Here is a 288,358-nt window from a genome sequence, read left to right as displayed (position 1 = left end):
TACACAGGAGATACACACAGGAGATACACATATCAAAATATTTTAAAAGCTAATGAAAAGAAATGCGTTTTCAGGGAAGATTTAAAAAGTGACAAAGTTTGTGCAGATCTGATATGAGGCGGTAAGCTATTCCATAGCTTGGGTCCATTTAATAATTAATACATCAAAGGGTTAAAGGAGCTGTAACGTATATCCTTATTTCTATTAAAGTCCAACTGAAAACTCAGTCAAGCTTTCTAGGACAAACTCTAGCTGACAAGTCTGGAAGGTGATCCAGTCTAACCCTGGATAATGACCAGGCATGTCCAGAATGGACAGCGTGAGATGTGTGAGAGCAGATAGACAGGGCAGGGAGACACAGGACAGTGAAGTGTGGCAGATGAAACTTGTATTCCATCATCTGCAGCTGACAGAAGCCCAGGAACACAGACGACAGACTCTCTCTCATTTACCTTCTTTTGGTGTGTGAGAGTGTAATATTGTGTTAGAGTGTGTGTGTAAGTCTGTGCACAGTAGAGATTTGCTGGCACTGAGACCTTGGACAGAGGAGTAATTGATTTAGAGAATGTTAAAATCAATTGGCAGACAGCTGGGGTCTGGGAGATTAGAAGTGAAGTATAGGTGGAGTGGAGAGCAGCAGACGGCCCCAGAGCAAACAGTAATCTCAGCATTATAGACCAGGGGGAGATGTACCTGTTTTCTCTTATTTCACTTTCACTCTCCCTCTCTCTTACTCTTGTTTTTCTGTCGGGGACAGTCCATAGTCTCTTCCACCAATCTTGCCTCCGTCTCAGCACCTCTCAGCAGCTTTATTCCCCAGAGGGAGATGGCAAAATAAAATTTGTTGAGAGTGCAAAATGGCCAATTGAGTATCACGTGTCTCAGGGCAAGTAAGGTGTAATTTCAAAATATACCAATCCTTATGCTACAATCCATTCATCTCTGACAGTTGGAATTTTCAACGTCCTACTTGGAAATCCCAACATCGGCTCATTGGAATAACAATTCCACGGACTCTCTGGACATAAGCTCTCTGGAGCTTAGGAGGCCAAGTTGAAGTTCACCAATGACCCTTGTAATTACCTCCAAAGCCTACAGAGGTATAGCCGTCAGTAAACAGAGGGAGATCACTAGGATGAATTTCAGGCCATTCGACTGTTTTAGAAACATGATCCATAGATTCAAATCCGCGAGGCAGGAAGGGATTAGGGATACTATATTGTATTGGGCCGGAACGCAAGATGCAAGAGACATCAAGGGCATCGTTGGGGTACTTAAAATGCTGAAGTAATGTCGACTTTTGCTAACCAGGCTCCATAACAAGCTTTTTTTATTAGATAGATGGCTTGGTCTATGTCATCGTAGCGGGATGAGGGTATTTATGCTTGGATGAGTGCTGTTGTCGGGAGCAGAGAGGTCTGTTTTTTTCCCTGATCATTTTCTTGTGGCTATACCGATACGGTGAATGTGATTTCAACAAGTACAACATGTTCCTGGATCAATGTCTTTATTGATCCTGGAACTACATTCCAATCAACCAATCAGATTTCAGGGACAAATTTACAGTTTATGTAAAGTTTAGGCTTACAACCAGGGTTAGGTGCTTCTACATCAGTGTTATTCACCTGTCATTTCCCTCTGATTTTAGGGATAACTTATGGGTAGGGATAGGATTAGGACTACATTTTCGGACAGAAATGTTGTTCCAGGATCAACAAAATATTTACTTTACTTTGGCAAAATCACGGTGGCCACACCGATACAGCTTATAGGGAACAATTCAAAAGGAGTCAAAGGGACTGATCATGAATCCGGACTCCAGCTCTTTAGATATCAAGTTGTCGACTGTTTTGGGTTTGGCTATTGCAGACTGTAGGTTTTTGCAAATAAGGCTAGTAGTAGGTAAGCTTTCCATACCTGGATTAAAGCCTTCCTTGGAACCTAAATGTAGATATTGTGTAGAATTGCTCATTCGTGCCCTAAAGAGGAGACAAAGATAGGAGATGACAGATAATTTTTTAATTCTTCATTGGAGTTTTCTGAGGAGGGATAGACAGGGCATACGGAGTGAGCATGAGCTCCAACACAGAAATTACATATGTCATCCCTGGAATCGCACTTGGACTGTGTTACATAATATGTAGAATTGATGAGTTGGGTAAGGCCTGGATTAGTGTCTGGATATCTGGGAAAGGCGGGATTGAAAAGGAGACATGAGGAAGGCTCATGTGTGACGGAATTACACAATACACAAGACACACTTCAGCAGCCCAGGAAAACACTGTAAAGCTCCAGCTCAAGAGCACCCCAATAAGGACATTGATTCCACTGGGCGATTCGGTCTGCACATTTGGCTGAAAATAGCCTGTAATAGGTGAAAAAATGACTATTTTCGTAGGAGTGTGACAGTTCAGCTATGCTAGATAAAGTGTTTATCTAGCATAAAATTATTTCTGGCCAGGGAAATGGACCGTTTGCGGAAGCAACCTCACACTTGGATCTGCTCCGATAGCAGAGGAGGAATGAATGGAAGAGGGAGGAGGGCGGCCACTTGCAAAGGCAGCCTTACGTTTTGGTCTCTACCATGGCTAGATGGATCCGATTAAGTCTGGAAGACAGAAGGAAGAAGTTAAATACAAAGAAGGAGAGGACAGATGAAGCATGAGCATCTCACCTACGGGAGGGGGAAAGGTTAACGTCACTGTCGGGGTGGCTGCGTAACTGTCAGTCATAATTCGGGTTTGGGCAAGCCGAATGCTGAAAGAACTGACAACGGGAAGAAATAGGAGGCTGTTTTCATACCCTGGTATTAATTAGAAGATTAGATGGGCGTTTAATAAGTTATTTAATAACTTGAAGTTATTGCGTTTGATAAATTCACTAGAAGTCAGTATATTGTTTGTTTTATATTGAGTTTGTCAGTCTTCGGACTAGTTCTGATTATGGAATTTTTAACATACTAAAGTTACATTAAAATTACTTCTCAACTTTCCAGTCAAACTTCTTACACTCCAGGATAATTAAATCTGTATAGCAAACGTTTGCAGGCACAAGTGTGTAAAACATGGTAAATGATCTTTTCTCGTTTGATAATCATACAACTTTTTTTAATCATACATCTATTTTATCATAACAATTTAGCTGATAGATGATTTAGTTGACAATGAACACATGCAATGCAAACTGTAGCATTGCCATTTTTCTTTCTTATATCTCATAGTGTGACTATTGAGCAATTAAATGGCCTCTGACAAAAGAGGAGATATCAAAGTTGGAATATACCACATTTTATTTTTTATTTTTCGTCTCCTTTTCCAGTAAATGTTGCTGTGTACAACAAGGGCCACATAGAGTTTGGGTTTTCAAGTACTGCTCAAGACGAAAGAGGCCACTTAATTTAATGAAATAACCAAGGCTACAGACCAAAGGTTATTTGTTTAATTGTTTTCAGCCCGATAGAACAACTTGAAAATATCCGAACCTTTGTCCCACTGCTGGAATATATCAAGTCTGTTGTCCGATAGATTGAATTAAATCAGCAGAGTAAATCTATCAGTGTAACGGTGGAGAAACAGGCTTTGGAAGCGGACACAGGCTGAAGATATACAGCAATGAGGAGTAAAGAGTGCAGACTACACCATTCACAACAAATTTTACATCAGTGCAGAAGTTTGAATACTTTCCCTTCAGCTATTTTGAACCAGTCTGAAGGAATATGATAACTGAATGATTTACTGCTAATGTGACCGCAATAATTAACATTATGATGATGATTATCCTTTGTACAGAACATAAATACATAATATACATACTGTGGATGGTCAGGATAGCACTGCAGTACTGGCCTTTATGTAAATGTCTGGGAATGTAAATGGGTTTAAGGTAGCTGAATCAGAGTTTGCATTTGAGAAAAGGTTATTGGAGTGGAAAGAATATGTTTGTATAGTCAGTCTTAACTCTCACAGGTATTAGAAAATCTTGTTAGGTTGTAGATTTGTGTGGTTGTCAGTCAAAATAAAGAATTATGTCTATTTGTTTAATAAAATATTTCAAGACAAAGCATCTGAAATAGATTTGCAGCATGGAAATCAAACTAAATGGAAAGAAACCTTCAGGAAATGCCCATACTGTGCCGGTGTTTAACTGTATTACTCCATCATCTTCAGCTGTACTTTACTGAACCCTTGAATAAATGTTGAATTAAATATTTAAAAACAGGCTTATGAATCTTATGAAAGTTCCAATCCTTCCTTCGTGTAAAATTGAATAGCTTCTCTAAAACAGACATGACTAATATAATCTGCATTATTACAGTACACACAATCTAGACTTTACCATGTCTTGTTAGACCGCATTCACATCTCGCAAGCCAGAGGATACTTGCAAATCCATGCAATGTCTTCAAGAAGTCACAGTGTGTGTTTGCATTGTAATAAAAGCTTCATAAATGGTCATCAGATTCTACATTTGGTGTGTTTCCTCTGTTTCTCAGTGATAGCACTAATCTATACTAAACTGCTGCAGTTGAAGAAGGTTTAATACAACAGCTTAGTGGGATATTCTCCACTATAGCATTACTTTCTGGATCAGAGAGGATAAACATTTCACTTTGTAGGGCTAGGACTAACTCTATGAGACCGCCTCAAGACCGGTCAGGGTTGTTTGTTTGGTCTTTATGTTGCAGGTTGGTGGCGGGATCTGTATTGTCATTCTTCTTGTTCCTGTTTTCTTGGGGGATTTATATATGTATATTTATGCGGCAGCAGCATATCTTACATGCTCACATCAGTGTGTCTGTATCTATTAGCAGAAGCAAGTCCAGTAATTAAAGCTGCAAGCAGCGATGAAAAGGGCCCTCGCACCCGTGCCACCGCCGCCCGGCGGCTTTAGGAAAAACAGAGCACAGTGGGCAGTATGTAAATATAGGAGGACTATGTCAAAGTAATTTGTATTTGCCACACTTCCTGCTACCAGCAGGTGGCGCTATTTCTATAACCAAATATGAGCATGGTCATGTATTCAGGACAGGACTCTTATCAAACATGTGAAGTTTGGGGCAGATTGGACATTGAATGCCTGAGTTACTGCAGGCTGTCTGTGGTTGCCTAGCAACATCGGAACTGCAAGCAACATTAATATTGAACTTATCTGATCATGCATATATAACCAAAAGGCCGAAATTAGGTGTACGTTTGTCAGGCTGCCGAGGGCACACCCTTCGACGAAAACTCAAGATCTTCGCAATTTAACATCGCAAAGGCCTTAAGATTACACTCATCAAATTTGAAGAGGATCAGATCAAAACTGTAGGAGGAGTTCGTTAAAGTACAACATCAGGAAATGGCGAAAACTGCCCAAAATCTGAGAGGACGTTCAAAATAGCTGACTTCCTGTTGTGTTTAGGGCTGTGCTCCAAGAGACTTTTTTGTAGGTATTGGGTCATTACATGTATGTACCAAATATCATACCTGTACGTGAAACCAGGAGCCAGGGCAAAATGTAGGGGCAATAACTGAGCCATTTTGCCCCACCCAATTCTGAAACCCACATCACACGTAAATTTTCACCACTTCTGAAGCGTGTGCAAAGTTTCATGAGTTTTCGAGCATGTTTAGGCCCTCTAAAAAAAAGCGATTCACTTTGGAGAAGAAGAAGAAGAAGAACATCTTCACCCTTTATTCAATTATTATTAAAAATGTGTTAATGAATTTGTAAGCATACTGCATGGTTGTGCTTGGAGTCAATTGTTTTACTGTTTTGAGCAGGGCATGATGAATGAGATTTGTAATGCTGCAAAACTGAACTAACCATGATATTTTCCCCTATTTTTTTTAATTCAATGAAGTGGTTCACATTTATATAACCTCTAAAACTTTTATCAGAAGCGCTCCATTTTGCAGAAACATTTGTTCAGATAGAATGATCATGTTAGGATGTCACACAACACGCTATAAATTTGTGCCGCTTGTCTCCTGGATGTGTGAGGATGAGTCACAGCCCGAACGCTTCTGAAGATTTGACACAGCACATCTGAAGCCATGAAGCTGATGCCCCTCGGAAGCTGTTAGCGTCAAAGGGAATTCTTCTACCGTAATCTCTTATTTCCCCCATATTTTATTGCAGCGTGCAGAATACAGTGATGAAAACAGGACAAAAGACATCACTCTTCTGTGCGAGATATCAAAAGGTCAGGCCTGAGGTTTTAACTTGTTATCTGGTGGGAATTATGGGTTTAGATCTTAGTAATAAGAGTTATCACAGGTACGCTGCCTGTGAATGTGTTATTCTGATGAATGTTGGCCTTTAAGATTGAAAAGACTCATCCATCTACACATTGAGCAATCACATACTGCAAAAAGACAGCACGACTTTTACTAAGGTTACGGGTTCTTTTCCTTTTGCTGTATCTTTCCTTTGCCAATAAAATAATACAGGTCAGACTGGGGCTCACTGTCACAAGGTCTATATCTCAGTAATATCCAATTACACAAAAGATTGGTTTCTCTAATAGTGGTTTTGCTTTTATTTTCAATTAGAATATATATTATTATATATTAGAATATATTATTATTCTATATTAGAATATATATATGCATACTACGATTCAAAAAATGTTTTATGTTTTTGAAAAAAGTATTTTATGTTCAAAAAGCTGAATTATTTGATAAAAAAAATAGTAAATAAAGTTATATTGTGACATAATTACAAATTAAAATAACTGTTTTCTATTTGTTTAAAAAAAAAAAATGTAATTAATTTGTGGGATGCAATGCTGAATTTTCTAGTCAAGTCACCTTTATTTATATAGTTATTTATATGTTTCAAAGCCGATTTACAGTAATAAACAGGATAGCAATGATCAGTGATTTTCAATTCAATTCAAAATTCAATTACCCTACAAATTCACTGTACTCAAGCACAGCCTGAACGCAAACGGAAGAGACTCAAGCAAGTCTTTGCTTTACAATATGACCCACCTAGCCCAGCCAAATGGCTTGAAGATCAATCCGGACAAGACCAAAGTACTGACAATGGATGGCTCGCCAGAAATTGTGCACTTCAATGGATTCCATATAAAACAAAAGTTTGAAGAGTTTGCATGAGTTTAAAGTCCAATCGGTGAAGACTGCTGAATGAATGGATGGCTCGCCAGCAATTGTGCATTTCGGTGGAAAACAAGTGCAGGAAATTAAGGCCCAATCCCAATTCTCTGTCTTACCCCTTCCGCGTTTTTGCACTGTCACGTGAATGTGCAAAACTAAGGGGAAGGAGTAAGACAGAGAATTGGGATTGGGACGCGCTAGATTGCTTCAGCTGCTGAAATCCATTCAAGAATTGGTCAGGATATGTGTGCCTGGCTCAGATGGTGACAATGGAAAAAGGTAAATATTGATATTAGGACCAAAATATGCCTCTTTCGGACGCTGATCCTCTTGCATGGATCCAAAACTTGGATCTTACTCAAGCCAGAGCTGAACAAACTTGAGGCTGGTGCACATATCCGCACTGAAGAAGACATGGACCAAACACATTGAGGAAGATCTGAGGAAAATGTAGCTCAACCTCCTCCACCAAGAAGATCACCATCAGAAAGTCAGAATCCTGCGGTCCCGGCACAGCGCCAGCTCAGGACCAGAGTGAAGTGAGAGATGAATAGGGAGTTCAAAAGAACAGGGTTTATTTGAAATAGTGAAAGGACCAGATATAATGAAGATCATTTTTAAATGAAAGGTTGAACTTGTGTTTTTGGGACAAGGGTATAGTTCATAAATGTCCGGTCAAGCGGAGTTGTTTCCAGTGCAATAACAGTAGGTATACTCACTACTGTGTTTAGAAACATTATGCAAAGAAACTGATGGTAACACTTTATGTGTAATGCTTTATGAAGGTATCCATAATGTACATTATAATGCATTACATATTTTTTTATAAATAATTGTAACCAAAGTTAAAATGCATTATAATATTCACAGATTCCTTGTTAAATCTGAAATTGGTTGTTTGTCATGTATTAATGCACTATCCTTTCTAAAGACGTACTATAAATGTGGCTACAATTATTCATTAAACCATACAATGCATAATAAGGTGCATTACAAGGCATAATGCATTAAAATACTTTTTATATTGCATTTTACATAAAGGCATTAAGTACAGTGTTACCAAACTGACTTTAATAAAAAAAACCTATTTGAGAATTATTCACTGGAGTCAAATGTGTGAAAACTAGCCCTGGTCACCACTATATTCAGAACAGGCTGATTTTGTATTCATGTTATGCATGTCTGTTTAAATGTACATCAAATAGACTATGCTTTACACAAGTTCTCCAGAAGCAGTCGTACTGTAATTTCCATTCGCTGCATTTTATATATAATTAGATGTCATTGCCATATGCCACAGTCGTCTGAAACACCAGCATATAGCGCAGTGTCATGCTAATCTGCTGGACTGCTTCGGCTGATGCTCACGCCTGTGTGTTTTTACATGTGCATCAGCCCTCCAGATTTGCTGGGACTGTGGTTTTGCATTCCCTCAGCGGGGCGCTGGGAGCACACATGCATGCGGTCCGGGCCGGGCTCGGGGATCCGGGATCGGGGATGTGTGTGCACTGATCCAGAAGATGTCGAGATCACATCACGCAGAGAGCCCTGCTTATAGCTCCCAGCCGCAAGCTAAACGTTTGGCAGATCCGTGCGGTTTATGGTTGTCAGATTGTGTCCCACATGCACAGATATGTAAATCAGACTGACAAATAACTCAAGCCCTGGTTAGAGAGGAGAGGGCATTTGCACTCAGAGTGGAGGCTAATGTAGGGAATGAAGTGAGAATTTATTCAAGTCAAAAAAGGCATCGCTGCTTGACAGGATGGTGCCAAAACCATTCCTCTTTTGTCTGTGAAGAAAATGCGATGCCACGGGGCAATGATGACTTTAATAAAACATTCACGCTGCACTGAAATCCAACTGCATAAACTGCAAAACCTGAGATAACAAATGGTAAAATGACATACGAGAACCCTTACTTTGAGCGTATGATTATGCAGGTTTGTTTCACCAGAGATTGATACTGTTGCTGCTGTGAATCTATGGCATTCATTCTTGAGATTTTGGAAACGTTAGCAAGACTGAGCAAAGATTTCCACTTTAAAATGGATCAAGAATCATCACTAAACTGAACTCAGCAATACAGTAACACTACGGGACTATCTTATACGCACAGGAACTTGCATAGTTCAAATTCATACGAATTTGGCAACTCATAAAATATGTATGATTTTAGCAAAAATCGTAGGAGTGAGGTCGTATGAATTGGTACGAATTAGCCACCTCATAAATTCGTATATGAATTGCCGCGAGATCGGGTTGGATGGAGTTTAAAATCATCCAGTAGTCTCAGTTCATTCATTCGTTGAAGTGAAAGTTCTGTAAATATTTATGATAAATATTTGATGCATTATTTCTGTAACTGACTCAACTCAACTGACCCATTAAGAGTAAATGGAAACCTCTAAATATAAAACACCTGGACAGATTTAGCCAAATTATTTCCATGATACATAAAGGTTGAGTTCTTCTGTTTTGTACCCATTCTCAAGAATAATGATGAATAAATGTGGCCCATTTTCCATTGATTTCCTCTTCTCATCTATGTGATATAAACTTAATCCAGTTTCTGGATCTTGGTGGTAAACCTTGTTCTGATTTGTCGCTACCATGGTTAAAGTTAGGGTTAAAGGTTGGATTGCCAAATAAACATTCACAGAATAAGGGTCATCTAGACATGACTCAAACTTTCTCACTTGAAACCACACAGCAGAAACACAGTGTTTTTTTTTTCTTTCTTTTTTTTCTGGGTGTCAGTATATTTTTTATTATGTTTTTACATTTATGTTTTCAGTTAATTTAATATAATAAATATAATCCAGTTTTTTTATATAAAAAAAATTATATATATATATATATATATATATATATATATATATATATATATATATATATATATATATATATAACATTTTTTACAAAGATATTCATCCATCTCTAGGCTGAATATTGTTCAGACTCAAACCACACAAGGATAAACAGTCAGATGATTATGTAAATACAGCTATAAGATATGAGTCACTTTGTATAATGGGTGCTGAGTGCTTGTACCTTCTTTTTTTTTTTTTTTTTTGCATTGGAAAAGAGACAGTCTGTTTTTCAGCCTTGTTTCATTTAACTCTTTTGTTGCTTTCTGTTTCTCTGCATGAAATGCAACAAAGGCAAGATATCATTGGTTTCACAGTGTATTAACTTCTGTGAATGTGAAATAAACAAAAAAACAATAACAAATCTCACCCATGCATGTTATAACCACAGACATTCATCAAAGTAACTGTAACAGTCAAAGACTCAACACATTGTTGCCTATCAAATTTGCTGTTAAAACTGTGAAACAAGTATGATATTATTTACCCTAGTAACAAACCAGGACATGTTCCTGGATCATCAACATCCATATTTCTTAATTTGTGTCAGGACTGCAAAATAATCAATCTGTAATGTTTGATATTTTGAATAGAATATCAACACAAATATGAATTCTCTTACGTCTGCTCCGCTTTATTTGTGTTCACATTGATGCATTAGACAGCTGGGCTTTTAGTCCAAAGGTGTGCATATTTTTGGAGACAAAAATGATTTATTCTCACATGTTTGCTAAATGTTTCGTCATACAGAATACCATTTCTATGCATTTGTCACTGAATTATGCGATCTGAAGACCTGGAAGAGCGTTTAGAGCGAGCTCTGTCTCTCCTGTAGTTATAATGAACAATCTGTTCACTGCGTCTGTCAAATCAACGAAAGACTCAGAAGGAAAAGTATTTATGTTCCCTGTAAATCATCTTTGGCTGCATTATAATGATTTCTTACTTTAGAATACGATCAAGATTGCATCGGTGGATTTGTTCTGGGAATTTGGCTGTTACAAGTATAACATTTAAAGCCACTTAAATGAAATAGTTCGAATAAAGATCAAACAAAAGTCACTAAAATGATCTAAATTTAACATTAGTCAAAACACTGCATTCATGACACCTTTACACATCTTTTGTTCCGAATCAATGGTTCAGCGCGTGTATCAAACTCATGTGATTTCAGTAAACGAGGCTTCAATACGTCATAACTGTTAGGCCGTGTGTCCACCAAAGTGTTTTTAGCCAGCTGAAAACGCTAGGCGCTCTGCTGAAAACGCCTATCTGTGGGCGCTTGAGAGCGTTTTGGCAGCGTTGCGTTTTCTTTCAGTTGAGACACGTTGCTCGTTATGAACGGAATATCCGCGAAAGTGTTACTAGTATCTCATTTCACACATATTTTGTTTCTGTGTTGATTCTATATTAAAATGTCGATACAATGTAATGTATTTTCTCTGGCTCTTGTTTTAAATGATTTTGTTCCGTTATTATGCTTGTTGTCGTCTGTTGACGTTGTACAAGCAGAATGTGGCGGTTGGTCGGTGTGGTATTAGTCCCGCCCCTCCTCCAGTGTGATTGGATGGTTGGGTAAAAAGTGACAGTGATGAGCGCAGCGTTTTACCCAAAGTTGAACATTCTTCAACTCTCGGCGACCTGTAAAAAACGCCGAGCACTCGGCGCTTCAGCGTGAAAAAAACGCTCAGCGCCTCGCTACGCTCATGGCGTTTTAAAAATGCGGCGCTCCCATTGAAAACAATTGAAAAAACACGCCAGCCGCGTGAAAAAACGCTTTGGTGGACACACGGCCTTACGAAACATTTCAAAACACTTGGAAATTTCAGTGGTTCACCACTCTCTGTCAACCCATGAATCATGAGTCACTGAAAACCAATGAACAAGTGTCTGTGGGTCTTACCTGATCTCTGATCAGTTTTATACATTTGTAGACGTTTTAATTTGACATTAGTATAATTAAAATGAATAATGCTAGTCAATAGTCATTGGCCTGTTTAGCTGAGCCATTCATAGAACAAAACAAACCCTGACAGTTGATAAAAGACATAGACACTTGATAATCATATTAGATGATTAGATAATTGCATTTGATTTTACTTTCATAAAAAATAAAATAAAAATGCTATAGATTTGTAAAAGGTGTTTTTATGCATGTTTTTGTTTCATTTACACTGTTCTGGCCACTAGGGGTCACCGCAGAGAGTGTTCCGCCCACCACTACTTACATCACTACTTGAAGACTAAACTTGACCATAACTTGACATAAACACACAGCAGTTACAGGAAAAATACAAGACCAGATACAATGGAAAAATGAGGCCTATTTATACAACAAGACTAATGTTATGAGCAGCAACCTTTTCATTTCGGGTATGTCATTTATGGGGGGTGTGGGGTTAAGGTTTAAGGGTTAAATGTGAACTTACTCTAATATCTAACGATACACAAACATTTTAAAGTAGTTCAAATGTTGACCTATATCTTACCAAGATTTGCTTTATTATATACATAAATGGACTAAGGTGATCAAAATTAGACCGTTGTGAACACTGTTCAAGGACTTCGAAGTATGCAGCCTCTGAACTGGGATGCAGTTATAGTTAATATCTGCAATAGTGACATCAAAATACAAAACATTTGGGGGTAGCTTTTGTAAACAGAATGTAAACCACCTAAACACAAATGAAAACTATTCACTTTCATCCGAGGCTTGGTGTTGTCATTTCATAGCGGGGATTTCAGTGCGTCTGACTTAGCAGAATCAGAATTGAGCTTAGCTCATAATATCAGATCAACTAGTTTGCTAGCTAACAGTATTGATGCACTGACAGAATCTCAAATGTAAATTAGTTTGAACAACTTTACAGATGCACAAAATCATAAACAATATTGGGGATGGTTATTTTTTTGAAAATAATGCATTACACTATTGCGTTACTCCCTAAAAAAGTAACTAATTGCATAATTTTTTTATGTAAAGTAATTCATTAAATTACTTTTGGGTTACCTTCTCACCTGGGCTGGCCTTACTTTGGGTTCTGGGTTCACTTTTAATTATAAAAACAAAAGTTCTATTTTTGGTAAATGTGAAGGCCCTTTGTAGAAGTGAATAAGCCTCAGGCTGAAGGAAGTGTAAATTCACTCCTGTACAGTAGAGGGCGCAGCTCAAACAAACCTTTCATCAGTGCCTGGATCACAGAAGATCAGGACGCAGGAGAAGAAAGTTCAACACTTTTACTTAAGCAATAGAAACAAAGAAAATGAAACACAAATGTGATACTTATCTAAACTCATTTTTGCTTATTGGTAGGGTTGAATTGGATCATTGAAGGTCAGCCGCAAAAGACGTTGCTTAATAAAGTGAGATTAAATACATTTACCACCGATTTCACATATAAACCTAATCCCAGACTAAAATGCATGTTTGAGCTGTTTTAACTGAAAGCAACTTGACTTATCTTAAAATATATCAGTGCCATAGTTTTGTCTCAAGTTGCTCACCAGTGATGGTTTTATTTTTCTAAGGCAAGTTTATCAAAGCTGTTTAAATGCCATAATTGAATTAAGGCCTAATCCTGGCTTAATCTAAGACCTGTCTGTGAAACCGGGCCAAAGTATATTTGTGTAATGTAATATATTTAATTATTGCAGATTTGGATAATATTCAGCATTTGCGTTTCACTGTTGTTATTCATTTTGAGTATGTGAGATGAGTAAATGCTTACATTAAGGGTACATTTACATGACAACAATGTACCAAAAAGGAAAAAGTTTTTCCTTTTGCATTTCCCCTGTACAGACGACACCATTGTCAAAATGATCCCGTTCACGTGGATTATTCAAGAAACACTATGCGCCTATAGACTGAACACGTTACACGCATGCGCATGATCACAAATTCAAAAGTCGATAACAGTATTGTTTAAAAATTCAGGCCCCCAAAAAGCCTGACATGAACGGCCAAAACGCAGACATTTAAAAAAATTTTTTTTAGTGGAAAACAGAGTCTGTAAACAGCCCTGTAGTCTAGAACTACGATAACCATCAACTTACTCATGATTTGTCTCAACATGGGGATGGAAGAGCTGTCAGTCATTAAATGGGAAAACGCACCCACCCTTCAGTTACTTATTTGAAAAAGTAACTCAGATATTTTGTTGTGAATTTAAAAATAATGTGTTTCTTTACTAGTTAATTGAAAAAAGTAATGATTACGTAACTCGAGTTACTTGTTATGCCCCCAACACTGTCTATAAATATTGAATTCATGGAATTATTTGGTTGATTCTATAAGCTCAACCGTGCTTAAGGCACGAAACCCATGAGGTTTGAGCAAGCACTGTTGATCTTCCGTTTACCATATAGAGGACCACAATCTCTCCTTGAAGGGAACGCCATCCATTAATCTGTGCCACTTGCTAACAAAGGAAATTTGTCCACTGGGCTCCTGACCTGACCAAGGTTGAGTAGCACTGATCTATGCTAACTACCATGCAAGCACAGCACTGAATGCAGATGAGCCACATCACAAACTACTACTCCCAATCGCATCTGATATGAGATACAACATCATCAAGAAAATAACATGTGATCTGATTTTCACATCCTAGTCTATGGAGTAGAGTAGGGTTGCACGATTTGGGGAGGGGGAAATCTAATTGCAATTTGTCTGCTAAAAATTGCTATTTAAAGAAAAGAAAGATTTAAGGAAAAACAATATAATAGTAATTTAATCATGCAAAGAAGCTAGCTAAAGTCAGTGAATAAAATACTGACACAATGATAAAGTAACAATAATATTCATGATCAGATTCACTGAATAATTAAGTAAACCTAATTTCTTAATTTAGCTTAGTAAAGAAACCTCATTGCTTAACGGGCTACTCTCTGCTGTCTCAGACGACGACATCACTTCCTGTCGGCCAGCATAACTTCTGTTGGGTGCAATTCGTAACCTCACCACTAGACGCCGCTAAAAATTACACAGTGCACCTTTAAGTTTGGGAAGATGGTTGCCGCACGTTGCATTCCTAAATGTATGTTATAAGTGGCCTAAACTCAGCAGATGCAGAGATGGAGCAGCATCTGCTCATGAGTTGCTCACATGTAAGAACGCAGTGCTGTGCTTTACTCTGAAACATGCAGTGCATATATTTAATAAGATAGCAGCCTTCGCGATTTTATAATCGTACTGAGACATATCACGACTTTGATTTTATTTCGATTAATCGTGCAGCCCTAAATAGTTGCATGCCAATGTCACAGTATTATCCATTGACATTACAACGCTGTCTTGTTCACTGACTACACAATAAAACATTCAAGCTTTCCAACATCCTTGTTTCAAATGGGCAACAAGCGACATTAAGGAAGAGATGTGACGATTTAAACAAGCTCAATGTGTAAATGCAGTTTCTACAACAAGAGAAATAAAAGACTACATTTCTTTTCTTAGAAGTGCATTCTTTCAAAATGCTTCCAACCTGTCTGCAAGCATCAGAATTTCCTGTTTTGGCATTTCATTGTGAGCCAGTGTCTGGCGGGGACACATTGAGAATGGTTGTCTCTGATGATAATAACAATGCTCAGGGGGGTGGCAGTCCTTGTAGCACACGTTATCTTCAGTCTACCATGCACAAGAGTGTTGTTTTTTTCACATGCCTGGTAAAGCAGCCTTAGGCAAATGTCAAGACGGCCATTATCAGCCTCGCACATTTATTGTCTAGCATATTAGTAAAGCTACCGCACATTCGCTCGGGTTCCCCGTAATCCTCTGCAGGAGTGTGGACCGGTGGACCGAGCTTTCGTGTTCTAGAGAACCATGTAATGTGGCATTATTATGTATTGTTGTCTAGAATTGAGTTTAGAATACTTAAGGATTTTTTTTTTTTTTTTTTTTTTTGAAAGAAGTCTAGTATGCTCACCAAGGCTGCTTTTATTTAATCACAAAAAAAGTAAAAAAATAAAATAAAATAAAAAGTATTATTGTGAAATATTACAATTAATAATTTCTATTAAAATGTAATTAATTCCTGTTTTCAAAGCTGAATTTTCAGCATCATTACTCCAGTCTTCAGTGTCACATGATCCATCAGAAATCATTCTAATATGCTGATATGCAGCTTAATTATTAATAACAATATAAAACCGTAAAAAAATAAATAAATGTTTTTGCCACTTTATATTTTTGCGGAAACCTTGAGACCGAGCTTTCGAGGGTGTGTGTGGACAGACCGGATGATGGTGGCTGCCAATGGATCTACTCACAGGGAATAAGAAGGATTCGGTTGGCAGAAGCACCAGGTGAAAACCCATCCAATCTTTCAGAGATGGGAGTAAAGGTGCGAAGTAAGCATCTTATCGCAATCCTCAAGCACATTGTTGTGCTATTTCCCCTGTCTTGTGTCCGTCATTGTGTGTGGAACTTTTAGTTGACTTTCCAAGCATGTGCTGCATCCAGACGGCTCATACAGTTCTCATTAAAGTTTAACAAGAGAGGAAACACTGGCGAAAATGCATACATTTTCTCAAGTTTCACTCCACAAGAGGTCTGTTCAATAATAAATGTGACCCTGGATCACAAAACCAGTAATAAGTCGCACAGGTATATTTGTGGCAATAGCCAACAGTACATTGTATGGGTCAAAATTATCAATTTTTCTTTTATGCCAAAAATCATTAGGATATTAAGTAAAGATCATGTTCCATGAAGATATTTTGTAAATTTCCTACCGTAAATATATGTGAATGCAGTGAATGCAGCACAATCACCAACATAAATGGACAACTTTAAAGGCGATTTTCTCAATGTTTAGATTTTTTTGCACCCTCAGATTCCAGATTTTCATAGTTGTATATCGGCCAAAAATTGTCCTATCCTAACAAATCATACATCAATGGAAAGACTATTTATTCAGCTTTCAGATGATGTATACATCTCAGTTTCATAAAATTGACCAATATAACTGGTTTTGTGGTCCAGGGTCACAAATGTGGTTTTCGTGGCATGAGGGAGGAGTCGAGGAGCACTGGGATTAAAGGGTGTGTGTGCTGGGATTGTGTCTCTCACATACAGTTTCACACACCCAGCCAGCATTCCTGAGCGGAAATTATTTGTAATTATTCATATACAATATCGACATAACAGCATGCTAAACACAAATATTGTATGCATAAACAGTTTAATCCCACAAAGTCAGTCCTTCTAAATGAAAGAGCCAGTCGTTTCACTGCAGCAGATGTTTGGACTCTGGCCGTCGAGATCCACTTTCCTGCAGAGATTCACTACAACCCTAATCACACCTGGACACGCTAATCAAGGTCAGGATTACTGGAAAGTTACAGGCAGGTGAGTTTGATCAAGGTTAAAAGTAAAGTCTGCTGGAAAGTGAGAAGCTCTCCCAGCAAGCTATTCTGCGTTTAAAAGACATCTAATAGCGTCCAAACACAGCCCAGACGTCTAAAACAAGGCAAAATATGGGTCGTCAGTGAGAATTTAATAGACATCTAAACCATAGCCTAAGAATAGACTAGTTATCAATTAGATAACAAAGAAACGAATTGAAACTATGGGATGTTTGCTGGGCTGTGTTCGAAGCTCTGGTTCTCATAGAAACATGATGTCAGAGTGTTAGGGGTAAATATTGTGGCTGTGGATCCACAACCATGATATTTTATTCTGTAGGTCCCTAATATACGTCAGCATCCAGCACATTGGCTGGACCATTCTTTGCTGTTGTTGAGATTTCAGTATTTTCCCAGTTGGTTTTGCATGACTAAAAAAGCTGCCCGGAGGCATTGCCAATATGGCTTCCTAGTGAACGGACTTTCTTTGAAAGCGACATTGACCGAGGACAGTTGTAATGAGGTACACAGTTGTAACACTGATTTCCCCTTTCATGCAAGTTCGAACAGTCATCATCCACGGGCACATTCACGTTAACATCTTCTCTTTGCACAGAAAAACTGAAGCATATTCCAAATTCGCGCTGAAATACTTGAAGGAGAAAAAAACTCATGTTTTATTGTGAATAGAATGTCATTCATGTCTGATCATGAAAACATATTTTGCATGTAATTATTGATTTGTAATTTTGGGACATGCTAGCATGCAACTGTAAGGATCTGAAAAAATCAGACTGTTATATTTGGGGTCCCATGTTGACTGCACTGATGGTGGGACGGTGTATATCACCATCACTGTGAACATTGAAAAAAAATACTGAACTGATGTATGGAACACGTTAAAAATACTTGAAAACAATTAGAGGATAAAATGTGGTAACACTTTAGAATACTGTTCCTTCATTAATGAATAATTACACAGGAACAAACGAGTAACGCATTATTAACATTCTAGTAACTATTAACTAACAAGAAACTCTGATTAACAAATTAGTAAGTAATAGCGCTCAGATGAATGTAGTAGTTCATTATTAGCTAATCAATAACTACTATTTTTTTCATACCTCCCAGAGAACTACTATCTACAGGTTCATAATTAACATGAATAATGCATCATTTATAATAAAAGGTAATGGTAACCCACTAGTAATGACTCAAGTATTACTACATCCTTCTAAAGGAACTACTAATTATTTGGATCAGTATTCTAAAGTGAAAAACATGATAACTACCTAATAATGACTGAAGTCATTGTAAGCTTTTGAGATTTTTGTAAGATTTTGAATAGTAATTCCTTCCAATGGATTTGGTAACACTTTAGTCATTACTAGTGTGTTCCCGTGATCTTCACTTTAGAATACTGATCCAAATAATTAGTAGTTCCTTTAGAAAGATGTAGTAACACTTGATTAATTACTAATGAGTTACCATTACCTTATTATATATTATGCATTATCAATATTAATTATGAACCTGTATATAGTAGTTCTTAGTAGTCTTCAGTGAGGTATGAAAAATAGTAGTTATTGATTATCTAATAGTGAACTACCACATTCGACTGAGCGCTATGACTTACTAATTCGTTAATCAGAGTTTCTTGTTAGTTAATAGTAGTTACTACAATGTTAATAGTGCATTACTCATTTGTTCCTGTGTAGTTATTCATTAATGAAGGAACAGTATTCTAAAGTGTTACCTAAAATGTATCAGTACATTTCACTTAAATGTCCTGGGCACTCCTTTCCTTTAGATATTAACTGTGGAATATAGGAAATGTATGCCTGTTTCTGACATTTAATTTGCTGGCGGACGGATATAGGCAAAAATGTACCATATTTATTCTAGTCATTATTTGTGTAGTAGAGCATAAAGCCCTGCATTTCAGCCCGAGCCCGACGGGCCCCGACTTTTTTACGCTCCTAGGGCCGGGCTTCGGGCCAATTTTCACGTCATAGTTCACATGCGGGCCGGGCCTCGGGCCTTTTTGGGGTTATCCTTCTTTTTATGATGTGATGTGGAGTACCATTCATTCACATTAATAATTGCATGACAATTTGTAATATTCTTCTTCTTATTATTATGATTTTTATTATTAATGACACTTATAGAAGAAGAATGTCGTTATTATTATTATTTGTATTATTATTATTATTATTATTATTATTTAAAAGAAGAAGAATGTCATTTTTATTATTTTGTCAGTCTGAATTATTTTTTGGTCATTGAAAGCCTTTCATTACTGAACCCAGTCCGTGCGCACCTGCCGGGCCTAACCCTGGCCTAACTATCGTTTCAAAGAATAGTACGACGGCGAGCGCGTCGAGTATAAACGCCTCGTCCGTTTGGGGAGGTGCGCGCGCAGTCTGCGGAGCCAGGCGAAAGTATAAACAAGGCTTGAAACGTCAGGTAAAGCGCACAGGCTCGCAACTGAAGGAATACATATGCCTACAAATCAAATGCTTTGGTAAAGTCACACAAATTAAACATTGAAGTCCATGTTGCACAAAAATAAACACTGAAGTTTATAATTACTATGCTGTTGTTTTTTTACAGTGGGTCATAATATATCATATATATATCATATATATCATATATATATCATATCTTTTAGTTTGACTCAGAACGTGCGTACACCACCTCCTGAGCTGGCGTAGGATTTGAGCGTGCCGTACGCCAACGTCCATATTGATAAATCTCAAAGTCACCGTGGTTTTGGGTGTACGCTGGAAATTTGGTGTACGCACTTTTGATAAATGAGGGCCATTGTCTCTTGGATTCCCGCCTGTTTCTTGGATTCCCTTTTTGCCTCTGACCCCTGCCTGTTTATTTGGACTGCCTTCCTGTGCTTCACCCTTTCCCTGTGTTTGATTACGATTCTGGATCACTTAAATAAACTGCATTTGGATCCTCAACCTTTGTGTCTCAGAGCAGTTCGTGACAGAAGACTTTGCCACCTATGGATCCAGCAGTGCAAATCATTTGTTTGCGGCAAGGTAATCGGTCCCTCGAGGACCACATCCAGGACTTCTTAAACATTGCACATTTCTTTGTCCTTCCTGACTATGCTCTCGTTGACTTCTTTTGTTACGGACTCAAGTCAAGTCATCTCCATTTAAATAGCGCTTTTAACAATATGAATTGTTTCAAAGCAGCTTTACAGTGATAATAGAAAATTACTGTAACAGAGATTGTTTTGGCTTTACAGCAGCTCTAGAATAAAGTTATTGTCCAGCTAAAGTTAGTTTTGATTGATTCACTTCTGTTGCAAAGATCATGCAAACCTACGCAACCTCTGCGCAAACCTCTATGCAAACACTGACGCCGCGCATCACTTGTTCAGTCCATAAGTATGCACGGTTATATATATTTGTGCGCAGGCGTGTAGTCCTTTTTACAAATCAGTCCTCAACAAACTACTTGTCTGACCTTAAAAAATGTATAATGCAGAATTATGTATCGTGTCCGCGTAGCCACATGGTGACTCGATACACGTTTGGTGAGGTTGAGGAGGACATGTCCCCTACATTTTTTTGGGGGGTGGGGCACCACACACCAAGATCCAGTGCCCATGTAGCTTGGCCCACCACGGTCAGTACGCCGCCACGCCTGTGTCTTCGAACAATATGGCCCGCCTTCGGACAATATGGCTACACCTGTGTCATCCGCCCTGGCCCCCTGAACCGTTGGATCAGCCCTGGTCCCTTGAAACGTCAGTGCCTGCTCCGCCTGGACGCCTGCTTCGCCCTGGACACCTGCTCCGCCTCAATCTCCAGGTCCTCTTCCTCTCCACGGGCCTGGCCCTCCTTTGTCCCACATCAGACTATTGTCATATGGGACAAATTCACACAAATGTAAAAAATAAAAAATAAATAAAAAAAAATAAAAAATTAATAAAAAAATATTTAATGTCTCTTGTCTCTTGTCTCTAGTAAACATAGTAAATCCTAGTATCTTAGTAAACATAGTCTGTTATGGCTTAAGTGAACATAAACAGTCGAGAAAGACCAATATCGGTATATTGGATCTGTGCATTCAGTCTTAAAGTGACAACAGCCTAATATTCCTGCTGCTATCTGTGTTTTTAATGTTAAAGGAACACGCCAACTTTTTGGGACTTTAGCTTATTCACCGTATCCGTGCGTGCCGTAACTCTGTCTGACGCACCCACCGCTAGCCTAGCTTAGCACAAAGACTGGAGGTAAACGGCTCCAGCTAGCATTCTGCTCCCAATAAGTGACAAAATAACGCCAACATTTTCCTATTTACATGTTGTAATATATTTTTTTTATAGTCACAGCGTGTACAAATAACAAGGTCACATGAGACACCGCCATCTTCTAACCGTATACATACTGGGAACTATATTCTCAGAAGGCGAAGCACTGCTACTTGGGCGGAGTGATTTGCTCGCAGTGCCTGAGAAGCCCCGCGATGAGGAGCAGAGAGTTCGCTCAGAGTTGGAGTAAATCACTCCGTCACTTATTGGGAGCAGTATGCTAGCTGGAGCTGTTTACCTCCAGTCTTTGTGCTAAGCTAGGCTAGCGGTGGGTGCGTCAGACAGAGTTACGACACGCACGGAGATGAGAAGGGTTGGAAGATGTATGGACTTATCTAACTCTGGGGGATACGGTTAATAAGCTGAAGTCCCAAAAAGTCGGTCTGTTCCTTTAATCAAACAAACGACTAATAAAATATCTCTCACTGCTCTACTGTAAAAAAACTACTGTTAGAACTACCTGAAAACCACTGTTTATTTCATTTGTACCTTTGTTCTACTTTATTTGTTGTGATATTGCTTGTAATTTGATTATTTGTGCATGTTTTTCTTACTGTTTACTTGTATTTAATAATGTTTTTAATTAGTTAGGCTAGTAGGTTTAGCTGTGAGAATTGGGAATTTTCACTGGTATCTAAAATGTTGGTGTCATTACTGTTTCATGGCTGGTAAAAAAATATTTATACATTTTCCCAAGTCAACAGCCAACAGGTGTGGCGAAACGTTTTAGGCCATGCATGTAATAATGCAGTATGAAGAGGAAATTGAAAGATGTGCATATCTTAAGCTGTTAATTGGACAAATAATTGTAAATCTGAATTCTCACTACATTCATCAGATTCAAAAATACCTTGCATAAATGTATTCCTTTGCAGAATAAACAAACATTTTTCGAGTGCTTTTAGGAAAAAACATTGATTTGAAATGATGCAATACTTGGCACAGGAACCTAATTCATATAAAGCAGTAGCAACACGCATCAGTAAGCGTTTGGCTTCCACCGTATCTTCTGCGGGAGCCATGTTTGTTTCATTAAATCACATAATCTTAAAATGCCATGTTGTTTTGTTTCCATTCCAAATCCATGAACTCCTGCAGTACAGCTCTCTCTCGCCCCAGCCTTTCCTCTTATTGATGGAGGAATGGGCAAATGGCCAATATGTTTACACCAGATAAAGTTTCAGGACACTGCTTCTTTAGTGCAGAAAAGTTAGCGACATAAGACGATGGCTTTCTTGGCATAACATTAGATGTGACAGAAAGCCAAACATGCCAATTACACACTGGGGGTCCACTGAATTCCCTGACTCGTGGCTTTCTCTGAGAGGACAGAAACTTCTCGCTGCTATGGTAACACTGACATGAATTAGCAATCTTCTCACTGCAGTAATGTTGTTCAGAATACACAAGATTCATGTGTAAATGTGTACTTTCGTCAGGTAGCGGAGTTTAGAGTATGTCAGCAGGTTATTTGAAAAATTGATTCAGATTCCAAAACGGTAAACATAGTTGCTGTGTCAATTCTCCCCTGTTCACAGATTTAACTTATTTGCCCAAGATAACTGATCATGATAACTGTTTGCTCTGTATCCATGGCAACCCACTGTGACTATGATCAGGAGGCCTGTGAAAATGGAACGGCAAACAAATCTGGCAACGTACACACTGTGAAGTTTTAGGAGTGACAACTGGATTTAAATGCTGTAGTGAGTCCACTAAATTATCGTTCCGTGTGTGAACGGAACATGACTCGCTTCAGAAACGGCGATGAATGACACCATGACACCAAAACACTTGTTGTGTTCAGTAATTTTAACTAAAGCACGGTTGACCCAGGCGTTGTGTTTTGTTTATGCAAACACTGCTTCACAGAGCGGCTCTTGCAGTGTTGCCAAGTCCACTTATCATTAGTGTTTTTGAGCTTTGTGCTTAAGCTTGGCTTGGTACATGTATTTGTCCCGAACCGTCATGGTACGTAAGTCACTGTTCGGTGCAAACAGTCGGATCTCAAAAACAGTCAATCACAGGCGATCCACACTCCAGTCCAGAAGGGGGCGCACACAGTAATCCAACGCTGTTTGCTAACAGGAAATAGAGTAGAACGGCCCGACCCAAAACAAGAGTTCAGGCACGCAAGATCTTGCTAGTAGCCTATACGCTAAATTTTGATCTTTTTTTTTATTTCTTGAAGAAGCATAAGATTGAACTTTCTGCATCTGCCATTTGTACTACTGTCAGTTCAAAATAAATGAAAAGAAACCCAGCACTGGGGATTTGTTGCTTTTTCTTGTTGTACCAAGCTCATATCGAACTGTGACCCCAAAACCAAGGTACGTATCGAACCGCGACTTCTGTGTACATTTACAGCCCTTGTTTTGCGGGTCGTAATATTTCGGTCTTATTTTCATCACAAAACATTTTTATTTATTTAAGTTTTTATGGGCTTCAAGTGTTGCCAAGTTTGGGCTGTTTTCACACTGTTGCTGCGAGTTGTTTTTTAGCTCAGGTGTTGAAGCGACCCCCGCGGAACGAGACTGGGCGCGTTTAAACAGCAACTGGGCTGGTTTTGTTACGCAAATCTGGCAACTCTGGCTTGTGCTCGCAAGATCTGGCAACACAAGTCAGGCTCGTAGCACTTTCCCTGTGATTTCTTGCACCACAGATGATGCTAAACTGCGTATTTTAACGTTCATCAGATATGTTGGGTAAATTCTGGTTGGTTGGGACACTTTTTCCCAGTCATCTCAATGGCAAAAAGCTTCCCAATCAACCTTAATTAACCCTATCGTTTCTGTCGTCTCTCATATCTCTTGTCGTACGGCATTAAACTGGTTGTTCAGATTTTTTCTGTACACACTGCATATAATTTTTGTAAATGTGGTTGTCACTATTTTTCTGGAGTTAATTTGATTGTAGAATGCAGTTATCACTCCTGTAAATCACTGAACTGTGTGTGTGTGTGTGTGTGTGTGTGAACACAACAGGAGTAAGCACTTACTGTAAAGGTGAATTTAGCTGCAGTGTGTAAGGTTATCATGTGATGGAAGACCCACAGCATTCACTCTCAAAACCCCAGTGTGATTATACCGTGTGTAAAGGGTTTGTGGATGAAAAGAAGACAGCTTGAAAAAAAATGATAAAGCTATAATTTGCTTTTTCACTAGAACTGAGATATTTTGGCAACAACACAGTTTTACTTTGGATCTTGGATCTGTGGATCCTTTAAAATTTTTACACTGAAAGCATCAGGCAAATTTTAAAAGCATAATATGAATATTACTCCTGGGTTAATGTTAAAGTGATGAAGAAATCTAAATTGAACCTATTTACTTTCATACACATTCCTGGTCTGTCTTTGCAATCGTTCATCAAAATAACGTGATCCACCTTTGAAACGAGTTTTCTGTTCAGCGTATTGTTCAGCGGTGCTGTGAGATGGACATGATGGATACACACTGATGCCAAATCCCCATTTTTCTGTACTCTCTTCCCAAATTACACTGACTTTCATATATTTCTCGGCGTCATGCTGATGCTTTTGTCACCGCTAGGGCCGAGGACAACCACCACTCCGGAGGAGCTACACCAAAACCACACCGAAAGCCGGACAACGACGTGATGTAAAAGCTTGATTCTTTTTATTGAATATAAAAACACTTTAAAGGAATGTCACTGCCACAGAACTCTTCATAAGGGCCACTCGTCGGAACGTGGCTTCAGTGGAGGGAGGCTCAAGTCAGCCGCCAGTTGGTCACCTCCTTGCACAGAGCGATACAGGGGAGAGGGGAAGGGACAAGGGACGGATTAGTCCAGGGGCCGGGACCTTCAGATGGCAGACAGAAGACCAGCGTAAGTAGTGGGCGGGACACAGGAGGCTACAGGTAAGGATCGGCGGATGGTGGGTTTTCTCTTCTCACAGGACAGCATCAGATAACTGAGTGTCACCTCTCTCTTTCACAGGACAACGGGGATTTGAGGAGGGCCAGGACCTTTTGGTGGGGAGCAATGAGCAGTATATGGTAGGCAGAAGGCAATGACCGTCAGAGGAAATGCAGTAGGTGGCGGGCAGGGCACAAGGGGCTACAGGTGGGTGACGGATAGCAGTTTCTCTATGTTCACAGAACAACAGTGGTGAGTACAGAATCCAGCAGTTAACAACTGAGTTTTCTTACCACAGGACAGCGATGGCAGAATGCAGTGACGGATAGCAGTTAACTTTGATCAGGACCGCTCTGCTTGCCTGCACTTTATCTTTCCCGTCTCTGCTTCTGTTGCTGCCTCATCGCTTTTGCCTCTTTCCTCTCCTCCGCCCTCCTCGGCCTCGGCCGCCCGCTGCCTCCGTTCTGCCCCTCCGCTTTTTCATCTCCTCTTCAAAACGCTGCATCAATCCCCCATTCCCAACACGCGCTCCAATAGCTGCTTGATTATCCACGGCAGCTGTTTCTCATCACTATGAGCGGCCATGACAGGCCGCCGGAACCGGCCTGATGTTACACCGGAACTTCTTCCCCAGGGGAACTCGTTCCGTTTGTCGAAGTTCCTGTCGTCACCCGGTGACACTTTAGTCTTTACAATGGCAACCAATGTAGATATACTGGATTTAGACAACACTGCCTGAAATAATGGATCTAATCACTTCCAAAAAAATCTAAACAAATATAATTTTTGAGCAGCATAATCATTTATAATATTGGTAACACTTTACAATAAGGTTCATTAGTGAACATTAGTTAACTACCTTAGATAACGTGAACTAAGAATGAACAATACTTCTACAGCATTTATTAATCTTAGTTAATATTAATTTCAACATTTAATAATACATTATTAAAATCAAAGGTTGTATTTGTTAACATTAGTTAATGCACTGTAGACTAATATGAACACACAATGAACAGCTGGATTTTTATTAACTAACATTAATATTAATAAATACTGTAACAAATGTATTGCTCATTGTTAGTTCATGTTAGTTAATACATTAACTAATGTTAACTAATGAACCTTATTGTAAATTATTACCATAATAATATTTGCAGTTTTCAACGTGCAATATTCATTTACCTCAAAAATACCTTGTATTGTGAAAGTAAGGGTGTGTTTCTCAGTCATAACTATTATTTTTTTTAATAATATATATTTTTTTTTTTCAGTCATTTTTATTTATTTATTGGAATATACAAAGGTACAGCAATATTAATAAATGTATACGTTCCTTTTTTCTTTTTCTTTTTTTACACAATACTTTTTAATCCAGCCAAATCTGCCAAGTGTGAACAGACCCTAAGAGGCTGTCGATTTGAAACTTCATGTCGTGTAATACCAAATGTGCTATCTTTAGAAAGACAACCAGTAAGTGCCAGAGAGCTCTAATGATTTCATTTCACACTAATAGTTTTTGCCATAACTCCTAGTGTCAATGATGATGAATGCTGTTTTTGTTTACCCCAGTATTGCTTAGTAAATCAAGGGAGGGCTACAAACATCTGCATAGTTGTGTGAAACGATAGGCCCGCGAGTCCAGGTTGAAACGGAGGGTTCCAAATGCCACATTGAGCCACATGCTAATTAGTGCCGGAGAGAGTTAGAGAGATTTCCTAATGACACTCCCCCGGGGGATTCAACCACCAAACTCACAAAATTTCAGAGTGCGCTTCTGTCGGCTCTGACAGCGAGAGCAATGGGAACAGCTTTTACTGGGGGAAACAAAGACTTCGCTGAGCTCCTGTGGGAGGCTTCATTTGAATCCTCTGTCTCTCGCTGTAGCTGTAGCGTCAGTTCCTTCGAAGCACTTACACGAAACAGCTGCATAATTGTGCCTCAAGCTTCAGTGCGTGGAGAACTGACACAGAACATAGAAGGGATTGGAAAAACTTCACTTGATTTCAGCAAAGTTTGAGTATACTCCCAATACTGCTGAGAGGGACTCAGTTTTGCTCACTTCAGAAGCAGATGCGCCACAAAAAGGAATGGAAACTTGTGCATCCATCCGAGTGAGATTGTTCTCAGTGCAGTATTACTTTTAGTATTTCTTTACATCCACATCTTAGGGATCAGGGTTTACTGGTTAGCATGAGCTGCTGGTCGATGCTGTATCTACATCATTAAATAACCGAAAAGCATGGCTGAATTCAGAACATAATATTAAAATATTACCATTTCCACATTATAAACATATGCTTAAAGTCATAAGAGACGAATGCCCATGTGCTGTTGCAAATTCAGCCGGCACTTCTCCATTGATTATTAATCAAAAGTAACTGTGTGTTCTGATGCAATAATGTTTTGTGCAGTAAAGGCCAAAGCATACTTTGTTTTTTTTATAGATACTGTAGTATACGTGTGTGTGTGTGTGTGTGTGTGTGTGAGACACAAATTTGTCATCAGTACTGTACTCGTGCAGCTCGCACATACAGCTTGATATTTTCTGCAATAACTAGTGCGGCAAAACTGCTCTGGCCCATTGTTTCATAATCAAAGTAAAAACAACAAAAAAACGAAACAAAAAAAACAATATTGAGGAGACGAGAAAAAACAGCAACAAACCACTGGAGACGGCAACAACTATAGGGATGTCAGGATACATCTTTTAAATACATCTCACAGTACATTACCAGCTGAAGTAACAGTATTGAGTTAGTTCATAATTCAAATCTACAAAATGAACCAAATTTTCATAAATACATAGATGTCAATGAAAACAGACCCAATTTCCCTCTGAATACTTCATTAATGAGAATGAATTACTGGCTATTGTTACCAATCAAATTAAATCAGTGTTAACAAAATCTAATTTCGTACTGCAAAAGTGGCACAGAATCTGAAGTTACATTTAGATGGATCTGCATTGACAGTTTAATGCTGCTCAGAGGTGGGATTAATGCCATTACTATTGCATAAATAATGTTACAAGATTAATGTTTTAAATCTAAAACCCTGGATATTTAAATATGAGATATTGGGGAAAATGTAATAGGAACACACTTAAATTGGAAACTAAACCCACCATTAAAGGGATACTTCAAGATTTAGCATTTAGCTTTGTATTAGTAGAAAACCTGTAGTATTTTCAAATTACCGTGCTTTCCACCCTCATATCCCCCTGATACGAGAGATTTATGTATTTTTTTTGTCTGGAAAAAATCCTCCGATGACGCAAAAATCGTCATTTTGCGTCATCGGTGGACTTTTTGGCCAGAGGCGAGAGACTACAGCCAGTAGTAGGGGCTGTCCCGCATGTTTTCAACCCACCCATAGAGGGTGGGATCTCACTCACAGAATGTACACAGTGTCAGCCGTCTTTCTTTGGAAGCTAAACTAGCAGGCTCTTGTTCTGTGGAGAAAGCTGAGTAAGTAGGGGTTACCATCCTCTTTTTCCCGGACATGTCCAGCCGTCGAGATCGTCCAAAACGTCCAGGATTCAGCTTCTGCTTTCTGCAGTCGCCATTCATTGTTTACATGCACACCTTTTGTTTCAGTCTAACTGAATTCATTCCGATTGGTGAATCTGAATGTAGTGTTTACATGAACGCTAAACAAGTGATCGGTTGATGTGCGTTTTAACATTGCTAAGAAAATTCCCGCTCCTCCGTGAGAGATACGAGACCGGTGCGTCTTGCTCATCAGTAATCACGCCACCGGCCTTACGCCGTTCTCCCGCGGCCCTCAGCCTCGTCCTGCTCGCCACAGTAAACATGATGAATGGCGACTGTGGAACGCAAAAGCAGAATCCCAGACATTTTGGCCAATCTCGAAATCTTGGGAAGACTCGTCACGGAGACTCACTAGTAGCCTAGCCTTGTTGTTTTAAACAGCGCTCTCTTACCGGTAGGCGTGGCTTGGGAGCGGCCTCCTAGAGCAGCGAAGCAAGTGCATTCTGGGAGTTGTTGTCTTTCATCCACGTAAGCCAAAAATAAATTGTCTGGCTTTTCTCAGTCTAGAAAGCTCAAAATTCAAAAGTAATTTCACATTTCTTCTACATAAATGACCCATTTTAAATACACATTCATCTTTCCAGAGGTGAAGTATCCCTTTAAGTTGCAGCAAGTTTTAATGATTGAATAATTTATTCAACCGATTTGTTCAAAACTGCTGAATCGTTCAGGAACTAAGCAAGTGATTGTTTTTATGAATGGCTCAGTGATTCATTGTTCAAAAACGCTGAGTCATTCAGAAACTAAACACCTGCTGTGTGTTGCTCAGAGAAGCGCAATCGTTCTGCTTTGTTTAGAACTATTTTCATTGGCAAAATGATCAGTGATCAGAGCCAGAATCAAATATATTGTATTGACAAAGCTGAAACCTTCTTCAAAAATCTTTGTTTGTGTTTGCAGAACAAAAAGAAAATCAATTAAGTTTGCAATTTAAAAAAAAAATATATATTTTTTTCTTTTTCATTTTTTGGAGAACCATGTAAGGTATTTTGATTTTTGACTATTACATATTTAGATATTTACTTGACTAAAGGGCACATTAATTGAGGTCACTGTGCTCTCGGTAGCAGTGACCATCATCATCATCCTCATATTGTTGATAATGGGGTGTTAAACACTTGGCTAGTTTCTCAAATTGTGTGTCCAAGTTTGTACAAATGACTTTAAAACTCACTATTTCTGAAGCACCCTAAATATGAAGTCTTCCCCATTCTCCTGGATTGTAACTGCTCAGCCCTGCAGTCAAGATTGTGTTACAAATATTGGCAGAGCTGGCGAACGACATTTCTGACAGCTCTGAGAGGGTTGCTTAAGCATCAGGTCCTCGGGCTCAAGACTGTGTAGCTGTGTTTTAAACAGACTGATAAAAGAAACCCTCCGGCTACAGAACTGTTCGCACTGAACACAAGCAGACCTCCAAACCATCACCCCCTCTTCTCCATCTCCAACACAGAACAACTGTGGCCTAGTGTTGTGAAGAAGTGCAGTGCTATCACCAGTGTGTCCTTGATCAAGCGCTATAACCTCAGGATACACAGGGCTAATTGTTGCATTGGATAAAGTGTGCCGTTAATGAGTACTAACGTTTAAGTTTATATTCCTGGAGGATTAAAGTACAATTACCTAAAGCGATTAGCAAAGGAAGTCCGGTAGCCTAAAGTAACACAAACAGATCGTAGCTACTCAGAGAGATGGTTTTATTGAGGTTGAGTGAAAAACCTAGGACTGGTTCACAAAAGTCGTTTTTTTTTAACATAATTGTAAATATTTAATGAACGATTTGATTGACAGCAGTGGTTCTTGAGGCAAAGTTGTTCAGTAGCTGTTAACACTTTATTTTACAGCGTAGCCTTATGTTACATGTACTTACTTTAGTAACAGTAAATTATAATTGCATCCAATTAACTCTAAACCAAACCCTACAGTATTCATAATAAATATTACTCTGAATTTAAATGTATAATTACACTGTAACAACACGCCTTCAAATAAAGTGTCACCAACTATTACTTACAAAAACAGTGGCTTACCACACAAATTTACGGAGCCCCTGAGGGGACCTGTGAAAAAAAAAAAAAAATAGGACTTTCGCGTGCGCACGAGAAACTATCGCGTGCGCACGAGAAACTTTCGCGTGGGCACGAGAAACTATCGCGTGCGCACGAGAAACTTTCGCGTGGGCACGAGAAACTATCGCGTGCTCACGAGAAACTATCGCGTGCGCACGAGAAACTTTCGCGTGCGCACGAGAAACTTTCGCGTGCGCACGAGAAACTTTCGGTTTGCGTTATAGTCATTAATACAAATGTGGAAATATGGATGATGTATATATCATTTATGTTGTTGTTTGACATGTTTTGAAGTGTATATTTTAGCAAAAATCTCAAGCAAGGTGCTATTAAAGACAAGACTTAGAGGCATATTTTAGTCACAATTCAAATAATTGTATTAACTTTGAATATAGGCCTACTTTTAATAAACTTCGTATTTGTATCTGTATTGATAAAAAATAAACAACAGGCTAATAATCTTCTGCTACTGAGATGAAGGAAACATTTTTTTAAGAAGTAAAGTTCACAAGATTGCTATTTATCTTGATCAAACTGCAGAATAAAATAGTCATCCTCTGCTGCAGTTGTACGGATTCTTAACGCATTTATTGCAACTACATTTCATCTTTTTCTCATCAAACAACCAGATTAACGAATGGTTCGACACAACCCGTACCGAGGAGCCTAGACAGGGCTTTCTTCTGTATAGATATACTGTATACAGGGTAAATGACGACTGTTGGCCTACCATGGTCGCCCTCGTCCAGTAAGTTTTAAATAATAATAATAATAATAATAATAAATTAAGATATAAATCAATATAATTCGTTGTAAATTAAATATTTTAAACAATAGCTACAAAAAGGTAATAATTGACTGTATAGTCCTAACGTTCATGCATGAACTGTCATTCAGACTTACTGTCTAACAACCAGAGAACAGAGAACATCAGAGATATTAAAATACATACTCTTCTGAGTTTTATGATGTAGGCCTTTTTTATTAAAATGTATTAGCCTAGAATTTATAAGGATGCGCGCTTGTGCGTGGCGCACACAGTCATGTTGAGAGGGAAACACGCATTAGGCCTATATTATTAGGCTAGTATTCAGAAATAGTGTAAAAGATCTGTAAATAAAATACAACATTAACATTATAAACACTATTAATAACATATAGGCTATGCATATTTTACTTCCCCATAGCCAAATCCTTAAATGAATGGAATCAGAAAACAACAAGAAATGAAAAATAAGTAACCACTTATAATAATAATAATAATAATAATAATAAATGCATAGTAGTTTATAAAAATAGCCCATTGTGCCCTTTATTACAAACAACTTTTAGCCTATTTTAAATGCCAAGCCTAAACGAATTTATTTGAATCGAAACTGAAACTATACCGCAAAGTTGGGTTCGCGCATCTTTCGTTCGGTCCAAAGTTTAATACTGAACAGGAATTAATAATCATTTAATAATGAACCAGCTGTGATGTCAAGTTAATGCCAGAAGTGAACCGATGTTGTTAATAGCGCGATTCGCCGGCGCCATCACTTGAATTTGTTCCTCAGTTGGGGAAATAACTTAATACTTTATCGTTTCATACTCTGTCATTCGAAACAGTAAAATGTATATTTTTATTTGTGTACATTCAAAATGACTACAAAATGTCATGCCTTTGAAAAAGAAAGAAAACAACATGATGCGGACGTGTAGAACTTTATCCAAGAGCTGTTGTAAAGCCTATAGCCTATAAACAATCTGTTACAGTTATTTTCTATTATATACAAAAGCTGCTTGCAACCATATTGTTAAAAGCGCTATATAAATGAAGGCGACTTCACTTGACTTGACTAGAAATCGAACAATTCAAGCTGTTTATTGAATTTTCTACCTCAGAACGAAAAACGTTTTAGAAATATTGTTTATAAAACGAAAAAGGAACTCTTTTCTAATTTTCTACTTTAAATATTAAATAAAAAAAACTATACTGAACGAAAGACACACTGATTCAATTACACTAATTGCATTTTGAATAAAAAAATCAAACCTTTATCTAAAATTTATATTTTTATATTTTATATAAATTTAAAACATTGTCTTTTTCAGACTTTCTTCTGTGAACACAAAAGTGTTTTGCAGAATGTTCATTGAACAGTCATCAGCTTTCTTTGTCACTATTCTTTTTTCGATTTCTAGTCAGGTCTAGTCAAGTCGCCCTCATTTATATAGCGCTTTTAACAATATGGTTGCAGCTTTTGAATATAGAAAATAACTGTAACAGATTGTTTATAGGCTAATTTACAACAGCTCTTGGATAAAGTTCTACACGTCCGCATCATGTTGTTTTCTTTCTTTTTCAAAGGCATGACATTTTGTATTCATTTTGAATGTACACAAATAAAAATATACATTTTACTGTTTCGAATGACAGAGTATGAAACGATAAAGTATTAAGTTATTTCCCCAACTGAGGAACAAATTCAAGTGATGGCGCCGGCGAATCGCGCTATTAACAACATCGGTTCACTTCTGGCATTAACTTGACATCACAGCCGGTTCATTATTAAATGATTATTAATTCCTGTTCAGTATTAAACTTTGGACCGAACGAAAGATGCGCGAACCCAACTTTGCGGTATAGTTTCAGTTTCGATTCAAATAAATTCGTTTAGGCTTGGCGTTTAAAATAGGCTAAAAGTTGTTTGTAATAAAGGGCACAATGGGCTATTTTTATAGACTACTATGCATTTATTATTATTATTATTATTATTATTATTATAAGTGGTTACTTATTTTTCATTTCTTGTTGTTTTCTGATTCCATTCATTTAAGGATTTGGCTATGGGGAAGTAAAATTCGCATAGCCTATATGTTATTAATAGTGTTTATAATGTTAATGTTGTATTTTATTTACAGATCTTTTACACTATTTCTGAATACTAGCCTAATAATATAGGCCTAATGCGTGTTTCCCTCTCAACATGACTGAGTGCGCCACGCACAAGCGCGCATCCTTATAAATTCTAGGCTAATACATTTTAATAAAAAAGGCCTACATCATAAAACTCAGAAGAGTATGTATTTTAATATCTCTGATGTTCTCTGTTCTCTGGTTGTTAGACAGTAAGTCTGAATGACAGTTCATGCATGAACGTTAGGACTATACAGTCAATTATTACCTTTTTGTAGCTATTGTTTAAAATATTTAATTTACAACGAATTATATTGATTTATATCTTAATTTATTATTATTATTATTATTTAAAACTTACTGGACGAGGGCGACCATGGTAGGCCAACAGTCGTCATTTACCCTGTATACAGTATATCTATACAGAAGAAAGCCCTGTCTAGGCTCCTCGGTACGGGTTGTGTCGAACCATTCGTTAATCTGGTTGTTTGATGAGAAAAAGATTAAATGTAGTTGCAATAAATGCGTTAAGAATCCGTACAACTGCAGCAGAGGATGACTATTTTATTCTGCAGTTTGATCAAGATAAATAGCAATCTTGTGAACTTTACTTCTTAAAAAAATGTTTCCTTCATCTCAGTAGCAGAAGATTATTAGCCTGTTGTTTATTTTTTATCAATACAGATACAAATACAAAGTTTATTAAAAGTAGGCCTATATTCAAAGTTAATACAATTATTTGAATTGTGACTAAAATATGCCTCTAAGTCTTGTCTTTAATAGCACCTTGCTTGAGATTTTTGCTAAAATATACACTTCAAAACATGTCAAACAACAACATAAATGATATATACATCATCCATATTTCCACATTTGTATTAATGACGCTATAACGCAAACCGAAAGTTTCTCGTGCCCACGCGAAAGTTTCTCGTGCGCACGCGATAGTTTCTCGTGCCCACGCGAAAGTTTCTCGTGCGCACGCGATAGTTTCTCGTGCGCACGCGAAAGTTTCTCGTGCGCACGCGAAAGTTTCTCGTGCGCACGCGAAAGTCCTATTTTTTTTTTTTTTTTTTACAGGTCCCCTCAGGGGCTCCGTAGTATTCACTCGCTAGTCACCTTTTTTTTTTTTAATTGAATGTCTGGCTTTTGTTTTTAGCCACTTCCAGTTATTTTAACTGTACAAAATCAGAGTGTTATACTACTTGAAATTGCAAACTGGAATTTGCTATGTTATTTTATTATCATTATCATAAATACAGCATTAGGTTTGTAGCACAACTAGTTTTACGGTTTGCATTTTTTTTTATTCTTCAGTTATTTACATGATTCAGAAGTCTTGCACATTCACAGAAAATAACTTACGTGTGTATTGCAAAATAAGATTGATAGATAGACTGGTGAGGTGTAAGTAATGTGATTAGTTGAACTTTATTTGTCACATAATCAATGGGTTGGCAGCAAAATATCTGCCCTACAAGCAATACCATGTCGGATTGTGAAAGATGAGGATTACTTTCCAGGAAAACAATACATATTAAAGATAATCTAAACATTTCTGGTGAGACTGCTGGTATAGAAACTGCTTTTGTTCCAACATTGTCAAATGCAGAGGCGAGTTGACCAGATTCAGCCATCACAGTTTAAAGAGACTCCTGTACTGTATCTCAGAATGCAAATGTAGATCACGTACAGTTCCTCTTTAGTGATTGCCCATGTTCAGGCTCGTCTGTGCGTTGATTGAAGGAACACGAGCACAAATGGCCTTTTCCTCTTGCTCCGTGATTTGTAAGATCTCTGGCGGTGATAATTTCACTTTTTTGCTGTGGTCAATGCAGAGTACGAGCAGAACGCACCGTTTTACTTCTGCCACGTCTGAGGAGATCACAAGCTATAAAATAACAGGCTTCAGTTATATGTTAGAGAACTTGAAAACATATACTGCCACAAATAAATCATTGCCTTCTTAATCACTGTATTAGTTATGGAATTTTACATCTGAAAGTGCCAAATATGGTTTAGGGTACATGACAAAGATCTACTAAAAATGATATGTTTGATTGAAATATTTTTTTGAGTAGTTTGCCTCACTGGATATTACTGTTGGTTGTTTAACATCTTGTGTTTCTCAGGATCTATGGTGGCTACGGCCCTGAATAAAATGACTAAACAGGTTTTCCTGCTGTGGCCCTGAGGATCACAACACATAAGGATTGAAGAAGAAAACAAAACTGACAACACAACAACATTACCAGCATTTAATAGAAATGAAACATTTGGGAAACTTCATTTGCAGTCGCTCAAGTGTTCCCGGCTTCTAGCACACGGTTTATGCTTTGGCAACACATATCGTTGCATAGCAATAAAGCACTTTTTAATTGAACTGAAACTCAATTGTTTTTTTGTTTTTTTGCAAGGTAGGAAATTGTTTATTATGTAATTATATTAACTATGAAGAAATCTGGCAGTAGTGTTAGCAGAGGTCTGTCTATAGAGCTAATGCTGGATAATGCAAATTTATTGGGACAACAAATGTGCTTAGCGTTAGTGCTAACGAAATGAACAAAGTGGATATGTTTTTTGTTTTGTTCTGTCAACTGAAGGTGTGATTAAGAAGAAAATGATTTGCTGCGACAAAGTGACTAGAAGTCATTCATTTTCAAAGAAAGAGTGTGATTCGTGGTGACATGAGGGCAGCGACTGTGCATCTTAAAGGAATAGTTCATCTAAGAATAGAATTTCTGTCATCTTTCAATCACTCTTATGTAGCAAATCATATCAAAAATCCATTTTTTTTCCCCATGCAGTTACAGTGATGGGCCATAAAAGCAATGCAAAAGCTCCATAAAAGTAGTCCATATGACCTGTGCCCTGTCAGCTCTTCTGAAGCTGTGTGGTATCTTCGTGTGATGAACTTGCCAAAATGTCTGCTATTCCCTGATAATGTTTTATCCACACTACTGTGACCGAATCGAGTTGAACTGAGCTTGTCTAGAATGTGTTTCCAAAAATCATCAGTTGTAACTGTGATAACGTTTCATTCTTACCTTGAACGGTTTGGTGTTTCCCGAGAACATAATTCCAATGAACAACATCACAAGTTCTGTGGTTAGAAGCATAGTTTTTTGTTAGCATGACACATGGATAATGCTTTTTGGGGAAATTAGCAAGCTAACATTCTGTTTTTGATCATTCTGATATGTTTGATATGTTTTATTCCATATGTTATCTACACCTTTACTTCTACATAAATGCATTGTTTTTGAAGACTGCGCATGTGTTCGAGTGCCTCGGGGAACAAAACGGGGACCCTGCCACTTTCCCTGAATGCCTTTTGTCTTGAGCATCTTTTTTTGCATGTTTCTGTTGTCCATGTAAATGAGCTATAGTAATCTGACATTCATTCTCTGACATTCAATCTCAAATTGACTAATTCGAAGTTATTACTCCACCACATGTGTGATGTTATTACTGTCAGTTTCGTTGCTGAACAAACATTGTTCGAATGATGGATATGTGCAACAATGTTACGGTTTCGGGAAACAGCCGTGACTGTAGCATTAGTTCATTTATTGTACGATGCATATGGCGTATTGTTGAACTATGTTGGTAATTATGGAACTTGCGCAAATAGTTGGCAGTTGATGCTTTTGGGAAACGCTGGATCAACTTTACCCGTGTGTAAAGTTGTGACTGAATGATTCGCTCATGAATCAGCTGACCAATCACAACACTGAGCTTCTCGAAAAAGCAGGCTTTAAAGAGACAGGAACGGAAATGGAGAGTTTCGGGCAGAGGGTGAAAAGAAATGCTGTAGCAAAGTACAGTAAATGAGAAGAAGAATGGTTTTTGAACGTGAAATATTCTAGCAGACCCCAAAAATAGAATTATAAAACATGGACAATTTAGAAGCCTGACAGACAGTCCTAACCCTCATTCACTTTCATAACATATAACTCATGATTGTATTATTATTGTATTCCTTCAGGTCACGTGTCCTCTTTACAGTAGGGAAAGTGTTCACTGATGTCATTTTGTTTGATTTACAATCACAATGTCCATTTACTGGCTCAATGTTTGAGTCGGTATTCGTATAACCCAGCAGTCCAGGCTTTGTCATCTTGCGGCCTGTAACATTTCTGTTCCTAATGCTGTTGCACTGTATTGTTGCAATACGGCAGGTAATGGATGTCTGTCCTCTCTCTTGTTGCAGTGCTGATGGTGCAGGTTGTTGAGTTGTTTCTTCACCAGAGTCATTGGGATTTGCTCTACTGTGCTGTTGTTCTACACAAACACATTCTCAATGAGGCTAACAGTGAATTTAAGATGAAAGAGTGTAACTTGAGCTCTGTTCGGACAGTAATGTGGACGTCTGAAACTGACATTTGCATGGCACCTCAGTGATTAAAATGCCAAATGCTTGGAATAATAAGAACATATTTAAATTAATAATAGGAAAATAATGTTCAATTTAATATTTAATTATTTAAATGTCCTGTTTAAAAATAAGATATGCGCACTATAGTTAAAATAATTTGATCTTAAAATGATGGATGTCATTTTAAAACTGTGAAAATTAGCGGAAATAAGTCAAAACCGCCTCTTTACATGAGGTAAACACAAAACTGCAAGGTTTATTTTGAATGTATGTAATTGCTGCCATAATAACAGCCTATTTCAAATGTGCACGTACTTTTCTTCTCTTTATCATTTGAGCGGTGATGAAATATTGTTCTTTTAAATACTTTCCAGCATTTCAGTAATACAGTAATAGCCTACGCTAGATCTTTAAATTAGTTGAGAAGCACAACAGTTGCAATTGATGCTTGTAAGTGGTCAAAGAGGATTTAAACAGTGAATTTTGAATTTTGTAAACTCAGAGATGTGGATTCAGACGGCCATTAAAATACCACACGATTGTGGCGTTCATCTAAAAACAGTAGGTAATTCGGCCGGGGATTTTTACGCGGGTGGTGGGAGAAAAAACACTGAAATTCTGGATTCGGACGGCAATTACATCACAGACTAGACTCTGTAAATGAAGAAAATACCTTACGACCACATGAGAAACCATTACCATCCGCACAGGGCTTATTCATTGTGTTTTACAGCTGTGGATACTATAATTCAACAGGTATCACAATGAAACTATTGAGCTGGATGTCAGCGAAGGAGAGCCACTTATAGAAGTTTGGCAATGATCTGCCAAGGCTAGAAAACAACTTTAAAGAACCATTTTGAAAGCGCGGGACAGTTTGTTGAGAGGAATGGCTGGTTGTAATTGTTGCAGTTGCCAGTTATTCCCTATAATTTAGGTTTAAAAACCTAAAAACTAAATTCTTGTCATACTGTGTGATGATTGCTTTGGACTCGGTGTCTGTGATGTTGTTGTCTAAGACACATGAAGTCAGCGCAGTGAGATTCTTCTCAAGATCAGTAGCGCTTCTGTCACACACAGATGTCTTCTCTCTCGTATTGGCAACACTTCAGTCATATCAGCTGTGACTCAAGTGTTTTTACCTGACACACAACGCTAAAAGATTTTCTGTAGCAGCAGATGTCATTGGCATGTCTGCAGTCACAGCGGAAAACAGGAGCGAAAGTACATCCCTTGTATTTTGTCTTCTAGCTGTAATTTATTTACGAGGCTGAGGCAGATATCTTGTTTATTGAATCATATCCATCCATCTATTTATCCATCCTCCTCTCCAAAAACCTGAATTATTAATACAATTTCCAGATTTCAGTGCTATTACTGAAATACACTATGTGAGTTTAATCACATTGGGGCTTTGGCTAATCACAATAACATGTAATTTGCAAACACATGGACTTAAATCTATTAGATCTGGTATTACTTTAATCTGTTAGTTCAGGTTGCACTATAATCAGTTTGGTAATTCATTTAATCTATTAGTTCTAGTACTAATTTAAATCTGGATTATAGGCTCATCATCTGCGGTATTACAGAAAAGCCTAGTATACACGCACTACGATAAACCAGAAGCCTTTGCAGTAATTGGGTAAATTTGGATAATTTTATTCTTTGTTATATCAGTGGTTGTCAAACCATAAATGGGACACAGATCTGTTCTGATTAGCAGATTGGAAACAGTTACTATACAAGCATGCATCAATAGCAGAATACATCTGAATGGCTTATAAAAGAGAGGAAATACTCAATTCCTATATCTTTAGATGTTGACATCAAAAGTCCAATCAAACTCTACTGTATTTTGTTGCAATTACATCTGTCACGTATTGAGCCAAATTAGACAGTTAACTAAAGCTACATAAAATATACATTAATTTGCAGCAAGGCATGCATTGCAGTCACTTGATCCTGAAAGCATGAAACCATAAAAAGTAAAAAAATAAAAAATAAAAAAAGACATTTTTTTCCCCCAAAAGAAAGCAACATAATCACTGTGAATCATCTAAAAGTGTGTATGCTTCACAGGAGCAGGAATTAATTGCACAATTGCAGGTTCATTGTTCAATGGGTACAAAGTTGCTCACCACATTTTAGTTATGGTGAAAAACACAGTAAAACACAGAGAAGTGACATTGGGGATGGAGAAACACACCCAAATTAGCTTCGGTTAAACAGGCGTATAATAATTCGGGTAAATGTGTAAGCTAGATTTATGCCTATTTTTTCACATCTTCATGGACACCACAATGATTTCCCTCGTTTGGAATATTTTTATGTATGGTTTGCAAAAATGAGAACTACTGCTTCTGTGTAGATGAGAGAAGCAAAGTGTATGCGCGTTGTGCACGCTACATTATGGCCAAGCATGCGCCCTTAAAATAGCATCTGAATAACGCGCCACTGACTTTAGACGAGGTTTCTCCTGGTCTGTGGCGGAATTGTTTTCTGGAACTGCAAAATAGCACCAGGGAACGTTTGCGCCGGAACACGCCTCCTCTTTGCGCTGAACCGCCCCCGGGAGCGCAAGTTCATTCCCTAATTTTTTTACACAGTGAAATGTGACCCAATTCCGATGTTTTGCTCATATGTGACACAGATCGATGTGTTCTATGACTGTGTAAACAGGGAAAAAATGCAAGCATTCAGATATTTCGAGATCGGTTTCAGGCCTCATTCATATGTGGAAATAAATCAGATATAAATCAGATATGTGCCAATGCGACTGTCATCTAAACAGGCAGATCGGATTTTCTGAGGCATTATCTACATCTCCACGGTTTAATGACGAGAGAAACCCCGATGCGCGTCTGCGAAGGGACGAAACGTCGTGTCGTCGTAGGAGAGGAATGTGGACAAACGTTGACACAACATATTAAAGGTTGGCTTGTTCATCCTAAAATTTCAGACTGACCGCTCCTCGTTAAAGCCAATATTTTAACACAATATGCTCCCGCCAGTCCTGAGATCTCTCTCGCACTCAATAACTGAAGCATGAGCACAGGCTGCAATGGTGGCACTTTTACTCCTCCTCCGCCTCAAAGTCATGGTGATGTTTGGCGAACTTCGCATATATCATCAAATATAGCATCAAGCATATTTCGTGTTCATCCATCTGTACAAGAGAAGTTAACCCTTAAAGCATGCGCGATGTTTCAGATAGTATGGCATCGGATATGGGTCAAAATTGAAAGAACGTGTAAACGGACGGTGAGAAAAATCGGATATAGGCAACAAATCAGAATTGGGCATCAAGACCTGCAGTGTAAACAAGACTTCTCTCAGTTGGCTGATTTAGTGTAGGTGCTACATTAATTTCAAACATGATAGAACATTTACGCACTATTTCACTTTTAAAGTGTTGCGGAATATTATAATGTAATGTTTTGCAGAAATTGGCACAATGCCAATTACATATTTGTATGACAGTCTTTATTCCATTTTGACAATCATAAGCATCATATAATAGCACGAAAGTCCCTGAAACAACAGCGGTAGCGGCGAACATGAATCTCCACATCATCAACAGCCCGTCCGCTTTGATGTGAATTTTTCATGCTCTTGTATCATTAATGATTTGCATGGCCTGACAAATATGCAGGTATAAATCAAGCCAGAGAGATTACATCCTAAACTATTTAAGAGCCGTTCTGAGCTCGCAAAGCTCCCGTGGAATAGATGTAATGTAATTAATTTGCCTTGTTTGTATTGGGTAGGGTCATTCAGGTTAATTGAGTCTTACTTCAAAACACTGGCAGAGAGCCACACGTTCTGCCTGTACAGTATATCGTCTTTAATTAATAATAAAATAGACGGCAGCAGGTTATGTCAGCCAATGACAGGCAAACAGAGTAAAACAAAAACAAAGTCAGTCTCACTGAAGCGCCTGACAGATATTAGGAGATGATGTGGATAATCAGATTCCTGCTGTCAGATGGAGGATCTGCCAAACTTCTGACAATTGAACAAATGTTGCAGATTATCTGAATTAGCTAAATTTGTCTTAAATAACTCATAAGCCCTATTCGTACGGTAAGTGTTTCTCATGGGGTCGTGAGGTATTTTCATCATTTACAGGGGCTAGTCGGTGATTTTATTGCCGTCTGAATCCAGAATGTCAGTGTTTTTCTCCAACCACCCGCGTAAAAATCCCAAAATCGTCTGAATTACCTACTGTTTTAAGATGAACACCAAGATCGTGTGGTATTTTAATTGCCATCCGAATCCACATCTCTGAGTTTACAAGAAGAGATCACTTCAAAATTCACTGTTTAAATCCTTTTTGACCACTGCCGAGATGCCACAGATGCTTGTTTTTTACAGACATACATTTGTTTCAAACTGCAAGTTGTTACAGTTGTTTTATATATTGAGATTTTATACAATTCATAGTTTATAAATGTGTAATCATGATAAAAAGTGTAATCACAATAAACCTCATTATCAATAGGCCTACAATATTCTTTTGGATTGCAGGGTTCTAATCTAAGGGGTTTGGTGTGCTTTTAATTATAGAAAATTGTGATGCATGTATGTAATTAGTACTTTTATTGGGAATATTGAACATCATGAGAAATAATTACACAGATGGAGCAGGTTATGACAGCTGAATATACAACGCAGAGGCTCTTACACAACTGTTATCTCTTAATCCACTGTATGAATGGATTTGATCATGTATTAGTCTAATACCTAATTAACCACCGTAACTCTGTTACATATCCAAGTATGGTTTATCCATGAGATCTTACACACTTAGGGCCCTATTTTAACGATCTAAGCGCATGGTCTAAAGCGCAGGGCGTAAGTTCTCTTAGGGCGTCCGAATCCACTTTTGCTAGTTTAACGACGGGAAAAATGGTCGGTGCTCCCGGCGCATGGTCTAAAAGGGTTGTCCCTATTCTCTTAATGAGTAATAGGTGTGTTTTGGGATTTAAATACTTGGCATGTTTGTGTACTGCTGTGCGTCCCTGTGTGTGTAATAAGCAGAGTGTACGCGCGTTGTGGACCCACCTATAGGCGCACATTACTAACGCGCTCTTTAAATAACAAAATAAATATTGTGACATTGACTTAAGACCAGGTTTCAGTTGGTCATTGGCGCAGTCTATTTCAGTTGCCTCAAAATAGCATTGCGCCAACAATGCGCCTGAACACACCTCGCTTTCAGACAAATGGGCGCAAATGCATTTGCTATTTAAACAACGTGGCGCAGGACGTGAAAATGAAAACTGCGTCGGGCTGAAACTAGCAAAAAACACTTGCGTCGCGCTTGCCGCTGATTTGCACCGGGTGTAAGATAGGGCCTTTTAACTCTGCCAGGATTTTCATCGGCGTGATTGAAAGTGGTTAGAAACTGTAGACAAAGGACTGTTTTTCCATTTACGCTTATTTCTGAAAAACAGTTGTGGGTATTAAGGAGTTCATAACCTCATTTTAACCACAGTGCTTTTAGACTTCCTTTGTGAATTATTGTGTTGTCATTTTGAATGCAGTTAGCTCTATTTTTATGACTGTAAAGCCTGAGAGGTTTTGCATCTCATGCTGTTGAACATCAGTAAGTAAACAGACTTGAAGGTGCATTGCTTCTTGATTAAATATCAAATTACAATCAAAACAAATCACCATTTTTTTTACTGTATTGCATTAATATGCATTAAATACTCCCTAGATCATCTCTTCAGAAGCATTTCCAGTCTGTTTGGTATTTGAATTTACCATGAACCCACATTGAAACCCATTTTACTTCTATAATGTGAGAAAAAAGAAGAAGAAAAGAAACAGGAAGTTTTACTTTCTTTTCTTGCTTTGCTTTCTCCTGTAGAAATATATTTAGAAGAAAACGTTTTTTTTTTAGGTTTTTTTTTATGAGAGTTAATTCACAGTAACACTTTACATTAAGAGTTTATAAAGGTGTTCATCAATGACTAATGTCTCATTTACAAATGCATGATAAATAATTGATAAACAGTTATAAAAGGGTGACTAACGTAAAACCTGCCAAACAGTGAGTCATTTTAAACTCACATGTTATAAATGCTTAATAAATATATCTAACAGGGATATGATCAGAAACCAAAACTAAACAGAGCAGGGAAACAGGAACTAAAGGAAACAGAACAGAATACTTTATTGTTTCTCTAAACTGTTTAATATCAGTTCACTTGCATAAACCACTTTTGATGAGAAGTGCATCAACAAAACAGTTTCATCAGAAAAAAATGCTATTTTCTTTGTGTGCATTAATAATTAATAAATAAATGATTTGCGTGTATCCACTTCACATTAAGGTTTACTTTCAGAGGTTATTAACATTTATAAGTCATGTATAAATGTTTCACCCTAAATTAAATCAATGACTGATTGCACCGTTACAGAACATTAACATCAGTGTTAATTAATACATTGAACTAACTGTCCCATGTTGCAATAGTAAATCCAAAAGGAGAAATGCACGATGCAGAATGAACTATAAATACATTATTTATTAATCCAGGAAGAAAGATACAAAACACAAGGAACACAAGTTCAACACGAGGCAATGAACAGAGTTGAACCCAAGGCTTTATGCACTTTGAACTAACCTGTAGGAACAACATCATATTACTAACATTAACAAATATGGTTACACTTTTTTTTTTTTTTGATGGTCCACTTCAGACATTCTACTAGCTATAAGTAACTTTGCAACTCCATGTCAACTAACTCACATTTGAGTATTAGTAGACTGTTAGGGTCTGTGTTAGTGTTAGAATAAGTTAGACATGTTATTTATATTCAGTAGAATGTCTGTTGGGGAGCATCAGAATAAAGTGTGTGCAGATATTAAAGGGGTGCTATTATGCTTTTTCACTTTTTCAACTTTAGTTAGTGTGTAATGTTGCTGTTTGAACATAAAAAAAAAGATCTGCAAGGTTACAAAGCACAAAGTCCACCCCAAAGGGAAATATTTTATTTAAAGTCCCCCTGTGGTGAAAATCCAGCTTTTAATGTTGTTTATGTGTCTATGTGGTGTTTTTAATCTGCTTTAAGACAAACCATGTGTAAATTCATAAGTCGACAGCATTGCTGAGTATTTTCTCCTTAAAACTGCAGTGAACCAAAGACAGTCTCAAAAACACGCTTTGAAATCGCTGGTGTTTCTGACGTCACAAACTACCTTGTAACCAATCAGATCAACGTGTGATCGTCAACCAGTGGATCTCTGAGCTGAGTGAGTGAGTGGAGGCGGGGCTCATTTGCATATTCATAGAACCGCGCATACAAAATGAGGCAAGGGTGTCGAGTTACACTCAAGATATTTAAAGGCATGAAGATTTTTTTTCAAGGAAAAAACACTTAAATATGTCTTTTTGGTGATCAAAGATGAGTTTTAAGGGATACAATTATTGACTACACTGTAAAAAAAAATCCTAATTTTACAGAGAATAACTAAATTTTTTAGAGTATTTTTCTGTTATTTTAAATTATATTCAAAACTCTGTAAAATTACAAACAATATCTGTAAATTAATTAATTGACTGTTAATTTAAGGATTATATCATTAATGACAAATTACAGTAATTCTTATTTTTTTCACAGGACAATTACTGTATTATTTATACAGTATTTTTCTGTTTTTTTTTTTTTATTACATACAAAGTTGTGTAAAATTACAATAAAATTGTGTAATTAAATATGTAGCTCATTACTACTCATAACTACAGCACAAAAGTATACAAATCAGTTAATTAAAAATATCCAGATACAGGGGCAATCTATTATAGTGACACATACATTAACGTTAAAAAACTGCTATGATGAAGTTATATATTTACAAACCAAGAGATGAGATTCAACTTTGTTATGTGAAAATACATTTGTTTCTTTGCTTTAAAGAACAAACAGGCAAAAATATAAGCACAACATTTTACATTCTCAACTTTCATTCTATATCCTTGTGATTATTGGTCACTTTTATTGTAACTATGCAATGAATATGTCCTTTAGCAAAACACCTGATGAGCACTGACCCTTTTTTATAAAGGCATTAGGCAGAAATCAAGTACAGTTTATGAAGCTGAAAGAGAAAACGAAATGCTTTAACAATATGGAAAAAGATAAATCACTATTTTCAATATTGGTTCTGCATATATCAAAGAGATCCTGAGGAGGAGTGGACTTCACATCACATGAAGAGAAACTGAGACAGAGCAAAGGGTGCACCTCGCTGGACACATCCTACGCATGCCCAAATAACAACACCCAAAGACAGTGATGAAGAGGACACCACCAGGAGGATGCAGGAGACAGGGAAGACCAAGGAAGACACGGAGACAGATGTTTCACGAAGACCTGAAGAATGTCAGCGTCCCATGGGAAGATGTGGAGAACTTGGTTACGGATCGAATACGTTGGAGGACACTTGTTGCCCAATGTGCCCGGCACAGCACTTGATGATGATGTTGTGAGTTTATCCATAACTGTGGGATATTTTTCTGTAAAGAGTGTTGCATAATTAAATGTTAAAAGCATTTTTATGTTATAAGTTCACTGATATGTGGGCATTTCTATGAATAAAAGTATGTCTTTAATAGCAAGCAATAATCATATGAAAATGATTTACATGCAAACGGGTAGGGCAGTGTAACTGATCTGATTACGACAAAATAATTGAGTATCTGATGTCATGTGACATGATAATGTCAGATAAGCTTTTCCACTCTTGCAAACAGAGGTAGGTTATGAGGTGTGGAGAGACATCATGTATCACTGGAACATAAACAGACAGGGACCAATTTGTAATAATTGTAATAAATACAATGCAATTAATATCAACTTTCTGACAGTGTGTGGGACATCCGACTACTTTCCAAGAAGGGGCGCAACTGATTTACAAATATCGTGATAAATACGTACAGGAATTGAGGCAGTAGCCAATGACAGCACTAGGAGTAAAAGCTGCAGGATTGTGTACGAGTATACAAATATGTACAAGTATCGTACGAATTTGACAACTTGTTAAATCTTGTGAATTATTAAGACTTTCAGACTATGTTCGTACTGATTGGGCTATGGGTTTTGTGAGAAAAGTTTTAAGAAACAACAAATGCTTGATAGAATGTTTGATTAAGGGTTAAAACCAACACATACCATTGCGAATATTTGCCTTTGCAGCTGTCCCGTCTCCTCCGTTTACTTGTCCTCAAACAATAATGGGCTGACTGAGTCCGAAAGGCCCTTTTGGTCTTTTCAGCTGAAAAAAGAGAAAAGAAAATATCATTATGTATAATATATAGGATTATTTAAAGGAAAAAATACTGCCTTACAAATATTGGATGTTACATTATAAAGCATTAAAAGCATGGCAAGTGTTGTGGTTAATATGCATTTACAACAAATATCACTTTAAAACTACCAATTCCTGGGAATAGCATGGTAAGTTTTGTGATTACTGCCCTGTACTACACCAATTACAGTAAAACTAAGGTTACTGAGGTTTAAAGCATGGTAAGTTTTGTGGTTACTGTCCTTTTACCACACCTATCACAGTAAAATTAGGGTTACTGTGGTAAAAGCATGGTAAGTGTTGTGGTTACTGTACATTTACAATACGTATCACATTAAAACTACCAATAGTGTGGTAAACGCATGGTCAGTTTTGTGATTACTGTCTTTTTACTACACTTATCACAGTAAAACTAATGTTATTGTGGTAAAAGCATGGTAAGTGTTGTTTTTACTGTGCTTCTACTACAAATACAACTTTGGAACTGATTGAAGGTCTATAGGCCTAAAGCATGTCACGTGCCTTACTCTCACCGCCTTCACCCAGGGCCGGATTAACAATTTCCTGTGCCCTGTACAACCAGACTCAAGCCCCCCCGTAGTTAGGGAGATTCGGGGGCATGCTCCCCCGAGAAAATTTGGATTTCTCTGATCTACATATGTGCAATTTAGGACTTTTGAAGGCCAAAAAATTATAAGAAATAGGCTATCTTTAAAACCTTGTCATTAGATTATTTGTCAATACCTGCTCTCTCCTCATCTTCATATTTCTTTTTCTCTCAGTCTTCTTATCCTGGACTATTTCTTCCCCTCCTAAAGCTGAACTTAGTCTTTTCATTTTCGTCTGTGTCAATGACGAAAGTAAACATAGGCTCAACAGATATTTATACGTTTTATGAATCATTTTCTTAGACAAGTTAATTCACTCAAGGAGTCAAGGCTACCAGGAAAGCTGTAGCCTAAGTCAGTATTGCCATTATGACCCTCCTGCAAGCTTTGGAATTTGAAAACGTCTGTTTTTAAATGTTAAAAGTAATTTTAAATAATACAAATTATATATAATGTCATATTCTGTGTTAATTTTGACCACAAACCACGCGCTGTCACTTTAATTCAGCGCGTGCAGCACAGCGAAAATAGACTCGGTGTGGAAACGATCGTTGGACTGCTGTATACGCACCGCTCCTGGAACGCATTGCCGGACCGCATCTGCGTGCAGTGTGAAAGCTCTAACCTGTTAATATGGGTGCGGGAAAAAAATAAGCACCGCATACGCATTGCAAACGGAGTATATATGTGAAATGGCCGTGACACTGACGCTTTTTTTGTCAGTGGTAGAGTACCGGCTACATGCGAGAAGTAGCGGTACGCAAGAAAACGTGCAGGTACGCTTTGGAGTAAAATGCAGAAGTGCCGGTACTGCGTACCGGTGAGTACCGCCCCACTTCGAGCACTGTATCTGTATATATATATATATATATATATATATATATATATATATATGACTGAATGTGAGCTAATCTTATTAATATCGATAAACAGAAAAGACATTATATCACACATTATTAGGACAGCGTATTTATTATTACTTACCAACATCTGGCACACGTGAACTGATGCCAAATATCGCGATGTGTTCGGAACGAGACTTCTTCAGCGCGATTTCCTACTGATAAAATATAATTTTAAAAATATCAATAAACAGCAAAGCAATCCAGCTTCCCTGGCAATAAGATCGAAATAATAACATTAAAAAAATACATAAACCATGGTCCATGATAAGATAAAATCTCGTGAATTAATGTTGATTAAGGTTCTCTGCTGCAGCCCGATAGGCAGAAAGAATCGTGCTGTGATCACGAAAGACGCTTCCCATTGAAAATACATTAGTTTAAAAAACGTGCTGGTATTACGAAAATAACAAAATAAACGTGCCCGTGTCACGAATCAATAGATTAAATTACGTGACCATTTCACGAACTGCCGTGAGACTGGGATGTTTAAGGACATGTTCCCAGGGTGCTTTGATAAATTAACCATGGTTTTTATTATAGTAAAAGTTTAGAAACCATGTTTTTATGGTGGATTGATTACAATATTAGTTACCATTTAGTTAGTGTAGCAAAACGTACTCGGTTACTAACGTAACCTCGGTTCTCTCTAGAAGAGGGAACGAGTACTGCGTTCGTAGAACGCTGCGGGAAAAGTCTCTTTTCACGAAATACTGAAGCAAAATTATCCTTAATTTTCATATTTGTAAAACGCATTGCGGCAGTGCACAGCCATGGCGAGACGGCTCGCTCACTCATTGGCTGTTCTGCGGCAACTGCATGAGCCTATCGAGCGAGGGCTGATGCAACATCAGACCAATGAGAGTGCTTCGCGCGCTCCTCGTCACATCCCGCCGAAACGGGTGTGGCCATCCCCTATAAAAGGAGCTCGAGTAGGCTGATTCAACTGGTTTTCATCGCCGAAGCGAACCAGAGCGAACCGCGCGCACGGCAGGGAACGCAGTACTCGTTCCCTCTTCTAGAGAGAACCGAGGTTACGTTAGTAACCGAGTACGTTCTCTTACGAGAGTTCTCTCGTACTGCGTTCGTAGAACGCTGCGGGAACCACTTGTAAGACGCCGTGCGTGCTGGGATGAGAAAACACCGACCACTGGAAGCTAGTCCAGGTATACAGTGCATAATCACCCGGTAGACTTCGGAGAGTCTGGAGGGGGGGGGGGGGGGGGGACAACCACCCTCAGATAGCTGCGTCCTAAGACGCGATATAACATCACATAGGCAGGGGGAGGCCTGGCTAATGTGGGAAATGTGGGTCTTACGTAATTTCGCCCAAATGGATGCGCCCTTAAGCGCGATACAGCGTCACATAGGCAGGGAGAGCCTGGCTGATGTGGGAAATGTGGGACTTACACACTTTCGCCCAAATAGGTGCGTTCTAGACGCGATATAACATCACATAGGCAGGAGGGAGCCTGGCTAATGTGGGAAAAACATGGGTCTTACACAATTCTGCCCAGAAAACTTCGGCGGCGCTGTGCGTCTACGATATCAGTGCCGTGTTTAGACAGCTGACTCGAATACACCGAAAATACTTGGCTTGCAAGTGCGGTGAAGTCTTCGGTGGCGCTGTGCGCCTGCGAAATCAGTGTCCTGGTTAGACAGCTGATTCGGCTAAACCGAAAACAACCTGGCCTGCAGGGCGGGAACTTCTAGGTTGTAGAACCTTATGAATGTAGACGGCGAGGCCCAGCCCGCCGCCGTACATATTTCCTGTAAGGAAATCCCGCTAGACCAGGCCCACGATGAGGCAACGCCTCTCGTGGAATGCGCTCTAATGCCCAAGGGGCACTGAAGGCCCTTGGTGGTATAAGCCATTGTTATGGCGTCAACCACCCACCTGGACAGGCTCTGTTTCGAAACAGCCGTTCCCTTGGAACGTCCACTGAACGAGACAAAGAGCTGCTCCGTCTGTCTGAAGGCAGCGGAGCGGGACACATAAGCTCTTAAAGCCCTAACGGGGCAAAGACAGCTCGAGTCCCCTTCCTCGTTTGATCCCGGCAGGGCAGACAGGGAAATAACCTGAGCCCTAAACGGAGTGTTGAGGGATTTCGGCACGTAGCCGTGCCTAGGTTTGAGTATGACTTTGGAGTCATTGGGCCCAAACTCCAAGCACGTTGGACTCACAGAGAGCGCGTGCAGATCGCCTATGCGCTTCACCGAAGCGAGGGCCATCAAAAACACCGTTTTGAAAGACAGATGTTTGAGGCTGACAGATTGGATAGGCTCAAAGGGGGGACCTTTCATGGCTGCCAAGACCGTAGAAAGGTCCCACACCGGGACTGAGGGAGGTCTGGGGGGATTCAGCCTCCTAGCTCCCCTGAGGAAGCGGATGACTAAATCGTTCCTTCCCAGTGACTGGCCTGGCGTTGCTGTCGAGCACGCTGCGATAGCCGCCACATAGACTTTGAGCGTGGAAGGGGATCTGCCCTTGTCCAACAGCTCTTGTAGGAAGGAGAGAACCTCCGTCACCTCACAATCGAGGGGTGACAGGCCCCGAGCTGTACACCAGCTGGAGAAAACCGACCACTTCGAGGCATAAAGCCGCCTGGTGGAAGGCGCTCTAGCCTGAGTGATGGTGTTCAGCACTCCATCCGTGAGACTAACGGGTAACCGTTGAGCGTCCACGCATGAAGGGACCACAGCTCTGGGTGTGGGTGCCAAATCGAGCCCCTGGCCTGCGAGAGGAGATCTCTCCTCAATGGCACTGGCCATGGAGCGGAGTCTGCTAACTGCATCAGGACTGGAAACCAGGCTTGGTTGTCCCAGAACGGTGCTATAAGCAGTACTGGGCATTTCACTTCCCTGACTCGCTCCAGCACCTGAGGTAGGAGGGAGACTGGGGGAAACGCGTATAGCGGGCAGTGCGGCCACTTGTGGGACAGTGCGCTGTCGTTCTTCGAAAAGAACACGGGGCAATGAGCGTTTTCTGGGGACGCGAATAGGTCCACCTCCGCCCTGCCGAATCTCTGCCACAACAGCCGGACTGTTTGTGGGTGTAGAGACCATTCGCCCGTGGGAACGTTGTTCCTGGACAGCCTGTCTGGACCCAGGTTGAGTGTCCCGGGCACATGCACCGCTCTCAGCGAGCGCAGGTTGCGCTGAGCCCATATTAGGAGGCGCTCGGCCAGCCTGAAAAGGGAACTGGATCCGAGACCGCCCTGGCGATTTATGTAGGACACCACGGCCGTGTTGTCCGAGCGGACTACGACGTGTTGGTCCTTGATGTGGGGACAAAAGCGCGTCAGCGCGTTGTGAACTGCTAGCATTTCCAGGCAGTTGATATGCTGGAGCTTTTCTCGTTCTGACCAAAGGCCAAAGAACGGCCTGCCCTCGAGCAGCGCTCCCCATCCCGAGGTGGATGCGTCCGTAGACACCACTTTCACTCTCGAGGAAGTCCCCAGGCTTACACCTGAACGGTACCAATCGCCCGCCGCCCATGGTCTCAGGGCTGCTGCGCAGTCTTGATCGACTTTGAGGCGCAATCGGCTGAGTGCCCACGCTCCGCGTGGCACTCGCGCTTTCAACCAGAACTGCAGAGGGCGCATGCGAAGCAGGCCCAGCTGGAGAACTGATGATGCTGAGGCCATGAGGCCCAGCATCCTCTGAAACCGTTTGAGCGGGATAATCGCACCGCAGCGGAAGGACCTCGCTGCGTGCTGTATGCGCAGCGCGCGCTGTTGCGACAGCTGCGCCGTCATAGAACGAGAGTCCAGAACGATGCCCAGAAACGATATAGTTTGGCTGGGGTTCAGGGAGCTCTTCGTCCAATTGATCATGATACCAAGATTCTCGAGGTGATCGAGTAACATGGTTCTGTGCTCCACGAGCTGAGATCGTGATTGAGCTATGATCAGCCAGTCGTCCAAATAGTTCAGCACTCGCATGCCCCTGAGTCTGAGGGGAGCGAGCGCTGCGTCCATGCACTTCGTAAATGTACGGGGTGCCAGGGACAAGCCGAATGGCAGGACTGTATACTGGTATGCCCGACCCTCGAAGGCGAATCTCAAGAATCGCCTGTGGCGTGACGCTATCTGTATTTGAAAATACGCGTCCTTTAGATCTATCGACATAAACCAGTCTTCTCGGCGAATGTGCGCGAGGATTTTGCTGGTCGTGAGCATTTTGAAACTGCGTTTCACTAAAGCTCTGTTTAGTCGTCTTAGATCTAGTATGGGTCTGATACCACCGTCCTTTTTGGGGACTAGGAAGTATCTGCTGTATAGCCCCCCTTCGCTTTGAGCTTGGGATACATGTTGTATCGCCCCTTTGCTCAACAGTTTTGATATTTCGGCGCGAAGTAGGTGTGCTACTTCTGAATTCACCGTAGTTTCGACGCGCGCTGTGAAGCGTGGAGGGCGTCGACAAAACTGTAGCGAGAAGCCTCTCTTTATAATGTCTAGCACCCAGTCCGAAACCCCTGGAAGCGCGGCCCATGCGTCTGCATGGCCGGCTAGGGGTTGGATGCGAAGCGCGCTCTGTTCGCTGTGCGACGGCGGCGCTTCGGGGTGCGCTAGCATAGGCGTTACGCCTGAGACATTTGAGGCGGGGAGCGCGCGTAATACAGCGGGCAAAACGCTCATCCTCGACCGCGCTACAGTGTTTATCTGAGCGGGGGAGGTCTGAGAAGGTCTCATGCAGCCTACAAGTGAACGTGGGCGGGGACCGGGCACGTTTACTGCTTTGGCCGCGCTGTCTGCTTGAACAGAGCGGGCGCGCACAGGTCCCGTTTTTACAGGGAGCCTGTGGCTTGCCAGACATAGTGTTTGTGGGCACTGGGAAGTGGGCACTTTGACTATGTTTGGGGCGCGATCGAACTGCGTCGATCTTATGAGTACGGGCCCTGTGTGCAGGGCTGTGCTTGTGTGTAGAGATGGGCACAGAGAAGTGGGCATCAACACTACATTTATAGCACCATCGGCCATGGCCGGGACACCAGAAAATACACTCTTTTCGGGATTTATCTGGGTAGCCGTAAAAACGGCTTTTGTGTGCAGGCAAGCGGGCAGCTGTGCGGGCTTGTGCTCTGCTGAGAACGCTGAAGCAGTCGCAATTCCTGGGACTGAGACAGCGGTGCGCTTTGGTGAGGGCCCGGTCGCAACGGGGCTTACACACCTGCGCTTTCCTAGGCGTGCTAGGATTTCTTTGGGGCTTCCGGCTTCAACACAACCCTTGGTCGCGGCCCGCGGTGAGTGGGGCGGCGGCTAGTAGAGCGAGAGCGAGGGCGTGAGCTGCGCTGCTGTCGCTGTGAGGGGGCGGCCGAAGGCGGGGGCTGAGGCTGTGAGCTCCGAGGGGCCTGTTTCTCACGGCCCGCTGCAGAACTGGGGCACTTCGGCAGGAAGTGCTTGAACGCCTGTGACGCTTTTTGGGCTTCGGAAAATCTCTCCACGAGCTCGGAGAGAGAAGATCCAAAAAGGCCAGCGGAGGATAGCGGGGCGTCGAGGAACGCGTTGCGCTCTGCATCAGCCATCTCCGTGAGCGTCAGCCACAAATGCCTCTCGGCTACGGTAGCGGAAGCCATACAGCGTCCCATGGCTTGTGCTGCAGCCTTGGTAGCGCGGAGGGAAAGATCCGACGCGCTTCTCAGGTCCGCGATGCAGATAGCTTCAGGTCCTATCTCGTCCAGTTTGCGGAGGAGATCGCCTTGGAAAACCTGAAGCGTGGCCATGGTGTGAAGAGCCGATGCCGCCTGCCCAGCGGCGGAGAAGATCCGCGCGAGCATCGACGACGTCATGCGGCAGGCTTTTGACGGCAGCGCAGGCTTAGTCCGCCGTCCAGCAGAGGGCGGGCAAAGGTGGGCTGCTATCGCCTGTTCCACCGGCGGCAGAGTGAGGTAGCCTCGGTCCTGAGCATTATCCAGGGAGGAAAATGCTGGGGATACAGACGAACGTGTTCGTGCAGAAAAGGGAGCGTTCCAGGCCTTCGCCACTTCTTCATGAAGCTCAGGAAGAAACGGAGCGGGCTTAGACACAGGAGAAGTGCGCTCACCAGGGAGGAAGCTACCATCAAGCCGGGTGCGCGAGGGGAGTTCCGGTGCAGACCACTCGAGGCCGAGGCTCGCCGCGGCCAACGCGAGTACTCGCATGAGCTCCCTCTCGATGCTAGCTCTAGCCGACGGCTTTCGGGCAGGAGGCGTGAGATCCGCAGAGCTCGCCCAGTCTTCACTGCCTGAAGCTAGCAGAGAGCAGGAATCCTTTTCGACCGACTCGACTTCAGAAACAACTTCCTCAGATGAAGCGGCGGCAGACTGCGGGCGCTGAGCATCAGGAAGTGCTTCGGGGGAAGCCGGTGAAGCTGGCGGGCGAGCCGGCGAGCTTTGTCGGGAAGAGGTGGGTTCCGGGGCCCGCTGCGAGCGGCGCTTCTTACGGCGCGGCACCGCGGCGGGGGGCGCAGGCTCGGAGAACTGTGCCAGGCGAGTCCGCAGAGTCACCATCGGCAAAAGCTCGCAGTGAGGGCAGCCGCCGTCAGCGAGCGCGAGCGCTGCGTGATCTTCGCCCAGACAGGAGACGCAAATAACATGGCGGTCTCCCTCGGTGAGCGGGGCTCGGCACGAGCCACAGGATGGCATCTTGAAAAAGACGCGGCTCTTTTAGGGGTGAGTGTTCGGGGAACACTGCACACACACACACAGAACAGAGCAGATAAAGGATATGAAGCGCCGGAAAGCGCAGCAGGTACGGCAGTAGAAGGCGGCGAAGGCCAGCGGCTTCAAGGGCTCGTCCCGCTGAAAAGCTTGCCTCGACGACGCTTGCTTCTCCGTGATCCAGCGATGCGTGAGCTTCGCTGAAGAGATGAAAATCAGTTGAATCAGCCTACTCGAGCTCCTTTTATAGGGGATGGCCACACCCGTTTCGGCGGGATGTGACGAGGAGCGCGCGAAGCACTCTCATTGGTCTGATGTTGCATCAGCCCTCGCTCGATAGGCTCATGCAGTTGCCGCAGAACAGCCAATGAGTGAGCGAGCCGTCTCGCCATGGCTGTGCACTGCCGCAATGCGTTTTACAAATATGAAAATTAAGGATAATTTTGCTTCAGTATTTCGTGAAAAGAGACTTTTCCCGCAGCGTTCTACGAACGCAGTACGAGAGAACTCTCGTAAGAGAACCATGGTTAATGTTAGTAAGGGTTCTCCAGATTTATGTAACACTTAAGGAACACGTTAAAAAAGGGTCTTATGTCATCCAGATCAATAGTCTGTTAACACACAGGTAATAATTAACACACTTTTTAAAAAATATATATTTTTAGATCAAGCCTTGGAACAATATTTACGGAGCAGAACAGGCACCAACAGAGAAACAAGCCCATCACTAGTAAGTATCCACTGCAGTATAAAAAAATAAATAAAAAAAAACCTCTTTTTTTTTTCTCCCTTGTGCCATCCCAGATGTATATCTGACTTTCTTTCCACAGAGATTTTTTGACAAATTATCCATTATTGTAAGCCGATATAGCCTAATGCAAGTGCTTGCTCCAGAAACTACATGCAGCCTACAAACAGCTGCTGTGTTGTTCACACAGGAAGTTTTCTGCACTTATCATGTGAGCTTTACAATGCTCTTGGATTATTGTCAGGATGTGTGTTTGGACTTTTTTGACCTTCAGCATTTTGTTGTCTATTCACTTGCATTATTCGACACACGAACACAAGAGATGGATAATTTTTCTAAAAGTCTAGTTTATTTTTTCTAAAATTTGTGTTCATCTGAAGAAAGAAAATCATATACCTTTCGGACGGCATAAGTGAGAGTAAATGAGGGGAGAATCCCCTTCCACAAATGCGTTAGCAAAGGGTACATGCAATGGTAAATTAAAGGCACAATATGTAACTTTTTTGCTTTTAAAATAGCAAAAATCACTATATCTATGTTATATATATTTTTTAGTTGTGTACTTACATTATCCCAACTGTTTCCAACAACTTTCAAACCAGGAGAAATTTTAATTTAATTCGAAGACACGGCACGTTTCTTTATTTCCGTTATGTCGCAGTCAATGCCGTCATATCCGCGTTGTCCCTGGTTTCCGCTCGTGCTGCCATGGTAACCAGAGTTATGAACCAGAGCCCTCTGATAGTAACCAAGGCGACAGACGTGGACCACTGTAGTTCGCAATGTCTATCTGCACGCTGTTGTTGTTTCGTTCAAACATTATGGACCATGGCAAGCAGACTTAGGATAAAAAAGGAGAACTAAAACGAGAATCAATATCAGCGCGGTGTTTTCGAGATGCCTAGAGCTCCCATAGACAGTATATAAACGAGAGCTCCACGTCCGAGACTTCGACCGCTCCTACATGTACTTTATTAAACAGGTGAGCACATTTACATAAAACTAATCAATGTTTTATAGTTCAACAATGATAAAATGTTAGAATATGATCTATGTTATTCTAATGTTGATCTAGCTTACTGCTAGTCTCATACAGACAGACTAACACATACATTTCAACACACTCAAATGCAGTTTAGTGTGCTAGTGTAATGTTAGACCAAGTGAAACAGCGCTGCGTTACCTCACAAGTTTAATTTGTCTAATAAACTGACCTGTGAGTAGTAATTCTGCGTGTAGTTCGGTAGAATGAAATGTCCATATTACTTTATATCCGCGGGACTCGCGTCGTGTGTGGAGCTGATAGCTGTCTCTTAGCAATCCCGACCTGCTTCATATCACAGTCATGATAAAAGCATCGATGTATTCACTCATCCATAAACATTATTAGATCGGTCGGCTTGACGTTGACGACAAGATCCATAATTCTTAGCAAATGTTGCGTCATCAAACTACGCCTTTGTTATTGTAAAGAGGTTAGCGACCCCTAGTGGAGAAAAAATCCCATACTGTACGTTTAACTGAAGTAATTTTATCTTGTAGCAATTTGATTTTATATTTATGGTAATGTGACCTAGGATGGCAAGTCCCAGTGATTCATTTTAAAACTAGATATGGTGGAAGAGTTCAATTTAACAGAATAATTTGAGTTGTTTGTTTGGGTTTGCTATATTACACACATTTTCATCATACGTTTCATATAAAGTTCCATAGGTAAAACTATTAGCCTAATAGATACGTTAAATGTAACTACCTGCAGGGTTCAAAGAAAAGATGTCAAGAACACACAAACTTAGGAACTTTACACAACAACGATGTACTAAAAACAGAAAAGTTTTTTCTTTGTACAGATGACAACGTTATTAAAACGATTCCCGTTCGCACAGATCGGCGAAAACGTCTAAATCGCTGTTTTATGCATGCCACAAAGTAACTGGTGATGTCAAACTGTAAAGAAAGGCCACACCTGTGCACATTCGCATTCACACACGCATGCCTATAGACTAAACACATAATACGCATATGCATGCCTTTACCGTTTTCACAGATTCACATTCAGTAGTTTAGACCGAGACCATTTTAGTTGGAAACTGAGTCGTGTAAACGGCCCCTTACTAAGCATATATTAAAAACCCCAGGGCATAGGGATGCTCACTTTTGATTGGAATTTGCCCACTGTCATGCAGATTTTAGCTCAAACCCTAATTAAACTGACCTGAACCAGCTAATCAAGATCCTCAGGATAACCAGAAACAGTTTGGAGCTACACTCTGCAGGACACTGGCCCTCCAGGAGTTTGGCACACATGAACTGAAGGGATAGTTCACAGTCAGGCAAACAAGAAAATTCTCCCAAATAATTTACTAATTTACCCTCATGTTGTTCCAAACCTTTATGCATTTTTTGGTTGCCAACATTCTTCAAAAATATCTAATTTTAATGCTTGACAAAAGAGAGACATTTCAGGTTTGAAAAGACATGATGGTGAGTAAATGATGACAGAATTTTCATTTTTGGGTGAACTATCTCAAGTACTTTAATAATCTCACACAATGAGAATATACTTTTTTTTTTAAACACATATCATATATTTAATTCCCTGGAGAATGAGAGAAAGACCCTCATTACCCATATCACAGCAGTCTGAAAACACCTCCAGTTAATACAAATATTGTTGGTTTTATTTTGTAATACAAATTGGCATTTTTAGGCGTTTACCTTGCAATGATACCTCTGGAAAAGAATGTCCATTGTTGTGAATCTACATGTTCCTTCTTTTGGTGATGCACATTTTTCAATCGGACATAAGTTTTAGATACCTGACAAATCAGAAGACAAACAGACAATTTAAATAAAAATGTATTAAGCTTTTTTAAAGGAAACAAAAATAATTTAAATCATTTTGAGAGAATCATAGTGTGTCCTTTTTTTCTTCTTCCCAGATGCACCAAGCTGATTACTGGCCATTTGCTGGATTGCCATTTATTTGCTGCATCTGTCACTTCTGGTACACTTTTGTTGTATGTTTTGATTTAACTTATTAATAAACTTGTATAGTAAGGATTCTGAATGTAAAGACCATATAATATTTAATATCAGAACTATGTGACCCCTAGGGGTCTGAATAATTCCATTTTATTTAAGTATTTAAACAAGTTTACATTGTTTAAATACTAATAAATTATATGTAAACACAAGTGCTGCAAATTAAAGTTTGAGATGATTTTAATAAGTTTTCTACAGTTTTTTTACAGACTTATTTTGTCTTCTAAAATAAAACTGTTTTATTACATTCTTGAGCACGTCTTGACAATTTATTGAATGTGTTTGATCGTTATAATTTAGGAAAGGTCTGTTAAATAACAGTGTTTCTCAGTATAACTTTTAGTGGCATAACTTTATTAAAGGTGTTTGGTCATTATAATATTGGAAAAATCCATAAAATAAAAGTTTTACACTGTAAAAAAATAATCGTAAAATAACGGTAAAAAGTCTGGCAGCAAAGTTGCCAACCACTTACCGTAAAATTAAGGTAAAATATCTTAATTCAAACAAGGAAAAATCTGTAAAATAACAGTATTTTTTCCTTTTTTTTTGCTGCATGTTGTGTTGTTACTGTTGATGTTGGTTGTACTGCTCCTGAGTCCTGTTCCTGGTCTGAGTCTTTGTATTGTGTTCAGTTTATTGAATAAAGTGTGCTGCATGTGGATCCTGCTTCCTCCCTGTTTCTACCGCATCGTGACAGAAGAACTCACCACACCATGAATCCAGCAGCACGGATTATGTGTCTCCGACAAGGAGATCGACCCATCGAGGTTTATGCAGGAGAATTTATCGATCTGGCTCACTTGACCAGTATGGACAAATTATGTCTGATGATCTTTTTTCGGTCAGGACTATCCGAACCGCTTAGCTCTGTAATGCCATTGCATAACCCTAACGGGACTCTTGAACATTATATAGACTTAGCATTACAGCTGAGTGGTTCTGAATTCACGGTGGGAGTCGCAGAGGATGAATGTAACAGTCCTGCCGAGCCAGAGCTTCACGTCAGTCCTGCCGAGCCAGAGCTTCACGTCACGTCTGCCGATCCAGAGACTGTTCACGTCGCTTCTGCTGATCCAGAGACTGTTCACGTCGCTTCTGCTGATCCAGAGACTGTTCACGTCGCTTCTGCTGATCCAGAGACTGTTCACGTCGCTTCTGCTGATCTAGAGACTGTTCACGTCACTTCTGCCGATCCAGAGCTTCACGCCAGTCCAGCCGAGCCTGCACTTCACGCCAGCCCAGAGTCTCCTTCGCCGCTGGTCCTGCCCAGCTCAGAGCCCTCTTCGCCGCTGGTCCTGCCCAGCTCAGAGCCCTCTTCGCCGCTGGTCCTGCCCAGTTCAGAGCCCTCTTCGCCGCTGGTCCTGTCCAGTCCTGACCTGCCCTCGTCGCAGACCTCGTCCAGCCCTGACCTGCCTTTACCGCCTGTCTCATCCAGCCCTGACACGCCTTCGCCACTGGACTCCTCCTACCCGGCGCCTAAGTCCGTTAACCTCCCCAAGAAAATTTTTTGGGGGGGGCAATAAGCCTTCACCGCCATGGCCACCCGAAGGGTCCTCTCCGCCGTGGCCACCCGAAGGGTTCTCACCGCCCTGGCCACCCGAAGGGTCGTCTCCGCCCTGGCCGCCCGAAGGGTCGTCTCCACCGTGGCCGCCCGAAGGTTCGTCTCCGCCCTGGCCGCCCGAGGGGTCGTCTCCGCCCTGGCCGCCTGAAGGTTCGTCTCCGCCCTGGCCGCCTGAGGGGTCGTCTCCGCCCTGGCCGCCTGAGGGGTCGTCTCCGCCCTGGCCGCCTGAGGGGTCGTCTCCGCCCTGGCCGCCTGAAGGTTCGTCTCCGCCCTGGTCGCCTGAAGGTTCGTCTCCACCGTGGCCGTCCGAAGGTTCGTCTCCGCCCTGGCCGCCCGAAGGTTCGTCTCCGCCCTGGCCGCCTGAGGGTTCGTCTCCGCCCTGGCCGCCTGAAGGTTCGTCTCCTCCCTGGCCGCCTGAAGGGTCGTCTCTGCCCTGGTCGCCTGCGCAGCCTGCTTTCCCCTGGCCACCAGTCCTCACTCAGTCTCCAGGCCCTCTTCCGTTCCATGGCCCAGGTCCGCCCTCGTTCCATGGCCCAGCTCCGCCCACGTTCCATGGCCCACGTTCCCTGGTCCCGTTCCCTGCGTGGACCTGGCCCTCCATCCCTCCCCCGGGTCCGCCTCCGCTCCACCACCCTCCCGAACTGTTTCCGGTTTTGATGGGCGTCGGGAGCCGCCCATAGAGGGGGGGCTATGTTGTGTTGTTACTGTTGATGTTGGTTGTACTGCTCCTGAGTCCTGTTCCTGGTCTGAGTCTTTGTATTGTGTTCAGTTTATTGAATAAAGTGTGCTGCATGTGGATCCTGCTTCCTCCCTGTTTCTACCGCATCGTGACACTGCCAGACTTTTTACCGTTATTTTACGATTTTTTTTTTTACAGTGTACAGGGGGACTTTAACAGAATTCACTTTCCAAGAACTACAACGAACGACTCATTTGGACTATTACACAACTGTTAAATTAGATAAAATATAAATATTTAGGTGCTTTTATTCCATTTTATTCTTTTTACCCCTAGAAACATGGAAATAACCTCGCCGTGAGTATATCGGGGCCTTAAAGAGTTTAGGATTTCTGCTTCTACTCAGGTTTCACAGCCACATGATGGAGTATAATCCCAGACTAATGTCCAAACACTGAGGAATGCATAGAAGTGTTGCTGGTGTCTGCCATCATCCGGTGTCCGTCGAGTCAACGCCGTGGGCTCCTTCCTCTCACAGGGCTATTGATTTATTCTCTAGTACAACTGCACTTGTTCACATTACATCAGCCTCATTGATACGGTTTCATCCACCCAGTCCCTGATAAACAGAGGCCAGTCTCTTAACAATCTTTCAGTCCTCTCATTGAATTCCTGAAGCCAGGATGAATCTGAGCTCTCTTGATGTCGACTGGGAAGGGCCAGCGCTGAGGCTAACACTAAGATCAATGTGGAAATTAGGACGATTCCTCATGTGCTGGCTTGCAGACATCAGTCTGCCTTGAGCGCTGCGATACGAGGCCACAGTCCACGTCTAATCTGTCAGCATTGGGTAAAGTGGCGACACTGCTCTCGTAAACCATAGGTGAGTAAATAGACACTTAATCATCTGTGTGTGTCTGCTAACGCTGCAAGGACATTAGAGCAACAGGAGAGAACTGCCACTCAGGGACAGTAGTGTAGTGCACTAAAGCAGACGCTGAACTGCTGAAAGGAGAAACTCTGAAAGCGGACACAAATGTGTGTGTTTCTGGCAAAATACAAATAGATGACCTCATTCAAAGCACGGACAGGTCCAGGTCCAGGTCCAGGTGAGTGAATCACACAGACACATGTCCAGTTCATATTTTACTCCAGAATCAAAACAAACAAACAAACCAAACCTATTTACTAAAAAAAAATTCATAAGGTTTTACACATAATATATTTTTTTTACGCATAATATTTACAGTGTAAAAAAAAGGCAGCAGATGTGGTTGGCAGATCTTTTTAAGTTTTACAGATTGAAATTAAATTTACAGTAAAATAAAACAAAAAACAAACATACATTTCATTAACATACCAAAATACTTAAACTGCACATTAATGCAAGATTTAAAAACACAAGATGTACCAAAACCCTAATGTACATAACTGAGAAGAAGAAGAAAACTAAGAAGAAGACAGCTAAGAAGAAGAAGAAGAAAACTAAGAAGAAACAATTATTAAAATGAAAAGCCATTAAATGTGAGCTGGGAATGTCAGTTTACGCTTTTTTCACTGTAGATCATAAGATTTGTTTGTTCTTGTTCACTTCCAAAAACGGTACATTTAACAGTATTTTAGTGTCAAATTACATGAAATGTCCCATTAGATCTATTACAGTTCTATATAGAATCAATAAATTAATCAATTAATTTGTTTTTACCGTAGGAATTTTATAGTCTGTTATTCTAATATTAGTCTAATTATTTTTTACACTAGCTCCAGAATTCTCATCATTGTACTTGAGACAAGGTTAGATGCTGTGGGAAGAAGGAGGCGGGAACCGGCGAACATTCAAAGACTTTAATAAATGTAAAATAAACAAATACAAAATGAAAGTAAAGACAGCAGCCCCTCACGGACTGTCATATATAACACACACAACATAAGTCCAGGCCTGGCCTCTCTCGTCCTTCACTGTCGTCGCTCCTCGATGAGAGATACGAGACCGGTGCATCGCACAGGAGCCGCTTTTTATTCATTCTCCCACGGCCCTCTCCCACAAAATATAATATATATATATTATATATACTATATATATATATATATACTGCGTGTGTGTGTGTGTGTGTGTGTGTGTGTGTGTTCATGCATGAAGACACAACGTTAGTCATCATGAAATCAAAATGGACAATTCTTATTTTTTATGGAATATTTTATTCTAATTTAAATGATTTATTGGTGCACATGATTATTGTTTTAAATGTATATTCCTGGTAATCTTGAATCAGAATCAGTTCCTCTTGCAGCATCTCTTCTCTTCTCTGATGACGAGGGCGGAGCTATAACCTGTCAATCACATGAGATCAGACAAAAATTGTTGGTGCTTTTTCTACTTTGTTTTTCAGATATTATTTCAAGTAAACTTCTGTTAGAGTCGACTGAAAGTACTTTCTATTATTTAAAAGACGGGGGAAACACAAAAAGCTCAGTGCAATAAAGCAATTATTCTTTCAAAAGCAGGACAGGGAATGACACTCTATTCACAGCCACATTAAACATACGAGACTGGCTCATTTTAGTCTTTTCTTGTAGAGAGGCGTTCTATTCTGACATTATCTTCAGTTGGGTGGAGAAGTCTTTTATATTTTCTAAAGGAGCAAATGAAAATCAATGAGAAAAATGTTTCACTAGACTCTTTTTGTATGCTCAATACGAGTTCCACTGTTTCTCCAAACAATTATGAACAAACTCACAAGTTTGCAGCCGTATCTCCCGCTAGCCGATGACAGGGCAGGAGTTCATGCAGAAACTTCAGGACACCTATCAAGAATTGATCGCTTCTCTGTTCGGCTGCAATCGCTCGAGAACGAAGAGACGCCTGCTGATCAATCCGGTCAACTAAGTGGAGCTTGTCAGTGTCTCAGAGAGTTGAGAGCTGTCTGAACTTTTAGCTTGAACGCACTGTGATTATCATCAACCGCACAGACCGGAAACACACACACACACACACACACATGCATTATGGCACGAGTTTAGCTATTTCTCTGACAGCCTTTTAAACAATCATTTAAAATGTGTGGAATTGCTTTGCTATGTCAAATAGTGTTGAAGTTCATAGTATTAATCAAAAATAAAATGTCAGCACGATTATGTAAGAAGGCATTTAATACTATTCCACCAGATTAATGCAAATATACTTCAAAAGTCTGGTAAGATTTTGCTTTAGTTTTTTGAAGATGTTTTTGAAAGTCTTTTCTGCTCACCAAGACTGAATTTATGTGATCAAAAATACAGTAAAAACAGTGAAATATGATTACAATGTAAAACAGCTGTTTGCTATGTGAATACCTATGTTGTAAAGTGTAATTTATTCCTGTGATCTAATCTGAATTTCCAGTGTCACATGATCCTTCAGAAATAATTATTATATGCTGATTTCCTCTTATTGTCAAGGTTGAGAACAGTTGTACTGCTTCATATTTTTGTGGAAACTGTGATAAACTATTTTTTTTAGGAATATTTAATGAATAGAAAGGTCAAAAGAACAATTGCCAATTTCTTTATTTGACTTAGAATTCTATTAAACAATATAAAACAGTTTACTGTATTTTTTTTATTATCAATTTAATGCATTCTTGCATTGAATTGCAGTATATACAAATGAAACAGATCAAATCAAGTGACATTTCTTTGTTGTCTTGAAATAAAAGAGGTCAGAGTTTTATGTAAACTTATGTTTCACATTACTTGAATGTGTCGAAACGTCCGGTTCCACCTACTTTAGCGGTACAGAAATGGTCTATTATGCTGCTTGATTTTGCAAACTGTTACTTATCATATTATATTACATATATTAATGGATCATTGTAACCATAAACACACTGGTTTGTAGTGCAAATTATTTTACCATTTATACAGCATAAATAAGCATGAAGATAGACATCAGTATTATTTCATTTTCAGCACATAATGTTCCAGCATCTCTCATCCGAACTATAACCCCTCCCAGTCCACCAGATACTGATGTCCACCTCACATCAAGAAGTCGTCATCCCGTGTAGACAGGCAACCCTTCGATAAGTCTAGGAGCAGCAGAGTAGAGGTCTGGGGCTGAAGGGGGGAGCGAATAACGGGTTTAATCTCGGAGACATGAAACAACGGGTAAATCTCATTAAACTGAGGGGGTAATTCGAGTCAAACCATCACCGGGTTAAGCACCTTGGTTATGACATACGGTCAAATTTGGGTCCCAGTTTACATGCGGGAAGTTTGAGGGGAACGTCCTGTGCTGACAACCAAACCTTCTGACCACACACGTAAAGTAGGGGCTTAGAACGGTGACGGTCCGCCTTGTTCCTCTCGCCAGTCCGAGAAATGGCTTCTCTGGCGAGCCCCCGTGTACGAAGGCACCTCGGAAAAAGCGGATGGAACAACAGTGCCAGGGAAATAACCTAGACACAATAACCAAAACCTTGACACAAACTGGGGACCCCTGTCAGAGACACGTCCACTGGGAGGCCATGAATGCGAAAAACGTGATCTAAAAAGATAGCCGCTGTATCCCTCGCTGTAGGCAATTTGGGGAGGGGGATGAAATGAACCGCCTTTGAGTACCTGTCCACCACAGTGAGGACCACGGTATTGCCACTAGATGGGGGTAGGCCTGTGACAAACTTCATGGCTATGTGTGACCAGGGATTGAGAGTAGCCGTAGTAACCCTGCTGAGGGTCGATTCAAGCCCTTACCCACCGCGCATACCAGACAGGCCGATAAGAACTCTCGAGCGTCACCGTCGCGCCACCGTTGGCCACCAGAACCGCTGCTTGATTAACAAACACGTTTGAGCCGCTCCCGGGTGGCAAGCTAGGCTGTATGAGTGGCCCCACTGAAGAACGGCACAAACTCAGGCACAAACAGCAGACCCTCTGGGCACCCCACGGGAACAGGGATGCCGTGTAACGCCTCATGGAGCTTGGACTCCACTCCCCAGGTTACCGTGGGGAGAAGTGGGTCTAGCCTCTGCCTCAAAAACCCTTGGGAGCGCATCGGGTTTACCGTTCTTACTACCCGGGCGATACGAGATGTCAAAAGTTGAACCGGCTAAAGAACAGTGCCCAGCGAGCCTCCCGAGAATTTAGCCTTTTAGCGTAACAAATATGTTCTAAGTTCTTATGGTAGGTCCAAACTAAAAATGCAACCCCCCCGTGCCCTCCAACCAGTGACGCCACTCCTCCAGGGCCAACTTAACAGCCAGTAACTCCTTATTCCCGATGTCGTACCTCCGTTCCGAAGGGGTGAGACGATGAGAAAAAAAAGGGTGGTTGGGTGTACTCTGTTGTCCGAATGTGATTTCTGGGACAATATTACTCCCAATCCTAACTCCGATGCATCCACCTCCACAATGAATTGACGAAACGGGTCGGGGGTTTTGAGCAATGGCTCAACACAACTCAGGTTCATCCGCTAAGTCCTTCGTGGTCAGTGGATTCTGTCAGGCTACGGATAAATGGATAAATGGCCGCTCTCACGCCACACCATGTTCTCATGCAGTGAAAAATACATTGTGGAGCAGAGAGGACAGACCAGGTTACTTTTGATATAAAACAAAGTCTCAACTTTCAAATTTGGTCTTTTTTTTAAAGAAATTTGAACAATAAAAAACGTTTTGTGGCTCTTTAATGTGTTGTGACAGCTCGCTGTAGCGCCTCTGTTAAAGCTGCTCGTGAACGATCATCTCTTCCTTCTAGTTCATTTATAGCATCAAATAAACATGAAAGAACGTAAGAAGGAGTGTTGTTTTAACCGCAGAAAGACGTCAGTACACTCCGTTTTTCAAGTTCAAATCCTCCAACGTTAATCTACTAACTCTCCTGACTGCTTTGTCGGACAAAAATGGCGGATTCGGCAGATGGCGGATAATGATGGGTCAGATCACCTGTCAATCAAACTCCTTGCGAAGGGTCAATTGCAGTGAACAAACGTGATCAAGTTTATTCAAAAACTTTCGGAACAACATGAACAGTCAATGTGACGTGAAATTTAAAAGAGTTTGTATGGCATTTCCCGTGTTCTCCGCACACACATCAGCGGACACACAAACTGAGGAGACCACCAGGGAGGAAACGAAAGCAGGACGACCAACTGATAACGAGCCCGAGTCCAGCAAGTAAAATAGCCTTGCTACAAACTCCTCGTCTTTGTGTCCTGAGCACAATATTACAAGCAGGTAAGTGACAGAAACAAAACACTTAATGGTAGCACAGAACATTAAACATCCACGCGGCATGAATAGTTATCAACTGACAACAAGAAGTAGACCCAGCTGGGAATATATAGGGTAAAGGGAAAGAGTGACGGGTGTGGGAGATCAACGCAAATTGCTCAAATCAATGGCTGCTAAAAATGACAGGACCATAACAAAACAACAGAGGTGAACCGGTGACACACCCTGACCGTGACAGTAATAATGAAGTAGGACATCCCAAACCCCAAAATAAGTTAATATTATTCCAGTTGTTATGTAATTACACAAGAATAACATATGGACAATGTTCAACAAACTACACTGGACACGACAATAAACACGCAGCCTGGAGCGTTGTATAGAGGGACGTTACGTTACATAGAAATCTTAAAGGCACAGCACCAGAAAACAACAAGCTATTGACTTTTAAGGGCTAGATAGAGGGCATTTAATAAATTATCACGTTATTATTATTATTTTTTTGCCAGAAAAACAAACTGAGTTTGTGATATGACCCTTTTAAACCAGCTCAGTAATATAGTGTGTTAGGGAAATGTTTTAAAAGCTCTCTGTCACTGATAAATGCCAGAAGTTCTTGTTAAAGGACGTTATTACAACTAGGACCAAAATAATGCACCATAGACTATTAAATGTGTATAAGCGCTATAAATGATCATTTCTTTTCCATCATTGTTTCACTGTAGTCACAAATATGACAGAACATTATTATCTGCTCTCTCATGCAAGAAAGAAATCACATCCATCGAGGAGAGCTAAATGATGATAATGGCACATTTCTCCTCTTGTGATGTCTGGCGTCAGCCTGCCAAAATCACTGATCAGAATCATTGATCAGCTCCATTTATCGCTCAGGCTAATGGACGGTCCCGAGACAGAGGGAGCAGGCTCCTTCGCACAACATTTTGTTTGCTAAAGCAGTGTACGTTCTGTATTTCTGAAAGTGGCAGTCAATGAATCTTGATAATGTGCGAGCATTGGGTGCATAACTCACATTGATAGCCCTTATATTGTGCCAGGCAGTTATAAATCTGGAGACATGAATATGCATTGACAGTCAACTCCAGTGCAGTGGCAGCAGATAGTTTCAGTGATACAAGCAGTTTGACGGCAACAACCACGCTTGAGGTCATTCAAGATATCTACAAAGTTAAAAGCACTAATTATGGTAAATGGACTTTTAATTTCCCATTCAAATCAGATGTGCCTTACAGCAGTGTATTGCTCATTCATCATGTTTGTCTAAATTGCTGTGCCAAATTCATGCGTTCACATCTTCAAATTTGGTCGAGTAGCACTTCCTAAGTTGTTTTGTCCCATTCGTTTGAGATCACTGAAGAATCTGTCATCTATCTGTCCTTATGTCAAAGCAGACTTGAATGTGTTTTTCCAGTGGAACACAAAGGTAATGTCGAAGCTGCTCTTTTCCATATCACTGTAAAAAAGGTAGCACTTTCTTTCGATAGTCCACTTAGACATTCTACTAACTATAAGCAAATTTACAACAACATGTCAACTAGGGTTAAGGTTAGAATGTGTAGAACATGTAGTTACAAAGTTACTTATAGTCAGTATAATGTCGGTCGGGGAGCATTAAAATAGTTTGCAGATATTAAGCAGACAGTACTAATACTCTAATGTCTGCTACTTGACATGTAGTTTCAAAGTTACTTATAGTAGAATGTCTAAAATGGACAATGGAAATAAAGTGTTATCAAAAAAGAAAACCGACTAGTATGCATCTTATATGTAAGGATTATACGCAGGATTCTAACCGTAGAGACGGAACAGACTATTTTCTTTAGCGGAAGCAATACAGTCGTTTTTAAATCAATAAACTTGTGTCAAATTATTGATTTATTTGGTAGGTAACCATGTAATAAGCAGGATAATGTAGAGTGATTTGCTATAACAACCGCCTCGCTCTACATTATCCTGCTTATTACATGGTTACCTACCAAATAAATCAATAATTTGACACAAGTTTATTGATTTAAAAACGACTGTATTGCTTCCGCTAAAGAAAATAGTCTGCTCCGTCTCTACGGTTAGAATCCTGCGTCCATAGCAACGCTCTGTTTTTCATGGCAACGGTGTGTTATACTTCGCAGCGGTCTGATATCAAGAAATAACACACCGCATTCTACATTAGAATTCAACCAAGCCATGTAATAAATATAACTAATTAGGGCCAGATTTACTAACAGCTTGCAACAGCGCAAACCCTCTTTTAGCGTTAAAAAAACGAATGTCAGGATTTACTTAAGACACGCAGTGAAAAATCAGCGCTGAAAAGGAGTAGACAGGGTTATTTATGCGGCTGATATTATTGCTTGTGCATTTGAAGGAGTTTCCCTTTCAGACGCAACATTTATGGGAGGAGAGTGTTTAAATGAATCATGCAAAGTGATTTACTAAGGTTTGCTCTAGTTAATTTACTGGTATTTCTACCATTATAAACTGCCCAAAAAAGCTAATTTGCGCTGCTCTTGGTAGATTGTGTTGGTCATTATGGAAATGATCCGGCTGTGTCTGTTATCTTTAATTTGCATGTTGTCAGTAGATCACGCGCAGAACTTTCCACTCCCATCGGTGCTTTTATGGGATTGCGCTCTCACGCTAATTTGCCGTTTAGTAAATCTGGCCCATAATGGCCTATAGGCCATAAGCCAGTAATGCAACTGTTGCCTCTTTTAAAAAGGTTTCTCATCAAATTCTTCTATGGTCAAATCATGCAAGCTATGTTACTGTATATGCATTCTTGTTAAAGGTCACCAGTCGCCCCATGTGTGTCATTCTCTTCTTTGTAGTGAAATTTTTGTGAAAACAAATGAGACAAAGTTGATACTTGACATGGAATCTCTTGAGCTGTGAAAGTGCAACCCTCGAGCAGTAACACGTTCCTCTGGGACTGTGTGTAGGGACACACTCTGTTGTTATGATCAGTGTGGTTTCTCACAACAGATGGCCACATCAGTGCACTCTGCACTATAAAACACTGAACACGTACTATTAGAAATGCTTCACGTCAGTAATTAACTGCTCATGTCACAGATGGGAACAAACACACTTATTCAGTTTTACTACTCACAGATATTGTAGGTATTCAGCCCTGAAACCATCATGATTCACCTGTGGCGAGCGGCTGACGGCATCACATAAAACATGAGGAATGGAAAGACAGATAAGCACAATGAGCAGTTATGTGGGCCTAATGTACTCACTGACACAGATCAAGTGGCGCAAATAAAGAGCGTAAGTGCCGTTCTCTGTCAACAGCTTCTTCCCTTGTAGCCGTGCTATCGTTCTCCGTCATTTTAATGGTTTGCCGTATTTCTTCATTCTACTGGGCAGTCACCTAGAATTAATCTTTGTCTCCGAGAACAAGCAGATTAGCTTAAGGATGCAGATGCCTGTGTAAAACCTTTGTTTCGAAGCTCGTAGGTTACGTTCACACAGCCTGTGATTGGGAGTGACAACCGTATTTGACTTTTAAATCACCCTGTTCAAAAGCTCACAGTGGCTTTACTGTGTGTATGAATAAGAAAAGTCAATCTCCTTCTCTATTACCATTAACCATGTATGCATAGTGACAGAGAGTAAAAATACTGATCATAACACAAGAAATCTTACCACAATTAACGCCAGCGTTTTTGAAAAAAATTGCCATCCAGCACCAGCATTTTTGATCATTTTCACAAGTGTCATCGCCCCCAGAATATTTTGTTGTATAAATATCCGAACATGCAGTACGTCAAAAGAAAGAACAGCCTCTGCTTAAAAAACTAAACAAAAAAACAACAACCCTGTTTTATTCTAGCTTCATGTATTGTTTTGATCAACACTTGCATGTGGGAAAGTTTAATAAAAAAGCAACATTTTGAGCAAAAAACTGAGAAAATCTCGTTTTTGTCAAAGACTGCGTCTGGATCAGACTCAGAACGATGATCAAAACACAGATGGAGTAGATCGAGTTCATCAACACCCAAAGCTTCACAGTCCTAAAGCTCGTCCTGGATCAACATTTCATTCACTAACGTCAGGCAGTTTTGATTTATATGATGTTTAATGTTGATGATCGCGTTATTTTACATATGCATCTGCTTGCATACGGCATCGCTTGTTTCTGCTTCTTCTTCTCTTGTGTTTTGATCAGGAGATTCTGTACTCTTTCAGAAGATGTGTAATAGCGCCCCCTACCGTATAACAGTGAAAACAATGAAAGCCAGAAAATGGCAGGGAAAGAGTTAATGAACATGAGCAGGGCAGGGACAGTGTGTTGACCAGAACTATAGTTTATGCAACCCAAACCGGTTCTGTTTTATTGTTAAACGACCAAAACTCAGGTCTAAGTACTATTGATATATTTTAGCCATCAGTTATAAAAAGCACTCTTATGCCTGAAAGTAATATATATATATATATAATTTAAGAAAATTAATTAATTACATGAATTTAGCCATAATTAGTAGACAGTTTAATCACAAATAGTTTCATACAAAACAATCTGATCATGTATTAAGCTGTCAGTTAACTGCTCACAGTGTGTTTGTGTATTTTCCATAATCGTTTTGTATTCTGTTTATAATACTGTATATAGATGGTGGATTTCCCAGAAGTCCTTGCGTGACCTGCCATGTGAGGGCTTTTAGTTTATTTCTGTTCAAGTTATTTTTACATTCATTTGCTTTAGGTTGCAATATCATTTAGCTCTTGCTTATTGTGTTTCGTTTTAGTCATGTGCATTCGTCACTCTAATAGTACTTTATGTTGATGCAGCTTAATCGTGTCCTATTATAATTACATATTTTGTTCACCGTTAAGCAATTTAAAAGTCATTTAGACAGACTGGGTGAAGTCGAGCTAAGTCACAATATTAAATCTATTTTATTTATTTTTAGTTAAGGCATATATGAAAGATACTAATAGAACAGGTGTTTCAGTGCATCTTAAAGATGGATCATTGGCGTAATAAAAACGCACTAGCCTCAGGAGACACACGACCGATGCTATCACTGCTGAACACCACAGGCAATTATGAAGACCATCATTTAATCAAGTCTTTATGAAACTCTGCCAAAATGACGTTGACACAGCAGTGTCAACAGTGTTAAAAGAGGTGTTTTTCAAATGCCAAGACTTCTTGCGCTCAGTGGTGTCGCGGTAAAGACACTCGAGAGGAAACTCAAGCATGGATCAGTGCAGTAAATGAGTATTATCATCAAGAAAACCCTCCAGAGCCACGCTTTACATCACAGCGCTCATGGTACAGTGTAATTAACACTAATGAACAACAAGCACTTAAAGCATAATTGTTTATGGTAGACTCATTGAGAGCACTGTGACTGTGAAATGAATAGGGTTTGGGTATCATTCACTTCTTTCTTATTAAATCGGATCAAATGTTTTGGAATGAGACAAACCAATAATATCACAAAACTCCATAGCTAATAAGCCTGAAGGTTTCTGCTCTTGTTTTCCTCCAAAAAAAAAAAAAAGGATGTCACTTCCTGGAGGATGATGTCATTAACTTGCTTCTGTCAGTTAAAGGGATACTATCCAGCTTATTTTTCAACATGGAAGTAAAGTGTTTTCTGTAAAGACTTCCGATTTATTAGCCGCTATAGGGAAATGACGAGAAGAATATATCAGAGTGCAGTAAACTGAAAAACTGTTTGTGCTACAAATCAGCGTGTTTGTAATTAAGACACTATTAAAACAATATGGTAAGAAATACCAGTTTGCAATTACAAGCTACAGATAACTGGAAGCGAATGACACCGGAAGCCAGACACATTAAAATGGCCGCGCTTGCCTGAACGTAAGGTGGAGTTCAGTCAAGCAGACTGTGAGGAGAGGGAAACATTAAAACTATATCCACAAACAATGTTTGAATCATTTCTATTAGGAAAAGTAAAGTAAACAAACAAGTAAGTAAGATATGTATTTATTTATTCATTTTAGGAACAGGAAAAATAAAGAAGCACTTGAAATAAATTGCCAAGTTTTTCATTTTAGATATAGAACATGGTAAAAATGGCTGAAACTAAATTAGCGAAATTACTTAAAATTCAACCCATGTTCACTTCATTGTGATATTATGATAAAATACAATTAATAATATTTCCATCTTTAAAAGCAGTGAATTTATTATTTAAAGTTCAAAGTTTATGACCTTTTTCAAAGGTTATGAAAAATGGTGTCATTTTTTATTTATCTAACAAAAGTCAGAAATAGCTCAAAAAATAAAAAAGTTTGTATGTAGATGTCAATGATGCCAGTGCTCCACATTATCCAGCATGATGGGAGAATCTCCCGATAGCATCTTGTGCTTCAATGAAGCAGCGCGAAATCTGAGGAGTCAACATGGGCAATATTACAAATATGCTTCCATTTGATTAGTGCCCTAGAACTAGTGCTGGATCTGAATGATTTCACCTCACATTTACGTCATGTAGCCTGTCTGCACATTTTGTTTAACATTTTAGAAATCCTAAAACTTTGCATCCAAGTCTAAATAAAAACGCGTATGTTTTCAATGTGACCCTGCACTGTTGAACCCAACTGTGAAGGCCAGGTATTTGACAGGTCGATGTCTTTCTGCGCAGTTCTGCCAGCACGCAATACGCGAACAGCGCGACGCGGCCGGTGTAACGCGCAGCGTTAGCGTTAGTCCCCATCCACACTGACGCGGGACTCCAGCCCGGTTGTTGCGGCATCAGCGGTAGGAGGAGATACAGGGATACAGGGATTCAGAGGGATACAGGGACTCCTGCAGGCAGATTTCAGCAGCTCAGACTCGCAGGTGGATCCCGAGCTCCGTCTGAGACCCGAGCGCGCGCGCACTCACGCACTCAAATTAATGAATAAAATCATTAATACAGCGAGCTCGTGTTCAAACCAACTACAATGAGAGCAAATCTGTCGCAGTCAGTCCAATCCTCATATGACTCCCAGCCATTTAACATTTGATGAGCAGTTTTTTTTGGAGAGCTCCTTGGATTGATCCCAGTGTTTTCCAGTCATGAAGAACAGGAGGGAATATGTGGAATACTGGAGCGCGATTATAGTGGGTCTCTTCTGGATTCACAGCTCTTTCGGGATGCCCCATGTCATACGGATAGGTAAGAGAATGCGTAACGGACACGGACTCTTTATCTGACTGATCGCGTGTTTTTATGAGTGTTTAAAGTGCTCGGTTGGGTCGGTCTGCTGTTAGTTTGCCTTTCGTATTCAATAAAGTGAAACAAATGTCTTGCACGGACTGTTTAAGCGCTAGAAATGTAGATGCGCGTGCCGTGCGTCTTCGGAACAGATGGTGCTGCATTGATTTCGTGATTTCACGGACATTTGGAGAGAAAAAAAATGTTAACTGTTGAAAATATAGCACGTGGAATTAGTGGCATTTGGCGAGAACAGTGGCATTGCGGTATTTCTTGTAAATTCACAAGTTCACAGTCTTAACAGGTGAGCTGGGAAACATTGCGCTGAAGTTTGCCTGGAAACCTCAGCTTTACGCACCGTGTCGCCAGACTGAAGGTCCTCGCTAATACAGTGAAAAATAGTGCACTCATGCAGCCTGACAACGAGAGATTTTTCTCCGTCTGAGAAGCTGAAATATGTGTGGCGCGTGGAGACAGGAGCCCAATAAAGATCGATACAGGTTTGTCTGAAGGCAGATCACTTTTGACAAGTGGTTCGATGCAATGCAGAAAAATGGCTCTAAATGTCATTATGAGACATTAACATGTCCAAGCACAGCCTCCAACTTCCCCAGCACATAAAGAGAGAGTGGCACATTCATGCAGTTCAAATAGAACATTTATACACACAGAATGACTGTAGTTTGTTCTATGTAGTTGTATTTTACATTTAATTCCATTATAGTTTGGCACTACATGTAAATGAACTACATTTAGTGTTAGTTTTTTCCCCTCTTCTGAAGGAATCACTGCGATGTGGATTTTAATTCTTTTTAATAAGACCCCGTTATTTGGGAACAAATTAGAGGAATGTGTTTCCTTGGCATGTTCTGGTTCTTTCTCTCTGGATGTGATTGATGACTCTGGCTGTGACTTCAATGACATTGTGCTGGAGATTTGTGATTTTTGACAGCTCAGATCTCTCTCTCTCTCTCTTTTTTTTACGGCAGTGTAAACGGAAATGTTTTCTCAACAGCTGCTTTAATATTGAAATGAAGAATAATGTGGCAAGTGTATGAACTGAGTCAAATCTGCTTTGAGAAATGCACTAATATCCTCAATAGACAGATAAAGCACTGATCAGTGTGTACTTCTGAAGAACCCCTGTAAATATGATCATCAGTATGCATGACTTCGTGGGAGTGCATATATGTGCATTATTCTCCCACTGTGCACAATTTGTGCAGCAAAATAAACTACCCAGCAAGCAAAAGCCGTCATTTCACCGTCTCGGTTAACTACAGACCCGATATAGTCCGGCTGTGAGTAACACACTTCTAGCCAAAATAACCTTGAATTTGGTCACATGTCGTTTTTGCCAGAATAACTTGTGAGATGTATGATATCCCATCATGTAAGCAAAGTCAACAGTGATTACAAGGTGTTTGGTTTCATTTCTTCACTCATTTCATTTTTTTCTGATCTAATTGATGACTAGTCTATTCTTTGGATGTGGTTTAAATTTTCTCTGACAGCCCAAATTCTGCCTTGTTTTAGCCTAGACGTCAGGCTGTGTTTGGACGCTGTTAGACGTCTTTTAAACAGAATAGCTCGCTGGGTAAATGTGTGTGTGTAAAGGCATTGGTCCACCCTGGGTCCAGCAGAGGGCTTTCTGTGAGTTTGCCCCGTCGTCAGCATGGAAATGAATTGGAGAGGCTCGTGTCCGAAGAGAGCAGGCAGGGAGGCAGATCCGTGTGCCAGTTTAAGTGTTACACCATCAACACGGGCTGTGTAATGGTGGGCATCCACAGCAGACATGCCTCCATTGATTTCACTGTTTTTACAACGCATTTCTCCGAGGCCAGATGGTCGATCAAACTCACTCCGCAAGACTGTAAATGTCGAGGGGAAGAGCGTTTCCGCTGTGCCTGTGTGTTATTAGCTGTGTGTGTTGCCCTCCTGCTATGAAACTCGAACGGGATCCGCTTTGGAAAAGCACAATGCAGTGTATCGTTACAGTATTACAGCGTCTGTTTGTGGTGGAGCCGTAGGATTTAGTGAACTCTAAGTATTTAGAGCCATGTTGTTTGGGAGCGATTTAGCGATTGGCATGGTTTGTTTGGCATGGCAAAAACTGATCCTGTTGAGATATACTGAGAAGCCAGGAGTAAAACATGTATGATGTAGAAGAATTGCAAACGGGTGAATGTAGCATCTAATATACTGTACATTGACACATATGTGCTTTAAGGTCTGAAATGACCTCAGTAAGGCCACATGTTATCCTTCATTATGTCACATGACAGTCGTCCAATCACTGCAGATCCAAAAGCAGCCTTTGAGGTCAAACTCAATGGGTTTTCAATACCCAGCTTGACTTTTTAGTGTAGTTTGGATTCAGTGCTGTCACTCAATCCTTTCAATATCGTTCAGGGCAGCTGCAGCCTATCAGAATCCACTCCAGTTCTGGCAGCGAACGCTCTGGATCGCATCCAAATGTCACTGCAGAGTACTGCATATGTCTTGAAAAATAATGATGAACTCTCAAGAGATTTGGGCTTTTTTTGAATCCTAATTTTAAAGAATTTGTCTTGTACACTGTGACCTTCAGAAAGGGCCAATTTAAATTTGATTTTTCGAACATTTTGGTACAAGTTTACACGCATCGCCTTTATAAATGTAGAATCTTCTTCTGGGTATTTGCTTGTGCATTTAAGCTGTCTCATCTGTTGTTCAAGAATACGATTAATGGAATAAATGTAATGCCTTTAAATGAGAGAATCAGCGCCAAAGAAAGATTTATTGAAAAATCAATGGCGTTATCTACCTAAGAGTTACAGTGCTTCATTATGACCAGTTAATCAATCTCACACACAGTTATGTGTCACTTTTATTTTTGCCTTTTTCCTATATATATATATATATATATATATATATATATATATATATATATATATATATATGATCAATAAATAATTAAATACTAAAAGCCATTATTGGCTGTTTTGCAAATGGCTGTTTCATACTAGAGACCCTTGCACTAATTTAAAACACAAATGTGCTGCAAATCCACATCATGTGTTGAGAGTGCAGTGTATTTGACACACACACATAAGGATGCTTCATATAACAGTATCTCTGCACTTTTCTCTCTCTTTTTTTTAAATGCTCTTCACATTAAAAGCACATAATAGTGTGTGCGGCTTGTGTCCCCTAAACGTGTTTCACGTGCGGTGAATTCCCGCATGACAAAAGAGCAGGAGGAGGAGATAAATTTCTAAAGAAGCTGACAACAAGAATTGTGTCATCGGTATAAGATGGCCATCAGCTGCAGAGTGAAAATGAATTTTTTAAGTTTTGTGCAAATTTAATCTATAAGCTGTCGTGGGCGAGCTAGAACTCTCCCTGGAGAGACCAGAGGTCGATGTGCGCGCGCGTGAATCGCGGATTCGCGGGACGACGCGCGGAGGGGTTTGAGCCGCGTGCACGAGCACTGTAGCGCCAGTGTCTCACACACACGCACAACGAACTGCGTGTGGTTTGTACACACGCACACAGCTGTGTGGTTTCACCGAAGCTGTTGTACATTTACGGAGTCAGCACACTTATGGCCTGCCGATTAGCTTCAGTGCCGGTAATGAGAGCGACCAGATGTCGCGTTTGTTCGCAAGAAACCCTGAATCAAATGCTCCGTACTCTCTTCTCTCAAATCAGTGTCACTCTGTTATTCTGAAGCTGAGATCTACTTAAAGACCGACTAGACACACACACACATACACTCGCACGTTTTCGCATAAATTCAATATGTAGCTACACAAAAGATTTGAAACCAAAATGGTGCATATAGTGACACTGACACACATCATGTTGATTATGTTAATGCAGCAGAAAATCTCCATTACACGAGATTGAAACTTAATCTGAAAATGCATGCATTATGTAGAGCATAATTGCAAGGGTTTGAGGGTATGAAAGGACTTTGACACACCCGAAACATTGATAATCAAGCATTTTGAAAAGCATGGATTGACCCTTACAAGCTTTCCTATCACACTTTTACTTAAAGTTAAAAAATCGAATAAATGTCAACCTCTGAAATGACTTTCCTTTTTGACTGTCTCTTAGTCTGTGCAGGCTTTTGGTTATCAGAAATTGGCAAATAGCTATTATTTTATGCTAATGCTATAGGTAATACTGTCTTTTTAAAATCATAGCAATAATGTAAAGTGAAGTGTGTAATTTGTGCACTACCAGCATCGTAATTGCATTCAACAGGTTTTACTTTTTCAGACAGATTTCTGCAGTTGACAAATATGCAGTCTCAACCCTAACTCACGCCATTTGTTGAGCCAATGCTACTGTCAGCTTACAAATCGAATGGCTTCCCCTGCATATTAAGCTGGAGAAGAGAAAGAATTTCAACATTAAAAAAATACATCAGTTTTAAAGTCGCAATGAAATGGAAGTAGCGACAGATCTTTTCTTCTATATTGAGACAGAGTATTGAAAAACATGTAGGGTGGGGACGTCATGCATTGTTGATTGGATTTTCCATTCAGGATCTTCCATTTCAACAACAGTTTCAAGACATCTTGGACATCGTGAAAGAGGACATCAGCAAGAGCCAAACAAATTTCAGAAATCCGATCAGCGCCAGAGACCGTTTGGCAGTATGTCTTAGGTATATAGCCGGCCCTATAGTAGCCTATATAGCACTGACTAATTAGGAAATGCTATCCAACAAATGTTTGGATAAATTTCATTAGGCTACAAAAAAAAAAAGAAAGAAAGATGAGACAAAGGAGCAACATGTTGGCTATTACAGTAATGATATTTGCACATAGTAGTTTAAAGGATGATAATAATAGTATTAATAATAATAATAATAATAATAATAATAATAATAGCAGCCTTATATTAAAAGCAGTAGTAGTCTATGAAGTTCATATAGTTTACATACACCTTTCAGAATGTGCAAAATGTTAGTAATTTTAGCAAATCAATAAGAAATTTTAAAATATAAAGTTTTTAGCACCAGTCTGATTAAACTGTTTTACATAACAGATGTTATATATAAAACAGTTTAATCAGACTGGTGATTTAATCAGACTGGTGACATAAAATGCATTTTTATATACTATATATATAAAAAGATATATCCACAAGACAAAATTATAGCTTGATATTCAAAAGTTGATATTGATAGGCTACTTGATACCGTGTCATGCGTTATGTGGATGATAAAACTAGCGCTGGATAGCCTACCTGAGGTAATTTTGTTACACTATGCTAAACTGCATAATATCTCATCGTTAATACTTCTCACCATTTATTCCCAGGATATGACCGATTGCTTTCCATATATCCATCTTTTTTTAACGTATCCTTGAAAAGGGGGTTTGACTTGTCAAACAGTGGAGGATTTTTTGTACCTCGACGATTAACTTCTCTGCAATGTCATCTGCCATTTTAAATGCGCAAGACATTTAAATTAGAATGGATTCTGATTGGCTGTCAGTGTTTTATCGTTCGACAGCTGGAAAAGAATCGTTCTGAAAGTGATCCCAACGATATCGTTCCTCATATCTTTATCGTTATAGTTGTGGTGTGAACTCTGTTATTCTTTAATATGGAGAACGATTTTTAGAATTACATCTTTATCGTTATCTTTATAGTTATCGTCCTTGGTGTGAACGGGCCTTAAGTGTAGGCCAATTATACTTGGACATTTCTGTCAGTGTAAGTCAAGTATACTTAAGTGTAATTTTAAGTGTATTTCTGAGAAGTACATTCCGTTTTTAGTTTAAAAGTAGGAGTGAGCGGGGCATAAACTAACGCGGGCTAGTTGTAACACACTTGTTTTAAATACTTCCACACATGCTAGCATGATGAAACTTAGTGTATTTACTTGCCATATCAACAATATAGAGAAGAAATTGTGCCAAAATTCATAAATCTTTAAAAGATATCACTGAATATTTATTTAACCATAGCAAAAGTAAATTTCTTATGATAATTTTTCATCTCTGTTTTGTGTTTATTTAAAATGTTATTATTTTATTTATTAATATTATTTTAATCTCTGGTTTGTTATTTAACAGTTGAGATCGTTCTTTAATGCTGATCTAACCAGTAGAAGACACTAGCGGGGTTTAAATCCCAGTTGCACAGGCGGGGCATGTTGTCACACTGTGTTACAATGAGCTCCTATTAGAACTATGCTATTCTATTCTATACTTTTATGAATTTTATTGAAAAACTATGAGAAAAAGGTGAATAAAGACTGAGAGCCAATGTTCAGAAATTATTAATTATTGTTATGTTTTGAACTATGCTCTATAGCTGTGTTTTGCCGTGCTTGTTGTCAAACTCAATTTTTTTTTTTTATTATTAAAAAATGGCATTATTTTATATAAAAAAGTTAATAATTGTATTTTATTGACAAAATATTTTAGTTTGTCTTGTATACTACTTTGATTAGATTAGAAAAAGTATGCACTGTATTAATAAAACAAAACCACATAATTGTACTAGACATGTGTGAAATTAATGCGGTAAAACATAAATACTCTGAACCTTAAGTAGGTTTACACAAACTGAGAAAGTCTAAAAGCGTGAGGTTGTGCCCCACTCTCCCCTTAGAGCAGGGTTCACCAATCTCGGTCCTGGAGGGCCGCTGTCCTGCAGAGTTTAGCTCCAACCCCAATTAAACACACCTGAACCAGCTAATCAAGGTCTCACTAGGCATACTAGAAACTTTCAAACCGGTGTGTTGGAGCTGGTTGGAGCTAAACTCTGCAGGGACAGCGGCCCTCCAGGACTGAGATTGGTGAACCCTGCCTTAGAGTAATAGCACACTTGAACAAACCTCTTTTCTGAAGGGTTGAGCTACACATGTAAACGTGCCTCCTTCTTTCTGTATATTAAGGTCATAGCAGTGAATAGAGATAACATTACGACAGTGGCACGAGAGTGAACTAATTCACTGACACACGAGGTCTTCCCTTTCACCAAGAGTGTTCTCCCAACAGATGGTGTTTTCATATCACACCGCAAAGTGTGTGCTTGGTCTTTCAGCAACATATGCTCTTTATAATAAATAATAAGCTGACTAATCTCACTCCGATACACCCGTTCCTCTCCTCGGAGGATAATACGCCAGCTCTCTGATCTCATCAACTCAAACGGTGGGCCGTTGTCCCTGGATGTGTGTGACCTTCCGGCTCGGAAAAATACATAGCTTGTCAATGTAGTTGTTTTCTCCGTCTCGCTCCTTCAATTTCACTCTTGCTCTGCGTTACTCTTATTTTAGTTGTGGGAGGTGCAACAACAGCAGACAGAATCAAATGTCACGTCCACCCATTTGTCTTTATTACGAGCGCCTGTCCAACGCATCCGATTCCCACTCGCTCCCATCAACCGGCCCCTGCTGGGAAAGTCAAACAGAATTAAACCGTCCAAACGGGAAAACCCGGTCTCGGGTCGCAGCGGCGACCGTTTCTCAGAGCTGCGAGTGACCAGAAGAGCGAACGCTGAACCTCTGCTGTGAGAACGCTGGAGCCAGACGGAGTTTGGGAGACTCTTATTTAGTTTGTTAATTAGCTCAAACCTTTTGATCCCAATTTAAAAACCTGCCACGTCGCTGCACTCGCCTCTTTTGTGCATTGCCCCGAGCAAAATAGAACGGAGCCCATTTTTCCCCCTTTGCTTTTCAAATAGTGTGGCATTCAAGTCCTCCCCCTTCACACACTCCCCCGTCACACACTCCCCCGTCACACACTCCCTCCGTTTGATGCGAGCTGCCTTTTCTGTCTGCCGACAGCCTGCAGAAACACACGTACGGATCACGTTTCCTTCAGCTTCACTGAGCATTGGTGACATTACGGTATATTGATTTAAATGTACATGTGAGGAGGTGAAAGTGAAAACGCACAAAAGACATTCCTATTATCTCAATTAGTTCGACTAGGCAGTGCGATTAAACTGAGAGCAAGTGCAGACTTAACCTTCAGAAATGTCTCCAATTTATTCGACGTGTGAAATATTTGATACACTAAAAAATTGTTTGCCTAACTTAATAAAACTATGACATTTCCCACCAGGTTGGAATGAAAATTCACAAAAGAGATTCCTTTTATTTCTTCCTTTATTATTATGGTTCTAATGAGATTATATTGAGACCAAATGGAGATTTTTTCTTGAATTGCTAAAGTCTAAGTGTGCAAATATTTTGATATGTGAAATATTAGATAGTTAGTCTAACTTGATAAAATTATAACACACACATTTGAATAGAGTGAGTTGAGCTGCTCAACTTATTAATTCAGTTAGTTCACTTCAATTTCACAGTTATTATGTGATTTTCACTCGGAAATAATATACTTTTGCTGATGCAATTATAATTAAATGCAATAGTAAAAATAAAAATAAAAAAAACATCTATTTTCCCTTTTACTACAATGTATGGGCGGAAAAAGCAAGAAGAGACTGTTCTGCATTGAAATTAGCTCAGTTATTTCTTGTCGAGTTATGCCGTATCATTGTGTAGTCAAGCACAAAGAAAAGCACAACTCAAAAAAACATAAACATAAACAGAACAATAAATACTAACAAGTGAACTTCCTCTTGCAGCATATCTTCTCTTCTCTGTTGTCGAGGGCGGGGCAACCTGTCACTCACATGAGATCAGCCAATAGCAAACCACCACCATCCAACCAGCCAATCAACTCCCCACGGACAAAATCAAGCCACGCCTACATTTGTTCTTGTTCCAGAAGCGCTTCACTCGGATATTTATTTATTTATTGTTGCACAAGTCATACATAAATTCATCTATTCATTCATTCATTCATTCATTCATAACGTGCATGAACGAATAAAAAAATAAATAAATAAAAGGAACAGGAAGAAGAAAATCTTATGGTACCTGTCGCTTATTTGTGCACATCAGAAAAAAATAAAAAACAGCTGCTTTATAAATGGATCAACCCCAATCCTCACCCCAAACACCATGGACACCACGGATATAAGTCACTATAGGGGAAAAAAGACGAGCGCAACTTCCCTTTCATGACAACTGTGATTTCAACATTCACTCCCCTGATCTAATCACACTAATCTAATCAGAAATCCACTGTCCAGTTAATGCCAACAAAAATGAAATGTGCAGTAACAAACATTAAAGGGTTCAGATAACTTGCACTTTACAAATTTAAGTGGATTAAACATAATGAAATTAAGTGACAACATGGTTTAGCTTATTTTTAATTAAGTAAATTTAACAAACAGCAAAAATACTACTGTCTCGTCTTCCAGCTAAATATACAGACAGATTTAAGTAAGCCCTTTGTAGGCTGATTACCCTAGAAACCACCGAAACATTTCTCTGTTTGTATGATTTTGACCCAGTGGTGTCAGTTTGGGGCGCATCTGTTTGTTTGTGCAACTGTGTCAGACAGTTCAGGAAGTCATTTGCTTTTGCAGTTTCATTTGGTGAAGCAGAAAGTACACAATTCACTTTTATCTTAGATGGTCTTAAGAAACATCACTACATCTTCAGAAAATATTGTACATCATTGTAAAACTGTACTCAGATGTGCCAATTTTGCAATCAAATATGACATTTTATATGACCAATTTATCTGAGTTATTCTATCCACATTTTTTATCTCTGTCTCTCACCTTTTGTGAACTTTTCAATCTTTTATGTCAGATCTGGAGAAGCTTTTGAGACAACCTTGAGGTATGAAAGAGCTGAGGCATAAAACGTTCCTCTTGGACATACTCTTATACGGTGACCGGGAGGGGACATGTTCGGTTCACTTAGTTGTGTCGTGGCCACAACATATAAACTCGTGGGAATGTGATATTAAGTCGTGGGAACGTCATAATATCTCGTGGGCACGAGATCGTACGTTGAGGGAACGACATCGGATTCTTCACACGCGACACGGGCTCCTCCTTTTACCCCGGTCATAATTTGTGTACAATCATTTTAGTTTCTCATAATTTGTTTTTGTTTATTGCCTAAAACGGGACTTTATTCGTGACCCGAGTATTTCGTTCAAGCCAGCAAATATCCGACGAAAAAGCCCATTCAACTTACGAATACGCTTCAGGTGTCTTTCACTTACAACATACTTAGGTCTTAATGCCAGAGACCGCACTATATCTTTATATGACATTCCTGATTCAAAGTAAAATGTTATTTAATCAGATCATCTCCATCTCCGACTGCTGTATATGTACAGTATTGACCGGTGTGGTACCCTCAACATAACTCGTGGCCACGATAAATAGATGTCGTTCTCTCAAAATATGAAGTCGTGGCCACGAGAAAAATATATTGTTCCCTCAACATATGATCTCGAGGCCACGACTTAATATGACGTTCTCACAAATGAATATCTTGTGGCAGCAACATATTATCACGTTCCCACGAGTTTATATGTTGTGGCCACGACAAAACTAAGTGAACCGAACATGTCCCCTCCCGGTCACCGTACTCTAAGGCCGGAAATAAAAGATTGGCTCAAGGAGCACAATCTCATAATAAGAAAAACAGCTCGGGTAAAATGGCCACTAATGAGGTTCATGGAAGGAATGCTAACAGATATCCGGCAGTCATTCTGAAGTACCTGGAACTTAACTCGACTTGCTTTCCTAATAGGCTCCTGTTGCAACCGCTAGCCCGTGATCTACAGGCAAGACATGAGTTATTGTGATCATCAGTTCATTGGCACTCAAAGAGGTCTGCGGAGGTCAACCACAGCTTAGCTGAATGAGAACTGCCTTTGAATTTCTATTGAGTAACAGTTCTTTTCTCCCACGTCTCCTTTGTCCTTCTGAGAATCTACAAGTGCTGTAGAAAGTTTCTGGTTTGGGAAGCATGCACTTAACTATTGCGTGTTTCAGCATTCCTGCAATAAAAGGCCTTTGCATCAGATTTGTTCCATTCCCCTGAAGATAATTATTTGAAAAGATCAGCTTAGAAAGACGGAATGCAACTTTCATAAATGAAGTGCAGTTAGATAATTGTAGGTTTGCTTGAACAACCATTAATAAAAAGGCCATTTTTAAAGAGCAACAAAGCTTTTTTTATGGATTTATCCAGTTTTTCTCGATATACTTTTCTATGCATTTGTGTAGCAGGGGAGATTGGAGTGGGAGCGGAGAGTGTTGACCTCAGATATAGTGGTGGTGGAGGTCAAGAGACCCACGAGTCCCAGAGCATCTCAAATGGATGCTCCAAAGAAACAGCACTTTGCAAGTGAAAAGAGGGTGAGATGTTATATAAGCAATATACATTTTCCAGGAAAAGAAGTCAAAGTCTTGTAATGGTCATTGATGAGTACATCCAACAGTGTTGGACATGTTTGGTAAAAAACAATAAGAACTTTGCTTGGAGTCTCACTTTCTGGCCTGAGATTGTTCATTTTGCGACTTAGGCAGTTTTTATGTTCTTGCCTGTAGGAAATAAATAATGAACTGCAGATTAAAAGATCACCAGCACTGTAGAGATCCAATAAAAACAAGTCCCTGCATGGAAATAGACTGTGTTGAACAATAAGTTTGAATACAGAATGATGGTGAAAGAATAATTAGCTGATTTAATTACCACACTGTTCATTGATCGACATCAGATGTGAACTTGAGGTCGTGAAATTTGCATGAATACACAGAGTTGGAAATCAATGGGTATTATTTAGCTTTAAAGAGTAAGATAAATAAATATTCATTCTACTTTAGTTCCGAAAAGAAAATAATTTCGCAATGAAACAAATGGCAGTAATTTGCCATGCATTGTTGTGGTTGCACTGGTTTATTCATCATGATAAATGGTTTGTCAAAACACTCTGCAGTTGAGTTTTGTAAGTAACATTTAAGACTGCTGATGCACCTCATGAAAACTGTATACTGAAATTATTTATTGCTTTGAGAGATACACATTTAATCTTGGCATGTCTATACAATATGCACTAGCTTGTAAGGCACTAACACAAAGCTATTACTGAACCGTAAGCCAACAGCTAGTACGGGAAATGTCAGGGGTAGTGTAGAGTCATTCAGGCAGGAGATGAGAGCAGCAAGGTGAACTCTGATCTGAGGAGCTAAAAGATTACCAATAAACACAAGAAAACAAGGGCTTTTGCTGCCGCCCTTGACAATAATGCAACGTCTGGACTTTGAAAGGTACCGCATAAAGATTGGACCACTATAAAGCTCAGAAACGGCAATGTTTTTTGAATGCGTAAATCGATTTGCTTTTAAATGTCATGGACAGTCAAGGCAGGAAACCACACACAAGCAAACTCAGATGTTGTTATAACTATGACGTTTTTCATATTCAGATTCATTTATTTAGCTGGTGGTTGTGAGGTTATGTGCCTTGAGCTATCAAAAAGTCACCCAGTGTATATGTCTGCATTTGTGCACTTGTCCATAGTGGTAAAAGTCATCATCCACACATGAACACGTTAAAGTTTCAGTGATAAATCATCGGTTATGTTTGACATTAGTTCACTCCAGGTTGTGGGTCTTAAAAAGGATGAATGAAACCCTGTGATTGAACAACATGAAACGAAGCAGTGATTGAAAAGAAAGAGGCACGTCTAGGCCAGGGGACAATCAGTGGGTCTTTGTGCAGTTTTCCCAGCCGGTAATGACATCTGGAACGCCTCGTGCATAGAAATAGGCATTAGTGCTCGGGCAGAATCCGGTGTGGCTGCAACTCTACAAAGATGACAGAATCCACACAGCGAGCGTCTGCGGGATGGGGCCTATTAGAGGCCGAGATCTGTTAGAGCTGCTGACAGACTTGAAAAGAAAGACTTGAGAAGATATTACCTCCAATTATGGGGCTTCCTGACCAGTGTGATCAAGTGTAACTGGGAAGGCTGAGCCCTTTCAAACTCTCGACACGTCAACTTGTTTTTCAGAGGTCTCACGATGATATAGAATGGCTTTCTTTCCTCATTCCTTCATCCCTCGATCTCCACATCCTTGTCCTCAGCCCTCTCATCTCTTTTCCTTAAAGATCAGCGATGCAGGGCTGAGCGTTTCAAAGTCCTGAGAAAAAACACCCCACGTTCTCTGAAACGGAAAGTGTTTTTGTGGGGGACTCAACTGCGAAGTAGACCTCATCCTGTCAAATTGCAAATTTAATCCTATCCAGCATGTGCAAATGGTTGTAATCCCCACCGGGACACAATGGTCTGTTCACTACTCCTCCAACCCCTGCCTCATCTGGCTGGATTATAATGTTTCTATTTGAGTAATGATTGCCAATTACACATCTTTATATAATGGCCCTATTGCCATTTGGGTCTGCGCTCAAGTGCATGCTTAAGGATTTTATAAGCAGATGGAACATGAAAATGATTATCATCCCCTCAATCAACTAACCAACCAATAAATCAATTAATAAGTGAACCACATAGCCAACCAGTCAGTCAATCCGTGGTCTGTGACACCAGTGGTCCAATTAATCAACCAGTCAGCCAACTGTCAATCAATTAGTCAACTAACCAACTCAGTAACCACCCAAACTACATTACCAACCAGTCAGTCAATACCAGTAATCAATCTCATCTGTGATATTAGTGATTTCAATCAACCAGTGAGTCAATCAATTGCCCAATCATTCAACAAGCCAATCAGTCAGTCAACTAACCAACCCTGCTTCTCAATGTCCATACTATCCATCCTAAATAGTATGTAAGATTAGAATAAGTGTGTCCCAAAGCATTTTATGTTGAAAAGAGTACTAGGGTACTGGTTTGAAAAAATCAACCACCCACACTCCTGAACCAACCAGTCAAACTGTCAGTCAGTCAATCAGTCAATCAATCAATCACCTGACCATCTAACAAGCCAATCAGTCAGTCAACTAACCAAGTCATCAACCACCCAAACTACTGTACCAACCAGTCAGTCAGTTAATCTCCCTAACATCCATCAAGCCAATCAGTCAGTCAACTTACCAACTCACCAGTCAGTCAGTCTTAGCATCTCTGATCTGTGACATCAGTTCCTGACACTGTCAGGCTCAAAGCACCTTTTCTGTGATTTTCCAGTAATCTGAGTGGCTTGATTTGTCTCAGCTAGAGGGGATAAGCACTGATTGCCTTCCCCAGGTCTTGATGGCAAGTCGGAGTGCTCTCCCCTCAGAAGGAACGCGCTCCTCTGGGGACTGATTGGCTTCTTGGCCCTCACAGTGCTGGCTGACATGTTAGCTGTGTAATGCCGGTACACCTGACAAAGCCCTCGTGATTGGAAGACTTTCTCTGTCCTGCCGAGCCTGAAGTATATCAGTTATCTTGTGTGAATTTGCCCCAGTTCGCAAATGTTGCGTCCATGGTGGATTATCAAAAGGTGATGGATGTTTCACCCGGTGGACTCCTGACAATATTTGGGATGATGAAGAGATGAGTTGGTAACAAAATAACAGGACAGAAATGTTCCCTGCACACAGTGTTCAGACCATCAACAATACAGCTTTTATTGCATTGCATATTTTATAGCAAATTGTGCAAAGTTTTTTGTCAAACAAAGGAGTGAATTCACTGAACAGATTAATCATTTTTGCACACTGCATTTCATTGCAAAACCTACCAGTAATCCATTTTAACCAGGTGCTAAATGCACTGAAAAAGCACTGCACCAATATGTAAACAAAGTAATTCTCATTGTTTTCAGCGCAAACGTGCCTAATTTCTATGTAAATTAGTCTCATTATATATTGTGCCTTATTCACAAGTCTCTAGTTTTCTGTCATAAATACAATTTGCCATAAGCATCGCACAAGCAATAAACTGATTTTCATTGAACAGAGACGTTTGTGTACAATTTCTATTGATCATGGCAGCACTCATTCATTAAATGATGTAGAAGAGCATTTTAGGCATATATCCAGATGCAGATGAATGCACTTGCAGCATTTTAAAGAGCCGATTCAGGTGCTTGGATGACAGTGGCGGAGGAATACTGTAGCGCAAAGTCTCGCTTGAATTTCAATAGCGTGACACTTTGGCCCTGTTTACACCTGGTATTAAGATGCGTTTTGGTCAATCGGATCACAAGTGGATGACGCTAAATAGGTGTAAAACGTTCTAAAATGTTTGGAGCTTGTCCACTTTCGACCACTTCCAGAGGTATTTGTAAATGCATTAGACAGGATTGCTCTCGTAGTGTAGACGCTCATGTGGTCGAATGTGTTCAAACAGCCACAACCTGATGAGTAAACATTATGAGAAGAGCGCTAGCCAGACGTGATTTAAACTGTCGCCTGAAGACCCAAGTTTGGTTTGATCTTAATCAAGTGATAAAGTGTGAGTCGTTCGGCCCGCTGGAATTCCCGGTTATGTGAGAGAAGAATGACTGATGACACTTACCGAAACCAGATTGCAGTTACTGACACTGTAGAAATATGGTGTTTTGGCAGATTATTTATTTATTTATTATTTACTGTATTGCAAATTATAAAGTTATTTCTTAAATTCCCTTAAATAAACTTTCAACTTTTCAACTTTCTCATTCAAGGTTGTTTTTATTGTGTTTGCACATTTAGAATATATATATTTTTTCCATTACACATTTCATACATGTGAATACTATGATCTTAGTAATGCCTTTAAATTCTGGATACTAACAATGGTACATTTTCATAAGGCAGTTAAAAAAAAACAAAAAAAAAAAAACTTTGAAGCCTGGCCCCCCATCATGATTTCAGGACGAAGCGATGACTTTTTCTTCACCATAATATGTTAAATTAGAATAAACTTAAACTGAAGTAAAAAGTTAATTCAGTAATTAAGAGTCTAATGAAAGATCAATATCAGTGAGTTGGTCAAAATTAAACATTGCCTTATATATAAACTAACTTTTTATAGATTTTATTAACGTGACAAAAAAAAAAAAAATTCCAATCTTAAAATTAACCGCATTTGCAATTCAATAATATCTAGTATCATTCATTTCTGTTGAGGGAAACACAACAATGTGATATATCTTGAATGATCGAACATTGCAAGACAAATGTATTTTGGTATATTGTATTATTTAGAACATTTATATTTCCACTTATTTCTATTTATTTTACATATTTAGCAAGTTTATTCATGGATTTCAAAATTGAGACTGTTTACAGATCGCATGCTGAAATTAGAGCGATTGCCTAATATATGCTTGCAGAAAATGAACTAATGAACTACTAATACCAGATTGCAACGACCACATTGCATGAATTGCATTGATGTGCATTTCATAATACACAGATTCTGAGGGCATCACTATTTGATTTGCATAATTCCAGCGTATTCCAGTGAATAAGCAACGCTATCCTTTGTGCATTTAGAACGAGCACGAGTTACTTTTTACTCAATGGCACATTAACTTTGAATGGATGTGTACTGTACTTTGTTAGGGTCAGTTGATGAAATCTCAGTGTTGTGCTCTGACATCAGCCAGACATGCGTTAATGTCAGGGCAGAGCATTGTGGGAATGTACGGCCAGAATAGATAAGTGCTAGTTGCTATCTGGCTGTCAGGTTTTGAGCAATGAATGACATGGAAACCAGCTTTTCTCAACTATCACAAAATGGAGGCGCTCTAATGACTTTTTTAGCAAGGCAATTTTAATAGAACATCTCTAATAGCATTCACAATAATTTCATTTGGAGACATGATTGAAAGTAAGAGAATCTGGAAATGAAAGGAGGAAAAAGCCATTTTCTCTTTTGTTAATCTATATGAAGGACTCAATGTTCTTTTCTTTAGTGTATTATTCTCGTGGGACAGAGCAAGTTTCTTTTCATTGTGATGTGTACTTCTGCCTTGAATGTTAGGCAATCCATCAGAGCGTTCAAGACATTTATCAGACAAATAGAGGAACAACATGTGCAAAAAAGTGACTGCAAGGGAATACGAAATACAGGACAGCACATCGGTAACAAACCTTGAAGACAAACTATTGACTTTAATGATGGCAAATACCTGCTGGACTTATGGTTTACAGAAGATACTGTTTGCAGTTCAAGATGAACTTAGATTGACCTTTCCTTTCCAATCCACTATAAATGGATGTAACTGGTGATAGAGGTCAGTGTTACTACACCAATGTGACATATATGGAATAAAACAAATAAAAAATACTATTTATCTCGCATCATTCTGACTGTTTTTATTATGTTTATTAGTCAATTTTCCTTGTGAGGACCAGCAGAAAGTCCTCATAAAGCAGGGAATCTCAAGATTTACTATCCTTGTGGGGACATTTGGGTCCTAGCTAAACACACACACAAACACACACTCAATCCACCAAACCTTCTGATTAAAACAATATTAACCACACTCGTTGGCCTTAACATTCATTTAAATAGTTTAGGGTTCAGTTTTAGACTTCAAAACACAATTTGCAGCAGAGGGAACATCATATCAAAGTTGAAGATAAATATCCTGCTGAGTTACACGAGTTACAGGGCGTGTTTCAAGCATCCCATATTCTCCTTCATTTATGATGATTGTTTCTGGTCAAATTTAACATGTGTTGTGTTGTATATTGCCACGATGCACCGCAACTCTTTTTGGTAGGTGTTCTTTATCCGTTTAGCTTTTGAATGGAAGCATAAGCTTCTTGTTTTGTAGGATAATCTCTAAATCTTATAAAAGTGCATAATTTATCTATTTATTTAAAGTTGCTGCCTTCCCCTTGATGTGTGCAATTGCATTTCAGCGGCTGCCATCTATTATCTAATCTTTCTCTAAATGAAGTGGCGACTGTAGCCACAGGCAAGTTCATGTTCGGTTAAAATGGAGTCCTACTTTTTTTCTCCGTCCCCAAACTCTCTGCATTTACTCCGCAGCCCTTCGGGTAAAAGCTAGAATTGTGTCTAGCTGGATCTGTGCCCTAATGTTTTTGTCAGCGGCATCTCTTCACACATTCTCTCTTTCCATTCAAGAGGAAGAGATGAGCTCTCTTTTCTCCTGCAGCCTTCCTCTACAATTATCTAGTTCCTACATTGTTCATGCATTTGCATGCAAGTCGTTTTTTTTCTGGTTTTCCTGTCTTGCCCTGTGAAAATTTCCTTTCTATTGTCCCCTCAGAGAAGATTACAATGTGACAATACCGAATTTGTATAATTAAACGTGCTAGTGCGGAGGACTACGTGTCTGTGTTGATGATAGACCTGAGTCGCTGCGAGAGAGGAGAGGGCGAGGAAAATAAATCCTGATTGCTCTCTAAACTGCATTAACATAAGAAGTGGAAGTCAGTTGCAGAAGAACAGTTTGCAGTGGCGTTGCATGTTTGCTCAGTGAAGACCGGGTGAGGGCCTTTAAAACGGATGGAGATTTGTGAAGGGCATGTTGAGCAGAAGAAACAGATGAGCGCGATTTGTCTGATGTGTTCAACGATGGTGAACGTGAGATTTGTTTGCATTCTCAGCAAAAAAGACCCCTGGAAATGGGCTCTTGACTGAATTTCTTGACTAAAGACAAACCAGGTTAGCCCTTTGCACTCGGTTGGATTGGAGACATTGCTGATGAGAAATGCGTTTGGACAGTTGACCTGCGTGGACTTGTCTTTTCTCAGACTAGTAGAAAGAAAACATCCAAAATACACATTTGAGTGTTTATTTTATTGCATTTGTTGCATTTGTGTCCGTACGATTACAGTACACATCTTGAAAGGCCGTTTTCTCAAAAAGAGTCAGAAATGTATGGCTCTGCAAATGAGTCTGATTAAATATTCAATCATTCGCCCAAATTTCCAGAACAGAAATCTGAACATTGGATCAAGAATTCTTGTTTAATTTTGTTGACATTTTCCAGAGGGGATTTTGGATTTCTCTCTTTCTCATTCCATCAATCAAAAATGACTGTCAACAGCCAGAAAAAATAAAAATAAAAAATCACCATATTTTAAGTAGGGCCTAATAAAGTGTTACATTATTGATTGTTCATTACATTGAGCAACCCCACCCCTAAACCGACCCATTTGAGTGAAACACACAATATAACAGGCAGATACGACTACAGTCTCAATTTATTCAAAACGTACAGTTTGATGTGTGTGAATGGATCGATCACCGTCTCCATCTGCTGTAGATCCTGTGCACACGTTCCAAACCCGCTGGACGAAGAAGCCTTGCGTCAGCTTTGATTGTGAAGTGCATTGGCTCTCGTGTGTCTCGTGACCGACTGCGTCATGCTAAAGAGTCCGGCATATCTTCATCTGAATGAGAATGAGATATGACTGCAAAAAACCCCTAAAAAACCCCTAAAAATTTACAGCAGAGTTAGTATATGTTGTGATGCCCGACCAGCGGGAAGAGGAAGTACGTATATAGAAAGCAGTAATTCAATATGCTCAGATTCACTGGCAGCATGAAGAGCATTCAGTTTGGCCAGTCAAGCTGCAGACACGATCTTATTCTTGAAATAATGCAGTGCATACAGAATTAATAATCAGGGCATTGCAATTTCATTTATTAGGGTTCCAGCGCATGTTGGAGTAGAAAGAAATGAGACGGCAGATAAGTATGCTAAAAACTCATTGAACATGAAAAAAAAAAAAAAAAAAAAAAAATGGGGTCCTGACCAAGCATCCATATGTGACGAGTTGGGAGTAAGAACAGATGCCTTCATGTACTGTGATCAACTGGGGAAAGTGTAATGACATCTATTAGTTACATTTTATTTTTACCCCTTTTCACATGTATTGTCTTGCATTAAACAGATAGCGCTGACTGTAAATTAAGCCTTGTTTAAAGTTATTGTATACAAGCAATTAACCATTTAAAATAGGTTTTATCCATTCTCCATGTTAAAATAAGTGTCATAAGTGCCTAAAAAAACAATAAGTAGATTCCCACAAATCATATAACTTTGGACCAAGTATGGAGCTAACCACTCAGCTGATTTGCTGCGGTTGAACAGTTGTTTCCTGGGAATAATCTCGTTTTGTACTTCAATAGATGATCACAGGTGTTACATCTGATTTAAATGTTCTAAACATGCTTCAGTGTAATTGCACGTGCGCCTCTTTGGAGGTTTTGCCATTTGAATTGCATTATGGTTTTGTGCATAAAACAGTCCTTTCATTCTTTCAACGGTTCTGTAATGACGCTCGATTAGCATTTGTTTGTTTTGTAATTTGGTCTTTGTACCACTATCTTCAATTGTTTGATTATGTTTTATACATCAGATAATAATGAGCACAGTAAAGCTGCTTTTAGTTTGTATCATTTGATTGTAAATTTACCAATGAGCGTTTAGCATGAGTAATGTCCGTGGGCAGGAACACTGTAACAGCGCTGCCTTATGCCATCATAATTGAAGAATAAGTCTCATATGACATGTTTACCCATTAATGGATTTGTCTTGATTAAAAAAAAAAAAAAAAAAAGATCATTTTGTGCACTTTGCTACAGTGTTTGTCTGTTGCATTTATTTTCAACTCATGCAGGCAGATTTTTAAAATGAGGATTTAAGGCGAAGCTTGAATATTGTGTTCTGCATTGTCATTTTGACATAAATAATTCATAGTTATAAGAATGAGTGTCCCTAAAATGTCAGTCTGATCTGACCCATCTGTTATCTGACATCATCATAGGTCAGATGTGCAGACAATCATATTCCTTTTTTTATTATTATTTGACGTAGGTTTAGAATAGTTTAGCATTTTTATAATGAAAATGCTGATCAAGCTTGGTTTTTTTTCAATAGTGTGAGTGAATCTCCAAACAGAAGATATTTTTACATCAATAACATGTCTTTCTCACTGTGCTGTGTGATCATCTGTTTATTTTGAAAATCATCCACCGTTTCTCTATTTTAACCTTCTTGAAGAAGATGAGAACTTGCATTGCCAACCTGACATTTTGAGTCTGTCTTAGGAGTAATAATAGCATTAATACACACATATTTTATTTTTACCAGCATAAGCTGTGGTCTCGGTAGTCTTGGGTGATTTTGTTTTTCACAGTTATCAGCCTAAATATGCAGTTGGTTTCCCAAGGTAGCAGGTGTTTAAGAAAAAGTGTGTAGAATCCGCTGTTCTCATTACAATAATGAATTATCTATGCGGGCTGTCGAAATAAATGCCCGAACCCACAGCTTCTCAGGGTTCACACGAGCAGTCGTGACATTAGCTATCAAAGCAATGACGGAATATGATATTTAAAACATTATTGATCGTGTTCTCATTGGATTTCTTTTCACTCTTCATGGCTGGAGCACAAGCCCGAGGATGTGGAGTTGGCCGACCGTGCTGTTGCAGTATTGAAAACGAATTATTAGATTTAATGGTATGTAGGGGGAGAAAAGCAATGAATAAATAAGAGGTTATACAGTGGTGGAATTCAAATCAGTTGCAGATTCAATTTTAGGACAGAATGGTAATGTGGAGGCCAGAGAGGAGAAGCCAAGAGAGAGAGCTGTGATTTTCCCCAACACCGCTAGCGTCACGGCGTGCTAATTCAAGTTTCATGCTCCGCAAAAGCAGGCCAAACGACCGCTTTTCATGTCCAACCCTCGGCTGCCAGGGATTTCTTCCATTTTTCCCCAAGCCTATCTACTTTAAGGGGTATTACAAAGTCCATATCGTCTTTAAAAAATGACCGGCGTATCCAGGCAGGGGCTGGATTGGTCTTTTGGTGTGTCGTTCGAGTGTCTCGAGGCCTCGTTTTACAGGCGGAGCATCTCTGAGGACTCTTCAAAGCGCCTCGGTAACAAGACTGCAAATGTCTGTGGGTAAAAAGGGTAAAAAGGCCCAGCGTAAATGCTCTCCTAATGACTCTCAGCAGGGTTACCCGCGTATCTTTCATAAAGAAAGAGAATAAAGCCCAGAACCATTACGCCGAGTCCGTGCGAAATCTGGGAGCGGTGTTGGGATTCAACAAAGAGAATACCCATTCTGCCAAATGGGGTGTAATGGGATACATTAGCGTGTTATATGCCTTGCGGTGTACCTGGCAGTCAGATGTTGTTGTGCTTTTTTTGTTGTAGAGATTGTCTCTCCAGATGGTAATTAATGTAATTTTGAATGCCCGAGTGCAAACATGGGGGACGAGCGTATGTTGCTGAGCACGGAGAGCTCTCTTGCTTTAAGGATCGATGAAACTGCAGTTAAACTCCTGTAGTGTGTTTGTCTCAAGCTAGCGGGAATATTTCAGTTAGCTTGTGAAATTAGAATTCTTTTTTTTTTTTACATTAGGATACATATATAAATGAACTAAATTAATAACTTTTTTACAACAAAAATGAACCATCATTGAACTGACTTAAGCTGGACTATGACACTATTTTCTTCTAGATCTGCTGTACAGCAGAAACAAACTGTGTTGCATTATTTTCCTGTTATCACTGTAAAGATGCTTTGAAACAATCTGTAATGTAAAAAGCACTGTATATATAAAAAAAGGTTCACTTGATATGTCCGTCCATTTTTTGACCTTTGGGGCCAGATTGCAACAGCGCAAACCCTCTTTTGGCGTTAAAAACAGGATTTACTAAAGACATGAAAAGGAGTAAACGGTTATTTATGCGGCTGATATTATTGCATATGCATTTGTTGGAGTTTCCCTTTCAGACGCAACATTTATGGGAGGAGAGTATTTAAATGAATCACGCAAGGTGATTTACTAAGGTTTGCACTAGTCAATTTACTGGTGTTTGCGCCATTATTAACCACATCTTAAACCACATGCTAATTTGCGCTGCTCGTGGTAGATTCGTTTTGAGGAGACCATTATTTCCCTGCCCTGAGAGTTCATGTAATGGATGTTTCTCAATCGGAAAAGCTGGATCTCGGCTGCCATGTCATCAAGCTCTGGTCCTTGGAAGGCAGCCTTCATTTTGCGCCATTTTGCCGTGTCTTGAAAGATGCATCAAGCATATCCTTTGTGTCCTCCAATCAGCCACAATCCTTTGCACATATTCATATTCACGAAAAAAAAAAAAAAGATGGCTGAAAATTAGTTGGCACTGAGCTCATGCATTTTCATGATGAAATGCAAGAAAAACATTATTCCGGATATAAATGCATGTTGTCAGTTAATGACATAATGCTAAACTACCCGTGATGTGCTTTAAAACACTGGGAGACTACACATGATTTACATTCACTGTGTTGCATTAGTACAAAGTCACCTAATACAAAAAGTATTTTTTATAAACAGTAGGTTTCAGTTATTTGCATTAGTAACAATTTTGAAATCATGTTACGCATTATGTAAAACACGCTTCACTCCCGTTTACATGTGGTTCATTCAGTCAGCAGCTTTTACTTCATTTCTCCAAGATACTGCTGTAACGAACACAACATCTGTCGGACTATTTCAATGTTTTTGATCCCTGTTATTTTTGCTTTATGTGATGATTGATTCTTTGCAGGTTCCCTCTTAAGTCATTTACACACATGCACACACTTCATACACAGTGCTGATTGTTGACATGTTAAAATATATAATTTATTATGAAATATGAAATTGATGAAGATTAAATATATAGAATATGCTGCAGGTTATCTTGCTTATTGTGAACAGGATCATGATCAATTTAAGTCCATGTCATATTATATTACCAAGAAACTATACTTCTAACCACAGGTTAGTTCCAACCACACAATTTTTTGATGCAATTTGTCAATGTTCGCTGGAACTATGTTTTGAGGAAATGCCAAATCACTGAATTAATGTTAGTGATGACTGAACTTGCGATCATAGTTTTTGCTTTTGGGAAACCAGCCCGACACAGCAACACTGACTCAACCAATGGCGTTTGGCCATATGTTTGTCTGACTAATGGCAGACTCTAGTTGATAAGACGATTATAACCGAGCTCAATGTGAAGCGAGTCTGAGCGAGAGCAGACAGAGCAGGTTCAGTTTTTACCCTCTCGGACTGATCAGGCCACAGGCTCAGAGGAAGAAAGCTTCTCTTCGACTGGACATGGTGTCGTAAGCAGGAACCGACCGGACCACTACCTGGCAATGACACCTTCGAGACTCCACATGACAAATAGATCATTGTTCCCCTGGCAAGCAGAAGATGGCATTTGCTAATCAGAAAGTCATCTGTCTGTGGGATGAGCATCAATTAAGGCACTTACACAGCTAATGATCAGAGGAAAAAAACCTAATGGGTCTGTTTAAGGGTGGGATCTCACCTCTATCTGTCCAGCTCAGTGTGTGCACGCTTATGGAGAATGCTAATTTCATTTTGGTGTAAAGTCCTCGCAGTCGACCAAGGTCGTCACCACCTGTTACCTTAATCAACCTCAAGGTGTCAAACAATTAAGCCTTAATAAATCCAGATGCTAGTTAGTTCGGAGTGGGAGCACTGAGGCAGTGTGTGTGGAAGTAAACATGAAACATCCTCCTGAAAGCAATTCAATGTTTAATTCAGTCTAAAAATTATGCTGTCATAATTTACTCAATCCTGCGTCGTTCCGAACCCATCTGACGTTTTTCATTTAATGGGTTGTCGAGCTCCAAAAGATGATAGAATGTACCATAAAGGTATTAAAAATGGAGTCTGTACAACTTGTGATATACTTTATATATTATACATATACAAATATACATTTTTAATCACTATATAATCACCAAAGTTCTCTACCAAAGGGTGAATAAATCAAGGTCAAATTTCAAGATCAAGTGAAACATAATATTTTATGTTAAAATACATTCTCTTAAGCCAATTCATTGTTCATTGACTACTATTAGCATCCCATTCATGGCTTTATCTCCCCAAAAAGTGTAAACACTGAGTCTTCCAGACACCATCAAAAGTGTGTTGGACATGTGTGTGTTGGACGTGAAAACTGAGACATGAGTCGGACACTTTCTGCTTCCCGTAGTGACGCTCGCGCTGTGTTTGCATACTTTATGAAGTGAATAAATGCAATATTTGTCAAATACACAGACTTTTCAGAGACATTTTTCATTCAATACTTTATGTACTGCTAAATACAGCTACATGCCACTAGTGTCGCAGGAATCTTCGCCTTTAAACCTTTAAAGTGAATATTTGGCTCGAAATAATAAAGTAGTGCCGCTTGTTTTTATCCATTGTGAAAGACGTTTTCTATGCATTTGGCAGACCCTTTGTCTTACACTTTGTCTACACTACATTCAAGATATTCATTTGAATCAAACCACAACCTTGCTGTTGCTAATGCCACAATATACTGAATGAGCTGCAGGAACACTGTATATCATTTGTGGATAGTGGATGATATTATTGGTTAATATTATTGTTCTCCATCCGCATGACCTTGGTTACACACCGCATTTTCCAGAAAATATTAAAAACGTTTTTTAATAATCTGAAACGTTCTGCAACACGTCGTAAAACGTGTGGCAAAGTGCACACATTTGGATTTGTGCTGAATGAGAGATGTACATGAGTCCAGGTTTATTTGTATAGCGCGTTTCCCACATGCCTGTGGTTTCAGTTCACTTTCAATACATTTCTTTAGGCTTGGTGATTATAACAAATGGGTAACACTTTACAATAAGGTTCATAGTTAACATTAGGTAACTACATTAGTTAACATGAACTTAATTATGACCTGCACGCATACAGCATTTATTAATCTTTGTTAATGTTAATTTCAACATTTATTAATACTTTATTCAAATCTTGTTAACATTAGTTAATGCACTGTGAACTAACATGAACAATTTTATATTTTACATTTCTGTTCAGTTCTAAATACTCTTGCATTTAAAGGATTTATTGTGGAGTGAGGGGAACTAAAATACAGTTTAGTTAGAAGTGAAATATCATTTCTTTTACTCTACGGGGTGAAATGTGACTTTTCTTCATAAGACCCAAACAGAGTCAGTGTTTATTTTCTACACTGACTTTGAAGTTGCATTGAAGCGGCGGGTGGGAATCCTGTCGGACGCTGGACGGTCACTCCATGTAGACACTGACCTAGACTGACATTATCACACGCTGTCTCTGGCTGTTCGATCGGCTGAGAGTGACCCTGCTGACAGCCGACCTTATTCAACACCTGCTCTTCCTCAAATCAGAAAAGCGTACAGCTCTCAATTACTCAGAGGACATTACATTTTACAAAGCGGTTAAGTAAAACCCACGTTCAAAACATAAAGCAGGCCCTGTGTTTCTGCGAGCCTCGCGCTCAGCCATCAGGCGCATCTCTCTCGATGTGACATGACACACAGATGTGAGGCTGGGACTCGCTGAAGGCTAGATGGAGGGCGTAGCGTGATATTAGGGGTTTCCTCTTTAGGAACATGTCGCTGTGCTTCGGGACAGGCCTGCCAAAGGGGGCGACGGACCCACAGCTAGGGGTTAATTGCACCACCGGGGAAAAATGCCTTGTTTGATTCGGTGCACAGTTGATCGGGTGGCTGGTGACAGGGAAAGAGAGCGATGTCTGGAGGAGAAGAAGGCCACTGAGAGCAGGAGCTGAAAATAAGTCGAGCTGACAGGGAACACTCCTCCTTTTGGAGGCAATTTCACATTTGTATCCACTTTGACTTACTAAGCTGTTATTAAAGAGAGAAAAGGGGGCAGCTGTTCTTACGTGAAGCATCGGGGGTTTGAGGACCATTCCGGTTTGATCGCGTGATTATCGGCTAGAGACTAAAACAATCGCAGCGCTGTTTGCTTAATTGATAGAGAAGAAGCACTGGAAAGAACTGAGGGAAGAGATACAAGACTTGCAAGGAAACAGCAGTGGGTATTTGTTCATGCACATCCATTGTGTGCGTGCCCAACTTAAATCTCTTATTTCGTAAACATTAAGCATGAGCTCATTAGATGAAACACACAGATATGTTTTTGTGGACTAGATACATCATAACACAGTGGGAAGTCACAAGACTCAAAACAAGAAGAAACGATTTCATTGTCACGTTATTCGTTTCAACAACATGATTTTAGAGTTGAAGGCGACCTTCATCTTGGGCCTGAACTGTTGCTAATGCAGATTTGACAGAAATACTGTTCATTGCTCATTCTGTAGGAATAATTTGAGAAACTGAAACTGAAACAGTAGGCATGACTGACTAAATCAAAAAATTGAAATTTTTAACTAGAAAAGACTCCAAAAATGTACCTCTATATGAAATTCACTGTGATTTCCAGCTGAACTGAACACTAGAGTTAGTAACACATTTTGAATGCAGGGGCAGATTATCGATACATAAAGACTTCATTTTGCATGGTTCCTTGCACAATACCATTTTATGACACTTTCACCATAGTGCAAGATTTTTTAAACACCAATCATGATAAAAGAGCTCAAAGACTTGTAGAAGCATCTAAATTACATGGTTGCTTCAGCAAATGCATTTTTATTTCACATTTGCTTTTCCTAACACTATTTTTTTTTCAAACGTGATCATTAACCTTTTAAAACCACTGATCATTATTTATGTTTATGATAAAAGTAAACATGCTTTTAGCACCACACACTGGATAAGTATTGTGGAAATGCACAAAAAGCAACATAATGTAATTTTGATGTCTGCATATGGCTCTGGTCTTTCTTCAATGTACATCTTTTGGATTTTTTCACCCATTTTACTGTCCACCAGGTCAAAATTGTAAATCCAATTGCTTTGAAAAGTAATAGCACACCTCTCCTCAACAAGCCTCGCAATTCATGATACCTTTCATGTCTTCGGCACAAGTACGGTTATGCGGCAAAGGACTTGAACAATAATAATAGTGATTTAGCAAGCAAACATGATTAATAAATCAGTTCGAATATAAAGTCTGTGATCCTGATTACAGTCGTTCGTCTGCATCACTTTGAATCCTGAAAGAGTGGTTGTGCTCTGCTACTGTTGGACGTTTATTAGGTCTGACATGCACTGACCACATGAACCCAAACCCACAGTGCCTGTGATGAGCGTGAGTTTCTGTCATGCTCGCTCTCCCCTCGGCAGTAATTAATTTTCACATTTAACTGGGAGGCAAAACGCTGGTGTCCTGGGACGTGGCGCATGCCACCAACCCACACCCTGGATTCCGGGGATTAGGATAATTAGCCCCCGGAAGATTGCGTAGACAGATGGAGGAGACCCATCCCTCCCTCTCTCCCTCTCTCGCTTTGTCTGTCTTTCTTTCAGCTAAATGAGGGGTGTTTCCACAGCACGCGTCTCCTGTGCTCGTGTGGTTCTGCGGGAGGCCTGCGAGTTCAGAGGGGGTTTGTTCATACAGGATGAAAAGATTCACAAGAGTATTGATTGAAATGATATAGTGGAGCTGTTTGCTTGGGAGGTTCATATATGGATCTTTGCAGGCCTTTTATCTTCAGCGTGTGTGTGTGTGTGTGTGTGTTGCATGTTGATTGAAATGCCAGTGCTATCAGAGACAGCTATACAAAAGAAACTCAAAATAATAAGATTACAATAAAGAATAATTATGATAAAACAAAAATAAAGAAAGTTTGTTCTTTCAATTATTATTCATCTGTTCATGAGTAATTGTAAATTATAATAAATTGTATATATGTATATATATATATAGTACAGGTCAAAAGTTTGGAAACATTACGTGTTTTGTATTTTTGAAAGAAGTCTCTAATGCTTATCAAGGCTGTGTTTATTTGATGATCAAAAATACAAAAAAAAAAACAAAACAAAAAAAACAGTAATATTGTGAAATATTATTACAACTTAAAATAATAGTTTTCTATTTGAATATACTTTAAAAAATAATTTATTCCTGTGATGCAAAGCTGAATTTTCAGCATCATTACTCGAGACTTTAGTGTTGTGACATCCAGTCTATCACATGATCCTTTAGAAATCATTCTAATATTCTGATTTATTATGAGTGTTGGAAACAGTTCTGCTGCCTAATATATTTGATGAATAAAAGGTTAAAAAGAACTGCATTTATTAAAAATAAAAAAATATTTTCTAATAATTTAAATCTTCTTTACTATCACTTTTTATCAATTTAACACATCCTTGCTGAATAAAAGTATTGATTTATTTAAAAAAAAAAAAAAAAAAAAAAATACTGACCAGTAGTGTATATTGTTGTTACAAAATATATATATATTTTTTAAATTTGCTTCTTTTTTATTTATTTTTTTTTTTTACTTTTTATTCATCAAAGTATCCTAAAAAAGTATCACAGGTTATGAAAAAATATTTCTCTCTCTATATATAAATAAAGTATACATGCATACACACATACACACACACACACACATAGATATATATCTCACTTCCATGGCCACGGTTTTATACAATCAAGCACCTAGGCATGCAGACTGGACTCTAGAGCAGTAGAGACGTGTTCTCTGGAGTGACGAATCACTCTTCTCTGTCTGGGGTGGAGGGGGGTTATTGTGTGGGGTTGTTTGGTGGAGGGGGGATTATGGTGTGGAGTTGTTTGGTGAGGGGGGATTATGGTGTGTTTGGTGGAGGGGGGATTACGGTGTGGGGTTGTTTGCTGGAGGGGGGACTATGGTGTGGGGTTGTTTGGTGGAGGGGGGATTACGGTGTGTTTGGTGGAGGGGGATTAAGGGGTTTGTTTGGTGGAGGGGGGGTTATGGGGGATTATGGTGCGGGGTTGTTTGGTGGAGGGGGAGTACAGTGTGGGGTTGTTTGGTGGAAGGGGGGTTATGGTGTGGGGTTGTTTGGTGGAGGGGGGGTTATGTTTTGGGGTTGTTTGGTGGAGGGGGGGTTATGTTTTGGGGTTGTTTGGTGGAGGGGGATTATGGTGTGGGGTTGTTTGGTGGAAGAGGGTTATGGTGTGGGGTTGTTTGGTGGAGGGGTATTGCGGTGTGGGGTTGTTTAGTGGAGGGGGATTGCGGTGTGGGGTTGTTTGGTGGAGGGGGGATTATGCTGCGGGGTTGTTTGGTGGAGGGGGGTTATGGTGGAGGGGGGATTATGGTGCGGGGTTGTTTGGTAGAGGGGGATTATGGTGCAGGGTTGTTTGGTAGAGGGGGATTATGGTATGTTTGGTGGAGGGGGGGTTATGGTTTGGGGTTGTTTGGTGGAGGGGGGTTATGGTATAGGGTTGTTTGGTGGAGGGGGGTTATGGTATAGGGTTGTTTGGTGGAGAGGCATTGCGGTGTGGGGTTGTTTAGTGGAGAGGCATTGCGGTGTGGGGTTGTTTAGTGGAGGGGGATTGCGGTGAGGGGTTGTTTGGTGGAGGGGGATTATGGTGTGTTTGGTGCAGGGGGGTTATGGTGTGGGGTTGTTTGGTGGAGGGGGGTTATGGTGTGGGTTTGTTTGGTGGAGGGGGGGTTATGGGGGATTATGGTGCGGGGTTGTTTGGTGTAGGGGGATTACAGTGTGGGGTTGTTTGGTGGAAGGGGGGTTATGGTGTGGGGTTGTTTGGTGGAGGGGGGGGTTATGGTTTGGGGTTGTTTGGTGGAAGGGGGGTTATGGTGTGGGGTTGTTTGGTGGAGGGGGGGTTATGTTTTGGGGTTGTTTGGTGGAGGGGGATTATGGTGTGGGGTTGTTTGGTGGAGGGGGGTTATGGTGGAGGGGGGATTATGGTGCGGGGTTGTTTGGTAGAGGGGGATTATGGTATGTTTGGTGGAGGGGGGGTTATGGTTTGGGGTTGTTTGGTGGAGGGGGGTTATGGTATAGGGTTGTTTGGTGGAGGGGGGTTATGGTATAGGGTTGTTTGGTGGAGAGGCACTGCGGTGTGGGGTTGTTTAGTGGAGGGGGATTGTGGTGTGGGGTTGTTTGGTGGAGGGGGATTATGGTGTGTTTGGTTCAGGGGGGTTATGGTGTGGGGTTGTTTGGTGGAGGGGGGTTATGGTGTGGGGTTTTGCGGTGTGGGGTTGTTTGGTGGAGGGGGATTACGGTGTGGGGTTGTTTGGTGGAGGGGCATTGTGGTTGTGGGGTTGTTTGGTGAAGGGGGGTTATGGTGTGGGGTTGTTTGGTGGAGGGGGGTTATGGTGTGGGGTTGTTTGGTGGAGGGGGGATTATGGTGCGGGGTTGTTTGGTGGAGGGGGGATTATGGTGCGGGGTTGTTTGGTGGAGGGGGATTATGGTGTGGGGTTGTTTGGTGGGAGGGGGGTTATGGTGTGGGGTTTTGCGGTGTGGGGTTGTTTGGTGGAGGGGGATTACGGTGTGGGGTTGTTTGGTGGAGGGGCATTGCGGTTGTGGGGTTGTTTGGTGAAGGGGGGTTATGGTGTGGGGTTGTTTGGTGGAGGGGGGTTATGGTGTGGGTTTGTTTGGTGGAGGGGGGTTATGGGGGGGTTATGGGGGATTATGGTGCGGGGTTGTTTGGTGGAGGGGGATTATGGTGTGGGGTTGTTTGGTGGAAGGGGGGTTATGGTGTGGGGTTGTTCGGTGGAGGGGGGGTTATGTTGTGGGGTTGTTTGGTGGAGGGGGATTATGGTGTGGGGTTGTTTAGTGGAGGGGGATTGCGGTGTGGGGTTGTTTGGTGGAGGGGGGATTATGGTGCGGGGTTGTTTGGTGGAGGGGGATTATGGTGTGTTTGGTGGAGAGGGGTTATGGTGGAGGGGGGATTATGGTGCGGGGTTGTTTGGTAGAGGGGGATTATGGTGTGTTTGGTGGAGGGGGGGTTATGGTGTGGGGTTGTTTGGTGGAGAGGCATTGCGGTGTGGGGTTGTTTAGTGGAGGGGGATTGCAGTGTGGGGTTGTTTGGTGGAGGGGGATTATGGTGTTTTTGGTGCAGGGGTGTTATGGTGTGGGGTTGTTTGGTGGAGGGGGATTATGGTGTGGGGTTGTTTGGTGGAGGGGATTACGGTGTGTGGTTGTTTGGTGGAGGGGGGATTACGGTGTGGGGTTGTTTGGTGGAGGGGGGGTTATGGTGTGGGGTTGTTTTTCAGGGGTTGGGCTTGGCCTCTTAGTTCCAGTGAAAGGAACTCTTAAGCTTCAGCATACCAAGACATTCTGGACAATTTCATGCTCCTAACTTTGTGGGAACAGTTTGGGGATGCTCCTTTTCCAGCATGACTGCGCACCAGTGCACAAAGCAGGTCCATTAACACATGGATGAGGAGTTTGGTGTGGAGGAACTAGACTGTCCTGCACAGAGTCCTGAGCTCAACCCGATAGAACACGTTTGGGATGAATTAGAGCAGAGACTGCAATCTCGTCCAGCATCAGTGCCTGACCTCACAAATGCGCTTCTAGAAGAATGGTCAAAAATTCCCATAAACACACTCCTAAACTTTGTGGAAAGCCTTCCCAGAAGAGTTGAAGCTTTTATATCAGCAAAAGGTGGCCAAATCCACATTAAACCCTACGGATTGGGATGTGCATATAAAGGCAAATATCCCCAAAATTTGCCAATATAGTGTATATACTTAATTTATATATATATATATATATATATATATATATATATAATTATATATAAATTAAGTATGCTGTTATGTACACTGTATGCTGTTCTATATATATATATATATATATATATATATATATATATATATATATATATATATATATATATATATATATACACACACACACACACATGTGGAATATAATATGTATAAGAGTATAGTATAAGTATTAGAAAGCATTTCAATGTATTATTTCCTTTAAATCTGTAATTAAATGTTTTAAAACCGTGGTTACATTTTTACAAGTACTTACTGTCTAAGGTTTATTATACAACAAGAATGCATTATAATGATTTTTTTTTTTTTTTATGACGCATTGCACATACCAACTCTATGGAAATGTTCTATGTTATTATATCTATTAAAATATTTCAGTGCCATTGTTGTGTCCCAAGATGCACACCAGTGATGATTTTTTTTTTCTTCTTTTTTTCTAAGGCACGTTTATAAAAACTACTTAAATTTTGTAAAAGAACAAAGACTTAATCCTGGCTTAATCTCAGCCCTGAAACCAGGCCTTTATGTTCTGTGTGTTTGAACTGTGAGATGGACATCTCGAGTTGTCTGCCAGCACTTCGGACTCTGTCAGGCTCTTAATGAAAAAGAGAGCGGACTGGTTTTGAACCGCTGATGGAGAAAACCGATTAACTCAGTCCAAGAGCGGTGACATAGACATGAGCTAACAGAACCACCTCAGGTCAAAGAGGAGAGCAATAAATTCACACTGACCTCCTCACTGCTGAAAACAACCTGAGCTCTATTCCAACGGAGGAAGCGTTTAAGACATCATACACACACTCCTGATGAGAGTCATGAAAGATCCATGCTTTCATGTTGTTTATGTCAAATTCTGACTCTACCATCTGAATGTTCAGGCAGAAATCGAGACCAGGTGACGTTATTCCAATCTTCTATTGTCCAGGTTTGGTGAGCTTGTGTGAATTGTAGCTTGTTTTTTGTTGCACTGGTGTGTTTCTTCTGCTGCTGGATCTCTTCTGCTTCAAGGTTGGACGTGTTGTGTGTTCAGAGATGCTCTTCTGCAGACCTCGGTTGTAACGAGAGCTTATTTGAGTTACTGTTGCCTTTCTATCATCTCAAACCAGTCTGGTCATTCTCCTCTGACCTCTGGCATCAACAAAGCATTTTCACCGACAGATTTTAGCCCTCTTTTTCTGACTATTCTCTGTAAACCTAGAGATCCCAGTAGATCAGCAGTTCCTGCAATACTCAGACCAACAACCATGAAACGTTCAAAGTCGCTTCATCAGATCGTCTTGATCGTCTACATGCCTAAATGCATTGAGTTGCTGCCGTGTGATTGGCTGATTAGATATTCACGTTTATGAACAGTTGAACAGGTGCACCTAATAAGTGGCTGGTGTCTGTGTGTGTGTGTGTGTGTGTGTTTGTTTGTTTATGTACCTCTCTCATTCAGCACAAATCCAAATGTGTGTGTGTGTGTGTGTGTGTGTGTGTGAGTGACTGTAAATGTGTGTGAGTTTGTGTGTTTATGTACCTCTCTCATTCAACACAAATCCAAATGTGTGTGTGTGTGTGTGTGTAAATTCAATACTATTTTTGTAATTGTTCTTTTTGAGTCTTGCCAGTATAAATTACTATCCACTTTTCTACTTTTGTAATTCATGGGTCAAAGAAGATAATTAACAATTCAGTCCAACGACTTACTAATTTGTGGCCTTGTTTTAATTAGTTCCCTCATTTTAGTTACATTATGACCATGTTGTACTAATTCATTCCCTCGTTTTAATTTAAAATAAATTAAGTTAGGAGGACAAATTTGTGGTTACGATATCTTGTTTTTTCGGCTCCGTATACAAGAGTAAATGACTGATTTGTTTTTGGGTGAAGTGACCCGAAATAAACAGCCTTCTATTAGATTTTACTGCATCTTTGAACACTGAAAAACTAGAAAAGAAATAGTGCCTGCTCTGTTTTTACTAGAACTGCATGAGGCGAGAACATTGGGCTTTTCAGATTTGGGTTTTGGTGTTTTTCACAAAATGGAGGAGAGTCTGACAGCAGAAAACAGAGTTAACACTGGAGTCTTTAACGCAGTCGAGTGACAGATCGCACGAGAGGGGGAAATACGATTGCGTGTGTGACGTGTGAAACCACTGACAGCAAATCAGCAGGAATATGAAAAGAAAGCATGTTCATGTTGCAAAATGACAATTTTAATGCGCTTAGACATCCCATCCTGCATAAATCCGACTTTAACATTATCATTTTCTGTGCTATAATGATTATTGGATTGAAGTTCATTCAGAAGGAAAAATGAACAAACTGCTGTGATAGACATCACATATACAGTAGTATATACAACATATACAACATATATACAGTCAAACCAAAAATTATTCAGACACCAGATATCATTTTTTATATTTTTTTACTAGGACACTATAGTTCATTTATGTAAGTGAGGATCGCAAAATACAGTAAACTGTGACACATTATACCCAGTATTCATACAGAGACTACCAGTAAAATGTATGAAAATATGGGAGCAAAAATGATTCAGACTCTTTGACCTGATCATGTTTTGCTGAAGTGTGTTTTCTTTAATTGCTAATGCTCTTTTTACACACAGACTGAACACAATGAAGCATTGCTTGGTCACTGGTTGAGCTAAACTGGTATTATCTAACTGTGTAGTTAAATTTAACAGCTGACAGATATTCAACATAATTCATGTGTGAGACAGTCTAACAGAAGGACGGACAAAACCAGTCAAATATCAACTGAGTTCTGCTCATATTTTATTACCATTTTCTAAACTATAGTGAATAAACTGAAATAATGTGAGAAATGTTGAAGGAGTCTGAATAAATGTTGGTTTGACTGTAGTCTGCCTGTTTTCACATATCTACCTTCCTCATTTTCCTGCGGTCAGGACGTTTAAAATGGACTAAAAGTCATGGCTTTGACTTGTGCACCCAGAACTTAAGAGATGCATTAAATGCGTTGCAATATCTTCCAACATGCCTTTTTTCACTGTCCTCTTTGTAATTCAGCGCACTGGAGTTTTGAGAATTATTACACGACACACAAACAATAACCGACCAGGTGTGGACGGTGTTTTCATCAGCCGCTGTCACTCGACGTCTCTCAGGAGAAGCCAATAATGGATGATGTCCATCCTTAACACGTCCCTTACAAACCCAGCGCTTGCCACCCGTGGAAGAGACGAGCGTATGTTGTTTTCCGAGCTTCAGGAGCCTGACGCTCAGACAGATGGCCAGCTTCAGTTTGTTTAGTTCCTTCTCAGCAGAAAAGCCTGAGAAACAAATCGAGCGATGAACATGCGTGCGTGTCATTATGTCTTTGCTACTGCAGATTCGCAACGGCAGCGACCATTTCGCTTATGGGATCAAATCGTATGTTTTTTGTGTGTTTTAAGACAGTGAAGTTAGATGCTGTTTGCACAATATACAATGAAATGCGCTTCAGCTTTGATAAAAGCATATTCAGAATAAGAATGGCTTATTAATTCTGTATTTTATGAACCAGTTCTCTTCACAACGACATGACCTATATATTGCTCTGATGAAAACATCAACAAAAAAATGTATTTATCATTACATTTTTTAATGATGCCATGTTTACCAGCTACTCATCTTTTAAAAAAAAAACTGCTGTATTTTTTTAAATTATTTTTAATTATTATTATTCTGTTTATCTATTCTTGACTAGTAGCGGCAGACAGCAAACATGTTTAAATGAGCTCTACATTATTTTGACAAAACAGTTCATTTTAATCATTAAGTTCTAGAGGTTAAAACCTTATACAGATATTAAACATCAAACACTTATTTTACAGCTATTGTCACAGTTGTGGAATTTTATTCTATTGATGCTGTAAAAAAATAATCATAAATAAATTGTACTTTAAAAGACTATACAATTCTACAGTAAAAACCTGTTAAGTTCCTGTACTCTGTACGGTAAAAAACTGTAACAGATCTAATAGGACATTTTATATAGTTTGACAGTCAAATACTGTTAAATTTACATTTTTTTTTTAGAAGTGAAAAAAGAAAAAGTCATCCTAACATTTTCTGTGAAACACCATAAATTGACATTTCCAGGATTTTCTGTGTGACAGCGGATATTTGATCCTACTTCCGCTCAGTTTCATTTCGCTTCTGTACTCAGTCTGAGACCGCGTCAGAGCTTTCCGTTTTCCTCCGGCCTGAAAACAGCCGGCCAATCAGCGAACAGAGGGCGGGCTGAGAGCCGTGACGTATACGCTGATTGTACCGTGGATGCGTAGATTTACTTCACATAATCTGCAAAAGTCGTTCACAGCCATGTTCACTCCGGTATTTCACTCGATGGTTTTGTTTTCGCATCATACATGTGTTTACAGTGGAAGTTAGATGCGGCTGAGCCGGCGCATAACACACGCCATAACCAAACGTTATGTGATTGGCTTACGGGTAACCAATGATTTTAAACTTCCGACAAGTCAAACCAACTTCCTACAGTCAAACCAAATATATATATTCTCCACATACTATTAATGTTGTCTGTATTCAGTGTTTGAGTCACAATATCCAGTAAGCATTCTAGTATTCTATGAAGAGTTTGATATTTTGATTGAACATAACATGTTATTAGTCAATAACATGAAGTAACACTACCAGCTCCTAGACAAAGTTGTATATTTGCCCTACAAATAATAGTGATAAATCAGGATAAAATATCACAGATTAAATCATCATGCTTCCTGCTCAGTGTAACCCTACCGATCAAAAAACTGAGCAAATCCCAGTGAGTAGCAGAACAGTATTAAAGGTCAGACGACTCGTGACCCTCCTTCATTGCATATTGAGCGGTTGACCACAAAATACAACAATCACTGATGCATGGAGTAAAACGTAAACCGCAAAGGGCAAAATGAGAGAATGTTCCTGTTGGAGCCAAGAATGTGACATTTGTGTGTGTGTGTGTGTGTGTGTGTGTGTGTGTGTGTGTGTGTGTGTGTGTGTGTGTGTGTGTGTGTGCGTGCGTGTGTGCGTGTGTGTGTGTGTGTGGGCGCTTGTATTTGCAATTTTGTATTTGTACCGCATTTGTTAATCTTAGTTAATGCTTACTTCAACATTTACTTATACAATTTTAAAATCAAATGTGAATGAACAATGAATTGTATTTTCATTAACTAATAATAACAAAGATGAATAAATGCTGTAAAATATATATTGTGCATTGTTAGTTCATGTTAGTTATTTCATTACCTAATGTTAAATTCCCCCTGTTGCAAAGTCCAGCTTTTAATGTAATTTATGTCTATTTAGTGTTTTTTAATGTGCTTTAAGACAAACCGTGTGTAAATTCATAAGTCGACACCATTGCTGAGTATTTTCTCCTTAAAACTGCAGTGAACCAAAGACAGTCTCAAAAACACGCTTTGAAATCGCTGGTGTTTCTGACGTCACAAACTACCTTGTAACCAATCAGATCAACGTGTGATCGTCAACCAGTGGATCTCTGAGCTGAGTGAGTGAGTGGAGGCGGGGCTCATTTGCATATTCATAGGACTGCGCATACTAAATGAGGCAAGGGTATCGAGTTACAGTCAAGATATTTTAAGGCATGAATAAATTTTTTTTCAAGGACAAAACGCTTAAATGTGTCATTTTGTTGATCAAAGATGAGTTTTAAGGGATGAAATTACTGACTACAGGGGGACTTTAAGAAATGTTACTCTAAAATCTTATTGCACCTTTTTTTAGGTGTGGACGAAAAAACATGTGAAGGGACTTACTTTGAAAATATGCAAGAATATCATGGAAAGGGGCTCTTTTTTATTTTGTGCTAGTAAATAACCGCCCAAAACAGCCTAGTAACCACATTACTATGCCCTGGAATAGTAACACTGAGGTTTGCAAGAACAAGCACACCACTTTCTTCAGACAATGTCAAAATAATACTTAAATTACCTAACATCCATTCATTTTTGCAGTGACAGTAGAGATTCATATGCATGACTAGATTGAGATATGAATTATTGAACAGTCTCATGTTTATGGTGGACTGCTGGTTGTGAACACTACTGTGAAAACACTACATAGCATCAACATGAAGCGTGTCAAACATTTGCTCCAGAGCACAAGTTGTGCTGCTAATGAATAAGGAAAGGGAAAACATGACAAACCGGTTGAGATGAGCCACCAGATGTGTGTGAAGACTCAAACCCAGATCTGCTCAGCACTACCTATACTATCTCAAACACACACACACAGCATGTCAGATGATGGGCTTCTCAGGAATATGTGTACGGCAGGAATATGAATATCCCCCGACATCAATTGGAAAAGGGTAATGCAGAATATCAGTGATGACACGTGTGTTTGAGACGAGGTAAAGCACGAATCTAGAGCAGGAACAAAGAGCAGGAGAAAAGCGAGCGACGTGCCACTTCGCTTTCCATTCAGCCGGAAAATTGTAGGCATCCAAATGGCTGATAATTTCAATTGCGAGGCGCACCCTAATCTTCCCTGATTCAAACATAGATTTCTGATTCTTTTGTGCGATTCATTTCAACCCACTTTGTATTTCAACCTGTGCTGGCACAAGCCAACAAAGAGCTCTGATTGTTGAGCATAATGGCAGGCTTTGTGGAGGTGTTTTTCTTGTCTTTTTCTTGTTGAATGCTTCAGTTTATACGGCATCCGTTCGCTGTATATCAGCGGTTTATCAAGGCCGGTCGGTGGAGCATGACAAGCCTGATGCTCATCTCTCGCTGGACTAGATCTTCACATTTCTCATGATCCGAGGAGCATCCTTGAAATTGGCTCTGTGGATGTCAAAGCTGCTTCCCTGCTGTACTCCTGTTGTTTACCGTGGTGAAATCGGCTGGGTGCACAATTAGGCTTTTCGATGGAAGGAGATACGAGGATAGAAAATATGTGTTGACATTTAAGATGTTGTTTTTTTGTTTGTTTGTTTGTTTGTTTTAATAAATAGTTTGTCTTCACAATGCTTTACTCATCTTATAGTGGAAGGATGCCATTTGTTGGATATAACAGAAAATGTTGTATTGAAAACAAATTTCTTCTCTATTGTGACGTATATCTGAGTGAAACGGCTTCTGGAACAAGATCAAATGTGGGCGGGGCTTGATTGTGTCTGTGGGGAATTGATTGGATGGTTGTGGTTTGCTATTGGCTGATCTCATGTGATTGACAGGTTATAGCCCCACCCTCGTCATCAGAGAAGAGAAGAGATGCTGCTGATATTCTGATTCAAGATTACCAGGAACATGAGTTTAACACAATAATGATGTGCACCAATAAATCATTTATAATAAACATTGACCATTCTTATTTTGTATGAACTATTGCAGTGTTTATTATAAATGATTTATTGGTGCAATATTTGGTGCAATTATTGGTTTCTAATATAGTCAGTCTGCTGCATGTTGTGCCTAACAACAACCATTAGCCGTGACTATATTTACAATATACCACAGCTTCTCATTCCATTGTGCTCAACGTAATGTCAGAGCTGAGGCTCAGTGCTCTTAAAAAGAAACTGAATTGAATATGAATGTAGAGCTATTAACCGCTGATGAGAAGCTTTAGAAACAGTTTTTTTTTTTTTTTTGTATCTAAATTGGCTTTTAGTGATTAACGAAAGGAAATAATTTGGGGACGAAGAGGAGGAATGGGATGAGAACAGGCTGGACATGTGAGGCAAAGCTCATGCACCATACGAAAAGAACTATGAGTATTATAAAAGTTTATTTAATTTATGAAAATGATAGTGCATAATAATATTCTGGTCTGACATTCATCTGGCATATAAAAATGTTAGCCAAATAATATAAAAATAATATCTCAGAAGGACAAAAGATATGGGTTGGATTTACCTCATATTGTGACATAGACATAGGAACCAAGTCAATTTTATTTATATAATAATAATAATACTATTGTGTTGATGTAATGACGTCAGAAATGAATTACTACTGTACCTACAAAATTATACTTTAAAATAAAAAAATGATAATTATAATAATGATTTTATTTTACACTACAAATTACAATATTAATATGTCATTTCTGATTGAAGATTACGAGACACGTGAGTTTTAAAGGGCACCTATTATGACCCTTTTCACAAGATGTAAAATAAGTCTCTGATGTCCCCAGAGTGTGTATGTGAAGTTTCAGCTCAAAATACCCCACAGGTATTTTTTACAGCATGTTTAAATAGTCATTATTTGGGGCTCAGAAAAACCAAGGGGGTAATTCAGCATCCGGAAAGCGTACCTTCCCTGGCGCCGCCATTGATTAGCAGACCATCACCTGCTGTTAGCATTCCATTGACTCCCATTCATTTTGGGGTCACTTTGCCAGCGAATAACTTTACATCTGAGGCGTTTGAAGACTCCATTTGTCCATTATTTATTTCTAAAGAAACACGACAATGTATAAAAGGCTCCATTACCTTGTATCTTACGTTATGGCCCTGTAGAAGCATTTTTTGTAAAAATAGGCTAACGATTGCGTCATAACCACGCGACTCTCTGTCGCACAGTAGAGAGATTACCGTATGGACAGGAGGAGACGCTCGCGGGCAATCGGGGGGACGTGGAGGCAAAATGACAAAATAATGAATCAGAATACCTAGCAAAAGTTGCTCCTGCTCCTAGCTGCAGCATCCGTTCGCTGTATATCAGCGGTTTATCAAGAACATGACATATAGCCTAAAACATGCTCTCATATGTTTATTTTTTAATAAACCATATTCAACAACATAAAAATTAAATAATCTTTAGAGTAATTTTATAAAGCCGCAGCCATCATTACCAAGCGCGAACCATTGACAGTGAATGAAACGAAGCAAACGTAGCCTACAGGCCGCAGTGTGACATGCGTAAACCAATGGTGTAAACATAATCATAGATGACGCGCCACGGGTTTTTATTTAAAAGAAAGAACGTAGCTTATGTTTGTATGTAGGCCTAGGCAATTTATATTCACAATACTTAATAACTAATATTATTTTATTGCATTTGTATTAGTTGTTTGTAAAAAAAAAAAAAAATGGTCGGTCTTAACGCAAGTTTACAACCGGCAAGTCGGTCGGACTAAAAGGGAAAAAATAATAATAATTGGGTCGGTACTAAATTGACAGGGTCGGTCGGGTTACGGCAAACAAGAATATTTTTAAGGATGGCCTTAGGAGACATTATTGTCCACAGCTGCTCAAGCGTCGAAACAATATCGGACTGTGCCCAGCTCACTCAGGGCGGGTCTATGCTCAAACTGCAGTGTCAATCAACAGTCGTGGGAGGGGCCTGTGCAAAGTGACATCACATTGCCCCAAATCTGAGAACAGCTCGTTCTGAGACGGTGCTTATGATTTATGGGGATTATAAAAAAGCATTGGGTGGATTTTTATCTCTATAGGGTGGTTGTGTACACACACTGCCAACACACATTTATGTTCAAACACCATGTAAAAGTGATTTTTTGCATAATAAGTGCCCTTTAACAAAAATGATGTGCACAAATAAATCATTTATAATAAACACTGCAACATTCTGTAAAAAAAAAAATAAGTCCATTGTCCATTTTGATTTCATGGTGATTTAAGTTTGTTTATTTGACAACAGGCTTATAAACACCTCTCATTACAAATCTAATGAAATGCTGAAAATGTATGTATTGCAAATGTTGTGAATGAGAAAATAAAGTAAATGCATGTTCTAAGCGACACACAGAGATTACGGTGAACGTCGGATCTTGATCTGCACGCATGTAAATGAACCAACACGATCTCATGGAAGTGCGTATATAGCACTAATTGTATTTCTCGTGCCATTTATACGCCAAAAATAGTTTTTGCGTGCATATGATACGCACTGTAAACCCCTTGGGTAGGATTGGGGCTGTGGAGTGCGTACGTATTACACGCCATAATGTGCGTTTCATATGCACGCAAAAAAAATGTTTGGCGTATAAATGGCACGCGAAATAAAATTCATGCTATAGATACACACTTTCATGAGATCGGGCTGAAATGAACACAGAGCCACGCTTCACTCTTTAATAAAGACACAACCAGAAAAAACGTTTGAATATTTATCAAATCAATAGATTGAAGTTATTTAACTGAAAAAAGACAAAAAGTCTTGCCTGGCTTGGCAAAACCTGAGATCAATTTTTTTATATATATATATATTTCTGCATGTCTCCACGGTGTCGGTGGCCTGTGTGTGTGTGTGTGTGTGTGTTTATGTGGTTACACACAGAGCAATTTCAGAGGATAAAAACGCAGCAATAGCGTTCCATCAAAAATCCTGCAGCCCGGCGACTTCCAGTGGTAATGAACTTGTCAGCTTGTGCCTGTAGACTTCTGAGCCTGATGTGGTTGTTATTATTCAATTCAGCGTTGTGTTCGCCATCCATTCCCTCAGCCGATTTCTCAAATGCCACACCAGGCCTCTTGTTTTCCAGCAATTCCTGTTTTCTGCTTACTCCCACTAGACCCCAGGTATTTTATTGGCCCTTGTTTAAAACAAATAATGTTTGCTGTTTGCAGCACCGCTGTGAATTACCTCAAATGTTAAAGCTCCAGATAAATGTTACAGGGAACATTATTGTTGCAGGGTTGCTCTTGAAAATGATTTACAATATTGTTTTTTTGTGTTGTTTATCTTTGAGTCCTGATATTTTGCAGCGACATTGCATTCATTCAAAACAAGCATGGCTACATATGAGCAGATGCTTTGTAAAGTGTTTAACCAGTCTGTAACAATTCAATAATAATAAAAATAAAACAAGTTATTTGTGATCATCTTCATCCCTTCTTCCAGAGTTCATCTCTGCTGTTTGAAGATCTCAGGCTGTGATGGTTTCAGGCGCAGATGTTTTCAGTTTTTCAAACGGCGTCTTTCATTAAATTCACCACGGTTACAGTAGCGATTAACTTCATTATTACCCCTTATAGCCTATCAGGAACTAACAGAAGAAAAAATATGCAGAAGAACTACTGAACAGATGTGTTTTGTTTCGTTTCATGCGATAAAATGCTGCATGTGGGCTGAGCAGAGATTCTTTGACTTTGATCAACAGTTTGTGTTCTGCAATGAGAAAACTGGACTGTATGGCAAATGATCTGCTGATATAGTTCATAGATTATGAAGTTGACACATTCCTATAGATCAGATCAGACTCTAATTCGGTTCTGATGTTTAGCGGGTGGAACTTTTTATTTGATAATAAGGATTATACCATGCAATGGCAGGTTGCCAAGCAACATTAAAACATTAAAATTGAATTCAACCAATTTATAGTCACAGGTGTAAAGAAGTAGAATTAAACTGATTTAAAATTCAAATAAATTCATATCCATTTCATCATTTATTTTATGTCACTGATTGTTTTGTAATATTTGTGATAACGATTATAACGTCTAATATTTTTGTTGCATATATTTCTTTAATCCAAGTGTAAAAATGGGGGATTTTATGGGCAGGTTTGAAATAAAATTCCAAGTTAATGGATTTTTCTCCTCTAAGTGGCCTAATGGTGTTTCTGGTTGTCTTCCAAAATATGTTCACTGAGGCATACAAAATAATTTCTACATTAATGTTGGACTATATATTACACCGAGGGTGAGGGTGTATTAGTATTACTGTGGTATAATGCTCTCAGGTGAGGATGTATAGTATCACTGTGGTATAATGCTCTCAGGTGAGGGTGTATTAGTATTACTGTGGTATAATGAAGGTGAGGGTGTATTAGTATTACTGTGGTATAATGAAGGTAAGGGTGTATTAGTATTACTGTAGTATAATGCTCCAGGTGAGGGTGTATTAGTATTACTGTGGTATAATGCTCTCAGGTGAGGGTGTATTAGTATTACTGTGGTATAATGAAGGTGAGGGTGTATTAGTATTACTGTGGTATAATGCTCTCAGGTGAGGGTGTATTAGTATTACTGTGGTATAATGCTCTCAGGTGAGGATGTATAGTTTTACTGTGGTATAATGCTCTCAGGTGAGGATGTATAGTATTACTGTGGTATAATGCTCTCAGGTGAGGGTGTATTAGTATTACTGTGGTATAATGAAGGTGAGGGTGTATTAGTATTACTGTGGTATAATGAAGGTGAGGGTGTATTAGTATTACTGTGGTATAATGCTCTCAGGTGAGGATGTATAGTATTACTGTGGTATAATGCTCTCAGGTGAGGGTGTATTAGTATTACTGTAGTATAATGCTCTCAGGTGAGGGTGTATTAGTATTACTGTGGTATAATGCTCTCAGGTGAGGGTGTATTAGTATTACTGTGTTATAATGAAGGTGAGGGTGTATTAGTATTACTGTGGTATAATGAAGGTGAGGGTGTATTAGTATTACTGTGGTATAATGCTCTCAGGTGAGGATGTATAGTATTACTGTGGTATAATGCTCTCAGGTGAGGGTGTATTAGTATTACTGTGGTATAATGATGGTGAGGGTGTATTAGTATTACTGTAGTATAATGCTCTCAGGTGAGGGTGTATTAGTATTACTGTGGTATAATGCTCTCAGGTGAGGGTGTATTAGTATTACTGTGGTATAATGAAGGTGAGGGTGTATTAATATTACTGTGGTATAATGAAGGTGACGGTGTATTAGTATTACTGTGGTATAATGCTCTCAGGTGAGGATGTATAGTATTACTGTGGTATAATGCTCTCAGGTGAGGATGTATAATATTACTGTGGAATAATGCTCTCAGGTGAGGGTGTATTAGTATTACTGTGGTATAATGCTCTCAGGTGAGGGTGTATTAGTATTACTGTGGTATAATGCTCTCAGGTGAGGGTGTATTAGTATTACTGTGGTATAATGAAGGTGAGGGTGTATTAGTATTACTGTGGTATAATGTTCTCAGGTGAGGGTGTATTAGTATTACTGTGGTATAATGCAGGTGAGGGTGTATTAGTATTACTGTGGTATAATGTTCTCAGATGAGGGTGTATTAGTATTACTGTGGTATAATGAAGGTGAGGGTGTATTAGTATTACTGTGGTATAATGTTCTCAGGTGAGGGTGTATTAGTATTACTGTGGTATAATGAAGGTGAGGGTGTATTAGTATTACTGTGGTATAATGCTCTCAGGTGAGGGTGTATTAGTATTACTGTGGTATAATGAAGGTGAGGGTGTATTAGTATTACTGTGGTATAATGCTCTCAGGTGAGGGTGTATTAGTATTACTGTGGTATAATGCTCTCAGGTGAGGGTGTATTAGTATTACTGTGGTATAATGAAGGTGAGGGTGTATTAGTATTACAGTGGTATAATGCAGGTGAGGGTGTATTAGTATTACTGTGGTATAATGTTCTCAGGTGAGGGTGTATTAGTATTACTGTGGTATAATGAAGGTGAGGGTGTATTAGTATTACTGTGGTATAATGTTCTCAGGTGAGGGTGTATTAGTATTACTGTGGTATAATGCAGGTGAGGGTGTATTAGTATTACTGTGGTATAATGTTCTCAGGTGAGGGTGTATTAGTATTACTGTGGTATAATGAAGGTGAGGGTGTATTAGTATTACTGTGGTATAATGTTCTCAGGTGAGGGTGTATTAGTATTACTGTGGTATAATGAAGGTGAGGGTGTATTAGTATTACTGTGGTATAATGCTCTCAGGTGAGGGTGTATTAGTATTACTGTGGTATAATGAAGGTGAGGGTGTATTAGTATTACTGTGGTATAATGAAGGTGAGGGTGTATTAGTATTACTGTGGTATAATGTTCTCAGGTGAGGGTGTATTAGTATTACTGTGGTATAATGTTCTCAGGTGAGGGTGTATTAGTATTACTGTGGTATAATGCAGGTGAGGGTGGAGGTACAGACGTCTCTGTGTTATCTCAATAATGTTTCCTTCATTTCCCTGTCCTGTGCTGCAGAAGAGTGTTAAGCTCAGATCAGTAATACACTTGTTTAAATTGACCTGAACAGGTAATGAAACGTGTCTCTGATGACTCGCCTCAATTACTCATGTGTGAATCCCAGTGAAAGTTAATATTAAATCATGTCAAGTTATATTAAAATTCATTGTGCATGCCTAAGTTGATCCGCTTTAAAAAGACTTTGTCGAATTTGAAGTAAAGATGCTTGAGAAAAACCGTGAAAGCATATTTGTGTTTGAGACGGTACTTCAACATATGACAACAGTCTATAGATTGGTTTGGAATAACATGAAATAAATTTAGCATGGGCAAACAAGTTAGTTTGTTGTGATATCGGGTTAACAAAGCACTTATTCAAGACATTGACCCATCTACACACGTTACTGTACTGTCACATCCAAACACTGTATGTCAACAGAAAATTATATCAAGTATGATTTAGACTGAAGAATTAGCAGATTTACTCAGTCATATCACTTGTATTCTTCTCAACAAAATTGTGTCTCTCTTCTAAATTTTGATTCTTTGTTTTCATTTAATGTGATTCTCTAAAAAGTGCAATCTACTAGATTAAATGATGTAGGGTGATTGTGAACCAATCAAGTACTCAAAAATGTTGATGTTACTGGAAATGTAGTTCCAAGCATGCTTTGCATGCGACATAATGTGGAGAGGATTTTTTTTTAGAAATGATCTTTTCTGTTTTTAGACAAGATAAGAAAAGGTGTAGACTTTATAGTGTTCAATGTTCAATTATGATTTCAATTTCCTTTTCAGTTACACTGGGTTGCCAATGGTGAAGATCAAACTTTTGCTTAGACTGAGGACAATACATGAAGGAAATGATTTTGCTGCTTTATTTAAGGAGCAGACTATAATCTACAATATAATATAGACTATAATACTACAATTCTATTGCTCACCATTTTGTTAGCAACAGGGTTATCATCATTTGCTAAAACTAATAAAACAAATCTGTTAATTGAAATGAATCTGGAAAAAATAAAATATAAATATTATAGTTGGAAAAGCTTAAACTAAACAAAACTTAGAAAGGTTGCCTTGGCAATAAACTGAAAAAAGTTTAAATTAAAGCAATAAAATCAATAACTTGAAATAAATAAAAACTAAAACTAAAATAACAATAAATTAAACCTAAACAGCAATATTTAAAATTAATAAAGACAATAATAATAAAATGACAAAAGCAATGACAAAATTGACAAAAAAAGACCACAAATTAAACTAAAAGTAAGAAACCTAAAAACCTAAAAATAAAAGCTAATTGAAAATATTAATACAATTTAAATAAAATTAAAACTAGAATAACACTGCTAGTATCTTATAATTTATGTATGTATGTATATATATATATATATATATATATATATATATATATATATATAATCCTGTTAAGTAACCATATATAGTTATGTATGTAATCTATTTATTCTGTATGAATGTTTATGTCTTTGGAAAAAAATATTTTTGATAAATATTAGGTTTGAGCCAAACAATAAGTTGAATTTGAGAAAAACTAATAAAAAGTATATATCCAAAGTATATATCTAAATGATGACTGTACTCTTAAACCCCATGTGCTTCACTGCACTATAGCTCTATTGATTACATATGGTCGAGTTTCAAAAGTGTGATATGTGGAGTTGACCTGTTTCAGTCTGCAATAACATGCTAAAAACATCCAGTTCACCCAGATTCAGAGTCATTTTAACGTGACGACTCTGTACAAATGTTAGTGGTTGTGCTATTTGTGAGTATCGAGTGAGTGGGCCGGAAGGTGGACCCAAAGTCATCGACTCATTACTGCGTTTGTTCCAGGGCCGGCAAGCCATCAAAGTAAGGCATGCTCGATTTACATTTCAGTAGCTCCTGTCCTAGAAATTAGCCAGGGGTGTCCCAGATGACATGCACTGGAACCACTGTCCATTTGTCTGCATTAAGTTTGCATGGGAATGAGCTCTTTAGTAATAAGTAGGCCAGTTTTTATATTTAGTCCCGTCCTCTTGCACCTTGAAAGCGGAGTAACCTGTTCCCTCACCTGTGTTAATGTCGGCTCAGTCCCTGTGCTGTGTTCAGGAGGATTCGCTTCGCTTTGGTAGTTGGAGTATGCTTGACAGGCCATATTACCTGCTGTTTTGAAAGAAAATAGTATGGACATTTTATTTATGCATGGAATGTATGAAGTACACTGTGTGGATTAATGCATCACTTAATGCAATGTATTCAATCTGACCTTCTGTTTCTAGTGTGACAAATGAACCAGAAGTAATATCAACCACGATTTTATTATTGTGTTTAACATCATAGTGCAATGTCAAAAAAAAAAAATAAAAATACCATGCATTTATACATATTCACCATGGTATAAACAAAGATACAATAAACTTAAATAATTAAACAATTTAACTCTTAAATGCATGAATGTTCTGCCAATCATTATTACATATTCATGTCTTTAGCGACCCGGATCTAGATCTCACACCGATGGATCTCTCACTGCTGCAATAGTATAAAACTCTCCTGATATTTTAATAACAATTACAAAAGAATAAAATAAAGCATATTTCATTAACTTTTGGAACTTGGAAGGGTTTCATTTGATCAGATGCTTTTTACCGTCATCACTGTTATCATCAGAGCTCATTCCCCCAATACATCCAACATCTGGCTTATATTCACTATCTCAAACATATTCTCAAAACTATCGTTTACAACGTCTTCAGAATCAATGTTTTGATCGCTGACCGCTTCTTCACCAGATCCACCATCACTGACAGTCACTGAGCCAAATTTCACATGTTGGTTTCATTTAACTTTGGAAAACCTTTTTACCATTATCAAGAAAATCTAATGACTAAAATGAATAATAATGATAATAAAAATAATAATAATACCAGGACAGTTCAATCACCCTTTTTTTAAAAACTTTATTTCCTTGAAAAATATCAACGTCAATTTTAATTAATGTTTAGGGTCCAATTCTCACTAATAACTAACTGCCTCAGTAAACTCCTAATTATGGCTTATTAATAGTTAGTAAGGTAGTTGTTAAGTTTAGGTACTGTAGGATTAACATTATTATGTTCATGCAGAATAAGGCATTAATGTGTGCTTTATAAGTACTAATAAACAGCCACTATACTAGTAATATGCATGATAATAAACAACTAGTTCATAGTGTGAATTGAACCCTAAACTAAACTGTTACCAAAAATATTCACAGAAAAGGTGGATTAGAAGTCAATTAATTGATCCAAAAATGTCATGTGATTGCCCGAATAACCAGATATGCTTCTGCGATGATAACTGGATGATAATTAATCACTTAACTAAAACGCATCCTCGTGGAGACATATCACTTCAGTTTGAAACATTCATGCTTTTTTGCTGCACACTGTTTCTCAATAAACAGCAGACAGTATATGGTGCGGTATTGTGCATCAGCGGTACACTAGTAAATAGCCTTGCTTTATCCACTAGCCATCCATCAGCTGCTGTGTGACGGCACACACGTCGTCTTCTCCAAAGATACAAGCCACAGTTTCTGCGTCTGACAGGCCATTTGTGTTAGTTCAATAATAAAGTCCTTTGTGCCACCGCAATGCTTCTTTCACATATCTGTGCTGACTGTTCATTGATTTTCAATACTGAATCTATTCTTTAAACTCAGTGATGATGGCACGCTTTCTGCAGTAACACACTGTGCATTTAACATTTAATTTATCACTGTGAACATGTGGACTTTTGTGGCGGTGGGCAAAGATTTATAGACATTTTCACCTTCACTTTTCACACTAAAGTGAAAAGGATTCGTCATTAAGACCCTTACGGTTTCATTAACATTTATGAAGAGCACTGGTTATGGTGGTTATGGGAGTCACGTCTTACACAATAAACGCAGGCGCGTGACTCGCTAATCAAGTGGAATAGGTAAACAATGTCACCCGTCTGCTTGTAAAATAGGAATTGTTATTCACTGGCCAAACTCTGTCTAAATATTAATTGCTTCCCTAAGTGTAAAATCAATGGCAATTACACTAGCTCGAGTATTGGTAGTGCTTAGTGCTTATCTAACCTTGTGATCTCTGATTTGGAGATCCATTTTCATCGCAGGAGTGTTTGACCCTCAGGTAATGTCTAGGCCTTCTGCTGGTGCGGGACTTGGGAATTAAAAGACCTCCTCATGTCGCCGTAATGAAAATGATGCCCCTAAGCGATGGACGGGCCTGTGAGAATAAATCCCTGCATGCACACACACACACACGCACACACACACACATACACACAAACACGCGCACACACACACACACACACACGCGCGCACACACAAACACGAGCGCGCACACACACGCGCGCACACACACACACATACACACACAAACACGAGCGCGCACACACACACACACAAACACGAGCGCGCACACACACACACACATACACACACGCGCGCACACACACACACACACACAAACACGAGCGCGCACACACACACACGCGCACACACACACACACACACACTGTTTTCAATTTTAAACCTTTAAGACTTTTCTATCCTGTGAAGCTAAACAGTCAAGTCACCTTCATTTATATCGCTTTTAACAATATAGATTGTTTCAAAGCAGCTTTACAGTGATTATAGAAAATTAAAGTATCAGATTGTTTTGGCTTTACAGCAGCTCTAGAATAAAGTTATTGTCCAGCTAAAGTTAGTTTTGATTGATTCACTTCCGCCGCAACGATCATTAGTTTTATAACAGTGGCTTGTGTCTCGAGTGGTTTTGTCAATACTCGACTGAATAGAATGACAAACTGTAAGACACTTAAAACGACTTGTAAAAATGATCAGCAGAACACGGCGTCCTCTCACTTTACACCTGTGATTTACGTCTCTGTCCTTATTTTACGGTTAATTAACAGTTAAATTAGCAAATTAGTTAATTAGCAGTTAAATAAATACAATATACTGACTATTCTCTCATCGTTTACTCACCGTCATGTCAATCCAAGACTTTCTTTCCTCCATGGAATTCAAAAGGAGATTATTCATGCCATTCTTTGACACACAACACAATTATAAACAGTGAGCACTTGCCTTTAAGCTCTATAATGTAAAATTGAGGTTGTTATTCACTAAAGTCTTGCACTGGACCATCAATTATTGTTGCTGATGCCCAGAGATAATAATAACTATTGTTGTTTGGTGTGATTGAAGCTTGATGCATGAATGTGTTTAATGAGATTGTTTCCACCACGGAATAATAAAAAAAAAAAAGGGTAATACTTTATTTTACAGTGTTACACGTTACATGTAGTTACTGTACTAATAACTGGAACTTATGCATAATTACATGCATCTTACCCCAAACCAAACCCTAACCCTATAGTAAGTACATGTAGTTAATTATCATTACACAGTACTTAAATGCATAATTACACTGTAACACAGACACCTTAAAATAACATGTATCTCCCAAGTCAGAATTGTGAGTTATAAACTTGGAATAGTGAGGAAAGAAAATCAGAATTGTGAAATAAAAAGTCACAATTGCTTTTTTCACATTTGTATTATTCCGTGGCAGAAACACGCTTCCATAATAGTGTCTTGATGTGCCAAATTTTAAAATGATATTTGAGAGTGGAATCAGGAATAAAAATGGAGGATAAATACACTAACCACATTTACAAACAGTGAGAACTTACAAAGGACTGAACAGATAGGGAGTTTACACACACACACACGCGAGTCAACGAGGAAACTAAACGAGAAACAGGTGAACACAATCAGTAACTAAGGAAACTGACTAGGGCACAAAGAAGACTAGGGCTGCGTCCGAAATTGCATATTCTCTTGAGTAGGTACTTATTTTGAATAAATATTCACTTCATGGTCACTAAAAAAGTATGTTTTATATAGTACGAGTGTGTGTAGTATTAATGTAATCTGGATATACTACATTCACCATGATGTCATTGTCATGTGATCTACCAGCCTCAGTTGTGTCACTTCACTGTCATTCACAAATCCTCTCCCGTGGCCTCATGGGATAGGAAATTGTCCATCGTTTGCACACTTAGGTAATCTGGGTACTTTTTGTCTACTGTTTAATGACTACTGTGAATTCGGACATACTTCATTTGTCAAATACTGTTTTTCGGCTACTATATAGTGTGGAAGTAGGCTATGTGATTTTGCATGCAGCCTAAAGCCGGGTTCGCAGAACATGACCACACAATTAGTGAGACAACGACAACCCAGCACTTTCTCCACACACATCGTCTTCATTCTTTTCAAGAGAAGCCATGATCAAAATTAACGCTAGAGACTGTTGAGATCCGAACGTGTCGCGGATTGATGATGTCAATGAGCAGTGACATATATCTGATGCAATAAAGCCACTCCTACAGTATCTCTTAGGGCCTGCTCACATATCGCGTCTTTTGCGCGCGCAAGTTCGTTATTTCAAATGTAGCCGCGCGGTATGCGCGCTCATAATGGAAGCGACGCGGTCGCGGTGCGACGCGCTCGTTTTTTCCAAGCGCGTCCGCGCCGCATCGAGATAAAAACATCTCAACTTTTCAGAATGCCGCAAGCGCACCGCAGGTCACGTGACAAGAACCAAGCTTAGCAACGACAGACGCCTCCGGAGCGCAACCACCCGAGCGCTTTGGAAAAAGGAGAACGCGGCGCGCCTAGCGTTTTCTACGCGTTTTTATGCGCGATATGTGAGCGCCGCCTTACTGCAAATTAAAGCAGTTTATAGTGAAAAACTGCCCGTCTTTTGCTGCACTATAGAATGTCACAAAGTAGTATCACGTTTAAATAGAACGTCAGAACGTCGTAACCGTTGAATCAGCAGCTGTTGCTTAAAGATCCTATTTACAAACCCGGGATAAAACCCTGAGCTGAACGTTCATACTGTGCGCTGAATCAGATCTAAACCACCTTCAATGTGTATGGTTTTGTCAACTCTAAAACTCAATGCAACAGGCCTCCATACTCCATACCCTGACAACATGAACTGTTTGGTTTAACTTTATTTTGATGGTCCCTTTAACACATTCTGTTGACTATAAGGAACGTTGCACCGACATGTCAATTAACTCTCATTAAAGTGTTAGTAGAGTATTAGTAGACCGGTAGGGTTAGAATAAGTTGACATGTAGTTGCAAAGTTACTTATAGTCAGTAGAATGTTCAAAAGGCCATCAGAATAAAGTGTTACCAACTTTTTTTTATTTATTTATTTATTTATTTTTTATCTTTCATTCTGGTGATTTTATATTGTGTTTTTGTTCTATTAAGTGCTTGACAGACATGTTTGTTATGTACCATAATTGTATGAGAGCAGCATGAGCAATTGTCAAAAAATCTGCTTAGTGTTCCACAGGGGGAAAAAATAAAGTTATGAAGTGAGAAAATGATGACAGAAATATTGGCATTTGTGGCCAAAGTATGTCTTTAAAAAAATGATAGCAGAGACACGGAACACTGTGTCCTCGCGTTTTATACTTGTGATTTATGTTTCTCCTGATTTTAAAACCATTTGTCTTGCAGTAATCAAATTTTGTGGAAAAATATTGCCATTTTTGCCTCTTTTTTGGCAGTGATATCCTATTTGTCCCCTGTCACTCCTTGGACAAACTTTATTGTTATAACTTTATATAACACCTTAATTTGTACAAATTTTGTAAGATTACGTTTTGAAAATCTCCAATTGACTTTTGATAGAATGTTTTCCATACAATATATAATCAACAGATGATTTTATCGTAATATGTGCAAAGTCAAGTCAGCTTTATTTGTATAGCGCTTTATATAATACAGATTGTTTCAAAGCAGTTTTACAGTGATAACAGGGAAATAAAGCATTTCGACTGTTGTTCAGCTGAAGTCAGTTCAGTTGTAAAGATCATCAATTATTAAATGAGTTCTTTTCATCTATGAAACAGTTCTGCAGAAATGATGTCCTCGTCCAGCGTCTGTGCAGTCAGACCAATAATATTGTTGAACATTAAGTGACGTGTAGTTCCACATCTGTTTAGTTTCCTTGTGTTTTGGTTCTGTTTTCCCTGTGTTCCTGATCATTATTACTCTTCCTGGTTAATCAGTTCCTGCACCTGTTCTGTTTTACCTTGAGTATTGTCCTGTGTATTTAACGGTATCCTCTTTGTTTTACGTGGTTGTGTGTTAGTTCAATCTACATTGATAATGACCATTGCTCATCTGGATTTTGATTAATTGATCTGGGAAGTCTATGTTTCCTATATAGATCTGCTGTCTCATATCAACAAGCGGATGATATGTACATGTATTTATTTATGTGGTAAGCAGCCGTGTAATACGCAGGTATGGATAATGACCGAGGATCTGACACTGAGATGAATGTGAATGCTAATGGAGATCTCTCCGCCGGGATTATAGACCTTCTTGTTGCACATGAATAAACTTTTTCAGCTTTCATAGACATGAATCTGGACTTTCCTTCCCTAATGGCTTCCCTATTGTGATGCAATAAAGTGTTTCTGCTTTATTGTGAATATAGTAACAGCACATGCATAGCAGATCACAACTTCAGACGCTTATTGGCTTTATAACATGGTTACATTATAATACATATATGGTTACACATATATATATATATATATATATATATATATATATATATATATATATATATTATAATTCCCTTGGCCTTTGGAATTAAAATAGCCCCACATCATCACATAGCCTTCACCATACCCAGAGATTGGCATGGTTTTATTTCAGTTAGCCTAATAGCTGCTTTGATTTGCATTGAGAGATGATCTTATGGAAAGTACTCCATGCCAATCTCTAGGTATGGTGAAGGCTATGTGATGATGTGGGGCTATTTTAATTCCAAAGGCCAAGGGAACTTTATCAGGATGCATAGTATCCTGGATCCATGAAGTTACTGGCCTTTAAAAATAAAAATTTGCCTGCCTCTATTGGAATTTAACATAGGGGTGTCCAGACTTATGCACCCTGTATTTTAAGGAAGAACATTTATTTATTTACGATACATTATTCATTCACATAGAAAATTGGTGTCCTTAAAGGTTGGATTTTTCCTAATTTTTTTAATTAAGGCATTAAGTTCAATTTCCAAAAGATGATTTTTTATTCCTCTTTTTAGTCAACTTTAGCATGGGTGTCTAAACTTATGCATAGCACTGTATATTGTATATTTTAGCATGACCAATCAGTGTGAATTCATGATGGGAAATGTATTCCCGGTTACGTGACGAGAGTGTTGAGCTCAGGTACATGGTGATGTACTTAAAATGTGCGCTAATGAAAAAGTCTGGCTTTCGTCCTGCTGGGCTCTACCTTCCCTTTGTCACCTGATGCATATGGATGCCAATGTCCCGATTGTGCTCGCGGATCTTTCTCTCTCTCCCTCTGTGTGTGTGTTTTGGGTCCATTATTTTTTTGGCCTGCGCCCTTCATTGTTCTGCAGAGTTTGGCAGAGGTTAGATGGCACTATGTGACCAGGGCATCTGGCACCGGAGCGAACCACCTGCATTCAACAATAGTGTTATTCTCCTGATACTGAAGGTGCTGTATAATATCAGAGGTGGATTCGCTTCTGCACTCATATAACAGACCCATATCTGTGCAGACTCACAGTTCCTGTCCACTGTGCAGTTACTCTTTCATGTTTGAAAGTAGTGTTCATTTTTGGGGCTTTTCTTTAATATAGTCTTAGTCCTGTGTCAAATAAAAAATACTGTAAAAATACTTTTTAGTTTCTATCTTATTTAGTCAACTAAATCTGGCGTTTTAGTCAATGCAAACTTAGTCACATGCTGCATAATGATTAAACTGATAATAGTGATAATGTTTGCGATTGTTGTCATTTGAGAAATGTATTTTTACATTTCATCAGAATTATTGCACTTTCCCCTATAAGCACAAATCAAGACAATGTCAATTCATACACATGGTTTATTTGATCACATGTAGTGTACTGATTTATTACAGGCTATTTATCAAATAAATTAATCTCTGTCAATTATGAACACTGGTAAAACAAGAAACTTCTCTCAAAAGCTAAAACAGTGAAATTGTATTATATTAATGCTATATTAATATACAAATTATATGAATGCATTTCTATTAAAAAAAAAAAAAAAACTGCAAAAAAGACTTTGTTTTGTCACACAGAGGTTGCGTAAGTGCATTTATTCAGCAAACACAAACAATATAGTCGATATATATATACATATATATATATATACATATATATATATATATATATATACATATATATATATATACATATATATATATATACATATATATATATACATATATACATATATACATATATATATATATACATATATATATATATACACATATATATACATATACATATATATATATATATATATATATATATATATATATATACATATATATACATATATATACATATATATATATATATATATACATATATATATATATATATATACATATATATATATATATATATATATATATATATATATATATATATATATATATATATATATATGTGTATATATATATTCAGATCATCCACGCTTCTTCCACAGTGTAGAGAGAGAGAGTGTGTGCAAGGTTGCCAGATTGCAAAGATTAAGTAAAACACCGGGCACACAATGTATCTTTTTAACAGAAAAGGTCAGTTTGAACGCTCTGTTTTGAAGGGGCGTGTCTGCTGTCAGACTTCAGTGTAAACACTCACTGCTGTGATTGGCTGCTATGAGACTTCAGTGTAAACACTCACTGCTGTGATTGGCTGCTGTGAGACTTCAGTGTAAACATTCACTGCTATGATTGGCTGCTGTTAGACTTCAGTGTAAACGCCCACGGCTGTGATTGGCTGCTGTTAGACTTCAGTGTTTGCGCCCACAGCTGTGATTGGCTGCTGTTAAACTTCAGTGTTGACGCCCACGGCTGTGATTGGCTGCTGTTAGACTTCAGTGTTAACGCCCACGACTGTGATTGGCTGCTGTGAAACTTCAGTGTAAACGCCCAGTGCTGTATTAGGTCATGTTCCAAGAACATTTAAACTGGCAGTTATAAAACCTCTCATTAAGAAACCACAATTAGACCTGCATAATCTAGCAAATTATAGACCCATTTCAAATCTTCCTTTTATGTCTAAAATACTAGAAAAAGTGGTGTCCGCTCAACTGGGCTCTTTCTTGCAAGAAAATGACATCTATGAAAGTTTCAGTCTGGATTCAGACTGCATCATAGCACTGAAACTGCGCTCGTTAAAATTACAAATTATTTACTTTTAGCATCTGACCAAGGCTGTATCTCAATACTAGTTTTACTTGATCTTAGTGCTGCGTTCGATACTATAGATCACACAATACTCTTAGATCGACTTCAAAATTATACTGGTGTTCAAGGACAAGCATTAAGTTGGTTCAGATCATACTTATCTGACCGCTACCATTTTGTCTATTTAAATGGAGAAAAATCGATTATAACTCCAGTAAACTATGGAGTGCCGCAGGGATCTGTGTTAGGCCCTCTGTTCTTCTCAATATATATGCTGCCACTTGGAAATATTATAAGGAAACATGGAATTAGTTTCCATTGTTATGCTGATGACACTCAAATCTATATTTCATCACGGCCAGATGAAAACGCTAAATTATCCAAATTGACAGAGTGTGTTAAAGATATAAAAGATTGGATGACGCGCAATTTTCTTTTATTAAATCCAGACAAGACAGAGGTACTAATCATCGGTTCAAAAAACCGCCCACAAAACCTCTCACACTACAACTTTAACATAGTAGGATGTCCTGTTACTTTATCCTCTACAGTAAAAGACCTGGGTATTACACTAGACTGCAACCTGTCTTTTGAAAATCATATTTCATATGTTACAAGAACAGCCTTTTTCCACCTTAGAAACATTGCTAAGCTACGTAACATGCTATCAGTTTCTGATGCAGAAAAAATAGTTCATGCATTCATGACCTCGAGACTAGATTACTGTAATGCTTTGTTGGCTGGTTGTCCTGCGTCTTCATTAAACAAGCTACAGTTGGTCCAAAATGCCGCCGCTAGAGTTCTTACTAGATCAAGAAAATATGATCATATAACACCAATTTTATCATCATTACATTGGTTACCTATAAAGTTCCGTATTAATTACAATGTATTGCTACTGACTTATAAAGCCCTAAATGGCTTAGCTCCAGTCTATTTAACGGATCTTCTATCGCCCTATAATCACCCTATAAAGGCTTTTGGTCATACCTAGGATATCCAGATCCACCAAAGGAGGGAGAGCATTTTCACATTTATCTCCAAAACTCTGGAATAGTCTTCCTGATACTGTTCGTTGCTCAGACTCGCTCTCCCAGTTTAAAACTAGATTAAAGACGCATCTTTTCAGCCAGGCATTCATATAATACTTTTAATCTTATAGTTAAATCCGACCTCTAGTTCATAAAAACGCCAGAGGAGAACTGGCCCCCGACTGAGCCTGGGTTCTCCCAAGGTTTTTTTTCTCCATTAGGTCACCTGATGGAGTTTTTCGGTTCCTTGCCACTGTTGCCTTTGGCTTGCTCAGTTGGGGATATTTGGGGATATTTAATTTAATTAATCAATCAACAATACTATTGATCAGCATTACCAAACGTGGACGTTTTCTACTAGAAACAAGCATTGATGTATTTTTTAATTTAATACTGTGAAGCTGCTTTGATACAATCTGTATTGTGAAAAGCGCTATATAAATAAACTTGACTTGACTTGACTTGACTGTGATTGGCTGCTGTGAAACTTCAATGTAAACACCCAATGCTGTGAGACTTGAGTGTAAACACTCACTGATGTGATTGGCTGCTGTGAGACTTCAGTGTAAACTCCACTGCTGTGATTAGCTGACATCTTTGCATATGAAATAGCTAGTATTACATGTGGAACTCTCTCGAAAACTTTAAGCACGTTTTTACTATTACAGCTCTCAAGGTTAACTAATTGTTAAACTAATGTAAAGTGTTGATTTTAGTATTTTATTTAGATCTATAGCATTATATTTAGATTGTGGCATGAAAGGTTGCAGTTATGAGCATTGTAGCCGATCACCGACATGTTGAGTGCATGAATGCATTGATCTCGTCTTTGCAACTCGATTTCTGCTCACTAATGAATGCTTTCATCATAACAAGGTAAACACAATGTAAATAAGAGATTTGTTGATTATAACGGGAGTTTTGGCGAACTTAGTCACTGATAAGCATGCGCTGTTTGACTGACAGCTCCAGCGATTGTAAAGGGAGCGTTCTTTGATCGCTTTCTCTATATAATTTAATCACAGTTTAAATAACAGATTATTTTCATCTTACTAAGATAAACAATGTGAAGTTGACTCTTTAGTCACTGGTTTGATTTACTGACACATAGACAAAGAACATCTGACTGTACATGAATCATTACATCAGAAATCACTGTTCACAGATCAGGTTGTGGCATTACTGTCGAGTCTATATTGTAAAAGTCTGTTTGCAAATCCTGCGCCGAAATTGCGACCTTTAGAAGGTAATGTTATTTATTTGATTACAGTGATCCTGTATGGCTCTTCTCTCCTCCTCATCTCACTAACACACCAGTGGGCGGGGCCAAAGTTGTGATGATGAAGTAGGTGTAGATCTTCTTCTGTAGAGGCGGTCTTTCACACATTCCACAACGAGTCGTTCGCTGGGCTTGGTTACAATAAAAGTTGTTTTTGGACTAAAAAACTACGTTTTCAGTTCTTATAGTATGATGACCTCTTATGTGTCAAAATCTCAAGGAAAATGTGAGTTCTCAGTTCATGACCCCTTTAGAGTCTGTTTGAAAAACAGTTGAACATTTCCACTGCTATTGTCTATGAAAAAATAGATCCTTTTCAGTGACCTTTTCTACCCCAGTGTGATTTTTTTTACACTGAACTTGGTAAAACCTCACAAAAAAATCGGCAGTTTATTACAATGATTTAGGAATAACACTTGAAAAATAAAAAAATAAAAAAATAAATAGTCTTTGAAATAAAAAAGTAATTAATCACAATGAAATTCATTATTTGATTTTTCATGCATATTTAAGCAAAAATGCTACAATGTTCAAATATTTTCTCTTCTGCTCACCAAGGCTGCATTTATCGGATCAAAATTGTAGTAAAATTGTGAAATATTATGTAAAACAGCTGTTTTCTATGTGAATATACAGTAAAGTGTAATTTATTCCTGTGATCAAAGCTGAATTTTCAGCATCATTACTCCAGTCTTCAGTGTCACATGATCCTTCAGAAATCATTCTAATATGATGATTTGATGCTCAAGAAACATTTATGATTATTATCAATATTGGAAACAGTTGTACTACTTCAGATTTTTATGGAAACCATCATACATTTTTTTCCCCTGGATTTTTTATGAATACAAAGCTTTAAAAAATGCATTTATTTTAAAGTCTTTACTGTCATGTTTGATCAATTTAATTGATCCCTACTGAATACAAGTATCAATTTCTTTAAAAAAAACAAAAAAAAAAAACAAATTCTTAACAACCCCAAGCTTTTGAAAGGTAGTGTATGTATGGAATGAAGCATATACAATGAAAGAAAGAATGTGCTGCATGTTATCTTTCTTATACTGTGTGTCATTTGAACAAGAAACAATGCTTCTAAATATAAGATAAAACATGCTTTCACTTATATAAATATAATAACTTGACCCTAACATATAAAAACACAGTTTAACCTTTTGGCTAAAATCTTCATAATATAATGGACACTTTGTTGACACTTGTCTTAATGTGTGTGGTTGTGGTTTTATGGCGTTCACCTTTTTTTTACATCAAACATTTTAAAATGCATCAAAATGACCTTAATATATATGACAGGTTTCAAACAAACATACACAGCCAATGTTAGGGAGGTGAACAATATATGTCTTTTTTTTTTTTGATGTCCTTGTGTTTGTCGTCCTGTCAAATGTATAATGTTATAGGGCAATGTTTCAGAAAACCCCCAGGAATGCTAGAGATATGAAAGGCTGGAGTGAAACACAAAAGCAGTGTGCGAGAGAGAGGAACAGAGCGAACGCTGTGATAAATTGCAGAGGCGGGAAAACGAGTCACTTGAGCATAAAATTAGATTTTACAAATGTGTTGTTACCTGACAGTTATTTGACAGAGAAGATATGGCGACATTGGAAACGTATATGAATATTGCTAATCATACAGAGCAAATGAGAGGTTGGGGGTTTTGATGGTGAACGAGGGAACGAATCTTAATTCATCCTCTTTATCACTGAAGACTTACACTGGAGCTTGATTGGCTGCTGGCATTTATATGCTAATTTGAAATGCTCTGTAACTGAAGAAAAACGAAATGTTCTTCAGATAACCGATAGATGAAATGCTGTAAAAAATGGGCTTCATTATTGTTGGTTATGTAACGTATGTTAATTCGATCATTAATAGTGTGACTTTTTATATTTATTTATTAATTAATTAAGTTAAGCCTCAGCTGCCATAAAGGCAAAAAAAAAAAAAAAAGTTAACTCTTTGTTTTATTAATTTAAACCAGTTTTACACACTATCTTGAAAACAAGGCAGACATAGTATCGAAATGGACCAAGAATTATAAAAATACAATTAAAAAATATTACCAAAAATAGCAGATGGCACAATATTTCTTCACATGGTAAGTTTTTTGTTGTTGTTGCAAGGTCTGCATGCAATTACCTAATATATTATCTTAAATAATCTTCATTTGGGGCTTTGCTCACATATTTATGTATGCAATTAATTGGGATTATTTAATAAGCATATCAGGTAATTTATTTGATTTAATTAATTTAGCCTAATCATTGGACAGCCGTACATTCATTTTCACGGAATACAGTATAAAGGAACTCACAGTCCATTTCTTCTCATGCATGTGTGTTTGATATTTAGTTTTGTTAAGATGATAATTTCAATCTTGCCATTTCATATTTTAGTTTTTTTATTTATTGTATGTTCTCCAAAAACGCACATGCAAGATGCAACTAAATTTCTTTTGGCTTTATTCAAACACAAGCGGAACAAATTTGAGTGGAAGTCATACATAAAGTCATTAATAAATCAAGTCAGAAACTCATAAATAATGTTTCATTTCAAATGTTTGGCGAGGATGAAGGTGTGAAATGATATGAAAGGAAAATGGGTAAACAACATAGAAAGAAAGCTAAGATTAAAAATGAAAAACAATGGACAAAAGATAATTGTCAGTTTGCCACTATAAAATACTCAGTACTATCCCAACCGAAGTCCAGAAGAGAAAAGCAAATGATAAAATGAGAGTCTATCAACGCTAATAAACAGTCCTTCTCTCATTCTTTTCTTCCAGAGCGTTTTATTGTATTTGTAAGTAAATATAGTGTAGAAATGCATTAGACAGTTTGTGGTATAATCTTCATACTGAAAGTCATTATGCCCGTCAGATGGAGTTTCAGGACCACTGTAGATCATGTCTGTTTCTCCAGACTTCTCCACTCGCTCACTGGAGACAGACAGCGAGTTCTCCTCTTGTTTTCCGTGGGGAATAGACAGATGGAATGGGATAACAGGGCAATACAGCGTCCCTTAATTGGTCAGTGTTGTGCACAATGCTGGTTGCTTGCCGTAATTGTTTATTGCGGGCCATTGTCTCCTGTATTGTGTGTCAGTGCGAGTGGTTCAGTTATTCACAGGCATGCTGGGAAACAGACCAGGAGAGCCGGGCTACAAAAGAGCTCCCTCTAGAACAGCTCAGACATTCATCCACAACATAATGATATTGTCTCATTGTTGGGCTTTTGGCTGAGCTCTGCGTGGCTGTGTGGGCTGTGCATGGCAAGCCCTCAGACTGGGACAGCATATCCGGGTACAAGGCACCGCTTGACCCGTCAGCTGACCCGCCGCTGTAAAGTTGCCTTGTGTGTTAATGGGTTTTTGTTGTTATTGTTGTTGTTGTTTTGCAGCAATAGGCTGGAGTCTTAGTATTATGAAACACCATATGAGAAAATACACTTTGTGTCTTTCCTTCTGTCTAGATTTTCTCAGTAACAGATTATCACACCATGGTAATATATGTATAATAATTATTATTTTTAAATCTAAATTAATAAAAAAAAAAAAACGAATTGCAGATAATATTAATGGAATAAAAGGCCACTTAAAGGTGGGATCGGTAGTTTTTGGCCAGTGTTGATATTTGAAATCACCTCTCCTCTGCTGTACCTGCCGGCCGGGGGTATCAATAATAAGTATCATCAATAAGTGAAAGCAATGTGTTACTATGGTAATCCATGTCAAATGTGTTTTAATAGTAATTAAAGTAGTTCAGCTCTGTTTCACGTGGAAGACGACACTCAACACCCTCACAGTTATCATGATCAACTCTATGGCACATATTAACGAATATATTACAACTATGACAAGATTAGGGGGTTATATCAATCACTAAATGAGGAACCAAATGAAACAAACATAGGAGTATATTACCTTACCTTTCAGACATTTTGGGAGCCGACGCTTGAAACAGACAGTGGAGGAGGTTTAAACGCGCCAGGCTTATATGTGTCTCTTTCAGAGCTGAATCGAACAACAGTAATATCACAAATGAAAAAAACAAGCAAAGATGACACACGAGCATATTCAAGCAATGGTCAGCATATATTAGAACAAATCTAAACAATGTTCCTCACCTATCAAGAAGACATACACCTTTATAATGCATTATACTTAAAGGCTTTAAGTAAAGTGTTACCCAATAATCCATATCAATCAAGCAGTTTAATCCAAGTCTTCTGAAAAGACATGATCACTTTATATGAGAAATAGATTTAATTTAGGCTTTCATTCACATATCAAAACACATGCAAGCACACTTTAGCTTCCCTTTACTATTAAATGGATTAAATTGGTTACACCGCTCAAATCACATGGATTACTTTTACAATGTCTCGAAGCGTCAAAGTTTAGGTGGTATGAGCTTTCAATGGATGGACAGAAATATTACAAATATCCTAATTTGTGTTTCGAAGATGAACAAAAGTGCTGGTGATTTGATCCCAGTGACTCGAATCATTGGACTATCGTCATTATTTCAATAATTGTGTTGTTACTTTAAGAAGCAGTGTATTGTAAAGCGGTGTTCTGGCATCAGTATTAGTAAAGATAACAGCTGTAATGAGCACATGTTTCTCTATCAGGATAAAACCCTAGAGATTAATTAGACCGCCTTTGTAAAGCTGTTTCAAAACTGGAAACAAGTTAATCGCAAGTTAAACTGACTGATGTTAGAGAAAGATGTGCAAGAAATCTCAGATCAAAAGTTACAGCTCAATTTGCATTGGGCCCTTTAGAGCACAGAGCCGTAAATATCCTGCACCATTAATGTGTCCTATCTCTTTATCCGTAGACATTCTCCTGATCGGAAACAGCGTTTGACGGAGAAGTCGCAAGCGTTTTGCTTTATGGCTTGTATATCTGGAAATAAAGGCATTTATTGCGAAGCTACACGCAGGGCGTTTTTCTCCTCGCAGCAGCTGATCTCCCCTTTTTATTAAATCTATTTTAGTGCTTCCGAGCAATGCACATTTTATCCTCTTAATAGTCAAATTAGTATATACTCCAGCAATTACTTAATGTACTCTAATGAGATTTCCCCACAAACCGGCAGGATTCATTTATTTTAATGCGTCGGGCTCTTTCCAGGGAGTTTATGCATCATGTCCCTTCAGAAGTCAAGCAGCGGCGGAGTCATAAATAGTGTGTGTGTGTGTGTGTGTGTGTGTCTCGATGGATGCTGATCTCGCTCTTAAACTTGTCTCCATGTTCAGGGTTGCTCTTGACCTGTGCTGAGGTCTGACTCAAGAACTCTTAAATATTCATGTGTTTATGGATCTACATTCTACGGACTCGAAAGGCAGGATTGGAAATATTAAAAAGGAATGTTAAAAAAAGCCCAAGGGTTATTCTGTGTTTGGCACAGCGTTCGTCTTGTCTCCAATTCAGAAGGGTTGGTGTGCCATTACTATTTTTGTAGGGAAAACTGTTTGACTTGTTAGATATTATATATAAGATTGACATAGCATGAAAATTCGGGAGATTTTAAAGTTTAAAGTACAACGACGTAACTCGCTCCTTAAACTACCATAGTACGATATATCGTTGAAGAAATCAACCAGCTAGTCACGACTGTTTCCCCAAACCATATTGTCACAAAGTGGTCGTTCAACCACGTTGGTTAATGATGTCACACACGTGTGGAGTTTTAGCTACTTTTAATGAATCTGTTTGAGATCGAATTAACGCTAGATGTTTTGCTGTAAATTACAGACATGGCATCTGAGGACTATATCTCATTATTCTCAGTTATTTTGCTTTATTTCCAGATTCAATCATAGGCTCGTTCTTAGAGCACATTCGCACATGCGCACTCTTCTAAAACGGCGCTTTAAATCTCTTGACAAACTAAAAGACGTAAATGACATTTGTATGTATTCTAAATTAAAGACACAGGTTGTACTGAATGTCAGCTTGCTTCTATTGCTTAAGATAAAGATTGATTGAGTCCACATGTCATGCAAACTAGAAACTCTGCTTCTGACCACAGGTCGAGATCTGTCGTTCCAAACACACAACTTTACGATTCGATTTGCAAATGTTTGTTGGAAATGTAGTTTCAGGAAACACAGACTCGTTGAACTATGCTGATAACGACAGAACTTGCCAACATAGTTGGCTAATGATGCTCTTGGGAAACACACTCCTGTTTGTGAATGTAAAAGGTCTGGAAAGTTTTAAAGAGTTTTTGTCTCCTAAAATAAAAGAAGTGATACTTAACTCCCTGAAACGAGTCGTCAGTAATTCCAGTCTCACTGCTGAACCCACGTAGGTTTGTAACTAATTATGACCGCCGCTAGCGTAGCTAGCGAAAGCGGTCATATAGGGATTGTCAAAGTTTTTTTTTTTTTTTTTCCCGTCATCTACTGAATTTTTCGTCAACGATACCAGGGACACCGAAACACCGGGGAACATGAAATTTGGTGGGCATGTAGCCCCACTAGACTTTTACGGAAAAATTTCGTTTGGTCCCTGGGGGCCAAAAAATGCAGTTTTTCCTAAATAACTACCTGAACCGTGGCACCGAGGATGAAGAAATTGTTATGGTATGTTGCTCTTAAGGGCCCACATCAACCTAGCCCATAATCACTCATTTGTGATTTGCGCCCCTCCCATAAAAAATGAAAATGCAATATTATTCTGCTTTAATCGCCCCTATCTTCAGTTGAGATGTTCAGAACTGCACCATATTTCATGTGTATGATTAACTTGACATCCTCTGGGGGTATGCTAAGTTTCGTAGAATTTCATCCATGGGGGGGTATAAAATAAATTCATTTATGTGCACATTTAGTGACTGTACACTCATCGGCCTGTAGATGGTGGTGTTGAGCGAAGGGTTGCTGGTTTAGGATGATACTGTCACTAAGGTTGCCAACTGTCCCGAATTAGGCGGGACGTCCCGCATTTTGGGCCTAATTTATTTGTCCCTTGCGTGACCTCCCGTGTCCCGTTTTTTGACAAGCTGATAAACCACTGACTGATACAACAGCAACAGCAGCAGTGCTGACCACGACACTTGAGAATGATCACCGACACCTGTCATCATCCAATCACAGCTTTTTTTAATCACTGTTTTGAGACAAATCATTGTTTGATTTGCGAACATCCTCTGCCGTCTGGTCGCTTCCGCTTCAAGCCGGACTCGTCTCGCGCTAACGGTAATTTCCTTTCACTGTCCACATTTTGATTTCGGCTAATCAATTTTGGCGAATGCAAACAACGTGATTATTGTTCATGAGTCTAACATCCAGCTACGCAAGAAAACATGTAATCTACCTGAGGGAATAATATGCTAAAAAAACATTTCTGATTATTATTAATGTTTTAAAGCTTTTAGAAAGTACATAGAAAGCTTTTGTAACATTATCTTAACTGTCACTTTTGATTAATGTAATGCATCCTTGCTGAATAAAAGTAGGCAATTACTTTCTTTATTTTTTTCCCCAAAAAATAATCTTACTAACCCCAAACTTTTGAACTGTAAGCCTAGTGTATAATGTTAAAAAAGCTTTCTATTTTAGATAAATGCTGTTATTTTGAACTATGGTTTGTTTGTAATATGACTTTTTTCATGTATGACATTAAAATTATTTTTAGAATTAAATACATAAATAGGTTAAGCAATACAAATGTGTTTATGTCTGATAACCTTTTAAACACAAACTTAACTGCAGACACTGAAATGACGTACACTGTGTGATACAGTACAAATATTTTGAGTGTCCCTCATTTTCCTATAAATAACCACGATTGTCCCCATTTTCCTTTTCTGAAGTTGGCAACCCTAACTGTCACACACACACATGCAGGAATACAAACAAACGCAAGCATGCACACACACTGACATCCACACGCACAGACACACACCCATACACACACACATACAAATCCACATGCACAGACACACACACAAACACACACGCGCACACACATGTATGCACGCATACATACACGCACAGACACACACACACACACACACAGACACACACATACACAAACACACACACATACACACACACACAGACAGACATGCACATACTACTACTTTTTTTAGGTATATACATAAACACGCAATACAGCCAAATTGCTCCACGTCATTTCTTTTTGTGGAAAGCCAGTGCAGGCCTGAGCGGCGGTCATATTTTGTACCGCCATGCGGTACATCTAGTTTGCATAATGTCAGCCTGTGATCTTGATTGGCTGAACAGCGTCTCTTTGCTCCGCCCTCAAACACTGTAGCTGTAGATGAGACTGGAAGAGTTTTCCGAGCTGAGAAAGCAAACACACTTTGATGCACTTCCAAAGGATGAGACTCGTGATATGGTAAAACCGACGCCATTGTTACTGTTCGTATCACTGTGTGTTAAAGTCGGCATGAAATCAAATTTGACAAATCTTCTTTTTATATGTAATATTGTAGTGTTTATTATAAATGATTTATCTGTGCACTTCATTATTTTTTTAAATTCATGTACCCTTATAATCTTTAATCAAATACATTACCCTTCCCTCCCCCCTCAAAACGACCTCTCTTCTCTTTCGGTCACGTGCCATGGCGAAAGGGTGCGGCCAGAGCCGATGAGGGTGCGGCTATCGGTGTCTGTCTCGTTTCTGCACCGCCTCTCAGAGAAACCTGTCAGTGTCAGTCATCGCAGCCAGCAACATGGTGGTCAGGTGTATTTTTGGTTGCGCTCTTCCTCACGTCCTCTTTTCTATCCCCAAAGAACTAATTCTGCGTGCCCGCTGGCTCGAATTCCTTCATTTCGAAGAAGGAGGAATAACAGAGAATTCACGTTTGTGTGCAAGGCATTTCACTGATGAATCTTTTAAGAATTTGATACGATATAAAATGGGATTAGTCCAAATTCTGCATTTGACAGACACGGCTGTCCCATCGGTGTACACAGTCGGAACGACAACGAACGTGAAGGTTCCGGGAGGGGAGGGTAACGGTGGGGAGTCCGGTGGAGAGAAATCCTCCACAACTGAATGTAAACTGGCATTCAAATCTGCCTCCATTTTGTTTGCAACGCCCAACCTCCAACGATCCAATCAATTCCCGAAGGACGAAATCAAGCCCCGCCCTACATTTTTTTCTAATTTCAGAAGCCGTTTCACTCGGATATACGTCACAACAAGGAAAAAATGACAATCTCAACTTCCGTTTCATGCCGACTTTAAGTGCTGAGGAAAAGCTGAGATACAGATATGCTAATGAGCGTCACACACTGTTTGACCAATCACAACAGACTGGGCCATCTGTATGGCGTTATTTTTTAGTCAAATGTCATGAGCGTGTAAGACATGCTCACGAGCACATTATGTTATTTCACACGCGCAAAAATGAACCTTCAGCTGGCATGATAAAAGTACTCGCGCACAAATTCAACAACCGAGAGGTGTACAAGTAGCTGCGAGCGAGCGCCTGGCATACTCTCATAGGTTAACTCTGCTTGTACAGTGGAATCCTGCTCGCGCGCAGCGGGCTTCTGCTCGCGGAGTGCTGTTTTGCTCGCGCAGTGGATTTCTGCTCGCTCAGCTGATTTCTGCTCGCTCGAGTCTACATGACTTTTGACAATTTGGGGGCGGAAACCAAGGAGGGCACTGACCCTCTTATGATTGGTCACTTTCATCATGGAAAATCTTGGGAAATCCTAACCCCGCCCACCTTCTGACGCAGCGCGCGTCACTCAGCTGCTCTGCTACTCCGGCTATCTCTGTGTATATTTTAGACAACGAAATATGTGATAAAACACCATACTAACTCTTTTCGTTTTCATTTAAAGAAATCTTAAACATGATAGCCACACAAATGTGGTTCAGGCAACGCGTATTGATTATATTCACTGCACATTGCCTATTTATAAAAACAAAACAAAATATAAAACACAAACCTGCCTCTTTTCGTTTTAAATATAATATAAAAACATTAAACATTTTAATATGGTCCAGGCAATATGTGCATTTGTACCAAACAACAGATTTTGCAGTAAACAACATTACAGTTTTTAAATTTTTTACATACAATTATTACAATTTAAAATGACAAAACTCAACCCAGTCTCTTTTTGTTAAATTTCAGTTTTTATCAATATTAGCCATTATAAAAGTATCCACCTTTTTCTGCTCAGTCTAAACAATGCGCGCTGCCATGACGACGACTCCGGTTGCCTACTTCCGGTTCGTAGCTTGACCTGTACTAGCAGCGAGAGAATGAGTTCAAGCTCCTCATGTGCAGTTGTTGGTTGTTTTAACAATTCAAAGAAGATTTCAAACTTTTTAGAAACTGAGTGTTTCGAGCATAAGATAAGAAGGAGATAAGAATTTATTTTCTAAAGAGCCGTGAGTCAAAAGAACCGGCTCTTTTCAGTGAGCTGAGTCAAACGAGCCAAAATGTTTTTCACATCTGTCATGTTAACATGGACAAAAGACAATCTCACAACAACATCACATCCTTTTAAAAATAAAAACAGTAGCCTACAGTATACAGTAGTCATACTCATAACTTAGAATTTTATTATAATTGTATTTCATATAATATACAATAATGTAATTTTTACTTGTCCATAACAACCCGAAAACTTGCCTGCTTGCCTTGCACATCTAATTAATGGGCAAAGTTTTCCGACTTTTTTTCTTATGCTTCAGTTTTAACGCTAACCACTCTAAACGTTTACTTTATTGAATGTATCTGATACGGAACCGGACATGGGCATTATCTCCTTCTTATCTTATGCTCGAAACACTCAGTTTCTAAAAAGTTTGAAATCTTCTTTGAATTGTTAAAACAACCAACAACTGCACATGAGGAGCTTGAACTCATTCTCTCGCTGCTAGTACAGGTCAAGCGCTACGAACCGAAAGTAGGCAACCGGAGTCGTCGTTATGGCAGCGCGCATTGTTTAGAGCAGAATAAGGTGGATAAGTAAAAGGTATAAGAAGCTATACAAATAAAGCAAACAATTCAGTCAAACATACAAAGTCAGCGCTCTAGTCTAACCATACAACGATAAAGTTAAATAGCTTATATGTATAGCTTTATTTGTATAGCTTCTTATACCTTTTACTTATACGTTTATAATGGCTAATATATTGATAAAAACTGAAATTTAACAAAAAGAGACTGGGTTGAGTTTTGTCATTTTAAATTGTAATAATTGTATGTAAAAAATTTAAAAACTGTAATGTTGTTTACTGCAAAATCTGTTGTTTAGTACAAATGCACATATTGCCTGGACCATATTAAAATGTTTAATGTTTTTATATTATATTTAAAACGAAAAGAGGCAGGTTTGTGTTTTATATATATATATTTTTTTTTATAAATAGGCAATGTGCAGTGAATATAATCAATACGCGTTGCCTGAACCACATTTGTGTGGCTATCATGTTTAATTTTTCTTTAAATGAAAACGAAAAGAGTTAGTATGGTGTTTTATCACATATTTCGTTGTCTAAAATATACACAGAGATAGCCGGAGTAGCAGAGCAGCTGAGTGACGCGCGCTGCGTCAGAAGGTGGGCGGGGTTAGGATTTCCCAAGATTTTCCATGATGAAAGTGACCAATCATAAGAGGGTCAGTGCCCTCCTTGGTTTCCGCCCCCAAATTGTCAAAAGTCATGTAGACTCGAGCGAGCAGAAATCAGCTGAGCGAGCAGAAATCCACTGCGCGAGCAAAACAGCACTCCGCGAGCAGAAGCCCGCTGCGCGCGAGCAGGATTCCACTGTACAAGCAGAGTTAACCTATGAGAGTATGCCAGGCGCTCGCTCGCAGCTACTTGTACACCTCTCGGTTGTTGAATTTGTGCGCGAGTACTTTTATCATGCCAGCTGAAGGTTCATTTTTGCGCGTGTGAAATAACATAATGTGCTCGTGAGCATGTCTTACACGCTCATGACTTTTGACTAAAAAATAACGCCATACATCTGACCAATCAGAGCAGAGCAGCTCACGGACAGGCGGGGTTTAGAGAGACTGAATCCTTGATCGAACCATTTCAGTCTCTGTGAGAAAAGAGCTGATGCTGCAATGGATATTATGAGCAAATATTTGTTTTTCTTTTTACTTTGGATGCATGAAAACCTTATAAGGAGTCTTTAACATTGCTTAATAGGGGCACTTTAACAAATCCATTGTCTGAGCAATCCAGTTAAACCATTTATAAACCCCATGCGAATTAATGCTCAGAGGTCAGCTCAGAGGAACTGGCCTTTAAATTCGCATGTATATATATTTGGCCGGTCAGTGTTTTCTGAAGAGTATGCACTGCCTTTCTCTGGCTATTTACTGAAAAAGTGAAAAAGAAAACAGTTTCCAGTTTGAGTTTCAGATGCTATTATGCACCGTATTTGTGGAAAGTGATACAAATATTTTAAATCCCAAATAGCATGAAGTGATAATATGTGAAATTGAATTGTGTACAACTGAACAAACTTTGGTCTCCCAATATTTCTCTGAGCTCATAAGTCTTCCAGACCGTCATATCGCTGATATGCTGTGGGAAGGTGAAGCAGGTCTAACAGTATTAATCCTCAAGGGCTGAAGATTGCTCAGCGTGCTCCAGATGTTATCATTTTATTGTTTTTTATAGGCTTCTATTACACACTAAAGTCAATAAACACAGAATTTACTTCTATTGGTGGAATTTCTTGGCCATAAAATGCATTTCTGAAAGTCTCAGCAGACTGTTATGAAATGACTTTTCCAAAAACGGCTTTAAACTTCCAAACTTCTGTGCAAAAATCCGATCCACAAGCTATAGGCCTGTGTGTGAATCTACTTTTTATTTTATCAGGGAATGAAAGGTGACCTGCAGGCCTTAAGGAGGCAAGGTAGCTTTGATGAGGCCATTTACTCTTCTCATTCTCTCTTTCAGTCTCCTCATCTCCATTATGGCCTTGAACTTTAAAAGCCTGTCAGAGACTCTTTCTTTCTGCTGAGCAGATCGAATAGGGGATCCTTAAGTACACAACCGAGCTCGCCGACAGCTCTAAATGCAAAACACCTCCAGAGGTTTGGATGCGATGCAAGCTTCTTCTCTGGGTTCAGCTTTGGTTCATCTGACAGTGATTTCTCTTGTTTTTTGTGTGTTTTAGGGGGGATTTTTGAGCAGATGGATGGACCTGTGGCACTCGTCAGCTCAGAGGAACTGGCCTTTAAATTCGCTGTTAATAATATCAACAGAAACAGGACGTTATTGCCCAACACAACGTTAACGTATGACATTCAGAGGATTAATATCTATGATAGCTTTGAGGCCTCCAGAAAAGGTGAGTGGTGTGAGAACATAAAGGTTTTTGTCTGTGTTTAGACCAGAACTGTTGAGCAAATGTTAACTATGGGTGTGTTCACACTTGGTAGGATTGATTCGATAATGCGTAGCGTTGATCACCTCACTTTTAGACCAAAACCCATTTTAAAGACCGAAAATGCATGCGATAGTGAAATATTATAGCTGACATGTAGTTGCAAAGTTACTTATATTCAGTAGAATATGTAAATCAGTTGTCACCAACCTTTTCAACCTTTTCGGCCTTGATGACAGGCTAGATCAACCTATAGATGTTTTCATGGCCGGTTCCGTGTTTTTTTTTACAAGCAAATTGGCCAATTTTGATACCAGCTGCCATTTTTTCTTCTTCTTTGTCTAAGCAAATTTATTTGTTGTTAATTTGCTCTATAACAGTCCAAACTAGCCTTTAAAAACTGTAGCTTTTATCAATTCATTCATTCAAAAAAACTTTTATCGCAATCAACGGGTTGCCGACCACTGGTCTTAATAAGGCGTAACCAAATAAATAAACGTACATAAATAAGTATACTTCTGCAAAATTCATAATGCATTGTTCCACACAACATAAAACATCCTTTCAACATGCCCAACTTCATATTTTAATAGGAAGAAAGACAAGACAACTGTGTTCATCAAACCATTTCATGGGGTCTTAAAGAAGTTTGGTTATCAGTTATTATCAACTACTACTTCTAAACTAATGAAATGTCTTACTAACTTTATCTGGACAATGACTTTATTCTAGAGCTGCTGTAAAGCCAAAACAATCTCTATTACTATAATTTCCTATTATCACTGTAAAGCTGCTTTGAAACAATCTATAATGTTAAAAGTGCTATATAAATGAAGGTGACTTGACTTATTCTGCATGCAGTGACGTGTCTTTCTCCCGTCGGCAGCGTGTGACCAGTTGTCTTTAGGTGTCGTTGCCATCTTCGGGCCGTCCCACAGCTCCTCATCCAACGCTGTTCAGTCCATCTGCAACGCCCTGGAGGTGCCACACATTCAGGTGCGATGGAAACACCACCCGATGGACAACAGGGACTCGTTTTACGCCAACCTGTACCCGGATTACTCTTCCCTGAGCTACGCTATCTTGGACCTGGTGCAGTTCCTCAAGTGGAAGACGGCCACGGTGGTTTACGACGACAGCACAGGTGAGAGTTGATGTCGAGAAACTGTGAAGTCCTCAGAGAAGAGACTGTACTTCAGTGATGAGAAGCAGGAGACTCTCATAATGTTCATAATCCTGTTGCTGTCAGATTGAGTCTTCAGGCTTTGATATCATACAAACAGTTTGAATCAAAGCGATCGAGCAATGACAGGAACGGGAATAGATAGAAATTCATCTGAGATGCAACATATGTGATGTCCACAACATCCAAAATAAAAGTTTGTTTTTACATAATATATATGTGTGTACTATGTATAATTAATCTGTATTTATAAATACACACACATGCATGTATATTTTTAAGAAATATTTGCATGTATAAACTGTATATATTTATATATAATTTATATTATATATAAATATAAATATTTTATATATAAATAAATAAAAAAATCTTAAATATATACATCCATGTGTGTGTATTTATAATAACAAAATAATTATACACAGTACACACACATATATTATTTAAACACAAACTTTATTTTGGATTTGATAAATCGTTGCCCAGCACTAATATATTTTAAAAATACAACCAGTATAACTATGTTAAATTGACTGTCTGCATTATGCCGATGCCTTTTCTTATCTCTCTCCATCCACAGTTGACATGGTTTCTTGTTAATCTATCCTGGTCCAGATCAGCTGGTCGTCTGGGTTTTTCAGGGGTTCTCAAACATTTTGAACAAAACAATGTTCGAAGGCCGTCCTGTCTCAGCTGATATGTACCTCTGTTGCAGGGCTATTATGGTTAACTAAAACTTAAAACCTATTTAAAACAGCTGCAATAAAGTAAAATGTAAATTTTAGCTGGAAACCATAAACTAAATGGATATTAAAAATGCTGCCTTGGCAATAAGCCGAAACTAAAAGAAACCTAAATAGCAATAAACAATAATATTTTTATTTTATAAAATGACAAAAGCACAAAATCTAAAACCTATAGCAGCCACCCAGAACACCCTAGCAACGCCATAGCAACCACCCAGAATACCCTAGCAACAACCTAGCAACACCATATCAACCACCCAGAACACCCTAGCAACCGCCTAGCAACCACCCATAATACCCTATTAACCACCTAGCAACCACCCATAACACCTTAGCAACCCACTAGAAACACCCTAGCTACCATGCCAAATTTTGCTACTGCAAGCACCACTCACATTTTCTTCAGGAAATGTACATTCTAGTTATATTATGAAGTTGTGCTGTGTTTTAGGTTTAAAGGAAATACTGTATCTGTGAACTTAGCAGAAAATGTCCAGTACTTGTAACATTTCTACGTTTTTTCTTTCTTACTATGTACATATTTATTGATTTATTTGATTTTTCATATTAGTTAAGATGATGTTAATATAACTACATTTAAATCATTTTAAGACTTGCCTCTAGTTGACCAGAGCAGGGCGGACAATATAATAGCAATAATACTTTAATTCAAATAATATATATAATATATACAAAATAATATATAAATAAGATATAGGCTACACAAAATGACTGAAACATTTATTTTAACTTAATATTTACACTGGATCGTGTTGTAATATTTACAATTCACTCAATAAAAAATTAAAAATAAAAAAAAGTAAAACTTTACAATAAGGTTCCATTGGTTAACATTAAATGCTTTGGTTGAGTTATAAGCCATTTATAAGTTATTAGTTAAGGATGAACTAATGACTTACAAAACACGGATATGATACAACAATTTTATACATCCATATTTTGAAGTGATTAATAATAGAACATCTAATAACTTATTAACTATCTTACAACACATTTGTACATCATTAACATATATTTTTTTGATCATTTATGAATGTACTGTATAGTCATGTTTTGTAAATGATTAGTTAATCATAATAACTTATAAATGACTGAACTATAACTGAACGAATAGAATAACTGAACGTTCTTATAGTGTTACGCGTATTTGTGTTAACTAAGGTTAACGGTAAAACTTTATTTCGATAGTCCACTTTAGACATTCTACTAACTATAAGTAATTTCTCAGCTACATGTCAACTAACTCTTATTAGAGTATTAGTAGACTGTCTGCTTAATATCTGATAACACTTTATTTTGATGGTCCCACAACAGACTATAAGTAAGTAACTTATAAGTAAGTAACAACAACAAGTCAACTTATTTTACTAACCGGAACCATACCCTAACAGTCTACTGAGTCTACTACAGTCTACTAATACTATAATGAGAGTTAGTTGACATGTAGTTACAACGTTACTTATAGTTAGTAGAATGTCTAAAGTGAACTATCGAAATAAAGTGGAACCAAGTTCAACAAACTGTAACAAATGTATGTCTCATTGTCAGTTAATGCTAGTCAATGCATTAACTAATAGGGCTGGGTATTGACACAAATTTCACAATTCGATTCGATTTTGATTCACAAGCTTTCAATTCGATATGATTTTGATTTCGATTCAGTATTGATTATTTTGGATATCAGGTACAATACATGGCAAATATTCTCAAGGAAAACAAATCTCTTAACTGATGCTGTAAACTATGGGAGTCAGTTTTAGCCTATAGGCTTCATTAGCCTACTATAATATTGGTAAAAAACAAACAAAAAAACAAACAAAACAAAAACAAAAAACAGGATCAAATTAACTGATTTGTATTAAAACACTTAAATTACACTTTTATTTATTTTTATAATAATAAAGTTATATGGTGGCTGTCATAAAAACTTGCCAGATTTATTCAAACATGCATTAAATATTGAAGAACATTAAAAAATTATAATGAATATGTAATATGGTGCATATATTTAGCAAAATGCTCCTCTCTAGAGTTCATTTTTCCAGCTGACTAACGAGTTTATGGTCACTGGATATGGTTTTTCTGAGGTAAATGATTGGGCGATTCCATGTGACATGATATGGATTTCGATAAGTTGTACTCTATCTTTTAACACATTTTCAGATGCTCATTTATGTTTATTCCTCGCTGTAACTGGTGTTATTAATGCAGAAGAGAAGATCATGTGCTTCTGCTTCTCTAGAGCTGAGCCAGAGCGATCTCACGCCACAGCGACAAAATGGTTTATGTTTTTGAATTTCGTAAGAAAATGGACGTAATTTGAATCTGAGACTTTGTTTCATATCAATAGTAACAAAGCACAAAGATTATTGCGATTTATTGTATGGGATGCGCGCTACAATGTTACATTCATTCATCAACTGAAAACAGGATGACTATCCTAATCGATTCTTGGGATTTAAGAAATCGATATCGGTTCGTAAAAATGAGAATCGATTAAAATCGAGAAATCGATATTTTTTTACCCAGCCCTTTTAACTAATGTTAACGAATTGGACCTTATTGTAAAAGTTTACTATGCATTCAGAAGGCCAAGCAGACACAGCTCAACAAGTCAAACAATCCAAATCATTTGGAAATGGCCTAATATTGGTGATTTCAGTGTGATAGACCTTTTTTTTCAAGCTAGCTATCATGTTTGTGAGCCTGCTTGACCACCCAGGGCTGGTTTGAGCTGCTACTACATATCCAGTAATTGACTCTTGTTGTGCAGGTTTGATCAGACTCCAGGAGTTAATCATGGCTCCGTCCAGGTATAACATCCGACTGAAGATCCGGCAGCTCCCGCTGGACACCGCGGACACCAGACCTCTGCTCAAAGAGATGAAGAGAAGCAGAGAGTTTCGCATTATCTTCGACTGCAGCCACATAATGGCGGCCCAGATCCTCAAGCAAGTGAGTCCAGTCAAGTCTGTTTGAAGTTTCACTCCAGGTCCAGTGAAGCTGTATTGGATTTGGGACCTGACGTTTTAAATTATATATGCTATATGCTTTTGCTGGAGGCACAATGGAGATTAAACTCCACATACGTGTGAACATCTACAGTGGACCTGATCAACTATTCCCTTCAGCTGTCCTTAAAAATGTTATTGCAAAAACAGAATGTTAAACTAAGTGACATTTTTAAGCTATTAGGCCATTTTTCTATTGTTTGGCACCCTTAAGAAAGGCCTGCTAGAGTGCAAGGCTGTGGATATATACGTTTTCATTTACAGGGAAACATCCACTGGTATTTTTAGTATTTTCTATCTCTTACAGAGCACCCATAGTATTTTTTTAAGTGACATTTGTAAAAAGAAAGATGCCATAAGCTTACATTTGAAATTAGGATAAACAATAGATATGCTGCTGAAAATGAAGAGTACAGTAAAAGTATTTAGTGAAGCTGCTGTAGCTCGAGCATCATGTGTTTGAAGACGCCATTTGCTTTGATGTTTCTTAGAGAGCCAAACATCAAAGGTTTGAAAGGCAACTAAAGTGTTTCTTAGTTTTGCGTACATGAAGTCTATAGCAGCACAATGAACCGGATGGTAAAATGTTCTGAAAGCCCAAAGTACACTTCAGTTTTTTGACACAAATGCTTGGTTTATGTGTACAGCCAAAATCATATCCTTTCAAATAATGTGTTTGAAGTCAAAATTCTGAGATAGTAATTCATAATGAGATAAAAAAGTAAAAACTACGATGTAATAAGTAAAATAAAATGATGTTAAGTCAGAATTATAAGATAAAATCAATTATGACAGTCAAAATTATGACATATAATTATTACTTTTTGTCTTAATTTGTATCTCATAATTATGTAGAATGTCATAATTTTGACTTAGTATCTCATCATTTCAGATTTCTATCTCATAATCATTACTTAGAATATCATAATTTTGACTTTTTTCCTCATAGTTATGACAGTATCTCATAATTTGAGCTTTTTATCTTACAATTATAACTAAGTGTGTCATATGTTGACTTTTTTTCTCAAAATTATTACTTAGCATCTCATCATTTCAACTTTTCATATCATAATTATTACTTACACTGCCATAATGTTTATTCTCAAAATTATGACAGCATCTCATAATTTCAACTTTTTTATCTCATAATTATGACTTAGGATCTCATAATTTGCATTTCTTTTTCATAATTATGACTTATCTCATAATCTCAACTTTTTTTGTCATAATTCTTATGTTGCAGAAATGGGCTTATATAGAGTACAGACTATGTGTGTTTAGAGAAAAAAAACAGGCAATTTAAGTCTCTAAATACTTTTGTGGGGCCGTCATATAAACACCATTTCTTAGCTTTATCAGCCTGAAATATAAATGCACTGAGCAAACACCAGGATGCCAAGTAAGAAACTTGACATGAAGCAGTGAAGTATTGAAAGAAATCAGTATTTTTATACAGTATGTAGATTTAGGTGGTGCGTTCACAAACTTATCCTTGCAACACAATAAAAGCGTGTCTGAAATCACTGCATCTGCTCTGGGGAATGTTGACCTCTGGTCAAACGGGGACTGAATATGTGTTTCATGTGTTTATATCTCAGAGAAATCCCTCTCCAAGCAGAACTTTTTTTCACAGTGTCTCGAGATGTTATTTTGCGCTTCGTTTCGTTCAGCTTTGACACCCCTGCATATTTCTTCCAGGTTTAACTGTAGGCGCTGTATTATTTCGCATTTGGTCATATGAAAAAGTTGTGTGATTCTCTGTGTCCCGAGTCCTGTTAATAAGCTTATTCGTGCGGTCACCTGTCTGAAACCTGTCTGAGGCTCGTTCTTCTCTGTCAGCTTCTCCTGAACTTCTGTCGCGCATGTTCTCCCCCTCAGGCCAGAGAGAAAGTGGAAATGCAGTCGGACACAGAGCCTGTCTGAGACGTCTGTGGGCTAAATCCCAGGAGTCTTTAAAAGGCGGCGCGTGTGTGTGTGTGTGTGTGAGAGAGGGACTGGGGAATATAGAAAGTACAGGCACAGACATAGAAGGGGTTTATTTCTGCAGCCCACTGTAGGAAATGAAACAGTTTCTGACTTCTCCACAAACTTAAGGTGTAGAAGAGGGAAAAAGTTCATGCATAACCTTGGGTTTTCCTCGTGGCAGATTGCATAATTAAAGCAGACATATGAACACCAAGGGAACAGTGAGCATTTGTATGAACATGTATTGAGAGGAGCTGTGACCAATAGGCCTGTATAAAACAATCATTAGGGCCCTATGATTTCCACGATGCGGAAAACTCCTGGCATAAAACTGGAATTTATTGTATAATATAGTTTGGACAAATTTGGATGAATACATAAAAAGAAGGGCTGTACATTTACTCAAATGGTGATATGGACTAGTGTCTTTGCAAAACGACTGCTGTTGAAATCGAGTCTCGGGTCTGACTGTTCTGCGTATTCGTCTACTACACACACATCATGAAGACGTGAAGTTCATCATTTCATTTGATAAAACTGTCATCAGATGCACTGAGAAACTCAAAGGGCTTCACAACAAACCACCGGAATATAAAACTTGAAGAAATTATAACAGAAATGCATTACTATTGTAAAGTAGAATGCACTTTGCAAAGATAATTAAAATATGTTTTTTTAAGGACATCACACAATATCACTAATTTTCATCCATCATATGGCAGTGTTATTTTAAAAATTTTAATAGATTATAATTTTTTTTAAAGTTTATGAATTCAATTCATTACACATACTTTTTTTATTATTATTATTAAAATTTGATTAAACCATTATAATGAAAACTGAAAACGTGGAAATTGGGTAAACAAATAAAATGAAATTTGAGGGAAAAATCAAATGGATTTCATAGGGCCCTACAGGAAAAAATAAATAAATAATAATAATTCTCATCTTCATGTCGTTTCCAAACTCCATGTGATCTTTCCATCGTATGTCCTCATTCACTTTTATTTTATGCAAAAGATAAATATTCTTCATCTTTTGTGTTTAACAGAAGACAGTAAAACATATTTGGAAGAGCACAAGGGTGACAGAATTTTTTGGTGATCCTTCTGGCAGTTTTGGGTGAAGTATACCTTCACTGTAAAACAAAAAAATGATCAATAAGTTACGACAACATATGTTTTTTACATTGTTATCAAAATAAGTTCAACTTTTTTTTATTTTTTCAACTATTTTTTAACCAGTTTAATGTAATTGAAATTTAAATTACTTAAGTAGATTGTACTTAAACTTTTTGCCCAGTGTTGAAGGGCCCTTAGCACTATGAGACACTAGCTGTTGTGCCGTATAATAGAAACACAGGCTGAGAGACGTCGATAGATCAAGAGTTGAGTAGTTGTTTATAGTTCCGCTATTCTGATTCAATCTCATTTGTTGTACATTGTTTGTGTTGGCTGCCAACAATGATTGCAAATTACTCTGACATGACATAGTGACCTTTTTCTTTTTCTTTTCCTCCCCCACCCCTCCTCTTCCTCCAGGCCCAGATGATGGGGATGATGACTGAGTACTATCACTACATCTTCACCACTCTGGTAATGTACCGCGATACTAACAGCAAATTGAATGTCATTTGTTCCTGTGCTGCTCCCACTTTATTTTTTGATGAATGGCTTTTAATTGCAGATGAGCTTTGGATCCAGTCTGCAATATCAATTTCACTTGACAAAACAGCCTTAATGGAGTTTCCTCCGCCCCGGTGTAAACATTAGCCCTTCCCTCAAGCTCAAATCAACAAAACGTCTTTGAAAAGCCTCTACAAAGGCAACAAAGTGATTGACAACTGTGCGCTACCTCTGGATTCTGACGTTCATGAAGTTTCAATTGATCCTCATGACGTTTATATTAAAAAATCACAAAGTGTTTTCAGAGAAATCCTTCTGGAAATGCCAACACAACCTCTCTTGAACATGTTTCGATGCAGTTTTTTAAAACATAGTGGATTTTATATGCAACTTCAACAAACAAACAAACAAACAAACAAATAAATAAATATTTGTATTTTTGATAATAATTTGCACATTAATTGTTTGTAAAACATGTTTGATGCTGTAGCCGAAATCACCATTAAAATATATATATTTAACATCATGTTTTCTAATTAGTAGCAGAGGCTTGGACACATGTTTTGAACTAGCGATGGAAGATCTTTTTTCTGAATCCCTGGAGTAAGAAAGTAGCTCAACAATTCACACATGAGGGTTTTTGGGACAGCTCTTGGATTTTCTTTACCTCTTTACATTTTTGTGTAACCACAATAATCACACTAGGATCATGACACTCTTCCTGGTGTGAGATTGAGTCTGGATTTGAACCCAGGTTTGTTCTGTGTTCATGCCGTGTCTTTCTAGGCGAACAACACTATCCTGTGGGAATGAAATACTGATTTTATTGTTGTTATTTTATCATTCCCGACAATATTATTAATTTTGATTCAGATGATCTACTAAATCAAGAAAAGTCAACAGTGATGTATTTAAGATAATAGTTCATAATTCCTATTTCCGCACCTCTAAAAAGTCTTTAAGACCTAATTCATCTATTAAGGCACTTTAAAGCACTTCAATTTTTGACTGTAACAGCGTGTCTTAAAGGAGTAGTTCACTTCAGAATTAAAATGTCCAGCACCCCCACGTCATCCAAGATGTTCATGTCTTTCTTTCTTTAGTCGAAAAGATATTAAGGTTTTTGAGGAAAACATTCCAGGATTTTTCTCCATATGTGACCCTGGATCACAAAAGCAGTCACAAGTCGCACGGGTATATTTGTGGCAATAGCCAACAGTAGGCTACATTGTATGGGTCAAAATTATCGATTTTTCTTTTATGCCAAAAATCATTAGGATATTAAGTAAAGATCATGTTCCATGAAGATATTTTGTAAATTTCCTACCATAAATATATAAAACATTTATTTTTGTGAGTGAATGCAGCACAGTCGCCAACATAAATGAACAACTTTAAAGGAGATTTTCTCAATGTTTTTTTTTTTTGTACCCTCAGATTCCAGATGTTCAATAGTTGTATCTCTGCCAAATATTGTCCTATCCTAACAAACCATACATCAATGGAAAGCTACACGATCCCAGCAGAGGGATAAGAGTCTTATCTACACAAACCATCGGTCACAACAAAAATAAACATTTGTATACTTTTTAATCACAAATGCTCGTATTGCAATAGCTCTGCGATACGCCACGCATTACGTAATCAGGTAAGGTCACACATGTTACGGTTTATATATGTAAGGTAGGGCAAAAATCTCAAAACGTGGCGCTAACCACGAGGCTATCGGCGCTGACAGGAACCTGACATATTTGTCATATTATTGAATATTTATCAAGTTCAATCAATCAAACTGTGTTTAATATAAGGGGAGTTGCCCAGTGTGTTTTGGTGTTGCCAAACAATGATGTTTGCTAAGACTCCATCATCTGAGACATAATAAAACGAACAATGCGGCTATTCACATAATGGTATTTTTTTTTTTTTTTTTTACAATAATCCAATTAAAATTCAGCTACATTCGAAGCATTTGAGCATCAATCATGGCTAATACACTAATGCCGCATTGATACAGTAAAACATTAAGATAGAACCCATTAAAACAGACTTCCATTCACATTTAAGCAGAAATCTATTGTGTTACAGCTCAAAAAGTGGTGTTTCTTGGGGCAAGGCTTTTTCTGCATCTGCTTTTCCTGCTCCTCTTCCAGCAGCTCCAGCCCCACAGGGTGTTAATGAAATAGTCTATTATGTTCTACTACATCTCTTTTCCGCCCCCACCTTCCCAACATGTTTGGCAATATGTAGGATGGTACAAGAAACGGAGTGACTGTTCTCGGAATAACACTCCAGACACTAGCATGCGTACAGTGTGGGTGTGTGTTAGTATTGTTCTAGAGCGTTAATTAGCCTCAGCACATTACGGGACGTCCTTTCAATGAACATGGTCTTGCTCATTTTGCCTTTCATTCTCAGCTTTACAGAACCCTGCGTTAGATGGCCGAGCCTTCTTGCTATCGCTTTGACCTCAGACGAAAAGATCTCGATTAATTTACACTTAATCTTAATGCTATTTTCCACCCCAGCAATTTAATTGTCAGACTATTTCATCCAACGTCATTGCTTTGAGAATGTGAAATTCGGGTCCTTTTTTGAAGAATCCACACTTTAAAAAATCATTGAATGCCCAGACACAGTAATGCATTTCAGAGCGGTGTGAAGTGTTTACGGTTCAATTCGCTGGATGGGAGCAATGAAGACAGGATTACAGAGCAAATAACTGTTTCAATCAGCTATTGTGCGGATGACTCCTGGCTCACTGTCTATGATATCAAACACGCTGGCAAAGAGGTGTACGTCCTACTATGCTTCATCTGGATGTACCCAGGCGGCCTGGAAAAGCATGGTATTATCCTTAATCTCTTTTATTTTTGCTCTGTCTATCTTCTTTTCACCCCCCCTCTCTATCTCCTGCTTTTATTAAGGGACAAAGAGACAAGAAGCCTCTCGCCCAGCAACAATGAAGCTCGATTCAGGACGGTTAAATGATATCTTTTCTCTCTCTCGCTCTTCCTCTAGGATCTCATGGCCATAAACCTGGAGCCGTACCGCTTCTGTGGCGTCAATATGACCGGCTTCCGCATCCTAAACGTGGAAAATCCTCAGGTTGCCACTATTGTGGAGAAGTGGTCCCTTGAGAAGCAGATTCCCCCCAAACCAGACTCCGGTCTCCTGGAAGGGATCATGACGGTATGCTTCCATTTTCTCCCTGAATGTCACTGCCAGCTAACCACAAATTAAATGCCAAATTAAACAATGACACAAAAGCTTGGAATAGGTTCCAGTTTCACTGTATCCAATCGAATCCATAGCCACAGTCATAGTCTTAAAAATAACCTTTATAGGAGCTATTTCTTCCTTAATGTATTCCAAGACTGAACTGTTTCAGATGGATTAGGTGTCTGTAATAAAAATAAGTACCATGGTCGAAAGCAATATGCTGATACTCGAATACAGTATCTACTTTTTGGCTAGGTAATAGAATCCTTTAGATTGCAGCAGTTCTGATTTAATCATCCCATACGCTGCCATTGTTGAATACCATAATATCATAAAGACTAGTTTCAACCGTATGGCTTCTGTGATTATCTATTAATCTATTTCACAGTAGTTCAAACACTCCCACACCATGCTGTAGAATTTCTGATTATTTTGATGTAGAGGAGTACTGTTATTATAAGAAAAAAAAAATGCTTTCAGTGCCACCATTTCATTGCTTCCACAAAATGGATTTGTGCTTCATATATACAGTTCATATAACAGTGTTTCCTACAGGATTTTGTGAAACTGGTGGGTGGACCTCGGTAATTTAAAAATCTGGTGCACTTTTGAGAGTTCAAAATTAAGAGCTCCAAACCATATTCAGTGTGCAAATTGAACAAAAAAAAAGTCAGTGCATTGACTTGTACCTGAACTTAAAAAAGGGGACTCAAACCTCTTTTTAGTTGTGATATAGTGTCTCAGTCTACATTACACTACATACTACAACTAATAATAATAATAATAAATTATTCCTATGACAGTAATAGCCATATATTGTAAAACAAATGGGTAACACTTTATAATAACTGCACGCTATTAATCATTAGTTAAGCATTAGTAAACAGTTAATTCATCATTTATAAAGCATTAATAGACATTAATAAGCAGTTTATAAATACAGCTATAAATGCTTTATACTTGATTTAAAAGCATATCTATAATGTGTTTAATAATGGAATTTTCATACTTTATTAATGATAAATTTATCATTTCTAAATGAAGTATTGCATTATTTTCAAACCAGTTCTTTAGGAGTTGTCAGTGGTTCATAAGATCACTTATAAAGTGTAAGTTAATGATAAATTGTTTAAATACATATTATTATTCAGACATATAGTAATAGTTACTTAGTGTGTTAGTACATGCTTTATTAACATGTATTTCTACTGTAATTCATGGTTAATTCAGGTAGTTATAAAGCATTTAGTAGTGGTCAGTTAACTATGTCTGTGAGCTCATCTAAAGTGAGGACTAGTTATGTCTTGTAAAGCGTTTACAAAGGAGATTTAAAGGTTGTTAAATATTTGTATGTTCTGTATCACCGTGTTGTGTTTGTTTCCTTTTTTTGTTTAGAAGAAAACTGAGCCTTTAAATCTCCTTTATAAATGCTTTACAAAGCATAAATAGTCCTCACTTTAGATGAGCTCACAAAATAGTTAACTGACCACTTGTAAATGGTTTATAACTACCTGCATTTACTACATTTACTTTCACTTTCTAAGTGATATTATGAACCACTGACAACTCCTAAATAACTGGTTTGAAAATAAAGAAATACTTCATTTAGAAATGATAAATTGATCATTAATAAATTGTGAAAATACAATTGTTAAACACATTATAGATATGCTTATAAATCAAGAATAAAGCATTTATTGCCGTATTTATAAACTGCTTATTAATGTCTATTAATGCTTTATAAATGATGAATGAACTGTTTACTAATGCTTAACTAATGATTAATAGCGTGCAGTTATTATAAAGTGTTACCAACAAATGCACTGAACAAAAATGGAACTTTCATAATTAGTTTTGTCCTCATTTCTGTACATGCAAGAGATAAACCCGTGAGCTTTTGTTTTGACATAAACTGCAGTCGAGCTTTTATTTTGGGGGAAAACAAGTTTACAAACATGTCTCATTACAAATCTAGTGAAATGCTGTAATCGTCAACTATGCAAATGTGAAAATAATGCACGCTATACTCGGCACATGCTCAGATGGAGGTCACTGCATTCATTCACTGTGAACTGAGACGCAGAGCTGATCACGTGCTGATCAAACAGTCTTTTGCAATTTAATAAAGACACAAAGCCTTATCAAGCTTTCGATTTTAGTTTGTTTGGCAGCAATGGTGCAAAACACGACATTAAAGAGCTTTTATGTTATTATCAGAAGTTGATATTCTATATTCACAGTCTAGTTAATGAATAGGAAAAACTGAAATCTATTTGTGGCGGTCAATGCTGATATTGTGGTGGGCCGCCAAGGATAAATCAATGTATGGAAAACACTGTCTATTAAGACGGACTGCTTTATTTCTTTTGTGCATGGTTGAAAACCCTGGAATATGCACCTTAGGTGGTTTTATTGCATCTGGAACAGCTGAAAAGACTGATGTGAGGCATATATATCCTGCCCACATCCATCTGTTTGTTGAATGTTTAAATACAGTCCATTGAAACCACTAAATTTGTCCACGGTTTAGCCAGTCCAGCTATCGACTGAAAATACTTCTCCATCTGGTCTCATATTCCCAACACTCTCTTAATACCCACAGCTGTCATATCACAACAACTTTTTGCCTAGTTACAAGAAGCCAATGGCGAGGTCGATATAAAGGACATCTGAATGAATGTCCACCTTTCCTGCAGACATGCTCGATCTAGAGCAGCTCACATTGCCTGAACAATGGACACAGTTCAAGCCCTCATCCCTCCAGGAGATTGTTACAATAGGATGTGTTAGAGACTGAGCAAGTGGATGGGATACCATTTATTTACTTGCTTGTCATTCATTGTCCGAAGTCTTTGCTGGAAAAATGAGTTGCTTTATTGCTGGTGACAGTAGCAAAGTTGGAAATATAATATTGTTGAATATATTGAGTGTTTTGGTTCTTTCATGGGTCATCAGAGGCAGTAGACAAACATTATTGTGTTATTCTTGTGCATATCGATTTCCAGAAGGTAAATGTCAGGGGTGTCCAGTCCTGCTCCTGAAGGGAAAACGTCCTGCAGAGTTTACCTCCAGCTTGCCCCAACACACCTGCCTGGAAGTTTCTAGCAATCCTTAAAGAGCCATTTACAACAGGAACAATCACTATAAAGATAACTATAGCTATATTTGCGTCCACACCAACAAACAATAATGGTCTGTTTATTCTAAGCCCGCGCGCTGCGGTTTCAAAGTGTGTACAACATCATTGAACATGTTTTTGCTGTTCTTGTTGCATTTATACGGCTTTAACCAGCAGATGTCCTCAGCATGCTGTGTTTTGAGTGAAGCTAGTGTAATCGAGCTAATAATCTAACAGTGAATTTAGCTGAGGTAGTCAACATAGTGGAATAAAAACAACACCTAACGTTAGTCTTTTTCACCGCAACTTGAAAGGAAGCAAGACAATGTTGTCAGAACGAGCGCCACATACCTGAGGTAAAACTTCTTATCGTTCATTCAGAGGGAATGAACGATTGTTTTTCATATCCATTTTCTTGAGAAGGAGGCTTGACTTGTCAAACAGTGGTTGATTTTTTTCTGGACCTCCATGATTAGCTTCTCCGCAATGTCGTCTACCATTTTAAATCAGAATGGATTCCAATTGGCTGTCAGTGTTTTATTGTTCAACAGCTGGAAAAAAAAAAATCGTTCCGAAAATGATCCCAACGATATTGATTTTACGATCTTTTTTCTATATTGTTATCATTATATTTGTGGTTTGAACTCTGCTATTCTTTAATACTGAAAAAGATTTTTATAACTATATCTTTATCTTTATCTTTATCTTTATCATCATTGTCATCGTCCTTGGTGTGAACTGGCCTTAAGGCCTCAGGCGTGTTTTAATTGGGGTTGGAGATAAACACTGCAGGACTATAACCTTCCAAGAGCAGAATTGGACACCCGTGGTCCATGTAGAGCAGGGATGGGAAACTTCAGTCACTGTCCTGAGGAGTTTAGCTCTGACCCTGACACAAACTCACCTGTCTGTAGCTTTATAGTAATTCTGAAGTTCTTGACTAGCTTGTTCAGGTGTGTTAGATCAGGGTTGGAGTGAAACTCTGCAGGACAGTAGCCCTCTAGGACCAAAGTTGCTCATCCCTAATGTAGAGGGAATGTTAAAGAGTATGAACAGAAACAGCTTGAAGAGGGTTGGAGAGCAGATATATTTTTGCCTCAAGGCACAGTAGATGTTAAGGTTTTTTGATGAGCTGAGCTTGGGGGATCAAAAACCCTGGTCAGATTGGTGAGGTACCAAGTTTTATTCTGCGGAATACACTGTGAACTTTTCTGGAAGATGCTCTTTGCAGATAGTTTGCCTACTTAGACATCTGTCCTGCTTAATTTATCTCCATCTCTAATCAAACACACCTGCCTGTAATATTCAAGTAATCCTGAAGACTTTGGTTTGATTTTTCAGGTTTTTTTTATTTATTTATTTATTTTTATAAGGGTGGACAGTAACCCTAAAATACTGGCATTGACCATCCATGTCCTAAAGCAGGGTTCACCAATCTCGGTCCTGGCCGCTGTCCCTGCAGAGTTTAGCTCCAACCAGCTCCAACACACCTGTTTGAAAGTTTCTAGTATGCCTAGTGAGACCTTGATTAGCTGGTTCAGGTGTGTTTAATTGGGGTTGGAGCTAAACTCTGCAGGACAGCGGCCCTCCAGGACCAAGATTGGTGAACCCTGTCCTAAAATGTGTTAGATCAGTGTGATAGATTCAGAATGCTTCAGCTCGTCTTGTCTTCAACGAGCCCAAAAGGGCCCACGTCACTCCTCTGTTCATCTCTCTGCACTGGCTACCTCTCGCTGCTCGCATCATGTTCAAGGCATTGACGCTTGCTTACAGATCTATCACAGGCTCAGCTCCCTCCTACTTTCACTCACTCCTACAAGTCTACATCCCTACCAGAAGCCTACGATCGGTCAACAAGCGACGTCTCGTGGTTCCATCACAGAAAGCCTCAAAATCACTTTCCAGAACATTCTCATTCACTGTTCCATGCTGGTGGAACGCTCTCGCCACCCTCATCCGGGATGCAGAATCCCTGACAACATTCAAAAGACAGCTGAAAACCCTTCTGTTCCGTGAGCACTTATTCTCATAAAAAAAAAAAAAAAAACTTTACTTTTCCTTTATATCCTACCTTTCCTTTTCCTTTATGTCCTCGCTTATGCTACTCTGAACAATGACTGAACTTCGTATTTTGAGCACTTCTTGCGTTGTTTTTTGCCTCTTCACGATGACTCGCTTAATTTAGTCCTAATTTGTAAGTCGCTTTGGACAAAAGCGTCTGCTAAATGACTAAATGTAAATGTAAATGTAAAGTATGGTTCTGAGTAAAGGTCTTCTCATTTCTCCATTTCTCATTTTTGCCCGCCTCTGTTGGGAATCAAGGTAGACTGTATTTAGCCTTTTCATTCAGTTTAGAGAGGTTTAGAGAAATGCTTTGACAGTGTTTACAGCAGACTAGAAAGGAGAACAGACTTAAGGAAGCTGTGTTTGACAAACCTCATGCTTAGCTGTAGCCTGTTTGCTGTAGATTGAGTGCATCTCACTGAACCTGTTGTGGGATCTGGCTCAGAAGTACGACTTGGTCATGCAGAGGTTATGGAAAGAGATTAACTCCAGTCAAAGTGGTTACCGAAGCTAAGATTCTCCTGTTGTTGTCTTGTGCTGTTCTTCCTTGATGGACTCGGCCGATAGATTCCCTTTTCTTCGTTCATCAAAGTCAGGGCTCCAGAATAACTCCACCAAATTATACAGAAACTAATAATGACCACTATATTGCTGTTGTGTTTCACAAATAAGTGTAGTTATTAATATTATATTACATTATTTATATAATGAAACTGGTTACTGGATAGTAAAGCTGAGTTTGAGTTGCAGTGCAGATTTACATTCACTTATTAACAACTGTAGCATCTGTGTGAAGTGTAAACATTTAAATTTGGGTAAAACAAAAAAGAAAGATTCTTATTGTGCGACTGAATTGAAGACTCAGCTCTTCATTCTACTTTGTATTTGCTCATTAAAATTCACGACTGTTCTTCCATAGTTTCATACATGTGAAGATCATGGTAATAGCAAGTAAAACTATGCACGACTCTTCACAATCAAAGTAAAATAAATAAATAAATATTTTCTAGTAAACTATAGTATTAGTTATGAACAACATTAGCCTAACCACATAATTAGTATACATATAAATATAGCACACAAAAACAGCCACAGCTTCATAACAAAACCGAGTAGCTCCACTTTTGGAGTGTTTGCAGTTTGATGTTTCTTATATTCGACAGAAATAGCAGTGCGTAATAAAAGAGAGATGGGCTACTTTATAGCTAACAAAACTTAGTCACACTGCCATGAAGAATGGTCACAAAATGTGACCATTTAGAACCTTGACACTATATTATCTCACCCATGTGCAATCAAACACAGCCAAACAAGTGGGGGGTCAGATTTTATTTATACAATATAAGCAATCAAAAATATATGATATTTCACAGCACAAAGTTAGAAACAATGAGCTGTCAAACACTTATTGTTCTTCTTAAAATATTAGATGTTTGTACTTCAGTACTAGCTATCAGTTAAAGAACAATAAATGCATGCACGATGCACTTACTAAAATGTCTTGTTTGCACTGACTGTGCAAACATCTAATTTGTAATTATTAATTAATTAATTAATTAATTAAATTTGTTTCTAATTTGACTTTGTCTTACAATTGCGACTTTATTTCACGCAATTCTGACTTTATAACTCGCAATTGCAAAATTATATCACACAATTCTGAGAAAAAAATATATAAAAAGTCGCAATTAACTTTTTTGTTTTTTTTATTCTGTGATGGAAACAAAATTCCATACACACCTTTATGCACTATCAAAACAAAAAGTATAAACCATGGAAATTTGGGCACACGGCAACAACATAAAAACGTTGCCTATTTCTTGAACCACGTGCAAAACCAAGAACATTTTACTCATTCACAGCGTCTCCCAGCATCAGACTTGAATCAAAGGTCTCGTTACATTTGGATTCAAGTGTGCTAATGGTCCTGAGCAGTGGCCCAGTTTGCTGTTTGACAAGGTTGTCAACCGGTCAGGTCTTGCACTCCTCCTGCTTGTCAGATCCTTTCAGCTGACATATCGCCCCCCTATTTATTCCAGACAGATGCTGCTCTGACGTACGACGCGGTCCACATCGTGTCGGTCTCCTACCAGCACGCGCCACAGATGACTGTCAACTCACTGCAGTGTCATCGGCACAAACCCTGGAGGTTCGGAGGACGCTTCATGAGTTTCATTAAAGAGGTAATGACAATCGCTCATGGCACTGCTGTCACAAACACTTCTGCTCTCCAGAGACAAGACAAGATATAGAAGATATTGTTTAAATAACATGGTATTAGTTTCTCTGCATGTCACTGAAGCCTGTTTAAGCTCATTTTAAGTGGTTATCATTTTTTATTTTTTTTTATTTTAAATGCATCCATTGTATATGATGGCCACCAGATACAAGCAATGATTAAAGCAATAAGTGCAGTGAAGCCATGGTTTACTGTGATGTTAGAAGGGCTGTTGTTAGGCTAAAAACACTCTTAAGGACAGTTTAACTGCGCTTATAAAACATTTACTACATATTCCTGGTTAGGTTTCATAAAATGCACATGTAAGCTAACAAGATCATCAACATTCAACAGATCAACAAATTAAAACTGCCTAACGTTACCGAATGAACTGTCGGCTCATGAAGAAGAAATGACTGTGAGGCTTTGATGGAGACGATCCACATGATCTCTGTTTCTCCTCCCTAGTCCACTGCTGTCTCATCACAAACTGCATTTCCCATAATCCATTGCCTGGACTCATTATATGTCATTACTTTCAACAGTGTCTCATTACCTTGTTAACTCTGCCTTCATAAGCCCTGTGTTTTCAGTCATTCTTTGCGAAGTCATGTTTGTGTCACACTGTAATTCTGAGCACTCTCTCTTTGGTTTCCGTGTTGTGGTTTCGATCATCTGCCTGATTTGCTGGATTTCCCTGTTTGCCTGTGATTTGGACTCAGTCGTGGTCTATTGTTTCGCTGTGTTCGTTTGTGGATTATGTTCCTGAATCATCCGTGTGGATTATACTCTTGTGCTCGGATTGGACCATCTGTGTTTGTATTTCTCATAAATTAGTGCTTGCATGTGGATTCTCTCCCCGCTTCATCTCTGCCTCGACGTTACAGTAATAAAGTACTCACAAACTATTAGTTTTTATAGTTAATATAGTGTAGTCTCTACATTGTAAGTATAATAATAGCCTATGTACAAATAGTCAGCTCTTCATTCATTGTCACTGTAATTTAGAAAATGTTTTTGTTTAATTAGATCATATGTAAAGAGTTAATGTAATGGTTTTTTAAGCTTTGTATGCTAATCCTAACTCTAACCGATGTATTTTAGCGTAATCTCATGAGAACTTTTGCATGTTTCTTTTTCTACAACACATACAATTACTTACATTTGAATAGACACAAACACACATACTTGAGTGGTTATGTTTAGCTTTGGGGATGAGGGATTTTGTGTGTGTGTGTGTGTGTGTGTGTGTGTTTAATGTGTCATTAATGTTGAATTATTTACTTTTATTATTGAATTATTAATAAATATTATTTATTGTTGAATTATTACCTTTACTAATGGTTTAAAATAGTGTACATAATTTATATGTTTAAAAAGTTTAACAGTTTTAACAATTAAAGCATTATCTAGCTCTTAAGCTCTAAATAAACAATAACAATGAATGAAGAACTCACTATTTGCACAATTATATTATATATATTATACAATTATAGCCTATTGATATACAGTATATCCTATATATGCTATATATACACTATATAATAGCACTATATAATATAATATATGATATAAACTAATATATAAACTATGAATTAACTATAAACTAATAGTTTGCAAATGATTTGTAAGTACTTTATTACTGTATAATTATGGTAAAGTGTTACTGAAAAGTGCACCTGTGCCATCTTTCTGCAACATAAATAAAAACATGATGCTCTTTCTGATGTATATTTGCCAGAGACATTCCTATACATTAACTGTGTCCAAACACCTTCACTAATTAGCTCTGTACTACTGATAAACACTGCATCATTATTCAGAGGCTTTAACTGTGGATCTCACCTGATAAACAATACCCATTCACCGTACATTTAATTGCCTCGTTTAAGTGCAGTGAGACGTTGATTGCAGCGAGTTTGAGTTGGTTCTGTTCTACTAAACTCACAGTGTCCCACTTTCTCATCACCGTGTGCTTCGCACGCAAATGTGCTCGTCATAATCAGCTCTTATTTCAGCTCACAAGAGAGACTTTGATTGGGACTCGTAATAGGCAGATTAGAGTTGTTGGACGAGAGGAGAGAGAAGCGAGGGATGTGGAGAAGAACACACGCCCGCAGTGAAATGTCCTCGCTCATGAACGAGAGCGGAGGTGTTTCATTTGGAAGAGGTTATGGAGAGGGCTGTAGATCGGTGTGTGTGTGTGTGTGTGTGTGTGTGTGTTGTTTGGGGGCGGAGCTCTAAGCTTTAGGAACGAGGGAGGAATGGAGAGGAGGAGCTGCGATGTAATTTTTTCTGCGTCTCTAGAGATTGTTGAAAGTGAGATGGTCGTTAATTAGGACGAGGTCTTAGGGGAAGATATGTCTGAGGTGCTGGGATGTAAAATGTAATTAAAAAGGAAATAGAAGCTGTGTGTGTGTGTGTGTGTGTGTGTGTGTGTGTACCATACTTGGACAAAAAACTGGCTTCTTTTCAATTCATGAGTGAGAATTTGAATGGATTTCGACACACACCACAGGATGTTGAAATGGAATATGAATTAAAATGGCAGGAAGAGGAATTTACTGAATTGCAATTCAAAAGTCACACAACAGACAATTTTCATTAGTCCAAAACATACATTAGGCTGCATCATTCATTTTGATTCATTTTTCCTATTTTCTCCCTAATATGAAGAGCACATTTTCATCAGTTGGTTTAGACATATTTCTCTAAAGCAAATTGTGTCGTCAAAGCATTTAACACACCACAATATCACAAAATAATATCAATCCCATTCACTAACACTTTAAGCCTTTATGTATAATAATGCATCATAAAATTGTAACCACAGTTAAAATGCATTGTAGTATTTGCAGATTCCTTGTTACAGCTGAAATTTGTTGTTTATCATGTGTTTTAATGCATTATTCTAAAGGTATGTATAGATATATAAATATATGAGTATTTATAATGTATTATAACTGGTTACAGTTATTCATGAGACTATACAGTGCATTATAAGATTACAGTTCTTTAGTTCAAGGTCCAATTCACACTATTATCTAGTAGCTTATTATCATGCATATTACTAGGATAGTGGCTGTTTATTAGTACTTATAAAGCACATATTAATGTCTTATTCTGCATATTCTACATCCCTTAATCCTACAATACCTAAACTTAACAACTACCTTACTGACTATTAATAAGCAGTAATTAGGAGTTTATTGAGGAAAAAGTTGTAGTTAATAGTTAGTTAATAGTGAGAACTGGACCCCAAACTAAAGAGTGACCTTATTCTTTCATAATGCAAAGGCTTTAAGTAAAGTGTTACCTCACTTAAAAAATAGCAAAAAGTATTGACTTTCTTATATTAAATATCTTGTAATAATGTTTCTGGAAATGTCCCATAACATTTGAATGTGTAGTTTATATTAAGAAACTGAAAATCCAAAAACAATTCTTCTTCTTTTTTCACATAAACTCCATGACACAACACAACATAACATAACATTTCAGTGAAATGTTTCTGAATGGTGCACATGAGTGTTTTAGTTGATGGAAATCGTAGGTAGCATTTCAGTGTTGATTTTTACTATCTTCTAATATTTCTTGAAATGTCCCATAAACTCTAACATAACATGTTCATGCATATTGAGAAACTGAATTTCCACAAATCTGCATCCTTTTGTTGATTTCAATTTAATTCAAATTGGAATTTGAAATGGCATTTAAATCTGAATGTTGGTGTGTTTTAATTGTTGAAATGTGTGTGTGTGTGTGTGTGTGTGTGTGTGTTTTGAAGTCTCACTGGGATGGCCTGACGGGACGGCTGTGCTTCAACAGAACTACAGGTCTGCGCACCGACTTTGATCTGGACATCGTGAGTCTTAAAGAGGACGGCCTTCAAAAGGTAAACCACCACACAAACACACACACAGCAACCGTCTCAAATCACACACAACAGAACTCAACAAACAAAGCACACACAATATATAATAACAACGTGCTTGCTATGTCTTTATGCTTTTTTTACACAGTAGGAGGGATAAATGATTAAAAGCGGTTTTCTTCTGCTAATGCTCGGCTGTTAAACAGTGTGTAATAAGTCACTTTTCATTTGCATAGTCGATTATACCAGAATCTTTCATGCTGCCAAAGAACAAAAATGTGTCATTGAAAAAGGATTGTTACTCCCTTCAAATAACCTTCTGGTCTCTCAGTCTAGCGCACTGAATCCTCCTGTACCTCGTCTCATATGGTCACCATTCCTGTGCAAATAAAGAGCAATTTGTGTCTTACGTTTAATTTACCTCCTAACAAGGAAGCAAATGAGGTGTTTAAACAAATGCATAAGTTAGTGGATCATAAAGCAAATTGGATTAGTGTACAAAGTACTGTTAATTACAGTCCTCTGTTAATGACCAGCTGAAGTTACACATGCTTTTGTGCAGTAATGAGCTACATAAATATAGTAGCTTTTGTGAAAAGAAGTGCAAGACAAACACTAATATATATATATATATATATATATATATATATATATATATATATTTTTTTTTTTTTTTTTTTTTTTTTTGTTTGTTATTAGTCATTGAATTTTCATTTATAAGTTTGACTATCACACTGTGGCAATGTGTGTTTGTGCGCACACTGTCTGAGAAGCCAAAAAATGAAGTAAACAAACAGCACCAAACACCTCCACAAAATCTGTATCATTATATAAAAATTCCCGCTCTTATTCAGCAGCACATGCACACAGAAGAGTAAAACCCATAATTCAGTGGGGAAGCAGTGCAATTCCCAGTAACAGCCACACATTTAACTCTTAGAGCTGTTCTAGCAGTAGACCTTCAGAAATAATAATAAAAAAAACAAACATGTATATTAACTTTTTTAATAGTGAGCATTTTAGATTGGAATAAGCTGGTAAAAATCTGTATTCATTTTGAGGAGGGCAAGAAAGTCTCCTCTCGGCAACGTTAATATTTCTCCTTCCCCTGATAATCACGTTAGATGAATTGATGAAATGAAACATCACCCTATAACGTGGCGTAGCATATCATGTGAAATGTGCATCTCCCTGAATCAGTCGTGTGCGTACGCTGGGTTTTGCGCAGGTGAGCGTGTTATCAGGGGTTTATTACACCTGCGTATCTCTGAGATCTGCCGCTCTCGGGCTTTATGAATATGAGAGCAGTTGTGTTGGAGCAGGACAGAGATAGAGAGAAGTGTTCAGATTATTACTGTAAACCTCCTCATAACCGTCCGTATGCCGACTTGCTTTTCCTCACTGCAGGGGATTGTGTGTGCAAAACTCGCTTAATTTGCTCAGATTCGCTATGTGCTGATATTAGAGGGATTATTCACAGTACAACTAACAACTCCCTCTACTGACTGCCTCTTACTGTATGTGTGTGTGTGTGTGTGTGTGTGTGTACTTAACTATATGTTGGGGACAAATTTGTACCCAGAAGTGACCAAAACCTGACAAAATCTCCAAAAAACTCCCATTAGGGACATCCTCATTTGTGAAAATGTAAAAATGCAGAAAGTTTTGTGTGATTGGCAAGTTTAGGGGTCGGGTTAGTGTGTGTGTGTGTGTGTGTGTGTGTGTGTGTGTGATGGGTAAGTTTAGGGGTCGGGTTAGTGTGTGTGTGTGTGTCAAGTCAAGTCACATTTATGTATATAGCGCTTTTTACAATACAGAGTGTTTCAAAGCAGCTTTACAGAGATAACAGGACAATAATGCAACAAAGTTTGTTTCCAGAAGAAAACAGCGTCACAGTCCAGCTTAAGCAAGTTCAGTGATGGTTCATTTTTGTTTTAAAAAAAGTTCTGAATTGCTAAAACACATTTCTTGAAACCATCACTCACTTTCTCAAAACCTTAAACACAAAACAATTTTTTTTGTTTTTTCAAAAAAAAAAGAAAAGTTTACAGTAAAAAACTCGAAATAAAAAGCATGTTACAGTCACTCAGAAGAGTTGTGCAACTGCAAAATCAAGGTGTCACCACTGTGGTCATTGACTTTTCAGTTAGTTGTCATTTGTCACATGTTCCTTTGTTCAGTTTCCCGCCACTAGTCTGTCTCCCTGGTTACCATCATTAGTTTATCTGTATCACCTGTGTCCTATTAATTACCATCATCTGTGTTTGCTCCCGTTCACTCTGTCTTTGTCCGATCTCCGTTAGCTATGGTTTTGTTTATCCTGCCTGCTTGGAGAACTTTCATTAAACTAGATGTATATTGATCTATTTGTCTTGGTCTTCCTATCAAAGCCAATCGTGACAGAAGATCGGACCGCCCAATATGGACGATAGGGCAAGAATAATCGTCCTGGCTCAGGAGAGCCCTAACCTTTTTTAGCTAACCCTAAGGATCCTTTTCTGGATCGGGGCAATGTTCCACCACCATATCGTCCTCCCAGACACCACAGGATTGGACTGGAAAGAGACGTCATCAGGTGTCTGGAGAGCGTCGCGCCCGGACCCAGAACACGGCCAGACCCAGAGCCCGTTTCACCCTCGACCGCGGAGTACTCGTGTGTGCCCCCTGCAGACGGAGAGCTACCACCCACCGCGACACGTCAGCCAGAGCCCGAGGAGAAGAGGACAGAGCTGACCCTCGCCCCGGAAGTGGAGCCTCATGGCAATTCTGACCAGGGGTGTGAGCCAACGACATCAGCGGACGAGGGAGTCATGAATACGGAGAATGAGGACTGGCTGATCAACTTCAGTGAGGAATTACCAACTCCCACCCTATCCCACCCGGTATCTTCATCATCATCACTGTTCCTGAACAGTACAAATGACTGTATAGACTGTGTATTACTCATTGTCATTCTGTCAAGATCCTCACCACCTCCATCACCTCAGAACTCAGTCAGTCCTCCAGCCCAGCCATCAACAGCCCTGCGTCGTCTATGTGGAAGCCCTGCTACGACGTCGAGCCGCCGGTCCTGTTACCACCAGCAGCGTCAGTGCGAGAGGATCCTACGGCTCCGCCTTAGACCTCTTCGCTCCATCTCAGCCTGCCGACCTGGAGCGTCTTGGCTCCTCCCACCTTCAGCTCCACTGGAGACCCTCGGACTTGCGGTTACACCGGGCTCCCTCGTCCTGCTAATTAGTGGTCATGATACTGGAATTTCTAACTTCAATATGACACTGTGAAATATGTCGGTATTCAGTAGGCCTAGCCTATAATTTGTAATACCATCGGGAAAACTACCACATACTAAATATTTTAATATCTACATTTTTGTCCATCCATTTTGTCAAGGCAATCATTATTTTCAAGCATCGAAAAGCACAACACTCATTGTAACAGTAATCTATTTGAATGGAAAAGTTTAATTCAAGTCTTCTGAAGAGACACGTCCACTTTATACTGTGAGATTTTAATTTAGGCTTTTGTTTACATATTTAAACATTGATCAATAACCATTACAATAATCTAACTTAAATATTTACTCACTCAGTGTATTTGTCTTTACAATAGGGTAACGTCGTTCACTGTTGCAATAGCTCACACACAGCACAAGGAAGCTTGATTTCAAACTGAATTTAATTTGCAAAAAAGACTAGATTTTTCATAACTTTTGACAACGTTTAATTCAAGAGCATGGAGAGATTGGAGCTGGACGTCATTTGAGTCTGCAGTGAGAACCACTTGGAGAGATTCGCGATTGCACATGATATGACACAGTCCGAGAGCGCACACGCAATATCCGAGTCCAGTTCATTCGTATATTTGAGAGCTCGTGTCCAGTTTTCTGCGATTACATGAATGTGCCCTCGCGTTATAATATTGCACTCGTGACATTTGCCATTAAAATATGCCATAGAAACTTGCAGGTATTAATACAATTATGCGTAATAGGCCTACCTGCAATCCCGCGCTGAGAGGAGGCGGGTGTGTCAAACTCGCTGTCATTGAGATGAGAGAATGAGAACGCGCAGCTGGTATCGTATCGGTGTATTGGCCAAAATGAGTATTGACAGATATTTCAGTATTGATATGTATCAAAATATAGATATTTTGACAATACTACTATGTAGACTGTTGTTTCTCCAAACTTTCAGTCCAGCCATTAATCACTCTGAGCTCCTCGCCTCCTTCACTTATGATCAGCTCTTCAAAACCCCCTGCGACTGCTGCGGCTTTAATTCAGTCCAAATATCAGGGGTTTTATTGGTCCGTTTACGATCAAATATTTTTATTGGCTACCAAAATGCCGGTCAAAGATTTGAATATCAATTCAAATTGTACTCAGTAACGAAATGTGATTTTACAAGTAGCGAAGTAGATTACTTAGTTTAATATGTACTTCAGTACAAGTAAAATTACAGATTTAAAAATATACTCAAAAAAGTACAAGTACCCAAAAAAACGACTTAATTACATTAACGTGAGTAGTTGTAATTCGTTACTTCCACCTCTGGATACGTGTAAGTAAACGTGTGTGTGTGTGCGTGCGTGTGTGTGTGTTTGTACCTTAATTAACAGCAAGCATTTTAATGTCTCTAATATCCCTGGAGGCAGATAGGGCACTCCAGCTGAAATAGATTAATTGATTGATAATCAGCTGGATTGGTCCCAATGCAGAGTTAAACAAACATCCTGCAAACTAATATTGAGTCATATCTCTTGATATATATATATATGTGTATATATATATATATATATATATATATATATATATATATAATTATTTTATCATTTTATATCTAGTTATTTGGTTTAAAATACAACAACACTGCATTGTAACCCACTTAGACACTTTGGGCCCTATCTTGCACCCAGCGCAATTGACTTTGTACACCGACGCATTTATCATATTTTGCACCCGCGCACAGCGGACTTTTCCCTCCACAGACGCACATCGGTAAATTAGGGAATGAACTTGCGCTCCCGGGGACGGTTCAGTGAAAAGAGGAGGCGTGTTCCGGCGCAAACGTTCCCTGGTGCTATTTTGCAGGTTTAGAAAACAATTCCGCCACAGACCAGGAAAAACCTAGTCTAAAGTCAGTGGCGCGTTTTTTAAAGCTATTTTAAGGGCGCATGCTTGGCCATAATCAATGTAGCGTGTGCACAACGCGCATGCACTTTGCTTATCTCATCTACACACAGACGCAGTTGTTCTCATTTTTAGAAAACCATACATTATGACAAGGAAATCATTGTTGTGTCCATGAAGATGTGAAAAAATAGGCATAAATCTAGCTTACACATTTACCCAGATTATTATACGCCTGTTTAACCGAAGCTAATTTGGGTGTGTTTCTCCATCCCCAATGTCACTTCTCTGTGTTTTACGGCCCTGATGAGAACGTCGGTTTCCTCGGCTGTGAACCGCTCCTGACGTGCGTCTGGCAATAGCAATCCGCCATGGAACAAGCGCGCCTGCTCTTAAAGGGAATGTGAGATGTCACTCTGATTGGTTTATTTCATGTTATGCCCAAACCACACCTATGAGTAATGAAGCTACTTCAGACCAACACATTTGAGATTTGCGTTGGGCGCAAGAGTCATTTATATATCATTATACAGTATGTATAATAGCAACAGCGCCCGAGATCCGCCCCGTATCCGCTTGATACTTGCGTTTCAGATCGTTAAAATAGGGCCCCTTTTGTGTTTTCCCATACTGGTTTGGTATGAACTAGATGATTTCTGAGAAAATAGATATAATGATAAATATGATTCATTTTTAAAGTCCAGATGCATACTTTTCACAAGTATGCAAACATAGCCATGAGCACTTGTGTGTGGGCGTACTTGCATTGGGTTATTATCTTCTATCCAGATTGACATCACATGTTGTTGTGTTGCATGCGATTCATAACTGAACACAAGGATGTGCGCGGACCTATTCACTGAAATTCACTCGAAATTATCCTATGGAAGTTTGGTTGTCAAGTAAATTTAAGGATGTTTAGTCGTTTTTACTGGAAAACAAGACATATATACTGTATATATATTTTTTTTTTTCTGAGAAATATTCCTCAGACTTTCCAGTTTTTCAGCTGAGAAATTAAGGAACCAATGGCTTGTTTATAGTTGATCCTGCATATTAAGATGCGATATGAGTATTTGAACACCGGAAAAGTATAACACCTTTAATAACGCCACAGTGTTATCAGATACTAATTCATGCCGTAAGTTCTGCTTTTTCTTTTGTTAAACATTTTCTGTTGCAAAATTGAAATGAGAAGCAATCCCCTTTGGTGGAATTGCCCTTCCTCTATGTTAATGTATTCAGAGTGTATGCAAGGGCCTAGCTACTCATGTACTGCCCTATTGGCATAAAAACAGAAGAGCCAATCAGCTAATGCTTCAGGAAGAGCTCAACACAGGCTGCTAATGCAGTCAGATGGGCTATTGCGATGTGGATGGGTCACACAGGTACGAGAAACACGCTCTGACTGCATAAATCTCCTCTTTTCTAGGTGGGGAAGTGGAGTGCATCTGGAGGACTCAACATCACCGAGGTCCCACGACAGAATGGCATGAACATCACAGACTCGCTTTCCAACCGATCGCTGGTCATCACCACCATCCTGGTAAGGTCATCTAGATGCTGTGTGTGAAAGAGAGAGCTCGTTCTTTCTCTTTTTTGTCTTTCTCCAAATTTCACTTTCTTTTCTAGTGTTCTTCACCTCTTTTCAGGTCAGCACATGGGCTGCTTTTCAAGTAATGAAACGCACATGCTCCAGATTCTCCTTTCCTCTCACAGTAATGCCAAATAACTCTGTCCCTTTCAGCGTCTCAGTCCTTGAAATAAATTGACCTGGCTGAATCAACAAAACAAGATGTCTTCCCCTGTTTGAAACAAAGTTTGAGCTTCAACCATCTCGCCTGACTGTTTTACTAAGTATACTTCTGAATTGAAGCCAGTATTAGTTCTCAACTCGCTCTGCCATTTGAATTTGGGAATTAAATTGATACAATTGTTTTAATAAAATAATAGTAAAATAATAATAACAAAATAAATGTTTTTCTCTACTAAGTCTGCAAACCACACTTATAAAAGCAGGCCACACAGATTAAGTCTCGAAATGTGTTTTTCAGAGTTAAGCTGTATTTTACTTCACACCAAGTCTTATGGTGCAAGAAAAAAATAGCAAGGATTTGCATCTGACGTGTGTGTGTAGGCTATCAATTAAACATGGCTATACATTCAACATGGCAGAGGCTATTAGCATTAAGTACAAATTATGTTAAATTCTATTTACACCAAGTGAAAATAGCAGTGTTTTCTTTGCACTATAGCGTAATTAGTTATTCATACTAAGTGCAAATAGTGGCAGATACTACTTGCACCTCAGTGTATTATAGTACATTATAAAACGGTATGCAGTAATAACAAGATATTCATTGTATATGATTATATTTATTAAAATCAATAATGGATGCCACCTTATACTTGTACTGCTAACCCTACCCGATAAACACTTTATTCCTACTATTAAATACCCGTTAGCTGCTTTATTTCCACTATATTAGTGGAACTATTTTAATTTTTCCACTATTTTAATTTTTATTTAAAAAATCACGCCTGTCCGAGCTGATATACAATGGTAAAAGGGAGAAGAATAATTTTGGAAAAAGGTGGATTCGAACTCGTCAACAGTTGATGCCACCCACCTTTTGTAACTTCTGTGTTTCGTTTGTAATTTTGTCTGGCTTAAAAAGACAATGGTAGAGTTAGTGTAAATAGCCTCTGCCAACAAGGCGGTGTAAATAGACAAAAAGTAGGGCATACTGAACTCATTTGCGAAAAATTGTTGCTGTGGACTTTGATAGCAACTGACTAGGCTTATGTTCAAAAAACTGCAACAAAACAATGTAATGTCTTTGAATTGTTTTAGTTTAACACAATACAGTTTTTCGCAGCAAATATTGATTATATGCTAACTGCAGTTCACCTGATTATTTAATATGCCAATGATGCAATTAATTTGATTAAAAATTTTGATTTATTGACAGCCCTAAAAATAAGTAATGATATTGTATGACTAACCCTTGTACAGGCACCTTAAGTAATCCCATCAGCTCAAGTATTGGATCATGTCACTGACCCATTCCAATTTGGTTTCTCTCCATAAGATATTTTCAGAGATTTATCATAGACTTATCATAGACATGTAGCCTTAATTTTTTGCTGTTACAGGCAGATGCATGCTGGGTGAAATTCTGCTTTACCCAATGTCATTTGCCAGATAATAGCACAAATGACACATCTTAAAATAAATGTGTGTTGCATTCAGCACTGCATTCTCACAGATGTCCCGAGGGCTGCTTTTATGCATGTTGCAGAATTGTTTTGGGATTTTTTGGTACTGACAACAGCCTCTGTGGACTTATTTTGGAGAAGAATTTGAGTTATCAACAGGGATAAACACTGTTATTAAATGTGGATTGAGCTGCAAGGCTATAATTATGAGTTAAGGTCTTGATAGGATATAATCAGTGATTTTCTAGTAGCGATGGGTTTTGTTATATTAAGATTCTTTCCCCTCCCTTTTTAAGCATTAAACAGGGGTATTGAATAAGGGTCAGCCAAAAGTGAAAAAACTAAAAACAAACTATGAATACGAATGAATAATAACCTAGCACACATACCAATTATGACAGACAGAAATTATGGTGTTTCAACATCCCAAAATTTCCTTCAGAAATACCACAAACAGGTGCTGAGATAGCCAAAGTTTGACCTTCACCCTAATCTAATATTCTGGACCAGGTGAAAATATAATATGATCATATTATTGCAAATAAACATCCAGAAACTTTTAGACTGTTGTCATTGCTCAAATGATGAAGGAATCATTTAACATTTCCAAGCTTTTATTAAACTTTCATACTCACTCCATGTACTGTAACTGATTCCCTTCTCTTACTGCTCATGCAGAAAGAAAAGGGAGAGAGTATTAAAAACATTGGATTTGCTACCAAATCTTAGGGAATATTACAGACTAGGGGCTTAGAAAAGATGGTAACAACTGTTATAGTTTTATGTATTTTGCATTACATTTGCTTTCTGCTTCATTCTGTATCAATTCAACCCATTATCCATGGTTTCATTTAAAACATACGGACACCTAAAATACCTTCATTTTGTCACGGTCACAGATAGAAGCAGACAATGATTATAAACAATCAACACAGTTTATTTGCAGGATGTAGATACAAGAGCGAAACGTAGAAATGGTAGGCAGTTCAATCAGTTTGCATGAAAGGGACTCATCCGTGCTGGTGATGGTGGAAGGGATCTGGGCTGGTCATGATAGTGGACGGTGCTGGTTGAAGATGGAGGAAGACGAACGGCAGACTGTACAGAAACAGGAACAGATGAGGATCCGGATAACAGGACAGACGAAAACAGGATACTCCGATGAACAATACTAGAAGGGCAGGTAGTTGAACACACTGAGTATCAACGTGTCTTTGAACCAGTCAAAGACGAGATCAGACAATGAGGGAACAGAAGGTGAGTATTTAACCAGTGGGGATGAGGTTCAGGTGTGGGTGATTTAAAACTCGGATGAGAGTGAACGAGTGGGTGGAGCGTGATGACTGAATGATTGAGGGAGTGACGGTGTGGCTGAGTCCGTGACAGTACCCCTCCTCAACGGTCGGCTCCTGATGGCCGAAGGAGGCGACGACGGGGACGACCTTGGCCTCTGGGAGCGGGACGGTCGGGATGTTCGAGGTGGTACGAGGTGAGGAGAGTGGGGTCGAGTACATCGTCCCGAGGGATCCAGGAACGCTCTTCTGGACCGTACCCCTCCCAGTCAACATCCCGTCGTCGAGAGTCGAGGATGGCCCATACCCGATATATGGGTTCTTCTTCGACGAGCTCGGGAGGAGGAGGCACCACTTCTTCACCCGAGTCTGTGGAGGAAGGTAACACAGGGTCAGTGAAAGGCTTAAGAAGGGACACATGGAATGATAGAGAAATGCAAAGATTTGGGGGTAGGTTTAACCGTTTGGTGACTTGATCTGCCTCTGGATGGTATATGGACCTATGTAGCAGGGACTCAGCTTACGGAAAGGCGTTGACGGGTGAGCGAGAGGGTTCACTGGCTACCTGGGTGTCCAGAGCCCAGAGAGGAATGTGCTGAGTCCAGAAGGAACAATCTACAGCTGGTAGGTACATACACCCTTTCTTCTGGACCTCCCGGTGGAGCAGGTACAGTGAGCTTGGCATGGCTAATCTGTTCGTCAAGGGCCCACTGAATGGGACTAAGCACCATGGCTGGAGGGAGGATAGTCTCCAGAGGTTGAGTTTCGGGATCAGTGTGATGGAGACGTCAGCTTTCATAAGGCATCAGCTTTGCAGTTCTTACTTCCAGGTTGGTAGGTGACTAAAAAGTCAAAACGAGTGAAAAAAGCGCCCAACGGGCCTGACGAGGATTGAGTCTCTTGGCTTCTCAAAGGTATTTCAGGTTTCAAACCTGACTTCAAACCTGTGATTGGCTCCCTCCAGCCAGTGGCGCCTTCTAATGCTAGCTTGATCGCCAGGAGCTCACGATTTCCCACATCATAGTTTTGCTCTGCCGGGGACAGCATCTTAGAAAAGAAGGCACATGGATGGAGGCATTGCTGTTGCTCACCCTGCCGCTGCGAAAGCACCGCTCCAACTCCGGTGGATGAGGCATCCACCTCAACGACAAAAGGAAGGCTGGGGTTTGGGTGCTGAACGCTTCTCATAGGTGGTTGAAAGCTTCCGTGGCTGATGGTATCCATGACAGAGACTTGGGCCGATGCTTGAGCAGAGAGGTGAGATTAGGAGACTATAACTCTTGATGAAATCGGCGGTAGAAGTTAGCAAAACCAAGGAAACGTTGAAGTTCTTTTACCGTGGTAGGTTGAGGCCAATCCATGATGGTTTTGACTTTTCTCTGGTCCATTCTGATGCCCTGGGGGTCATTGACGTAACCTAGGAATTGGACAGAGGTTGTGTGGAACTCGCACTTCGAGCTTGAGGTAGAGGTGATGTTTTCTCAAGTGCTGGAGGACCTGTTTTACCTGGTGGCGATGTTCCAAGGGACTTGAGGAACTCACAGAGAACTTCATTCATGAAGTTTTGGAAGACTGAAGGCGAGTTGGACAGAGTGGCCCCAGGTAGCAGGTCGATGGCACAGTCCCATGGCCGGTGAGAGTACTCACTGTGGGTCGTGGTAGTTTGACAGGACAGTTAGCGATGGAATGGTCCTCTCCCCCACAGTAAAGGCATAGATGGTGCTGAAACATTCGCTGATGCTCTGCAGAAAACAGATGGTAATTATCCACTTGCATTGGTTCAGGTGCTGGAAGGGCGACAGGTGGAACAGAGGGCAGAGGATGCAGTGAAGGAGGAGACATGGAGCAGGCGTTGAGGTGTTGAGAGATATGGATGGAAACCGTACGGCATATGCGCTGACGGACTCCTTTCCTTTATGAATGGTGAGCAACTGATCATGAATTGACAGAGGCGAGACAGTTTGACCAAAAACTTCCTTCAAATGGGATATAAAATATGATAGTGATTTGATGACTTGGCTAGTTCCACATCGATTGTGCCCACTGGAGAGCACATCCCGACAGGAGATAAATGAAGGCCACACAGGCTTTATCACTGGTGAACAGGTGGGACTGCATCTCAAAGTAGAGCGTGCACTGAAGAATCAATCCGCTGCAATCCTCCACCTCACCTGTGTATGTCGCTGGACGGGCCATGGTCCATGGCAGGTTGTGAAGAAGAGGTGACTGTTTGCAGAAGCAGGGACTGACGAACTGCCTGGACGAGATTGGCGAATGGTTCATCGCTCGAGCTCATTGTATTCTGCATCTTTGATGGTCTGGTCTTCTGTCACACTCACATATAGAAGCAGATAAGGATTATAAACAATCAACACAGTTTATTTGCAGGATGTAATAGATACAGGAGCGGATTGTAGAAATGGTAGGCAGTTCAATCAGTTTGCGTGAAAGGGACTTATCCGGGCTGGTGATGGTGGAAGAGATACGGGCTGGTGATGATGGTGGACGGTGCTGGTTGAAGATGAAGGAGGAAGATGAACAGCAGACTGGACAGGGACAGGAAAAGACGAGGATCCGGATAACAGGACAGACGAAAACAGGATACTCCAATGAACGATCCTAGAAGGGCAGGTAGCTGAACACACTGGCCCTCATTTATCAATCTTGCGTAGAAACGGGCGTATATATTGGCGTAAGATTATGCTTACACTCCTCTCATCGCCTGATTTATGAAGCTGTGCGTACCTTTGAAATTCTGGTGTACGCAATACCTGCCCTTGATACATGCCGCGGCTGAAATCGATCGTCATTAGAATAACACGCCCCTATATTCAAGTCTCCGCTTCCCCCACGCCCTCATTTTACGCCATGGACACACGGAAGACGGCAAAGAAGAGAAACTTCTTTGAGAAAGAGAAAGCGAAACCAGGGAAGTGGAAAGAAACAAAATTGATTTCTAGATTTTTATTATTAATGACGCTTATTGTTATTTAGAAGAAGAATGTCGTTATTATTATTTGTATTATTATTATTATTTAAAAGAAGAAGAATGTCATTTTTATTATTTTGTCAGTCTGAATTATTTTTTTGGTCATTGAAAGCCTTTCATTACTAAACCCAGTCCGTGCATACCTGCCGGGCCTAACCCTGGCCTAACCATCGTTTCAAAGAATAGTACAACGGCGAGCGCGTCGAGTATAAACGCCTCGTCCGTTTGGGGAGGTGCGCGCGCAGTCTGCGGAGACTCGCGCTGCGGAGCCAGGCGAAAGTATAAACTTGAAACGTCAGGTAAAGCGCACAGGCTCGCAACTTAAGGAATACATATGCATACAATTCAAATGCTTTGGTAAAGTCACACAAATTAAACATTGAAGTCCATGTTGCACAAAAATAAACACTGAAGTTTATAATTACTATGATGTTGTTTTTTTTACAGTGGATCATAATATATTATATCTTTTAGTTTGTCAGTGCGTTTTGTGGTGTTAGGAATTGTTTTTTTGCGCATTCCCGCACTCAAAACGTGCGTACACCACCTCCTGAGCTGGCGTAGGATTTGAGCGTGCCGTACGCCAACGTCCATATTGATAAATCTCAAAGTCAACGTGGTTTTGGGTGTACGCCAGGTCTACGCTGGAAATTTGGTGTACGCACTTTTGATAAATGAGGGCCACTGTGAATATCAACATGTCTGTGAACCAGTCAAAGACGAGACCAGACAATGAGGGAACAGAAGGTGAGTGTATTTAACCAGTGGGGATGAGGTTCAGGTGCGGATGATTAAAACTCGGATGAAAGTGAACGAGTGGGTGGAGCGTGATGATTGGGTGATTGAGGGAGTGACGGTGTGGCTGAGTCCGTGACACATTTCAATCTTAAAAAATCATATAATGTTTCATATTAAATTATATACAGAATTATATTGAAATTAAATTATAATGTCCTTTATATTAGGTCTCATGTCAACAAACAAAATGTAGCTTTATATTTTCTTATATTTTATTTATAGTAGAAACTGGGGCTAGTTGTCACACTTTTATCTCCAGTGAATAGTCAGTTTATTTTTAAAAACTGAGTTTCTGTTTAAGCATATACACAGATGAGCCAATAAATTATGACCACCTGCCTAATAATAATTTGTTATATAAATATATTTATATATGGGGATGAATAGGAGAGGCAAATGGGAAAATTTGGCTTGGATGCTAGGGTTACTCTTACTCTTTTTTGAAAAGAACTCTTTTTTTTTATGACCATATAGTACCTCTGTTGGTTCTAGGGTGATAGTTTGCTGTTGGTCCTCTGCGTGCTGCCAAAACAGCGCCGACCCGCCGAGGCCTGGACTAAAAAAGTGCCCTGAATGTGTCCTGTGGTCTCTGGCACCAAGACATTAGCAGCAGATCCTTCAAGTCCTATAGGTTGCGAGGTGGATTCATCCATGGATCAAACTTGCTGGTCCAGCACATCCCACAGATGCCCAATTGGATTAAGATCTGGAGGCCGTAGAAACTCCCTGAACTCTTCATCATGTTCCTCAAACCATTGCTGATCAATGTGTGCAGTGTGACAGGGTTCATTATCCTGCTGAGAGAGGCTACTTCCAGCAGGGAACACCAGTGTCATGAAGGGGTATACCTGGTCTGCAACAGTCTTTAGGGAGAAGTCACAATTCATATTGACTTTCACATGAAAGGCAGGACCCAGGGTTTCCCAGCAGAACATTGTCCAGAGCTTCTCACTCCCTCCACTGGCTTGCCGTCGTCCCACAGTTATCCTGGTGCCATATTTCCCAGGTAAATGTTGCACACGGCCATCCAAGTGATGTAAAAGAATATGGGACTCATCGGACCAGGCAACCTTCTTCCGATGCTTCAAGGTCCAGTTTGGATGCTCGCATAGCCATTGTAGGCACTTTTGATAGTGGACAGGGGTCATCATAGGCACTCTGATTGGTCTGTGGCTCCAAGCCTTGCCGTTTCAGAGATACTCTCTGGGTCAGAGTATCTCTGAAACGGCAAGGCTTGGAGCCACAGACCAATCCCAGGCCTCTCCTTTATGGCCTTGCCATAACAATATGGCTTTTGTCAAAGTTGCTCAGATCTTTATTCCTGGCCATTTATCCTTTATTCAACACATTGATTACGAGAACTGACCGTTTTATTACCCTTTAATCTACTCAGACCTTAATATGTGGCCTTATTAGGAGATGCTCAACAATATTCGCTTCATCTGTAACTGGTCATATTTTTTTGGCTCATAAGTGGACTTTAGATACAACTTATGATTTAGATTACAAAAAAAACCCCCAAAAACATGACAACTTGCAGTATGTCATGTGTAACAACCTGATGTTTTGTCCAAATATTCTTGTCCCAAGAACACAGTTCAGTTTTTGTTTAAATTGTACCGTTATTATATAGATGAACCGTCTCTGAATGTATGGCAGCTATTGCAAGAATTTGTGGAATTGAACTATTTCTGTACTGACTCAAAATGTTCCTCCTTAGTTTCTGAGAGTTCTGAAATAGTACTTGGGAAAACTTTCCAGTGTGACAACTAGAACTGGTCTCAAATGTAATGGCATGGAAAAACCCATGTCTTTTAAAAATGAACAGATCCCAGATCTGGACAAATCACACTTGAAAGATTGTTCACAACACTGTAAAGCATCTATTATCATCAAGGAGTCTGGACAGGGCAGAGAATTGCCATAAAACCGATTCTCAAATTCAATCCGAGGATGAACGTGCAGGAGTTTTAGTCCTCTTTTCTGCTGCCAGCTGAATACTTTGCATTTTCTGTCCTGCCTGTATAGTGTCATTTGTTCTGTCTTTTCTGGCTAAAATGAAAAATGATGTCAGGGCTAGAAAGGTGTCACATTATGTTTGATGAAACCCAGAGAGTGAAGGTCACCTTAAGTGAGTTTGATCAGAAGCACTGCAAGCAATAAACAGAGCAATCCTGAAATAACTGACATAATGCTTCATTAAAACATCTTTATCTGTATCCATTATGAAAAACGGCAAAGGTCAAGGTATCTGATTCTTCAAGGACTAATTTCCTTCTCAGTAACCCGTCAACATTAAGCAGAACCATTCTCAACACAGAATGAAACTTGTGGTGTGACATATCACAATTTTATGTTCTTCTTTTTTGTTGCTAAAAACAAAGTTGTGTGTCCATTGTCCAAATGAATGTCATCTCAGAACATTGCTGGTTCCTCTCGTTCCACTTTAAGTCCCAGCCTGGGGTGCGTTTCCCATATAACAACATAACTCACTGCTTAACTTCTTCGTTTAAGAAATCAACTAGCTAGTCACGACTATTTCCCAAAACCACAGTGTTGCAAATTGGTCATTCAACCACGTTGGTTAATGATGTCACGCTTGTGGTGGAGTAATAACTTATTTTAATGAATATGTTTGAGATCGAATTAATGCTACATGTTTTTCTATAAATTACGGACATGGCATCTGAGGAATTCTCATTTTTCGCAGTTATTTTGCTTTATTTCCTGATTCAATCATAGGCTTGATCTTACGCACTAGAGCACATTTTGACTGACTTAAGCACTCTTGACGAACTAAAATACATAAATGACATTTGTATGTATTCTAATTAAATGATATAGATTGTATTGAATGTCAGCTTGCATATTTGGCTTAAGATAAGGATTTATTGAGTCCACATGTCATACAAACAAAAAACTCTGCTTCTATAACCACAGGTCGAGAGCTGTCGTTCCAAGCACACAACTTTGCGATGCTATTTGCGAATGTTTGTTAGAACTACGGTTTTGGGAAACACCGACTCATTGAACTATGCTGATAATGACAGAACTTGCGACCATAGTTGACTAACAATGCTTTTGGGAAACACACCCCTGATTGGTAGATACAGTAGTTTATGAGTCCCAACACTCAGAAGATGTGTATGGACGATAGCAAGAAACCAAAAATGAACAGTTTGATGATGTGTGCTGCTTGCCACGCTCAATATTTAGCATATGTCAATCAGCAACATTACTCTGTCCTTCTGCTCCTTTTTGACTGAATATAAAACGACAAAGTCGTACCTTGTCCCATCGCTCCTTGGGAATGTCTTGACAGTTGCAAGGCTGGTGTCCAAAGAGTTATTCGATAGATATAAAGTCCTTTGTTGGCTTGGGGAACTCTTAGATGTCAAGGTACATAAAGAATATTGCTGAATAATCCCAGTTGTACTCACTTTAAGACTCCGCTTGCTTTAGTTGTTATGTCTGATTAAACTACTAAAAGTGCAGATGAAACTGAAGTACAGCAACCTGCCCAAGCTGGGATACTTACATGTTTCCATAATAACAGTATTTCAGTGTTATAATGATAACGCAGCCATAGAATAGGTGGTATAATTCGCAATTTAAAAGATATATTGTGGACGGTTTTGGAAGGGCATCTCAATCACGTGGTATAATAGGTCTAAGTAGGGATCTCTGCAGTGAGGAATTGCACTTAACATCATTGCAGATGTTTCCGAATCTGGTCCAGGCCCAACAGCAAGGAGACAGACAGATATTGTACAAGTTTATGCCCTTTATGCACTTCCGTAGCCTTCTGCAATTGGGATTATTACAGCCAGGATTTAGCAAAGATATCCATGGATAGAGATGATGGGAATGGATCTTGTGTGTAGTAACTGATGGTGATGATGAAAACTGGTTTGGCCAATGTTACCGCTCTTCCTGGAACTGCCTTCCCATCAAGCCTTACATTGTGGATTCGGGATGTTTGGAATGTCTTGCTCATGGAAGGTGTTTCTATGTACATCACATCACCAGCCCACATGTTTTATTCGTAAACATCCCAGGGTAGAAAGGGCTTATCTCCGTGGCTCAGCAGAACAGGACAGCGCTTCAGTTTTGAGAGCCCCTCAGGACCAATGCCTCTATGCTCGTGGCTATGCTCTCTCTCTCTCTCTCTCTCTCTCTCTCTCTCTCTCTCTCTCTCTCTCTCTCTCTCTCTCTCTCTCTCTCTCCCACTCTCTAGCCAACATTTGAGTACCTTATGCCAGCTCTCCTGCATGAGCCAATCCCAGCAACATCTCGGGGTCTTTCATGTACAGCACAGCTTTCTTCATTGAGAGGCAATGCAGGAGGCAGGAGGAAATAATGACCTATACAAATTGTCAGAAACATTCGGAGTAAAATAATGTCTAGGTTTTCGGAAAATAACATGGGAATGCATAACACATGCTAATTTCCCAACAAATCATGACTTAAAATGCAGATTGTAATACATAATGACATTTTATACACTCCCAGATGAAAAAAAGTTCAAAAATTGTCACTTGGGTGGTACCCTCTCAAAAGCTACATCTTTTTACCTTATTTACCCATAAATGGTGCAGATTAGTACCTAAAGAGTACATTTTAGTAGGGTGCCATCCCAGTGATAGCTTGGGGGATCATAAAACTACTTTACACTGTACTTTAAGCTATACATTCTTTGCCACTTGGGGTGCCACATAGGAGTGCAAAAATAATTACTGTTTTCAAACCTGCTTCAAACTGGTTTGAGGCGGTCCAGCCCCACAATCACATCATTTGGTGAGTCAATGATGCTCAGGCCATTCAGACAAACAAATTGCAGTTTGGTGGCACTAGTAGAACAGAAATTTCTCACTTCAATTTTAACATAAACGATATACAAAAATTACATTTTGTGTTATGAATAATCTCAAAAACATTTTACCCACAGAGCCAGCTGTCAGTGGTATTTACTTGTACTCGATTAAGTGTGTGTGTGTGTGTGTGTGTGTGTGTGTGTGTGTGTGTGTGTGTGGTGAACAGTATGAGAAATCTCAACTCTGAAGCTGCTTCTCATTCGATATTTTGTTTTTGTACAGGAGAAGCCATATGTCATGCTTAAGAAGTCTGACAAGGAACTCGTCGGCAATGACCGCTTTGAGGGCTTCTGTATTGACCTGCTTAAGGAGTTGGCCAGCATTCTGGGTTTCTCCTACGTGATCCAACCGGTGCAGGATGAAAAGTATGGGTTTCAAGACGATAAAGGCCAGTGGAATGGGATGATAAAGGAACTCATGGAACACGTAAGTATTCAGCATCAAAGTAGTAACCCTTTAGTGCTCTTCACGTGTCAGTCAAAAATGACAAACATTTTTATTTTATTTTTTTTGTCAATGAAATTAATGTACTGTACTATATTTTAGTTTGATGTTTTTCATTTAATATTTTGTATGTTTAGGGGATTTATATATATATATATATATATATATATATATATATATATATATATATATATATATATATAAAAATCATAGTTATGCTGTATTTATAATCCATTCATTCACTTTTTGAGCATAAACCTGAAAATGAAAGTTCTAACTTAAACTATGGTAAATCTTGAATTCTTTAGAGCACATACTTAAGTTTGATCTCTTTTCAAAGATGACACTTGGCAGATCATTGCTCAAGTTAAAAAAGTGAACTTAAAAAAGTAACTGAATTGTAGGTGTATTGTTATGAAAAATGCACGAAAAATACTATTTTTAATTTTTATATGAAATATATTTTTCAAAATCACATTTTACTCTAAAACTACAAGAAAATCAAAGCAATAAATCTAAACACGTTGTGTTCCAAATTTGAACCATATATATATATATTTTTAAATGAGCTTTTAGTAAGATTTTGTTTGGCTGCAGTACCAAACGCTTCCACTAGATGAAATCATCATCTCCCATTAATTTCCAATGCTCTAATTTTTTAGCTCAAAAATCTCATTTTTTTTACAGGACCATTTAATCTTTTCAAATCATGTCCATGCTTTTTTTTAAGTTACGTACCATTCCAAAGAAGTAAAAAAAATCCTAAAAGTTTTTCAGTCAGTAATGACCGAAGAACACCTTAAATAACAAATGTGCTGTTTCTGCTGATTCAGACTCACTAGTACCTGCATCCTTAATTTTGCCTTTCACTTTAATAAAGCCTTTCATCTTGTTTTCTGATGTCTAAACAAAATGCCAAGATGACACAATAATGCAATTAACTAAACGTGTTGCTCGCTCCAATACTGCTTCCGCTCACAAAACGCGCGCCGCAAAGGTGACAGAACACACCTGGATCACATTGACATGCCGCAAAGACGCAGCGGCAAGTGCTGCCACAGCGAATACACGTTTAAACGTCTCTATCGAGTCAGCAGAACTAGACAATTCTGAAAGCTGATTCCCCGAGCCCATTCTCTCCAGTCTCAGTGCTGTCAGGCTGGGGTGTCCTGTCCTGTCTCAGGAACGGGCTTCTCATCCCATCGCCCTTTCGCTGTCCTCACCCTCTCAGGTCACCAGAAGCCCGCGGCTGCAGAGCTGTAATAGCTTAAGTGGCATTTAGTGGAGGAAGTCATATGTGGGAGTCAATGGTGAGGTGCTGGAAGGGTTGGGAGAGGTGACTTACTGCAGCGCCACTTAATCTTCCCTGTGCTTCGGCCAGATCCGGCCTGACTGCAGTCACCTTCAGGGGAACAAACGGATTATGGCCGGAGGAGTCAAAAATGGAGATGTGTGTGTGTGTGTGTGTGTGTATTGCTGAAGGTGAAAAAGATGTACAAATTTAATGAAATGTCACTCATATGATAACACATTTAAAAAATGATCATTACTGTTTAGAGTTTGAGATTATGGAAGCTTGTTTCCGCCACAGAATAAAACATTTTAAAAGATAATTGCGACTTTTTATCTCACAATTCTGACTTTATTTCTCAGAATTGCAAGGTATAAAGTCAGAATTGCGTGATATAAACTCTCAATTGCGTTATAAAGTCAGAATTGTAATATATAAACTTCTGACTTTTTTTCTCGCAGTTTCGAGTTTATATCACGCAATTCTTTTCTCAGAATCGTGAGATATAAACTTTACATTACGAGTTATACAGTCCAATTCTAAGGAAAAAAAGACTGTCTAAAAAAAACTACCGTCTTTCACCATATAATCCACTGATATACTAATGATATACACCTCTTTTTTTGTTTTGAATACATTATTTTTTCTTTTTTTTTTGCAAGGATATATACCTTAAATTAAACAAAAATGACAGTACATTATTTTACATTGTTACAAAAAATTGTTTCAAATAAATTCTTTTGGATTTTTTGCTCATCAAAGAAACCTGAAAAAAGGTATCATGGTTTCCCAAAAAAAAATATATGAAGCAGCATTAAAATCAGCATATTAGAATGATTTCTGAAGGAAATAGCATACCAGTTATAATATTTCAAAATATTGCTGTATATACTGTATTTTAATCAAATAAATGCAGCCTTGGTGAGCATAAGAGATTTAATTCAAAAACATTAAAACTTATCTTTCATTAAAACGTATTATCTTACTGACCCCAAACTTTTGAATGGTAGTTTGTCTATTAACCTTACTGTAAATCTTGTTTATATATCCAAACGCAATTGTATGACAAATGATCTATGATTTGTTATACACCACTGCAGGGATTCGAGGGACATCTTAGTGAGCCAGTGTCATATGCACGAGGCAATTATTCAGTCCAAACAGGGCCTGTGCTTTCAGGACTGTAGTCTCGAACCTTCACTCGCTCACAGCAATAACGTGTGTTCACTCCCGCACGATTCGAGAGGAGAGCTGCCGACACACTGACACGGGCAGACAGAGTCAACTAATGAGTGTAGAGCGAGCAGTGAGACAATATGGACATCCAGTGTTGTTCATCAAAAAAAACATACAGCAGAGAGAAAACATGTCGCAACAGTGAATCCTCACATTTCGGGGAACCTCAGCTGAGTTCAGCTAAACGAAACAAACACTGGCTGATAGATATGTGTAAATGTGTGATGGGGCTTCTGTTTGACTAAGCAAAAAGGAAAGGAGATGGACATGTGGCTTGAAGAAAGCACAGCTTTTCCTAAATTGCTAAGACACATTTCCCCCAAAAAATCAACACATTTCTCAAAACTATAAACATGCAATCAAACCAACAGATGTGAAAATCACAAAACTAAAAAAAAAAAAAAAAAAAAAAAAATATATATATATAAAAACATTTACAAAAAAATAAAAATGTGTGTTTATTTGTATATGCACTTTAATATTCACATACTCGTCCATATCATGATTTGACTGAGTGTTTTAACTTTTTAATGGATTTTCATGGATTTACAAATTCCATGACACTGTAAATTCCGTTTTTATGACTGGATTCTGCAATTCCAATTCTCCTTGCTTCCACATTTCTGTACCTTTTCCCTAATTTAAGCCCTTTTTGGAAGCCAATGGACCCGTCTGTTGTATTTTTATACATTGTGAGGTTCTGACTAGTGTGTGAACCATTTTTCATACTAGTGTTGGGATAGTGATAACCGTGTTAACTGTGTTGTGGTGATAACTGGGTGTGATGACATTGTGAGGGTTTTCCAAAGCTAGTGTTACATTCTACATGAGCACATGTTACGGGTTTCAAAGGATTATTAGTAGATTTGCAACTTGAGTCAAACAAAGAATAGTGTTTATAGTTTTGATATAGAGTTTTCGTTTTATAAAAATGACATGGATAATGAAAACTATCGCTAAGATCAAATAAATTGGTAACACTATACAATACGGTTCTATTTGTTAACATTAACTACATTGGATAACATGAACTAAAAATGAAAAATACTTCTAAAGTATTTATTAATCTAATGTTAATTGCAGCATTTAGTAATGCATAATTCAAATAAAGATCTGTTAATATTATGGCCTTGTAACAAATTGAACTGCAACAAATGTATTGCTTATTGTTAGTTAGTATTAGTTAATGCATTAACTAACGTTAACTAATGGGACTTTATTGTGAGGTGTTATCAATGAGTCTGTTGTTGAAGGAGTCATCTTTTTTTAGCTGGATTAATAATGGTAATAATTATTCTAGTATAACTAAACAGAATCTAGAATAGCTCAATATTTTGTGAGATACCTTTAGGTATAGTCTAATTTAAGAAGAGACAAACAAGACGATGAGGCGCTGTTTACACAACACCGTTTTCAACTAAAAATGGAAAACTTTTTAAGTGTTTTGGCCGTTCATTTATACGAAAACTGCATTTTGGGGCCTGGAAATGCAAACTTTGAAAACGGGTTTCAAAATGGTGAAAACGGTGACGTCATGCACAAGCGCGTGACGTGTTCAGTATATATATATATATATATATATATATATGGTGTTTCTTTACAAAGTGACATCGCCATCTACTGGCATGGCAGCAGAACACAGCGTTTTTACTCGTTTTCGCAGATCCGTGTGAACGAGGATCTCATCGCCCACAATCAGAGGTAATACCAGATACGCCAAATTAGTTTTCGCGCCGGGGCTGCTGGATCTTCATTTACTGATGGCAGGTTACACACTAAACCGGTGAATACAAATGGGCTTGGCGGTCGCTTATGAACGTGTCAAAATTAATAAACTAGCTCACTTGCAATAGTTACCACAGCCAAACTCCGACTCTCAGCTTCATCTGCCTGTGATCTCATGGTGTTTTTAATCATTGCTTTTCTATAAATATCCCTCTTGAGAATTCGACCAGTTTTAGTTTCCCAACGAATGTTTTAAGCCTCGGGCTCAATGGGTGTGTAGTATACTTGAGCCTTATCAGATGGCCTGCGCAGTATCGAAGGTGCGTGTGTATTTTTAGGAGCACTCATTTTGCGGCTGAGTGCCCTTCTTGCTGCTGTCTATATAGATAAGCTGATCTGGAATCAGCAGACCTGAAAAGCAAACTAAGAAACAAGCTCTGGGACCTGACCTCGGCCTGCCACACGAGGCTGAGCTAGATAGAGTGTTTTCATGTGAGTAAACTCAAAGCCTTATCTCTGAAGACGGATTTATGGACTCGGTGATTTCTCAACCGATTCTCACCAAATGTTGCAGCTTGAGCCTTTCATGAAAACAATTTAAGACTTGAGCGCAGAAGGAAATTTTTTTAATGGAATGAGATTTCCGAAGTTATTTCGATGAACTTCTGATTGCCTGTGTCAGAATAAGCTGCATGAAACGCAGACTATTTTCAGTTCTAGACAAGAACTCGGTTGCTCGAGAGCCCGTGTTGAGAGAGAACGGGGAACTGAGAGGCTGTTATTAATGGCTCTTGTCAAAGTTATTTATCAGCGCAATTTATTTTCATCAGTATTTTTATTAGCTCTTACAGAATTTTCATTACTTCGGTATTGTTCTTTACACGATGAGTGTGTGTTATTGCTGCCCGTGACATACGCGTGTGGGGTCATCCATCGAGGGCTCGCAGATTTAAAGAAGACAACAAGCAACAACGGATTAGCACGGGGTTGTTTTCGGCTGATAAAGTGCCATTAAATCATAGGGTGATACATTTTAGCTGTCACCCAGCGTGTTCTCATAAATCATGGTTTCATAACTGAATTACCAAACGCCTTTGCCCTAGTACATCTATTTAACGGCACGGTGCTCTTGTAGGTTTATCAAAATAAGTCAGACGTCTTCATTCGTCTTTGTAGGTCAACAAGCACCGTATAATGAAGGATAAACAGAAATGCGGTAGAAATAAAACAAAATCAAAAAACAAAATGTCAGAGAGAGGAGTCTCACTGCCAAAAATCACTGGGTCACATTCACTAATAATTGAGTATTCATTCTTATACGCACAGGAGATCATCTCATCAAAAACAAATTTCACGTACACATGACTTAAAGAGCACCTATCAGATTTTTCCCGTGTTCATCAGTCTTTAGTGTGTAATGTTGCTGTTTGAGCAGCAAAAGCTCCAGTTCTTCTCTATATCAGTGTCAGTGTTTCTGAACTCCCTGAAACGCCTCCATTGTAGTCTTGAGTTTCTTCCCGGAACGAACACGTCACAATATTCCTCATTTAAATAATTAATACGCAGAATAAAGGGGCGGGGCCTGGTTGAGTTAGTTAGTAGTGTGTTGAAACTGGCGGTTATGGTAAGGGGCGGGACATTTCCAAACACACTCGAACCGCTCGACCAATCACAACACACTGATCCAGCTGACCAATCAGAGCACAGTGTGCTTTTCAGGGGGAGGGGCTTCATAGAGACAGCAACTAAACAGAGCGTTACTGACAGACTGGGAAGAGACGAGCTGCAACAATGGAGAATATGGGGAAATAATGTGTTTTTGAACATTCAAGTATTAAAACCTGCTCTAGAAGAGCCCAAAAACAAAATCAAGACTGAAAACGGATGCACAAGGTTAGTTATTTGCATAAAACACACCCATCTATATCCATAAAAGGGCATTGGCAGCCTTTGTTGCTCTCAGTAAACACAATACACTCTCTATATAATACTTCACACGTTTCAGTTGTTGATCATTTTTTTCATAATGTAAATTTTAAATATATATTTAAATGATTTGTTCATGAAAACATTAGTCTGCACATTTCACACATATTGTGTATGTATGGTTTTTGGTTGGTGAATGCGACCAATTTTTTCAATAAGGATGTAACATAGTTAGATGTTTTGGGAAGAAGGAGGCGGGAACCGGCGAACATTCCAAAAGATTTTAATAAATAAATAAACAAATACAAAATGAAAGTAAAAGACAGCAGCCCCTCACGGATGACTGCTGCCACATATAATAAAACATAAACAAAATACAACATAAGTCCAGGCCTGGTCCTCTCTCTCTCTTCACTGTCGTCGCTCCTCCTTTATGCTTCCGCTCCTCCGTGAGAGATACGAGACCGGTGCGTCTCACAGGAGTCGCTCATCATTAATCACACCACCGACCTCGCGCCGCTCTCTCACGGCCCTCAGCCTCGTCCTGCTCGCCACACAGGATATATAATGTATCATAATAATCTATATAATAATCAGCAATAAATGTATCAACATTAATCAGTAATAGATTTACAATATATATATTCTCTTTTCTTGTTACACGAAAATTGAGAAAGTGTTATGACTGCTGCAGTGACAGTGACAGATTTCTGGGAGATTATGGATCACTCGCGGGAGTTAGATCGGAGACGCTTTCCAGGAGACTCCAGGAATATATGATGTCCAAATAAAGACAAGAGCTTTAAATATTTATGTTGCGTTTATTTTATGGTGGAGAGCAGCATTCGATAGCTGTAATGCCAAAGAAAACGAGCGCTTCTTAAATACTCAACTGGATATTAATTAAAGTCATAAGGACTGGTGTTTCAAGTAGGACATCACAGTTTATTTGTCTATTTTTTCTGAAAGTGGCCACAAATCCCACTCCAGAGCTAAAGGTCACGGTGGGGAAGCGCTAAATGATGCAACAGGCTTATTATACTTGATTTAGTTATAATTGATGATCTCATTAATCATCCAGCCATGCCAGTATTAATGGCTGCCTTAGCATGTCATTTCTTCCTGTTATAGTAATTAATCTTTGCTCCGGTGGATAAGCCGGAAGGTTATGTACCAGCGCTGGCTCATTGTCTCACTGTACTAACTTTGACTTGGACTATGTAGGACCTTTTAATACATTTCACAGTCCTGAGCACTTTGCCAAGCTAAATCATTCTCGTTACGACCTGACAAGCAAAGACAAAGTCCTTAAAGGATTATCACAGAAGATATTGACATGTCCATTGTCCATGAGCGAATATTGACATTGTGTCTCAAACCTGGCTGTGGCTTTGGCATAATTATCTCTCTCTCATCCAAATGCATTTGTTTTTATAAAATGACAGTCCCGCTATAAAATTTGGTAACCTCCTTGTTAAAGGAAACCGTTGCTGTATGATATTAGCTAAAGCGGTTTACCTACTCTAATACAGCATGAATTATCATGAATGTGTATTATATCCATGATGTTAACCCTATAAAGCGTACTGTATCATATTTGATTCGCAAACCAGCAAAGCTTTGATCATGTTGATCAGTTTAGAGGTCAGGTTCTAAATAATCAACATTATTAAAGGGGTCATCGGATGCCGATTTTCCACAAGTTAGTATGATTCTTTAGGGTCTTCATGTAAAGTTTGTAACATACTTTGATTAAAATCCCTCAATGGTTGTGTAAAACAACACCCTTTTACCTCCTCAAAAACAGCTCTGTTCACTGCGACCCGTTTCGGTGCATGTCTCTTTAAATGATAATGAGGTGCATGTCTCTTTAAATGATAATGAGCAACTGCATCCGAATTTTGCATCTGATGACCCCTTTAAACCTGATGCACATTACTACACATCTACTACAGTCCTTCTGTCATCTGATTGATAGTTTAGACTTTTTTAGCAAGTAAAATATGTTTTAGTGTAATTGTAGTAAACATAAGAATAACTGATAACACTTTATAATACAGGTCCACTAGTATGCATTAATTCATGCTCAATAGCACAATGCCTTAAAGGCACAATATGTAAGATTTTTGGATCCACTAGAACAATGTTATATATTTAGTTGACTTGTGTACTTACATTATCCTAAATGTTTCTAAGAATGTTTAAATCCAGAGAAATAAGCAGTTTTAACCAGGACACGGACCGTGTCAATGACATCAGAAAAATCGCGTTTCCCACGATTTCCGGTTTTGTTTTTGTAGAAACCATGGAAACATCAAAGATGCATTAATATATTATATGTTTTATTAGACAGGCGAGCAACTGTTTGGATAAATTTATCGACAGAAACGAATCACAGCTATACAGCTCCACACAATTAGTCTTTTTGTTTAAATCTCGCTTTCTTGATTTACCGCGAATACCATGTTTTACCACGTCTAATATCGATCACGCTCACTGCAGTGTGCAACAAGTGTCTCATATAGTAGCTAACGAGCGAACGCACAGCATTATAATAACTTTCAACAACACACTCAAATGTATCTAATATGATAAAACGGTGTAATAAAAGCTCCACCGCCATGTGTCGTGCTCGTCTCTCATTAGCAATTGCTAATTGCTAACGGCTTTCGTAACGTTAAAAAATCTTTAATACATTACCGGTCATCCATGAATATGATTTCTGTCGTATTCTCCACCGGCTGTAGAGGTGAAGACGAACAACTCCCATGATTCAGCGAAATCAAATCTACGCCTTTGTTTTGAACACATCACGCTAGTGTTTTCAGCAGGGATTTCCTTTTCCTGCACGAGAGTCCGTGTCTGCGAGAGGACAAAAGAAAAACGTGGGTTGTTAATCTAAATATTTAAAGAGATTGCAGGCAGTGGACACACCGAAGGTTTCCTTTCTCTTGGTTTTCTTCCTTTCCCCTTGTTAGCCACACGCCACACTATATTTTTAAGGCTCTTTTCATAACCACTGTCCAGAAGAAAGAGACCAAAGCCTGCAGGAGAGACGGAACAATACAAAGAAAGGCAATACAATTCAACCAGTACGGGTCACAGCAAAGAAATGTCACAGAAAGTGTGGTAGAAGAAAGCAAGGACATCACGTTGTGATGAAAATACTTCAGTTCATGGTGGTTGGATTGCAGTATTTTGTAAAAGCGGAGTCTGAACCCCTTTGCGAGTTTCATCATGTTCTGGGGAAGGACTCGGTGAAGCGTGCACCGAGCAGCTGGTTTCATTAACCTCCTGTCCAACCCTGGAGAGAAGGAAGCAGGGTAAGGCGATGTAAATGGTGACCTTCTAAATATGCATCCAGATATCAGCGAGCGAACGCCTCCCTGCTCTCGCGATTCATCGAGAGGGAGGGAATGGAATAGCAGACAGCGAGGAAACTAGGCCACTTGTTTCAACAGTTGAGTCACCTTGGCAATACTGACTTTGAGCCTCTGGGGTGTGAATTTACCCGTGTTTCGGAGTGTGACAGGATGGTTTGTATGCTGTCATATCTATATTTCTCACAAGAAGGACCTTTTCACATCATTTCTGGTAACAGTTATATTATGATTATATATTGCTCTGTTTTGTCATACAGCCTGTAATTGCATCAACATTAGTACAGAGATACTTTCATTAAAAATGGTGAAACAATGGTTTTTCAAACAAAGGACTTTATCAGTTTTAATAGTTCTTTTTTCTTTTCTTCATAATATCATGAAATCAAAATGGCCTCTATTCACTTTTTTAATACACATCCCGAGTCTTATTGTGAATGGTTTCATCTGTGCGCATTATTAGGAAACAAAACAAAACAAAAAGTTTGTGATCTTCGTTGTATTTCAGGAAAGGAATAATCTTGGTAACACTTTACAATAAGGTTCATTAGTTAACATTAGTTAATGTATTACAGTTACTAACATGAACTAACAATGCGCAATGCATTTGTTACAGTATTTATTCATCTTTATTAATGTTAGTTAATAAAAATCCAGCTGTTCATTGTTTGTTCATGTTAGTTCACAGTGCATTAACTAATGTTAACTAATACAACCTTTGATTTTAATAATGTATTAGTAAATGTTGAAATTAATAAGATTAATAAATGCTGAAGAAGTATTTTTCAATGTTAACTAATGAACCTTATTGTAAAGTGTTACCATAATCTTTTATAAATGACTGCAAACTCGTGAATGTGCAGTAACTCGCACTTTTCCAACACAGACTCGCTGGAAAAAAAATTGACCTAAACACACAGTTTACTGCCGTCTCAAAGGAACACTAGTGAAAACCAACAAACTTCAATCCTTTTTACTCAAGTTATGATTACAGGGGTAGATTATCTATTTATAACGACTTATTTTTGCGCAGCATTGCACTTCTGATGTGAAGCATTCAGGTACTAGTCCTGAGAAACACCAATCGCAATAAAAGAGCTCAAAGACTTGTAGAAGCAGCTAACATGCTCTGTACTGTTGCTTTAGCGCATGTGTTTTCTCTCACATGTGAGTTTGTTAACACTAGACCTGCATGATTATTTGTTAAAAGACTGCTATCTCGATTCAAACACCCACCAGATCTTATTCCTAAATGACAACGGTTCAACTCTGTCTATTAAACCATTGACAGAATCATACCAGAACATTCGGATGTTTGCGCTGCCGCTGACCAGAGAGCAGTTGTCATGTTTAGGTATTAAACAGCTTCACAAACAGTCTTTTCAACCACACAGTATCATATTTCTGTCTTACAATAATTCAGATTATCACAGAAGTACTGGTATAAAATATTATAGTTCAGATATAAACACTGATGTCTACAATAGTGATCGGAATAGAGCAAATCACCTTTTGAAAGTAACTTGGTGCTTCAAATAACAATTACATCGATTACAAGTGACAATGTGTATTTGTCCTTGAATCATTAATTCAAGAGATTTGTTCAAAAACACTGATTCATCCAGTAATGAAACAAGTGAAGTCTTTATGAGAGAGTCATAATCATTCACTCAACCGTTTAAAAAAATAATTTTAATTAATTAAAATTTGTATTAAATTAAATAGACTGCAACTAGTAATTTACAGTGGTCTGTTCAGAATCGTGGGCGAATCATGATCTCTATTTGAAACAGAAAAATCATGATTCTCATTTTATCCAGAACCGTGCAGCTCTAGTTGACACTATCGGTTAGGTTTAGTGTAGAGTTTAGTGTAGAGTTTAGTGTAGATGCTACGTTATTTTCAAATGCCTTTTAAGGCACTCACTGGACTTTTCATTTCCAAACTGCTGCAATATGTTTTTTTTGTTTGTTTTTTTTGTTTTTGCCAGATTCTGTTTTGGATCAAACTGAACACATTTCATTTTGAAAGTGCAGTGAAACATGCAATAAGCAAACTAGTATAATTTTTCAGAAAATATGTTGCACTTTTCATGATACAGTTAATTTGTGATGTCTAGTCAAGTTCAAGTTCAAGAGATCCTGTTTCATTTGAAAATATGTCACGTTAGGGTATGGTTTCATGTTGAATTTCAAAGAATAGCATTGACTAGACTGTCAATTCTATGTTGTTTGTTTCCAAACACGTCTTCAATTCATGTTGTTTGTTTGTTTGTTTGTCTGTCCCCTAGAGGGCTGACCTTGCCGTGGCTCCTCTCACAATCACCTATATGCGGGAGAAAGCTATCGACTTCTCCAAACCTTTCCTGAACACCGGCATCAGTATCCTGTACCGTAGACCCAACAGCACCAACTCCGGCTTCTTCTCGTTCCTGGACCCCATGACCCCTGATATCTGGATCTACATTCTGTTGGCCTACCTGGGAGTCAGCTGTGTCCTCTTCGTCATCGCCAGGTGAGCGACAACACACTGTGACTATTAACCTTCATGGCACCTTGAGAAATTTGCTTTGAATTCACTCAGTAAAGCATCAAAGGGCAAGCAGTTATGCATTATTAGTGGTGTTTGCTAAGGCTAAGAGACCAAACCTTACCTAGGGATTAGAATATCAAAGAGGTTTTCTGGTGGGATTTCTGTGGACATAAAAAACCTGCTTGACAACTGCCTAGCAACTGTACTTAAGTGCTACATGCAAATGGAAAATATTCAGAAGAGTGTAACCACCTGCATAACAACATCATCAGAAAAGAAAATAATAACCACATTTTCAAATAGCCCATATTCCATTTTGTCGTTTTGCAAAAAAACAAAAAACAAAACACTTAGATATATTTATCTGAACCTGACAAAAGCTGTAGAATCAATTGTTTCCAGATGACTCTTGATTTGATACGTCTTTATGTGTAGCTTGTCCAAATGTTTTTAAGGACCACTATACACCATAATAAAATGTTGACTTTACTTGTTGATTTGCATTTAATTTAAGGTATTTAATCAATGTATGCATTTCCTGAGAATCAAACTCATGAACTTGGCATTGTTACTACCATGCTTTATTGTTAGAGCTACAGGAATACTGTATGTTGTAACCCAGGACACTGCTGCTTGTCCAAGAGTTATATGTGTGTTATAACGACACCAAAGGCCATATAGCGTCTGTTTACTGACATACCCGAAAGCCCATTGCTTTTAATGAGTAACATTGCTGTCATTATTTTTTTTTTATTTTATCATCATGAAGTTTCTTAAAATATTCTGATATTTTTAGGTAAGAAAGATTATATTTTTATTTACAGTGTAGATATCTTTGAAGACAGAAGCTTTAAACCTACCAACTTTTTTTACAATATTAAACACGTAACAGGCAGATGAAAGTACAGTCACAATTCTTTTCTTCACAAAATGACACAAAAGCTCTATAGAAGTATTCCTGCTGAATAGTAAGACCTGTCAAAGCCATGTGATAGCTTTGTGTGAGACAGAAGCCCCTTTCACACAGAGATTCCGGAAAATACACGGATAAAGTGAGCCGGGATTTGACCCGGGTTCGTTTGATTTTGGTTCATTCACACTGCGAGTGATTTTCCGGGAATGAGAGAGTGCGTTCACACACGACCCGTAAAAATCCCGTAAAGACACGTGACATCGATGTGACTTGTAATGTCTCAGCAGCGTCTTAAGTTTGCTTATGAGCTGCGATTTCTCTCTCAAGAAACCAAGCTTGTCCATTTTTTTTCTCTGATTCGATCATAAACTTGCGCATTACGTACCGTTTCACAGCTGCCGAACGATCCCGACTTCAGCGTCATCACTACGACACGGCATTATTACGGCTTTTGTTCACACAGCGCGCATTCCGGGACTGAACACGGCAATGTTACTAGGTCCCCAACCCGGCATCGATCCCGGCATCAATCCCGGGTCGTGTTTGCGTTCACACAGAAGGCACTCTGGCAATTTGCCGGCAATTTCCCGGGTTCAAAGCGCTGTGTGAAAGGGGCTAGAGTGAAACTGAGAATGCGGTTACTCTTGATTGTGATGCTCCCCAACAGATATTCTACTAACTACAAGCAACTTTGCAACTACATGTCAACTAACTCTCATTACAGTATTGGTAGACTGATAGGTTAGGGTTCGGGTTGCTAGAATAAGTTGAAATGAACTTGTAAAGTTACTTATAGTCAGTAGAATGTCTCTTGAGGAGCATCAAAATAAAGAGTTATCAGATATTAAGCAGACAGTCTACTAATACTCTAATGAGAGTTAGTTGACATTAGTTGCAAAGTTACTCATTGTTAATAGAATGTCTAAATGTTCCCCTCTGAACTTGAGCATGTCTCAATCGTTCATGAGACACACCAAAGCCAATGGCAGGCGGCGATTTTTGAATTGAATTTGAGCGTTATGGTAGATTTGGACATTGAACACATTTTAGGTTTGTAACAAAGAAATAATTGGCCTCTGAAGACTTGCAATGTTGCAGTTTGGAATACTTATATGAGCTTATTATGATTGTGCTTTTCTCTGCCTATTAATGTCAAATTATGTCAGTATACATTCAAACTTTAAAAATCATACACCAACATATCATGTCTGGCGAAGTCCCTTGCCCATTCACGTCAGTCTGTTTACACCAAAGGTTCCTCATTGAAAGCAGTAGGTAGGAGACGTTCGGTGTCTGTATTGCGAGAGTGAGGAAGGGTTGCCATAAAAGCTGCCACAGATCAAACTGCTATTAAAAGTTCATATCACACAATTTGCAGTCCAGTCAATCATATAAAGACTGCTTTCAAAACAGGTTTTTAACACCCTGTTTGAGGGTCCTTTGAGTGGCGATGTCATTATTTGTAGGAGCGCCAGAAGTGTTTAGCGGCTCTCGCTGAAGGGCATTTCAGACTGACCATTAATGAAGAGTTCAGACACTAGAGACGTTTCAGAAGTCAGACTTGCTGTACATGTAGGAGATCCTCAGCCGTCTGGTGAAACTGCTTCATGCCTCAGACTAAAAGGCTTCAGGTCTTGTGAAAAACACACCAGGTTTCAGCTCTCAGGTCTCATACAATTAGGCATCAGGCGAAACAGCTTCAGGTGTAAAGGCATCCGACAAAACATACAGTATATATTATATTGACATAATTAGATGCAATTTAAACTTTTGTCAATTGGCACAGGCAGCACATGAAACTGTGCAGTGTATTACTAAGGGATACATGGATTTTTGAAGGTGCAAGAGTACTTTTTGTGATAATAATGTGTTATGTCTGATGCCTTTATGTCTTAGTTGTTTCGTCCAATGCTTTATTGTATGAGACCTGAGATCTGAAACCTGACATTGTTTTTCATGAGACCTGGAGCATTTTAGTCTGAGGTGCTGTTCTAACAAATTACTGGAGTCGGAGGATGTCCTAATATGAAGACCATACAGACAGTTTTCTTCTGACATCTTTAGCTTAAGAAATGTGCTTGTTCCACATAGAAGATGGAAACTACTGTATGTACAGGATATACTTATTATCAAGGGCATTTTAAATGATGCATTTATATTTTGTTACTTGCTTATTTATTATATTTAAAAGCGAAATGTGTATTTTCGGTGACACAAGCGTATCCAAACTGAATAAAAAAATAAATAAAAAAAATGTCAAACATGTTTCCAAAACACTCCCTGTCTGCCATTGGTTGAATAAACAGATGGCCCAGCCCCAAACTCACGCCATTGGTCGAGCCAGTGTTGCTATATCAGCTGGCCGGGATGTTAAAACAAACAGAGCAATGTTTTCAAGTATATTTTTTTGCACTCTTCAGGGAAATCAGCCAGAGAAAGGCATATTTATTGATGTCTCTGTATAATAAGATTATGAGATAGTTTTAAAACAATTACATAACATATCATCTTTAACATAAGACAGTGAAAAAGTAATACACAGTGATGTATTACCAGACATGCAGACTTTTCCTATTCTTTTTTCCCCTGGTAATGAGTGAAAACATGCACACAGACCAGTGTAATCCTGCAACGATGCTTGAGCTCTGCTAACAAGTCCCTTGACAATACCTGCGTCTCTCATCTTCTGAAGCATCTGCTTCCAGACTGTCGATGTTAAAGGACAGGTGTTAGAAGGGAAATTACACACATCTGCAGTTGCAGGGAGTGTCCAGAGTTAATTATGTTATAGTTTAACAAGCTGTTGAGAAGAGCTGAGACACTGCACTCGTGTCACAGAAAGTGAGATACTTTCCATGATTTGAACAAAATGCCCTGAAGTGGCCAATCTGTGATACATTTCCCTGGGGTTATAAACGCCTCTGGAACGATTGTAAAGTCTAGTTTAAAGTAAAGTGCTACTCTAATACTAAGAGTTCATGGTTAGGAATCAAAAGCCATTCATACAGTCTGCTTAAAAGACACCGTGCACTTTATTAGCAAATCTCACAATATGAAACATTAATGACTAAATTACAGAAATATACCAGTAAGTGGTGTTTGCTCATGCAAATCTGGCTCTTGCTCCAGTAATATTCAAAATGTCACAAAGTTTCAAAGTTTGGGAAATATTTTTTATTACAGATCAATTTGGTGTCATTTGTGGTCCAGAACTACAGTTTTAAAGTCCCCCTGTGGTCAATAATTTTATTCCTTAAAACTCATCTTTGATCACCAAAATGACATATTTAAATATTTTTCCTTGAAAAACATTCTTCATGCCTTAAAATAGCTTGAGTGTAACTCGACACCCTTGCCTCATTTAGTATACGCGGTTCTATGAATATGCAAATGAGCCCCGCCTCCACTCACTCACTCAGCTCAGAGATCCACTGGTTGACGATCACACGTTGATCTGATTGGTTACAAGGTAGTTTGTGACGTCAGAAACACCAGCGATTTCAAAGCGTGTTTTTGAGACTGTCTTTGGTTCACTGCAGTTTTAAGGAGAAAATACTCAGCAATGCTGTCGACTTATGAATTTACACATGGTTTGTCTTAAAGCACATTAAAAACACCACATAGACACATAAACAACATTAAAAGCTTTAAATGTGTCATATTTGTGACTCTCTCTGGTTCTCGCTTCAGGTTCAGCCCGTACGAGTGGTACGATGCCCATCCGTGTAACCCAGGCTCCGATGTGGTGGAGAACAACTTCACGCTCCTCAACAGCTTCTGGTTTGGCGTGGGCTCCCTCATGCAGCAAGGTATGCTTGTTCTTCTGCAAACTCAACACACTTTCCAAACAAGCCAAAAAACCTGACAACAGAGTGATATGACTGTCTTCCACCCTTTACCTGTCAAAACCACAGAGTTCAGACTCTTCTGACAGGAGGAGGGAGTATTCATCTTGCTTGTCAGTGAGGCGGGGATGAGGGGTGTCAAACATCTGTCACACACACTGGCAGGTTAGAGGGATAACAGCAGCGTTTGTTTGCTGACACTCAGAGACCTTCAGGATTGTGAGTTTGAGGTTGGGATGACAGTCGACAGAAGACTGTTTCAATGGTAGCACAGGCACAGTGGGACGTCTCTGTGGTTCGTCTGGTTCTTGTTTATTGCATGTCTCAATACAGCGTTTCAGTCGTTCACCATGGCTGACGTGCAGCTTCAGAGGGACACGAGAATATAAAATATTTTCCTCATATTTTGATGGTTTAATCATTCTTGTAGGGTCATTAATAATAAACATGCCCTCGTGACATCACTTTTGGACACTAATGAAGAAGATGAAAATAACTGTACATATTCATTATCAAGGGTATTTAAGAGATTTATCTTCTCATGTTTCTCTTTCTTATTTCTTCTATGTATGTGTTATTTATTTGACACAAGCATAATCCAACTGCATCTATTTATGGTCTTAATTGCATTACTTTGAGTTTTTCTGTCTCATCATGTTCAGTTAAGACTGAAATTCAGTCAAAGTATTTCAGTTCGCTGTTGAATATACATGGAGACGGCAAACTTACAAGAATCGCTAACGAAACCAAAATCATGTGGATTCAGTATTTTAGTATTTTAATGGAGCCACTTTTGAATAAGAAGTGCTAATCTGAGATTTTATCTCAACACAACACCAAAGGGAATGACACTCTCTCACTCTCTCTCTCTCTCAAATATTATCTCCCTTAATGCCATTTTAAATATTGTGTTTGGCTCTGTGCTGAGCGCCACCTCACAGAATTAGATGGAGGAAGCTATTAAAGACACGCAGGGGTTGAAGCTGTTTCCACACCCCTCACAGGCACACATTAGCAAATGATACCCTCAAAACCAAACGGCATAATAAAACGTGCCAGGGAGTAATGAAATGTTTTACCTCATGTAAGGAGACAAATAGAAAAGACTCTTCCTGTGCCCACGGCGATTCTTTACTCTCGGGGAGTGCAAATCTGCTGCACTTTTCGTTACGCATGAAATCTCCACTGATAAGATATGCATGCGATACCTGTCGGTTTGAAACACACACTTCATGTATTGGTTGTCTGGAGCCAATAGAAGTTCTCTCTTGACTCTCAAAGTCATGTGACGTACCGTGTGTGTTTGTTTACTCACTAGGGTTGCGTGAATGATTGATGATTTACACTTTAGCAGCAATTTAGAGTCTAAAAACTGTTAAAGCATCAACTAGTATTAGATGGTGTTAAAAATAAGTTCAGTTTTATTGCATCCAGCTAAGACAGCAGGCACAGCTAGTGAAAAACAAGATCACACTTTAGTTTAGGGTCCAATTCTCACTATTGTCTAACTATTATCTATGACTTTTGCCTCAATAAACTCCTAATTACTGCTTATTAATAGTCAGTAAGGTAGTTGTTAAGTTTAGGTATTGTAAAGGGATGTAGAATATGGTCATGCAGAATAAGGCATTAATATGTGCTTTATAAGTACTAATAAACAGCCACTATCCTATTAAAATGCATGCTAATATGCAACTAGTTAATAGAGTGAGAGTTGGACCCTAAACTAATGTGTTACGAAAAACCAAATATACCAAAATGTACTTGAAATACATTTATTTTATGCTAAGTATACTACAAATACATTTACATATATATGTAGCCTACTTTAATAACATAAATAACTGTAATTGTACTGTTGGTATACTAAATTGGGTATTCTTAAAGTCTGCTAAATGGGAACAACTAATTTTGTACTTAAGGCACTTTAGTTATCCAGAAAGAGTGCTGAGGTCCAACTAAAAATATACTGAAGTGTTTGATTGTGCTAAAGTGGAAATATTACAAGTTTAATTTAAGTACACTTTAAATATCTTGTACTTACAGACTGATATTATACAGAGATCATACTATCCTTACTAATAGTGATGTTAAAACACATAGGCTTTATATTAAGAAATGTGCATTGTGCAATAAAGAAGTACTCCACATAGAGTTTAATTATAATATTTATATCAGTCTCAAGCGATAAGCTAGTCAATATTTTAATGGATCTGTAGTATGCTTAGTATAAATGTATAGTTTTTTTCACTACAACATAACATAAAACTAATTTATTTTTTACAAATTCAGTATTTAATATTTCACATGTAAGAAACACAGTGCTAATTCTTCCTAACTTTCTTAATATTTATACAAATTTTTATTTTATTTTCATAAAACTGTTTATTCTAGACAGCAATGAGATTAAATGAAAAGAAAATAGAGACTTGTTAATTAAAGTCATCTACTATCCTAAGGTGGTTTTCTTATCTATATGGCCTGTCAGTGGTCTATTTTTTATTTTTTTTTGGAAAACATTTGAGACAAAGTCGCTTCATAATGAAACGCAAATTAACATCAATAAAATAATCATCTGGGAAGGATAAAAGGAAATCCAGTATTAGTGTATCTAGAATAAGACAGCAGGAACAACTGATAAAAAATGAGAACAAATAAAACCAGACACTACACAATTGGCATGCATACAAAATAAATGTTTCCACATGTCAGAAAATACCAGACAGTGTTTGTCTTAATTCTCTTCTTCGTTGTCATTTTCGTCTAACATCAGTTCCTGTCGACGGGAAGCTCCTTCACGCTAGCGCACAGCGGCTCAGCTCAACTGAGAAAAGCACAAAGGCATTTTTCATGTCTCAACAAAAACGGATGTTTCATTGTGCAAAATGCAGATTATTACATGAAAAATGGTCTGTTTTTGCAAGTCCCAAACCCTGCGGAAATGTTCGGCTAGTTGCGGATGACCAGCTAAACAAGCTTTAACCAGCCAACCTTCTTTCTTTCACTGTTTCTGTTTACCACTGACTGCCTGCACAAATGTTCATTTGGAGACTGCTGTGTTTTATCAGTTTGCTCAGTTCTCCTAATCGTGCACATATCTTTATTTCTTCTCCATGCTGGTGTTTAAAACATTATTGCTTTAGTGAAGAGTGGGAGTATCAGGCTGAATACTGAACACAGCCTCTGGCGCTGAGCCGCTCGGTGACTTTCCTCTTCTCCGGGAGAAGGTGGGAATGTTAAGTGCAGGTAATTATTCTCATCGGGAACTGCTTTGAGTTCGACCGGGCCGATGTGTTTCAGTGCTTGTGAAGGAAATAGCAGGACAGGGAAAAGCAGGTCATCATAATTAATATGACTCTGAAGCAAACCCGTGGAGAATAGCCCACAGACCAACGCAGTTTAGCAACTTTGCCTTCGCTACTTTTACACAGCGATAAGCAGATGTTGAGCTTCAGCGTAATGCCGGGGAATCTGTCAGCTGGTTGTTTGCCGTGACATCAGCATTTCTTTAATAGCGTGCACGCTGAAACATGATAAAGGAACATCTGAAGAAGCAAGGCCACAAAGCCAAGACCCACTAGAGCCGATTTGATTCTGTGTGTTGAAGCAAAATGATTTTATTTAAATAATAATAAAAAAAAGCTTGTCAACTAAATTTGTATTCTAGCCAAAACAGAGCTTAGTGAAGGTGAACTGTGTGTATTTGTGTTTGTGTGTGTGTGTACTTGTACAACTATCTTTATGAGGACCGGTTTGAGTTTTAGATCATCAGACTAGAGACAAAGAGAGTTAAGTGAGGACATTTTGTCCGCTCCTCAGAAACATAGATGTAAAATAATGTGTCTGTGTGTGGGTGTTTGTGGGTGTGTGTGTGTGTGTGTGTGTGTGTGTGTGTATGTGTATGTGTATGTGTGTGTGTGTGTGTGCATGCGTGCGTGTGAGTGCGTGCATACGTGTGATTGAGTGTGTACGTGTGATTGTGTGTGTGTGTGTGTGTGTGTGTGTGTGTGTGTGTGTGTGTGTGTGTGTGTGTGTGTGCATGCGTGCGTGTACGTGTGCATGCGTGTGTGTGAGTGCGTGCATACGTGTGATTGAGTGTGTACGTGTGATTGTGTGTGTGTGTGTGTGTGTTTGCAGTTTCCCAGCTTCTCATTGCACTGTTCACTGGCTCCCATCCTGAAGGAACTCTCTGTTTGTCCATCATTTCTGTGTTTGTTTGGTTCGAGTCTCTGTGTATTTGAGATGAGCTGCAGAATGCACTGATAGTTTAAAGGGATAAAGGTTTGTCTAAGAAAAGAAAAGAAAATATAGTATATTGTAGTACCATTTTGAACAGTATTTTTCTAAATCTTTTATCCTTGTATATAGATTTTTTTAAAAGAAAAATAGAATTACTTAGTACTGTTCCAAATTTTGGAGTTGATAAGATTATTTTTTTCTTTTAAAGGGCCTCTATTATGGATTTTTTAAAATGACCTTTCATTTAGTGTGTAACACGGCTCTAAATGAATGAAAACATCCTGCAAAGTCTTAAATCTTTTCAAAAGTAAGAATCGACTCTGAGTCAATGAAATGAATAGTTTTTCAAACGAGTCATAAGCCCTTTCGTTGTGATGTCAAGACGAAACATTAGCATATTGCATGTGCAGACACCAGGGAAAACTTGAACCTGAAACACTGCATCTGATTCCTGTGGATGCTGGACAGCATCATGTCGAGAAGACGCTGTGCTCTATAGTGTGAAGGTAAAGCCAGAATTTTCACTGCCCAAGGACGAGCATGTGAAGAATCAGTGGTTAAAGTTAATCTTTACCACGGTATCACAGCAGTATAATCCTAAACTTTTGCTGTTTTCCCTTATTTCACTGATGACTGCTTCTCAAATTTTGGAGTTCAATGCAGGATTCGCAAACCGCTTACTGTGAGTAAAAAACACCCTAAATATGTTTAGAACCACAAATGAACTTTCTTCTGTCGATTCATTTTTTTTTTTTTTTTTTTTTTTACGTCACAATTCCAACCCTCCTCCTTTATCCAGGCTTGGGACTGGCAAAAGTGACCCAAAAGAGACACTCTGGTGGAGTTACTTATTTATTTATTTTAAGTTTGGTTTGGTTTTTAACCTTATGGTCCACTTAGGAGCCTACAACAAGTCACAGTAAAACATGAACATTTTTAAAGCTACAATATGTTTTTTGTTTAGTTTTTTTCAACGCTAGGGGTCGCTAACCTCTTACAATAACAAAGGCGTAGGTTGATAATAAGCGGAATTATGGAACTTGCCGTCATGTCGAAGGATCTAATAATGTTTATGGACGAGTGAATACACTGATGTTTTTAACATGACTGTGGTGTGAAGCAGGGCGCGATTGCTAATGAGAGACAGATATCAGCGCCACACGCGAGTCCCATGGATATAAAGGAATGAGGACATTTCATTCTACCAAACTAACTTACCCGCTAGTGCTGAATAATACTCACAGGTCAGTTTATTAGAAGAATGAAACTTGTGAGGTAACACAGCGCTGTTTCACTTGGTCTACTACACTATCACACTAAACTGCATTTGAGTGTGTTGAAAGTGGTGTCATTGGAAGCATGACTTACAGCAAGCTGCAGAGAGTGACACACACAGCGAATAAGAACCAGATCTTTGAGGCCATACTCTTCCTTCAGCACTTCATGGACCCCATTGTTAATATCCGTCATAACAGAGGCATTGTCGGTCCCTATCTCCAGGAGTTTCTCTTTTTTAAGACCACACTTCTCGAGGAAAGCCACAACAGCACAGGCTATAGATCTGGCATCTCCTCCCTCCACTTCAACAAGCCCCGGAAATGTTGAGACAATTGTCTGCTTGGTGTCACTAAAGTACCTTATCACAACCCCCAGGTATTTAGAAACACTTACATCCGTGGACTCATCGAGGAGGAGGCTGAAACGGTGGTCACCCACATCTGCGACCAACTTTTTCAGAAAGTATGGTGCTAGAACACCATTAATCATTTCTGTGCACTTTGTCCTGTGCATGGGTTCCAGCAGTGGAGTCTGAGAAAGCAGCTCTGCATGCTTCTCCAATGTGATCACACGCCAGCATGGAGAAGTGTTCAGCGATCGCTAATGCCATAGTGGCCTCAGCATCTTTAGCAGAGTACATTTTTTTAAGCATAAATGGCTTTTTGGGTGGAACTATCATAAGGCTTTGCCTTTTGAGTGTATTTTTGAGTTGTCTTGTGTTTTTTTACATTGCTAAGTGGCGAGGAAATCAGCCTTACAATACAGACAGTATGCCTGTGTATTATCTCCAATACACAGCTTTAACCAGCCTTTGAATTCAGGGTTTGATTCCCACTCCTTTCTGTATTTTTGAGTTTAGACTGAGTCATGATGAGCTAGCCAGCTAGTTTAGCTTATGTCACAGAGAGGCACACACACAGTGAACGAGAGTAAGTGACTGAGGCTGTGTGAGTCAAAAGAAATGCAGCGATTTATTTTTGTGCAGTGATTTAATTATTTTAGACAAAGGACATTTTACATCCCGTGCTGAATGTAAGCCAGGGCGGGATCAGCCAGTGGCGGCTTCAGTCTGGACGCGGAGGGGTGAACATCTCCTGCCCTGACTGCAGCTGCTGCACGAGGACTGGACCCCTGTGAGTGCTTTGGGACGGGGTGGGGCCCACGGCAGCACCCGCTGCTCGTTGAGAAGAGTAAGAACGATATGTGCTTTCACGTCAGAGAGTCTCCAAAAGTCTCCAATAACACCAGAAAAAGTCGTTAGATTTGTCACTAGTTGCTTTTTAAAAAATGTGTCGCTAAAGGGGTCTGAATACTCGCTAAATATAGTGACAAAAGCGCTAAGTTGGCAACACTCCACGTGACGTGTGCCAAAACGCGGTAAACCAGTCACAACAGACTGAGCTGTCTGGCCAATCAGAGCAGAGTAGCTTGCAGAAAGGAGGGATTTAGAGAGATTGATTCATCTGACGAGTCGTTTGAGGATCAATGAAAATGTGGTGATGTGCAAATGTATATTATGAGAAAATTAAACAGTTTTTTTTGACCTTTGATGCATGTAAACCTGTTGTAGGAGACTCCAAAACAGCATTAGGAAACTTTAAAATAACATAATAGGGGCACTTTAAATAAGTCTATTATGCTCACCAAAGCTATAAAAACAAATTAATATTGTGAAATATTACTGCAATTTAAAATAACTGTTTTCTATGTGAATATATAGTAAAGTGTAATTTATTCCTCTGTTTAGAGCTGAATTTTCAGCATCATTACTCCAGTCTTCAGTGTCACATAATCCTTCAGAAGTCATTCTAATATGATGATTTGAAACAGTTATGCTGCTTTAAATTCTGATAAATTCTGGAAACCATGATATACTTTTTCTTTTCTTCTTTTCTTTACTTTAAAGGTCCCGTTCTTCGTGATCCCATGTTTCAAACTTTAGTTAGTGTGTAATGTTGCTGTCAGAGCATAAATAATATCTGTAAAATTATAAAGCTCAAAGTTCAATGCCAAGCGAGATATTTTATTTAACAGAAATCGCCTACATTGAACGGCCCGTTTGGACTACATCCCTCTACTTCCTTCTTTAATGACGTCAGTAGAACAGTTTTTTGACTAACCTCCGCCCACAGGAATGCTCCCTCAACTCTACCGAAATTCGTTTATGTACTTGCGCACTTCTTATAACTTACTGTGTTTACTCAGCTCTTACAGTGATTTTCTGAAGTAAAACTGACGCTTCATCTTTTGTGTGATGTACAATAAACTTTATTAAACTCATCAGTATATGTTTGATCATCATTCGGACCTGGTCCGAAACAGCAGACTTGTAGGCTATTAATAAATAATGGATACATACAAGCAGATGACAAATACGTTATAATAACCGTAATTAAACTACTAAACTATACCTGTTCCATCTCTATACAGCACTCTGACTCTGTAGGCATTATTGTCCGACTCGAAATGAACACGTTACTGAGAGTTTCTGATATTTGTCATCATTCCATGAGATGAAATTGTCCTGATAGACTGAGCGCGAGCTCGTGAGGCTCCGCCCCCTAGGTCGTCCAGCAGCAGCTTATTTGCATTTAAAGGGCACACACTAAAACAGCGCGTTTTTCTGAGCCCCCAAAAATGACAATTTAAACATGCTGTAAAAAATGATCTGTATGTATGATCTGGTATTTTGAGCTGAAACTTCACATACACACTCTGGGGACATCAGAGACTTATTTTACATCTTGTGAAAAGGGGCATAATACGGGACCTTTAACTTTTGATCAATTTAGTGCATCATTGCAAGGTATTCATTTCTCTGATAAAAAAAAAAAAAAAAGACTTTATCACCTCAGTAAGTGAGAGACTATATGGAATGTACAGTGTGTACAGGACCTTTGACACATTTGATCCACATTCCCTATTCTTATAAACATATATTAGCATAAAATCTAACCAAAAAATCTTGATGCATTTTTATGTAATCAGTTGATGATGCATTTAATTTGTGTTCAGGTTCAGAACTGATGCCTAAAGCTCTCTCGACTCGAATCATCGGAGGAATCTGGTGGTTCTTCACCCTCATCATCATCTCCTCCTACACAGCAAACCTGGCAGCGTTCCTCACCGTGGAGAGGATGGACTCGCCTGTAGACTCGGCCGATGATCTGGCCAAACAGACCAAAATAGAGTTTGGCGTCCTCAAAGATGGAGCCACCATGTCCTTCTTCAAGGTACAACCCTCTGAAACGATCATGTGGACGTTTACCAATGATAAGACATGCTGTTTATTCCATGAAGCTTCTTGTTGAGAACCACTGCTGAATGTTAAAAGAAGATGTGTTTGAAAGACAGCTTCAGCTAACTTTTTTAAAAAAAAAGAGAGAGAGAGAGAGAGAGAGAGAGAGAGAGAGAAAATCAATACAATTTCACAAAAGCATTTTTTAAGCTTTTCCAGTTAGATCTTAATTCCCACTGTAAAAGGAAATTCTCCTGTGCTGTCACTTCTCATGTTTGAAGTGTTCCTTCATAATGATTTTTTATTTATTTATTATTATTCCAAAAGTTTAAACTTTTGCCTGCAGGGTTTTACTTTTCCACAGCTTTGAGTTTTTGCTTTCAGATGCTGCAGTGCCGAGCATAGAAGAATATATAAAAATATATCAGGTTTCTGAGTGACACAAAATCAAGCCGTCTTTAAACCAATGATTGCGTATTCATACATTCTTTCAAAATATAGGCTGCTTTCATGGTTTCTGCTGATGTCCTAATATTTTTGTGTACATTATCATTTTTTGTTTTGATTTATGTTTGAGTTCAAAATTGCATCAATACTTCCAAAGCCTTGCTTTGACATTTAGTGTACAAAGTTCCTTTGATTATGTGTCCTTTTTGTCTTCTGAAGTATATGATTTCAGCATTAGAATGTAGATTACAAAAACAGGTGTTTGCAATTAAAATAGCAAGCTGTCGCTGCCTGAACACCTTCAGTTCTGCTTGTTTTCTAAAACTTCAGCCGTGGTATTATTTCAGCGAGCAGACCTGGAACGACAAATGTTAATTTAACATTTTATCAAGAGTAATCAAAGAGCGCTCACACTTGTTAATTTTCTTGGGTCACTTTAAATGTTTCATGGAATTGAGCCAACAATTATCCGTGATTAGCTACGGTTTCTTACGTGACCTCCTTTAAAAAACCATGAAATGCCATTTAAACCGAGTGCTAATTGTGATGTTAAAGTTTCATTATCTTGCGACCGCAAACTACACACACACACACACACACACACACACACACACAATTGGTTCCACTTCTAAATCCACTAGTATGTTTCATGAGCTCACTATGAAGAAAACCCAACCCAGGCTCACTTGAAATACATGGCTTTGCCTACATTTCTGCCAAACTGCAAAACGTCTCGGTTACGTATGGTAACCCTCGTTCCCTGAAGGAGGGAACGGAGGCGTACATCGTAACCGACGAATAGGAATCTCGCTAGAGAGGCCAATCTACTTCGAGTGAAACTAAATGCACATTGGCGTGCAATCATTTGCATCAGCTGTTCAGCCACACAGCACGGGTATGAGCAGCAGGTGCGATTGCACTTCATTTTTTGATGAGCTGGCTGCCTCGACGGTTCACAGCAGATGTGGCGACGGGAACGTACATTACCATACGTAACCGAGATGTTCCCTGTCAGTCGGTCACTCTCCACGTATGTCGTGGCCGACAAATAGGAATCCCTACCAAAGCGCCACAGCTGCTGACCACATCCAGCGCCCTGTGCGAGCCTCTTGCCCCTTCTTGCCTGGAAGGATAATAGGAGAGGGCTTACACAGAGCGTATCTGTCACTGTTGTTCTGTGATAACCCATACAGTGAGATTATTGGATAACACTGGGAAAGCGTGCCCTTTCTGTTAGAAAGGAGAACGCTGCGGAAACCACATTCTTCCCCGAAGGAGTTATGTGGAGATATACATATGGACTAACCCGAAGGTTGTACTGCATATGAATACTGGGTGACTTAGCCCAAGGGAAAGACACAGGCTTCCGTTTAGGAGCAGCCGTGGAAGAAATACACATATGGGATCCCCGCAGGGTCACACATATGGGACCCAGCCTAGACCCGGTTCTCAAGGATTCAATGGATAAAGGACTGGCACCAGACACTCTGCTGCGTCCGGGCCGAGGGTGTTGGAGGACTCAACAGGTTTTTCACTCTGGAGCAATAAGGGTGCACAGTAGGGTGCAGCAAACCGACAGAGCCGGGCCTCTCAGTGCTTCTACCCGTTTAGGGTGAGAACACGGGAGGAGACCGGCTCTACACGTAGGCTATAATATCTAGCGAACGTGTTAAGTGTCGCCCAGCCCGCAGCTCTACAGATATCTGTTAACGAGGAGCCACGTCCTTGCTGCAAGAAGGAAAGCACAGACCCTATCGAACATCTTCGGGGGTCCTCTCGGCGAGAGGAACACCACTCGACGAACAGGTTCCACTTCAAGGCTTACGCACTTCTCGTAGACGGCGCCCGTGCTGAAGTGATGGTGTTAAGTACCTCTGGGGGTAAGTCACCTAGAACCTCCTTGTCCCGTCCAGGGACCACACATGGAGTTTCCAGAGGTCCGGACGCGGGTGCAACAGGGTGCCCCGTCTCTGAGTCAGAAGGTCCTTCCTCAGAAGGTCCTTCCTCAGAGGAATGGGCCAGGGAGGGACTGTTACAAGGAGCATGAGTTCTGGGAATCAAGTCCGGGTGGGCCAATAGGGAGCCACCAGAAGGACCTGCTCCTTGTCCTCCCTGACTTTGCACAGGGTCTGGGCAAGTAGGCTCACTGGGGGAAACGCATATTTGCGGAGGCCCCGGGGCCAGCTGTGTGCCAGTGCGTCCGTGCCGAGTATTCCCTCGGTCAGGGAGTAAAACAGCTGGCAGTGGGAGGTCTCTGAGGAGGCAAACAGGTCTACCTAAGCCTCCCCGAAGGCGCTGACGAATCGCTGTCTGAATCCAACCGAGAAAAGAGATCCTCTGCACGGGGGAGAGTTTGCTCTTTTCCCAGTTGACCTGAAGACCTAACTGGCTGAGGTGCCTGAGCACGAGGTCCCTATGTTCGCATAACTGATCTCGAGAGTGTGCTAGTATGAGCCAATCATCGAGATAGTTGAGGATGCGAACGCCCTGTTCTCTCATGGGAACAAGTGCCCCCTCCATGACTTTCGTGAAGTCACGGGGAGAAAAGGACAGCCCGAAGGGCAGGACCTTGTACTGATATGCTCGACCCTCGAACGCAAAGCGCAGAAACGGCCTGTGTCGAGGAAGAATCGAGACATGAAAGTACGCATCCTTCAGGTCGATCGCTGCAAACCAATCTCGGGGACGGATGCATTCGAAAATGCGTTTCTGCATGAGCATTTTTAACGTTAGCTTGTGGGGACTCCGATTCAAAACTCACAGGTCCAAGATCGGTCATAACCCACCGCTTTTCTTGGGTACAATGAAGTAGGGACTTCATTGTACCCATGACACCCATGACCCCATGTACCCATTGTACCCATGACATGAGTCAGTACCCTGACCTCATATCGGCTGAAGGGACCGGCTCTATCGCGTCGTCACCTGCACCACTGCCTGAAGTAACCCTCTGTGGAGGATTAGATTGCGGCAGAGGCGCAGGGTCTCCGCCCCTTTTCAGGAACGAGAGTCTCGACCGTAGCTTCGAGATGGTCATCTTCCCACAATGGGTACATGACTCATCCACGAACGCTGCATCAGCATGTTCAATGCCCAGACAGCGTTCGTGACCATCCCACAATCCCTGGTAACGACCGCATCCAGAAATACACAGGTAGAGTGACATCTTTAAAAAGACGCGCTCTACCCGTGCAAGCTCTTTCAGGAGACTGCTCTCCTTGGTGCTGAAGCACGCAGGGGAACGGTCGCAGCGAACACAGACGGAAGTGTGCAGCCTGTCGTGTGCTGTCTCTCTCTCGTGGCGATCTTACCAACCTCGTATCCCATCTTACGGCCTTTCAGCGCTCTTGGCGCACCGTACCAGCTGTAAGAACAGCCTTTTCGTTTTGCTCAGTTTACAAACAACACAAACACAAAAAGACAGAAAGAGAGAGAGAAAGAAGTCGACCCCAATCCCGCGCTGTATGGCCCGCACCAGACGTAAGATATCCTCCTGGAGAGCTTGCTCATTTAATATAAACAGCTTCCATGAAGAGAACAGCATCGAAACGCTCGGCTCCAAAGCAAAAAGCTGAAGTGCAATCGCACCTACTGCTCATTATATATATATGTGTGGCTCGACAGCTGATGCAAATGATTGCACGCCAATGTGCATTGGCTCATTTAGTTTCACTCTAAGTAGATTAGCCACTCTAGCAAGATTCCTATTCGTCGGTCACGACCTACGTCGAGAGTGACCAACTGATAGGGAACTATACCTATACACACATCCCACGGGAGTTTTAAGCTGAAATGAACACTACTGTTCTGTTGCACAAAAATTATGATTACAGGGGCAAATTATCAATAATGAAAGACTTTTTTTTTTTTTTTTGTACATTACTATGTGCTATTTTGACATTTGTATCACATAATCAGTTTCATATATTTGTTTTTTTCTAATGTAGTAAACTTGCTCAGTCGCTCATCTAATCTCACCATCACCATGATTTTTGGAATGACTTCTCTTGAAAGGAAGAAGTTTTAGTCACATAACATCGGTTAATGGAAACGCCACCATTTCGCAATAGTTTTTTATCAACATTTAGAAAATATCGCAAAAGTTTAGCGCAATTCTGTAATGGAAACGTGGCTATTTATAACTCCTCTAGTGTACATGCCACATGAAAAGTGCAGTGAAATGTACCTGGACCAACATATTTTTAGAAATGTAGGCAGAGTCACATATTTCCAATGAGCCTCTTTTGCAACCTCGTATCCCACAATGCAACGTGCTCGACTTGACCAGTGTAAAGAAATAAACCAAACACAGTTTTCCAACACATTTTCTAGACTTAATATTTAACCAACCACCAAAATATAATTGTTTACACAAACTTACTAAATAATGCAAAATAACCATGCAGCATACTGTTGTTTGGAAAACTTATTTTTGCATACTGCTTCACATATTATTTTCAAAAATATTATTGACAGTTTCTAATGAAAAGGATCCAGCAGGTAGTAGGCTAGCGTTCACGTACATTAAAACGAGCACAGCTGTGGTGAAAGCAGGATAATAACTGCCATAATCCAGTGTACACAGTGACTGTTTAATCTAGGAAGTGTCAGCTATATCACTCCAGTCGCTTATTCATTCTTGTGCAGTCCAACGTTGAAGCCAATTCCCAGCCACTTTCAATTATATTGAGAGACACCAGGGAAAATAGCGTTTGAAGGGGGAGGAACAATAACAGGTGCTCAAGGTTAAGAGAAGAGCGCCAACACCAGCACACCGTAGTGTGAAGCTGGAGAGTGTCACTGTAATGGAGACGAGACTCAGGACGAGGAAAATCTCCTGGATGTCTAGTGTGTTGCTGTCAACTGGACCTACAACAGTTTCTGTTCTACTATATCTGGTTGCAGCAAAACACATAGTCACATGACAATTGTGTAAATTTGTCATTTTATACAAAAGAAGTGTGTTGCATAGGGATGTTGAATAAAAACATTTCAGTTATTCTTATGAAATTATATAGTATGCAATTGTATACATTTTGTATTCAAATTAGCATGCAGATTCAGTTTTGCAAGCGTTATTTTGCACAAAATAAGCACAGGGCTAATTGTTTATGCTTGATCAGCGAGCATTTTTATCCAAAGCAACACATGTATTAAAAGTTCAGTCCCCCTGGAGTATCCTAAGGTTAAATGTCTTAATCAAGGGCATGAAGGTGGAAGCTCATGAATCTCTCGTTGTGTAGCGTCATCCTTTCAGATATTAGCCTGGATCTTAAACTGCTGTCACACCACACTATTCATCAACATCAACTCCAAAAACATACTTATACATACAATTTTCAGCAGTTTACAGCTGAAATAAACACTTGTGACAGTAAACAAATAGCAAATTGTATTCTATTAACTAGCAAATGATCAATACCGAAATACTTTTGTTTTGCACAATATTATAATTAATAAAAAAATTAAAAGGTAACTGTGAATTGTGTGATATAAAGTCAGAATTGGATCATATAACATCACAATTGTGTTATAAAGTCAGAATTACATGATATAACCTTGCAATTGTGTTATAAAGTCAGAATTGCATGATATAAACTAGCAATTGCGAGTTATAGTCAGAATTTTGAGATATAAATTCGCAATTGCAAGTTATAAAGTCAGAATTGCAAGAAAAAAAGTCAGAATTGTGCATTATACAAAACAGATTTGATTCAAAGCAGCTTCACAGTGACAAATCAGTGCAAACTTCATAAAATAATTATGAGACAAATTTAATGTTTGCGCTAAAGCAGCTCAATAGTGTCATTATTCAGCTCAAATCAGTTCAGTGTTGATTCAGTTCAGTTTAATAAATGTGTAGAAGTTGATCCAATTATGAAATGTTCAATTCAGCTATAAGCATCACTATTGAAGACAATAGTGTCGTGTGAATATACAGTATATTGTACGGACCAGCAAACCAGAGTGAGTCCAAAAATGCGAACACATGCTACTTTAGATTACTGAAAAAATTATGCTTCTCTCTTTCAGAAATCCAAAGTGTCTACATTTGAGAAGATGTGGGCTTTCATGAGTAGCAGACAGAGCACATCGTTCGTCAAGTCCATTGAAGACGGGATTCAGAGAGTGTTAAAGTCCGACTACGCTCTGCTTATGGAGTCGGCCACCATTGAGTACGTGACCCGCAGAAACTGCAACCTCACGCAGGTCGGCGGCATCATCGACAGTAAAGGTTACGGCATCGGCACCCCGAAAGGTAAAGCCACTGGTACTACACGAACTGTTTCACCGTTACTACACAAACTGTTTTGATTCTGAAAGCGGATGAGCCACAAGATAAGCGGTTGTAATATGCTAATGTATGCTGACCTTTGACCGTGCATTCTCCTTTCTAGCCTACACGATTAGGAATATATCTCTTGGTGGAAGAATTACTTTGTGTAGTTTGATTTATATTTAAGGTGAAATATACCTATAGACACATTTTGGGGACAAATTTGAACCCAGAAGTGAGCTAAATCTGACAAAACCTGTAAGGGACATCCTTCTGTTTCTGAACCTAATGAAATTTTATTTCAGGATTGAACTTCATTCAAGTTTGTTATAAATGACTGGATTGTTTTAATGTCTTTCACATTGTTTAAGTCAAGTTCAATTCACCTTCATTGACATGCATGTGAATCAAAATTGAAGTTTGGTGGATCTGACCACCAAAAGCAAGACATTTGATCAAAAGATGATGTAAATATCACATACTGACCTCTTAGCTGAATTCATAAGACTTACAAGCTGCATAGTTTGCAGTGTTGAAGTAATTTTACATGCCTAAAGCCTAGTGTGACTGGAACTTTACACAGTATTCATTAAAAACTGAGCGTGAAATAGAGTGGGTGCGTGTGTGTGTGTGTGTGTGTGTGTGTATTTAACGCATTGTTGAAACGCCTCTCCTTTCAAGCGTGGAGTTGGTGTTAGAATGTTAAAGCATTCTTGTTTAATTGCAGTTTTCTCAGTACTTCATATTCCACTGAAGATTCTGATTTATGAATGACTTTATTCCAGGCTCACCGTACAGGGATAAAATCACGATCGCTATCCTGGGTATCCTGGAAGATGGCCGTATGCACATGCTGAAGGAGAAGTGGTGGAGCGACAGCAACTGTCTGGAGGACGAGCGCTATGAGACGGGTCCCATGGGCATCCAGAATCTGGGCGGCATCTTCATTGTGTTGGCATCTGGGCTGGTGCTGTCCGTGTTCGTGGCGATAGGAGAGTTCATCTACAAACTGAGGAAAACTTCAGAGCGCGAACAGGTGAGATGGACTGGAAGTGGAAACTATAATGTCATTGACTAATAAAGAGGAAAGAAAACGATTACTTGTGGTGTTCTTTGAACATTAAAGGTCCTTGCACACAGAGTCAGAAATTTCCGCACATTAAAAAATAAATACGACCTCACGTCACGTTTTGTCTGTTATAAAAAAAATTGGATCGGGTTACATTTTCTGCGTTTTTCGCATTTGTAGCAAGCATTTTGAGAGGTGTTTTGACAATTCAGAGCCACCGTACAAGCGAACGCCAAAATCCAGAACTGTTCAGGATCGATTGGTTCACTGAAATTCTGCAACAGATTAATTAATACGCATCAGACTCAGTGTGCAAGGTTTTTGTGCGTGACAAATTTTTAGGATGACCCTTGTAATGTACAATGTAATATACTTTTTGCATTCCTGGGTCCGTTTGTACCTGGTGGAACATAAGCTTTTAAAACAGTCATGACTTAATATTTCACAATACTGTGGAGATGGCGAGTCAGCATCGTCAGCTTCATATTTGCAGCCAACACTGACTCAGAAAACACTAGTTTATTAATACATATTTAAAATGTCTCTTTGCTATTTCTTTTTCAACACATAACTTTTGCCAGTGATTTGTCAGAGAATGTTATTGTGTTTTTACCATGCTATTATTAAATTTACTACCTTTTTATTGTTAAAAATGTCGAATGTCTTTAAATAAATAAATAAAAATGACAAGAGTGATGCAATACAACTATATTATATCAACTATACAGTGAGGAAAATAAGTATTTGAACACCCTGCTATTTTGCAAGTTCTCCCACTTAGAAATCATGGAGGGGTCTGAAATTGTCATCGTAGGTGCATGTCCACTGTGAGAGACATAATCTAAAAAAAAAAAAAAAAATCCAGAAATCACAATGTATGATTTTTTAACTATTTATTTGTATGATACAGCTGCAAATAAGTATTTGAACACCTGAGAAAATCAATGTTAATATTTGGTACAGTAGCCTTTGTTTGCAATTACAGAGGTCAAACGTTTCCTGTAGTTTTTCACCAGGTTTGCACACACTGCAGGAGGGATTTTGGCCCACTCCTCCACACAGATCTTCTCTAGATCAGTCAGGTTTCTGGGCTGTCGCTGAGAAACACGGAGTTTGAGCTCCCTCCAAAGATTCTCTATTGGGTTTAGGTCTGGAGACTGGCTAGGCCACGCCAGAACCTTGATATGCTTCTTACAGAGCCACTCCTTGGTTATCCTGGCTGTGTGCTTCGGGTCATTGTCATGTTGGAAGACCCAGCCTCGACCCATCTTCAATGCTCTAACTGAGGGAAGGAGGTTGTTCCCCAAAATCTCGCAATACATGGCCCCGGTCATCCTCTCCTTAATACAGTGCAGTCGCCCTGTCCCATGTGCAGAAAAACACCCCCAAAGCATGATGCTACCACCCCCATGCTTCACAGTAGGGATGGTGTTCTTGGGATGGTACTCATCATTCTTCTTCCTCCAAACACGTTTAGTGGAATTATGACCAAAAAGTTATATTTTGGTCTTATCTGACCACATGACTTTCTCCCATGACTCCTCTGGATCATCCAAATGGTCATTGGCAAACTTAAGACGGGCCTTGACATGTGCTGGTTTAAGCAGGGGAACCTTCCGTGCCATGCATGATTTCAAACCATGACGTCTTAGTGTATTACCAACAGTAACCTTGGAAACGGTGGTCCCAGCTCTTTTCAGGTCATTGACCAGCTCCTCCCGTGTAGTTCTGGGCTGATTTCTCACCTTTCTTAGGATCATTGAGACCCCACGAGGTGAGATCTTGCATGGAGCCCCAGTCCGAGGGAGATTGACAGTCATGTTTAGCTTCTTCCATTTTCTAATGATTGCTCCAACAGTGGACCTTTTTTCACCAAGCTGCTTGGCAATTTCCCCGTAGCCCTTTCCAGCCTTGTGGAGGTGTACAATTTTGTCTCTAGTGTCTTTGGACAGCTCTTTGGTCTTATCCATGTTAGTAGTTGGATTCTTACTGATTGTATGGGGTGGACAGGTGTCTTTATGCAGCTAACGACCTCAAACAGGTGCATCTAATTTAGGATAATAAATGGAGTGGAGGTGGACATTTTAAAGGCAGACTAACAGGTCTTTGAGGGTCAGAATTCTAGCTGATAGACAGGTGTTCAAATACTTATTTGCAGCTGTATCATACAAATAAATAGTTAAAAAATCATATATTGTGATTTCTGGATTTTTTTTTTTTGATTATGTCTCTCACAGTGGACATGCACCTACGATGACAATTTCAGACCCCTCCATGATTTCCAAGTGGGAGAACTTGCAAAATAGCAGGGTGTTCAAATACTTATTTTCCTCACTGTATATTTTTTATCAATATTTATGAGAAATTTGATCTGAAAATATAATTATCTGAAATTTATAAGAACATATAATGTGAGAATTACCAATATAAATTATGGATTTTTTAGAAATTTGAATCTACCTTTTCCGGGTCAAAACAGACCTGAATGCGATGAGAGGGTTAAGACATCAGGCTTGAAACTGCAATGCTCTATCAATCACGCAGGACCGAACATCACGCAGTGTCCTACAAAACCTCCCACATTAGCCCAGCAACTGCTAAAACGCCAGAGCAATCACCCAGAAGACCCTAGCGAATGCCTAGCGAGGCCTTGTACCATTACACGTACAGAGTAACAGATTTTAGACATACTGAGATGAAGATGTTCAGCACGCTGACTAAAGCTGAGCCTTCATTCACACCTGATAACATCACAGAATAGATCTGCTATTTGAAAGGAGAGATGAATAACCGATCGAACATCAAAAAGCATAGCAAGCAAATCGCAAATCACTTTTTATGTAGACACATCTCGCAGATAAGATGCCAGTGCTGAGGTTGACATTTAAACCACTTTGATCATGTATTTGAGTGTAAAAGCACGCTCTAAAATGAGAATATTTTTATCACATCCTCCTCAAAATGAATTATGTTCCTTACTAAACTGGAACATTGTGTTATTTTTCCACACATGTTGGAAGTTATTTTAAGGATTGTTTTTGGTCTTGTTTAGAAGTAGCTATAATATTATTTTGCTTGTCAAAAAAAGAAAACACATTGAACACTGAAAGACATAAAAAGGCAAAAAGATCATAAAAATGATCACAAGAATAAATAACATTTAAAAATATATTCACATAGAAAACAGTTAATTTTAAGGGGTGGTTGATTTTGATTTCACTTTAACTTTAGTTAGTGTGTAATGTTGCTGTTTGAGCATTAACAACATCTGCAAAGTTATGACGCTCAAAGTTCAAAGCAAAGGGAGATATTTTCTTTTACAGAAATCACTTTTTTGCTAATCAATGACTAGAAGGTCGTTAACTCCACATCAGCTACATAAATTCATAAAATAACCATTCAGAAACGTCCTGTTGCTTCTACATGTTGTCACTTCTTCTTGAGTCTCTCCATCTTTGTCTGACTCCGGTTTGAACATAAAAGGCTAAACGTTTTTTTAAATGTTCCGTGCGTGTGTGTGTGAGGTAATCAGAACTGCTAACACACACACACACACACACACACACACACACACACACACCCACCCACACACACACACACACACACACACAAGCTCTTGAAGCTCAGCCCTCTGTGCCGGGAGCAGCAACTCATTTGCATTTAAAGGGACAGACACAAAAACGGTGCGTTTTCGTTCACCCTCAAAAAGTGACAATTTTAACATGCTATAAAAAAATGTCTGTGGGCTAAAACTTCACATACACACTCTGGGGACATCAGAGACGTATTTTACATATTGTAAAAAGGGCATTAAAAGACCCCTTTAAATTGTAATAATAGTTTTTACTGTATTTCTGAAACAAAAGCAGCCTTGGTGGCATGAGACTTTGAATATTTTCAATTTGCTGACAAACTCCTAGCTTCCGTCCCACAGTTAGCACCAACATGTCTTCCTCAGCTAATGAACGTGAAAGTACTTATTTCCTCTTTTCTTGTTATCCTTCCCACCACACCATGTCCCTTTTTTTCCATCAAGAGGTCTTTCTGCAGTGCGGTGACGGACGAGATCAGACTGTCGTTCACGTGCGAGAGACGGGTGAAACTCAAGCCACCCCACCAGCATCCGCCACCAGCCACGCTGAAGACAGACGCGGTGATCAACATGCACTCCTTCAACGCCCGTCGCCTGCCAGGACAGGACAACATGAGCCGCAGCACCGCAACGACGCCCGTGTTTCCATGACTTGCCTGGGCGACGGCCAACTGAGGCACGTCCCCGGAGCCGTGCCGGAGAGCAGGGACTACGGCTCCGAGATGATCACGGCATTCACCATCAACCGCAGAGACATCCGACACCACATGGCCAGTCAGAACGGTGGCAGTAGCAGCAAACCAGTTAGTGACCACATCCTCAAACCAATGTATCCCACAATGCCATTGCGAGAGGGAGGCCGATCCGTATCCTTCCTGTGAGAACGAACCACGTCTAGCCAAACTAACCGAGTCTGATGTTTACAAACGGCACTCGAAAGACTCGAAGGAGCCCCCCCCTCCCCCCTCCCCCGATCAAACGAAAACGTGTTTCTCATTGGAACCGAGTGAAAATGTGGAAACGAGGCTTTTTATGAGCATGGCAATAAACGAACAGACGAATGGGAGTAGTTTTCTTAGAGTATCATTTATAGCACATCAAGTTCATTTCAAAGAGTTTTTGTGGGGGGTGCAAAACAAACGTCTCTGTGAATGCGATGTACATTACAGGTATGCGTCAGACTGTAGGAACGGTTTAGTTTAATACCGCAGCAGTCATGTGACCTGCTAGATTAGTAGAAAACCCTTAGACTGCGAGTTTAGAGAGTGCAGACGAACATCGTTTGCTCACGGAAATGCACAAACAAACAGGGTTGATTTCATTAGAGTCACCTAAACGAATTGACAAATGAGTAACAACTCTGTACGGCAGTTTTGAGCAAGACTTGAAGCCATTTTGATTTATTTGTGCTTCATACATTGCCGGCAGATGTTTTTTTTTGTTGTTTTTTTTGTTTTTTTTTACACAACGAGATCTAATGGTAATGACGGATAAACACAAGAGTTGCCAAAGATCTGTCGTCCAAATGGATTTAGACACTTGAAACGCAGCTTGCCCTACAGACAAGAGAGCGAGTGACACGTTTGTTAATGAGTTATTCCTGAGAATTACAGCCTTCATATCAAGAATACTCACTTCACATGATACGTACAGAGGATTCAACACAAAACGAAGAGCTTGCCATATATGAAGAGCTTATGAAGGAAACCGTTTTAAGACATACATGAGTGAGAATGTCTCTTGCCATGTATCTATTCAGCTACGACTATATTGGCTTTTGCCATCAGCATCTGCTATGTCAACTTGTGGAAGTACAGAGTTTATAGATGGTGTGGCCTTCATCAAAACATCAAATCATTCCATCTTCCACTCTTGTTGTTGTCAGGTTTATTTACCCAAACTGAAAATCACCCAAAACCTGTGATATTTTGTCTTCCCTGACACACAAAATCCGATGTTAGGCAGAATGTCCAAGCTGCACTTTTTTTTTCCATACAATGAAAGCTGATGAGAGCTTTTTAAAAAAAAAAAAAAATGGATAAAAAGTACCATAAAAGTAGTCCAAGATTAGATGTCAAAACCTTGTCTCACACATACTGTAGCTATCGTGTAGATTCAGAAAACTCAGTATAATGTACTAGTCATACAGACTACTTTTATAGTGCCTTTATTGTCATTTTTGTGTGTGTTTGGAAATATAAATCACCACCCGCTTTTGTTGCATGGAAAAGAGTAGCTCAGATATTCTGGCTAAAATGTATATAAGAAAGAAAATTATAATTGTACCAGTTTGGAACAACATGAGGGTTAGTAAGTGCTGACAAAATGTTTGGTTACACTTTATTTTGATAGTCCACTTCAGACATTCTACTAACTATAAGTAACTTTGCAACTACATTTGAACCAACAGTCATTAGAGTGTTAGTAGACTGTTAGGTTAGGGGTCAGGTAAGTTGACATGTAGTGGACCATCAAAATAAAGTGTTACCAAATGTTCATTTGTGGTCGAATCGACCTAATGGAAAGGTAATGTTTGGATTTTTTTTTTTTTTTTTTTTTTACCTATAGTATCATGCATAAATCTTGTGATCCATGTGATTGTCAGAAGCTGAAAGTGATTCTATTGATAATGTGGGTAATATCTCAACACCTTCATTTCAAAACATGCTCATATTCACCTTTCTCTTTATGTGTTATCTGGACTTGATGTTACGATCTGAGATGATCAGGAGACTTTCACATTTGCATATTTAAGTCTTCATCCAATAAAGAGAGTCAACAAAGACGGCTACAGTAAATTGCAATACAAGCATGTTAAACATCAAAACTGCAATACAGATGTACGGTACAGGACCCTCTCATCTCTGAACGTGGCATTTACTGACAGTTCATAGGTAGTTGAAATACATCCGTGACGGTTTTCAATGTGGGAAACCCTATAAACGTTCCCATGATGAGGTGTAGGTGCTAAGAGTCTTCACCCGCTGCCCCACCCCCTCGCGGCAGCTCGACCAATCACAGGCCTCCGTGAGGTCAACCTAACGGACAGTGTCGAACACAAAAGCAAAAACAAGAGAAAAAAAAATGACGCATTTTTGTGTTTTTATGGTGAATTATGTATCGACCAGAATAACTTCATGTGACTCGATGTTTCTTTGGTGAAAGCTCATTGTATATGTGTTATTCAAATTCTGTGTAATTTTAACACTCTCTTGCAAAGTAGGGTATATATTAGATGAAGAGAAAATTTCTGTATTTTGCTAAATACCGATGATTTTTACCTGTATTTTTTTCCTCAGCTCTTCTCTTCTTGATAATTTGTGCGATGCTGTATCGAGTGTGATACATGCATATTGTAATATAGAATCTACTCTCAAGAAACAATTAAAATGGAACAATAATTGAAAATCCCAGGCCCGAATTCCAGCACATTCTGTTCCATTGATGGAAGGAGTTGATAGTAAAACTGAGTGATGTATGTGAGATCCTCCAGATGTTCTGCGACATAATGTACTCATATCAGATGTATATAAATAAGACGTATAACAGAGAAGAATATGGTGACCGATTCCGTGTCATTTCTGTCGCTTTCCATGAACACTCATCATGGATATTTAGCTTATTTATTTTTCCTTTATTCCTCCCACAATGTTCAAATGGCTTGATAGATTCTGTAGGATTTCTACATTATCAAATCTATGTCTAATCACTTGCTTATTCTTCAATGCATAGATATCATGTTTCCTTTTACAAGCTGTCTAAATACAAATGTTACAAAAAAGACCCCTAGAGGGGTACATAAACCCCTTTAGGGTTCCCTAAAGAGGAAGGTACATCAGTAGGAATAAAGAATCAAATCAAATGTTGAAAAGTGAAAAGGATAGTTCACCAAAAATGAAACGTGTCATTATTTACTCATCCTCTTGTTTTTGGTGGAACACAATAGGAAAATGTTTACTCTGCTTTTTCCCTCTTACAACATAAAGAAAAGTTCTTGCAACTTGGGCACAATAACGACTCAAGTTTCAGCCCTCATACAAATTTATCATACGACTTCAGAGGACTTGGAATATCGCACAAATGTCATATGAACTTGAATACATTATTGTTAGACTTGGCATATATAGTACATAGAGTCATTTGAGGGCTGTTGCAGAAACCCAATGTTTGGGGCTACACTGGTAAGTTTGAGCAAACTCTGTTTTTTGGGTTTTGTTTTGTTGGTCTCAAGACGGCTATGGATGAAAGAAGGCTTAAATTGGAGCTTTGATGAGCAAAGTGAGATATCTGATGCAATCAAACATCGCTTGCTCCAAATTAAAGCCGTTTTGCCTGGATTTTGCTGCTATTTATTTTATATGAATTATATATTATTTTTATTATATCCTTAATGCATTGCACATGGGTATTTGACATGGAATATAAAGCTTTTCATGTAAAATATTTAATAAATTATTAATGATAAAATATTTACATATAAGTTAAAAGCTTTAGAATTACTATAAAATGACCATGCTTACATGCTTTCTTTGTAGTTTGTTGTGAACATACAGTATATCAATTATTAACTAAATAAATTCAGTTGATTGACTTTAATATATATTTATATAGCGTTGATATCATCTTTCAGCTTTTTTCTCAACAACAGCAGCGTGTCTTCCTGCCTGTGTCATTTTTTTTAATATGTTTCATAACGATCTCTTCATCTTCCACACAGAAGTGACTCTCTCTGTGTTTCATGACTGAATGTTCACTGAAGAGTCACACTTAAAATTCATGGAGTTCACAGAACATTTATTGTTCTACTAAACCTTTGTGTAACTGGCCTCTGGACTACTTATGAAACATTTTGTTCTTTTTGCATTTTGGTCATTGGAAGCTTTTGTTGTACATGGACTTTTCAAACCATCATATGGTTATTAAATAATGACAGAATATTCATTTTTGGGTGAACTACTCCTATACTTTCAGGCGACGTCACCTTGTGTAGCACTTTGAGGATGTTGGAAAATACGTGATAGACTGCAAAATTAATATTGAATCGGATTAATCATACAATTTGCACTGTGATGCATTAATTAAACTAATGACGTAGTATCGTTTCCTGAGTGAAGACCATATTTATCACACATGCCTTCATATCAGACTGATGAAAAACCATGAAGTATTCATTTCTATCTGTATGAAATGCATCACATTGAACATTTACTTTGGCTATTGGATCAATCAATCCTATTTACGGAGCATAAACATCTATTTTATAAAAAGAATGAAGAAACAATGTGAACATTGCTGTTTTACAAAATTGTATGAAACAAAAATAAAATAAAATGAAATAAACTTTTGCAAATCTTATGTTTTGTTTGCCTTTGGTGCATCATGTTTATTCACATCCGTCCATTGCTTCGCCTCTGTCTGCTTTCTGCTTCCAGTCGAATGCTGAGGTCAGTTTGCTGTGTTTGAGCGAGCGCAGTGTGTTCTGGAGAACATTGGCTTGTGCGGCGTGTTTTAATTTGCCTGTAGCAGAAGCACTCTTTGAAGTGAGCGTCCACCTGAGCTCAGCAGCTCTCAGATAAACCGACTCATGCTAGGAGAGCATTGCATCTCACTTCAAAGAACAACAGAGCAGCTAAAGCCCACGTTTATAGTGTTCCAGGAAAGACACAGTGTTCTTGGATGTTCTTGGGCTTCGTATGAAGATGTGAAAAGGAAGATCTCATGCATATATTTATGACCACAAGAATATTTAGTTATGCTTCACTCAAAAATGCAGGTTTTATCATTATTTACTCACCAAAATGTGCCAAATCGGTATGACTTCGTCCTCTGAAAAACAGATTTTTTATTTTTTATTTAAATACACTGGTTTCTCTTCTACATTTATTCATCAGCAAAAGCTTTTATCCAAAGCAACTTGAAATGAGCAATGCAATAATTGTCTTTTCCATTTAATGAAATCAGTCAGCCACTATTGAGCTCTAAAGTATGTTTTTTTTTCTTCAAACCAGTTTCCCCACAGCCGATTCTAGGGTGTGTTCACACTTGTAGTTTGGTTATTTTGGTCCGGACCAAACCAGAAAATTATACATTCAGTCCTTGTTCGCACCGAACCTAAAGAAACAAACCGACTTTTATAATGTATATTTTGAGACTGAACCTACCGAACATCCAAAACAATGCTGAGTTTGTAGTATGTGTGTTCATATGATGGTATTTTTATCAGCTGAGAACTCGTGAAGGGCTTTTAAAATGAGTAAAGGAATAAAAACAGTGTCAGGAATCCCTCCGTCACACACAAATAAAGATCTGGAGACGCGGTTCTGATGTCTGTACTGAACTGTGATGGAAACATCAAGACTGTGACGAGAAGAACCAGGTGTGTTTGAGCATTCTGCCCTTTATAGCATCCCATCTCAAGACATCATGTCCTGTTTTTGGGTTGTTTAGATGTGTTTGGTCCATGTTCTGTTCATATTTCAGTCGAACCACATTGGGGTTCATTTGGAAGCGGGTTGAGACCATCTTTTCAGCGTCTCGGTCCACTTGTTCGGTTCAGATTGCAGCGTTCACACTTATTCACATGAACTGCACTAACAGAGCAATCGCACTAGAGTTCGCTTTAATCCAACCAAACAGCCAAGTGTGAACACTGACTAAAGATTTCATTGGTCATTTCAATCCCTGTGCTGATTGCTATGGAAGCTTGTTTCTGCTACAGAATAAAACATTTTAAAAGATAATTACAACTTTTTATCTCACAATTGCGAGTTTACATCTTGCAATTCTGACTTTATAACACACAATTTCAACTTTATATTACACAATTTTGACTTTATTACTCGCAATTGCTTTATATCACGCTATTCTGAGATAAAAAGTCAGAATTGTGAGATGTACACTCGCAATTGTGAGGAAAAAAGTCAGAATTGTGAGATAAAAAGTCACAAATACCTTTTTATTTCTTATTCTGTGGTGGAAACAAGCTTTCAAAGATTGCCTATACAATGCTGATACAAAACCCTAATCTTAACTTTAGTATAGCATTAGTAGCACATACAGACAGAACTGAAACACTGTTTCTCTGAACAAGTTCAAGTTAGTAAATGATAACAGAATTGTAATTTTTAGTTGAAGTATCCCTTTAATCCTCTTATATACCGCACCGCAGCCTGTGCTGTTCTGCATGCATCAGTAATCCTGGCATTTAGGCTGTTCTGTCTTACATGAGCATGAATGAAGATTTACCCATGTTAAATTACCTTCAAGTAGCCAGTAATAAAACGGGGCTGCCGATAGACAGTTGGAGTGAATTTAACCTTGACAGTGAGGAGGTTTCAGACGTCTCTCCAAACATTTCAAGGAGCTCGGGGACTTGCAGAGCCGGGTCTGTGAGTGAATAATGAGTGAAGAGAAACTCCCTCATAATGGCAAGATTTATGAACTCTCACCATCAATTAATCCCTGAGGGGGAGAAAAGACCACGAGAGAGAGAGAGAGAGAGAGAGAGAGAGAGAGAGAGAGAGAGAGAGAGAGAGAGAGAGAGAGAGAGAGAGAATGACAGACAACAAGATAGATAGATAGTCTGGCTGTCAAAACACTGAGTGAAAAGGCTCGGAGGGCTTTTTATGCTATAAAGTCACGATGTGGACACTTAAAATTACTCATTAAAACCTGGATAAAATTATATAATTTAATAATAAAACCAATTCTTTTATATGGATGTGAAATTTGGGGACCAGTACTAAATTTTAAAAAATTGGGATAAAACATTAGTAGAAAAACTACAATTGGAAATTGCCAAAAAGATTTTAGGGGTTCACAGAAACACGTCCACTGCCGCCTGCAGGGCTGAATTAGGCCTACACCCGCTGAACATCGAGATCCAGAAGAGTTCAGTTCAGTTCTGGCATCATCTCCATCAGTCTGATCCAGAGTCAGTCCAATATAAAGCCCTCCTCGCCAATGAAACCTCAGCAGAATCTCATCCTCTAAACACACTCGCTCTTCAACTCGTCCATCAGAATATACTCCCCATCAACTACAGCTACAACCCCAAAACTATTATTAAAGAAATCCGCAAAAATCTAAAAGACACCCATGATGAATCACTAAAAGCACATTTTGACCTCCAAAATAAACTCCAATGTTACTCGACCCTCAATAGAACCACTAAATTGGCCAGTTATCTATTTATTAAACATTTTAAAGAAAGACAAATCCTCTCCAAATACAGATTAAGTGACCATGATCTAGAGATAGAGAGAGGAAGATGTAGACAAACATGGACAGAGAGAGAGCAGAGGATCTGTAGACACTGTGATCTACAGCACATCGAGGATGAGGAACACTTTCTGCTCATCTGTTCGAAATATACCAATATAAGAGAAACCTTTCTGCCCAGATTTGAAATCTTGATTCCATCGTTCTTTGAACTGAGTGTCACTGAAAAAATGTCCTTCTTACTCGGAGAAGATGATAGTACATCTGCACTTGCTGCTAAATATGTATTAGCAATTCACAACGCCAGAGACAGACAGCTAATTCTGTCTGAGAGACCCAATGTATTTATTCATTTATTAGGATAGATTGTGTTTATCTATCTATCTATCTATCTATCTATCTATCTATCTATCTATCTATCTATCTATCTATCTATCTATCTATCTATTTGTATTTACTATGCTACATATGACATGATCTATACATATATGTTGTGTTTGTTTATTTGTTTTATTATTTATATATAATATGTTGATGCTTTGGCAACATTGTGTTACACAGTCATGCTAACAAAGCTAATTTGAAATTGAAATATATATATATATATATATATATATATATATATATATATATATATATAGAGAGAGAGAGAGAGAGAGAGATAGATAGATAGATAGATAGATAGATAGATAGATAGATAGATAGATAGATTATTTTGATGCAATTATACTTCTATAATTCACATTAAAGGCACACTATGTAATTTTCCGCCACTAGGGGTCGTTTATTCAAAACAAAGGCGTAGCTTTGATGACGGCATGATTTCACTGAATCATGGGAGTTGTTCCCATCTTCACCTCTACAGCCTGTGGAGAATACGACAGAAATCATATTCATGGATGACCGGTAATGCATTAAAGATTTATTAACGTTATGAAAGCCGCTGGAGTGGAACGAGCCGCTGGAGCGATTGCTAATGAGAGACAAGCGTGAGACACAGATCGAGAACAGTGGAGCTTTTGTTCTTCCGCTTCTTCTGGTCATGAGTGGAGTAACGCAGCGCTGTTTTATCATATTGGAGACATTTGAGTGTGTTGAAATTTGTTATAATGCTTCTCTGTGCGTTCGCTACTATGCGGCGACTGTATGAGACACTTGTTGCACACTGCAGTGAGCGAGATCGATATTAGACGTGGTATAAAATCAAGAAAACGAGATTTAAACAGAAAGACTAACTGTGTTGAGCTGTATAGCTGAGGTTCGTTTCTGTCAATGGAATGTATCCAAACAGTTGCTCATATGTCTAATAAAACACATAATTTGATCTAGCGTCTTTGGTGTTTCCATGGTTTCTACAGAATAAAAACGGAAATCGAGGGTAACGCGGGTATGATGTCATTGACATGGTCTGTGTCCTGGTTAAAACTGCTTATTTCTCTGGATTTAAACATTCTTAGACACATTTGGGATAATGTAAGTACAGAAATCAACAAAATATATATAATTGTTCTAGTGGTTATATTTTGATCCAAAAATATTACATAGTGTGCCTTTAAATCTATTCAATTAAGGGTTGAAGCTATTATTTTTCTAAATCCCCTAATAATTTGATCTACATCTATACGAACAGGACCTTTCTAGGAAGCATATCGTATTTTAAGAAAGACCAGCAGTTTCTCCACACGACCTTAATATGCGTGTGACCTTGGCCTGGCCGTGTCTCTGCAGAACGATGCAGTCATGCATCACTGACCAGTTATGAGGTAAATCCAGCGCTCTCTGCATCTCTGAGGGATCGTGGGTGAAAGGTAGCGCTGCACTGAAGCGGAGCAGGAGCTTTGCTCTGATAGAGGTGTTCACCTTGGCGCAGGAGGTGACTGAACCCAAGATATTGTTCCCAGCAGGACTGCAGATGCTATCCTCACTGTAAGCCTCCTCAGAGCCGGCAACAATAACTCTTCTTTACCCAATAGTGCAGTTGTTCCTCACTGTAATATGCTTCTTAGTGAGTGTTAGTGTACACACATTGACACTTCATCACCTTTTAAATTTGAGTCATTTCCAGATCCCGTCCCCCTTCTTCGACCTATCATTTCTTGTCAATTCTATGGTGTCCTCAAAAAATAAAATGCGGCAAAAGTCCAGAAGTAAAGTTTCATACACAGCTGCAATCAGCAGTTAAAGAACAGCAATGTATGTTTTTTTTTGTTTTTTTTCTGCAAAACACAAAAGGGAATGTGAAGAATGCTTTAACTGTTTTTGTCCATACAATGAGTCAATGGGGGGTCCAAAAAAATAAAACAAACAAAATAAGATTGGATCCCATTTATTTTCATTGTATCAAAAAAAAAAAAAAAAAAAAACTGGTGGTGGTAAAGTGGCTTTTTACGATATGGATCTGCCAGCTATGCCACAAACATGTTAGCAGTCATGTTTATTCTAATGCCTGATCTGTGATCAGTGATTCCTGATGTAATTATTCAAGTTCAGACAGATTATCTCTCAAAATATCATTCAATACTGTTTATGCTTCAGTAAATCAAGCCAGTGACTAAACAATCAACTTCATGTCGTTTCTCTTAGTAGGATGAAAATAATCTTATTTAAACTGTGATTAAATTATATAAAGAAAGCGATCAAAGAACGCTCCCTTTCCAATTGCCCAAGCTGTCAATCAAACAGTGCAAGTTTATCTGGACACTTGCTAAAACTCGTTGAAATGAATCATCACAAAATCATGACTCTGTTACAATGTACAGTACAACGAAGCTCTTACTGTATTTACATCGTGTTTGCATTGTTATTTGGTGAAAGCCAGAGGTGTAAAGTCCAGGTTCAGAAAGTAAAAGTCGTCCTCAGTAGCTATTGTTCCAATCACCTGGATTTGCTAATTAGCACCGTCGGGAGATATAACTAATTAGTGAAATCAGCTGGCTGAGTTCATGGGTGGAATAAATATATGGCAGGACTTTTTCTTTCTGACCCCTGGACTTTACACCTCCGGTGAAAGCATTCGTGAGAGTGCCGAAATTGTGTTGCAATGATTAAGATCTTTTCATACGCGATCAACAGACTGTCTGTCTTCTGCTCAATGCTCATCACTGCAACCTTTCATGTGATGGGAATAGATCATTATGATCAATACTTTTCACGATTCTTTAAACTTGATAGCTGTAATAGTAAAAACGTAGTACAAGTTTTAGAGAGAGTTCCACATGTAATACTAGCTATTTCATATGCAAACATGTCAGCCAATCACAGCAGTGGGCGTTTACACTGAAGTCCCACAGCCAATCACAGCAGTGGGCGTTTACACTGCAGTCTCACACAGACACGCCCCTTAAAACAGAGCGTTCAAATCAGAGGCTAGAATCAGGCTAGGAAAAATGCCTTTTATTTCTAAATGATGACACTTTTTGATGTTAAAATCATACTAACATTATAAGGGCACCCCAGGAAACATTATAAAATAATAAAATAATCCAGTCCATGACCCCTTTAAAGCTCAGTTATCATCCTCGTTAAGTGAACACAAAAATACACTGTGAACAATACGTAGTTTAAATAGTAGTTTATTATGTGAAATTTCTGCTATAGTGATTTTTGCCTCATTGGTAACAGCCAAATTTGGTGACACAATGGTTATTAAATTAAAATAATGGATTTGCTCCATAAATGTAACTCAGTTCTACAATTCAAACTGAGCTTTAAATATTTTTCCCAAATATAGGCACTTGCAGTTGAATGTCCTTAATTTATGTTCCAAGGCCATAAATCAAAGCAATGTGGGAAGATAAGTGCACTTAATTATGTGCCAAATAAAAACAAAACTACATGCTGAATCTGTTTTCAAGAGTGTTTTAAGACAGTCAAATTTCTGACAGTGCATTGACTTAAAGAATAGTGTACATGGGAGTTCCAAATAAAAATAATAAATAATAATAATAATAAACTAGAAAAATGCATTTCCGGAGGAACTGCGAAGTGTGCTTGCTCGGGTGCGGTTCACTAACGTTAAGCAGGTAGTGGATAAGGGTGCGTTGAAGTTTTCTTGATCTGAGAATTTCAACAATAGTACTTTTTTCAAGATTGTGCAAAAAGGTTAAAAGTTATGTGCATCATATGTTTCACGCTGTCAATGCAGTGGTCTGCGTTGCGCTATCGAGTGTAGGTGCAGCATTCTAACATTGAGTCATAATGAGCTGTTTGTGAAGAAATTATCCGCTTCCAAATGATGTCATTTTAATCACGAAATTGAAACATTAAAAAACTATTTGCTGTTTATGGTGTGCGAGTGATAGAGCGCGGCAGCAACGAACCAACTGGTCAGCTTGCAGCGCAACAACATTGAATGCTCGGCCGAACAGCTGATCATAGCTGTACAGGGCGCCTTATTATTTTTCATCTCCATAAATATATCTAGTAGTAAAGCTAATGCAAAGGCTAGAAATCAATTAATCTTTTGCTGATACTTCCTTGTCATCATGGAGAGCGCAGTTCATGGTTGCATAGCAACGACAGACGCCACGGGAGAGCAAGCGCTTGTGGAAAGGAGAGAGTGGCGCGCTCGCGCTTTCCACTTGTTTTTACACATCTAAGGTGCGTTCCATTCGACAGGGTCCATACGCAGTGTTCACTGCTCCCCTACTCCCTGAGCACGGTATATCAGTTGAAGTGGACTTCACTGACAATAACCGCTCATTTGAAACACCCTGCAAACGTCATCAAAGAAAGTCAACGACGGGGTTTTGATATAACATAAATATATATAGGACATTCATATTTTAATTTTTATTATTATATTATATATTTACAATTATATTGCACTATTTTACAACTACCTAAAATAAAATCACTTTACTTCACAAACTAGCTAAGCTGGCTGCATTCACTGAGGTAAATTATAATCATCAAAAATAGTATATGTAATATTCACAACAATAACCATTAAAAATACTGTCATTTGTATAACAATGGCGAAATGTATGAATACTTACACACATACGTAAACTCCATCGTTAGTTATGACCGTTCTGACTGGTGATGGCGTGGTGCGCGAAATGACAGTTGGGTGATCATCGCTCTCCACTTCCTGTGAAGTGATGTATCGATGTTCCCTTATTCCCTATGCCGTGCGCAGTGCCCTTCGAACTGAACATGTTCGCTCCCTTCGGATTGGAATCTCACTTAAGATGGCGGAAAACCCTGTGAAGTCCACTTCGCAGTCCACAACGCACCTCTAGAGCGACGTTGTTGATTGTTTGAGCATGTGACTGCACGTTTCTCCTTGTTTTCTATTGTTATGTGCAGCATATTTCCCGTGCGCACAAACACAGCCACAGACAATGAATTGTTTGTTCGGTTAGCGAAGAAGAGCATGATGTATTTTGTATAAAGTTTTGTTTTGTTATTAACTGTTTTGAGAACTGGAAATGCACAATTCATGCATACAAATCTGTAGATATTAATAAATGAAGATGATTAAATTAGACCGATGCATCAAAAGTTATTCCCCCCCTAAATCTTTAGATCCCCCCAATGTGACCCATGCAAGAGGGGAATTCCCTCCCAGTTTAAAAAACGAAATTCAGGCCCTGCATTTATTAAGACAAACCTAGTAAAAACGAATGCAGTCTATACACTGACTTGGCAGCTCTGTGAAATGTAATACAACAGTGCCACCTACTGTCTAAATGCATTAACATTAAAAGTGTGAGGTGAAACTCTTTTGCAAAGACATAAGTAAATGGGTTTGTCAATTAGCCTGAAATAAAATAAAATAAAAAATAAATCAGATCTTGTGCATCCTCACATTGGAGTCCCGAGTTCATGTACAAAGTTTGGTTTCGATACGTGACAGAGTTCCTGAGATATGGACGACTTCCTGTTTGGCGACTACGCTGCTGATTTCGTTTGGCTGTGACGGGCAAACGCTTCCGAAAATCAAAAATCCTTCTAGTAACTTTTGTGAGGCTTGGTCCAAGGATCATGTACGTCCAGTTTCGTGAAGTTTGGACCAAATTTGTGACCTGTGAAAATTTAGTTTCGCTTTCACTTACACCGGTACTGACCGTACGTTTTAAAGTTGGAACGGTGTCTCTGTCTCAAAGGGCCTAGGCGCAGGAGCTGGCCAAAATTTATCTCCCGGGAATAATAATAATAATAATAATAATTATTTATTATTAATTTCAGCAAGCACACTTAATTAAACAAGGCCTTGGCACCCTTGGCACCCATGGCAAATGTAAACCGCTTATTTGACCGGTTCACGCATTCCCAGTGGTACCAGCCATTGCAGCTTTCACATTCATTCTGAAAGAGACAGTGAGAAAATTACGAAAATGTGAATTAGAAGACAAAAAAAGACAGCAGATTAAAATACCCAAGAGTCAATGTTGCCCTCTGCGTGAGGATATTTGTACTCACATGTCAAGCATAACTCTAACAGCTCTTCTGCGGAAACAAAGGCATCAAGGTATTAGTGTAATGCATATCACCAATATTATGTACAAGTTTTTAGGTTTAAAAAAAACAAAAAAAACTTTGCTCTAGAGTCTAGCACAAACAGGCCTTTGTCTTGCCACATCATAGCAGTGTCTGCATCTGCGCACTGTGTAGCAAGTGGCTCGATTCTTAGCAACAAAGCCACCCTGGAATAACAGGGAAAAACAATCAAAATAAAGACACACAAGTTAAGGGCAAGAGGCACGAGTTCTCGTACAAAAATAAACTATTATTAAAGCTAAAATTGTTGGCCAACAATCATTTAAAACATCAGGGACTGATGTGAGAGCGGGCGAGTTCAGTACACAAAAGGACCCCGCCAATCAGAATCACACACATAAAGTTCACTGTGACACCGCAATAATGACAACCCTTGCTGAAGTAAAGCCTGTGCTGCAAAGAACCAGCCCACTTCAGGAAGCACTCAGCTCCTACAAAAATAGAAGAAACAAAGAGAGGTCACATTAGAAAGAAAATAAATCAAACTAAATCAAATATAACAAAACAAAAACCAAGAACACAAATTACAATATACTCAAAATAAACAAAATAATACAGAACCGTACACTTTAAAGACAAAAACAAAGAATTATACTGCGACAGAAGTATAAAGATCACATCAAACTCAGAGCTAATTACAGGTCATAATATTGCAAAATGGCCGAAACCACTACTATTGAATAGCGGTAATCTATACAATTGGAGACTGTTGCGAAACAGTACGAGTCACGAGACTGAGGTTGGTGGCAGTAATATTAAACAAATCCACACGAGCACAAATAAACAAGAAATAATAAAAACACAACCAAAAAGAATCTTCAAGCCCACTTGGGAATTATACAGGTAAGAGAATGTGACTGGACCCAAAGCAGCAGCGTGGCTCAAAGAGCGAGTAACCTGTTAAGCTGCAACCCCACTTTTGAAAAATCCCAAGAAATGACATACCCAAACTGAAACAGATACAGTTCATGAACCCTTTGTACTAAAAGCACAAGTATGATCTCATTTGAAAGCTGACACCTGGCAGTTTATTGTAAATGTAGAATTAATTATTGTCATAATGACAAAAATTGTTATAAATAGCTTCAAAGTTTTGTAAAGTTATTAGAAATTATTTTTTATGAAACATCCTCATGAAAAAAAAATTGAAGTTGGCACTGGAGCAATCTAGAAATGCACTACAGCTAATGCCACATGTCTAAACATTTTATGTTTAAAATCTGAAGATAATAAGTCCAAAACTCTGTATTTAGTGAAATGTTTTTCAAGACCATGTCATGTGACTTTATTTTGATTTGACGCTAAAATGCTACTGATGTTTATTGTCATCTTCTAACCATCTATCCAGTATATTGTCTTTATTGTTTTGTGGTGCAAACGAGCCCCATTCAGTCTCAGTCTCCCCCTGCACACATTCACACCTCTCCAGCCCGGTTATGGCTCTAAATATGCATTTCTTTTGTCTGCATTATAGTTACTAACGACTGGCTATTCACAGGCTATTCATATGGTTTCAGTCACTAATTTCTTTTCTTAAAGTTCACCCTTACATTTTAAACTGTATCAAATGCATTTCTTGAATAAAGAAACATTTCAGTAAGCATTCAAAAAATAATAAAAATATAACTTCTAGGTGGCAGGTGCACCTAGGGCTAACGTTAGCTAGCATGTTAGCTTAGCACACCATCAATACACGACAATTTATGAGATTAAAACCATGTTTGTGCTTATAAACTTACTTTATAAAGCAAATCGAGTATTTTAAATAATTTTTTGTGATCTAATTTGGCTTCAGATAAAAAATCAGACAGAAAATATACTATTGGATAGTGTTCTGCACAACGATTCTATATAGATTAGCATTACATTATAAATATAATCTATTATTATGGAAATACCTGGCATGGATTGAAAAACACAGGTAACTCAAATATCATAGCAAACATGTTTATTGTCTTCAAAACTGCATGTTACAGCCATAGTTACAGCGCGATCTCGTTAGCTTTGTGTGTGTTCGAGGCTTCCTGGATTGTCACATGATTATGGCACTTCTTCATGTTCTAATACTGTGCACAGGGCGGCGAGGGCGCCCTCAGGCTATTGGTATGAATTGAAAACACAGTATCAGAGTTATGCAAACGCTCATAATGATTACATCGACGCATTTGGGTATAAATTCAATAAATATTATTCCTGTCTATAGAAATCTGATGTAAACCTATGAGAATATATCAATATTTCTCCAAATCTGCACATTTTTGAGCTAAAGCCCTGAGGCACGTTGTTTTGTGTATCGCTGTCATGACGACGGCACAGGAGTTTTTTTATGAATGAAAGCGGCTGACGCGCATAATTCATATCAAAGGTATCGACTAATTTTTTCATTTCATAACTCCTGACACAAATTAAGAAATAACTGTCGCTATAAGTTTCTCAGAATACAATAGTGGTCAAATTCTGAAACTTGAGTCTTATATCTTTTTAATGATGTATAGTTTGTCAAGGTATAACATTAAATCTGATAGTAACTTTGAACTATATATAAATAAAACCGCTTCAGTGCGTCCGCGCTCTGGCAATGGTTAACAGAGGGCTTGGGTTAAGGTCAGTGGCGGTTCTACACTGAATTACACCCTGGGCGAGACCCCTTTCGAGCGCCCCCCCCCCCCCCCCCCCCCCTCCCCCCTCCTCTAAATAATATTTCTTACCCCATTGGCAGATAATGTTTTAAAAAGCAAAAGCAAAAACTCAATTTTTATTTATTTCTCCAGAAAACAAGATTTAATATCTTATGTCATTTTACTATTTTAGTAAAATAACGTTATGCATCTTTATTTAAGAAATTTTTGACATTTGGACTGGAAACAAGACAAAAATACTAAGTAAGAAAAGCATTTTTGCAGTGTAATAACTGAACTTGCAACAGTTTTGTTGCAAAGAACAATATTATGGTGAAATTAGATCTCGTGTTTGAGTTAAAACCGAATTATTGTTAAGCATAGCAAGAATCATAGCAAAAAGGCTAACAAATAAGAGTTATACCCACCAATTAATATTGCCCCTTCATTCATGACATGGATACCGTAATCATACAGAGAAAACATAGTTGCATACCTTTATCTTTCGCTCGTTTCTAAATTGGGCACCTGATGGCTTTGACCTTTCTTGTCAATCTCTTATTTGGCACTCGACATCGACAATCAACAGATCCCCTGATCCCCCCATAACTGTCACTCACGAGTCACGACCAGAAGTGAAGACTAAACCAATTCACCTTGGTGGTGGTGACCAAGTAATCGTTTTGTATTACCTATTTTTATTAGCCATTCAGACCATTCAGAAAAACAAAACTGTGCAGGAAATATAGAGGCCTGTATTTATAGAATGAAATGTGCGTTATTTGGAAGAAAGTCGAGGTGTGATTGACTTCGATAACTATATGGATCCCCCCCCTTGTCCGTTCCATTTGGGAGAGACCCAGAGGTGAACTGTCATCCGCGCCCGCGCCTCCGCGCCTCCGCGCCCCCACTCCTTTCCCCTTCTCAAACAAACAGCTTCTGTGCACGGTATCTTCTCAGCAAGCAGGGGCGCCTGCAGCTGAGAGGGGGCGCAAATTTGCCAATTCCCCACACAGTGAAATGAATAGAAAACCGCTTCGCGGCGCAGATTTTTTTTTTCTGCTCGTGCCGGCGGTGCCGCCCCCCCAAAAATGCCGCCCCGGGCGATTGCCCGGTTCGCCCGTGCCTAAAACCGCTACTGGTTAAGGTTAAGCTGAACTTAAGGTGTGTTAAGGTGACCGCTCTCACTCAGCCTGCCTTAACACATGCACAGAAACCTTAAAACACAACAAACATCTATTAAAATCTCACGTTAAAAGGCATACAAGGTTATTTAGTGCTCACAAACAATTTACCTACCGTGATCCATTGAAGTAAAACTCAGGAGACCACTCTGCACATACAGAGATCATATAGTAGCTTCTTTAGTGGCTATAGCACAACAGCTGGTGCTCCGACCTGGCTAAGTTACACATATGGAGGCCCTGAAGACACACCGAGACCAAACAGCACATCACACACCACCAGCCTTGGTAGCCCAACGCCACACTAAACAAGTAAAATCGCATAATGTCACTCAATAACACTGTTAATCAAACAGTTAAGTTAAACGCTAAAAACACACACCTCCATAGTACGGAGCCACGAAATGAAGGGACGGGCTTTCCACCATGACGCACTCCAAGAGGCATAAACTGGCTTATATACTGTAGCAGAGCAACAGCCCATTGGCCACTCATTTACTGATTGTGACGTTTTACACGGGTCACAAATCTCACTACAATTGGAATTTCAAACTGCCCCCATTTAGAACTGATTCTGCAAACTACAAAGAGCATTGACAAAGCATGAATATTTACTAGTAGAAATTGTAACATTGCCACTTTAACATGGCAGTTAGAGTGCATTGGTTGACCATAAAAAAGCAAAAAAAAAAAAAAAACGTTTTAATAAAAGCAATAATCAGACCATTATTTTGAGTGTCTTTATACATTTTTCCTCACCTTACAACCTTTCTGCAGTGAAGCAGTTCGGTTCTGCTTTCACCAAGGGAGTTCAAATACACAATTCATCTTTCCTTGGGATATATCATCTTTCAAGATAGGATCATGCATTAATGACAGTCTTGATTTTAAGGAACACTCCGACTTTTTGGGACTTTAGCTTATTCACAGTATCCCCCAGAGTTAGATAAGTCCATACATACCTTTTTCATTTCTGTGCGTTCTGTAAGTGTTATTTGACGCACCCACCGCTAGCCTAGCTTAGCACAAAGACTGGATGTAAATGGATAAGGTAGCATACTAATCCCAATAAGTGACAAAATAATGCAAACATTTTCCTATTTACATGTTGTGATCTGTATAGTCACAGCGTGTACAAATAACAAGGCTATATGAGACAGAGACCATTTTTAATCGTATAAATACTGGGAACTATATTCTCACTAGGCGTAGGAGCACAGCTACTTGGGCGGAGTGATTAGCGCAGAAATGTCAGCAGTGTTCAGTTCGAACCGGAGTCGGACAATAATGCCCACAGAGCCAGAGAATATATGCTGCATGGAGATAGAACAGGTATAGTTTAGTTTAATTACGTTTAATTATAACTTATGTTGTCATTTTGCTTTTATCCACTATTAGTACAAGCCTGCTGTAGCGGACTCCGTCCGAATGATGGCCAAACATTTACTGATGAGTTTTATGAAGTTTATTGTACTTCACACAAAAAAGCATCCGTTTTCACTCCAGAAAATCACAGTAAGAGCTACAAGTACAAGAAGTAAGCATTAAAATCTTATCATAAACTCTCTCTCTCTCCCTTTCATTATCATCAACATACACAGTGAATTGCACAAAAACACTTGTTACAACTAACAGTAATATATAACAGTAAACAACTACTGTATATAGAGACGGGTGTGTAGGGCTGAGCAAATATGGGCAGAACTCTTCACTGCCCTAGTACTTCAAAAAGCCTTTTAAAGGTATACATGTGAATTAAACGTGGCACAATTGCCTTCATCATCACAGTATGCTAATGCCTAGTGCAAGGGGATTTCATCAATATGCTGATCGAGGACTGTTGGGACACTCCAGGCACAGGACGGTTCTGTCAGAAGAGACAGAGTCATTTACACCTCAATGACACGTCTGTAACATTTGCTTCACAGGACATATGCTTTCAACTACATGCTGTTTATTTACTAGTGTGTTCTAATATGTAACTATGTCATGTTTGGTCTCATCTGACAGCCTATAAACTGAAATGAATGGTGGTGAACTTAATAGAGAGTATCCTAATGTACAATCTAGGTACTATTGGTTAAACATGCATTGAGGAGAAGATGTTAATGTTCTTCTCCCCCTCTGGATCTCCACCCATTTGCCTCATCTTTTGGTTTCCTGTCAGTTGGGTTTGGTGTTGGTATTCCACTCATGTTTAACACTGCTTTGCTCAGGGTATAAGAAGGAAAGGTAACTGTTGATCTAGGAGAAAGGCTTTAACCCCGCCACTCCCGCACACCGGTGCGTAACCTCATACTACAAGAAAGGCTTTTGCGGCCTCGTCTTCAACTGCCTTTTGTTCCGATTATTGGTTCAAAAATAGCAGCGTAAGCTTCCAGCCTTACATGCGCTTAATAAACTGGTAAACTTTATATACGTAAAACAACTCCGAAGAACTGTAATAAAGTGTGAGCTCTTCCTTTCATTACCGAGACTGTAAGCTGGATCACGAACATTTTGTACAGATCCATCCTTGAGTAACAACTTTATAGCAAAACCTATTTTTTATTGTCCCTTTGTATTGACACTCGTTCACAAAGCAATCTGGTGTAAAATGACTCAGGGAAACATAAACGCATTTAGGTATATGGGGGCACATTCCCTTCAAAAATAAAAGTAATCCACTGCGTCTTCAACGGCTAAGATGTCGGGAGTAAATGAAGACTGATATGTTCATTCTTACATCCAACAACAAAACACCTCAATCACTTAGGAGACAGTCTTGTCCACAGCTGCTCCGGCCTCGAAAAAATGGCGGACTGTGTACAGCTCACTCAGGACGGGTCTACGCTAATACAGCAGTGTCAGTCAACAGTCGTGGGCGGGGCCTGGGCAAAGTGACATTACTTTGCTGAGAATCTGCAAATGGCTTGTTCTAAGACGGTGCTTATGATTTATGGGGATAAAAAAAAAAAAAAAAAAAAAACACTTGGTGGATTTTTATCATTATAGGGTGATTGTGTACACACACTGCCAACACATATTTATGCTCAGACACCATGTAAAAGTGGATTTTGCATAATAGGTGCCCTTTAATATGAATCCAGGACAAACGCCCTGCCAGCATAATTTCTGACAAGGCAGAAATTATTCTTTTTGACCACAGGTCATTAATGCGTACATGATGTGGTCAAAAAGAATGATTACAGACTTGCAAGGTAGAATATAGTAATATGTAACAGAATACAGACAGTATAACATTCTAAAAGCAATAACATGACAATGAACTATAGGAAATCTTATGAACATGCATATTAACTGCATCACAAACCTCACTTTCAAGTTTCTCCCCATTTGAGGCTTTCCAAATCCCATGTAAAGTTCCTGTATGGGCCGACCATACTGCAAAGTCTCCCACCCATTTTCCTTGTCCATATGTCTTGCAACACTTCAGAGAGACAGATAAACAACACTTGGTTTCATTCATTGAAACCTCAAACAAATAGTTATTTTCATGTAGGAGATATAAATTATAATGTATGATTAGAATACATACAACACATCTCTGCAGAACAGGGTGCTTGGACAAAATTCGCATTCAGGAGATATGCATTAAAAAATTACAGTCTCTCACTTTTTTATGACATTACCGCGGACTTCAGCTTCTGTACAATCAAATGCTCTCTAGAATCTAAAGCTCCGCCCCCTATGCTATAAACACCACCTAGCCAAAGCGACCGTTGCGTTGACACGTCACGGAGCAATATGGGTTGAAGATGTGTGTGCAGTTGCTCAAATGCTCGAGTTTTATTCCGTTTTCCAACTGTACGTTGGTTAAGAATGAAATGACTAGAATTTATTCACACATTTACTATTGAATCCAACGTATCATCAGCACTCGGATTCGCTTCCATGGTGCTGTCAGTCTGTGACGTAAACTAAATGCCAGTGGCTATTTGAAAAGGGGGAGGGGCCATTCAGTATGTCCCGTCTTAGCTTCCTGTTTCAGTGGAAATTAGGTCAACGCATCAAACAAAGCTGCGCGTTCCAAGGCACTTCAGTGGGACTTTAAATGATCTATGTTGATTTTTGGAATTTGTTTCCATTTGTTATCCACCACATCAATGAATTTTCCCTCCACTTTTATAACTGTATATGCACCCAAATAATCCAGGTCCAGTTTGCCCCCCTGCTTCTGACATTCTGCCACAGGGCTCTGTCTCCAACCTGAATGTCAATGGCCATTCCTTTCTCCAATTTCCTTTTTTAACTTTACCTTGCACATTGCTCATGTTGTTCTGCACGGTTTTAAAAATCCTGTCCTTTCTTCTGATTCCACAATGCACTCCTCAGTCACAATGTCCTCCACACTTTCATTGATCTATATAAAGAAATTAGATTTTATTGGCAATTGCACTAAAAAATTGCAAATTACAGTTAAATGTATTGTGCTTACCTCATAATTGTCTGGTACCTCACATGGAAACCTTACCTCACGGCCAAACATTAAAAAGTAGGGAGAGCATTTGGTGGTTACTTGTTTTTTAGTTCAGAGACTCAGAGACTCAGAGTTTAGTTCATTTTTTTTTGCCTCCAAATAATCTGCCCGTGTGTCTGGCCTTTTCCCCGCCAGCTTGCTCAAAGACCTGAAAAAGAAATCTTATGGTTAATCACTTATAGTGAAACAATATGCGTGAGACTTTAAATTAAATACCTGCTAAATGAGTTATTATACAATGTACAACAGACAAGAGCAGAGGCATTCTTCATCTGCCATTTATGCACTAATATTGTTATCATTGTTGAAAGGTCTGAATTGTGCCATTTAATCGTTCAACCAGTCCTTTGGTCTGCGAATGGTATGGGGCACATATGTATTCGGCAGATGCACAAATGGCCAGCGGAAGCACTGGTCAGTTGCCCAGGATGCCAGACACTAGAGGGCGCCGGACCATGACAAACATGAGCATCTCAAACTTATGAAGAACTATCTGCGATCAACCGTGCCGCACAAGTCCTGAAAAATGAAGCCTAAGCGTCTCGATCGCCCCCCAGGTGGCTTGTCCCAGTATAGGTCATAAACCCCACCCTCCCCATGAAGTCTAATGGGACACGATGGAAACTAAACAATACAATTACACTTCAAAACATTTTTATCCAAAGATGTTTTCTGTCATTTTAGGTAGTTTTTATCACGCTGATGTAAGTTTAAGTGTTCATTTTTTTTTAAACTTTTTTTAAAAATATAAATATAAGCATCACAGCACAATGGTTTATATGCTCATTGTCTCCTAATTATGACCAGAGACGGATATTAAGTCTGTTGTTTAAAACAAATAAAGAAGAAATCTAGGAGAATGGTTATTATGTGCAAACACCGGGAAAATCTGTATATTCGTACATGTCAAAAAATCAATTCTGATTTGAAGCTTGTGACATATAAACGCACACATCAACACAATCACTTTATTTAGTGTTCATGTAAACACTACATTCAGATTCATCAATCATCAATCAGAATGAATTCAGTCCGACTGAAACCAAAAGGCAAACATAGCCAGTGTCACAAGATCGTTTGAATGGATTGGCCAAAATTTCAATTGAGCACCAAACCTGTCGCAAATTGGATTATTCCAAGATAATTGAAGAGTTCACAGAAGCCAAAGCAAGAAATGTCTTCTTTTAAATGGTAAGTCAACTGTATTAATTCATTACACCTGTCTTAAATCAACAGTAGGGGTCAATAAGTGATAAATTGACATTTGTTCTCGTAAAAATGTGAACATGGGGGCGGCATATTCCTATTTTGCCCAGAGCGCTGGATTGTCTTTCCCCGGCCCTGGACATAAATTTTGATTCATTTAAATTTAAATTAATAATATTTTTCCAATGATTCAAATAGTAAAAGACTCTAACCTTGTTCACAAATGATGTGCCTTGATCAGCCATTTTGGTGCAACAAATTTGTAGAACAGCTTCACAATGCAGGCTGATACCTCATCTGAACTCTTAGTTTTAGTGGGAAAGCCTCACACCACTTTGTGAAATAGTCTACAATTACACAAACGTGGCCCTCTTTAGTTGGTGTGAGCTTTGGCCTTAATTTTTTCTGGCATGCTGCACAGTGCATAACCTAAAACATTTTGTAGTTTCATTTATGTTTGATAATGCTAGGTAAGTGTTAAGACATGAATTAGATCTCATTTAATTGCACTCAGCCAGGCTGTAATATCCACAGTCATGGCAGGCAAATAAAACCGTTTACTAATGGCATCAGTTGTTTTCTGAATGCCACAGTGTGCACTAACTGGACTGCTGTGGAACACATCAACACTTTTTGGCCTCCTCTGTTGAATCCAACCCTTTGGCCGATACACCCTCTCCTCTTCGCCTTATAAACCATCTAAAAGTAATATGTTTTGGTCATTAAAGAGACTATCAGAGAAATCACTGAATGTGACTTAACTCACCTTTGATTGTGAAGTTTTTTGCCCCTCTAAGAAGGACAAATTTTTCATTTTTTTAAAAAACCATGAGGGACCTGCCCAGATTTCTTTCAATTCATACAAGGCACTTACACGGCAGATGCACCGGATGACATAACATGCCAATATTATTGCAGAACATATTTCACTTTTCTTTTTGCAAATATGTGTTAATTTGCATTTCTGTTGTAATCTTCGTTTGATTTTGTGTTTTATACTGCAGATCGATCAAACGGGTGTTCGTGTAGGCTGTTAATTGTAAGACTTGCTTTGTGAAGTCTTCATGTTATTTATGAGAGGCAGTATTGTCATTTCTTTTACACAACGGTCTACAGTTTCACACACTTTCATACACTTTCACGTGTTTCTTCCATCTGCCGACGGTGTCGCCATTTGTCATTTCACCCGTTTTTGTGCGTACTCCTGGGTCAGAGTTTGCGTGAAGGTTTCTTTACCCAGCAATTATAAAAAGGTTAGATAAGAAGGATCACATTGCTAAACTAATTAGATGTAATTTTAATGATTAACGGTTAGACAATAATAAAATTGTCATAATGATCACTTAATTTGACCAACATTCTGAAGCATTGCTAAAACAACTGTTGATGCAAATTAATCTTAAATAACATTTATGACAACCTTTGATACCAAAGGTGGGTTGTGTATCAAAATGATTTTCAGATGGATGAACAAAACAACATTCAAATCACATGCAACTCCAAGTTCTTGTGTGGTCTTGAGCCATTAGCCTATAATTTAAAGGCTCTTTATAATTTTTTTTAATTTTTATTTTAATTCCTATAATTTTCATAATATGCAGATGACTTGGGAAGGTACAGAATAACAACTCAAGAATATAATTGTAAATATTTATTTAAACAAGCAATCATACACATTTAAAAAGCTTAATTTCAGTCATTCTTACGGAGGCCCAGATGAGCACAAAACACAATGAAATTTAAAAAGCAAACATAAGTTCCCTTTCGATGACGCTATGGGAATGCTCTCTACGTTCCCCATTGCACTCGAGGGAAGAGGGACAGGCATCTGGGCTCAGTGGTTCGGGTCCCGCTCGTGCTGAGGCACAGCGGAGACTCGGATCATGGGGTTCCCAGATGGAGCTCGCTGATGAGTTTGAGATCTCATCAGGATTTGGAGATCCCCCTCTGAGTCTGACCCACACCTCAACATGGTGAGTAGGGTTAAGTAGGGGACTGCCTACTCGGGCTATGCCATCAGTGATGAAGGTGCTTGCACCAAAGTATCACCTAGGGTGATACTAAAAAGTACAAAAGTTTTAAAGATTAAACTGCGTCTAGCCTCTTGGAATGTGTGCACACTTTTGGACTCTGCTGATCATCACGAACGGAGAACTGGTGGGAGAACATTGCCCGTGAACTGGTGAGAACACAAACGGCACACTGCTGTTGGAGATATGTGCGCAACATGAGCTGGCGATCACAAACTCCTTCTATTAGCAGGCAAACAAGTACAAGACCACGTGGTAACATCCTCGATCAAAGCACTGGCACGTGTTGGATTACATCATCACCCGGCAGGTACATCTCCATATAACTCGAGCCATGCGAGGCACAAGCTGTTGGTCTGACCACCGACTGCTGCGTAGTGTGATGTCTCTGGACCTAGCTCCATCTCGTCAACATAAAGCCAAAAGGCGGAAGCGACTGGATGTTTCTAAGCTTCGTGATGACTCTTGCCATATTAACTTCTGTTAGACTCTTTCAGACAGGCTCAGCACCTTGGACAATCAAGCTGCCATTAATGTTGAGGAGACATGGTCCAAAATCAGGGATATCGCATACAACACAGCTGCTGAAGTCCTCGGCTTCATCACATCCAAACATAAGGACTGGTTTGACGATCAGGATGTTGAAGCGCAAGCCCTGTTGAACACTATGCACACAGCTCACTTTGGCGTGGGTCAATGATAAATCCAGCACTGCAAAGAAGTCAGCATACACTCGGGCAAGAAATGCAGCACAGACCCGCCTGCATGAAATAAAGAACAGATGGTGGAAGTCAAAAGCTGAGGAACTTCAGGTTGCTGCAGACCGATATGATATGAAGGCATTCTATCACGGTCTTAAGCTCAGTCACTATTTGATTGTTTTCGAACTGCAGCTTCTAGGTTTGGGCTCACTGTCAGTCTAAAGAAGACAGAAGGCATACTTCAAGCGGTGAACAAGTTAAACTCCAATCCACTGGTAATTATTGCAGGTGAGACAGTGCTGACGGCCACTGACAAATTCTGCTACCTCGGTAGCATTCTCGCAGCTGATACGACAGCGGACTCCTACATCAGTGCCCGCATCGCAAAAGCTAGTTTTACCTTCGGTCGACTGTCCAAGAGAATATGGGATGAGCACGGCATTTGGCTGGACACAAAAGTGGCATTATATAAGGCAGTCATCCTCACAGTGCTGTTGTATGGATCTGAGTCCTGGACCATTTATCGCCGGCAGATTACCAAACTTGATCAGTTCCATACAGCTGTCTCCGTCATATTGCACATGTCAAATGGCAGGATAAAGCCCCAAATACTGAGGTACTTCAGACCTGTGGCATCACTGGTATTGAGGCCTTCCTGCTTGCTGCGCAGTTTCGGTGGTCTCAGCATGTTGTACGCATGGCAGATTCACGCCTGCCGAAGCAGGTTTTTATGGCCAGCTCCAGAGCGGCATGCGCTCTCAAGGAGGGCAACTAAAACTTTGAAACTATGCAACATGGACCCAAATGACCTTGGAGAGAAGGATGCAGACAGGACATCATGGCGAGCACAGTGCCATACTGCCATACACCCCTTTGAGTTCAGCCGCATCACTACTGCAGTAGACAAACGAAGACGCAGAAAGCACAATGCCTTAACAACATCTATAACAACATCTAGCCAGTTTGTGTGCAACGCCTGTGGTCGGCCATGTGCGTCAAGGATCGGCCTCTATTCACAACGTAGGACGCACCAACAACAACAGTTGTGACAAGATCTGTCGTGTCGACAGCTCAGACCATTCATTCATTCATTAATTCAGGAGTTTGTAAGATGATCTGCTAGAAGCTTTTTCGTCCTGAGTCCCTCAGTATTTGAGCGAAGGCTCTTTAGAGTTAGATGATCTGCAGTTTTTCTCTGTAAGGTCTAGTTTTTCCCTGGTATGGCCTCCTCTTTCTACAAGAGTCGTATAGCCTAGGCCCGCCTTTCTATCAGGGGATAATGCTAATGGAGGTTAAGGTGTAACACTCCCCTAAACAACTCAGTGGAGTTTACACTATAAAAGGAGAACAGTCGTCACGTTGGAATAAATCAAAAGAATGGAGGAGTATTAAACACAAAATAAGACAAATAGTATAGCAAAAAAAAAAAAAAGTGTATTTATAAGACAACAGCATAAACCCTGTAAACCAATTGCACACTAGTGAATAAATGTTTGTGCGTGTGTGTGTGTGTGTGTGTGTGTGTGTGTGTGTGTGTGAGTGTACAAGTCTCTCAGTCCAGCGTGTACTATTCGCAAAGTCAGATCAGCCTCACCGGCAAGGATGGTAAATCCGTGAGCAGAATCAGTGGTGTCTCCAGCTGTTTAAAGTCCCCCGGATGAGTAATCCACACTCCAAAGAAAGGATATACTCCACAAAGGATCGGCAGTCCACACTCCAAAAACAGCCAGGCAAAAAATACAGGTAATCCACTACGATCGTGTCCGTATCGTGAATGAATGAGCGCGCTCCCGATCGCCGGTATGCCGGTCCTATATATTTAAAAACACCCTCTCAGTTCCTGTTTGGGTCACGTGACACCCCGTCTCGCCTGGAACGCATCTCGCGAGACGGGAGATGCAGACCAACAACACATACAGGTCAGGGAGAAATACAGACACAAGAGAAAGCATTTAAAACAAAATGATCAACCAATCACTCTTATTAGTCGATCTACTATAAATATTCTTCCCCTTATGTGGCCACGCTACAAAGGGTAGAATAAATAGCAGCATAGGTAGGCCTATTCCTAAGCCTCCCATGCGGGTATATTCTGGGCATTGTCAGACCTGTCTCTCTCTGGGAATAGAGTTGGAAGCAGCGATGCTGAGGTCTCCGCTTTCAGAGCTGTATAAATTGTAGCTAGAATTTCCCAGCTAGACTTTGGTTATCTAGGCCCCTCGAATAAATATTTTTAAGTCATAAGATTAAAATGTCGTTGGCCTCATAGCTGAGGCCTCCATTTCCCATGAGCTTAGTGTTTTTTTGCTACCCACTGCTTTAGTTTATTCACCCTGCTCCACTGGGGCTTTAGTACTCCCTCCCATTTGGGATGGGTTTGAGTACACTTCCTTAGAGCCTAAGCATGCCATGGGCTGATGCTTTTTGATAATTGAAGTTGTAGGCCTTTCTATAGGTCTCCTCGATAATCAGGTAGCGTAAGATTGTACTCCTCTTGTTTAAAGGGTTGCTAGCGCTCTGGCTGAGTGGACTGTCCATTGGCAATGCAAAATAGGAAAATCAGGCCAACAGTATTTCTGTGAGAACACCTGTTTTATCTGAGGCTATTTCTGCTAACAAGTTTCACTATCAAGTAGCAAGCCTTCACAGGCCTCCTTGAAGGTGGCTCCACCATCAAGTGGATTTTACCAATAACTAAGATCATCACGTTGTAGGCTCCCTTAGAGCCTCCCTGATTCTAGCCCAGAGTCTTGCTCAATATATATATATATATATATATACTGTATATAATTTCCTAGCTAACCCTAAGTCTGGTCAGAAGGTTGAAGGACTCCCTGTTAGATCAGCCCTAGAGCTGGAGGCGCTCCCCTTATCTAGGGTCCCTTGTTAGAGTGGTTACGACTAGGTTGTAAGGAAAACTAATTTTACCACGCTCCGAGAGCCCTCTAGTGGTCAGGAGCATTTACATTGTGTTGTGGCTTGATTTTGTTGTGTTGTGACTTATTTCCGTTGTGTTGTGGCTTAATTTTGTTGTGGTGAGGCTTTATTTCTTTGTGTTGTGAACTTAAGTTTGCTTTTTAAATTTCTTTGTGTTGTGCACTACTGGGTCACCGTACATTCTTGGTATAAATGCAGACTAATCATAAACACGTTACGCAAACAATGAATTATTTACAAAATGTGAACGAGGGTAGTTTAAGTTTAACTTCGTTCGACTTTATTACCTTTTAGAAATAATCCATAAGACAAAATGCAGTGAGGCGGTCAAGCTTTTAATTTGTTCAGTTCGCCTATAGTAGTTGCCCACGATAGGGTATACTCATGAATATTCATATTAGCAGCACCCATTAGAACCAAATATTTAAGGAGCCGAATATATTGTAACAACAGTTGTCATGAACGCACTTGAATAAACAACATCCTTTAGTGTTTTCAGTTCAAAAGCGTGCACATTTGGATTGATTCTCATACATTTACTTCAAATTTATTAGTAATATTTATTCAATTTTTACTGAAATGAGGTGATGTGAGCAATATGGAGCGCTAAACACTTTTATGTAAGGTCTGATTCACTCATACTTGAAGCCGGAGGGCGCCCTCATGCAGAAAGTCCACAAGTTAGACTCATAAAGTCATAAAACTTATGATGTTCCAGGAAAACCCTTATACCAGACAAAGGTATACAGAGATCGCTGTGCATATAGATAGAGATGTTTTAACTGATGAAACATGAAGACAATAACAGACAATTTTGATGGCATGTGTTTCATGTGTTTTCTTCAAGCCATTTCAGGTATTTTCATACCAATAAAGTATAATTATAATGCATTGCTAATTGACATAGCCTTTATCAAAATGTATATATAATACTGTGAAATACTATAATTCCTCATTCTGTGATAAGAAGCCACATCGGATCACAGAAGTATATTTTAAACAATTGGCTGACAGTATAGTGTGAACACATACTGTAAATTGTCGTGTTTTGATGCTGTGTTAGCCCTTATTAACCTGTTACCAGCAATTATGTTTTTTGAATTATTTTCAAAAGTAAAGATCATTGAAATGTTTTTATTTTTATTTTTATTTTTTTAAGATGGCCATTTGATACAAAGTCAAAGAAGATGAAGTGAGAAGTTAAATAATGTAGGGATTAAAACAGTGTGAATAGAAAGTTAATATATTACATAATTATATCCCGGCTGGAGAGGTATGAATGTGTGCAGGTAAGACTGAAACTGCATAGGGCAATAATATGTATATAATGTAGACAATAATAAGTATTACTTATAAAAGTAAATGAAAGAATCCATTAATAGTATAAGTGTGCACATTAAGATAAATAAACAGCAGATACTGCCAATTTAAGATGGTTCATGTCAGGAGTAGCCTACAGCTAATAATAAATACCACTTTAACTGATATCTAACTTTTTTAACTTAAACAAATGTGCATGTTTTAATGATAGTGAATAAAAGGAAACGATCCACCGGCATGCCTCTGTTTATTTTCATTTGCAGTACTTTGTTCTGCAAATAAATGTGGCATGAATTTGTTTTTATATACATTTGGTGCCTGATTATCCAAAATTTACAAAGGATGACCACACGTGTTCCATGTTTCCATTTCCATGCAGTGTGTGTCATGTCTGTATGAAAAAGCCTGTTGGCAAACTGCATCCTGATTTCCAGGGCCACATTTTTGAAGAGGGCTGATTCCTGGAGAATCCTAGTAGGGTCATTCTACAGAAACGTCCACTTTTGGTATGGCAAGATGTCTTAAAATTGATTTCTTTTTCTAACATTTAAGCTTGCACTACATTATTAGACTACCCTTTGACTTTATGAATATGCATAAATGACAGCTTAATGATTTTTTATATTTTTTGTACATTTATTTAAAGGCATGTACCATTTTTTTTTGTCACTGGTGTTACCTTACTTCTTTGGCAATATTAAAGGTTTTTATGAAATATTATTTCTATTTTTTTTTCAGCACATGTAGTCAGAGTTACCGAAAAATAATAATAATGCAACAAATAAGGAGATTATGTTTTATTTATTTTAATCAGGTTTGTTAAAAGTGTGCTTGAATGAGGTTAGTTCATCTGCGCTACCATCTATTTGCTATAACAATGAGAATATTTGAAAACCAGTTAAAATGAAGTAATGATGCAATCCTTTAAATCTTAACTTTTGAGTGTAGCAGAAATAAATGGATGTAACATTATTACTATGTCACATGTGGCATTGTATTTAATGTGACAGAAAAAAAAGACAGTAACACCAGTGACACAATGAATCACCAATGGCATGCATAAGACCAAATATCATTAATCTTCAACTATAATTAAGTATATGAGACTAAATTGTTACATTTGGCATATAATCTAAATTAATAGCTTTGAATAAAGTTTATCTATAAATGGAAGTCACTGGTGTTACTGGTGTTACCCATAAGAAAGGTGACACCAGTGACAGTAACACCAGTGACAATTTTCATGAAAAATTCATTTTACAAAATGGCTGCTGCAAGGTAACAAACCACATGTTGTCAATCAGGGTATACTAACTAAATGAAGTAGTTTAATCCATTTGTATTCTCATTTTTTTACAATTACCGTACAGTAAAGTAGGTCATACCAGTGACTTCAACTAAAAGCTTCATATGAAATCATGAGATAAATGAGAAGATTTCTGCTAACTGAAAAGAGACAGTGGATCTACCATGGGCTTATCTTCATAGATATTCAGGAAATTGGAAGAAGGAAGTCGAGTGATGTCATCAGTGTGATTTTTATTTCAAAATAAGAGATTTTTGTTTAACGGTAACACCAGTGACACAACTCCAGGGGACCACTACTTTCATTATAAATTTTATAATATTTATTCTGCATTTTTTTTATATCATTTACATAATATATTTGATAGTTATGTATACATTATTGTATTTTAAATAGTGTAAAAATCTGTTATTGACCTCAAAATAAAGGATTTTCTCTCTGGACATGACTGTGGGGACGAGCACTTCTGTGGTACTTGGAATTCTAAATAATTAATAAAAATCAAATATTGCCACACTGATGGCTCAAGAAGGTGTAATTGTTCAAATAACATATTGTTTTATTTTAAAATGTAAATAAATTGTAACCCTAAAGTGTTTTTTAAGTGTAATATTTCTGTAAAGGCTAGGGACAGAAAAATGGACATTTTCATAGAATGACCCAGTACATTCTTTATAGGTTTTTGTTTTACTCTAATGGGATAAACAGTTGTTTGCTTATATTTGTTTATATATTATATATGTTTCTGTCTGTTTTCTTATTCCACTGAATACTCAATCCTACCCAGTCTGTGCAAAATAAATCACAAGGTCAGATTTTATGACTGTAATTTCAGATTTGAGCGATGGGTGAGAAATGCGAAGCATGCACTTCTTGAGAACATTAATTTATTTAATTCATTTTTGAGACCATTAGGAACATTATCCATCAGTCAGCAGGAATGATGTTAATTTGTTGTGGATTTTATTTATACACTTCCAGAATAAACAGATCATGAGTGTGTAGCAGGTCTGATGTGTTCATTTCCCATTGAGTCAAACCACAGAACATGCAGCACCTTATGATGAGATTTAATGCAGCTTCTTTCCAAACAGTTTTATCTGCAGTCTTTTAAAAATCATGAGAAAAAGTGAGACATTTCTTCACTGCAACTCACAGTTGTGGATCTGGAACCAAAACAGTATAACAGCGCATCCTTCTATGCTTATTTAAAATCAGATCCAGTCTTGATTCACAGAGGTTAATGTCAGATGACAAGCTGCCGGTTTATGAAGATGCTCTTCATCAAATGCAAACTGATATCTCCCTCCCTCCTTCCTTCTTTAGAGGAGAAAAAGTGCTTGTGTGTCTTTTCCAAGGTTACTGAATGCCTACAGCTAGTCTTTTGATGTCCAAGAAACCTGGAAGAAGTTATGGATTGTGGAAGAAGTCATTTTAGGTAAGAAAACAAATTTGTAATTCAATCTAAAATGAACTTTAAAAAACAATTTGCGCACCTGGACACTTGAGTCATACTTCAAAATGTGTAAATGCCAATTCCTGGGATAAAATATCAAAACAAATGGCATTTAATATAAACGAGTACTGCAAATGCACACTCTTCGATCATAATGTTTCTCAAAAATGTAATTTGTTGGGTTTTAAATGATAAAAGAAATAGAAATAGTGCTGAAAAATGAAGATAAAATGTATTGTGAAAATGTATGTGGCCGACAAACATTTCTGAAACATGTCCATATTTAATGTGATGAACCATGCCAATGCCCACTGTATAAATACTCGACCCGAGGGACCAGTCTGCTTTCAACCTACCAAAACCTGATTGACAATCCAAATTGATTTTTAAAACATGCTCATACAAGGGTTATTATATAACCAGTGTTTTGTTTAGAACGAGCGCAGGTCCTGCTCTTCATCATGGTCGCTGCCGATTCGCTTATGATCTGCTGGTCATCATTGGATGTTGTTTTGAATGCTGGTTTCACCTGAAGACTTCTTAACTGGCTTAAGGGTTAGTTCACCCAAAAATTACAATTATTTCATCAATTGCTGTACTCACCCTTATTTCATTCCAAACCCATAAGACTTTCGTTCACTTTCAAAACACAACTTAAGGTATTTTAACGACGCAGAGAGTTGTATCCCTCTATTGAAAGTCCATTCCACCAACATGTCAAGCTTCAAAAGGTTTATGAAGACATTGTAAAAGTAATGCACATGAATTGAGTTGTCTTTTTGAAAAGACGTGATCACTTTATATTATGAACAGATTTAATTTAGGCTTTTGTTCACACATAAACACTGATCAATACACACATAGAGCACATCAAATATGGAAAAAGGCAGCTCGACGCACTTGCTTGACGCATGAGAATAAACCTAATTTGTTAAGACCTCAACAAACCTCATAACTTTTCCAATGGATAAAATCAAGTCCCTGCCTAAATTTTGGCTCCTTGAATATCATGTTCTGTAATGCATCCAATTACAAAAATAAAATGGTATTTCATAGACTTTACAAATGTCTTAGGTCAGGGGTGTCCAATCCTGTCTTCCAGAATTTCGTTCCAACCTGCCCTAACACACCAACCTGGAAGACATTAACTAGCTGGATCAGGTGTGTTTAATTAGGTTGGGACTAAATTTTGCAGGATGGTGGCCCATCAGGAGCTGGACTGGAAACCCTTGTCTTAGGTCCACCAGCTTCACTACTTTTCCACTTCACAAGGCTTTGCTCATTCACCAAACTTGACCACTTGACCTTACTGGTCAACCAGCTAGAACAGCACCAACAACTGAATCCCTCCCCTCACAAAAAAATAGGGATGTTACAGTCCTCCCTATTTTTCAGAAGGACTTGTAGTATACGAAGAGACTTTATAAGGTGTGAAGGCCAATTTTAGCTGTACAAAACACAGCTCTTATCTGCTGACTCAAGTTTTCCATCACTTCCTACAAGCTCCTTGAATATCAAAAATGTCACACTTACAAACCGGAAAGAGTGTGTGACAGTGCAAAGCATTTTGAAATGGGAAATACAACAAGGCAAATGTTTTGTCGTGTGAAGCCCTCATAAATATTCAATAAGGAAGTGACAGTCGGATGGTGCTGGCAGCGATGGCTGCTATCTCACCAAGACTGTAGTAGTTTAGATCAATTAGTTCTGCCTTCAAACCACTGTTTGGCAGCAATGTTCTCTGCCTGTACATGCAGCTGAATATGTCAAAACATTTCACTTCAATGTCCCAAAAAGTAAGTTCACTTTAGAAAGTAGGAATTAAACTGGAATTAAATTGATTTCAAGGTGGTTGTTTTAAGAGCAATTTCCTGACGGTGTCTCAGTAGAGATTTACTATCAACTATAACCAAAAAGGAATGATTTTTCAGTTCTTCCATAATTGTATATGTAATCAATTTGCCTCATGAAAAGCTTTAGTTTTATCCTCTTCACTCATAGAGAGAGTTTTGAGGGATCCCAAGAATTATACTGTCCTTCAGGATAATAACAGAATGTCAGTGTCAGGGTTCTGTTACTTCGGTCTAGTTTATTTCTTGGTTTTGTGACAGAGCCCTGACACTACTGTATAGTCTTGTCTGTGTGTGAGCGTGCAGTTTCGAACGTGCTCGAGCCGTGTGCTCTTCTGTCCATGTACACTCTGTCTTGTTGTGTGATCGTGCAGTTTCGAGTTTGCTCGGGCCGCACTCTCTTCTGTCCACGTGTTGTGTTTTGTGTAGCACGCGGTTTGTGTTTACACCGACTGCATATTTTCTTGTCATGTTTTGTCTTGTACTGTGTAGCACGCAGCTTGTGTTTTTAACTAGCTGTGTGCTTTCATGTTGTTATGTTTTGTGTGAACAAGTTTTACTGGCCATGTGCTTGTGTTCTAGTCCTGTTTGGTGTGAGCACATGGCTTGTCATGTATGTTTCCTTGTGCCATGTGCTCTCCTGTGCCTGTCTAACCCCGCCCATCTTGTTACGTGATTATTGATTAATTTGCCCCACCTGTCCTCCCTCGTTACCTGTTTTGTTTGCTCTGCCTATTTATTCTCCCTGTGTTTGCAGTCTTGTGCTGGATCGTTGTTGAATGTGCCGTGCCGCTTGTTTTCCTCCTCGGGGTAGTTTTTGTTTGTGTTTTGTTCTTGTTTTTTAGTAAATAAAGCCCATTATTGTTTCCTGCACTTGAGTCCTCACTACCTTCACTCAACCTGACAGTCAGATTGTAAAGCTCTGCTAAAAAAGCCTGTCTTGCTGTTTACTGTCATAAGAAGCCGCCTTCCAAAGCCGGGTTTACTCTGTATGATTTAGGGTTGAACGACTTCTTTTTCGACATTTATGTGATGCAAGTCGAGTCGACTAGTCACTGATGACGTCGTTGATGAACAAATAAGCCTGAATCTCGAGCTGAGACTCGAACGCATGCTGCATTGTTTACAGCTATGGCATATATGACACAACACTTCTATATAACAGCTTATTTGTATCAGTACTTTTGTCTGTGGGTCGTTATATTTCTCACAGATGCCTGCTCGTTCTAAATCAGATGTAGGCAAGGAAAGTTTATTTATAATGCACATTACATACACTATGGCATTTCAAAGTACTTTACATAGAAAGGAATAAAAAAAAAAATCACAATTAAAAGCAAGGAAACTTAAAACGGAGATTCAAAATGCTTTACATAGAAAGGAATTAAAATATCACACTATGGCAATTCAAAGTGCTTTGCATAGAAAATAAGCACAAAATAAGAGCAAGGGAAATTAAAACAGTTATAAAATTAATTAAAAGAGATAAATGATACAGTTATAAAATGAATTAGAGTAAAATTAATTAAAGTAGTAAAAAGATGATGCATAGAATAAACTTCTCATCAGGCAAAACATATACAGATATAGATAAAGTAGCACAGTAAATATTACTTTAATATGAATGCATTAGTGAGAGCGATTGCGTGTGAATTGCACCTGGTAGCGTCTCTCTAGTGAAGCTGTGGGTTTTAGTTACAAAGAAATATATGCTAGAACTTTTCAGTTTCTAAGCTATTTTATTGATAAATCACAGAACAGTTTACAATACATTTCTGCGCTACTGAATGATTCTGTGTGCACGTGATCTTCACGTGATATGAGCGCTACTGTCTGTGTGTGTGTATATTACAATGCAGCAGCAGTTTAGAATGACGATTTACTGACCTGTACAAAAAGCTGTGTAAAATGTGCATTCACGCGATCAATTTTGAGCATCCATATAGTATATATAGTATAATCAAACAGATCTTGTGGAGCGCTCTCTGAGTATACATTTATTTGTCATTTTAACTGAATCGGAGTGTAAAAGTGGACTTCAAAGTTTGATTATCCTGTTGCGTCCTCTATAGGACATGAATAATCAGCGACTAGTCAACGTCAAGCTTAAAGTGTCATGGCAGGGCATTAAAGTCGACTAGTCTGTTCAACCCCTAGATTTTACCCATGATTTGGCCATCTGAGACAAATTGTGAGAATCCTAAAAGATTCCTCTGAACCTAGGCCAAAATCTGAAGTTTTTGATTGCTAGTTTGACATGTTTGTCGACAGTTCATTAATGACCATTGTGATAAAATTTTACCTCCAATGAAATTCTGCCAGTATCAGAAGTTTTGAGGCACAGTCCTGCAGTCATTTCTTCTACAACAACCATAAAATCAAACACCAACATGAGTGATAAGTGAGAAAACAACTGCAACTCACAGTCACCGAATATGCCACGGATTGATGATGTCAAATTCCGGACGAGTCTTCTTGCTTGAGTCCATTTTTAACTCGTCTCGACAACTGTATAAATGACATCTGAGTTCTACTGGGTGGTTGCCCTGCACGCTTAATAAACAAACTACAGCTAGTTCAAAACGCAGCAGCTCGAGTTCTTACCAGAACCAGGAAGTATGACCATATTAGCCCAGTTCTGTCAACACTGCATTGGCTCCCTATTAAACATCGTATACATTTTTAAATATTGCTGATTACTTACAAAGCACTAAATGGTTTAGCTCCGCAGTATTTGAGCGAGCTCTTAACGCATTATAGTCCTTCACGTCTATTGCGATCTCAAAATTCCGGCCAGTTGATAATACCTAGAATATCAAAATCGACTGCTGGCGGTTGATCCTTTTCCTATTTAGCACCAAAACTTTGGAACAATCTTCCTAACATTGTCCGGGAAGCAGACACACTCTGTCAGTTCAAATCTAGACTAAAAACACATCTCTTTGACCTAGCATTCACATAATACATTATAGACTTCTGTAATTCAATGTTAGGCTGCATAGTTAAGGTCAGCCGGAACCGGGAACACTCCCCATAAATCCTGATGTACTTGTTGCATCATAAGAAGGATGGCGTCTATGCTAATATTAGTCTCTCTGTTTACCCCGAGGTTTACTGCAGTCCGCCGGATCCAAGCCGTATCCAGATCTGATGAAGGACCTGCACCTGGACGCGACAACAGCGCAGTACTGAAATGTCAACTAGTCTCTCCCCTATGAAGACCCCCTTCCCTTCCCTTTACCTCTCTACAGATAAAATGTTGTCGGGATAATTCCGGTTCACGTGGCTACGCAGACGCGACAAAAAAATTCTGTATTATACATTTTTAAGTTTATTGAGGGTTGATTTGTAAAGAAGGACTACACGCCTGCGCACATATATATTCCAACGCGCATACCTTGGACTGAACACGTAATGCGCATGTGCCTGCATTTTTGCGGGTTTTGTTCTATGTCTGGATTTCGTCAAAACCATTCACCAGCGCACTCAACTCTTCACTCCATCTGTTCCGTACTGACCATCCAGTCCCTGCACCACCCGCCTGCATCTATATATCTGGGACTATTATTTTATATACTGTCTTCAATAAAGAGTTTAACTTGCTATTGCTTCCTGTCGTCAGTCATGACAGAACGATCTGACCAAGCAATGGAAGCAGCGAGTAATCCATCAACATCGCTGGAAGATTTCGTCAACAGCAGTATCCTTCTAATGAATTCCCAGGAGAAGAACCTAAATGACACGAGCCGGGCAATCCAGGCTCTGGTGGCGCAGGTGTCCGAGCTCACCCAACAGTTCCAACTCCTACGAGCTCCCACTGCGCCGCCCACGCCGGCCGTTCCCCCCACACCACCAGAGAACCCCTCCCAGTCAGAGCTCCGCCTACCAGTTCCTGAGTCATATTCCGGTGAACCCAGTTACTGCAGAGCTTTTCTAACACGATGCTCCATGCATTTTTCTCTCCAACCCAGGACCTTCAGCAGTGATCGAGCCAAGGTCGCATTTGTCCTGATGCTGCTGACTGGGAGAGCGGCGCTATGGGGAACGGCGGTGTGGGAGAACCAAGATCCATGCTGCGCCTCGTTCCAGACACTCTCCGCTGAGATGAGACGAGTGTTTGATCGGGCCGTCGCCGGGAGAGAGGTTGCCAGAAAACTTGCGGATCTTCGACAAGGAGAGAGATCGGTTTCTGACTTTTCCATTGAGTTCAGAACCTTAGCGGCAGAGTGTCAATGGAACGAGGAGGCACAGTGGGACATGTTCCTGCATGGGTTGGCTGACCGCGTCCAGAGGGAGATCTACGCCCTGGACCTTCCAGCATCACTCAACGGATTGATCGAGCTGGCTTTGAGAGTAGATGCTCGATTGTCCCGAGTCGAGCGACGGGTCCTGCCCTGTCGTATTCCTGGAGGAGCGGAGGGTCCACGTTTCAGCGGCGGGGACACGGTCAGCCCCGTCTACGATCACGAACCCATGCAGGTAGGGTGAGCTCGGCTTTCCCGTGGGGAGAAGGAAAGGCGGAGATCCCAGGGCCTCTGCCTCTACTGCGGGGGGGGCTGGCCATTACGCTTACAACTGTCCGGGAAAAAGGCCAAGCCGATAGTAAGTATGAGGCTACTATCGGGTGGGATCTCCGCTGAGAAGACCTCATCCACATCTACGCTCCTCCTGGTAAGACTGAGATGGTCAACCAACACCCACGACTGTCAGGCACTTCTGGACTCCGGGGCGGAGGGTAATTTCATGGACCACGCTTCAGATTCCCCTCAAGCCCCTCACACACAAGATTGCTGTACACAACGGTCAAGAACTCCCCACCATTTCATTCACCACTGGAGATATCACCCTCATCATGTCAGGCAACCACTCCGAGATTATCTCTTTTTATATACTGGACTCTCCTCTTGCACCCATCGTTCTCGGACACCCCTGGCTCACAGCACATCACAACCCTAGAGTGGACTGGCAACTGAGATCTGTATTGGCGTGGAGCAATACATGTCATGAGTCTTGTCTTGTGTCTGCCTGTCCGTCTGTTTCTGTTTCTGTGTTTCAGGAGGAAGCAGTGAATTTGTCTAACGTGCCCGCGGAAAACCTCGACCTGAAGGAGGTGTTCAGTAAGTCTCGTGCTGCTTCTCTTCCTCCGCATCGTCCCTATGACTGTGCCATAGATTTACTGCCAGGTAAGTCTCCGCCTAAAGGCAAGTTATATTCGCTTTCTGCTCCAGAAAGGGAGGCTATGGAGAAATATATTTCTGATTCTCTAGCAATAGGGTTCATCCGCTATTCCTCTTCTCCAGCAGGGCGGGGTTCTTTTTTGTGGGGAAGAAGGACAGGTCTCTGCGACCTTGTATTGATTACTGGGGGCTGAACAGCATCACGGTAAAGAATACTTATCCTTTGCCGTTGATGTCTTCAGCTTTCGAGAGGTTGCAGGGAGCGTGGATCTTCACAAAATTGGATTTACGTAATGCTTATCATTTGGTCCGCATTAGAGAGGGGGATGAATGGAAGACCGCTTTTAACACCCTCAGGGGGCACTTTGAATATTTGGTCATGCCGTTCGGTTTGTCCAACTCCCCAGCGGTCTTCCAGGCGCTCGTCAACGACGTGCTGCAAGATATGGTCGATCAGTTCATATATGTCTACCTGGATGACACATTGATTTTTTCCTCTTCTCTCCAGGAACACGTGCAGCACGTCCGGCGAGTGCTTCAGAGGTTGCTAGAGAATGGGTTTTTTGTCAAGGCGGAGAAATGCGCTTTTCATGCACAGTCTGTTCCTTTCCTGGGGTACATTGTTTCGACTGAGGGAATGCGTACGGATCCTGAGAAGGTTAAGGCTGTGGTAGATTGGCCAAGTCCAGATTCCCGTAAGGCCCTACAGAGGTTTCTGGGATTCGCCAACTTCTACCGGCATTTTATTCGCAATTTCAGCCAACTAGCCGCACCTCTGACCGCCTTGACCTCCCCCAGAACTATGTTCAGGTGGTCAGACACAGCCGAGGCTGTGTTTGTCAAACTGAAAGGTTGCTTTGTTTCAGCCCCCATCTTAATTGCCCCTGATCCGTCACGTCAGTTCGTGGTGGAGGTCGATGTGTCAGAGGTGGGGGTAGGTGCAGTGCTATCGCAACGTTCTCCCACAGACGACAAGATGCACCCTTGCGCATTTTTGTCCCATTGTTTATCTCCTGCCGAACGTAATTATGACATTGGTAACAGAGAGTTCTTGGCAGTCAAGTTAGCATTGGAGGAATGGCGCCACTGGTTAGAAGGTTCGGGGGTACCTTTTATCGTCTGGACTGATCACAAGAACCTGGAATACATTAGAACCGCCAAAAGATTGAACTCCAGGCAGGCTCGGTGGGCACTTTTTTTCGGTCATTTTGATTTTACTCTCTCGTACTGCCCGGGTTCCAAAAACATCAAACCCGATTCTTTATCGCGCATTTTTGACCGTTCCGAACGCCCGTCTACTCCCGAGTGCATTTTACCTGAGACCCTATTTGTCTCCACACTCACTTGGGAGGTCGAATCGAAGGTCAAGACGGTCTTAGAAGGGGTAACGCCTCCGCCTGGTTGCCCACCGAATCGGTTATTTGTGCTGGAGGGATTATGGTCCAACGTCATTCAGTGGGGGCATTGTTCCAATGTGGCTTGTCATCCAGGAGTTAATCGCACTAAATTTTTGATCAAACAACGATTCTGGTGGCCACTTATGGCACGCGACATTCACAGTTTTGTTTTGGCTTGCTCGGTTTGTGCCACTGGTAAGACTTCCAATAGACCCCTAGATGGGTTACTTCAACCGCTGCCTGTCCCTTCGAGACCCTGGTCCCATATAGCACTAGATTTTATTACCGCCCTTCCACCCTCTCCGGGCAACACGGTAGTTTTGACCGTGGTGGACCGGTTCTCGAAGGCGGCCCATTTCATTCCCTTGCCCAAATTACCCTCAGCCAAGGAGACAGCATTGACCGTCGTAGATCACGTCTTTCGCTTACATGGCCTCCCGACAGACGTGGTTTCCGACAGGGGACCCCAGTTTGTGTCCAAATTTTGGCAAGAATTTTGTAGTTTGCTGGGAGTGACTGTCAGTCTGTCCTCAGGGTTTCATCCCCAGAGCAATGGTCAAACCGAGAGAGCCAACCAAGATTTGGAAAGTGTGTTGTGATGTTTGGTCTCCAAGAATCCTTCCTCATGGAGCCAACAACTGTCAATGGTGGAGTACGCCCACAATGCGCTACCAGTGTCATCTACGGGCCTATCTCCGTTCGAGTGTAGTTTAGGGTCCCAGCCACCAATCTTTACCAGTCTGGAATCCGAAGTCGCGGTCCCCTCCGCCCACGCCTTCGTCCAGAGGTGTCACCGCACTTGGACTAGAGCCCGTGAGACTCTACTCCAAGTGGGGGCGTGCACCAAGGCTAAAGCCGATCGCCACCGGTCTAGGCCTCCCGTATACATCGCTGGTCAAAAAGTGTGGCTTTCAACCAAGAACATTCCTCTCCGATCCATTTCTAATAAGCTTGCTCCCAAATTCATTTGCCCGTTCACTGTCACGGTTCATGAATGCATTGTTTCCTGCTTGTCTCGTGTTTATGTTGTTATGTGTGTGTGGGTGTGTGTGAGTGGGCGTGACCGGCCATCATTATCAGATCAGCGGCCAGCTGATCTCACTCACGGCGCCAGCTGCAGCTAATCCACTTACCTTTAAATACTCACCGTTTTCTCATCTCCTTTGTCAGATCGTTGTTTGAAGTCCTCTGTGCTGTGTGTTTATTCCGTGCCTGTTCGATGTCTCCAGTTTCATGCTTCTTGTTCCTGTTCGATGTTTCCTGTGGATTTTGTTCTATGTCTGGATTTCGTCACCACCATTCACCAGCGCACTCAACTCTTCACTCCATTTGTTCCGTGCTGACCATCCAGTCCCTGCGCCACCCGCCTGCATCTATATATCTGGGACTATTATTTTATATACTGTCTTCAATAAAGAGTTTAACTTGGTATTGCTTCCTGTCGTCAGTCATGACAATTATAGGAAGCTCAATAAGGAAACAACACCACTTACAAGACATTAATATTTACCTTTGTCAAATGATGTCAAAAAAGTGACACAAACTAATAATGTAGTGGTGTCGTGCATAAAGCGCAGGGCTAGAAACCCAAAAGCTTGCAGGTTTGTTCTCTTTAAGAAGTGAGCCATTAGCTATTATCCATGTGCCCTTTAATTTGAGAAAGACTCTTAACCCCAGGTAACTCCAGGCAGACTGACCCTATAACAAGTGTACTGGAAGTCACTTTAGATAAAAGCATCCACTAAAAGATTGTTTGCAAAATTGGATTGTTTTTTCCAGTTCTATCACTCACACACATTCATAGGGAATCAAAAAGATGCAGTTATACTGTTAAAGAGGCTACATCCGATTTTCTGAAATTTAAACTCGCGACTGACACCTGTGGCCAAAAAACGGAACTGCTCTTCCTTTCTGCTCGCTCTCGTACGTGCACACTTCACAAGTCATCCGCTGCAAAGAAGTCAACATTATGTTTACAGAGGTAAGAACAGTCAAATACATATATTGTTTGAGAAACTAAGTTTGTTTGCTGACTAGCGGTGGTGGCAGAGTGATCTAAAACGTTTAACATGAACGCGCTTGACGTCACATCCGCAGACAGCGCGCAAAAAATCCGACCCGACAGAAAATAGGAAAAATAGGATACAGGCTTATAGGTGCACCCACTGTGAGCTGACAAGGTGTCAGTATGCTCATCAGGAGATGTTTGAGTCATAAATGGTCAAATAAAAAGGCTATTGTTACGTTTATTTTGGGGAAAAAGTTGCATGTAGCCTCTTTAAAACGGCTGTCTTGATTATAGGACCGGTTGTGATTAGGCTAATATAGATGTCAACTTATATTATGAGTGTGTTAGTGGTATTCAAATTTCAGTGTTTTATGTCAAGGCCTATAAATGTCCAATGAAAAGTGCACTGCTGTCATTATCACCGCCGAACTGTTTTACTGTCGCCAATTAAAAAGTAATGATCAACCCATATACCTTGTCTTCTGTAAGAAATAGCTAGCTGTATAATTTATACTCTCCATATGGCATCCTAACGTGGGAATCCATCAAAAAAACAGATGACGCCATAAACACGATAGACACCACATTTATTTGAGTTCATTATATATGCACAACTATAAGGCTTATATTAAAATGAGACAATGAAATCTGGCATGTTTGTAACTAGTTTTTTATATGTCTTTTATATGTCTTCATTTACTAATTAGTATTTTTTTATTTTTGTTAGAAAGCACTACTGTGATCATGTTTCTTACATTAAATGTTTTAAAGTAACTTAACAGTTCAGAAACATAAATAGCATGGCATGTAATGGATACACAACAATACACAACTCTTTTTTTTTCTGATACTAAATAGTTGCTTGTGAACAGAAATGTTGTTCGCTTGTTAGCCTGGTTAAGCTTGTTCTGTTATTATCAGTATCAGATCATACAATAACAATTGTAGCACTACAATTGCATTTTTAGCACTATATTATGGATTTAAAATTCACAACCCCCCCCCCCCCCCCAAAAAAAAAGTCAAACTTAACATTTCTTATTAACAATCATGCAAAATAAGATCAGAAACAACAAAAATAGATTTTGATTTCATACTGTCTTTAAATCCCATGACCTGGAGATGAAAATTAAATGTGGAAATATCTTTATACAGTAAGTAAAACAATTTCTGTAATATGAGTGAACATGTCAGGTGCCATTAACATCCTGGGAAAGGTAATTAAACGTTAAGCGCACAGACACTGGGAAGCCTTTGTTTAAGGATTGTGGGACAGCTGACCCTTGCTAACTCCTCCTCCATCTCCTTTTCCCTGTAGAATCAGTTTGCAGCTGAAGTTTGATCTGGCAGGAGAGGTGTTTGACTGGGCCGGGGTGACGGTTAGTGCTGTTGCATATGGGCAAGTTTTGCCGTTGCACAGCGTGTGCTTCAGGCAGAATTGTAATGCGGTCATCAATAACCCCAAACAGCTGCTCAGAAAGAAACACTCATGTGAGTGAATGCCATGATGGAGCACCTCCTGAGGGTCTGTGTTTACCTTATATGAATGACTTAAAAATTTCAGCTCAGAAATGAAATATCCAGTGAGTAGCGCTAAAAGATCAATGCTCTATTGCATTTAAATATGACATCCCACCCACAGTATACACTAAACCTGACCAATAGTGTTAACAGAAGGAAACGTGAGGTAAAATGCATTTCCTTCAACAACCGTGCCACTTTAGCTGCCTCTACAAGTCTTTGAGCTCTTTTATTAGGACTTAAGTTAAAAATATTTTAAGGTCATAAAAAAATATTGTGCAAAGAACTGTGCAAAAAAGTCTTTATTTATCAATAATCTGACTTTTTTCTTGTGTTATACTGCCAATAGTTTTCATTTCATCTGGAAATTGCACTGAATTTTGAGTTCAGCAAAAACATAGGAAGAAGCACATTTTCCCATTGAGAAGTCATATTTTGACTTCGCTGTCAGTGAAGCACACACACACGCATGCACGCCCACACACACACAAAAACTGAAGTCCTATAGTTAAAAGGCATCCAGAAGTTCAGAAAGTTTTGCATGAACAGCGTCCATTGACGAGTGAGAATGTCAGACAGACAGGTTCACTTGTGCTTCATTTCAAACTGACCTGACTCTTTCCACATCATTTAAACATGTCCGATTCAGTCCTATCAGTCAAACACTCCAGTGTGTAGTCATCGTTACAGTGATGCAGCCATGTGTAGGGGTGTTTGATATATCTTGAAAGAGTTTTGCTAGTTTACCTGCTATTTCAGCTTTTATCAGCCATGGCCATATGGTGGATTTGTATGAAGCGCAGTCTGTCTTGTCGATAAAAGTGTTTCCTTTCCTTTAGATGTATGACTTTTAACCTGCAACTCCAGAGGTGTCTTTCCCTCCATCTTTTACCCTGTTGTTGTTCTTCTGAACCCCTCCAACTTTAGTGTAGCTCCTTCGATTGGCTGTCTTGTTACGTTAGAAGGGTCTGTATTCCTCTACACTCTAAAAAAAATATGTGTTGGTTTAAAAAAAATAATAATAAAAAAAAAAATAATAATAATAATAATAATAATAATAAATTACACAACAGTTTGCATACATTTTTTTTTTTGAGTTATGACAACTTTGAGTGAATTTACATTCAACCAACAAGCTACATTGAGTAAGAGGAACTTAGCATAAAGACACATTGAGTTAATTACTCAAAAAAAAAAAAAATAAGTCGCTCCAACTACCAAAGTTGTAGCCCTGGAACCAATTAATCTGACCTATTTCTGTTCAAATCAACAGCTATCATAGCGCATGCTAATATAACTTATTTAACATGTATATTAAATAAAAAAAGTAAGATATAACTTGTCACTGGCATTATCGCAGACATTGCTTATGTAGCGTTTACCTTCAGCACAATGGTAACCACAAACACTTCAACATTGCAGAAACTACAGAACACTAAACAGGTCTTTCCCTTCACTGAAAGCAAATAAATTAACACTTAATTTCAACATGTATTATCCTATATGAAATCCCTACCTAAGTTACTAGAACCTAATTTTTAAAAAAGTTAATTAGCGCAGAAATTTGAGTTTAAATAACAAACGATATTAAGTTGATGTAATGATCAACATTATCATGTCAACAGAACTCTAAAAAATAATATTTGCAACTTAAAAGGTTTAATTAAAACAATAAATTAGAATTTTTAACTTGCAACCATGAATTTATTTAAGTTGTGGTAAAAGGTCCCCTGAATGACTTTTTAGAGTGTATGTTGTGTTCGGGGAAATTGAGATTTTGGTGGTGGACGAATCTAAAAAACATAAAATGTAAAATATATACTACTTTTTTTTTTTCGTTAAAAAAACAGAACAGCGTAAATGATTAATACATTTAAATGCATAATATATATATATATATATATATATATATATATATATATATATATATATATATATATAACTAAAGCCTGTTTTATTTGTTCCATTGCTACATTTTTACAGAAGAATACTGTAAAAATCTGTCAATTAATTTAAGTTGTCTTAACATATCAGTGAAAAAAATTACATTGTTTAACATCATATTACATGTATTTATACTGTCAAATTAATATATATATATATATATATATATATATATATATATATATCATTAATGAATAACTACACAGGAACAAATGAGTAATGCATTATTCATATTCTAGTAACAACTATTAACTAACAATAAACTCTGATTAACGTTTAATTAGTAAGTAATAGCGCTCAGTTGAATGCGGTAGTTCACTATTAGCTAATCAACTACACTTTTTTTTTCATACCTCCCAGAGGAATAATAAGAACTACTAAGAGGTTCATAATTGATGTGAATAATGCATAATGTGTAATTAATTCTAAAGTGAAGATCATGGTGGAGTCTGAGTCATTACTAGTGGCTTAACGCTCTTCACTTTAGAATCCTGTTCCAAATAATTAGTAATTCCTTTAGAAGGATGTAGTAACACTTGAGTCATTACAGAGAAAACATAATGGTTATGTAATGAACTTAATTTTGAGCAAGTACACTGCTAAATGAAATGTACTGCACTGGAACATGCAAGAAATAGAATAGATTTAAAAAAAAAGAAAAAAAAAAGATCTAATTTGATTCAAAGATCCCAGAACCATTCAGGGTAATTCTGGCCCAATTTTAACCCCTGCCCGTGTTTCTTTCTCTCAGACTCTCTCTCTTTCTTCCTTTCCTCTTCAGGTCCATGTCCATTGTGTAGTTGGAGACGACAGCTATGAGACACAGGTGCAGCTGTTCTTGCCAGATCCCAACGATCGTTTTACTTGTGAATGAGCCGAGGTAGAAAATAACCCCAGAGTGCTTGTCATTATCCGTTTATGTCCCCGCCAACTTCTCTCACTCCGTCCATTCGTCATTTGACTGGAACAACCGTGAGAACTGCCCATTGTTCATTGTCTGTGTCACCACTCTCCTTGTCTTTTGATAAGGGTCAGTGTGATCCGTATATTGTTATATCTACTTATAGGATCTAATCATCGCCTGACTGTGGCTTTGGATGAATTCTGGTTCCCTCCGCATAGGCCTCGGGACATTGTGTCCTGTTCCTGTTGTGAGACTGAACCCTCTGCTTGAGAGCCATCTGTGGCGCTCCCGACTTGGACAGATGATTCTCGGACTCATTATTCAAAGCTGTACAACAGATGGAGGAAATTCATAAAACAGTATTTCGATTGAGGTTTCAGCTCCTCGTGCTGCACTTCAGAAATTGTCACCTGAGAATTCCACACTTACACACAGATAATGTAGTGAGCCATCCAAGTCGTTTACTGACAGACATTAGAGTTGTACAATTAGTATATCAATATTTTACTCTGACTACATTTTTGAAAAACTACAAAAACATATCTGCACATACAATTCACTGCAGTTTCCAGCTGAAATGGACACTAGTGACAGTAAAACATCAACAACTTTTGTTGCGTTTAAAACTAATTATGATTACTGGGGCAATTATTGATTAATAAAAACATATTTTTTTGCACTGTTCCTTGCACAATACTATGTAATGACCTCAAAACACTTTTATCATAGTGCATGATTTATAAAATAATACATTTCGATGTTTGCATCACATTATCAGCTCATAATGTGCTTCTATGAGACAGTAAACTTGCTCAGTCTCTCACCTGATACAGCAGTGCACTTATAAAAGAAATCAAGGACTTGAAGAGGCAAGCTAAAATGTCATGGTTGTTTCAGCAAATTATTATTTTTGTTTATCATCTAACATTTGCTTTCGTTAACACTTTCGGTTAGGTTTACGGTTATGTTACAGACCATTAACCTTTTAACAAACTCACCAGACATCTCATTTCTGAACTGCTGCGAAACATACAACCAATATAATTAAACATGGCCAGCTTCATTTTCATCAGTTTCAGATAAAACTGTACAAGCTCACTGGACACTTTACTTTGTTCTGAAACGTGTAAGAAGACATTTTATATGTTACAGAAATGTTGGCACCGCCTCGTTTTTTCAATGAGCCAGAGTTGATATTTTATAAGTTATCAACCACTTCATAGTCTCAGATGACACGATCTTGGACAGTTTGTGTACTGTTTTAGCTTTACTAAAAATGCGATTGAAACCCCATTTAAGCAGTCAGATTGGTGTAAGGTTTGAGGGCGAACCAAACACAAATGAATCTTCCAGGTGATTTGTTCAAACATAATTCCACACAGAACTCAACATTCAAAAATCCCAAATCACCAATCCAGAGCCATAAAATCCAGGCTCCAGCCAGTCTACGCTAAGAACTTTATGGCCAACTAAAGCAACTAAAGGAAGAACGTTGTCAATGTTAGATGGTTTGGAAAAGACTGATTGGTTCAGAGATGACAAAACTCAGTGCCCGATCAAGATAACAGCAGATGTTGCTTGATCCCACGACAGATATACAAAACAGACCTCCTTCTTCTTAAGGAACTCTGAATGACCCCAGGGTTGAAATCTCTTAAAACCACAGAGACTTGAGACTTTACCTTTAAAAATACATAAAATCATCCCAAAACAATTCTTGATGGACTTGTAATCAAACATCGTTCAACTACATAATTCTATATTGTGTCTACAACCTATATGTGTGTCTAATATGCTTAGATCCCATATAAGTCATGTAATTGTTATAACTATTAGATGTTTGAATGAAAGTGTATCTTGTTTCCTATTAGTATGATCGTATGTTCTTAATTCAAAAGATGGCTTGATTGAAATCTGTGTAAAATGTTTCGTATTCTTATAATAGTAATGATATCTAAAATGTGGCCTCTGTACTCTCTGCTAGAGCTGGAGAGTAAGGAGATCACAGATAACACATGATTTACGATGAGAAGTGAAGAAAATGCCACCTCTCAAATAAAGACAGTACCTAATTGGTCAGAACTCATCCAGGAGGCTGGACAAACATTTGAGTTTAAAATCTTAGGACCCGAACAAAGCTTTGGGCAGAAGAAGAAGAAAAACTAGATTCAAAAACGATCATGGAGAAGCCATGATGGAGTAATAGACTAGTAACTATGTAGACAAGCAGACCAAAGAACCCAAATCAAGATCAGAAGAACATGGTTAAACAGCTTAATTCAAGCCATCTAACTACTCTTTTCTTTTCCGTTGTGAGTCTCGGTTCTAAGTTAAGTTTTGCGACAAAGTTTCGGTCCACGATTCGACTGCAAAGCCCACTTCCAACTTCAAAGACTTTCCATTTATCCGCCAGCACACCACGTGATTGGCCGCCCCAGACCTCTATCCAGGCAGAAACGCCAGCCAACGAACCTGGGAAAACCCTTTTTACAACGACAAAAGGGAATCCCCAAAAGGAACGCAAAAACAAGCAAGTAACCTCCAGACTTTTAAGCTGAACTGGTGCATTGATATATAACCCGCCTAAGAAACGATAGAAGGGTTAAATTAATGATTGATGTTTCGTTCAGGTCAGGTCTTATAAGTGCATATAGAAACTTGGGATTTCATCATCTCACTCTTAAAACTCATTCTTTCCTCACTCTCTTTCTTTCTGCAACTCGTATGAATGCGTGTGTTTGTGTTAGATATTAGTTTTATGTGTTAGAATAATCAATAAAGTCTTGTTTGTATTTTAAAGAGAAGTATTACTTGTGTTATGTGCTTACGAATTTAATGTCTTAAACTGCTGATCTAAGTTACCTTGCTAATAAATAGTGTTTCACTATAGTTTGGATATTTATATCCGCTGCAGAGCTGATAGTTGCGGCCGGTTCAAATGAACCCTGGACGAGTCATTTGCTCGGTAGTAATAAGTGATTCTTTCGAATTCCCTATAAATTAATTAATAATTCCTTTTGAGCTAAATTGACCTGTCAGAATCACTAAATCACGTTACATTGTAGCATTGTCCCAATGTCATGCAAACAAATGTAAGAATGGTTGTTCATTTAGCATATGCTTCCTGACTCACTGTTGAGCAAAAGTGCAAACTGGAGGAAAGGCTATAGTCGGTGGTGTGAAGAGCGTGTCTGTGTGTGAGAGTCGGGGTGTTGCCTGCCCTCCTCTTGTCCTCCTGAGAGCTTCAGCTGTACTCAACATCATAATGCTGCTATTTACAGCGTCTACTCAATAAGGCAATATTTTAGATCGATTTTTACAGCTGCTCACCCTCAACCCCTTCTCCAAGCACACTGGGTTTGATAACTCAAGTGCTATTGATTTCTCTATAAGCAAAAATAGTCTTTCTCAGGGCATGCATAGACAACTGCTGTGGGGACAACCTCCCAAAGTTTCTTTCTTTTCATCTCACACGTTTCACCCATTTTTTTCTCTCACACTTTCTCTCTCTCTCTCTCTCGTTTGCAGTTGCCTTGTCCACAGAGAAAAGGGTCATATACTTTGAGTATCTTCACCAAGGACATGAATCTCCAGTGTCAAAAAAATCGTTATCATACAGGAGTCATTCTGCAAAACTGGTGTTGTGTCCCTCGTGAGAAAGAATACAGTTGGCAACTTATAACTTGAGATGCTATATTTTAAAAACAGTATCTTCACCAGTGTTGTGCTCATTACTCAATTACTTATTACTGCTCCGAGACACGAAGGTTGAGATCCAAATGCAGCTTTAATTAAGGGGCAATCCAGACACATAATCCAATATACAGGCAATAGGTCAAAACACAGGTAGGCCGTCTAAACAAACAAACAAACAAACAAACAAACAAACAAACAAACAAACAAACAAACAAACAAACAAACAAACAAAACAGGCAGGGGTCAGAGGCAAAAGAGTAATCCACGGAACAGGCAAAAAATCCAAAAACCAAGAGACATGAAACCAGGGAAACCGCTTGGAAATGCAGTGCAACAACATACAAAACTTCACAGTGAGTGAATGAGTGAACATGGTATAAATAGGCTGAGACTAACAGGGTAATGAGACACAGGTGAATGCAATCACTGATGATGAGTCCGGGCAGTGAGTTATGGGAAATGTAGTTTGTGAGGGAGTGATAATCGTCTGGTGTGGAGTGCCCTCTGGTGGCTCTCAAGGGCACTCCAGCTGGTGACCGTTACAGATATGTGGATGGGAAAGCCATAATGCCACAACTTACATTTGACAACGGTGTAACTGTAATATTACTGAAATCTTATTTGTAACTTGTTACACTACTAGTTCCTGCAAAAAGCAATATTATTAGTAATGCATTACCATCCAACACTGATATTCACTGAATTATTTTTCTAATAACCTGATCAACAAAACTATGAATGGTTAAATTAAAATTAAAATAATAAATATTTTTATGATGATGATGATGATGATATTCAGATGTGATGAATAAGGGAGACAACATGTGCAGTGTTTGAGGACCGAGAAACACTGGTTGATGCTTCCCACTGATGGAGATTTTAAATTATTAATATTTTAAATTCTAAATATTCTAGGAATTTTCTTAAAAAGTTAATTGAGTGCCACAGATATGGTTTAGACACTATATTGGCATGTGTTGTTCTTTGGTATACACTCACCAAGATTGTTATTATTTTTTTTTTTTTAAATGGATCGATCTATCTATCATCTATCTATCGATCCAGAAAATAAGTTTTTGTTGAGAATAATAATGTATTTCTTGTAATGATTACTCTCCAGAGAGAAATTAACTGTACAATTTACCTTTTTGAAATTTAAAAATATAAATGAAATGAGTTCCTTTTCCATTTCAGTCATATGTTACATAAACCCCAAAGTACAAAATCAATCACATACCTGTCATGTTGTTGTGAAGATGAGGCATAGCAGATCTACTTGCAGATAAACATTTATTAAATGAAACTAAAGGAGTTAGTAAACGAAACAATGTGAGTTTAACCACAACACAAGACAATGGAGAGAGAGCACTGAAGGCCTTAAATACTCAAGATAATGAACTCAACACAAAACAGGTGTGCATTAATCAATCAAACAATCAATTACCATGGCAACCAGACAAGAAAGGAAGAAAACACAGGAAATACTGATAACAAGTCCCTAAAAATGAAACCAAAACACAGACATAACGTGAGAGGACCATAATTTGGTCTATAATACACAAGCACAGTTTTACATGGCTGTGGAAATGCCAGAGCAGTTACTAACAGGAAGCCCAGCACGTATTTAAAGGCTTTGACAGATAAGCATGTGATGTGTGCGAAGTTTTTCACCCACACCGCTGAAATGGATACAAGCAGTGAATGGTTCACACCAGATATAATAGTCTTAGCTGTATCTCTAAAAAGGTTATAACGGCATAAAAAGGAGGAAGAGAAGCGAGAGGCAGCACAAAATTCAAATGGATGATAGAGATCAGGCTTCATCGGCACGAGGGTGTGTGTGTGTGTGTGTTGCGAGGAGACTGACAGAAAGTAATGGATTTCTGCGTCTGTTGTGATTAAGAGTGTGTGTGGAAGCTGTGATAATGTGCTGATATCTGTAGGGAACCGCCTGATGTTGGTTGCTGATAATGTGCACACACTCAGACGTGCTTCACTGCTGCTCAACACTAAGAGATTTATTTTCTCACTTTCTCATCCTTATTTCGTTCTAAGGTCATGAGTTTAGATGGTTAATATCAATGTTAATCATGGCAGTTTTGGGCAGACAATGTTCCCGCCAAATTTTAGTGACCCTGCCCTTGACAGAAGATACGATCAGGCCCCGATGATATAAAATATTGCTTCAGCTGTTTTATTGTTCATCTATCCAGTAGTGTAATATGATCTGTCAGACTGGTCTCAAAAGGGAAACGTCCTGCATCGACACTGCTTTGGTCACATCAGTTCGCTGGGTCATCGTGTGTTTGAATGACGCAAAACGCAGAAAATTGTTCATCACATAAAGCTATCATATGTTTTTAAAAGACTTGAAATATAAAGCTTGGAATCATTTTTTTTCTTGTTTTTGAAATGAGTATTATACTCACCAAGGCTGCATTCATTATAAACAGTAATAATGTGGAATATAATACATTTTAATTTAATATAATATAATATAATACAATTATTACAATTTTAAATAACTACATATTACCGAGCCCAAACTTTTGATCAGTCGTATATTTGTGTTCCACAGGAGAAGGAAGGTTAAATAAGTCTCAATATGATGTTGAATACACAATAATGCCATAAATTTGACCACAATCATTTTTAATCTTGTTTAAATGGTTACACTTTATTTTGATGGTTCACTTTAGACATTCTACTAACAATAAGTAACTTTGCAACTACATGCCAAATAACTCTCTTAGTTACTTATAGTTAGTGCACAGTAAAAAAAAAAAATGCTGTAAAATTGTTGTTTCATCTTAAAGTAAGTGTTCCTGTTTGACTAAAATTTTAAGTTTAGTCAAATTGAAATGTGAAGTTGTACTTTTCAATCAGCTGAACAAATTCTTATGCTCGAATGGATACTTTGACAATTTTCAATCTGGTTTCCAACCGCACCACAGCACAAAGACAGCGCTCATAAAGATAATAAACGATATTCGCTTAAATACTGATTCAGGCAAATTATCAGTGCTGGTACTACTCGACCTCAGTGCTGCATTTGACACCGTCGATCATAACATACTTCTTGACAGGCTGGAAAACTGGGTGGGGCTTTCTGGGATAGTCCTAAAATGGTTCAGGTCATACTTAGATGGGAGAGGTTATTATGTGAGTATAGGAGACCAAAAGTCTGAGTGGACATCCATGACATGTGGAGTCCCTCAAGGCTCAATTCTTGTGCCACTCCTGTGCAACCTGCATATGCTCCCAATGAGCCAAATAATGAGAAAGAACCAAATTGCCTACCACAGCTATGCAGACGACACACATATCTACTTAGCCCTATCTCCTAATGACTAGCACTATTAACTCCCTGTGCCAATGCACTGATGAAGTCAACAGTTGTATATACCAAAACTTTCTTCAGTTAAACAAAGACAAAACTGAAGTCATTGCATTTGGAAACAAAGATGAAGTTCTCAAGGTGAACGCATACCTTCACTCTAGGGGTCAAACAACTAAAAAGCAAGTCAGGAATCTTGGTGTGACACTAGAGTCAGACCTTAGTTTCAGTAGTCATGTCAAAGCAATAACTAAATCAGCATACTATCATCTGAAAAATATTGCAAGAATTAGATGCTTTGTTTCCAGACAAGACTTAGAGAAACCAGCAGGGTGGATTACTGTAATGGACTCCTCACTGGCCTTCCCAGACCATAAGACAGTTGCAGCTCATACAGAACGCTGCCTCCAGGATTCACACCAGTCCTCAGGTCTTTCCACTGGCTCCCAGTCAGATTTAGGATTGATTTTAAAGTATTATTACTGGTATATAAATCATTCAATGGCCTAGGACCTCAATACATTGCAGATATGCTCACTGAATATAAACGTAACAGATCACTCAGATCATTAGGATCATATCAGCTAGAAATACCAAGGGTTCACTCTAAGCATGGTGAGTCTGCTTTTAACTATTATGCCATCCGCAGCTGGAACCAGCTTCCAGAGGAGATCAGATGTGCTCCTACAGTATCACATTCACATCCAGACTCAAAACACATCTGTTTATCTGTGCATTTACTGAATGAGCACTGTGCCGCTGTTCATCCGACTGTTTGTACTGTACTGTACTGTATTTTATTTTTCTAAACTGTTTTAATTATTCTTATTTCTTTTTATTATTTTAATTTATTCTATGTAAAGCACTTTGAACTGCCATTGTGTATGAAATGTGCTATATAAATAAACTTGCCTTGCCTTACTAAGTGACAACTTGGATATTTGATTTGACTGAACTTAAAATTTTAAGGCAGCATGAAAATGTTTACTTTTTTAAGTTGAAACATTTTATTTAGTGTACAACGTCTAAACTGTTACCAGGTAAATTAATGTATTCCTTAGAAACAAGTTGAATACATACAAAGTGACATTTTAATGCTTTGAATACGGTTGGAAAAAATGTTTTTGTGGGTTCGGATATGACATTTGCTCATGAGAGGTGTTTGGAAATATTGTTTCAGCTGTTTCATTGTTCATCTATCCAGAAGTGTGACATGGTCTTTGGCATCGTGGCTTTGACATTTGAAGGGCATCACCTATCAGCTTAGGCGGTTATTAACATACATCTAGAAACACGACAACATTGAACAATTAATCATGACAGTACTTCATGGCATCTGAACAGACACTCTGACCTTCTGATTCACTATGGATATCAGATTCACCCAATATTAAAGAGCTTTTCATTCAAAGAGCTGTGAATTTCAAGAATGGGATCTTTGTTTCCTTCACATATTTCACCATTTGCTTATGGCAGTGTATGAGCGAAACTTGTGTATGCCTTTGTTGTTGTTTTTTGCACTGGTGCCTATATGCTAGTTACATCCTTGTACAAGAAAGTTTCAGAAAATGGGTTGCACATTATTTTACCGTACATGCAATTTCAATGTACTTACAGTGTAATGTAAGGTAACAACATGGGTTAAGGTTAGGTTTTAGTTCAGGGTTAGGACCTAGTTATTACCCTGTTAATGTAATTACTACAATAAGTACATAGTATGTACACGCAAACAGGACTGTAAAATAAAGTCTTACCAGAAAATGTTTTCATAACACTGTTCGCAAAAGAAATACTGTGCCATTATTAGATTTGCTGTATGTAAAACTATAATAAAGAGATAATTGTAGTACTTATGTTCAAGTGGCATGCTGTCCAATAGAGAGAACACCTGATAAGTATACTGTCACTATACCTTCTCAGGCGATCGCGAATGCTGTGCTGTTGAAGTCTATATTTAGCGTGCACTGATGTACTTGTAATGTTACTTTTAAAGTTCATGAAAGGTTGTTTGAAAACCCTATTCACAAAAGGTGCCCTTTTTTCCTAAAGAGTGCATATTTGTGCCTCAAAGGTACATATTGGTATGAAAAGTGTACATAACCATCACCTAAATGATACATATGTGACCCTGGATCACAAAACCAGTCACAAGTCGCACGGGTATATTTGTGGCAATAGCCAACAGTACATTGTATGGGTCAAAATTATCGATTTTTCTTTTATGCCAAAAATCATTAGGATATTAAGTAAAGATCATGTTCCATGAAATTATTTTGTAAATGTCCTACCGTAAATATATTAAACATTTATTTTTGTGAGTGAATGCAGCACAATCGCGAATGTAAATGGACAACTTTAAAGGCAATTTTCTCAATGTTTCTCAGATTTTCAAACAGTTGTATCTCAGCCAAATATTATCATATCCTAACAAACCATACAACAATGGAAAGCTTATTCAGATGATGTATACAGCTCAATTAAAAAAAAAAAAAAAAAAACCCATGTGACTGGTTTTGTGGTCCAGGGTCACATATTATAACCTTTTGAAAGGGTACCATCCAAGTGACAGGTTTTGTACCATTGGAATGTATACATTTAACACTTTTATGATTATGGGGGGGTTCAAACCTTAATTAAGGGATTCAGACCCAGACCTCAATTAAGGGACTCAGACCCTATACATTTACATTATGTCATTTATCATTTTATAATTTCTGATAAGAAAGAAAGGTCTTTAAATGTACAACCAAACACATGTTTCCATCACCAATTTATATGGTACTGCCATTACTGTTTAACTGATCCCGTGGGATTACTTACACAGGGAAACAAGTTATTCCATCTTCTTGCCATATGTCCCTCTTCCCGCTGGGAGAATGACTCCGGCTGCCGGCTCGCCTTTAACTTCATTACAGATTTAAGAGATGCACATTTGACAACTAGTGTATATATCTCAACTCCAGGTTGCTTATGAAGAGTAGAAATGACTTACGTGTACACTCAGATCATTAGTGAAGGGAATGAACATTTATTGTCTCAGCAGCTTTTAGGGAGAAGGAGGGGTCTTTGTATGGAGTTAGACATGACAGATGGCTAGTGCTTGTTATGAGTGACTTGTGCATGCGGCGCTCTTTGTTGTAAACAACAGTAGCTCTATTATTGCCTAACAAAGCTTTGCATGCTTCTGTTCTTAGATTAGATATCTCTGTTAAGTCAACCCGTGATTTAATGATATGCCTATTAAGTTAGCCAGTATTGGACTGGCCATCTGGAGCTCTAGACAAATTCCTCTTGGGCTCATCCATCTGTGATCAATAGTCAAAATCATAATATTAAATAATCAAAACAATATATAAAAACAACAAATATATACAGTGGATATAAAAAGTCTACACACCACTGTATTTTGTGATGTAAAACATGATAAAAGAAGATTAATCATTTAAGAACTTTAGCACTTTTAATGTACAAAATGACAACCTATGCAATGCCACTGAAAACCAAAACCAAAGTACATAAGTGTGCACACCCTTTTATAATTTAGTTCAGAATGACTAATCATCAAGCTCATGTGAAATAATACACACCTGTCTTCACTTGTAAGTTTGCTACTACAAGAGCCATCTTAATGTTGAAAATGAAGGGCAACACAAACATTTCCCTAGACATTAGATATATCAAAACGCAGTGAAGACAGTCATCAACAAGTGGAGAAAGTATGGAACAACAGTGACGTTGTCAAGAACAGGGCATCACTTACCGGCAAGTACTGGTTGATCCTATATGAGACGACTATCGTCTAGGTTACTAATGTAACCCCCGAGTCCCAATTCCTCAGTCACTGGCGTTAACGTTGAGCATGACTGACTAATAAGTACTAATGTAACCCCCATTCCCTGAAGAAGGTGGGCCATCTAGACCTCGTCCTCCCTGACTTTGCACAGGGTCTGTGCGAGCAGGCTCACTGGGGGAAACGCGTACTTGCGCAGACCCTGGGGCCAGCTGTGTGCCAGTGCATCGGTGCCAAGGGTCTCCTCAGTCAGGGAATAGAACCACTGGCAGTGGGTTGTCTCCGAGGTCACGAACAGGTCTACCTGAGTGACCCAAAAGAGTTCCCAAAACAGCTGGACTGTCCGGGAGTCTCGTGAGCTCGTCGGCTGCACGATTGAGCTTGCCGGGATATAAATGACCTGAGTCGCTTCTGACTCCACAGAAGGAGATGGCGGGTGAGTTGCGACATACGACGGGAGCGTAGACCACCTTGACGTTTGATGTATGCAATTGTCGAAGTGTTGTCCAGACGGCAGAAACCGGCGCAGGGCAAGATATACTGCTAGCAACTCAAGGCAATTGATATGCCACTGCAGGTGGGGTACTGTCTAGGAACCCGAGGCTGCTCAGCCCGTGCTGGAGGCATCTGTTGAGACAACATCATCCTTGGACACTTGTACTAGGGGAACACCTGCCCATAGAAAAGTACGACAATCAACCGGAGTGATTTCCACTCGTTATGTGCCGCGGTGCCATGCCCATCTTGGGACCCGGTCATGAAGCCAGCGCTGAAATGGTCTCATATGAAGCAATCCAAGCGGCGTGCCTGCAGTTGTGTCATATGCCCCAGGAACCTCTGAAATAATTTCAGCGGAAACGCTATCCTGCTCTTGAATGAATTCAAGCAGATCAGTATTGACTGGGCATGCTCGTTTGTGAGGCATGCTGCATAACAGTCTTCTACAGTCTACTAATACTCTAATGAGAGTTAGTCGACATGTAGTTGCAAAGTTACTTAGTTAGTAGAATGTAAGTAAGCCATCGAAATGAAGTGTAACCGAATCCCTTCTGATCTTCAGACACAAATTCAAAGACTCCTCTCAACTGTAGTGACTGGATTAAAATGAAAAGACATGTTAGTTCTTACTGTGTAGGTCAAATAGTAACTGTATTAGGTTGATTATACCAGCAGCACAGATCAAAATCATAAATCAAACAGATTTTAGCAAAGAACTTTGGTCAGTCGCTCTGGAACATTTTTTTTTTTTTTTTTTACATTTAAAGGATGTTAACATGATAGTACCCTGGAACTTAAGTGGCTCGACTAGTTTTCCAACTGTACTGTTACTTATTAGGGACAGTTGGCTGGCTGCCTGTTGCAGGTTATCATCTTCACAGC

At 39.0% G+C, this 288,358-nt stretch overlaps 1 protein-coding gene and 1 long non-coding RNA gene across 2 annotated transcripts; one reads left to right on the top strand and one right to left on the bottom strand.

Annotated features, from left to right (window-relative positions):
* Positions 1-46,654: 46,654 nt before the first annotated feature.
* On the bottom strand, positions 46,655-49,518 carry LOC311067517. The gene is made up of 3 exons (XR_014603228.1): positions 49,350-49,518; positions 47,622-47,724; positions 46,655-46,966 (listed from the first exon to the last, which is right to left on the bottom strand). It is a non-coding gene; the product is annotated as an uncharacterized lncRNA (long non-coding RNA).
* A 25,373-nt stretch (positions 49,519-74,891) lies between these two features.
* Positions 74,892-229,412, top strand: grik3 (glutamate ionotropic receptor kainate type subunit 3). The gene is made up of 16 exons (XM_084088612.1): positions 74,892-75,315; positions 148,404-148,577; positions 149,500-149,757; positions 153,340-153,521; positions 157,084-157,137; positions 160,186-160,356; positions 167,608-167,751; positions 171,574-171,681; positions 178,221-178,334; positions 190,183-190,386; positions 202,253-202,476; positions 207,098-207,216; positions 215,785-216,002; positions 222,488-222,713; positions 223,517-223,767; positions 227,839-229,412. Exons 1-16 carry the CDS (start codon positions 75,216-75,218, stop codon positions 228,271-228,273), a joined length of 2,982 nt encoding a protein of 993 aa, XP_083944738.1. The 5' UTR covers positions 74,892-75,215; the 3' UTR covers positions 228,274-229,412.
* Positions 229,413-288,358: the final 58,946 nt, after the last annotated feature.

Source organism: Abramis brama, assembly GCF_963993115.1.
Source record: "Abramis brama genome assembly, chromosome: 17".
Classification (NCBI taxonomy): Eukaryota; Metazoa; Chordata; class Actinopteri; order Cypriniformes; family Leuciscidae; genus Abramis; species Abramis brama.
The sequence above is the reverse complement of the archived record's forward strand: the minus strand, read 5'-3'. Positions and strand labels throughout refer to the sequence as shown.

What these genes read in the sequence shown, in the direction of transcription:
- grik3 (XM_084088612.1), top strand. Translation starts at nt 75,216, where the DNA reads ATGAAGAACAGGAGGGAATATGTGGAATACTGGAGCGCGATTATAGTG. An exon ending in AAGAGGACGGCCTTCAAAAG is followed by an intron (nt 171,682 to 178,220) that starts GTAAACCACCAC and finishes CCTCTTTTCTAG; the next exon opens with GTGGGGAAGTGGAGTGCATC. An exon ending in CCACCATGTCCTTCTTCAAG is followed by an intron (nt 216,003 to 222,487) that starts GTACAACCCTCT and finishes TCTCTCTTTCAG; the next exon opens with AAATCCAAAGTGTCTACATT.